The 280060-nt window shown below is 43.3% G+C and overlaps 8 protein-coding genes and 1 long non-coding RNA gene across 19 annotated transcripts; 5 read left to right on the top strand and 4 right to left on the bottom strand.

Annotated features, from left to right (window-relative positions):
- Positions 1-70886: 70886 nt before the first annotated feature.
- LOC3292140 (hemicentin-1) lies at positions 70887-231282 on the top strand. Of its 9 annotated transcripts, none has more exons than XM_061655925.1 (9): positions 70887-70982; positions 72751-73925; positions 136510-136729; positions 142461-142718; positions 142797-142993; positions 221073-223232; positions 223331-223717; positions 225890-226405; positions 226531-231282. In XM_061655925.1, exons 2-9 carry the CDS (start codon positions 73889-73891, stop codon positions 226809-226811), a joined length of 4056 nt encoding a protein of 1351 aa, XP_061511909.1. In that variant the 5' UTR covers positions 70887-70982; positions 72751-73888; the 3' UTR covers positions 226812-231282. The 9 variants fall into 9 exon arrangements, with proteins under 9 accessions (XP_061511909.1, XP_061511916.1, XP_061511911.1 ...); XM_061655932.1 differs by having other exon boundaries at positions 70890-70971; positions 226531-227758; XM_061655927.1 differs by having other exon boundaries at positions 70897-71006; positions 226531-227758.
- Positions 176954-186988, bottom strand: LOC133393557 (uncharacterized). The gene is made up of 2 exons (XR_009766249.1): positions 186678-186988; positions 176954-177209 (listed from the first exon to the last, which is right to left on the bottom strand). It is a non-coding gene; the product is annotated as an uncharacterized LOC133393557 (long non-coding RNA).
- A 5999-nt stretch (positions 231283-237281) lies between the features above and the next one.
- Positions 237282-248749, top strand: LOC1279604 (protein cappuccino). 3 transcript variants are annotated; one of them, XM_061662111.1, is made up of 8 exons: positions 237282-238625; positions 241169-241840; positions 242748-243491; positions 244067-244233; positions 244721-246110; positions 247016-248098; positions 248174-248471; positions 248549-248749. In XM_061662111.1, exons 1-8 carry the CDS (start codon positions 238217-238219, stop codon positions 248658-248660), a joined length of 4875 nt encoding a protein of 1624 aa, XP_061518095.1. In that variant the 5' UTR covers positions 237282-238216; the 3' UTR covers positions 248661-248749. The 3 variants fall into 3 exon arrangements, with proteins under 3 accessions (XP_061518095.1, XP_061518094.1, XP_061518097.1); XM_061662110.1 differs by having other exon boundaries at positions 237283-238625; positions 244721-246209; XM_061662113.1 differs by lacking the exon at positions 241169-241840 and having other exon boundaries at positions 237294-238625; positions 244721-246209.
- A 216-nt stretch (positions 248750-248965) lies between these two features.
- Positions 248966-251309, bottom strand: LOC1279603 (DDB1- and CUL4-associated factor 10 homolog). The gene is made up of 2 exons (XM_061662116.1): positions 251168-251309; positions 248966-251078 (listed from the first exon to the last, which is right to left on the bottom strand). Exon 2 carries the CDS (start codon positions 250947-250949, stop codon positions 249024-249026), a length of 1926 nt encoding a protein of 641 aa, XP_061518100.1. The 5' UTR covers positions 250950-251078; positions 251168-251309; the 3' UTR covers positions 248966-249023.
- A 55-nt stretch (positions 251310-251364) lies between these two features.
- LOC5668247 (probable RNA-binding protein EIF1AD) lies at positions 251365-252186 on the top strand. The gene has a single exon (XM_001689133.2). It carries the CDS (start codon positions 251503-251505, stop codon positions 252064-252066), a length of 564 nt encoding a protein of 187 aa, XP_001689185.2. The 5' UTR covers positions 251365-251502; the 3' UTR covers positions 252067-252186.
- On the bottom strand, positions 252094-258006 carry LOC1279601 (uncharacterized). Its single transcript, XM_061662115.1, has 7 exons — positions 257740-258006; positions 257407-257567; positions 257080-257340; positions 256808-257004; positions 256040-256740; positions 255768-255974; positions 252094-255701 (listed from the first exon to the last, which is right to left on the bottom strand). The coding sequence occupies exons 1-7, from the start codon at positions 257741-257743 to the stop codon at positions 254341-254343; spliced, it is 2892 nt and encodes a 963-aa protein (XP_061518099.1). The 5' UTR covers positions 257744-258006; the 3' UTR covers positions 252094-254340.
- Positions 258007-258201: 195 nt separating this feature from the next.
- LOC1279600 (nonsense-mediated mRNA decay factor SMG8) lies at positions 258202-261871 on the top strand. The gene is made up of 5 exons (XM_061662114.1): positions 258202-258422; positions 258501-258639; positions 258719-259588; positions 259655-259756; positions 259819-261871. Exons 1-5 carry the CDS (start codon positions 258373-258375, stop codon positions 261601-261603), a joined length of 2946 nt encoding a protein of 981 aa, XP_061518098.1. The 5' UTR covers positions 258202-258372; the 3' UTR covers positions 261604-261871.
- A 274-nt stretch (positions 261872-262145) lies between these two features.
- LOC4578052 (uncharacterized) lies at positions 262146-263913 on the top strand. The gene is made up of 4 exons (XM_001238144.4): positions 262146-262410; positions 262485-262628; positions 262716-262854; positions 262938-263913. The coding sequence occupies exons 1-4, from the start codon at positions 262311-262313 to the stop codon at positions 263857-263859; spliced, it is 1305 nt and encodes a 434-aa protein (XP_001238145.3). The 5' UTR covers positions 262146-262310; the 3' UTR covers positions 263860-263913.
- Positions 263914-263916: 3 nt separating this feature from the next.
- Positions 263917-264571, bottom strand: LOC1279598 (uncharacterized). The gene is made up of 2 exons (XM_319355.4): positions 264157-264571; positions 263917-264072 (listed from the first exon to the last, which is right to left on the bottom strand). The coding sequence occupies exons 1-2, from the start codon at positions 264397-264399 to the stop codon at positions 263953-263955; spliced, it is 363 nt and encodes a 120-aa protein (XP_319355.3). The 5' UTR covers positions 264400-264571; the 3' UTR covers positions 263917-263952.
- Between the last annotated feature and the right edge of the window lie 15489 nt (positions 264572-280060).

Raw genomic sequence — 280060 nt, 5'->3', positions numbered from 1 at the left:
GTCCTCTGAGCGGCCACGGCGAGTCCCTTTGCACATTACTCCAATGGCAAGTAGAGCAGTCGCTAGCGTATTTTGCATACTTGTTCCGTCCACCGAGAGATGTTTCTAATTGCTGTAAATATTGACTGAGAAAAGTAGAAGTATTTTACTTATAAGCAGTAGAGCATTAAGGCACTTTTCTATATAAACGCGTTAGCCCGAGATACAATTCGTAGCTTAGTTTTGTTAAAGGTTAGTCTAGCGGTAAGCTTCTTTCTGGCGCAAAATAAATATTTTATTTTATCTTTTTAAAATGGTTACGCGTGTGTATTGCAACTGGACGAAACGTAACGATTATCACACGTGAGTGAGCGTATGTAAAGCGGATATCTAACTAAAAATTATCTTTTGTGCAAACTAATAATCTATAGCACCTAACGAAATATCTGAAAGAAACTGTCTAAATTGGGCTTATTAATGCTATATAATTTAAAACCGAACAGACGGGTCGGAATGGGAGGCAGGGGACAAATCGACGCCTTTATTCATCTGTTTCCTATCTGCCGTTTAATCATGCCTAATGTGAAGGCACAATCTAAATGATACGATACAGATCGTGTCACCACTTACAGCGAAGCGCATAGATCGTCCTTTATTTGACTCACCTTCCTGTGTAGTAGCGGGGAGTCGAGGCTGGTCGGGGAAATCAAATTGCGACGCTTATTGAAATTTATGGCCGACTGGAAGAGATTTTCGTATAAATGAAAATCTGTTTCGGAAGTAATTTCAATGCCTAATTCCTGTCTTTTGGTATAGGCCGCTTCCCATTCCACCACCCGCCTGCCCCGCAATGGCAGTCGTGTGGTGGTTGGTGATGGTGGTATTAAAACGTTTTTCAATCCATTAGCATCGAACCGGCTGGACGCTAAGTCAAGTGTCCTGAAAATAGTGCCATTTCCAAGCGACTTTGGCGAACGCAAATCGGGCAATCGATTTTAAGTGTCGGCGGTGCCGGCGGTGCAGGCAGGCCCACATTTTCTACCACCGTTCACTGCCGTAGAGCGTTTATCTGCTTCTATAAATTTAATTAATAATTCAAATTAGCCCCTCGCTGCGAGAGGGGCGGGCCAACGTGCCTTCCATTTGGGCAAATTGCCTATCATCCAACACAACTGATCAAACAGTGCGCAACAGAGACACAGAGGCGAAGGATTTTTGTATCGCTTCGGTTAGAGTCACTACCACCACACCTAGGGCGTTGTGGAGTTGCGCTGCGAGCGGAAGGAAACTGCTCGAGGTGATACTGTGAGCCACGATTGTCGTTTCCGTATGGTAACGTCGGCGTTCGTCGGCGTTCGTCGGCCCCTGTTCGATGGCCAGTTGTCTGGTTTTTAGTGGGAAGTGAGGCAGAAGGTTGATTGGAAAATATTTGCATTCCAACGATCTTAAACTTTGGGTGTTCGGTAAAATCGGTAGAGTGGAGGGTGTGGAACTTTCCATTCCCGGTGTGGTACAAGCATCCGGGGATAAGGAGTCATCCCCTAGTGTAGTATGAGTTGTATCAGACCCGGCAAGCGTGTTGTAAGACGGCATGTTTTAGCCGATGGCAAAATGGAAAAATAAATTTGGTTAATTTATACCCGACAGGAGGAAAAACGACGCCATCGGTTGATTCCCTTCAAGTGTGCAGAAATAAAAAGGAAAAAGGAAAGGCTGGGGGGTGGGCCTCCTTCGCAAGAAGACTGGTTGGAGGATGGTCATGGTTTGTGGAATTTGTAGCAGCGGAAGGTTTTTATTGCCTGAGGTCATTTTACAACTGCGAATAACTGTGGGCTGGAACTGTTTGTGGATAGTGTATATGTTGCGCCAATTTGGTAAAATGTAACGCTTGCATCAGAGTTTAACAAAATGCGTTTAAACAAAAAAACTGTTGATAAAGTAACTTATTCTCCCATTGTTGCCATGACATGTTTGTAACATGGATAGAAGACAATGCCAAGAAAAGTGTCTTAAAATTATGAGGACTTCTGAAAATCCTGTAAATTTCATTGAAAATCATTAAACTATTATTAAAACCTTTCTTTTTACATTCTTAAGCGAAACTTGAGCTAAAGAGTGCACGCTTGAAGTGTCTCATAAACAACAACATCTTCTTCTAATTGACCTAACGACCTGTCCGGGCAGTCATGTCGGTCTGTTACCGGCTTTCGTACGAGCAAAATACCTACTTTGTGATTCTCATTTGAACCTTGGTTCGATCGTTCCATTGAGAAGCAAAGGAACGAATCCAGTAGGTTCCGACCAAAACTCCCGTCACTTCTTCAATCGCTTAATAATGGTTCAAACTAGTGATGGGAATAGTTCCGAAAATTGAGAAACGGAAGAAACCTGTCAATCTAGAGAAAAAGAACAGAAAGTGGAACGCAGGTTCAAGTTAACCTGCCATGATTGCGCTTTTTTTTCAGTTGGTCACTTTATACATGGACAACTTTAATTTATCCTTTGAATATTGTGTAATATGTTTTTTGTGCAATAATCACACATTTTCAATTCAAACAAAGTTAAATAATAGTTTATTGAATGAGTAAAACTAATATACATACGCAACGAAGCAGCTTAGCACCCAACACATAGCAATTCATTGCTTTCCACAATCCAGTCCAAATAACGCACCAATGCCAATAAGATGTATATGGCAGAAGAGAAGCAATGCATTCATTGCGTTTACCGCAGGATTGGAAATTTTGGTGATTAACTTCTCACTAAAAATATCTATTCTTTTCTGGCTTCATGGCGCTGGTTGTACCGTCATCTTTGTGATTGAGAGAGTATGACTTGCGTTGTTATCAATCACATAGACAGAATGTGTATGGGTATCTATACTAGAAACCAGCAACTCAAACTATAGGTCTCTGTACGAAAATTGCATCTGTGCAACGTAGATTCACTAGAGTTGCGGTTTGTTGCTTCCCTTGGAGGGGAAATTTTAATATGCCTGATTACCACACGCGATGTTTGTTGCTTGGGCTGTAATCTCTCGAACATCGTCGAAAAGTTGCACAAAGAGTGTTTGTAGCCAAGCTGCTGATACATGAGATTGACGCGTCTGTGTTTCTTAAAAAAATATCCCCATATACGCACCAGCCAGAACCCATAGACAACGTGCATTTCTACAAAATGAGTATAGGAGAACTTTAGCCTCATACAACGGCCCTCTATTGTCAATGTGTAGACAGTACAATTCTCATTTCGAATCTTTTGACTTCCATTTGACTACGCAGAGCTTTAAAACTAGGATATTAGATTCGTACGCACTCGGTAACAGGCAGGATTAGTTTTAACATATAGAATGTAAGTGACAAGGGTCATAGTCTATGTAGTACCAGACCCTAAAATTGTCGAAATAAGAATATAAATAAAAAAAGAGAAGTTAACGACGTTCTATACCGGATCGAAAAGAACACTAAGAGAAACAGGCTCAGATTTCACCTGCTTGCTTAGTACTTAGCAAACCGGTCCATCGTATTAAAGAGAGCAGATCATCGAGCGTTCCAGACCGGATCGAAAAGAACGCTGAGAGCAACAGGTTCATATTGAACCTGGATGATTTGTTTACAGCAAATCGGCCCATCAAATCAAAGAGAGTAGAATGTCGAGCGTTCTAGGCCGGATCACAAAGAGCACTGAGAGCAAACGGTCCAGCCCAGATTGCATAGAACGCTGAGAGCAGCCGGTTCAGATCGGATCAATAAGATCGTTGATAGCAGCCGATTCAGGTCGGATCGCAAGGAACGGTGGGAGCAACAGGATCAGTTTGGACTTGGTTGAGTTAAAATTTAGTTGAGTTTCAAACATTAATGTTCGGAACACTTGTTTCGTTGATTTTTTTACGCGCCGTTGCGACTCTTGAGATGCAGTTGTGTTGTTCTTCGTTGAGCATCCTAAGGCTGTTAAGCCGAATTTAAGTTTATCGAAATCATCGAAAATTTAGTTTATCTTTGCACGGGTGGAAATCAGTAGTTATCAACTTTTTTTAGCTTTTTCTCCCATGATAATGTATGTAAGTATATATCCCCTTCCCCTCATAACATATCATGTTAAAACTGCATTTTTTACGTAAGCGGCATTTTTATTTATAGTATTTTTTTTAGCGCCGTTAACTGCCTATTTCATTATGGATCTTGATATTTAACCCTCTGTTGATATGCTGTTGCTACCAATCTAAAAGCCACTTTGCACCAGTTCTTCGCACTGCTTCAGCGGTTCTAAGTTGAAGATTTGAAAGAAACGAGTTATACAATTTTGTACCCAGCATTTGGACATTTGAGGGTTGATAGGAGTATTTTGATTCTTCCCCCAAACACCACATGTCCTTTTGAACGTCACATCTATTGACTTAAGTTGGTATTAAGTTGGCAAAGCCGTTTTGGCAACATTATGCATTCCTTAAAACATATAGCACATATCAGCAGAAAAATAATTTTGCAACTTTATGAGCTTATTTTTTCTTAAAAAAGATAGATTTTTCACTGCAGATTTTAGTTTCAGCAGACTTGTTCAGACTGTTCAACAAAATGTTCAGTTACAGAAAATAATTGAATGAATAATCGTGTTTTTTCGATTCCTTATTTCAAGGATACAAATATTCTAGTTATACCCCATTGCATTTTGTGAAATTTGCACCCCTCTCCCCTCCTTTGAAAACCGCTGGTGTGGAGGATTGAAACAATGCCTGATCATGTTAAAGTCTTCATGTTTCGTTAGAAATTCAGGCTAATAATTTTGTACTAAACTATTATTCATTTTGTATTGCTGCTAATATTTGATTTTTTTAATTCTTGACTTAAGATAAAGATGTGCATATGGGTGTGAGTTTCACTACATTGAAGATTTGATTCACTAAAATATTCCACTGCAAAATTCAATGCAGTAAATAGCAAATCTATAACATTGCTGTAAGAAGTGAGTAAGAAACAAAGAGCAAACAATAGCGTTACACACTGAACAGGGTATGCAATTGATAAATAGCCATCAACACACTATCTATGAGCATAAACCATCCCCCGGTGCTCGAAAGGTCCAACAGCTCACACGATGTGGTTCATTTTTCAGCGAGCACCACCGAGATGAATGTTACAAGTACATGCCGGGGCTTCTGAGCTGAGGGGAAATCTAATTCAGTTATTATAATGTTAAAGGCAACAAATCAGTCAACCGCGGGGTACTCTGCTGCTCCTTTTCCGACCTGCAAGGGTAATGTTCCGCGAGGACACGTCAGCCGGTTGCTTTCCCGTCCGTCCGGATAGCTTGTAGCAAATCTTCATCCTTCCACCCTACAGTCCCGTGCAATGACGATGATGATGGCGATGGGGCGATGAGTAGCAGCAGTAGTAGTGGTCGCAGTTTTCTTTCAAAGAGGTATGTAAAACTGACTCGTTGCATCGTAGCCGTAGGGGGAACATATTTTATATATTTCCTCTTTTTTTTGTTGGTTGAGCTGTGTAAATTTGGTCGTGCATCGGTTCTTTGGGTTCGTCTATGTGTGTGAGTGTGTGTGTGTGTGTGTTAGAGTGTATCTACCTCTCTTACTCGTGGTACAGTATCGGACAGAAAGATAGGGCATTGGTTTTTTAACGCACCGTGCACCCGTTGGGCCAAGTTTATGTGTGGTTTGTATGTGTTTGTGTGTGTGTGTATGTGTGTGTATGTGTGTGTGTGTGTTTGTGTGTGTGTATGTGTGTTTGTGTGTGTGTTTGTGTGTGTGTGGATGTATGTTTGAATGTGTATTGATGTGTGTGTTTGTTTCACAAGTAGGTCGTTTCGGATAGATTTGTAAGTAGTTTTTTTGTGTTTTGGGTTAGGTTTTTGGTGTGATAAGCAGGACCACCGCCCTCGCGATCAGTGTGTTTTCGATATATTAACAATGTTACGGTCTTCTTTCGCCGTGGTCTTCTGAGGACGTCCGGTTGACTTGCGCGTTTCGGTTGTCCAAGCGCGTTTCAGTTGTCTAAGCAGGTTTCGGTTGTCCGAAGCGCGTTTGCCACAAAAGTGCGCGATCGTTCCATTACGAACTCGATCCTTTTGCGCTTAATGCCAGCAGCAGCCATTCGCTTTTACATATGGCGCTGATAATCGGTACAACGTTTACCTCGACCCATTGTTACTAACATTGCTTGCTTGGACCGTGAAGAACGCGCTGGTTAAAAACTTGGACACGGCTGATCCCGTGCTCTTCCTGCGTTTTACTTCTATACGCGATGAATTACATCGTTTTGGAGCAGCGAAAACATCGCATGGATAAAAACTATCAACGAGTACGCGAGTAAGCGTCTTCCCTTCAAAATCGAGAAAAGAATACTGCCGCGCTCATGAAACAAAACGCCCATTGAAAAGAATAACTGCGCGCCAGCTCAATGCACGCACAAAGTTTACCATTCGCACACAACGTGCAACGCAGAGATGCACGAAGGCCTTTCAAGGGCGTGCACTGGAGAAACACCTGTGAGGGTATGCCGAGTTCATTGCTATTGTGCGCGTGTCCATTTCGCACCGGTGTCGCATTCACATTCATTAAACAGCACACCTGCGTTTTCGTCCGAGGAACAAGCGCTGCTGTCGATGCAAACTTTAGTTTTTATCCAAGTGTAAACGCACAATGTTTCACATGATAACACACATAATAAGAATAATTTCAACGCAATATGACATCATGGCAAGCTATGTTTTTCAGACACAAACCCGCGCACACATTAAAAAGCACACTCTCTTTCTACTACTACACACACACACATGCACACACACACACATACACACACACACACTCACACACACACACACACACACATACACACATACACACACAAACACAAGTAACGTGGCAAAACAAGTGCACGGTGCATTGAAAAAAAAAAGGGTCCTATCTTAATGTCCGATACTGTACGTTGAAAAGACAGACAGATAAATATGTTGCCTTCCTTCGCTTGGTACCCATTTGCCCCGGATTGCCGCGGGCGTCTGGTCTTGAGTGAATATATTCTGCATTGAATCGAATACACCGCCAAAGAGTCTGGCCGCTCGCGTGTACTTTTTATCCAATTTGGGGCGTGATGATTGAAAAAAAGTGTACGGCATTGAGGTGAAGCAATATAACCGTTAGTAGAGGTTTTCTTTTGCAGCACTTGAAGCTAAACTCAAAAGTTCTGCCTGCATCATCCGGATGCGGCATGATGTTTCGCTTGTTTACATTACAATATCGGCAATATTTATATGATAGTTTATTTAGCACATGATGAATGTGTTTAGCACATATGTTGGTTATCGTTTGTAGCCAAATATTGATATGTAAATTCGATGGATAAACTACATATTGATGCATATCAATGTTGTGCAAACGTATGTATTCATAAAATTTTAGTGTTTTTTTATCTCTTTATTTCTCTTTGTTTTGTTATCTCTTCAATTGTGCTAAATTTTATGTTGTGAATTGTCCGAATTTTATGAAAAAAAAAATCAGTTTGCTCTTCTGAGTCTTGTAGAGCCGACTCCGAGATTAAATAGATTCCGATTATTGATTTAATTAGTTGAATTTTGTGTGTAGAAAGGAAATATTATGTGGAGCCTTTATTAATTTGTATGAATCCTTGTATCAAACCTATATTCAGCTACAAAGTTACGTGGTCCTCGACCTCAGTGGATTTGGAGCGGATAACAGTGGACGCGGCTAACGTTATCCAACAAATATTTGAGACTGAACAATAATCTTTTCTTTAAATAACTTAAAATAGAATATACAGAACTCGAAAAAGAGGTCGAAGAATCGTTTAAATAATAGTTGGATAACTGATACGTAAGTGTAACATAAATAGACTTAAAGCTAAAACGATACCATATCCAAAGAAAACGGATAGAAATTACCTAAAACCAGGGAACAAAAATATTGCAAATTTACATATTGACATATTCATCAGAATGATATCTTTTACGCGCAAAATATGCTTAAAACAGATGCAGTCGCAAAACAAACAAGAAACTCAAGAAACTAGTTAGTTAGAAAGAAATAAACATCATAATACGAAGAAAACAATGAAACACAGCATATGAGTGGTAAAAAACAAACAGTCTTGAAAGACTTCCAAGGTGTGGTCAGCTGTTCGTACGTTGTTCGACATGTGTCGCTGGTGCTAGTGCTGATGTCTTCGATTATTGCGAATTTGAGATCTTTTTTTTAAAGGATAAAAAGGTAAAGGGGGTAAAGGGTAAGGTAAAGGGTACCTTTTTTAAAGGTAAAGTATGTGAAACGACTAAACTACTTTTTCGGAAACGCACGGCACTACTTCTATTATTAAATAAAATCAATGTTACTACTGCAACACTTTATTAACTTCCACTTAAATCCACCACCAGAATAAGAATGAGTCCACGAAAAATGTTCGCGTCTTTTCAACCGCCATCGCTCCGCCGAACCTCCGATCCACGAACCCCGCACAGTAGCCGTCGATTTTGATGAGGCCGCCTTAAGACGCATCTACACGTATCTTACCGATATCTACATCTAAACGAAGCTTAACTGATCGATATTTCTTTATCGTAGCGGCCGAGGTCGCTACATATGCTTTAGGTACATATAAATGCTGTACATGAGTGGAAAACTATCCGCTGTTGAATTGTTTGTTAGGTAATAGATTGATTATATCTTACACAAAAAACTATAGTTAAGATCAGTTTCGAATCGATGTAAGTATATAGTAAAAGGAAACAAAAAATGCCAAGAAAGCAAAAATAAATAATAAGGATATGGGCACAACCCGAATAGATGCGTTCGGTTGTAAAGCAAGTACTACGTTGCTTGTTGGTATTCAACATCGGAGTTTCGGAACGGGAAAGTTTAATTGCATTTCGGCAGCCACGCAACGGCTACCAACAACATAGGATACCAACGGCAAATTTGCTCCTTTCCCGGTGAACGGGGCCGAACCGGCGCTGATGGATGGCTTTGGTTTAATTAACGCTAACTGAGGGTTCTCCAACCATCTACTGTTGCATTAATGCAGATCGCGCACAAGCGAATAGTTGAAGTTTTGTTGTTGTTGATGTTGTGTAGAGCGTGGCTAAGGGCTCGATCCGCACACACGGTACGGAAGACCGTCCTGGAAAGCATGGCAAACACCAACCGACGCTGGAAGTTTCCCATGGTATTGGAAAGATTTCCGCTCGTTTCGACCATTCAGACGGCAAGCAAGTGGCCTGGCATCGGACTCGGCATTCGGTGTAATTTAATTGATAAGTAACTTTAGGCAGTTTGCTAATGCATGAGGGTGGTAGCAGCAGCAGCAGCTTCTTGACGGAAAGTAATGGCATCGTGATCCGTTTGTTTTCAAGGGCGAGCAGGGGAAGCGCTAACAGATATCTTCATTTCGTATGCGTGTGGAATTTCGGCGCCTGGAGGGACACGTTATGCTGCTATTAATCTCAATTCATGCACATTTACGGAACCGACCCATGTGAACGCACACCACCACCACCACGGCAAACGGTGACGGGCGTTTGCCGAAATAAATGCACACGGTCTAAAGTGGTCGACTAAACAAATGATTCATGGATATGGTGAAATTTCGTTCAAAACAGAGCATCAAAACAGGCAGCAGAAAGAAACAGCGGCACTCTTACGGCCCTCGGTAACAAATCATACCGCACGGTGCCATTAGAGGATTCCTCTTGTGCGTCAATAAAATTGCCATTAAAGCAATTTCCTCCGTGACTGGACGGGGAAGGGTCAGCCGTTCGCTTCCCGAGCGCATCTTAGCGTCTGGAAAGCATGCACTACCGCCAGACCGTTCTGGCGAGGAAGCTACACTTTTAAGGTGCAGTTATCTGGTGCCCTGGACACATTAAAGTGAAAGCAAGGACGATAATAAATGACTCACATGTGTAACCGTCATCCAATATCCTTCTAGAAAGCGGTGTCGGTTTGGCGGAATAGTTTGATGCTATAAAATGTCGGAATCATCCGAATGTCGTATAAGTAGGGCAAGTAGTATACAGTTGATGTGTGTTTTGCTGTTTAAATGAGTTTGAGTTTAATTTGCTGTTCAAGGCGTAAATATATGTTGCAGTGCTTTTTACCGTATTACATGCTATCCATACTTATGTTATTCATGTAACGAACGCAGATAAGCGTTTTAAAAGGATGCCAATTATAATTAGGTTATGTTACTAGCTTTCCTAATACATATTTTTATACTTTCGAGAATGTAACACTCATAAAAACACGTTTTGTTTAGGTTTGACTGTATTATACTCAAATTCAACGTTAAATTTGGCATATTAATTTAATACTGCAACAACAATTTTAAATGAGTTCTGTTTTTTTTAAATCGAAAACGATATACAAATTGATATATTTTTTAATATTTAATTTTTATTTTGTTGTTCACTAATTTGGGGGAAAATGCGTAATACTGATTGCAAAAAACCCTGTTTTTGCAAACATATTATCATAATTATCACTTTCTTGATACTTTCTTTAGTAAAGTTATTGTTATGTAGTGGTAATTGGACTCTACTGTATCCTTTTTGGAAAGGCACATTATAAAATCCAGTTGGAATGCAAAAGTGCCTATACAAAATGGGTGCCGTAAAGTCCACTTCCCGTCATATTAAGTTCACGTCCCCCCAAGAAAGTATCCCATAATTTATAGAACCCCTTAAAATCCAGTAAAACAATATAATCGGTTATGTGTAGGTAGAAGTTATTTGCAAACAAACACAAAGAAATATTTGTTCCTTTCTTACTTTGAACAATTATTATTCAGCGTTTTTTTCTGAAATGAATTATATGAATTGGTTAAACCGTTCGATATGAGTTGCGACGAAAAACAATACAAACAAATTATACATACTTATACTCGAAATAATCTAGATGAGGCAAACATTTTGGAATACAGCGTATTGTTCATACTTATTGAAGCTCTTGACCAGATGGTCTAATCGTAGTTGCGATGGTTTTCAGAGAACAGGTCGTGGTTCTATTCTCAACCCTAACTTTCCTCCAACACGCGTAAGCAACACGCCACACAATTTCAGGCATGCATTGACTCCGACTAATATACATCAAACAGGGCCTATCACATCTAGGCGAAAAGGGAATTAATGTGTCTATAATTCCTCACGTTCGTCTCGATAATGTTATCGCGTAATCGCACCCAACAATGGATTGACGTTTTACTGCCATCCTGGGGTGAAAAGGGATCGATTTTTCTTACTCTTGATCGTAGTGTGAAAGACACAGCAAGCTGTAAGTTAACCATGGGTGAGCTCTACAATGACCCGTGACACATTCCCATACCAGGCCGTCATGTGTCGAGGGCCCGGTATGTGTGTATGTGTGTGAGAGAGTACGTAGTTCAACCAGCTGGGAGGGAAGGATGCTGGAGCGGGGATGGAAATTACTTAATCCTACCAAAATCGTGCTGTCGCTCGTAAGGGAGTCATCCTTATCGTGAGCTATTAATCTATTGGACAACGGGCCTGTCGCTCGTTCAACACTTAGCAGTAAGCAGCAGCATAAGGGCAACGGGGATTTGATTGCAGAAACAGTGAAGGACACAAACTGTGCCCAAGCTCTTCATTGTCATTACTAGGGTCACTAGGCAGTGTTTCGGGCAGGACCTAGCTAGGAGTTAATAACAACAACAAAAATGCTACAGATTTTCGTGCGACGGTAATGTCCATCAACGGCTGGGGCAGGGAAAACTGGGGATATAGGGAAAAAAGACTAACATCAAACTGTATCCCATTACATCTTCCGGAGCTAATGGTCCGATGGTGGTGTAGAGGGAGCCACACGTTTGATTGAGTGGTAATCCAGGGTGAAATGGAAACGAGTGCCCGTCGGTGATAGCGAGCTTATCATTAGCGTCAATCGTGCCAAGTCGCTGACATGTGGAAGCAAGCGAAATTGATTGTCATCGGAAAACACTCTACCAATTCACAGCCATGCTAACACATACAGAACGCCAAATACGTACATTACGCCGCCAAGAGTGATGCAATTTTGCATTCTAATGAATAGCTAATAGCAGGTTCGCAGTTACGCTTAAATAACGCTTGATTGTATGACACAGTCCTTGGTCGAGCACGCATAATGCAACATATCGTCTTGAACTGGACTGAAACAAAAGCAGGACTACAGTTTGAAAAGGTCAGTTGTAAATACCACATACAAAAGGAACGGATGAATGTTAGTAAACTGTTGTGTATATAAATAGGGAAAAAATCAATAAAAACAACAGTAAAATAAATCCATTCCTATTCCCAGCAATGCAATCGAAGGTAAACTCAATGTTAAATGATTGCCCATGTTCATGAAAGGAAGCGACAATATCCAGGAAAATTGTCACAGGCATTTTAATTAAAATCGGCATGTTCTGATATGAGTTTGCCATAGGGTATGCTGGCAAATACGAAACATTGTTGTGAGAAGCTGTGTGTGTTTTTTTATAAACAAACACGTTTGCAAGTAAGCAATGATTGTAATTGATTTTCAAATTCGTTGACATTTTATTTAATTAAAGGCACTTATATGACACGACCGAAAGGAGCATATATTTATTCATTCATTCATTCATTTGTATTCATTTCATAGAAGTACATTATTCCTATATTACGATATAATTTATTACAACGATACCTGAGATTCCGTATTGCGAAATTTAGTTCATTTTTGTTGCATTAGGCATTTGTTGAGGACACTATTCTTTTTCTAAAAAAGTAAGAAAGGAAAAAATAAGGAAAAAAAATGATGTAGATAATATACACGTATCAATTTACATGAGATTATGTATGGTACGTATGCTACTAGTTATGCCTTCAGATCGATATTTTACATTGGCTGTATTCTATTAACTCTATAAAATTTTTACTGTACGAAAGAGGAAGGCACGAAAGAGGAACACTTTAATATATTTTTTAAGTGTTTGTTGTTTGTTTTTCATTCATTAAAAAAAACGCAAAAATCGATGGAAACTTAAAAGATTCAACACATTTTCTGATAAAACATGAGTGTAAAATAATGTATGCACATTTTCATGGTTGTTGCACTTATATATCTCTAGATTTTTACAATTTCCCTTTACGTGTCCGTCTTTACCTACCTTCCCCTACTTCTTTTCCATATTGGTGATGCATAGATAGGTATTTGCCTTATTAACGATTTGTTCATTGGTAGTTTTGTTTCGTAAAATTTATATAGAGTTTTAAACACTACTCCATACTATTGTATGGGGTGTTTCCAAGGAATTTCATTACTATATATGTTAAGTAATTTCTTGCGCTTGGGCACATGGTGAAAAGATGGCTTAAGATTTTTCATCGTTAATTTGTAATTTCCACTGTTCACAGAACTTCACATAATTTCGTATACCTTTGTTTAGACTACACAATATAGTATCGGGATTGGAACAGGATGGCAAAGTCATCTGCAAAGTTGTAAAGAAGCATTGAAATACGGATTACAAAGCACACCAATCGATTTGAGCTAGCCACTAGCCGAGTATGTATGAGTAGTGATTTTGATGTGTAAATGTGTATGACAATTGTTCATTAAATTTTTCTGGCCAACTACCTTGTCTCACCGCAGGGGCTAGCAAAGCAGGTTTAATAGGCGTGTTTTTGTAGAATACTTATGGACAGTTGCACGGTTTTTCCATCTCGCACTCACCGTCCCAGATTGAATCAAAGAAGGCAAATTAGTTCAGACGCAGATGAGAAATGGGAATATAAGAGCAGAAGGGAGATTTGCTGCAAACCAATAATTAATGCTATTTTTTCTGTCCAGCAGTCGCTGAGCGCTTTTGGCTTTTGGTCAGCAAATTTTCTATTGTTTCCCGTCCGTCCACTGGTTTTTTTTTCGCTAGCCCTGGTAGAAACTAATTAAATATCTTCAACAAGTTCGTACCGTGGTAGAAAAGATTGGTCAAACGGTGGGCTGGTTTCAGGTTTGTGCTATGTGCGAAGGTACAAGAATGGCCAGAAACGTGGAGAATATCCTTTCCTAGGTACAAATTCAATTTGATTACTCTTGAGCTCCCGGGAAGGAAGGGGTTACGGCAAGGAGGGCCGGGAAAGGAGGTTCAGCTGGAGCCTATTTCAAGAGTAGAAATAAAAATTGTAGCATTTGCCATTGGTTTCGAGTTGATTTTACTCCCCCTTCAGCATGGTGGTTGGCCTGGAGCAGTCCCGCTGGGGAAGTGGATCGTACTAATGATTATCCTTACCTCCGGAATGGCCGGAAGGTGTAGGAACGCGTTTCAAACGCTTGACCCAAAGCCTTCGCCGACCGGTGCGCACAAACTATCCCATGCGCAGGACGGGCTGTATCGGACTTCGGACATGGCGCCTGTAGTGGTGTTTCATTATTTCAACGGGTTCGTGGTTTACTAGCCACGGATCACGTTTGCTGAAACGATGAAACGGATAATGCAAGGTGGATAGCATTATCCGAGCAAATCTTTTCGTGATCATTGGGCTTACAGAGAGAGAGAGAGAGGTTACGTTGTAGAATTGCCGGCAGGTTGGTTGGTTGGGATGGAAGGATTATAAAACGAAGGCAGAATAAACAGGACGTATTGGCGTAAGTGTAAGTGGAGAAGCAATTCATTAAAGCGTTTGGACCGGAACGAAGATCATACTATGCATTATTCATTACTCAATTAGAGCGCCGACTCGTGTCACGGATGCGTACTTCGGTTGCTACACAGTAAGTTGGGGCAATCGAGAGGAATTTAAAATTTAATGCAAGGCTGTCTTTTTTTCTGGTCGGTTGTTCTTAAGAAATGCACAAATCGCATGAGTTGGATGGGAGGCTATTTTTTGGAAATGAAAGTGAAGCCATAAAAGGCTGCTGGAAGTTCTACAGTGGGTCCGAGAATCCGAGGGTTGACTGTGAATTGTGCTTAGCTTTCTTGCGAACAGCCAAAATATTTCCCTCGTAGGAGAAATCCGATCGTTATGCAAACTTTTGAGGCATGTTGAGAATGTGTAAAGAAGAAAATAGAATGCTAGACAGGGGCTTTTCCAGCGAATGGAAATCGTAGAATTGTTGGCCTTTTAGGTTTTTCAGTAAAGACGAGCGACAAGCTTATGTAATTGTTTTGATATCAAAGCAAAACGACACCAAGAAATATAACGTGAATCCTACGTAATTGTTCAGAGTTGTACAGTTCATCATTTAGGCAAGGACGCTTTTATGATTGTTTAGAGCTGGTAGACTATAATGGCTGTGGCAGATGGGGAATATGTAAAAAAACGTTAATATAAGGCAAAACTATCCTTCTCCAAGTTTGATTAATGTTGTTGGTACTGTAATTTATCATCTGTAAATTTAATTTAATTTTAGCATCATATTAGTCTTCAAACGGAGGTCTCTCGAATATCGAGTTTAATCCATACCACAGACTCACTGGATATGTGAACTACTATTTTCTGTACAATTTGTATGGGACTCACTTTGCGTATTTAAAAAAAAAAAACATTAATACCCCACTCTGATCGTTTTAACAATAAGAAAACACTAAAGCTTACTCCTACAATTACATTTACGTTATGATTCAGCTATTTACAAATACACCTTCACTTGCATGTTATATGAGTTATGACGTGTGGCGAGTAAAATTGTTTGCTAGTTCAATTTCACTAATTCTATTTACATAAGTGGTGGGAGCTCGAAATCGGACCTAACCGATTCCGATTCCGTGTTCGGAATCTATTCCTGAGCCGATTCCGATGCTGAAATCGATTCCGATTCCGGAGTCGAATCCGGAGCCGATTCCAGAGCCGATTCCTGAGTAGACTCTGAAGCCGATTCCAGAGCCGATTCCTGAGTAGACTCTGGAGCCGATTCCAGAGTTCCCGAGTCGGCTCCGGAATCCATTTCGCGATCAGAATCGGCTGCGGAATCGGAATTGACCTGGGAATCGCAATTTGCCCCCATAACGGAATCATTGACTGCAGAATTAGAATAATGTGGATTAGTTCTTGAATACCCGGGATGTGAATTAGTTCTTGAATTGAAAAAAGAAGTTTTAGAAGCGAAATCAGTTAAGAAATCTCTATGAGGATGGAACTTTTACAAGTAAATTTTGATTTTTGCGGTTATCAATACGTAGTATGATTGGACCCCAACGCCTATTTTTATGACGATACCGATACTGACTCCGTTTGAAAACCTTCTAATTCTGATTCTAATTTAGGAACCAATCCCGCAAACTCAAACCGCAATTCGAGCGCCGATTTTGATTCCGAAACCGATTCCGATTCCGGAGTCGATTTCGGAACCGATTCCGATTCCGGAGTCGATTTCGGAACCGATTCCGATTCCGGAGTCGATTTCGGAACCGATTCCGATTCCGTAGTCGATTCCAAAACCGATTCCAATTCCGGAACCAATTCCGGAGTCGATTCCGATTTCGGAAACTGATTCCGGACCTATTATGCAGAATCGATTCCAGAAAACTGTGAAGCTAGCCGGATTCGATTCCGACAAAAACTTAATTTTTCCCATCACTAATTTACATCAATTGTGTGCTAGTAACTTATTATGACAAATTTTAGGTAATTGGTATGCACTCTTCTATAATATTGCCCTTATTTTGGGGTGAAGGTTGGCAATATTACGGTTTTGTATTGGGCCGTTAAACAGTTGGTTCTACTGGTGAAACAATGCTATTATTTTATCAATTGGACAATGTGAACAAATCTTAGTTTTTGAAACAAACTATAATTAAAAATATTTATTATTATCAAGGACTCAACCGTTGATGGTTTTTTTAATGCAAACTTGTACTATTTAATCATTTTTGTTAAAATTGTTATTCGTTTTCAATTTTTTTAAAATAATTCGAACACTGGAATGCATCGCCAGGATGTTAAACGAAAGTATTCACTGTCTAGTGTTGCTTTACGTGGATTCATCACTAAGAATCTGCAAGGACACTCCGTCGTCGAACGATGCCGACTATTACTGGCTACCATTTTCTTGTCTCTTGCGATCCCCTGCGTTCGGAATGCGTACAATCAAAACTATGTATTGTTGTTTTGTTCGTTTTAAAATAAATGCGCACTACGAAGATAAACAGTATCGAAAGCACTCAGAAGTCCCGTGGCAAAACATTAAATAAAACAATAAACATAATATCGTAGGTATTCTAATTATGAAACAGCTCAAAGCAGTGTATTATTGGAGTTTTCAACGTATGCAATCTAGAAAAAAATCCGTTCAGACTTCATAATAAAATAATTGAAATTAAACCAATCTGTGAAGTTCAACAGCACACCATACTCAGACGAGTGAACCGAATGTAACCATTTCACTAGAGTAAATCAATGCGCCTAAAAAGGCGATTTTTATTGTTCAAAGTAGAGCAAACAAGCCACGGAAGGACGTATGTAACCTGCCCTCGAGCCAATCGGATGCAACCCTTTTCTAACGGTCGCTCACTATCGATCCACCGGAACACGCAGGACGCAAGCTTAAAATTCAACATGCTCTCGCTCACAAAAAGCCTGCAATGCACTGAAGCGTTGTGCAAATATTTTTTCATCCATTCATAATCGCGCGTTGAACGGATTGTTGACGCAGTTGACGGGAGCAAAAATAAAATTATACGATTGTCCGGCTAGAATAGGGGACTGGCTGGACCCTCATCATGATCCTAAAAGTACCGAAAGAGGGTTTTTTTGCATTATGTTTGCCTGCTCATGGCTTCGGGCTAGGATTGTTTCGTAGAAAATCATTTTTAGTGGATGCTTCATTTTCGATCAAGTGTAACAACAACGTAGAAAGGTTTTGTTGTGTCTCGTTCTTTTTCGCTTTCTACTTCTTTAGCTATTTCCTTTTCTCTCTCTAATGCTTTTGCCAAAAGAGGTAAAACAAACATTAGTGCAGAAGCTCTTAGCCGTTGGTATTTAGTACGGGGTGAACGGTAATGCGGGAGCGGGCTGTATCTTCATACACGTGACCAAAAGCAGGTTTTTCTTTCACCCTCTGAATCAACTTCATCGCACAACACGGCCCCGTGCCCCTTTCGCATGAAAAACAAGCTAATTAAGGTGAGTAATGTTTGGTATCAATATTTTTATTGTGCGCAGTGCACTGTTTGCACTAGCAACCGTTTGCGTTTTAGTTCCGCCTCCTGTTTGCAACTGCCGTCAATAATGGTAATTTATTCGATAAATCCCTACTCAGCGTGTGGCACACGGGCGTGTCACAGTTCCTCGCTGCCGAATGCCAAGCCAGGGTGGGAGCATGTTAATCCGCGAAATTGAGCAAACGCAGCCTAAAAGCCAATGCCTAATGTCATCAAGCGTTGACGTGGCCCCTGCCGCATGTCGCTTCGCTTGGAGAAAGTGTGCGACTCTGTCTACAGCCTAAAAGTCCAAAAGTGAATCGGATTCGATAGCTGTGGGTGTCCTGCTGCTATGTGCCTTCTTCGTTTTTGCACTTCAAGAAGGTAACAGATCGCTCACTGATTTATCGCTGACCGACGCGCTTGACAGTGGGGTGGCCACCGAAAACAAACAGACAAACATTCGTGTTTTCCTTTTTGGCCCAAAGCCCCCGGGTAGAGGTTTACCAACCAGCGACGGCGGTGTGTCGTTCGCTTGCCCGGGGGAACTTTCGGGCTTGGGTAATGGCAACGCAGATTGCCCAATGACACTATCACCCAGCCGCAGATTCGAACGTGTGCCACGCACGTGTCACCGAGGAGGTGTTTTTCATTCAATATTGGCTTTGATTGATAACGGGAACAGGTTCCAGGATTACTCAAGCGATACGCGGCGGGTAGTGACTTTAAAAACGATAATTCTTTGCCTTGACTAGGAGTCGTTGAAGGGGTGCTGCTTGCTGGCAAAGGGAATGTCAAGGGAATGAAGCATTTACTGTTACAAGAGAACGGAATGTGAAGGCTCGATGAAACACGTATCTTAAACGTAACAATATAATAGTATGATACAAAATTGAGTGTGATGTTGATAAGTGCACTGTCCACATATGGTGTACGATGAAGATAAACGATGAGTTTTGGATTGAGTGGTAAAATAATGATACTTGAGTGGTAATTGTAATAACATACGTATTTTCTTTTCGGAGTTAACTTGATTCTTTAACATACAACACAATAAAACAGATTTGATGTCGCACTTTGAGAGACATGACATATATTGGATATTTTTTATTCATTGGTTTATTCTGTAAATTGTATATTTTTATTGATTTAAATATTATTGATACAATTATGTATGTAATGATTAATTGATTTGATCACTTTTAAACAGCATTCATCGTTTTATAAATGTTTCTTTCCATTATTGTGCGTTTTTTCAATGCAATTTGTAGTAAAAAATAAATTGAAACGTTTCAACAATTATAAATATTTGTTTTTTTTTTTGGTTTTTTGTTTCGTTTTTGTTTCAATTTCACTTCATGTGAAATTTTTACTTATTTTTCTGCTGCTGTTTTAATTATTTTATGTTACTTCATCCAGTCAATATTTCTAGAACCAAATTATTCTTGTTAAAATCTATAGATCCTGAGAGACACACAATTTAAAAGAAGGCCGCCCTATACGCCGTGGAAATTGGGTTAATCACGTATTTGGACCGCACCAAATTCAATCTTAAAAGCACCATCAAAAGTACTAATTGATTAACATGTTTTTGTCGTTCCCTAAACTGGTTCCCCATCCCGAAACCTTTGCCCTTGCACACAATCATCCTTTAGCAGGTTTTTGTGAAGGTTTGCTAAATTGTACGAAACCTTCACCTCTGACCGTTTGCTTCGAACGTGAGCCGCCGTGCCCGTTGGATGCTCGGGTAGGTTGGGTTTTGTCAGGTGAAAATGATATACGACACGCATTAGCGATACATTTAATATGCTCCGGATCGAAAGTTGTGCGTTGACATTGAGGAATTCATGAGCCAAATCAAGCTAATCACGAAAACTGTGTGTGGAAATGTCGTTCCCGTCGAGCATTTGGACCGTTTCTTGCGCCCGACGCTCGGGCTCAGCAATTCGGCTCTCGACGGTTCGGTCGTTCCGTGCTCTTGCTTCGCTCGTACGAAAGCTTTGGTTTTGATTGATGTTTGCGTTGCAGCACGGGCACACGGTACAGCAGCGTTGGCAAGGGGTTGGCCAGCCACGACACAATAACTCACAACCCGTAATCGAAGGAGCGTAAAAAATACCCTTCTGTGACTTTATGCGAAAGTCGTTGGCAAATGGTTTACTGTTGTTTTCCTCTGCACAGCGTACAATGGAGGCGCAACGATCGGTTCGTGCTCGTTCGCTGCGTAGATTTGCCTTGGTTATTGTTGATACAGCATAACATGTTCCCTCCTTGCTTGGCCAAATAGACAAATGGGGTAGGTAGGCTCAAAAGGACCTCTAGACCGTTGGTGCTGTAGAAGGTTAGCAGCACAACGTTTACTTGCGTCGATGGGGACGTTTGAATTATCCGACGAAGAGCGTTGCAAACTGTGTACATTGAGCTCTAATTGTCTCATTAAACACGTTGTTTTCGTTGACGATATAATGAATGATCCGTCTAGTGCAATCAGTGTTGAGGTTGTTGCGATTGCGATGCTCTGAAATGGTGCAAGAAAGGTGACGATTTTTCGAACGAGCATGTACGTTGGTATCGTTGAAATCCAGGAATACACATCCGAAGGCGCTGTAAAATTGTTCCATTACGAAACATGCAATCAACAACAAAGATGCGAGATAAATCTCAATTAGGGTAAATGTACCTATAGTGGTGGTAGTACCAATAGTGGTGCTATTACTCTAAAATGCGGTTCATAGCGCAAATTAAAAGTAATCAAGTTATTTAAGTTAGTGTTAAATGTTCTTTAGCCTTTTACAAAGGGTTTAAAATTTAAATGAGGCCATTCCGTTACTTAGTGATCGAAAAATCCATTATTTTGTGAAATGGGTCAACATTTTTCCAAAATCCTTAGGATTTCATAACGAAACTCGTTTTTCTGTTAACGTTCTAAATGATCACATACCCACGCAATTACTAGTTTTTCAACATGACTGTTATGGAATGTTATTGTTTTACTAAAATTATTTGCCTTTTTACCATATTTATGCATTTTGAAGTGTTTTTTACCATAGTGCCATTATAGGTACACAAAACAGGCATGTTCCTATAGTGATTATATTTCTAAAATCAATAAATACAGGTCGTTTTAGATTTTTTCGAGGAAATTTTTGGCATGAGGTACTGTTTTCACTAAAATAAGCAACAGAAATGATTTTTATGTAGGTAATTTACCAAAAACAGGCCAAAATTCGCTTATCTGGCTGAATGATAAATTGACTTCAAATCAAGCACACTGTAGGTTGACGACAGGTGTGATGCAGTACTTTAGTGAATAGTTTCATCAAGCAAATTTATACATTTTTTACGATCAAATTACGCAAGAAACCAACATTATGGCAGTAATCGTTGCTATTCATACGAAAACAGCTTCGAAACTAAGTTTCATTGATATTATACACCGTTTTTTATGCATCTTTGTTTACCACCACTATAGGAACACAATACGACGACTATAGGAACCATACCACCATTATAGGTACAACGAAGCAATCACAAAAATATGTAATTTTTCGTAAATTTGATGTGTTTCATGGTAAAAATGGTTGTGATTGCGAAGATAAAACATATTCCAATTGCTATGTGTTAAAATATTCAGAAATTGTCGTTCTTGACACTTTAAATCCATTAAAACACATCGGTACCACTACAAATTGCACCACTATTGGTACATTTACCCTATAAATTCACTTTTCCCCATTGCGTGTTATTTTTGTGTATGAGAAACGCATTCTTTGCTCTAGATATGATTAGCATTCGCATATTTGCTATCCATTCACTTCGCATCCGCATGCAGTCCTCTATTTCAATACCTCCCCTTTCAGCCGAGTCAGCCTTCGCCCCAATATCATTCTTCTCAGCATCGGCCCTGACCCGTTTCGTTTTGTTGGCCGAACAAATTGCTAGACCTCGGGTACACATGTCTAAAAGCATTTATCGATGTTGCATTCTACTCAGCGGATGATGTACACTGGTACAGGGGGGATGGGGGAGGAACTGCGGAAAGGCGGGGAGCATCCAATGCCAGGATGGTGTCTGTAATGGATTCGCTTTTCAAACAACGCCCATCTTTGCCCATCCTGCCTGCGGTTCCTTTCCGAAATTGTGTGTGTGTGTGTGTGTGCAATGGTGAAACGACAGCAACAGCTCCGGATTCCCGTATTGGATGCCCGTTTGCTAGCAAGTATGCTCCTCTCCCTCCCCCCTCCCATTTGCGGTGCTCGGCTGAGTGTGGAGCGAAAAAAAGGAGCAAAGTAAAAATACTACCACTTGGTTCTAGTGGAACTAGCTGGCTGGACTGCTTCCGACAGTATGATGTCCGGTGAAATCCAGAAGGAAATTGAAATCAAATCACGACTTTGTATGTCCTTGCGCGTGCGGCTTGCCCTTTTTACGGAGGCACAATCATGCGGGGAAGGGAAGTGTACTTTGCCGGCGACTATGGAACACCTGTAGGCATCCGGAATCGACAAGGAAATCAATCAGCCTGGGGCTAAATGTAGCATTCGGCTCCGGTGCACTTTGGGCTGTTACCTATCATGGGACATGGAGCGGACGAGCAAGAGAGAGAGACCACACTACTAGGTGAGCACTCCAACACACGCATTACACTTACGTTTCAGAGGTTGTTCTTTTACACAGTAGTGGCATGGTGCGTTCTAATATAGCTCTTTCTCGCTCCCGTGTGGTGAGCAGCTTGTAGCCATCACGCCCGAGGGCACATGATCGTGTAAGAAGAAGCCACAGGGGTTTCAATTTTGTTCAGCAGTCAAACACATTGCTTCAATTACGCTGAGTTGTGTGCGGAAACCATTTGCATGTTTTCTGGTAAGCCAGTTTCTGTTTGCCCGAAAGCACTGTCACCGACTTTCGTTCCGGCCAGCTCAGTCCCAGTTGCCAGTTTTGTTCCCGTTCTGTCTGATCGTCCTGGTTGGTTTTTGGATCGGAGCTGCGTTTGAATGAGATTTTTTGTTGTTGTGTTCGTTAAATTCTATCCTACTCTAAGATAGACCCTTCGTTCTGTCTGTATTGTAAACGATATACTCGTGTGAGCTGGTGGCACACAGTGTCAGAAGGAAAGAAAATTATTTTTCACTAACAGTTAAGATTCTTCCGTCCTGGCTGTTGTGGTTCCGTCGGCGGAGGGATGGACATTGGGCTGCTGCTACTGTGCAAACCACTTTTGTCTTCTTTGTAACGATCAGAAACTTTGGAGATTCGGAAAGATTCCACCAAGCGCCACATTTGATGACACGTATGTAAATTGTACTAGCACTTTGACAAGCTGCACTTTACTTTACATGTCATTGAAGCGCATGCTGCATCCACATTCGATCGTCGTGAGCTACTGGAAATCCATATGACCGCTGTAGCCGTCAGCCGGGGATCAACCGTTGCATAATTGATTGACGAAATTTCCCTTCCTGGCTAGACAGTTTCTTGGTTGGCGTTGATGTTCGGATGCTGAGGATTTCTTTCACAATTGTACGGGCCCTGGGAACGCTGGGAGGAATGAATTTACATTTTCCGTTTTTCCATTGCCATCGATCATGCCCGGAAGATGTAGTCAAGCTGCAATAGACCCCAAAAAACATCGGGTGACTTCCATTACCGGTGAGAAGTCCATTGTGGTTCGTGCCGGTGCTGATTTATTCATTGTCATGTCAAGATTGGTTTCGAGGTTACGTTTGTCCAACAGTGCTGGATCACGGATTGCTAGGCCGTTTGTGGCAGCACAGGACTAGGTAAAGTTTGTACAGTAAGGAAACTTTGAAAGTGCTGGGGAAAACTCATTCGAGAGTTCTTAATTGGTTTACAAGCGGGCAGCACATTATTGGAGCAGAAAGGAGGAGTCTCGAAGAAGCGGATACCAAAGCCTCTAGCTATCGGTACCTTTTGCACTGGAGAAGTAAATGTTGTATTTTCATGTTAGAACCATAGCAGCACTTGTTTGGCAACAGCATTAGATCAGCATTGGACATCATTTGCGACGAAGATTACAGGACCAGTTATGATGAATTATTGATTGACGATAATGTATGTTTGAAGTAACTTTGATTGCAATATTCATGTAACGTTTGAGATTGATGGATGAATATGTTATTCTAAAATAATAAACTATTTCAATACTTAAAGAGTTGCAGCTGATTGTTAATTAATTACGTTCATCAATAACAATAAGTTAGGCTAACACTCGCACTCGATCACTACTAATATAGGCCAGTATTGAGAAAATGTCGATCAACCGTACGCTTGTTTCACTTAAGATTCAAATTGACTGACTATTTGATTGGATTAAGAAGATCTTAGAAATTAATAAGATACTTGAAACATAAGGATACAGATACGAAGTAAGAAAATTTATATACGATAAAGAATCGATCGAAATATCTTATTTACGTAGAATGTGCCTAATTTATTAATACAACAGTCTTTTACAATAAACATAGCTAAGCAAGATTTAAAAAAAATCATGATATGGTAGCATACGAACGAGATCTGAAGAATTCACGCTATAGAGTTTTGGATCAGAGAGGATTTTATTATTCTCTCTGATCTTTTAAGCAGTAATAATTATCAAGCAAACGGCTATAACTAAAGTATTTAATTAAATATTTAAAGATCTTGCAAAGCTATATGGAACGAAAGCTCATTTAGGTGGTTTATGGACGGCCAAATTTTATTTATCAACAATTGTAATGAATCCAACTATTAGAATAGACATGCATTTTAATTATTAATCAATTCTTCTTTATTAAACTGTGTTAATGTAGCACATATTTTATTAGTAATAGTTACGTTTAAGCGTTATTTGAACAGTTATGCCTAAATCACTAAGCTCAACAGACGCTTTTAGTTTAACATTTTTAGTTTATCGTTTATGTTTATGTTTATGTTATTTATGTTTATCGTTTATCGGCATCAATACTATAGTTGTTTATATTTCTTTGTATTGTGTTAATTTTTTTTAATTGTACTTCAGTAATATTACATGTTTTTGGTTTTTGGTAAACGATGGCTAAAAGCAGAATATGTTCTTATATGGAACACCAAATAAAAGTTACCTATAACATTTGTATCAGCAACCCTTCAATCCTCTTTTATTCAGAATTCGTTTTACTTGTTAACTTAGTTGAATCAAAATGATTTTTGTTGATTTTTCAAATGGTATTGTAACGGTGTATCCTGCACTTATTTCCTGTGGCGAAGCTTGACGAAGCTGCTACTTTTTTAATCGGAGTCTTTATATTGTTGTTATTATGTTTTATTTAGGTGGTCCCATAAAGACTATTGATGTATATTTTGTTCTTTGTGTAGAAACGCAATTAACAACCTTTTGTTTAGGTCTTCTTTGCAGCGTTCAATCAAGCTTGTATCGATGGTTGTAATGCAAGCGATCGAACTCATGTATGCAATTGAAAATGTGAATGAATGATTTTAGTCCAGCTTTAGTTGTATAATGCTTTTTAAATTATATTACATAAGAAGTCATTTCTTAATGATTTATAATGTGTTTTGTATCTTAAATGGATATGTTCTATTCAAATCTTATCTTAACGTATTAAGATTACGAAGGTATTTTATACCACGTCGCAATAGTTAGTGTATTGAGGAACAAATGATGTTGACGCTAGTAATATTTTTCATTTTAAATTCAAACAATGAAATTATGATCATGTAAAACTTCTATCTAGCACAAAAATGATGAGCACAACAGTGTCTATGTACGTCAAAACTAAAAAAGTAACCAGATCTAATGTAGCTCGCATTATTTTCGTCTCGTTTTGCACTATTGTAAGCCAACTGCATGGAAACTAAATGCGGAAGGAATCCAGCCATAAGTGCAAGTGCTACATTTCAAATACTGCCAAAAGATGGAGTAAAACTTCTTTTGTGAGTAAAAATTTGACTTTTAGCGGGGAATGAAATTACGAAGCATAGTGCAGAGCTTTTTGCACCGTTGCAACGATTCCATTCAGTGAATCATCTTTTATGAGGCAGCGAAGCCAGCACGAGTGCTGTTCACGGTTAGTTGGCCCAGATGTTGCGTGTCGGATAAGAGGCGGATCCTTTTTACTCGGGTAAGCTTCGTTCTGGGGTGGTAAAAAAGAAAAGAAACGAAAGTCGCACTCGACTCCTCGGGCAAATCGTTTTACGCTAAAGTGGGTAAGGCTTACTAGGAACATCTTTATAGTTGGTAGTACTCAAAACAACGGTAGCCCCTGTTTGACAGAATTTGTAAACAGATATATGCATTCAGTGGCGTTCCAGAAAGAAACTGGAACATTCGCTATCTGGCGCGACGCGAAAGGCCTGAACCGAAGCAAACGAACGATCTTGGAAGAATTTTCTTTGAAGAAAGTAAACCTGCCTCCTTCCAAACGCGCTCTCATCGTATTACGAGAACAAAAGTTCCCGAAAACGGTACTGCTGTCGCCTCATCTCTTATCAAGATTCGTTTTTAAGTTACAAAAAAGGACATACACACCGAAGATACGAACCAAAGCGGGCGAACGTGAAAGACATGGCATGGTGCTTATCTGAAAGCTTAAAACACGGGGGGTTGTGTGGGACTGAATGTGAGTGTTCACAACCTGTGGAGTGCAGCAACTTCAAACGGGAGGGGTACATGAAAAAACGAGACCGGGTACATGAGCCAATCTGGGGTTACAAACACAGCGTGTGCACTTTATCGGTAAAGATTTTGCATGTTGCATTTGCGGTTATTTTGTTTGGTTTAATTTTGAAGCGAAAGAGATGCGTCTCCTATTTGAATGATAACTGAAACCAATTCTATTTCTCGTTACGATCTTAATAGATTGAAACATTAGTAGTATCACTCTATTTATGTATCATTTCATGTCATTAATCATATAAAAAGTGAATAAAATAGGATGACATCTTAATACAACCTATGTGGTAGGAGGGGGTTGATATTTTCGCGACTTGAAACTTCTGAAGAAATTTCGTTACAAAAATGTCTGTTTTTCTCCAAAGTTCCTTTCATAGCCATCTTATCTTAAGGCTACACGATAAAGGAAATAAAACAAAAAAACGCTTTAGACGTTATCTTCAGCTTAAAATCTGACTTCCGATGTCACTTCAGCCAAAAAAAAACGACCACTATAACCCACTGCATGCTACGGAATGCAAAGGCTTGCAAGTACCAGTACCGGGACACTAGCATCGGCTCTAGGCTTAAGCGAACAGGCCACTGACAGCAAGCGTCGTTGTTGCGCCCAGAGCGAACTGTATGGGAACGGTGTACAGTGCACGCTATCATTTTCCAAACATTCCAAGCACTCGCGGGAATGGGAAAATGACGTGAAATATGGAATATAATGAAAATATGTAGCCGGAAATGAAAACAGGGACAGAAACAATAGAGTTTTTGACGAAAAATTTTGCGCCACGCCGGGAAGGCATCATCGTTGGATGCAAAATGTGGCAACAGAAAAACAAAAATCCAGAGCCTAAAAGACTCTGTTCGTCCGTCTAGCGGAGCCGTGTGAATCTGTGAAGTGAACTCGGAAGTGGAAAATGCAAGAGTGATGACGAGCCGGAAACACATACAATGGTAGGGAGGGCAGGGACAATGCACAGGAGGCTTTTTGAGTGTAAATTACAGTGTGTGGAACAAGAGCAGCAGCAGCAGCAGCAGCAGTATCATCATCAACAGCACCAGCATCCCCTGAATGGCTTCGAGCGAATTGCTTAACCGTCAGCGTACAAAGTGGACGGAAACATGAAGGCGGTGAGTGCTAGCGAAAGTAAGCATTCTTTCACAGCGGGCCGTTTCGGATGGAAACGTCATTTTAGCAGCCTGTCCTGTTGATGGTATAGCAATGGACAAAATGTTGAACCATGGGATCTCATCTGCTGCGCCAGCACCGTAATCGAGATGATGTGATGTAGCGGGAATCCCTCATGCCTGGTTCAACGGAGTAAGAAGGTGCCTAGAGACTGGGTCGGTCGGGGTATCGAGGCGATACGAAATGTGCAACAATCTGTAGCACCCCCCCATCGGTGTAAATGAGTGTGGCTGGATGGATATCATTTCCTTTAATTATTCGAAGGTAGGAAGGATAATTCAAGATAGCATTTAAATGATTTTGAAAAATTTAAAATGCCCTTTTGTAAATACTGGCCCTTTTAGGTACTCACCAGTAAACAATGTGTCATGGCTCAATTTTATCGCGTGTAAAAAACTGCAGTAATTTCAGGACATCCGGTGAAGCGTTTGAAACAATGCAGGAAGAAATTTTACATTGTCGGGATGCGTACGAACGTGCAGGAATTGCTCCGGCGGTGGTGCGCAATCCTGGTTGGAGTAGCAAGACAGTAGCGCACTTTCTCATAGCCCAGGAGAAATAACTTCCACTTTGAGCACAGAAACGATCTCACTGTTTCTGTCAGAGGTTTGCCGGGCCGGGTGTTGATTAGATTTCTTTCCTGCATAGTTCCCAAGAGGCAAGACCCCCGACGCTGCCAGCGCTGCAAGATAGTCCCGAAAAGTGTGTACACGCATGGACACGCAAACGCAGCACAGCGGGCGCTCGTGCGTGAATGGTTTCAGTGCGCCGTTGGGAACACTGCTCCGCATCAGTCGTAAGGGCCACGGTAAATTTATGATCCCATGGATCAGATTTAATCATACGATGACGTGTTTTACGATATTAGCTAGAGCCCGGAACCGTAAGAAGCCCGGCTACGCAGGAAGCTACGGGCGCATCACTGCCACACCCCCGTGGCCCAATTGTAATTGGCAATTCTCAGGACACTCGCCACGCACGCATCCCATCCAATCCGGCCTGCCATCCATCCATCCATCTAGATCGCGATGTGCAGCAGGTTATTTGCGGTGGAATAAAATGAAAACGATGGACTTTTGTTGCGAAAGCTGGCCGGGAAACGACCAGTCGCACGTCCGGTGCGTGATCTTCCGGATGGCGCGGTAAACGTGACGCAATTTCTTTCCGTAATCGGTCGGTGTCGATAATTTGTCACAAATCTGTCACTATAAAGATGGGATAATTGAGCAAATGCGATACGGTGATAAGGTTGGAATGCATTTTACGCACGTAATACGTGTGCGGTTTGATTAGAGCTTAATGCATTTCAACTGTAACAGCATGACGGTCTTTGATCTTTGTGTGTTCTAGAAACCGTAAAACAGTAATTCGATATGTAATCGGAAATAGTGCGTGATAAACGTACGTTTGACCTTTCCATGTGACCCACGGATGGCCGGCATACGCAGCCACTCAGATATTTCGATAAAACCGTATTTATTTGTCTCCGTTTTGCTACCAAAGCTATTGGCCCCAATCAACGATTGAAGTCGGAAAGTAATTAGCTTTCACTATTTGCTTTTCGTCCAATGTACCCTTCACACTCAGGCAATCAATTCAGCATCCGAACGCTTCAGACGATGTACATCTGTAAACGTTACGTCTGAAGGGTTCAAGCGGGGACCGTTCATCAAGGTACAGGGACGGGTTTTATGATTACCGGCCGCGCGGTGATTTAACTCTGAGGTTGTGCTGATTTAAGTTCAATTAAAATGGGATCGAAAAAATTAATTAAAATTATCGTTGGTGTATAATTGAATTTTTTCCAATTACTTTCAACCGCTCGTTTATGTCACGCGTCTTGCACCGCTTGCCAAGTCACAGGGTGTAAGAATAGAGGGATGGCAGCAGTTCGTTCGAGCCGTGCGAAATATTTTAGTGTTTGGAAGCGTAGGAAGTGTTGGGGACTGCGCTGCCCCAACGTGGGAAAGGCAGAAAACAGTGGAGGGTTGTAAGGCCTCCACCTTGCGGAGAACAACCGGTGAAAAAAGAGCTGAAGCCCACTAGCTTCAGCCTGGAGGAAGACCGATTTTCTTTCTGCCTAACACGATGAATTGATACACTCGGAGTACCAAAACAGGACTGGTTGTGTTTATTTTTCTTTGCACGTCTGTCTGCTTCGAAAGTCCTAAACCAACAACAACTCTCTCAGCGCTGGCTCGCGCTTTTAACCGTTCGCGCATGGGAGAGAATCGCAAGAATTCATATGTGTGGGTGTGAGGGAATAAATTCGATCGCGCACGAGAATAATAAAAAAACCGTTAACGTGAAGAGTTCTAAAACTTCTCTCTCTTTCTTCTGTTGCGTGTTTCACACGCGCTGCAACTGGTTCACTGTCGGAGCGAACCGTTTGGGCGCGAACATGCACCCCCGGGCTGAGAAGAATCCTCTGAAGCACTGCAATCAGGTTTGCAGTTGTCTTCGATTGGCAAGATGGAAATTCGGGATACGGCTCGTTGATAAATCGCTCCGGCGAACTTAACGTCCACAGCTCGTACGAGATTGTCTGGCCCGGGTAAATTTGATGTTTACTGGACAGTGGTAGATTGGAATTCTGGAGTCTTCCACCGACTCGCAGAATCTCGTCGATGATGAACGGATGCAAAGCTTGAATCCGCTTACACGGCTCATTAGCCTTCACTCGGTGGATTTCGTCAGCAAGATCTTCCGGAATTTCTACGTCGTAATCGGCTCTCTGAAGGAACGTCGGACCCATCCACCAGAGAGTGGTTGTCGTCAAGGTTTCTGGCAGAAGACCTCGAGACACGATGTCAGCTGGATTTTCCTTCGTTGAAATGTACTTCCATTGTACGTCCAGCGGTTCGGTAAGGTTGCGAATTTTTCCACTTCGATTTCGCACAAACACTTGCAGGTTTGCAAGTGGTTTCTTCAGCCAAGCAAGGACAATCTGGCTGTCAGTCCAGAGTATGATGTTGCGGAGGTGAAGATCGATGGACCCAGCAACCTTGGAGATCAACCTTGCGAGAAGATAGGCTCCTAGCAATTCCATGCGCGGAATGGTTACTGGTTTCACTGGTGCAACCTTCGATTTGCTGCAAAGCAAACGAAGACTTGCAGTTCCATCAGGAAAGATGCAGCGAAGATACAACGCTGCTCCGTAGGCTCTTTTGGATGCATCAGAAAAACCGTGCACTTCAACAGCACTGTGGTTAGGAAGCACCACACACCTAGGTATTCTGATGCCATTCACGTTTTTCAGGGATGTACGAAACTGCAGCCACTCTTGCAGCAGTTCTCCTTCTAGGCTGGTGTCCCATGGAAGTCCAGCCAACCAAATCTTCTGCAAAATAAGCTTCGCAATGATAATGACTGGCGAGAGCAAGCCAATCGGGTCAAATAGTTTGCTTATCTCGGAAAGAACGGATCGCTTGGTTGGTGGATTGGAATGTTGCATGAACTGGTCAACGACGAATGCAAATTCGTCTCGATGTGGATTCCATGTCAATCCGAGTGTCTTCAAGACACCTTCAGTTTCGTCGCCGAGAGTTACCAGTTCCTCACGGTCAGCTTCGGGGACGTGTTTCAGGAGCTCTGGAGAGTTCGAACTCCACTTGTGAACTGGAAACCCAGCGGAATTGAGCAACCCGAGGAGCTGGGTTTGACACTCAATTGCTTCAGCCACAGTGCTGGCTCCGGATAGGATGTCGTCAACGTAACAGTCGTCTCGGATGATGTTGACTGCCTTCGGATACGATGACGCTTCGTCGATGCTCAACTGCAGTAAGCACCGAGTCGCAAGGAAAGGAGCGCACGATGTTCCATAAGTGACGGTTGTCAACTCTAAGACGCGAAGAGGAAGTGCTGGATCAGCACGCCAGAAGATGCGTTGAAAGCACGAGTGGTCGGAGATGACCTTGATCTGCCGATACATCTTCGATATATCAGCTGTGAACACAACAAAGTGTTTCCGGAAACGGACGAGGATGACAAAGATGTCATTCTGCACAGTTGAACCCACCATTAGGGCTTGGTTGAGAGCTACATCGGATGTTGTAGCCTTGGCGGTTGCGTCGAAGACCACTCGCAGCTTCGTACTGGAGCTCGATGGACGTAGGACAGCATGGTGAGGTAGGTAGTAGCGAGCCTTGTTCGGTTCGTCGGATTCCTCCTTGACTTCATGGCAATGACCAAGAGCTTCGTAGTCATCGATGAACTTGGAGTACTGGAGCTTCAGGGAATGATCTTTCTTCATTCGCCGTTCTAAAGAGAGGAAACGACGCAAAGCAAGCTCTCGATTGTTAGTTAGTACAGGTGGATACTCACGAAATGGTAGGGCGACAATGTATCTTCCATCATTGTCACGTCGGTGGGTAGCAAGAAAAATCCTTTCGCATTCTTCATGCTCGGTCGTTTCATCTATATCTCCGATGTCTTCAACTTCCCAAAATTTATGCATGGTCTCGGAAAGCGTAGTGGTGGTAGCGATGAAGCTCTGCTGATTGGTCAACTCGTCCTCGACGTCTCCAGCAACGACCCATCCGAGATGAGTCTCTTGCAGGTCAGGCAAATCTTCTCGTAGCTGCATTCTGTTTGACTTGAGAAGACGCATGAAATGGGACACACCCAGTAACATGTCGATTTGACCAGGCGTATGAAATTCAGGATCGGCAAGAAAGATATCGGGCGGTAGTGGCCATTTCGACACGTTCAGCTGGCTTGTGGGGATGATTCCTGTGACCTTAGGAATCACGAGGCACTCGGCGGTTGTTGAGAAGGTTGAATATCGAGATTCGATGTTCACGACGACTTTTTCCCGGGCACACGTCTTAACTGTACCGACTCCAGTAATCGGCACAAGTGTGGGGATACGCGGGGTGAGGAGGCGATCGGCCATCGCCTTCGAGATGAAGCTCACCTGTGAGCCGCAATCCAACAGCGCACGACAGGGGATCGTCCTGTTGGATTCGTCTCTCAGGTTCACGAGAGCTGTCATAAGCATGGCCGTCCTTTGTTCCAACGGTCGGCTGTATGGAACGGCGGCGTTAGACGTTGGATGATTCGATGCTTGAGCCTGCTGCTCAAACTGCATAGATTGGATGGGGCTTGCCATCTGTGTTTGGGTATCCGGCAGTTCTGGTGGTTCCTCATGTAGTAATGTGTGGTGTTTCCGCTGACATTTAATGCACGTTCTGTTGGATGAACAGTTGTTGGAACGGTGACCGGGTCGAAGGCAGTTGTAACACAGTTTCAACTCCTTCACCTTGGCGTCGCGTAGTGCTAGTGTGAACTGTTTAAATGTGGGACACTCGTGATGACGATGTGCCCTGTTGCAAAAGAGGCAGAGCTGGCTAGTTGTGGTAGGTGCTGCAGCATGTACTCTCTGGCTTGTGGATTTCGAACATGATGGTTTAGAGCTTCCTTGGTTCACGGAAGTTGCTTGGGGCCGACTCTGGAACCGTTCTAAAACCTGACATTCGCTTTGCAGGAACTTAAGCGTTTGGTTAAAGTCGGGCAACCTTCCGTGTTCCTGGGTTCGTTCCCACAGCCGAACAGTTTGTTCGTCCAGCCGTGAAGTGATGATCTTTGTTAACAACAAACCAGACAATTTGTCGACCTTGATGTCCTGATACTCCAAACCCCCAACGTGCCGTTGAACTGTCTTCAAGAGTTCCAACAGCTCCTTGTGGTTTCCTTTCAGGACAGGTTTCAAATCCAGGAGACCAGCCAGATGGGTGTCAACAATGACTCGAGGATTCTCAAACTGGGACTTCAGCTGTTTCCACGTTTGCTCGAAGTTGTTGTCCTGGATCATCTTCACTGTGATCCATCCAGAAGCATCTCCAACCAAAGCCTTATCGAGATGATGCAGCTTCATGGCATCAGAGTCACTGCCCTTAGCAACAATGTCCTCAAACATGGTCTGGAACTTGGGCCAGTTCTCCACCCTTCCGTCGAAACTGGGAATAGGCGCTCGCAATGGTTGTTGTTGCACGATGAATTGCTGCGTAACCGTGCTATCTGCTGGGGCCACAGGCTGCGACCGCGCTTCAGATAGCTGCTCGATTCTGTTCATAGCTTCGGTGTGTAGAACATCGAATGCCGTTAGCATCTCATCTTGCTCATCGAGTTTTGATGACGGAATCGATTCCAAGATTTCACGATGCACGGCGGAGTATTCTTGGTAATGAACATCGAGCTTTTTTGCAAACACCTTTAGCTGCGTTTGAGACACCTTTGTTGGGTCTTCTTTGGCTTCCTCGAGTATGTTGTTAATCAGAGTAACTCTGCGCTTGATTTGGCCACGCTGGTGAATCAGCACCTTAGCGTCGGTAGCTTCATCCTGGGATCTCTTCGGAGTGTGATCCAGGCCACCCATCTTGGTACGTATGCCTTTCGATGAAGCTATTTACACTTTTACCCGAAAAGCGTTGTCAAAGCCACGCTCACGCTTGTTCACACATGCACCGAACACGGTATTCAAATTAACGGAAAAGTTCAAGGAATCACTTGACTCTTAAGCGTTGTTTAAGCCACGCTTACGCTTGTTTCTGCCGACAGCGGGCTTGCGAAATTCAACAGAATTGGATTCAAAGCACTTAGGTAGCGTTGTTTAAGCCACGCTAACGCTTACACACTCACAAAGCATGAAACAACAGCGTGCGCACGAGTCTGGGATCATACGCAAAATACGAGGAACTCGCGCCTTTGTGGAAATGTCTCGAACACACACGAACGAAACACTACTGCGCGCACTTCTCGCGACGCGTTTACACACACATACACGAGACAAATGCAAAGCGCCAGGCAGGGGAATTGTTATCGCGCTCGGACGCACGACTTCGCTACGCGCGCTTCTTCTCGCGCACACACACAAACGCACACGAGACAAAAGCCACGCGCCAGACAGAGGAATTGTTCTCGCGCTCGGATGCACGGAATTTCAGGCACATGCAATGCTTGGATGAAACTGTCTTGCGCACACACACATGCACAAACAACGGAACGCGCACTTATCGCGATCAGACACACGAAAGAGCTACGCGCTTTAGAAAAATTGTTTCTCGAACAAATTTCACACGAATTTGGATGCGCGTATTTGCTTTGCGCTCGCACACACAAACAAAACTACACGCACCTTGGAAAGAAATGTTTCGCGCACCGGCTTTCACACGAAACACGGATATGCGTACTTCTTTTCGCGTTCGCACACACGAAAAAAGCCGCGTTTGCTTAGAACGGAAATGTTTCGCGCATACACTCTCACACGAAACACTAGGACGCGTCCCTCAGGTAGGGACCGTTTTATGCACACAGACGCCCGAAGCACGGGCACGTCTTGAAGGAATTGCTTTGCGTTTGGACGCACAAGCACGAATTCGCGAACTTTACCTTGCGCGTGCGCACACACACGAAGCTCAAGTCTCGCGCGCTTGAGAATAACTTGTTTTGTGCATGAACACACACACACACACAAACTAGGCACCTGCACTTTAGAAGGAATTGCTTCTGAACTGAAGCTTTGTCACTTCATGAAACAGTGGCACGGTTTTTTCGGGAATGTTCCGCACTGACCACGAAACATTTGACGCGTTCCTCTCGTGGGGATTGCTCCGCGCACACACACACGCGAAACACGGACACGCGTTGGGTTCGACCGACGGTCGATTGTACCGATTTGCGCGATCGGTGGTTCCACCTTGCTGGTCGCCTGGTTGACCAGAATGGGACAAGATGGTCGCTTCCACTGGTCTCCCTGTTTTCCAGTGGAACGCCTTGACGCCGGGGACTGTAAGCCGGTATCACAATGATGCGGTTCGATTGGACCAAAATGTTGGGGACTGCGCTGCCCCAACGTGGGAAAGGCAGAAAACAGTGGAGGGTTGTAAGGCCTCCACCTTGCGGAGAACAACCGGTGAAAAAAGAGCTGAAGCCCACTAGCTTCAGCCTGGAGGAAGACCGATTTTCTTTCTGCCTAACACGATGAATTGATACACTCGGAGTACCAAAACAGGACTGGTTGTGTTTATTTTTCTTTGCACGTCTGTCTGCTTCGAAAGTCCTAAACCAACAACAACTCTCTCAGCGCTGGCTCGCGCTTTTAACCGTTCGCGCATGGGAGAGAATCGCAAGAATTCATATGTGTGGGTGTGAGGGAATAAATTCGATCGCGCACGAGAATAATAAAAAAACCGTTAACGTGAAGAGTTCTAAAACTTCTCTCTCTTTCTTCTGTTGCGTGTTTCACACGCGCTGCAACTGGTTCACTGTCGGAGCGAACCGTTTGGGCGCGAACAGGAAGGAATGTGCCGAAAGGGATCGAGGGTAGAGTTATGTGACCATTTTGGAAGGAAGGATGAAAGCGTAGAAAGCTTCCAGTGGATGCACGAAAAGCTACAGTATCATTGGTGAAGGAAAGGTAAACGTTTATCGCCAAACAAACGTAAAACGACTACAAAAAAAGACAAAAATTCTTCGTTTCGATGTGGTCAATCTTGGAAGGTTCTTTGTTCGAAAAGAAACAACGGTGGAGTGTACTACCACGAATGGGGTTGAATTACCTGTTGCGAATTACGTTGTACCGTAATTTTGCCATCCGTTTCGTTGACCATTACGTCGGGCAGGATGTCGTGACAGGCTGGGTATTAGCTGCGGATGTAGTTTAACCAGGGCATTCGGTGTAGTGGCATTACACTGCTTTGAATAATAATCGACAATTTATATTACCCCAAAGTACGGAGCTCATTCCGAGCACCGCCGACCATCTCCGAGTGCAATGTTTTAAAACATGTCAATGGTTATAATCGAATGTTGACTATGGCACACATGCAGTTTTCTTGCTAAATTCTGATGAAACCAAAACCATTGCACACGGATACCGGCGAGCCGGGCTGAAAGCGTAGCATGAAATATGAACGGGTTTATTATTGTAGTCACGTAAACTTTACATTTTCGCTCCTCGTCTCCAGGGAAGAGACGCTTGGTGGCCAAACTTCTTCGAGCGGCAGCTTTCCCGCCCTTCCTGGGCGCTGCTGTTGTAGGATGTAAGAAGAACAAGCTGCCCGGCACAAAAAGCTTAATATGCATCCCGTGATGTGGCTCGAGTGGCGTTGGTCGTTAATTTGTACGTACCCATGTACTGGCACCGCTCTTGACGAGCGAGACATTTTTCTTGGCCTGTTTCGGGACCCGGGGTGACCCCGAGGTAAGCTGTAATTATGATCTTGCTACATGCAAACACGGCGGTACACGGAGATGTGGCGCCAGCCTGTTTGCTGTGAAACAACAACTGCAAAAAGCTCCCAAAAATCGATACAAGGATTTATGGGCCCAAGCGGCCACGGCTAATATCACTTTCGATGCCGGAAAGCTCAACTAAAACCATTGCACTATTAGATTGAGCAGGAACGCGAAATTATGCCAATTTTTCATGAGCTTAACAACACGATTTTATTGCAGCACAACAACGATACCGTCTACACCCGTTCGAGGACGTACCGTTGAGCGCCGCGGCAATCGTCGCTAGCGGGTTGCCGGCACAAACCGAACAAGTCATTCAACCGTTAAATTGTGCATGGATAGTGAACCGTGCTATTGCATTTTCTTACATCGTAGCTTCACAGAGCCGAGCTGAGCTCGCTGGGAGGAATGATTGGTGCTCCATCGCGGGCTACAAACTCCGCACCTTTCGCCGCTCCCAATCCGTGCACTCATGTGAAAAATCGTTGACGCTGTTGACGGGTTGCCCACATCACACCCATTACTATATAAAATGACTTCCTTCAGCGCCTTTCGATGTAGGCGCACTCGCTGGTGGTTGAAATACCGTCGACAGCACGCAGCTATACACGATGGTGGTGACATTGATCGTCTCGTTTGCCTTACCCTAGTTCATTGGAAAAGCGTATCCAGGAAATGGTAAATTTTACGAGGATCGTATAATTTTCAAGTTTATTTGTTTACAGTTCGTACGGTGTACCTTGTTGGTATAATCACGGTTTAAGGGTATGGCGCTGCAGATGGTGAAATCGATTTGTACTATGGTAGACATTCACACATCCTCTGTGAAGAACACAGCACTTTCGCAGGTGTTTTTTAAACGTTTTATATGTGATTTTTATTGATTGCGGAAGTTGTCGATGCGCAGAACAAAAGATGAGTTGTTGTAGTTGTGCGTGAGTTACAATTTGGACAGCAATTTGTGTTGCAATTTTAGAGCTCGATAACAATGGAGACGCCTAGCAAGTTGTAGATGTGTTGCGTGTTAAGTAAATTGTTGGTAACATGAGTTCCCAGGTTTTGGACATATTATTCTAAACAAATAGAAAAAAATAAATATTATGCTCAATACATTTCATTACGTGGCAAAGAATCAGTAATTGAATGAATGGTTTGCATTCAATTATAATATTTATTCAAGCTGCATGATAACGTAAAGCAAATAGCATTATGGAGTGTATATCGCAAAAATAACAACGATAACAAAACCCAAACTAAATGTTTTTACATCGTGCAGTTTGTTACCATTCATGTTTTGCGCAAATAAATCTATTTGTTGATCGATTAACAAGGGCTTGCATAAATTACCTGGCGAACAACTATTCATTACACACAGAAACGAACGATTCATGTAGCACGTATAACTCCGGTTTATTACGCTTAGGCGCACAGGCAAAACTTGTCTTGCATTTATCACCATCGAGGCTTAATGTAGAAATGATTGCAGGGATTGAAAAGCTTATAACGAGAAACATAATAAAGCATAATCATTCCCAACCGCAAAGCCGACGATTAGTTGAATAGTTTCTCACAATTTTACAAAATCACAAATTGTTTTCACATTAGCAGCTATTAGCATTGCATTGTTGCATTTCAATTTCACGAGTAGGCAAAGTTGTATGTAATAAACTACATTGTAGTGCTTGTAGCTGTAGAATTTAGTTGATCCAACAGGTGAAAATATGCTTGGAATACCTCTAGCAGGATAAATACGTGTTTAAAATTGATGTAAAATGAAAAAATATATACAAAAGAATTAAATATATGTACCATACATTTTTTTCACAGCTACAGGGTGTTGATCAAAACAACGATCTTTCATCGTGCTGTTAGTTTGAGTATATTCGTATAGATGGCGCTGGCATCACTAAAAAGAAATGTGTAAAAACGATCGAAGGAACAAAGCAGTGAATGATCGAAGGAAAAATAACAAGAAACCAGTGCACCGAACGTGATGTTCTTTTCTTAAGATTTGTTGCATTTTCGCTGTTGCGGGTAAAAGTATGAAATATATGCCGAAATAAATGTTGGTCCAATAACTGCCCATCTTTTATCTATGTTGCATCATATATTATACATTATAATTTGTTTAAATTTGAATTCCCCTAAATCAATATCAATGAGTTCAGTAATCTCACATCTGTACAAGCTGATATATCGTGGTCTAAATGCTCGTTTAAAATGACTTTCCATGTGAGACGAAACGCATTATTTCGTAAAAGAATTAACTACCCACAATCTAACAAAAATGGATCTCATAAAAAAGGCACCTAGCCCCTTGCTGTAAAATTGTAACGAGCTACAAAATAAATACGGCCCATTTGCTGAATGACTGTAATGAAGCCACTCTATGCGAATGACATATTTCTAGCCCATCGGCTTGCTACACGTTTTATTGGATAGGCAGCAGTGGCAGTGGTCAAGTTCGTCTCATGGCGGGTGAGGTTGAATTGAGTGCGTGCAAAATTACCCTCAACCATCACTCAAACTTGCCCGCTCGCCTTCGTTTCTCTATGGTAACGTACCAGGAAGGACAATCATATTCCACTCGCTTTAACACGATAAGCACGAATGGAAAAAAAGAAACGAACTTTGCGCCCATATCCTGTCTAGCTTATACTACTTCCTTCCGTCGTTTCAGTAAACTGTCGGTTGGAGGGTGGAAAGCGCAGCTGGTGGAAACTGTGCCGAAGTAAGACGGAGTATTATCGCTGACTTGTGACGGAGCGATGAGTGGAGTAATGAAAATTCATAAAACCTCGCCGTAATGACCGTATAAAAGAAATCCAGACATTGTCGTCGATTGAACAATCCGCATCATGCCTCAGCATAACAAACACGCTTGGGCTGGTAACTCTCGTCTCGAGGCCCCCCGAATGGGGTTCTGTGGGTGTCGATTGGGTAAAATATTTATCAAAATTATTATGAGGAAGCAAAACAGCCATAATAAACTGGTAATGTAGATGATGGCAGACTCCAGGCCTGCTTACCCGTATCGGAGGGTTTTCTTGGGTGACTGATTGAATTCGTGGATCGTGCTCCTACCTATCGTATGTTTTTCGTAGAATCAAGCAATGCGTATGTTTGAGGGTGCAGTTGCTTTCTTCGCCGTCTTCGCTTTCTTTGCTAACACAGCGTACACCTTTGCAAACGCACAATGTATGGTAATTGAATGTGCTATATAGACATCAATTGGTTGGTACGATACGCGCCTTTTGCCTAGAGTCGAGCGATTTTCGGGCGACTTGCCGAACAAAGCAAACGGCTGGAATACGTAACTCGTCGAGTGGTTCGAATTCCACCGGCATTGCGACATATGGCAAATAACCGTTTACCAACACCTTTGAAACGCGTTGTTACCATTTTCCTGGAGCCCCTTTGTTGCACTGCTTTTGCGTTTTGTAGCGCCGTAAAAAAACTCTCCCCACTCGATTGTCGGGTCTGTTTGTACGTCAGACAGGAAATTTTCAGGATAATAATAATTTGTATTTTATTTCCTAACGTCTTTCTTTTGTGTTTACGTGTACACCTTCGTCCTTCCGTTCCGTATGCCGATGCTAGATGCGAATCCTTCTCGCTGACTCGCCGCCAAAGACGCCGCCGAGGCGCAACAACAGCAGCAGCAACGGCGACGACAACGACGACGATTGACGACAAAATGTGTTTTTTTCACAATCCGTATCCCTTTACGTTGTAAACGATTCTTTTATAGTCCTGTTGACATCGATATTTACAATAACGAAGCCGAGGTGAAGCAACAGGACGAATTATGAGTTTTCCTGTTGTTTCGCCGTTAGGCAAAGGCTCTGCAGACTGCAGGAAAAGGACAGCGTGAAATGATTTGTTTTGTGTGCAGGGGGGAGGGGGGGGGGGGGTATACGATTTTGGAATAACGAGAAGAAAAAATTATTCTCAAGCTGCAAATACAGAAGCTAAAAACGGGGGGAGTTCGAGAGAGTTACTTTGAACTGCAAAAGAAATCTTATCCGCGAGTGAAGCACATTCGATGCATTGTAACACCGTCTTCCATTCATCTTATCTTTTCGTTGAGTGTGTGTTTTACGCGTTCTAAGGGTGCGGTATGGCTTTGTTTTTAAATTGTGTATTAATTGGTTTGGCACATTTTTTATTTCTCTAGCATGTGTTTTTTTGCGAGGAAGGATTAATCACCGAGATGTCCTTCGCAAAGAAACGTGAGAAGTATTTGTTATGAAAAATAACGGAAGTATTTTCCTCTTATTTTTCCCGTCGATATTAACAGAGTGATTTTTTTTTGTATGCAAAATAAATTATAATTGAATGAGTAACATAACGATCAAGCCAGACCAGAGCTCAAACGTGTTGTTAGATGGGTAAAGCTTTCAAAATTATCCAAACGGTTTGCCGTATGACATTGTCCCGAAAAAAGAGGCCTCGAAGAAAAAACAAATGAAATATCATGCAATAGACATTAAACTTCGTTAACGAGCATGAAACGTATTTCACAGCACATTACTCGTCTACGAGACCGAAGGTATTTATTTTGCCTCCTAGCTTCTTGCAGCAAGCAGCTACAGTGTACTGTAGCGCCGTGTACCGTGTCCTCTCTATCCTCCCGCTCGCTACCTAGTTCATCGCACATTTCCTCTGCGTTGCACCCACCCACAGGGCCGTACACTGAGGGATCATTAAAACTTATTTAAAAATTATACAATCAGTAGAAATAATCTTTATTGCATCGTTACAAGGTTAACGGAAGGCATGCGGTGTGGAGTGTAGTGGAGAAAACGGAACCCAAGCCACACGCCGACAAACTCTATCACTTTACGTTGACCCCAACTAGGACTCGTGTCACGGGGGGAGGTGGTAAAAAAAGTTCGGGATACTCCCGTTAGTCAATAAACAGCCAAATAAAGAATGATTGCTCGATGAGCTTCACGTTTCACGTGGCCATGCAGCAGTATTATTTTATTTTTTTTTTCACCGGACTAAACGAATGAGAATCGTGCTGCTGCTGCTGCTGCTGCTGTACCACCGTGCCCCGATGCGATTCGAAAATGGGGTGGAAAATGAAGCAAAACACAGAAAAATGAAGTTAATTGCATTTTCTTTAATGATTTTTTGTGTGCTTCTGTCCTTACCGGGCTGGTAGATTTTTATAGGACATTGTCGTATGTTACGTGATTGCGGTGATAAGAATGTTAAGCAATAAAAAAAGCTTCCGTGCTGAATGACACAGGTCGCATCGTTCATATTTGGCGAGTAATGCAAAAGTTTGCTATGACCGCAGTAAAATCAAATTTCGCCATTTCAACTTTTACCAGCATTAGACAGATGGATGAAATTTGTTAAACGGAGCACCAAAACAAGAGCCACAAACACAAATGTGATTTATGACGAAGCTCTGCGCTAGTTTGTTTATGATTGTACCCGCGATGGAATGGTTTCAAATGAATAATATAATTCCACCCATTAGACTTTTGTTACATCCAAACCGCATAAAGACTGTGCGGTGCCATCGCCCATCGATCGGTAAACGATCGAAAAGGTAATCATAACATTAAGGTGTAAAATCTACCCCAACCCCGTTACCCAGTCTAGTAATGGGTAGTGCCAAAGTTTCGTGGTAACATGTTTTGCATTGCTAAACATTCCAAACTGCACGCTTGTGTAAGTGCAGGTTTTGCTGTGTTATGTCCCATTGCGACAAGCCATGTTCGCTAGCAAAATGGCAACCGATTCAAAAATGAACACCGCACGACAATAATACGTTTCATCAGTGGGTGCAGGCCAACCACCGCAACGTCAAATAGTTTGTCGAAATATGAATTAATTATTAATTTTCAAACCCCGCTTGTCCCTTTTATCATAGAACTAGCTCCCACAGCTAGATAGAGGCTGGTGGTAGAAAATGGAACCACAATTTCCTTCTTCACACTACAAAATACTAAACAGGGTACTAGCCCGCATCGATAGGGGGTTTGGTATGTGGGGCCGATTTCAACACATCATTTTCAAAAACACACATACACACATACACACACACACTAACGTACAAAACCGACACCAAATCGTATGAGACTGCCGAAACGGACAAAGTGCGTTCGTTAGGTTATCGTTCGGAGGAGGGCGAAAGGTGGATAGAGGCGACAAGAGGGAAGGCAACGCGAAATGCTCCAGTTTAGTAATTTAGATTAGCATGAATTGAAAAATAAACAAACGGCAGTCATTATAATTAGTGCGTATGTGATTAACGACAACAGTGGCACAGCGTTTGTATCGACAATCACGTGAAAATGGGGGCAATGATTTGTGCGAACATAGGATGCATGTGGAAGGTTTAATAATAAACATGCCAAATGAAGACATTTTGGGCACAATTCATGTTGGAGGTTTATGGAAGCAATGATTGGTGTTTGATGTATTAGTTTGATCATACACGGTTGGCAATCTTTATAAATGAATGTATCTAGTGCGCACTTCATTCATACTGTTTAGGAAAGATTTAGGATTTTTGTTTATTTAACTGTATATAATTTATTTAGTTTTGATAACATACTATATAGTGAATATCTCCCAAAATTTAAACCGAACAATCTACATATTTTTTATCAGGATCAACATTTACAAAGAAAAACATTCAAACTTCATGATTAATTCTATTAAATTTTATAATGAAATTTACATCTTTCGCCTTTTCATGCGACTGTATAAATGTTCTTACGCTTCCCGGTTCTATGCTTAAACATATGTTGATTCGATTCTGTCGTCGCCTTTATTAATTCCTAGAAGCCGTTGTAATTTTTAATGTAGTAATACCCCCCCACCCCTTGTGTATTTTTTAACATTTGATCACTAGTTCGTAGGATTGACTTCATTCGTCTCTTTCAATAATATTGAAAGTAATTTCTTATGTCGTAAACATTCTTCCAATCAAGGGACGTTCTCTTTGCTTGTATTGTATTTCTGACATATCAGTTCTATTTCCGTATTTGTTCCTGATTTTTTAGAATCTTAGTTAGGATATATCGTTTCCAAAATAAGTTGGTACGATGAACTTTAGAATGAAATGAATTGAAATGTCACTGCATAGCTTGTAAGCTTTTCGCCTAAAAGTATGCAATTGCAAGTGTTAAAGGCGTCCCTTAAAATGTTGTAGCTTTTGCAATTTATAAGTTAGAGTAAGATAATCATGATGATTGAATAAGCTAGGTGGTTGCAATCAGGTACAGCCCTTTTATGAACTTTGAAGTAGTGTTGGGAGTGAAAAACGCTATCATCCAGATTAATCAACCAAGGTAGCTCAGTGAGAGTATCGTGATGGAGGTGCCTAGTTGTTGATGTTAATATTGCTTAATTGCGTAGTGTATGTTTATAAACCCAAAATAAAGGGTATAGCCGTAGAATTGTCGTCAACTGACACGAGCTAACAACAGACGGGTAGTTGATTCAAACCTCGTTCATTTATTTTGTGCGTTTCGCAAGCGTGATTTGAGGTTGTAGTTACTAACACTAAAATCTACAGTGCAGTTTATAGAGGAATATGTATAAATCATAATTGAAAGCGGGAGAAAAAACTCTTTAGATATAAATTCAATTCGAAATTGACTTAAAGATATTACTATAATTATTATTATTGTGTCATTATACATAGTGCTGTCATTGGTAAATACTGGAGAGGCTGCAGTCCATAAAGGAGGCACTTAGTTCTTCATCTTCTATTTGGCGTAACGTCTTACGCCGAACATGTCGGCCTATACAGGCTTTCGAGACTTAATTCATTACCATGCAGCCAGATAGTCAATCCTTGCTACGGTGGGACGGTCCATTCTAGGATTGAACCCATGAACCCATGACGGGCATGTTGTTGAGTCGTTCGAGTTGACGACTGTACCACGGGACCGCCCCAAGGAGGCACCCAGTGCGGTATGGGAAATAAGGAATCTCGTGGAACCAGGGTATACGATAGAATAACGCGTAAAATTCTTCTTTGTATTGTTTTTATTCTTTCTAAAATGTGCTGCTGGGCAGGTGTCCATAGTCCAAGTGTCCATTAGACATGAGGGCGATGTTTGTCGAATTGAATCATTCAAATTCCATACATTTTTCATGTTCGATGTCGTGTTCAAAACATATTTTTTAAGCACACAATGACACACAGCTATGGTTTGAGACACTATTCTTCATCTTTTACATCATGTCACACATGAAAGTTTTCTCAAAATGTACTACAACGACCATTGCTGAAAGTTGTAATTAAATTTAATAATATATACCATATCCATGAGCCCAAGTGCTTGCCTGCAGTGTGTATAATCGACGCTCAAAATTCTCATCAAGCTTGCGCAACACAAAATGTAGTTATAACGAGTTTGGCAATCTAGTGATTGTTTGGTGTAAGCGTCAGTACCTACGATGCTATGTTCAGCCGCGTTGGCTAAGAGAGTGGAGCATTTTTCACCCAATTAATTTTGGACGATGATACATAATAAACTCGCCTTCGTGCCATGTAGACGGAACGGAAACAGTTCACACGTTCAATACACAAACACACACACACGATAGGCATGGTATGAAAAAATCATGAACAGTGCAGGAACATAACAACCGAAAGCTTATGATGATGATCGGCCGGGGAAGTTGTTAGTAATAGATTGCGGAAAAGCAATTTCACCCAAACGGGAGGTTCGTTTATAGATTCTGCATTTCAATCCTGTTGACTTGCAGCACGCGTTTGAACGTGCTATATAGCTGCATAGTGCCGCAAAGTATGAAATGTTCATTTTCAGCCCAAACAAAGATTACATATTGTACTGGTACGAAGAGCAAACTTGTTGAACGGTTAGTTTTCTTTTGTTTTTGTTATGTTTGGTGAGCAACTGAACGCTCGCCACTCAAAATCCATTCCGATGGTGTGTCGGTAGTCTAATTTGTGTAATTAATTTTAAGTGACGCCAAATGCAACACTTGCGTGCAATTACGGAGGACAATTAACGGGCCACAAACTGGACAGGTTGTTGATAATTTACATGCACAACCGACGTAAAGCACCACAGAGGCACGGCAACATTTTGCATCTAAATCAAATTGGCCACCACTGGCCACCCCAAATGGCCGATCAAATGACCAAAAACGCGACACTGTTTCTAGTTGATCGTTGCCATCGTTTGGTTCTTTGTTAGAACGCACGCTGCAAAACGGTTGGTTCTTTCGCTGGAAGGATTGTATCGAAACGGGGCGATGAAAATTGCATAGCCATCGCACAATGCCTTTATGTTGGTGTGAATGGTCGGACCGTTGGGAGCAACAATCGATTTTTGGTGTGAGCCTGTTTACCTTCGGTGAGCATGCAATCAATATGCGCTTAATGACATTCCTCGGCTTTCTATGCGTATGATGCCTTGAACGTTCTACTCTTGGCAGCAAACACGATCATAACTAGGAAAGGTTTTTGTGCGTTGCCAAAATTGCCATTGGACAAAATAATATTAACCGAAAAAGTACCTTACAACATCTTTTTATTTTCTATTGTTGACGAAGAGTTTTTTATGAATCATATTCTAATTGCTTTTATTAAGCAATACGACCGAAGTTGTTCTTTCTGAATAATAAATAAATAAAATCTAATTGCTTTTCGTGTCGTAAATTTTATAAATGAAATAGAATTGAGTTTTTCTTAAATGTAAAACTAATTAACAAACTTTTTACATTTTTCTTGAAAACAGCAACAGCAGCATTTATTCGAAGAAATCATACAACTGGGTTTGATAGCAGATGCTCCTTAGACTTCCAAACAAATCAACGCTTTCATGTTCATCTGCACGGTTAGTATTATATGCGTTTTTGTTTTTAAACCACCCCAAAGCTGTCAAAAAATTCAATGGAATTACGTATCACACGTGCTCCAATTTAATCATGTTCTATACAAATCTTAACTGGAATTCATCCAACACGCAGATTTTCTCTTTCGCCCCTCTGTTTTCCTCTCTCTCGCTCTCTCTTAAATTAGAAACATAAATTGAGCAAAACGTCTTTTTGACTCCTGATTCACACGGCCAAAAATGCCGTATCACACTGTATTGCCCCAGTGCTGCTGGATGCATTGCTCGCAAAGGAACGATAATAATGGGCTTTGCTTGAACGATAAACATCAAACATTGCATCAGCAAATGGAGCTTTGGCCTGGAGGCGCATCGGCTATTCTTCTTGAGCCATCGCTGCGAAATGGAATTGTCTTGTGATGCTGGTTTTGATGGTGTAATGATGTTATTTTTGTGACTGCTCTCTGTTATTACGAGCGTAGTTTGTGTTTCAACACTCCACGATCGCAGTCGTCGCGGGATGAGAGAGCGGGGGCTATTATCCTGATAAAAAATAAACAATACCCCACACTCACGGGGCGATGATCGAAAGCTAACGATATATCAGAAGCATCACGAATAGCGAACAGAAGCTGTACATCGTACTGTAGGCGGTCGATTCAAGAAGCATGAATGAAGCACTAACCAATGTAATCTAACCTGAAGCACTTCATACTTATATGTCAAACGAAAACATAAACAGAGGATATATTGATACTTTAATGCAATTCCTGCTGGAGGTGTTAGGTGAAGCTTTGTTAAAACTGTATTGCTGCGAAGAAACCGTACATCTAATCTATTATTTACTTGTCGGCAAAAAAGCGCAAATGAACAGGAATCGAGCATAGAAAATTTTAAAATAAAAAATGTAAAAAAAATAACATAATAACAAAAACAAATAACAGAACTAAAATAACTTGAAAAAATGAAACATTTAATGCGAATATTCACTTATTCTACGAGTAGGTATTGTAGTTAAAAGCTGTAATAACTTTCGTAAACCTTTGTATATATTTAATGATATATTTTTGACAGTTCTGTTGTTGAAAAACAACTTGCGAACGTTGTATAATGTTGTTAACATGCAAACACATAGAAAAAGTGTAACATCAGCATCAGCGTGAAGCAAACTAAGAATGTACAAAGCGGCCCATACGACGCATGAAGTTGAAACCGAACGAGGTATGAAGAAGAAACTAAAAGATGAAATCATGTGAATCCACTTAAGATATGAAAAACCAACCATTTTTTAGTAATTTTGTTAATAAATTTATGTGCATACTTTTATTTACAATTGATAACAGTGAACATAACAGACAACGATAGAAAAGTAGAAAGATGCAATGCCAAACGAGAACACTAATTGAGAGCACGTAATTGAGTACGTTAAAAGTAAATTCTTCTTCTTCTCTTCTACCACTACCACCACACCCTCATAGCAGGATAGTAAGTCCTATATATGGCAGCACGATTTATTTGCGGCTTGAACCCATGACGGGCATGTTGTTAAGTCGTACGAGTCGTAAAAGAAAATAAATGTACTATAACGATAAAGTAATGATTTTATAACAACAACCTTAAGTTTAAACAATTTTTATTTTATTGAAAAACACAGTGTATGTGTCACAGTATTTGGTTGCAATACATGAAAAGGATGCAAACAATTAAAAATTACCACTATACAGAAAAAAAAGTCATATGTAATAAAACATGCCATATGACGGTAATCAGTAGAATGAGATGTAGAACGTAGAAGTAGTGAAATTGATCCTTCAAACATTATCATAGGCTCTCATTACGTGACTTTTTTGTTTCTTTATCTTTTTCTATCCATCGATGACATTTGTTTCGCAAAAGAACTATCAGTTAATTTGCACCAGTCACTAATTGTTATAACAAACTCATGGCAAACGGTTGAGCGCATTCGGTTTGCATTATAAATCCAACTTTTTTGTTCACTTTTTCAGTCCCTCGATAGGATGGTGGGATTTTCTCAGTATATGCGTTGGAGCGCAACCGACCGACTGGAGGGCTGAATAAATCCTTCATGATCATCAGTGCAGCTTTGCTACGGTGTCGCTAAGCCAGAGCGTGCTGGGTCGGGCAATTTAAATGAGATTGAATGTGCGTAACCGGTAAATAAAACCTTATGCCAACCCCCGGTGTGATGCCGAGTGATGGATAAAAGTAATTAAAATTAATAGGACATCTCACCGATGGATACTACGGTAATTAAGCTTCCGTTTACAGTCATTGAAACTGAACGAAACGGCCGTTCATTTGGGAGGGAGGCTCGAATGACCGGGTGAAAAGTGACACCATGGCATCGAGAAATAATCGTTATTATCCGCAGTGGAACACCTTTCCGTAAGCGCCGGTAGTGCGGATATTACGAGCACGGTGTGATTTGACCCCGACTGACTTACTGCTCGGCACGGATCGCTGGAAATGGATGAATGTCGACCACTTGTAGCAATTTGGGTCGGCTATTTATGCTTGTTCGGTGTTTTTAGCTCCGTTCCAAGCAGCAGCAGCAGCACTTCAGCTAGTGTGTTCATCGACAAATATTAGTATAATGTTGCTGTACGCAAATCTCGGCATTAAGTAGGTCCTAAATGTCACTTTGGGCTGCCACCGCTCGTCCATTTGCCGGTCGCCGCAGGCACAGGTAGCAGTTGAAACGAAACTCTAATAAAGGCACAAATTTTGAAGTACATTTAGGGGCGACGGCATTGTGCGTCGCACAGGTACGGACCGATATTTTTTTTCCTGTTGCTGTTGAATTCCCGTGCAAACCGAGTGTTACATTAGCATAATTGACTAATCGACCAGCAATAAACTCTCTTATCAAAGTCTCATAAATTACGCTAATCAAAAGCGCTAAAAGCCAAACAGAAGGCAGAAGAATTGTGTGAAGCAATCACGTGCAGAAAGTTGCGTTAACACCGTTCCGAGGCTTGTGCGCGGTTCTTCGAGATTCTTGGAATGCAGTGGACAGAGAGACGCTTCTGCGCCGCTGAATGGTCACTACTGGTAGAATAGAATCTTTTCCCTTTCCTGCCTCTGCCCGTTACTCGTTGAATGGTGCAGTTTGTCGTTGTGAACCAAAAATCATGTTTAGCATTTCACTCGACGAGAAACCTCAGGGGAGAGTAGGAGCTCGATGAAATAGCACTTTCTGGAGCTAAAGTTTATTTTACTTAGGTTTGACTTAATTTTTACGGGCCATATTTTTACTCGCACTCAAGCTTCCAGCCTTCGGTACGGAGTGGGGCTGATAGCAAAACAGTGAAACACAAACAGTGGGCCCGTGTGGGGCCGGCTGGAGTTTTATTGCTTAGCTAACTTTTCTTGCTTTTTGCAGTCTGTCCTCTAACTCTGTTCCTTTCCCACTGCCAATGCGAGTGATTCGCTCTAGAAAGTTTAGCTTAGTTTGCTCGATTTGAAAGCTCCCTTAAAGGGAACCCAGAATGGATGCGCAGTTCCAGAAGGTGCGGAAGTCGTGAACGGAAAAGCTGGTAAAAAACACGACCAGCAATATTCGCGAATGAAACGCTTTGAACTTTTGCTGGAAGGTTGGTTGTTAAAAAAAGCTGTTAATGTTTATCAGTGAATACACAACGCGAAGCATTGTAGTAAATACGAACGGTGTGAATGTGAATAAGAGTTTTTGATTATGTTCTACATGGAATTGTTTTCGTCCTGTATTGCTTGAACTTTGAAGTTGTTTGACGTCTTATGAAGGATAACATATAAAAGTTGCTGACAGTCTCGCGATAAAAAGTGGCGAGTTCTATGGATAAATCAACGTTCGATAAAACCATTACCGGTTAAACCGTGCATAAAAGTATGATGACGCGAACGGTTACAAGCAGGAACTTAATCGGCAACAGACAGATAAATGCCATTATGAGTCATAACCATCGGTAGTCAAGGATAGTGATTAAAAGAAGAAAATTATTTATTAGGTAGCCACTTCTTCAACTACAATTTAGCTGCCAGCATTGGATTTTACTATAGGCTGGATTGTAAAACCGTATAAGACAGCATTGAAATACTTTGCGCGAACATTCTGAGAAGAACCATAAGTTCATTTATTTGCTTATTTATTTTTTGCAGCATTTTAGTTGTATAAATAAAATACGCATTAAACTTGTTAAAGAGCCAGATAAAATAGGTAATAAAATCTAACATACGATTTAAAAATTGTCAGTTAGAACCGAGGCCGGTTGTTATTTATTTATTTATTATTAAAGTATCGAGCCTGCATGGCCTACATATACAATTAAAACTAATGTCTTATAAACTATGTGTTCCTAAAATTAGACGTAATGCAATCTCGTATGACGCTAGAACATTTTGGTATACTAAAGGATAGGTCTATAAAATTTGAAAATAAATTAAAATTCTTGGACATCAATAGCAACGGATCCCTAGCAGTGATACAGATTGTTCCCAGTGATACAGGTGTCAACTTGACCGACAGCGATTTTTGGGCCAAAGAAGAAGAAAAATATGCTATGAGAAGATCTAAGGCCTACCTGTGTTACCAATGATTCTCTATATTATAAACTCCTGCAACAAACTGAGACTGTGGCTTTTTTACGATTGCTTAACTTAAGCTAACAGTGCGATCTATAGCGCAGCAACCGAGAACGATCGTTCCAAGGTAACAAACACCCGAAGAACGGAACGAGAAAGCTTATGTGTAAAGGTTTCTATTCAATTCGATCGTTCTATCCTATATTCTATTTCAATGTTTCTATTTAAAGATACCTCACAATAGTCTTCTATTTGGTGTAACGTCTTACGCGGACATGCCGGCGTATACAGGCTTTCGAGACTTAATCATTTCCGCGCTGTTGTATGGTCAATCCGTCTTCGGGGGGACGGTCCATAGTAGGCTTGAACCCGTGACGGGCATGTTATTGAATCGTTCGAGTTGATGACTATACCACGACCTCATAATACACACATATTCTAATACAGACCTAGCTAAACTAACATAAAACAACGAGCACAACTAGAAAACGAGATTCATAAAATTGTTACTGAGGTGTGGAATAGCGAATCGATGCTTTGTGATTGGAATCTCGGCATCATGTACCTCATATACAAGAAGGGGACAGCTTTGACTGCCACAACTACAGGGGTATTACGGCGGTGAATACCGCCTATAAAATATTCTCCCTGATCCTTCAGGATCGTCTTGTTCCGCACGTCGAACAGGTAGTTGGAAACTATCAAAGAGGATTCCGAAACGGAAAATCAACCACTGATCAGATCTTCACTATGCGGCAGATCTTGGAGAAGATGGCCGAATACAGGCACGACACGTATCATTTCTTCATTAATTTCAAAGCTGCATATGATAGCACAGCCAGCGTAAAACTGTACGACGCTATGAGCTCTTTTGGAATCCCGGCCAAACTGATAAGGCTAGTTATAATGACTATGACTGACGTCACATGCCAGGTGAAAGTGGATGGAAAATTCTCAGGACCTTTTGCTACCCCCCAAGGGCTGCGCCAGAGGGACGGGCTTGCCTGTCCCTTATTCAACTTGGCGCTAGAGAGGGCTATCCGCGACTTGAGGATGGAGACTACGGGAAGTTATAAGTTATTCCAGATCCTGGCATACGCTGATATTATATAGACATCATTGGTCTGCGGCTCTCCTATGTAGTAGAAGCCTACCAAAGGATCAAGCAAGCGACAGAGAATCTCGGATTGCAGATAAACAAGACAAAGACCACCACCATCAGAGCAACATCAGCGGCCCTACCAATAAATGATCCAAACCTACGTAGACATGACGTACAGATAGGTGAACGCACTTTTGAAGTCGTACCAGAATTCAACTATCTCGCGGCAAAGGTCAGCAACGACAATAGCATGGAAGTTGAGTTGGGCGCAAGGATGCTAGCTGCCAACCGATCTGTGTACAACCTGAAAAATCAGTTCACCTCAAAAAACCTATCGTGACGGACGAAGCTGGGACTATATAGCACCTATAAACTACCGGTACTGACATAGACCTCTGAGCCATGGACCCTAACCAAATCTGGCGAAACCTAGATTAGTCGCGTTCGAGAGGAAGATGCTCAGAAGGATACTTGGCCCCGATAATGATGAAGGAGCCGATATAACGACGAGCTATACGAGATGTACGGCGACCTCACTGTCGTGCAGCGTATCACGCTCGCCAGGCTCTGTTGGGCTGGCTATGTTGTACGCATGGAAACGGACAAACCAGCCCGTAAATATTTTTTGGGCCGTCCACATGGACAGCATGGTAGGCCCAAACTGAGGTGGCGAGATGGCGTGGAGGCGTCCGACATTATGGTCGGGATAACGGGCTGGCAGACGAAAGTAACGAGTAAGTAAGTAAGTAAGTAAGTAAGTAAACTAACATAAATTGCTGTTTTTGCAGTACGGTCTTTAAAATCTTGTTATTTCTAGAGACATAATTTTGAGTCATGAAGCATTTAAGAATAACGCTGCTTTCTTTTAAGGTTATTGTATTGAACATGCTGTCGGTATCGCTGAATCTTACTGATGTACACAAGGGTTATACATATAAACAATTCGTTAAACAACATGTCTTGGGCGTGGAACAGTGTGTTCGAGAAATATGTCGCAGATTCAGCATTGCATCCGATGAATTCAGGAATCATCAACGTTTTCAACCATCATGCCGTTGTCTTGGCATTGTTTATGACATATTCGGAAGAAAGTAACTCGTGAACTTGAGATAAACTGTGAAACCCTGGCGATCGGCATTCAATCAGTAATTGTTTGGCGCCTTTTAGACTAATAAATCGCTTCATTTCTTCACGCACACGTATAAACGTATTAGTCAGCACATGCTTCCAAGTCCTTGCTTCCAACTCCGAAGAAACGATTAACCCATAAAATTATTATAGCGTGATTATCATTCCATGTAATTGTCCTAGGTATGATACATCAACAATACCAATATATTTGGTCATATTGTTGAACATTCCAGTTTAAGAGCTATAAAGCAAATTGCAGGACTTAGAACATTCATGATGTGTTTTATTAGAATTAGCTTTATGTAAGCTATTCTAAAAGGAAAGCTTCAACAACAGTACCATTATTAAATATGATACAGAAAACGCCCACGTTCCTATCGATGGAAACATTTGTCCCTTAAAGTAACAACTTTAACGTCCCAATAAAGTCCATCCAATGACTCGTTGTATCGATTCTCCATCTGCTGAGCTCAGGGCGATCGAAAAGTCAAATAAATTAACGAAAAAATGGCAGTGGAATCGAAAGCAAACCATAAGAATGATGACCCAAGGAAAACTATTTCCCAAGATTTCCCACTTTGACCAGCCAAGCTGAAGGTCTTCCTGCATACTAGAGACCTTTTTTTCTATTTCAGCCGTCCCGGGATAAGTGTAATTGTTTGTCGAAGCCTCTACAAACATGCCGATACTTTTGTGGTGTTATTTGGTCTAGAATGAAAAAAGGAAAGAAAAAAAACATCACTAGCACCCAGTCCTTCCAGTCGAAGGAATAGGGCATCTTATTTGGGACTTTGGGTAAAAAGGTTAAAATGATAACACTGACACATTCGTAAGATAAATGCCCGCTACCCGTCGAAGAATCGAAGCAGAATCACAACCGTGATCCTTTTGCCTGATCGTGCCCGGGTTCCCTCGAGGGAGGGTGGTCGGAGGGGGAGGGGAGGGCTTGGTAGGGGGAGGTTGGATGGGATACCTTTCAACGATTGGCCACCGCAGCTTAAGAATAAAGCTGTCCTTTTTATGCTCGACCGATGGAAAAATTATGCAGAAATCCTCTCAAACTCGTGCAAAATATGTGCATGACGAAATAAGGATGGGCGTGGGTGTGAGTGAAGGGGGCCGGGGTTGAACTTGAAGCTATCGGAAGAATCAGTTCCCTTCGTTTTTGTTTGCCTTTTTGTTAGAATCAAATACACCGGCATCGGCTTCTACGTTTGGGGCGGCAGAAGGTCGCTAAAACCTTGCTTGAATCTTTGGATAAATTCATCAGAAACATCCGAAAAGAAACAATTTTAGGTTTTTCGGCCATCGAAATGTTATGCAGCATTGATAAAGCAACACGTTTACGATGAAAATACTTCCAATGGTTTATTTCTAAAAATAAAAGAGTTCATATATTTACATTTTGAAGGCTCCGTTTTCCGTATTAATTTTGATAACCAAGATTATGAGTTTTTTGTAAATCTTTTGTTATATTATGGTATTATTCTTTTACCACGCAAAGATAGTGTAACGTAAATTCTAGACTAAAAACGCTGTAACACTTGTTCCTGAGAATTGGCACTTGGTACAGTGCGGTGCGTAAAACAAGAAGACAGCATACAGCATATGAAAAATTTCCCACGAGACTTTTAATACCAATATAGAGTCTTCCGAAGCCGCTCCGTAAATACACCGGAGCACATTTCCCGATTCCGTATGGTTTCAGGTTGCGCAGACCCTCATGGTGGTGCAGCCACCGCTGAAACAGGCAAAGTGCCAATTGTTCACCCTAAATGCAGGGCGCGTACGTGACACTCTTGACATGTGTCAATAACATAAATTAACAAACACCATCGTTCCCTAAACCGTCGCTACTCTCCCATGCACAGTACGTTGTAAGGAGAGGAATTAGGGGTATTTTTGCGGTATGGTCATTGCGCAAATGTGTCTCTTTGAGGGTTGAAGTTTTCTTGAGTCCATCAATAATTTTCTCGCGTTTTCACGTACTTGCACGAGAATCAATAAATACTTATCCAAAGCATTTTCCCGTGCTCGTAGTCAAGCAGTCACAATGCTCACTCGATAATGGTGAAATTAGTTTACCAAACGATGGTGCTACATGGACTCACACACGATACACATAATCCTTTTCACACAATTTTGCAGACAAAGAAGTTCGTCTCTATTCAAGCGACGGCATGAGTCATTCAAATGGCGCATAAAATCATATCCTACAGATACAGGTGAAGAATCCTTCTGCCCATAAGCCACGCATTTACCCGTAACAACCGTTCGCAGCAGCATACCTTATTTATTCCTTTCCTGCTAACCTGTAAGATTTTCTCTTTACGATTTGAAGAGCGGTATACCTCGCAGATAACGTACAAGAAAATGACTATGAGCTATGGTTTGCACAAAAACTCCTACATAGAAAAGGTGGAGCGGTCTCCGCCGAAGCGGTTCCTTCGGTATTGCCGTTTGCCACAACGCCCTTTTCCTTCGGTAGGACTTTATCGCAGCACAGAAGTTGCTGTTTGCTTACCTTGGCTTTTGCACAATGCCAATCCGTTGCTAGCGCCCGATGCATGTATCGCTTTCGATATTATGGTAATAGTTTGGACTATGATTTCTACTTCGATCTTCGGTAGAGTTTTCTCCTGGAGTCTCGATGCTCCAGCGCAAGCAAACAGAGCAGAGAAAACGGACAGCAAGCATCTTCAAACACAATGGGAAAAATCGACACTGGTGAATATTGTGCGGAGCATTACCATAAATATATCTCCGCTTCGCTGTTGCAAGAAAGATACGCAGATATAAAAGCAATAATACCGTCCTAAGACTGATTTCTATCCTCGGATGATAGTCGGTGTTCGAGCGGGCAATCCCATCCGGCCGAGATAAGTGGGTGGATTCTGTTTTGTGTGATTTTATTTGAATTTATAACATTCGTCTTGAATCGATTCCGGATTCCGCAATCTCGTGCACCATGTTGGGTTGGGATAGCACAACCGTACGTAAATGGTTATCCTGCGACAGGGCAGGGTTGGATAAAAATCTGAAACAATACGAGAAAAGGGGACAGAGTCAACTCCGTCGTGCCAGTAACGGGACAGGTACGAATCGAACGGTATCATTATGGTGCATGTCGAGCAGCTTTTCACCGTCGTTAAATATGTAGCGAAATAAAGAAGGAACATGTAGCATATCAACACAAAACCACCATATCACGGTGGTTGTAGTTGAATTGAGCAAACAAAAATACAACACAGCCCTTTTTATGTTTGAAATGGATAGATGTACTATATAAAACTAAAATATAAATCACATAAAGTAGTATTTATGTGATTTATGTGATCAAAAAGATGTATTTTTTGTATGTATATTTGTATGATTAAATAAAAAAAACATTGATACTAAAACTGGAAAAGCATTAAAACTGTTAAACTTGTTTTATTAGCAACCTTTTGAAACTTTTCTAGTTTGAGTGTAGAAAATGAGCTTAAATTTTATCTAATTTGATATTCAAATGCTTCCAGTTGCTCATTGAGTTTCCCATTAGTCTTCAGTTTACGGTCACCTGGCTACCAGTTTAATTTATCAATTCAGTCATAATAAAATTGAAAGCAAATTTATTTGTTTTCCTTTTTTTGTTACAAAAAGTAAAAATATGTTAATAAAATAATACAAAAAAAATAGAAATACGATAGTCAAAATCGTAGGAACTTATTACACGTGACAAAAGCTCGCAACATTATTCAACGTTTGCATCAATCGACCTATCGTTAGTGCTCTGGCGTGGGTCTCGAAACTAATCAAACTACAGCTTGTAATTTAAATAACGTGCAGTATAATTGATTTTCCTCCAATTTCATACCACCAGCAAGTGTCGGTTTGATGGAAAACGAAAAGTTATGCCAAAACCCTGGTGCATATTCGTGAATACATGAAATTGATTGACGTGCTATATTGTGTAACACAGATTGATTTTCCTTGAGCCAACTTTTATCCTAAATTTTTCTCCGCCGTATCTGTTTTTTGTTGTTGCTGCACCATCCACAGTTACACGGACTTGTGATAAATAAACGATGGAGTGCATGCAGTGCAGTGGTGATGGCCAGCAAAACCGACACATGGCGATCCGGCTGAGCACTATCACGGAATGGCAGGTGTTTCTGGCGGCGAGCGCTAGCCGTAATCCCAAGATAAATCATTTATTCATTCCTTTGCGGTAAATTCCGTACATTGATTTCTATTATACGTCAAACGGTCCACCGATCAGTCGGTTGCGGTTGATTCAGGAGCGGACGATAATGCAAGAGAAAGAGTGAGAGGGACACACACACACATACACGAAAAGAAAAACATAGAGCTCGTCCAGATTTTCCCGTTTACGTTATGTTTGTCTTTCAACAAAACATCGGCGATCATCGGGCAGAGGAGTACAGTTGTGCGGGAATCGGCCGAAATGACCGGCACCCGCTGCACACGGAAATCGATTTGGAAAGAACAACAACTTCAATGCAGCCACACGGTGCTAGCTCTGGCGGAGGGGGGGGGGCGAGTTGTTCATTTTGGGATTTGTTGGTTTTATTTTCAGCCTTTTTGTGCGATTTGGCAGATTTCTAAATCCGCCAGGGCTGGCCATTTCCCGGTCCCCTTTTCAGAGATACTGCTGCTGGCGCTGCGGGTGCCGTTGCTTTTGTTGTTTATTTTCATGATCGATTGGCACCGTTGGGAAAAGTTTTGGCTTCCATTCCGGTTCCGCATTGCCAAAGTCGTCACCCGGTATAGCAGCAAACGAAAATCTGAAAATGGCTCAAAATGGTAAACTGAAGCTTTTAGAAGTAGAATGGGTAAATCGGTTCCGCCCCGGTAAAACAGTTCCGTGGGGGAAGGAAGGAGGCAGCGTGCTGGCAAACAGTAGATAAAGGTTGGTTATTCGCCAGATAAAGACACTCGGTCGTGGCCGTGGACGTGGGCGGGAGCGATGATTTCAGTGTCCAAGTTTGAAGCTTTGCGATCAACTTTCAAATGTCACTAGACAAAGCAAAACATGGCACGCGGGATGCGTGCGTATGGTGGAAGAGGTATTTTAGGGTTGAGAAAAGTCAAGTTTTCAATCCAATCAACTGCCTTAACTTAGATTGCACGTCGATAGAGAGCAGTCGGGCAGCCATTCAATTGGCAAATCGGATTTTATAAGATGACGTTTGTGTTTTTCAAAAACTGCACCGGCTTCGCTTGGTCGCCGGTAGAGAATTGTTCGTCTTGCTTTATGTTTGAAATTGGTCACCGGTGTGGAACCGGTGGAAAAGCGACTGTCCATATTTAATCACATCATTTAATCGACCGCTTGATAAGTGATTTATTTTATTCATAACACAATATATCGAATGCTATGTTCTGATTCAATATTGCTAATTACGAAAAAATAAGTTAAATTTCCACTTTTCAGTTCGTGAGTGAAATTTTCACTCATTGCTAATTAAACCTCGCCATAACTTATGAACACAATATTGCTACTCATGATGCCATACCGACTACCAATGGAATGCTTTACGAGATTGCAGCCGTCTAAGCCCTCGCAAAAATCGTTTCGATGACAAACAGAAAACGCACGCGAAACGTTCTTGCGCGGGGCAAAATGTAAAGGCGTTGCAATGGGTCAGCAAAGTCGTCGCAAAGCGTGCCAGAAATAGCTCCTTAAGAATAGCACATTCCAAACGGCATAGCAAAGTGTGTCAGGGAGCGATAACGGGTCACCTTCTCGTGTGCCACGTGTGCCATTTGGATAGATTCCCAATTTCCACCGGCGCATTACCACCACATGGTCACCATGCGCGACACACTATCGGGGGTGATAGTGGTGGTGGTTGCACTGCACGCACACACACAGATAGAGAAACACACAGAAAAAGACAGGATCCTGTGCAAGATGGTTCCATCCAGCGCGCAAAAGGTGACAACGTTGGTTGTGAGTGGAAAGAACAATCACCGGAACAGGATAAGAAATATTAAAGTGCAATTAGGCAGATTTCTGCTCGGTCTCGTTTAATGATTATTGTTATGACTATTATCATTTTTATTATCGCGACCGTTATGACTGCTCGAGGTGCTATCGGTGTTGAACTTGCACTCGTAGTATGGCTCACGATTGTTTGCCTTTGTCCCTCGATATGGCGTCAGGAATCCGGTGGGTCCATTCGGGCAAACATCATAAATGTGACATGAGCACACTTTTCCGAAATTGTTTTTTATCATTGCGTGCTCTGTTTGAGAGTGCTGTTTGTAAAGTTTTGTATGAAGCGTTATAACGAATTGCGTTTCAATGGAATTAATATTTAGAGTACACACTAAAAAGACGGTGATCTATACGATGTTTTATTTTTATTTTTTCCATTCCCATCGAAGACAAACGCAGAGAAGAATATTTAAAATCTCAACAGAACCTTCATTGTAGTATAATACGCTTTCGCTTACACCTCATTTCAAGTGTTTTTACTATGGCCGATTGTGCTCGAACAACAATCCCAGTTCATCCGGTGTGATTGTTGGTGCAATAAAACATTCATTCAGCATGCTTCACTCTCATCTCAAGTTGCTATGGTGAGATCCTCGATCATGGCAGCAATAATAATTTCATCTGTTTAGCCCATTTCTTCATGCACTATCGCTCGTCCTGCTCGTCGTACCAAACAGGGCGTAAGAGGGTCCGGCATCAAGATGAAAAGAAAATCGTGTCACGCCGAAACAACAACCCAGAACTGTACCACGCTCAAGCGTTTCGCCTTTCCGAGAGAGAGAATCTCGAACCAGATTACTTGTGCAGTGCTTCAAGTGGCTGCAAGACGCGAACGAAGGCACGAAAAGAAAACGTAAAGGTACGGTACGAAGGGTAACGACGCTCAAGTACCCTTATCGCTTGGGTCTGGAAACTTAAAATCCCGTACCAGCCTTCAGATGGGCGCAAACGCTGGGAAATATGATCATGCATAGCCGATTTAGAGTTTCGTTCGAAACAGACACGACGGCAAGAAAAAAACATGCTGGCAGACAGCAGTGTGCAAGGAAGATCCTTTCCAGGCATAGTTTGTGTGGTGTTTGTGTGAGCGGGAAATAAATCACCAACCAAAAATGACAAAAACCCCCTTCTGTACCGATATACAGAACGATCGGTTGATCCTTTTGCAGCTGTGGAGATGGTTTGCTTTGGGTTTCGTTTGGATAATTGGTTTCACTGACACTTTATGCGTATGCTAATGCACTGCTAAGAATATGTGGACTGAGCGTGTGGAACGAAGTACGTAAATCGTCATATCCTGCCCACATGTGCCGGGTTGCCGAGCAATGTGTGGTTTTGAAACTTTCTTTTGAAACGATTCTTTAAAAAAAATTGTGTTCTAGTCAGCAATGGCTGAATAAAAATGGCATCTTAAGCAATGGTCTGATTAAAATGAGAAACTTATAAAAGTTGTTGAGCTGTTAATAATAATGAAGCTTCATGTTAGTAAGCATATTATATTTTTCATTTCATCACATCTAATCAATGACGTACGAAATAAGGTTTTTTCAATTTATTATTATTTTAACAGACCGATTCAAACCCAAATCCGTTACCATTGCATTGGGAAGAAATAAAAACATAACATAAAACAAAGGAAATACAATCCAAAGCATCATGACTCAACTGGAAACACTTGTTTGTACAATTTGATCTCAGTAAAAAATCCCTGAATAAATAGCGAGTAGATAGCAAATCACTGCAAATCATCTATATAGTGACATGTGATCACTACTTTCGTAAAGTGATTTGTGAATTATTGTTTAATATATCATAGTCTAAGTACTGTAGATGTTTCAATACACTCCGCACTCAACCACGCACTTCACTTTACAGAAACATAAATCAGTTGATAATATGATTGTTAATTGTATCACTTCGCTTTAGCGTTCCCAAAAGCCGATTGCGCGAACATACCTCCTACCCCCAACGGTGAGTCAATTTAAATACTATGCTAATTATTTCCCAATGTTTCAACGAGGGACGCTAGCACTCCATCCCAGATTGATACCGCAAACGATTCACCGCGAGAAAGCAAAAAAAAATAAATCAGGCTTCTCGCCCAACTTCAGTCACTGCTACACGCCACAGTATCGGTACCGGTTACGGATAAAGTTGCCCTGGTGTACCTCGGAAAAAACACAAACCAAAGCAGAGCGGAAAAATAACCGAACACCGATCAACTGGTCAACCAAATGTGGCGTGTGGTAATGTGGCAAACAGGAAAATCAAAAACCAAGCACAGGATGGCAAGGGTTTTCCATCCCCCCCCCCCACACACACACACACATACACACACACACACACATCGCAAAGGTCAAGCCCAAGTAAAAGGGAAAAAATCGGCAAAAAGTCACTCGGTTGGCGAATGCGATACGGAGTGCACACAATGCATAGTGTGTTGCAATGCAATTATTGTCCTTTCGGGTACAGAAAACAAATTAACGCAATGAATTTTTCACCATCGCGATGTAAACAGTATGGTGCCTTAATTGAACGGTTCGAGGCCGGACGCCGGATGGTTGAACGCCACCGCGGTCCGCCAAGGATAATGGGCAGCAATTCAAATGCGTTGCAAATGTGCGAGTGTGTGCGCCCGATAAGACCCGTCGGTCGGTCGTTCGTTTGTTCGTTCGATCGTTGGACCATTAAAAAAGGCGCAAAGAAGTAGCGCAGCTGGTGCCCATAAAACCCGCCATCACTGCACTGTTGATAGCGGGCGCTGGCTGGGGGCACACTGGTACACACACACACACATCCGCCAATCTCACCACCAGGTGAGGTGTTAAAATAGAATGCAATGACACCGCCGCAGTACCGCCGAAGGGTCCCGAAAGAACTTACACGAAATAAAGGTATCCCATTCGTCCCGAGCGAAGGACACGCGCCCGTCGGCTCTGGGCAGGAGTGCGGTTGTTTTACAGCAAATAAAATCAACTTCAACCCGAACCCGGTTTGCGATAAATCCATCAATCAATTTCAGATAGGAAAATCACAAGATGGTTGTTTTCCAACGTTGGACGATAGCAGCGGCGGCGGAAGCTGCTGTTGGGGACGGACTAGCGCATAAAGCAGAAAGTATGACGCAAACCAGAGCCAGTCGAAGCAGTTTGCTGATGTTTGAGAGTGCAAGACGGATACACCGGCGCTATCAGAGTATCGTAAAACGCCGTTTCTTCAGAATTTCGCTGATAATCTCAATCCAATTTGGTTCACTTTCCTGTGGAATCGTTCCCGTTTGGTGCACCCTTTCAGACACCGCTGGCGCACACCCCCGCCTCCGGATACGGCGTAGAAAGCCATTGGGAGCCAGCTCCGGGAAGAGGTCGGTAATGAACCTTAAATCTACCGCATAAAATACGGTACGCCTTTATCGTCTGTACACTTGCCCTGACCCTTACTTATTTTGTTTGTGAGTGGGTGTGTGTGTTTTTTTTTTCTTCTTCGTTGTACATTATACGATACCTGTATATTTATACATCCTGATGCGGGCTAGGAAATGATGTAAAAGCAAAATTGATCGGCGTGAAGATGGATGAAGCGATGCTGCTTTTTAATGCAACGCTTCAAATTCAATTCAATCGAGGCTGCAGCATGCCTAGATTTGCGGTGATGAAGGTTCGCCACTTAATCAAAATTATTGGCTGGATTTTAAGTGAGAACGCAGAATAATTTTACGTTGCTTTGAAAAGTGGCTTGATTTTGACCTTATTATGGATGGGTCTATCGAGGATTTTTGTTTTTGTTTTAGTTCTGTCTTTAGTGTCTTTAAAAATCCCACAACCTGTTTGTGTTCATACTGTGATTTTGAAATATTCATCAACCGAGATGAATTTCCCGTTCTCTATTGACAGCTGTAAATATGTTCATCTTTATGGAGGTTCGCTAACATTTTCTATGGTTTTGGACAAGTAGATTGAAGTTAAATAGTTTCATTTCCGTGGCATAAATAAGGTAAATAATTCAAATTTTTGAGAAATGTGACCACATTATAGCGATGTGATTAGTATATAGAGGCCATATTTGTAGAAGTCACGTTTTACCAATTAATACCAAGCAACAAAAATAATAAAAAACCTTGGTGTTTTTAATATTAATTTTGTTTTGATGTTTGATCACATTATTTTCTTTATAATATGAAAAAAAGCCCAAACAATTTTCATTTTAAGAAAAAACATAATTTATGTTTGTTGTTTGTATTATTTATACAAACTATATAATATTTATTTATATATATGTTTGTATTATTTAACTATAATATAAGCTTTGCAAAGTTTAATTTTTTACAATAATGTTACATTTAAATAGGGGGTTTCCAGGTATTTTTTATAAAAAGTCGTTACATTCGAATTATATTGACTTTATGCCTAAAAAGTAATATAATTCAAATGCATTCCAAATATATCATGTTTTTTTAAGGTTTTTAAACTGTCACGACTTTTACAACCGTACCAAACAAATTAATAACGTAAAAAAATCTCATATTCGTAGTGTCGATGTTACAAAAAGGATTGTCAAAAGATTAACATTTCAATCACATTATGTTACAGCATGTTAGTTAGATTTTTGAAAATCTAAAATATATAATATGTCTCGACTATTACAAATGTTCCAACTACTATTCCTTTGCACGAAATACTCCTGGATTGCCTTCAATTTGATACATAATCGGAATAGCTTACAAATTTTGCTTCTTGTAATAATTAGTTATAATATGCCTTCAACTCACTTCTGTTTGTTGAAACTTTAACAACACAAAAAAATTAACAGTCTTTGTTATCATATTTTACTTCTCATACTTTAGCTTATCTGTACAATTCATCAAAGGATCAGCGTCGACAAAATAAAGTATGATTGTCTAAGAGCAGCCAAACCCTCAATCCTCGAGAAGAAAGGTACGTGGCTTCACACACACAAAGCATGCCGAGCGAATGCATTAAGCAGTGAGCATACCGCTCACCGCGGGACTTGCTGTTATCCATGCTGATAAAACCAGAAATTAAAATATGTTACACTTGATTAAACTGGAGCGTTGCGACACGAACTTGTGCGATAAATGCGCTTGCCCCGGGGGTTGCCGGCGCTCGTGGCTAAAACCTGTCTCCGATTCGCCTCGCCTATTTACTCCCTACCGTTTGGGTTGGTTAAACAAATAAATCATAAGGAAAATTGTAATAAAATCCAATCGAGAGTGCAGAAGCGGGAGAGAAAATTGTTGTGCACGGTGGGATGGGATGGGTGTGATGGAGAGGGCTGCAAAGATTTCCCGCGGTGCGGCCACATGATTCATGGCCTTTCAACCGCCTTCACGTTGAACGTCTGGCCTTCCGGTACGCGCAACCCTTGAATGATTACAATTGAGATACACCATCGCACTGGCGTACCCTCCTTCCCAGGCCGCGTTCTCTGGCCAACGATCCCGACTAGTGCCATGCATGGGCACAAGTGCAGTGCAGCACACCCCTCGCGGTGCACGTTGCCAACTTGCTCGCTCGCTAATCTCCGAAAGCGGCCAAAAATGCTTCATTATGATATCAAGGGCGTGCGCCCGAGGCATCCCAGCACCCTAGTGCGGACGGAATGGCGGATTTGCGGAGTAATTTAAAAGAAAACATTTGATGTTCCTTTAATTTAGGGATAAGTTACCGCGATCCGTCCCACGATGAGGATGATGATGATGAGGATGCTGATCCGCAATGCTCGTGTCTCTTTAGGTCGCGTCGTCGGAATCGTTATCACCCCCTCGGTGAAAAATGGCACATGCTGTGTGTGTGTGTGTGTGTGTGTGTGTGTGTGTGTGTGTGTGGACCGTTACTCAGAGGGGGAAATGTCTTTCCAACTTTTAGGGATGATTGCTCCGCCCAATTCAAGACCCTAAGTAGAGGAGTCGGAATAAAAACTTGGTAGTGCGTCACACAGGGAAAGTGCGGCACACTCAGAGCACACGGACACACACACACATCTAAAGCGTACCGAAAAAAAACTCTCAATGACTTGCGGCGGTTCTTGGGCTGGGTAGGGGGAGACACTGACGAACGCCGGTAGGAATCCCGTTCCGTGGGGTGATCAATTTCAATTCACTTACGGGAATTCATTGCCATTCTAGAAATAATAGATTGCGCACGATAACACAGCGGGAAAAGTTTTTAGGAGGCACCGCTGGAAGGCTGTGCGCCGACAGTCTCGAAGATTGCCGGTTGGAATCTGTTTGCCGGCGCCCTCGTCGCCACAAGCTACGAGCCGCGCCGCGAGTTTTTGACCAGGGGTGAATTTTTCCCCTAAGAGCAATAAGATGATAAGCGAACAGTTTTATGCACTGGCTGGACTTCCGGTGGTAAGTTTCACGATCTATTTTTTCCTCCCTGTGCGTTTTTAGCGCGTCGTGCAGTCGGGCATTTTTTTGTTTCTCTTATTGTTGTCGTTGTTGCAGTGCCTTGCCCTAGCACTTTCTCGTTGGGTCACTGCCGCAAAGCCTGCGCCTGGTGGTGATTGTAATCGAGCGAACGAACCGAAATGGTTTTTGATGAAATCGTTCGAAGAAACAAAGGATGGGAAACACTTCCGAAGAGCACCCTAGACACTTGTCCTCACCATACGGAGACAGAGCGGGAACATTTCTGTCGTTCGTCGTTCGTCGGATGTGAAGGGAAACAGTTTAAGCGGGGAACTGCACTGCTCTTTTGGAAGCGATCCCTTCGGTATCTGGGCAGGAGGCTAGTAGTTTTCAGCCGGGAGTGGCGAACATTTAGCAGAAAAAGTCCTGCTCACTGGGGTTCCGTATTTATGACGCTTTGCTAGAGCGGGGTGTACGGGTACGGGTTCCTACCGAAGGGACTCTGACGGTTTGTGGGGAGATCAAAGCAAATAGTGAGGCTCGCTAGTCCTTAACGACAAATCGGCAGGGGAAATGAATGTAATAATCGATACCCTTGACAGTGAACCCCTGTAAGATTGCGATTGCAGTGAATCGTTTATTGGAAGATTTTTATGGAACATTAAAAATTATCCACTCGATCACTGCCGGATTCGCTTCGCAGCAATAATATCCTCACTACTATTAGCACGCGAATGGTACGTACTCGCATCGCATTCGGCTTACTGTGGCTAGTCTGGTGTTGATGCGCATTAAATTGTCTTGAAAGTACGTGAAAAACAAACTTCAGATACATATATTTTTTATAGACACGTAAAAAAAGCAGACATCTGCTCTGAACAGCACTATGAGTGCAAAAATTGCAATTTTTTCGACCTGCACGCGCCCAAACCATCACTCAAGTGAACTGTCCAATGCACGACAAGGGGGGAGGGGGCAGCAAATTTGTGGCAGCTATGGGAGCAAAGAAGCAGCAGACAGAACTGGGCAAACTGTTTATTGCATTGTTTGGAAAAATTGCGAACCAAACTTCTTCCATTAAGAACCTAACCGTCCACGTGCGATTTTCCAGCCCGCGGAGCCGTTGCAGCATCATGTTAATGAAATGCATCACTCATCAAACAATGTCAAATGCATTGTTTTTTACTATTCTGTATCACAGTACACATCACACTCACACAGTCGCAGTTATGTAGAGTGAATTTAAAATGGAATTGTTATACTATTGCTTTTTATCCTCAAACGCTCTGCAATAGGGGAACCGATCGACCGAACCTCGAGCGAAGAGTGTCCTGCCAAAGGATTCCAATTTAAACTTTTGTATACGTGGTGGAGATGGACAGGTTAAATCAAAACTGTGTGTCTATGTGTGGTTGTTTTTTTTTTTTGTCCATCAAATTCCTTTTCCGAAACTTTTTGCTCTGGGCCAACACGGCACCAACGGGGTTTTCACAATTCTAAGTGCAATCAATTATTTACTACTAGCCGCTTCACGGCCGATGAAATGAATCCTCTTTTGGAAGCAGCAAATGGGTGGAGGATGAGGACAGCAAATCAAACTTTGCCCGAAGAAAGTAATTTTTCAAACGACTTTTCTTTAACAGAGCAACTACCGGAACGGTGAGTAAGGTTGACTCTGCTGGGCAAAACTGTCAAATGTAGGTTATCACCTTTGCTAAACGGAAACACGCTAGACATGCAAGGGCGAGTGTGTGTGTGAGGGTGTGAGGGTGTGAGGGGGGGGGGGGGGTGGTGTCCGTCCCTTGGGTTAGCCGGCGGTCAGTACTGGGTGCGGATGAATTATTCAGCTGATCGATGAGCGAAACCGATAATCCCTGGACTTCAAGCGCTGCAATATTTATCAAGCGCTTGTGAAAAGGGTTGTATCATCAAATGCACTCTTTCGAAACTCAGCGTAAGCTTACACGAATCACGGCAACCCGGGAACAACAACTGTAAAGTGGATGATTTAACGAAACGCTTGCGATCGAACTGTTTGCTTTCGTTCACACTTTAGTCTGCAATTTGAAGAAACGTTCAACTAATGGGAAATGTGAAGTTATCGGAACGATCGGGATCAATTTCAGAGAGCCATTGCGATAGAAAGACAGTACAAACTGTAGATAAGAGTTATCGCAACAAAAACCGATACGTTAGGTCAAATGCAAATAATGATACGTTGGCTTTGTTCCTGATAATGCTGTTTAGAGAATGATCTTGCGAACATTTTGCTTGAAGAATAGGTGAAAGGACATAAAGAGATAACATGCCCAAACTTGTTGTGACTTGAATTTGTACACTCTGTTAAGGATAATATATTCTTATTAGAATTCCATACCTAAACACAGCACATATTATTTATACTTGTTTCGATAATTATACTTTTTCACACCAAGTAAAAAATTGTCGTAATCAATAAAAATTGATCATTCTTGATAAAAGCATAGACACACTCTTGCAGGATACTCTATTAATGATGTATTTATTTATAACAAGTTTAAGAATTCAAATTTGGCATTTTGCTCGAGTATATGTATTTGAGTATTGAATTTTGAACAATTTTGCCTAAAACATTGCAATACAGTGACTTTTTGTAAACATTCAAATGCAGCGACAATCTAATATGTGTTAAATTGCTCGTACTGTTTTACCTTCTTCACGCTCCATATTGATTTAACTTGGCTAATAGCTTAATAAATTAAGATCGTTGTTTCTAGTCTTGGTGGTCGTTGCTGCATCCCCATAACAATTTCTGAACGATTTCCAGTAAATCATTTCATCGTCTCCATGATCGATAGTCCACACACTGACCCCGTTTACAATTAGTCAAACAATTTGTTGTGTACCAAAGAGAATAAGAAATAAATAAAACTCCCCTTACCGACAAATTGGTGTCCTGCTTGGTGGGAGTGCGACCGACGTACTCCGAATACCCCGAAGCTTCAAATTGCGTAATTAAGAACATTAAACTTTAATAACCATCATAAAACGCGTTCGCGCTCTTTCACCCACAGCTCTTCCACCCATTGGCTGCCTTGCAGAAGCCACACACACACAGCCCGATTGGCCACCGGTAATGATTCATAAAAATCCGATTCCGAATCAAAAGTTGGTTCCTGCATCAGCAGCTGTACTGCTTCAGCATGTCTGTGTGTGTATGTGTGTTTGCGTGTGTGTGTTTGTGGGGAAAGTAAGTCATACGAGACCAATTGCGGAATCGTGTGTTCTAAAACGCTTATGCGTTTTTCACTGCATACACCCACTGCTTGAGGTACTTGGGTACTTGGTGCAGGAGAGACAGTTTGAAGATGGTACGCAATGAATGGAAAGAAAAACGAGGCGATGGAAAGAAAAACGACCAATAATACAATTTTCAATCAAATTATCATTACTAACAGAAGGGACGGGTGGTAAAGGTAGCAAAATTCGTTCCATTTGCTATGCAGTTTGTAACTTTCTTCATTTACACCAGATAGCCTGTGAAGCAAATGATGCCGATAGCGATGGAGGTACAGTTTCTTCGATAATAACTCGATTACAAGAATCGATCGCAAGTGTAGAACGAAAAACGGATGGAGACGGTTCAATCAGATTTATTCGCATATTGGTCAGCGTTTTCCATCGTTTGAGTGCGTTTCATACTCCGTTTGTGGGTGGTAGTTTGCCATGCTTTGGAGAAAAAAGCGGGAAAAACTCACGTTGGTCTTACTCTCTTTTACCATCTCACGTTTTACCGAACGGATCTCAAAGGGTCAGTTGATATCGAGAGGCGGCTGGCTGGCAACACTGCCAGAGTCTCGCTCATGAGTTCTACCGGCAAACGTGAGAGTAACGCTTTGAATGGTAAGAGAGAGAATGAGAACCACTCACTGCAGGGTTGGCAGCGATATGTTCGTATCATCTAGGTTTAAATATTGAAATTATATGTTGATGTAACAAATCTTTGATTTTTTATTGATTTGATTTTGTTTTTTTTATGAACAAAAGAAAGAATTTGAATCTATTTTTTACGATTTAAAAAGATGTATAATAGCTGTAACAATGTAAATTATTGTTGGTCTTGAAACCTAAAAGTAGATGTCAAAATGACGAAAATTCGAGACTTATTTCAACTCCGTTTGGAGATAACGAATAATTTCAAATGATAGTTATAGTTGTTTCAACTCACATGGTTAAAAAATAAAACGGTTCAAAAAATGCAAAAAAATAAACTCTCACCCTTAGTTTTGTTGTTGGGCAACTCTTTGAGTAAATCTGTTTTTTTGGGCTGGTTTTTTCTCATTTTCACGGGGAGAATGAGATTGAGCACCGTAGAATAAGCTATTGCCGAAACTTAAAATGAATGAATTGATAAAATGATGTCCTTAGTTCAAAATGGGTGTAATGTAACTTTTATTTAATAACAGAAAAATACATTAAAATTAACGTCATTCTTAAACATCACGATAATTATTGAATATCAACTGATTTATGCTGTAGAGAGCTGCAGCTCACCAAAACCTGTGCATAACTCAGCCGACCATAGAACTGCCGAGCATAATCGAGAGCATAACTTCTCCCCATTTCAATGTTTTCGCTCTTGGCTCTCTCGGCAAACACGGTTCGACACCGCGCTTCGCATGTCGTATGTTTTCGCTCGCGCGTTCAGTTTGTTTTTGGCGTTCGTTCGTTGCTGCAAGAGGACTGGTGCGTTCGTTCGAAGCCCAGCATAAAAACGTGAGATCACCGTACGTCTTTAACGGCCAGTGTGCGTACGTAAATACAGCCTCACCTGGAGCAATCTTCGATACACCCACTCGGGGGAGGACAAAAAAGGGGGCGATATTTTAGGAATTAAATGCAACATTAAGTGCGTAGGTGATACGTTTACAGTGAAATCATGAATTTGTGCTTTTTCGTATGAAAGATGTGTCCGTAAGTTATATCCAGCATTGGGTTGTACGCTGTGTGCAAGCGAAAATGGTTCAATTCAAACAAATGCTAACTCGTGCCTATCTGTGATTGTGTTCGCTGTGTGGCAAATAAGATGGCAAAACATCAGAACCATCATGTGAATTCGTTCGTTTGTTAAAAACGTGTTCTTTTTGTATAAAAGACGAGAGAGCATGCTTTATTCCCCGTGCTACACTTGCCGTGACGTGACCAGACAAAACCTCCGAAAATGTAATGCGCTCGAAGAAACCGGACGACTATCATCCGGTGGCAGGCATGAAAACCGAGAAGGACCTAAGTATGATTGATGGGAAAACTTCCGGAAAAACGGCACACTTTTTTGCACGGGATTGCCCATTGTTTTCTCGAGTACTGAGATGCAGCATTGCTTTGAAGCCGAACTGTCATCTGAAGTGTTTGAACTCGGTGTGCTGCAGTAGTGTATGTGTGTGTATGTCTGTGTTTTTTTGTTTTGTGAAGCTTGTCGTACCTTCGTATTCTCCTGCATCTGCGTATAATCAGATGTACGTGGTTTTGTGCAGAATGTGTTTTTGTGTGTAGTGTTTTTTTTCAACGGTCTTAGTATTTCCGGGTCCGCTTTTCACAAGGCAAACGTTGTGTTTGTTTATGTGTTTCAAGAGTCGGTTTGCAAGTGATCTGTTGCAGTTCTACTCTATCATAGTGGTTGTAACGAATGTTGATTATTTTGGGTTACATCAGGAACCTGATAATTGTGAAAGGAAATGTATTTCGGCACTCCAATAGTTTAATTTTTTCTCTTCTGAAAATACCTATTATTGCAAGGACCAATAATCAAACATTGTTCCATATGAAGTTCTTTTCATCAACATAAAACGATACTGCATGGCCTCTCCCCCAAGATTATCCTCAAATAATCTCAACCAAACGGATGGCAAAGTGATTAATTCTGCCATAAGTGTATGAAAACAAATGAGCGAAAACAAACAGAATTAACACACACACACACAACCGTTCGGTGCTGCAATGCATGCAAGTTGAGAAGCGATAATTATGTTGATTACACAAAAATTGAACTCGTGCTCCGGAAAATCTGCACGCTTGCTGCATTTCAACGAGCAAACCGATGCACGTATACATGTGGTGGAAAAACACACTGCATTTTACGGTGTGCGGTGAATGGTCGCAGGGTGTGGAGTAAAGGTGGTCTGTGGCCGGAACACCACGGCGACTAGTCGACCGAGTGACAAAAGCGTTCGGAAACAGGGAGTGTACAATGATTGCACCATCATCGGTGGAAACTGTGTGCTGGATCGAGAGAGCAGCATAGAGAGAGAAAGAGAGAGTGAAAGAGAGTTAAGCAATAGTGCGAGGAGATCGGAAGACGTCACAGTTACGAACGTGTTCCATGTCCCGGTGACGGCCGGCTCACTTGCCGTTTGTGTATGTGAGTGTGTGTGTTTATCGAAGGCTTACACCTGATGAATTAATAATGATGTTTTAATTAACAATATTGTGAATTATTTTCCCTCTTATAATGTTATTTATATTTTTTCCCCTTATGTCTCTTTTCACGTGGTGCAGTCTGTGCAAAATTTATGCATGATTGGATTTAGCCACCGTTTACGGGTGTTCTCTCTCGCGAGTGATCCGTGCGTGATAAAGCATTCAGTGGTTTGCAAGTGGTTGAAAAGGTGCGGAAAATAGTGCGCGAGTTCTAATACAAAAATGACGTCACAGCGATTCCGGATTCGGTGCATAATAGTTCGCCTACAGTAAAATTGCTGCAAAGCGACCATTCGAGATACGAAAACCATCCATAGCCAAAGTTAGTGGCGTGCGGTCATCATCGTGTCGCATTCGTCGATATCAGCATTGGGCGGCCATATCATATCGGCGTGTATGCCGGCGGGTTAAATTAATGAGGCAGGTGTTACTAGCTCAGATTGGTGCTGCTCGTGCTCTGAATCAATTGGTTCGATGAGATAGTGTGTGAAAAAAGCATTGCCAAAAGCATCGTTAATTGCGAGTGTGCGTGGAAAACCGTGGAAATAGTAAAAATACACAAAAGTACAACAGATAGTTGGGGGAAAAAGTCGGTGTGAAATTCATTGTGCACATTCTTGCGCTTGTGCTTCGTTTTGTTTTCCACCTTGCTGCCGGTGAAATAAATGCCGAAATGTTGATTATTGAATCATTGTGTCACATAAATAATTATCCATGAAAAATCGATCGTGCACCGTGCCGGCTATTTGTGTATTGTATCGAGGTGCATACGATCAGGGTCGTGTTTCCTCTAGAGCGGTGTCTGTTTGCAGCAGCAAAGAATAAACCGGAATTATTTTACTCACCTGGTGAATACACGTGGCTCGGTGGCAGTGCATGCAGACACGGAGGCAGCGGCAGTGTGCAGCACCTTTCGGCGGTACCGCGATGATGGTGTGTTGATGCTTTTTTACGTGTGGCATCAACCATTTTCGAACCAATTATCGCGGGCAAATTTAAAAAATTGATCAACTCTTTCCTCCGCTTGCCCTTCATTTCCCGCCGTGGCCGAGGAGTCCCTTGGCCAACAGGACATAAGGGAGTGAAGGTGGGATTGGGGAAAAACGTAAAATAAATACATTAAAAAAAAAACCATCGAGCGCAATCAGCAAGGGAAACGCCAGCAGCATACGCATTGTGATACGTCGATGCAAGGTGTGGATAATCGGAAACAACAATGAACTGCTTCCGCAGAAACTTGGTCACTATACAAGGTGAGTACAGTTTACTTCTTTCTGTAACAAAGCGAGTTAAAGCGCAATGGGTAAAAGGAACTGAACTGTGTATGTTTTTACTCTATTGGAACACACTGGGATAAAAAAATGTTCATTTGGGCGTATTACGTTAAGCAATACTACATTTTTGTTAAACAAAAACGATAAAAATTTGGCGCGATTACTGTTCAAATGATTCATGTTACAATATTCGTGAATCATTTTCCATTTACAGGGTGGGTTGTAACATCAATTAATACAAAATTATACACATTCGCTCCACAGCATAACAACTTGCTGCAGCCATACATACACTGATCGATGCTGAATGGAGATTACAGCTTCATTCGATCCAATTAAAAGTGCATCCAATTATGTCGTCATTTTTCCACTGTGCTTTGCACCATTTCTTCACTAGCGTATCGTGCATGTGAATTTCGGCTACTGAATCGGAACGAGGAAAACCAACCTTTGCCAGAATGGGAGGCGATGAAATTGGCGTATCCTGGGAAAAGGGGCAGCGATGGTGATTATCGATCATTAATTGATATTGCAGCAGCAAAACTGTCATAAGCAAGATGAAAAATTAAAACTCCTACCATCATCCTCGTCGTTTGTTTTTAAAAAAAATGTCCTTACCAACTTCGATAACTCCTTTCCTACGACACAGTCATTATCGGCTATTTACTTTAAACCATAAAAAAACAACCGCAATGCTTATTTCACCTCCTACGTGTTCCTGGAGGAGGCGTTTTTCAACGGCTGGTGGGCAGAAGAAGGATATTTGCCCTAGTTTCTGTTCCAGTTGCTCCAATCGCGTTCTTTAGCGCTTCAATGCGTTTTGCAAACGGTTTGGCATGGCAATCGCTAATTGAAATTAAAATGAACATTATAATGACCGTCGCTAATGGGCTTCCACAGATTTGTGTGGCGCAAAACTCGTTAACTGTTCGCTGGAGGTTCATTCCATATGGCTTCCGAGATTCTAATTTCTGGTCTATTTGCACCAATACAACAGATGGGAGTGGCTTAAATTATCATTAATTGCGTCAAGGTATGTTAACAATATGGACTGTATAAATGTATGTTCCGAGTTTTATTAATTAATACATATTAATGCGTTAACAATACGTTGCTTTAGATAGAAGGCTTTAACTTTAATAATTTTTAATAGATTGAAAAAATTACATCTTTGCACTTGTCAATATTGCTATAAGTGCTAAATATATCTTGAATTGATCATCATCATCATCATCATTAATACATTTACCCGATCAATACACTTCATAATTACAACTTCTATAAGTTTTAATACTGAAAACGCATTGGTTTTAATATCCATATTAAAAAAATCAATTACTAAAATATGACCTTTTTTATGATGAAAAACACCGATCATCTTGCTCATGATTGATAAAACTGGGACCTTATATACATTAATTGCCGTTTGAATTTTAAAAAGGAGGGTTAATTGATTTTTTTGCCAATCTTTTTCCATCAACTACGTGCCCTTTAGATCACGAACACAAGGGACAAAGTTGAATCCGGAGGGTTTACCGGAGGAAAAACAAAAAGGCATCCAAGTTTGAAGTATCTTTGGGACAGCGACGGGTTCTTTTTGGCGTCTCTCTCACGGTGGCAATAAAAATGATTTATTGAATTTCCTTTCTGACCTGCAAAACTTTGGTCTACTACCCGATGGCCGATGAGTCGAATATGGTTACGGCTTGCGCTGGATATTTTCGAAAAACTTGAAACCGCTCGGGCGTTTCCTTTCTTCCGTGAGGTGAGCTTCCACACCACGGCAAATGCGAATGACCTCTCAAGCAATCTTACATCTCGAAGAGCATGACCCGGAATAGCTGGGATTTGAACAGAACTGTGGTACCGAATGGTGCACAAAGTTTTTGGGTCAAAACAAATGAACGAAAGAAAAGAGTTTTTATACTCTCCTAAGAGTAATCAGCCGGTGCACACATCCATAGGCATTGATTGCGACAAGGAATTGAGCTTTATAAGGATATGGTAAAAGTTTAAACCAATCCTTTATGCTAAATAATTCCACGTATAGACATTTAAGTGGAATCCAAACATCAATAGCTTATTTTGTCGAATCGGGTTTGTGCACTTCGGTACTGATAAGGTAATATTTAATACAAAAACATGCTCAATGATTTACCTTTTGAACAGGCATACTATTCCGTTATTCGTTTAAAGACCATAAAGATTGCATTCTGTATTCGAAGGATTTATTGTTCCATCCTAATGGCAACCGCACTGTGCGCCACTACTGCGTAGGTTGTCCCTCTTGATGGCTTTCTTATTCGCTCTTATATCTTCATCAGGCTCCAAGGCTCTTCGTGAGGCAGGTTTCTGCAATAAATTTACTTTTGACTTACTTTATTAGTTTATCGAACCCTGCTTTCCGCCGAAATTCACTGACTTGATCCTGACTCGGCGGGGAAGGATTATTCAACATCATGTTAAGGATGAAAAAAGAAAAAAAAACCACCGTGGGCTTGGACCGCCGCAGACCATCAACAGCATTCGGTACTGCTCGTCAGTGCACGTCCATCTGTAGCAAACCAGACTGGTTCTTATACCAGCAAAGGTTAAGCTTTTGGTCGAGACCCACATACGCGTGTCCTTTGGGAAGACGCACTTCTTGGGCGGACCGATTATCTCCCATTTTCTCTCCATTGAACACTTCGCTTGATTAAAGCTCGACCGTATCAATATCAATTTCAGTTAGTCGGATAAATTTGTACCTTCTCGGTGCGGAGAACAGTGGTAGCAAGTATGTGTTTGTTTGAAATAAAACAGGATAACGAGGAGCCGGCGGGAAGGGCAGCGGGCGAGAAAAGGATCACCCTCCGGTGAGTTGCTTGACACCGATGCGGATGGACAGCTTCTCGCTCGCAAAAGGAAGGTGACCAATTTGCGATAAGGATTTACAGCTAGTTGATTGGTATTCCTGCTGCGTCGCCGAGAGACTACGGACTACGGGCTTAGGTGTAATTGGAATTAATACGAGCGGCTTGCGGAACCGCCGATCCAACGAGCCCGCCGGTACGCCGAGCAAAGAAGAAAAAGATACGTTCATGTAGGAACGGGTGAGTGTTGTTAGACAACATCGCTCCCTCTCGATCCCATCGATGTAAATGATGCAGTCAATACCGCGTTAAATCAACAGGAACTTTTCTCATCACTTGTTTCCGAGAAAATCTACCCATAAGACCCTGTTGCAGGAAAGCACTCTTCCAATTTCGCACGCAGCTGCGACGAGACTTCCGGCGAATGCTAAAGTTAAGTCTCCGTAGCATTGAGCTTTATTTTTGGATCGTTTCTTGTTGTGCGTGTGCCTTACATTTTGTGTTTCAAAATAATCTTGGGCGCTTGTATTCACTAGATAAAGTAAAAAAAACGTTTGTTTCAGCCTAAAGCTCAAGCAAAAGTGGACATTTAAACACTTCTGATATAGCGCTATTACGGCCTGTGAGCATATTGTTCGATTCTCTCGGGGAAAATGTTCTGTGAATCATTTTTGCACAACAAAAGGAGTTATCGCCATGACGTCATGAAGCATCGAGCATACTTTGCGCCTATAAGGAAAGTAAACAAAAGCGTGCCAAAAGCCTCATTCCAACGGACGACAGATTGCGCAACAAGCCCGTCGATTGCTTCCGAAATTTGCATAAGCTTGTCTGCCTTCCGGTTTGCCATTTTTGTCCCACCAGTTCTCCGCACCCCGGGGTATAGAGGAATGTATTGGCGTCGTTGGGGACGAAAAAAGGAGGTGACGGATTCGTCGGATGCTTTTACCTTGTTTCTGATATCCTGAGCTGTGTGTTAAGAGCTCGTTTGACTTTGTTTTTGCCTCTAAAACCGAACCGTCTTGTTTTTTGCGCGTGAAGTAGTTGTGAGCGTCATTTTCCTGCTGGAAGCTCTGTGGAACATTTTTTGCAACCATCACTAAGCTTTTACTGCCTAGGTCTATGAAACTTTGCTTGCACCGTACAAAACCGTCCTTTGCCACCAGCACAATACATCCTATTGATCGTTGCCGTCAAGCCAGTCGACTTGCCAGCGACTAGATGACCGATAATTTCGCCGTGTCCGTGTGTGCTTCAACTGTGCTGTTGTTCAATGTTGAAGCAAACGATCGCCTAAAACGTGTTCGTTGAGTCCTTGCAGTTCAAACAAAAAAAGAAACTGACCAAACAAACAAACAAACACATACACGTAAAATACGTCGCTACGCCATTTGGCAATCTTTTGCATACTTTTTTCCCCTAAAGATCTTATCAAATGCCACTGGGAGAAACGCATATCAGCTTTGACATTCTTCCCGGAATCGGGTCGAGATTGAAGTGCAAGTCGTATTCACCTCGTCGAAAGAGCCTTTGTGTGATCTGGCCCATGCAGGCGCTTCCGTTCGACTAATGGGGTGTGGTTTTTTCCTCGGCCCTTCATTTTGTGTGTGCCTAGTAAGCAAAAACGGAAGCAAATGTGCCGTCGTTTCATCTTTGCACGTCAGCATGGCCGCACGTAGATAGCGTTAATATCTCGTTCTAACAGGAACAACGGGAAGTCGCTTCACCTGTGCTATCCCAGCTGTAGCAACACTCTGTAATCCTCTACGAAGGGTGAGGAGGTTGTGATGAATTTTCCCCGAAGCGTGAACCACCTTTTTCCACCATGCTCGACTTGATGGCCGTCGAGGGTTGGGTGTATCGGACACTAAAAGGTGTACATGCATGACAATCGGCTCCAATCACGCACAAACACATACAAATTATTCCAGGTAGCTAGATATGAGAACAGCGGCACAAACCATGCCCAACGATGGGGTCGATTTTTCTCAACCGCCCATCGGGCCTAGCTGCCCATCGGTCAAGGCAATATCTTCTGGCCAGGCACTTCACATCCTGGGAGACGGCGGGCTCTGTGTGCGTTTACGCCATGTGTACGGCTTCAGTCGGCGATACGTGCACGGGTTGATTTGGGTTGGTTTGGGTTATGGGTGAAGTTCTGATAACCACTTCACAAGGAAAATCCCAGGACCGATGTCGATTAAGCATTTTCTCCGGTTGATTGGAGGTTCGATGAATGTTTGCCGGATCAATTGGTGCATGATTGATTTTCCCTGTTCCCGAGATCTTTGAGCAAAGCGTGCGAGCAGTGAAGTGTGACTGGACTGCACAGAAGAGCCTTGGAGGACAATGGGTACGCTGTACAAAACCCGTACAGTACAGTAAGTTTAGTACATTAAGCTTATTAGAAGGGTCAAAATATATTACGAAATCATATTTTTGTTCAAGTGTGCAATTTTTATAAACTATCCCATGCAATTCATGTAAGCCTGTTCTATTTCTAATAATAAAATATTTATATTTCTATAAATACAGTAGGTGAACGCTAACTGGATGTGTTTTATTGGAGTTTTTTTTACTGGAAGTTCGCTAACTGGAGTGATTCTCAGTTAAAAAACACATAAATGTCAAAACATGAAACATCCGGGAGAGAAGTGCATTTTTCTCACAAATTAAACCTCTCACCTACTGTACATACGATAAGCAATATGTAATCTAATCGACGACAACACAAAACAACATATTTACTAAATGTCTGTAAAAAAATTTAATGATTAAATATTGTTATATTTTTTTAAACAATTCATGTCAATAGTAGAAGAACGATGTCATTAGTAGAAAAACCATTAAAATTAAATTAAACTCAAAAATATCGTACACTATACTGCTACACCTCAAGCACGTACTACTATCGATGTTGAGCCACACAAGTACGGATAAAACGAGCAATTTTAACCGGTTTTCAATGGGTAATACATCGTGATCTAATTTCATAAAGCGCCTCAAGGAAAGGAACTCGTTTTCTCGCCGAGTGAAGCAAACGTACAACAACCACAACAACAAAAAACGCAATACCCCTCGCGGTCAAATCGGCCGGCGAAGACGCTATTGCAATAGTGCCAACCACATTCAATCGGAGTCAATTGGATTGAACGTGGAGTAATTCTTGGCCCCGCTCGTAGCGAACCCCACTGCAAGCCTATTCGCTGGCGAAGTGTTTCAGACAACTTCCGCTCTGTGGCAAACCAATGTCCCGTTACCACTTCGTCCGGCATTTGGTGCGACAAATGGTGCGCCTGCAGGGTGGGACGAGCTCGTGGCTACTCGTTTTTCCGCTCTTTGCAGCGTTCTGTGTTGGTTGTAATGGTCGAATGTGTTTTGTTGTCGGTGTTGTGATTATATAAAATGCAATGTCACAACAGGGCATTGATGTGGTTTCTTTCTGCTGAGGGCGGCGGATTTTCTTTTATTTCCGTACCATGCCAATTTTCACAGTCATAGGACGTTTCTGCACCGTAAAGAGTAATTGGTTGAAGATTGTAGCATTTGGAAGAGAAATAGTTTCAAATGGTAAAGATTTGTATAGATATAACTGAATGCTTATTTACTTCAGCTGCTGACAGTAAAACATTTAAAAAAGCTTTGTTTCACCTCAAGTTTTTCACAAAAGCTTCCCTGTCTGTAAAAGTAGAATGAAATCCCTTACAGGTTCCTTAAGCACGTTCCTTAGGGTTTATTTTTTTGTTTATATTTCAAAGCCAAAGGTTGTTAACTTTGCCGAAAACACTTCAAATTCAAGAGATTTTTTTCATTTGGATGACTAATCTTTAAAATAATTGTAATATCTATCGATCGATAGAAGATGGTCATGGAGATTGTGTTTGCAAAGCATAGCCAGTATCGTTGCTGTTCTTTTCCTGCGGTTAGTGGTTTCGTGGTAAGGACTAATTTTGGAGGATTTTTTTCTACCTCATAGTTCCGTGTTGGTTATAAAACACAACTAATGTATGCGTGTTAATGTGCAGTTGGAAAAGGCGTTTTGGCATTTATTTTATGTAAATAATGAGAAATTATGTCTTATAAGTATTAATATGTTTTTCAAAAGCCTCGTCTGAATAATTCAAGAACTCATTGTTCAAATCATAATTCACAAGATATTCACTTCTTCTTATATATTGCTCTAAGATATTTGACTGGCTGTTACTAACAGCACAATTTTCATCAATAGGTTTGTAGCCTTATTCTAATTTAAATTTATGTTTACTAGCCTTAACAATACCAAACATATAGAAACTACAATGAAAACAATATTTTTCCTAAACACAGCAATACTTTGATTGCAAATTCTCGTCTCGTTTTGACGCAACTAGATTCCGCACATTAAGATCCATTAAGTAGATTGTCTTCGTAGGGTTTCATTATGTGCGATGAATGGTCTGCTAAAGAATGGTAGTTTAATAGCGATTATTAATATTACAACACTCCGGATTTCAATGAACCGGAGTTCCTTCACAAGAACAAGTAAAGTCACATAGTTTCCTGAAATCGAGTAGAACGAAATTGAAGTTGAATAGAAGTTCAAATTGAACTAAACAATTGTATTTTAATTACATTTTCAGAAAATAAAATCACGTTACTTTTTGTTTGTGAAGTTTATACTACATCAGCATTTGATATTGATTTTAACAACATGAGATGCTTCAACTGGCTAAAACGGATTTACCTTATCTTTGACTGGGCTTAGTATTTGTTTATTCTTGCCTTCCATATTCCGTGCAAAAAATTGAAAAGGAGCTTCTCAACTGTATCCAATTGGTTTGCTACATTTCCCCTTTTTGCACCTCAAGTTGGAGCTTGCGAATCTAGAGCAGCTTCTCAAATCCTTCATCAGATCATACAGTGAAAAAAAATAACACGAAAACTGAGTAATACACGCCACCCTAACACTAATATACACTCAACAGAAACTCAGAGTCACTGGGGCTGAAAATAAAGGAGCAGCCCTTTGAGCTTTTCACGTTCGAAATGGCGTAAAGAAGTAGGGGATGTAGACATTCGAAAAGAAGCAGCGGACACGGATACACGAATCTTTCATTTTGGTGCCAGTGCTGTTCGCAACGTTGTGTTTCGTTTTCCTTTTATTTATTCCCGCACGATACCTTCAAATGAAGGGTTCCTGTAGAGTGAACTCTCCGGCTGAAACGAAGTGAAAACAGCTGGAAAGAAAGAAAAACCTTCTCTAAACACTCTAGTTCATCGTTGGGGCTCGCTTTAAAAGTGCTCACGTAGGTAGGATGAATTTTTAAAATTTAATTTTATACAACCTATTACGTTCATCGATCTCTAGATTCAACTTGGGCATTTGTTCGTCGTTTAAAGTTGTAGCGTACAAGTATGTTGAACTGGCTGATTCATAAGCTTTCTTCATTACATGTGTTGAATTATTCGCTAGAAAAGGTATGATTCAGCTAAGTAGATTAATGCTCTGAGCGTGTCTTGATAACATGAAGTAAAGGGTTTGTTTTTATTCTGAGAAAACTATTCGCAAATATAAATTTGAGTTCTTATCAGTGTCCTTTATCCTGTGACTACCGGAGCAAATATTTGTATGGCTTTCTTTTAAAATTAGTACGTTATGAAAATGTCATTAATTTAAGCAATACGGCAAAGCCGTCCTTCCTGAGTAAAAACAACCATTTACGTTAAATCTTCTATAAGTTTTACTCGATGATATACAAAAATTCATAAGCTGTGTATCCTTAAAATGCTCCGCAACAACATGTTGCTAGTAGCAACACACCTAATGCTTCACGCACCACCCTTATGTTGTGCCTGGCGTGTCCAAAGAAAAGCGCAAAAAGTTTTAAATTCCAGCAATGATTGCGCTAATGGATCAAAATAAATTATGCAAATTGTTATATATTTTACGATATGCGAATTTGTTCACGCTGTTGTGCCACGGCCGTACCTTGTTGAGATTCATTGTTTTACTTTCTCTCCACGGCGTACGAAAACACCACCAAAGAGATTGTTCTCAAGGGCTCGATTGTTCCTCACTGCCCGACAGCCATTAATGCTCGGTAGAGCCGAACCGGTGGAAGAAAAAAATCTTTCATCATCAGTCAAGGATGCCTACTGTACCCGATCAAGCCTACACTGCACGAGGCGGAAGATTGCAAAAGCCGGTGCCAGCAGGAGAGGTTTGCAAACAATAAGATTTATAATTAATTTCTTTGCCAAAGAACAAAGCATTGTAAAAAAAAAAAAAACAGCAACAGCATAATCCGCGAAGCAAAGGGGCCTAATAAAAATCTTATAAATTTTAATAAATGTTGAAGAATTTTCCGATCAACTTTTGGCGCTTTCAGATTTTCCACCGTTTGCTTCCGCACACGCTTTCAGCACAGGAAGCACGGAACAGGAGCAGAAAGTGAGAAAGAGCCGCAGGTTTTTAAGTTGAGCCGCAAAGGTCATCCCTTCGGCATGGGCTGATGTTTTATTAGCATGGGTAACTTTTTCGGCAAATTGTGTGTTTCGCTTTCTTTTGCGCCTGATTCTGGTCATCCGTTCGTTAATTATTTCATCACGTAATAATCATTTTTGATTTATGAGATTCCCACCATCATTAGTTTTGCTTTGAAAACTTTGCTCTACCAATTGCCCGTCAGTGTTTGTGAAGTTGTTTGTGCATCTTACGGCAACGGTTTTGATTTGTCCCGGCTGACAAGTTAATCGTGAGCAGCAGCTTTAAAATGGCAAAATGATTATCCATTCAAAATAGCTCAAATGGTTCGAGCTAGAATGATACAACGTTGTACGCCAGAGGATGAATTTCAGAGGAAGAAACACATGGTAAACACCTGGAAAACATTTTGTCCTTTTGGGATTCCCATTGCGAATGTTCATAAATTAATTGACAATCATGGCTGTCATCTGTTAATCTGAGATAAAATCCTTTTTGGTTTAATATAGGTCGTTTGTTAAGCTAGTGAAGTTGTTCAGCTAAAAGCTTACATTAAATGTAGCTTATCGTAAACAACTTCAAAAAATTAACTCTACACTAATTTATAATGAATTGTGTAAGCCTGAATAGCTGCTAATTTCTTGTTTAACGACTGCGTCTGGTTTCATCCCACTCAAGTGCTTTTACCGCGAAACAACTTTCCTTTTGTTGAGGTGTACCGGGTATACACGCTCCGGAACGTGCTGGTTTACATTCTTTCAGTTAATATGATTCCAACGGCTAATGTTTCTAGAACGATGCGCCTGTTGGCTTTCTGACGTTAACATGATTCTACGACAGCGAAACCGTAAACTTTACCTTTGATAACAAATTACTGGCGCGCAAGGAATGATGCCGCCGCTGCGCGTAAAACATTTTGATGTAGGTATCGGGGGCAATGCATTGCTTCGCACTTTCTCCGTGCAAATGATGATAATGACGATGGTGGTGGTGATGACGATTGGAGGCCACAACGTTGGAAATAGTACACAGAAGAAAAACTCCAAAATCAAAGCTCATACGTCTTTCACCACAGCTATAAAGTCGCATGCCTAAGGCGGAAACATGATAACCCCCAACCCGGTATAAAGGCGGAAACATGATAACGGGAGAAAATCGCACAGCTTCACTCTTCTTTTCATTACATTATCGCGACTCCTCTCGCTACACAAAGTGTTGAGCTAAAATAGCAATATCTAGTGAATTAACAGCAAAGCCCCTACCATTGAGAAAAAACAAACAAACCTACATTGTTTTGAATAACACTTAGCCGGTGAGATTACGAGCATGATTGTTGAAATAAAAAAACAACAAAAAAAACTTTCAAAAATCAATACAGTGGAGCGCCGTTTATCCGGGCTTCTCGGGACTTGAACTCGCCCGGATAAGCGAATAACACGGGTAATGAGTCATATGATTATTTTATTACCAATTCCTGATTAGGTTTTGGAAAATTTTCTTATTTTCTGATAAAAATAACCCAGTTTTCATTAACTTCATGTTTTTCCAACGAGAATATTTGAAATTTGCCATGAATTATAGTGTTTTTTGTTATGACAATGTGCTCTTATAACCGCTTTTTCGAATATCCTCCTCATAACGCAATGTCACCTTTGTATTGAGCTGTCATTTCTCAACAGCACGGATAAACGGAAAGCCGGATAAAAGGTACCCGGATAAACGGCGCTCCACTGTATAATACTTTTGATGAACTGTTACAACTAATAAGCAATTTCAGTTCAATGTGTTGCTTGTATTTTGTAATAACAAAACAATCACTTCAGTTATTTACTGAGCAAATCATATGCATGCATAAAAACCGAGTGACTTGGTTTATAACGAAACCATCTGCAGGATAAGTTTTATTTCTGCTGCAGGGCAGGTACGGTACGGAGATGCCATACAGCACAAATGCGCTCAAAAGCGTGCTCAAGCAATCATGTTGAGGGATTTGATGGAGCGGAGATGCGCCACAAAAAGGAAGTCGCATATGGTACTGTTTCGTGAATTTTTCCGGCACGCAACAATGAATGGTTTGGGTAGCGAAGAACACCATTCCCAAGCCTTATTTTGCCTAAGGTCGTAGCTCATTCGGTAGACTATGAGACATATGCTGGTAAAGAAAACAGAATAATACCACAGCTCCGTACGAAAAGATGGATAGTTAGAGTCTTTTTAGTAGTATTGGTTAGTACGCCTATGATAAACGCAAGTGGTACTCGTAACCATGCTTATGAGACAGTGGTGGAGAATGTCGAACCGGATGGAAACAGATGGGAAAATTTAGCTCCGGAAAAAGTACTGAAACTACCAAACGTCATTACACAGGAATGATGAACCTGAAATTTTTTATAATTAAAAAACTGTTATTACTGTTTTTCGTACACTTTCCATTCAGTAACCTTCTGCATTATGTTTCTGGTTAACTATTCCTTAAAATAAATAAAAATTTGCTATATTTTAAAACAACGTCTTTTTCTAAACTTCCATCCACCAACATTTGTCGAACTGTTGGCTGCTGTCTTTTACTTTCGTGAATAAATCTGGCACACCCAGTCTCTTTCTACAAATTCCGAGTCTTTCTGGAGAGTTTCCGAGTTTTGCTGGGGATTTCGCTAGCAACGCAGACAATCGACACTCTCGAGGGATTCTTTAAAGTCTTATTATTATGTATTACGACCATTATCCTGACTCCATCCGGGTTTCGCACACATGTGCGCATCATGTGTGCATAGAATTTCGTCTAAGTGCTCGTTGCACAGCGGGGGGAGAGGCGCGTTCACGTTGCGAGTGGCTTCTTTGAGCGAGCTTAAAAGTTGTAGCAACGAAAAGGAAAGATACGGGTTGGTACGACGATTCGTATCTTCCCGGTACACCGTAGGCAGCACTAGCAACCTAACCTTATGGTAAGCCGGACTGAAATGCGCTTTTAGGTGTATGTGTGTGTGTATTTACGTATGAATGTGTTTGATATCTCATGCAAAGTCCATTACATTGATGGACGGAATTTTGCTCGTTAAAATGACGAAGGTATTAAATTTTCCGTTATTTGATTTTTCTTATACAAGGATCAATTAGCAGAGATTTGCATTTGATATTTACATGGGATTTGCGATGAATGAATCCGTCATTTGTTTCTTATACATATGATTCGAGCCTTTGTGAAATATGTTGGAAAGCATTATTTGCAAAAAAATGAGGTGACGCATTTATAATTTCTAACGCATTTTCAATTCTGCGATTATCTCTAACATTTCTGTGATAGGTACCTTAACAAAAGCAGTCCCTTATTCTACAAACAATCAAAACAAACAAAACAGTATGGTACCAAAAGTTTATTAGCTTCGTTCGCAGCGAAAGACAAACTTTGTCGAGTACTATTAGGCATGATTAAATTAGTTCCCGTTGCTTGGATTAATGTTTACATATGTTAACAACATGTACTGTACCGGATGCTAAGATATATTTCTTTTCCCCATTTTCATCATCCTTTTGCTCGCCACTTTTCCGTACGCTCGACGATTTACCCTGGCAGAGAACGATGGAGAGAGATGCTACATTGACCCAAATTACTATGAATCGGCAAATGCACCATGGTCAAGTTACAACCGGGAACTAGACATCAAAGTTCAGTCCGGTTTCAACAGCTCGGTTGACTGCTTCCCGGATGCGTGATCAAGGGCAAAGCGCTGCTGGAGGGAAACCTCGGCCACGATAACGGCTGTTGCCAGTGGCCTCTGGTAACACATATGCACCCCGCATGTGGACGCATCCATGCAGCGGCAGCGTGCGACAACGGCAAGCAGTGCCGGGCGTGAAATGATACATTTTCAATGCAAATTATGTGCGTCGTACATAATTACCGCCTGACATACACCATCTATCCGGCTAGGCGTCTTACTGCAGCTAGCGTATGGTGCCGGTCTGACTCTTCAGTCCTGATGCACTGGCCGGACGGGCGACTGCAATAAATCTTCCAGATTGAATGCAGTCGTAATTGACATTCTATAGGCGAGCGTATTATCTCGCATCATATAACAATCATAACAGTATTTGCATCCGAGTGCACTGTTGGGATTGCCAGCGTTCCAGAGAGCCGTAGCTCCCGCTCCCGCCGATTCCCGTTGATTGTATCCCGCCCGTTCGTTCGTCCCGGTCGTGGTGGTGTTCGTTGGTTAGAGTTGAGCACACATTCAAATCGTGCATTCATCGCTCCGTGCACCGTCCGTGCGTTCCCGGGCTGGTGTGTGTGTGTGTGTTCCAGTCGGACTCGGGAATCCTGCATCGAGGCGCACTGCAACAGCGTGTGGGATTTCGAATAAATATGCAATAACAGTTGTTATATCCAGGCGCAACCGGAGCGCAAGATGGATGTCTCCTAAGGTGATTAATGAATGGAATATTTCAAAGTAAAATGATGAACTGAATGCTGCACCCTTGTAGGTGAAATGTTTCCTGGCACCGGCAATAGGAAGTGGTTCCAATTAGATCGTATGTTTGTCGGGGTGGGATTTATATGCAGGAAATGTGCGGTGCTTGCGGTGAAGAAGGCGTACTGCACCATTAGCTTATTGTTATTTTTTTCAGTGAAGCTTTATCTGTGCAAAGTTGTAAGTTGTTCAATGTTGAGGTTTAAAATCTAATCGTGTTTAAATTAAGTTGCAAAAAAATACACGTTGAAGCACTTGATTTAATTCGATAGCACCCACATACATTTACGATAGCATTGTTTATGCGATTTTCTGAAGCGCATTGCTTAAAATAAGTGAAAACAAACAAACCAATTTCCAAGATCCATCCTACGAATCCGGCAAAGCAATGGTAGTAACATTAATATGCTATTTCGATTGTCTTGAATTTGATCCGGCCCTGTTTGTACAATACATGCAATCCGTTTTTCTTCGAATGGTTACGTTTATGGTTTAGTGATACTGTTCAAACATAACACACCGACTGATACGCAAATCAATTAGGGCGACAATAAATAAATGTGATATGTTTTGATGTTTCGAGCGAGTGGCGTGAACTTTATCCCACACACCAATTTTGTTCGCCTCTCCGAATTACGCTCGCATGCTCGAAACTAGATACCTGTTTTGTTGTTCATGAAACAAGTTTTTGACGAATTTGTCGAAACAATCAGCATTCCATCCGTCCCACTTTTGTGTCAACCAATCTACTGGCGGGCGGCAGCCATCAGGTGTGGGCTCTGCTGATGGGACAAAAGTCTCCTCCGCTCGTTTGCTGCTGTGCGCGGTGAGCAAAGTGTTGTGAATTTGACGACAAATTTGAAACACGAGATTTGCCGGTACGTTTTCGGTTACGCGCACTGTACGCACGCCGAAAAGTTGCACCATTTGTACACAGGCGAGCAGCGACGGTGGAGTGTAGGTGGTTGTAGCAAACTTTCACCCCAGCATCGAGCGAAACAAAAAAAACATAAAAACGAGCAGGACGTACAGGAGAAGGACGTCGTGTCGTAGTCGTGTCGTAGTAACGATGGCGAAAGCTATCACAAGGAACAAACTACTGCAGTAACATAAATACCAAATCGTGCTCATTAATAAGGAATGAACATTTATGCCACACCGGATGGTGTCCTGTGAAGTTTCCCAGCGGGGACCGCTGGACCAGGTTCTAAAAACCTAGTCAACCTTTATCTTTTTCGTCGGCACTGAAGTGGTGGCCCCCATTGTTCGTTGTGACGAGTACTCGGTTGCTCATGTTCAGCGCACTGTGAACGTCAAGCACATGGGACAACTCGCTACCGTACCTGCTGCGTACTGCGATTGCTCTGAAGGCACGCAAATGGTGCTACGCAAACGACTACTCGATTAGCCGTTGAATATGCTGAACTGCCGTAGCTATAGTAAAATCTAACGACGAATGCGCCGCAATTCTTGGTTGAGTTGCATTGTGCGTTAAATTGATCGTTGATTTTCCGAATCACCATCGTTCCCCCGTCGTTTCGGCAATCTGACAATGGTTTAATAAAATAAAGTCGTTCACGGTGTGACTAAGTACTCTGCGCCCTCGATACACCTTTGCGGATGGGCTGAATTGAAGAAGCTGAATGATTCATAGCCACAGACGTTGCAGAACCTGGCCCAATTTCCGTACGCATTTCGTCAACGACGACGGGGATAGTAAATTACATTTTCATGAGTCTAGCAGAAGAAATATGTTTTATGACACATGTTACCCGTTCAATGAATAATAAAACGGACGACTCTCGTTTATTGCTTCCTGGCTTCCGGGCTTCCAGCTTCTGCAGGACAATTTGTGGCACGTTCGAGACATTCACATGCGTCGGTCAGCGAACGTGCGAATAATGCGGTTTCTTTTCGATTCATTCGGCACCTCCGTGAAAGCTTCCTTATTGTCTGCCGTTCCTAAACGTGTTATATTTTGGAGCTATTTTAGTCTCGTTTTAGTTTGAGGGTAAAAAGCTGTTATCACAATTCTTTACGCTAAAAGTGGCCTCCGTTATCTATGAAATGAAAATATAATTATAGTTTTCTTTAAAAACGCAATCAACGACGCGGCTGTTGACATGTAATTAAACCTGTCGCGGGGATTGTCCGCAAAATAATTGATCCTACGTGATTTTATTACCGCTACGCTAGCTGAATATGAATTTCAATAACGGCCCGTCAATTAAGCAACCAAAATATTGTCCCATTTCATTACCCCAAGACTCCCGCGGGGAGACAAGATCACTCACCTCTTCATCGCAACAAACAGAGAATGGAGTAAATCGGATTGACGGCGTTAGCGAAATGGTCTTTTTCAACCACCAGTGACAATTATATGCTCCGTTAGGTGCTCTGCCTAAAAATGCCATCAACCGACCCCGCATCTGGCAACAACGCTGGTGCGCGAACAGCGTCACGGTGAAAGCAAAGCCGGGGTTGGATTAAATTTCATCCTTTCATCCTTCCACGATTTAAATAATCATTCTCTTGTCGGGCGTTGAGCGTTATCCTTCGGCATCCTTTTCATTTCCCGGCGTCACAGCCGTCGGGACGACAGCCGATGGAAGACTGTCATAATTCCGTGAGGTGCCACCAGCACGACAACTGTATTTACGCTTTGTCCATTAAATCCTAGGGTAATCTTGCTACCGAAGCCTACGAAAGCCCTTTCTTGTAGCGAACAAGAAAAGGGTTCAGTCGAAAGGAAAACGGCGAGCATGTTAAAGAGAACTGGCAAGGTAGCAGGAGGGAGGATTTTTCATTTCGTTGAAAATTCCACCCGTTCGTATATATGGTCGTTTAATAGAAAATGAAGGTTTAAGCTGCTATTTGTGAACTGTTTCAAGCAGAGCTAATTTACGAGTGTATTGGCATAGTATAACATTAAAGCATCGATGTAGAAACACGATCGAGTTATTTCTATTAAATCATGTGAGTTATTTTTTATGATAATGCCAAACTTCTGCTCGCCGAAAAATGATAATTTAGTAAAAATTAACAATATGCATCATTCCGCAGACTGTGTGGTGCAAAGTTTTAACAAATGTTCAAATGTCGTTTCAAGGAACAAATGAATTACTTTTTCTGTAAATAAGTTATTTACATACTGTCGTTCAGCCGCAGAGTAAAAGAGTTATAACAATGTTGAACGTTGACAACGACACAATACAGTATATTCAGGGTCGTGTGTGGAATTTCATCCTATCCTTACTTGTATTCGTTATTCCCTACTATCGCACAACATCGGTCCGCATTACTCCGCTACATAAGCTCTGTGTTTTATGTCATGGCGTAAGGTGGAAATGCTGCACGAGCAAATTCCGCAAAACAATCCCAAGCATGTCCACTGTCCTTGTCCGAGGTGGTGTAGGTGATAGAAATAAAGGAAACATTGATTCCGCATTCGTTTATGAGCCTTCGTAACCATTTTGGTGTAATCGGAAATAGAGCCAAAGCACCGGTGATGGGATTCCCGTACCCATTTACGCTTTGTTGTGCTAAGTGGGATTTCCATGTAAGGATGCTGAATTACCGTTCTGACCGTCGTCGTGAGACAATAGTGATGGGTGTTTTCCGAATGCTTCAATCAGCTATTTATTGCTCGATGACCTGAGATTTACAACAATGTCGATGGCTATGGAATAATGGTAAAATATATAAGCTTGGCTTTACTTATTGTTTTGCATAACATACGTTGATCTTTTAAAACATTGGCTCGGTGCTGTTGCCACAATTGTTATTTAAGCGACCAATAACATGCCCGCCATGGGTTTGACCTAACTTAACCATACAAAATAGATGTAAATGAATCATATTACATCTCTCCTATAGCACCATATAGCAGTTGCTCCCAGAACAACTACGGCTGTTAAATTAGAAGGATGTTAAGAATATCTGAAATTTCAAAAATGTTTCATACGAACAACACAGTATCTTTCCAACACGTCTTTTTTGAAACATATGGGATTTCTACAACATAGTCCAAAACAAAGAAAAGCTTAGCCCAGCTTGGAATAGGAACTGCCATTTTCATTCAAACTACAGCGTACAACCTTCTCCTCCTCAGATCAAGGGAGATTTGCCTGGGCAAGCGACGTCTCATCCAATCAGTGATGCTCTAAGTGACGTTCACGCTCGTAAGATCGATCCTCACAAACCTCAGCAATTTTCCACCCACTCACGATATTGAGACAATGCTAACCACAAACTTCACTCAGCTCGATAGCACTTTACCCTTCGCCGCCATAGGCAGGGCACCGGAACGACCTTAATCTATAATAAGCTTCCTCTTTCGCCGGGTGCCGTCTATTGCGTAGGTAAATCAGCCGCACTTTATCACTGCGTTACGGTTATCCGAATGTGTGGATGGAGAGTGCCGGGCGAGAGAGTTTGTGGAACGAGGATTTTCTTCCCGAGTGCGTCACATGAAAGCGCCGGTTTCGGTCTTACCCGTTGATGAAACGCGCTCGAACGCCGAAGCCGAGAACGATCCCTAATTTCTTAGAAGAAGGCGCGGCACAAGATGCTGTCGATGGACTAATTTTAGGGATGCGCCAATAAAGAGCGAATAAGCTGCTCGTAGTAGGGATTTACTGCCGGTGGAATCGGGACGGTTTGGGTAGAGGTAATACACATCTCTTGAATGAGAGGTAAAATATGCAAACCACAAAAAACCGCACACGTTGCCAAACGTGATGGGAGGCTTTCGTTGGTCTGCTTTATTTCACTGTTTTCCGTTTCCCCCAGCCCACCCTTCTGTTCAAGTTTGTGTAAAGCTTTGTTGCGGTTGGCCTTGCCTGCCACCATAAAACCAAGCCACTTTGGTAGGGACCACGCAGTGAAACACGATGGAAAATAAACAAGTCACAACACAACACCTCGAAAGACAGACCGAGAGAGAGAGTGAGAAGGAGTTAGCTCCTTCAGTGTTTTGGACAAATGCATCCTGCTGGCGTGCCGAGACCGGCCAGCTCGTCGATAAACGATGAACACATAAAAGCTTTCGGGCAAAAGTTTTAATGCACTTTCAAACCATCCAACACCGCCGAGGACGTACAAGATTGGTGTTGTTTCTGTGTGGCATGCAGTTGCACCCTCTAGCATTGGGGCGTCCGACCGCTCGAAATGAAGATGTTGTTATCGCGCGTCTCGCTAGCGCACGCGTTTCTTTAACGTTTTCTTCACAACGTCTCCCAGCCGGTGGGCTTCTCCCCCTTTTCTGTTGCCAACAGCGACCGGTTTGATCTTGTTGAATGGAAGGTGTATTCTTTTCCTTGTTCCTATTTTCGTTCTTTCAACTCACTTTTCGGCCAACTCGTTTCATAAACACCTCTAGCGCTGGACCTCCTACATTTCGAACGATGAAAACGATTGTAATGTTTAAGACCAGCGGAGCAAGATGTCACAAGAAACAGACGCTTTTGTAGACCACACACGCACCGGGTCTATCAAATGGGTGGACCTTCGATAACACAAAAGATGTTTAATCATAACTCCTATCAAGCTCCCCCGATAGAGCCAGCGTTTTATAAAAAGGCATACCGACACCAAACGATATAACGAAAGAAATTAAAATGCTTACTAGACGTACTATTTAACGTTGATTTATATGTTAGTAAATGCGCTTAATATAACAACAGCATAGCTTTTAAATAAATGTATGCAGAACGTTACTTCCGGTACAACATTTGAAAACGCCACGCTTTTCCGTTTGTTTTATTACTTCATTGAAATTGTTGTTCTGCTTTGTACGTAATTCAACCCACCCTGCGAAAGGCGAAACCAGCAGACACCTGGCCTGATCGATATGTGGTTCAATCGATGCGTGGTTTCGGCGTGGTGTTGTTACAGGATGATACGGTGCTATCCATCCGCGACCACAAAAACCGCACACACAAAAATTTGACACCACTTCGACGCTTGGATATTATGTCGGGTGAGGGTGATGTGTTGTTTTTCCTTTACCAACGCCGAAACAATGCTGCTTTTTTCAGCCATGATGGTTGGAACGTGTCCCATGATGTAGCTACTACAAAACAAATTAGATTTCCAGCGCACTTGAAGTGATATGTGGAACGATCAGGTGTACGGGAAAGTTATATCAAAGCCATTTTTATTGAAAATGACGATATTTTTTTTTCTGCAATAAATTGTGCCTCACGTACACACGGGTCGGTTCGCAGATTGATAAAATGTATTAGCATATAATATTTGAAACATAAAACAATATATATAAAGCATAGACCTACTCACTTTAGTATCAACCCAAGAAAGGTTCACATTGTTTCATTATACTAGTAACCACCATTTCACACACCCATTCTGGTTCTGGTATAGAACGTATGAAATAGCTACAACCTACTTTGGCTACGTAATCTCGAATGCAAAGAGGTGATTATGTTGCCACTTGCAGGTTTTCCTGGGACGAAAATACCATGGTAGTTTGCATTTTTTGAGGCTTCAATGAAATTTCCCCCAAATTACTGGTTGCTGGTGGAAAAGGAACGTAAAAGTACTAGTTAGACGGTTCATTTGCCAGTAGACCTCAACATGGTGTTACTCTCTGGAGGTTCACCTAATAATTGATATCGGTCAACTAAATTTCCTGGAACTGGCATTGTTTCAACACGTTTTTCATACACCATTTTGACCTTTTAAATTGTCACTTTCAATTCAAATAACATTTTATGAACTTTAAAGCTTAAATTGAAGGTAACCCATTATACATATCACAGTTCTTTTACTTGCGAGCCATCCAGTTCCAAATAAAGCACACGTTGTGTACCAGTTCAACGTATTTGATTTAACGAACGTATATTTTTACAAGTCCCGTTTGTCTGAAAGGTGCGTTTGCTAAACCGAGGTGTGTGGCGAAACGTGTCTGGTGAGATTGCGCCAACCATACGAGCAAACAGCAAACGATAATCATTGATTAGCCGTGCAAGTGAACTGAACTATTTTTCACACACTCCAGCACATCCACCACATTGCTCAAGTGGTATCTGCTCTAGATCAATCACCGAAACACATCTTTGAAGCACAGCCTCCGGAGCTATACATTCGCTCCACACAGGCTCACACTAGACGAATTCGATCGGGCTCATGTTTTTTCTCATGTTTGCACTTCTGCTGAAGAATAGTGTGGTACATCTTATTTTACGCTGATTTTGGACGGATTTTAAGAAGAATCGGAACAGCACCGCTATTGCGCAATGCCGGGCATGGGATCGATGTTAGTTTAGTTTTTTGTTTGTTCTATGCTCTAACTAAGGTTCAACGGCTTTTACGTTGCGTGAATAATGTATGAAATGTATGTTTTGTTGTCTAACTTGTTTTCTTATACTTGTATGTACTTTCAGGTAAGCTACACTAACTACGATTATAATCTAGCGATGGAAGCGATGGTGAGTGCACGCTTTTGAAACATGAGTTTACTGTACATATAAATACATAAGTTTTAAATAACATATAAATACAAATAAACAAATAAACAAATAAACAAATAAGTTTTTACATACATATTAAAAAAATCAAGCTCTTAATCGCACAAATGAACAATGCGCTCGATGGACAGTTGTTTGTCCAACAAGATTCAACCATAGAAAATTCTAGCTAAACTGCTAATTTCAAGTTGTGTTTTTGAGTTTACTTTATAGCCTATAATAGTTTCGTAAAGCAAATCATAAATTCCCCCCAACAACGTATGCATATTATAAAGCATCTACCAAAATGTGATTTTGATGTACAATATTTAGGTACCATTTATTATTATTAAACTGAACCAAACGGTTCGACCACTTTCAACCAGCAGCCGTCTAAATGGAAATCTTATTACCTGCGCCTCTTCGTTCGGTTTGTATCGAACTTTGATCATGTTTCAAATAGGATGCGCAACTTGACCGCCCATGCCCTTTTGGACGGTTCTTCAGTAAGCACAGCAATGACCATTTCTCTTCACTTCGGCGTTCGAACGCAACACGTCAATGTGGGATCCAAAGTGTTGTTCCCTTTGCTGGGCATCGGATTATTTACGATGAAAGACATCCTATAAATTTGATTTTCTTTTTCGATAAATTTTCTATCAATATTTTATCACACGTTCGTAGCATTAGCGCTGTGTTTGGTACAAAAAGTAAGGTTTTTTCCTCTCTAGAAACGGATATTGAAAGACAGAAGCCAGGAGCCAGATCTAGGAGAGAATAAAAAACAAAATTGTAAATGATGATGGCAAGAAACCCCAATAATTGACGAGCGGGTACCCTTTTGTCCTTAATGTTGCTATTTGAAGTTTGAGGCACGTGCTCTTAAAAGGTGTTTGATACATTAACTTAATTTGAGGATCGTTCGGAAGTGTTAGAATGTATGAATGCAACGATCATTGCGGATGATTTATCCTAATTTAAGGATGTCTAAAACATAGAAACGTTGTTCTAGTCGACAAAATACTTTTCATTAACTACCTTTTGATTTCCACGAGCTACATGACAACGAATGTGGCAAAGTTTGCAGGTGGTCTTTCAACCATCAGCGTTAGTGTCTCCACTGGTAAACAATGCTTGATCGATTAATTAACAGCCACCGCGTCTCGCGGACCGGGGGCTCGCTAGACGCGAATGCTAACGCTTTGTTTGATTTGCTCAGACAATGAAGCATCGCATATTTATCCAGCCAACGGGTTGGTGTGGTGAGAATGCCCTCATAAACACAGCAGGAAATGATTAAGCACCAGGAAGCATAAGATTTTATCCTTAAAGTTTGACGCTGGCGTACATGTTATACGATAGTCAGCATTGCTTCTACTGTTACAGCATCGATGCTAAGCGATTGAAAACAGAAATCAATAGGCGATGTATGAGAAATATACAAGCAATGGGCATATCTTGATGGGAGTACACACTCCACTGTGTTTCCATTTCAGCAATGGATTCTATGTAACGTGGACACACTTTATCCGGTTGACGAAATCATGCCTGGTATATCCCGTCCATCTCTATCAATTTTAATTAATTCTCTTTAATTCACATCATTTTCAAGCACTGCTTGCCCTCTTTCACTTTTGCCTAGCCCGTGTTGCCTTTAAAGTGTTGCAAGCGAGCTTCGACGACTGTTTTACAACTGAAAGCGTTGTAATAAACTTTTATTTCCAATCGATAATTTCTCTTTTCAGTTTTATGATTTCATGTTCTCTTCGTTTCCACCATTCTGCTTCTTTGCTCACAACTACGCGCTAGAAGAAATGTCGCAAAAGGTTCTCGTACGGTAGAGGTACGAGATGTGTTCTCCACTCTGTTTGTAATGACTGCTGCAGGCAGCATGGTCCGCTTCCCTTTCAGCCATACCCAATGGATAGTGTCACCGGCAGAGATTGATGAGATAATGAGACTGCCCCGGACATGTTCGTAATTTGAATGAGCGTTTGATATCCAGCGGGTCCAGTCGGTGATCCCGCTGGGTTCCCGGGTGCTTGTCAGTGGCACTGCCAGAGACCACAAAGATGTAGTAGTTAATTAATTTGCCTTCAGCGTTCCTGCTGGTGGTCTTGTCTCAATTGCCAAGATTATCGAGTGTTCGATTACATTGATTTCCTTCGACGAATGGTGAATAACAGCCCCCCGTTCAAGCTGTGCGTGAGACTTTTAAACGAGTTAAATTTGAATAAACGCTAACAGCATCAGTTCAAGAACATCTTTTTAAAATTAAAACTTTATTTCTAAAACATGAATAATTTATCCGATGAATAAAATAACATTTTGCAATCAATCAATTATATCAACTCAAATCTACCTGACATGAACACAAATATTTTTTAAAATATGTATTAAAATACATTCAAGCTACTGTTTTTGGACTTTAACATTCAAACTACGAACATGATTTGGTTTCCAGTTAGGTCCATGCTTTATAGAACTTACTTTACTAGTTTAATGTTAACGAGCATGCTCTTTTGTCACTCAAAAAACGCCATTCTCAACAAGATGCGCTTTGTTTGACTAACCGAATAAAATCACATTTAATAGCAACAAAAACAGTATGTTGATATAAGTTGTTAAACATCGTTTTGTTTGTGATTTACAGTGTTGCTGTTTGCTTCATTCTTTATGATCAGCCGATGTTGAAAGAGCTTTGCTAAAGTTGATAACAGTCAACTGATGGAAAAAAGCTCACAACTTCCCTCGCAAGTCGCACTTTGCCTGCATTTCATTGAATAGGAAAATGTTTACCTTTGAACAGGAAATTGTCTGACGTCATCCTATTACGTAGAATTTAATTTTCGTTTTTCTATCTCGTTACCATTCAAAGGGAATGGAAAACTTTAGTAAAAAGCTGTTGTTTGTCTTTGGTCAGCAGCCAGCTCTGCTAAACTACTTTCAAAATTGGTTTGAGTGACAATGTTATGTTGTTTTCGAGTGGGTGTAACTGGGTGCAAAAAATTGACCGCAAATGGCAATACGATGGAGCATTTATTTTCCACAAAATAAACTATGGGAGTAAAATAAGGCTGTTTTTCAAATATTTGGAAACGTTCCGAGAAAAACTTGATGAGTCTAATATAAATCCAATTTATCTCGATGTTGCTTGGCTCTCACTATACAATTCAATAGTCTACATAAATATTTAAATCGGCGAGACTGCTTTTGCGACTTCATTATGTTGAATTAACCTATTCAAACTTACCTACAAGACAAATCATTGTTTTTATTCTATTTCTAACCATTGGTGCATCAGGGAAAACAATCCGATTACGAAAACGCAACTTCTTCCATTGCAAGAATAGTGGACCTATCTAACGTAGACAATCGATTTTCGTTTCATGTTTTCTTGAAACACATACCCCAAAACAGTACCGACTTTTTTCGATCTTACGTGCTTCCTTTCGCTGCTGATGCTGTAGTCTAGATATAACTAACACCCGAAGCAAAACAAAGAGATAAAAGTGACGGTTGACAGCTAGGAATGGAGCTGTAGAATTCTTCTACACAGAGCTTTTTCGGCCACTAAGAACCTTTACCGTGTATTCCGTGAGCGCTTGCCGTCTCTTACCTTTGTCCACAAAGGTTTATTTATGGTTAATTTAGTAGGAATGAATGTCAATGCCAAGGAGAAAACGGGGAACGATGGCCGAGAGCTAATAGAGGGAACCGAACATCGTGCAGAAGGAACACAAAAGCGAACAACTGACGGAAGAGGGAATGGATTGCTGACTTTAGCCCGATGGGCATAACGGGCAACGCGGCAAACGAGACAGGAGGCGAAGTAGACATTTTAATTTCAACCGAATAACGAAAAACGCCGTTGATCCGATACACATATACATTTTTTGTTTCTTGACATGTAAATTTTCCGTTCCTTCGTTTCCTTTCATCGTCAATAATTCTCCTACAAAACTACAGCAACCCCGCCACACGAACGAGTGAGCGAGCAGCAAATGAATCTATCCGTCGAGCGCATGAAACAAAGTGAAACAAAAACGAGATCACCGCAAGAAGTAAAACACAACAATATATTGCCTCCAATCGAAATCAACAACAACAAAAAAACCGGACTCCAAAATCAACCAAACAACATTGTTCAACTGATTGAAAGAAGATTAAATATTACGGGTCGTCTGATCGAAAAGAGGTGTTTTCTCTGGTGCCTAGAGGATTAATTTTAGCTCCATGCCAAGTGAACTATAGGCCAGGGAGCTGGCCGGATTGTATCGCTCGATTGGTTGCGAGTTCGATGGTTCAACCACGACACTCTGAGGCACTCTGAGCAAGTCGTAGCACGGCTGTGCCAGTGCTGGTGATGCCTAAAATTGGTCGAAACCTGGCGTCGAAGCGTTGATAAGTGAACATAGGCATTTAAGCGGATTTGCTCGCCTTCCTGGCATTGGTAAAAGGTGCGTAATTCCTTGTACTGTTGATACTTGTTCGCCCCAAATGTACACCTCCCCACACATACTGGTTCACGGACGAAGACTTCACGTTTCGTCCATATACGAAGGCTTTACCGGAGGTGTCAACCAAATGACGGTTGACAGAAAGCTTCAATAACAAAAAAGGAAAACAGACTACCAGGAATTACTCTAACACGTACGTACTTTCACGGGACAAGTTTTTTCCCGAAATGCTTTTGTTTTGTTTCTGCCATGTTTTAGTTGTTGAAAGCGAATAACACATTCGAAAGGCCCGTGGTCACGGAAGGCATCTAATTAATCCTCCGGAGCAAAGTCAAGATGGCAAGCGTTCTTTTCGGAACACTAGCATTAACATAATAAATTATCGATTACTTTAAAATTATATTCAAATCCACTTTGCTCCAACCCTACTCCCCCAAAATAAATATCGTCCTCAGCGGCCGTTGTTGGGGCGGCTTTACTACAACGCACGGTACAGCACGGTGTGATATTTCCGCGCTGTGAGAAGTGACCGATTTTCCAACCCCAGCTTTATTAATATTCTTCCGAGGCCTTGAGAGATAGATTACGGTGCCTAAAGGAGTGACGCGTGAGAATATTCCGAAAATAAATTACTTCGGTCTCGTGCGCCACTTGAGCCCGCCCGGTCTACCCGGCCACCACGTCTACCTGCTTCCGGCTTCATATTCGTTCATTGTAAACTCACCATAGTCAAATTCTACACTGTGGCGGTTGATGGAGTTTTCCCATGGAACTAAATGGAGTATGACTTTGGAAAGCGGACGTCGTCGTGGTGGCCTGGTGGCAATTAGTTCGCAAAACTCTTCAAATAACAACCGGCTCAAAATGGGCGATGCGCGCCTAAGAGGCGACTCGGCACGGCACATCCGCCAACACCCTCCTCCGTCTTCGTGAGGACGACGAAAATTGAATTTAGTTCTCAAGTAGCGCTCTTTTTCGGCCGTGAACTATAATGGAAGAACGACGCACAAATCAATTCACTCGTGCGCGCCCCGAAGAGGCTCATTACGGGGTGCGGGACGTAAACTGATTTTTCAGACGATTGAGCATTAAAGTGAGACATTTTCGTAGATAAACAAGTTACAAGTGCTTGCTTTTTAATTGGATTACACAGTGATTAGAAATACTTTGGTGCGTTCATTCGTGTCAGTTCATCTTTGATGTAGTAAAATACAATCAAATTGATTTTGTATGGTCATGTTACTTTGACTGTGCAAACACTTCATGACAATCCTTTCGGAATGGTGAAGACGTCACCAAAACACATTCAAAGTTTGCAATTGTTGTTTACAGTTGATAGTTGCTTTAAGGTTAGATCATTCTTCAGTTAAAGCTGGACAAGTGCTCATCAATGACGTGTACGCATTTATTGATAGATTAAAAAAAAACTCTGATTTGAATTATGCCATATCTTAATGTAATTTTGCGTTCTAATCCTTAACTTTTTATTATTCTACCAACTTCTTCTTCGCTTCCATTCCGTTTCACAGAAACCTCACCGTTACTACATGATAGCTTTCAGTAAAAGGCACACAGAAACCAAAGGAAACTGGTTACTATCGACGTGTGGTAAACCATTATCAAGATGTCAACGGGCAAAGTTGTCCGCTGACACGACGCTTGTGGCCCAAGCCTATCATAGGCAACGGTTTCACGCAGGGCAACGTCGTTTAACCGATGCGTTCGATAGGTGGTGTTGCTTTTTTCTGTATTTCACATGTTACCCGGTAAGGGAAACTGGATAATTCGAACCGCTGTAGAGATAGCTTTAATTTATTTCTTTTTATTCCTGTGGCGCGGAGCGCTATACACTGTCGAGACTCATCCCGTGGATTGACCGTGGAGTTTTCAACTTGTCTTGTTCCACCAAGTCATTACTATGTTTTATCCAATTTACGACGTAACGCGCGACTATGGCTTCATACAGCGATAGATTCAGCCGATAGCCATTGAGTGTGAAGTTTTCAATAAAAACAGAAAAAGCTCCCCCTATTATCTCTATTGATTACCTTCTTTCTACATTTTCATCTTCTCTGCGTGCAGTTCAGAGTTGGTTCGTCGCCTGGTGTGTGTGTGTCTAAATAGTGTTTACCTCAAAGTAAACGATTTAGAATAAAAAAAGAAAGATAAAATATGGAGAATTAAACCCATATTTTGTTTTTGACTTGTGGAATAATCAAACTACCGATAAAAAGCTTGACGAAGAAATGACGTCTGACCTCGCTGGGACCGTCAAAGGTTTCGAATATGGGTTGGCGGTGGCGTGACGTTAGATCACAACTGTCACTTTGATAACATCAAACATGAATCGCAAAAATCGATTCAATGTATTTTGTTTGCTACTTCTTCATGCTGTACAGTGTTGCACAAAACCTGTAAAGTATTATTTGTGTTTTTATAAATCAATTGCACTCGTTCTTAACCACTAAATAGAGAAACATTCTTCAATCATTTATTGTATTGTCGACATAGTATGAATATTTGTTTATTTTAAATATACCGATTTGCGTAACAATTGAAAATTCTGGTTTATATTTTGAAATCCCAATCGTATCATGCACTGTTCAGTTTACACCCGCAACATGCGGCTCCGGAGATAATGGCGCTCTCTTCACATAACCCTTGGTGATGATCGACATTGTCCCTACCTTCCTTCACCACCTTTTATTGGCACAAAGTATAAAGCGAAAAATATGATATTTTTATGTTTATGTCAACCGCCAATAGGTCCTGCGGTTGCTCGTATCCGTCACTTCGACACGATAAGATATACTGTCTGCCACTCTCTTGTTTTCCCGCGCGCATCCGAGCCTCAAGGCTCGAGCGCACAATTTTTGTGCACAGTTCCAAGCCTCAACTCCATCTATGGCACACGGACACTGTTTGCTGGCTTTCTCACTAGCAGCAGCTTTCCAAAATATTTTGGAAGTGGCAGCATTTTCTATGAGCTATTATGAATTCATGCTAGAAAAAAAGGATGTACAGTCTGACAGGAGACAATGCTAAATAACTTGATAAATAAATAATATTGACAAAGGACGTGCCCAGCCCCTCACCGGAAGGAGGCGCAAAAGCGGTCAGCAAAAAAAAAAATGACACAACCGGAAAGGCATGAAATGGGTCGCAACAAGCCAAACCTCCGCGCTACGGTGAGCAACCCGCGTCAGGCCAATTTCTTGTACTCTGGCGTTTCATCCAGGCTATAGAGGATGTCCTTGCGGATGTAACCAACAGCGAAAAAAAAATCACACGGAATGACAAGTACGGTGATGATGTTGCTGATATCATCCTAACCGCGTCACAACAGCCACTACCAGTAAAATCTAATCACGCTGTACCACGCCAAAGATGAATAGGACGGTGGAAAAACAAAAATGGGTAGCAGAAAAAAATCTGAAAAATAAACCCAACAGCAATGTTTCCGTTTTTTCGCACCTTTTTGTCACTCGGCGGAGCACCGGATATGAACACTTTAGTGCGGAGTTTACGACACTGCAATGAGTGTGGCATGCGAATTTTCCTTCCAGTCGCAAGCCCAGTATCCCCGTTGTCTACTCATACCGTAGTATGTAATTCCAGAGCGGATTAGTGGACCCACGAATGTCACCTTGTTACCTTGATCCTTGCGCACGGTGATGAACGAGTTCTGCCGGTGACGGTCATGCTGGTGAGCTCGGTGGAACGTAATGCTGTATTAAAGAGTTTCATGGCCCTATTTGCTTTATGTATGCCTTTTTCCGGGCGGATTTTGCTCGTGTCTGTAGTTGTCATTCTCCGCAATGAATGATTTGCCCCTCCGTACACTGCTAAGAATGGATGGGTAGAGATTATTCGTTACAGAGTACTGGAGAATTGGTTTTACATGGATAGAAATTATTCACCACAGTTAAGTAGCAAAACAAATACGTTGACAATTAAGCTGCAGCCTTTTAAAGCTCTCTTTCAAATTACTATCTCGTTCGAAAGCAAATCGACACAATTGCTCACCATTTCTAATGCACCCAAGGTAAACCCTAAATACTTGCGATTATGCACTGCTGACCAGAACACAAATGCAATAAATTGTGCACTCGGGATAAGCCCACTGCATCTCATTCTAGTGCTAGCATTGTTGTGTCAAACCATTGCTTCGAGCTCATTTGTCAGAGCTTAACCAAACGGCAGGAAAACGAATGTCTTCGTCGTTCCGTTCCGATTCATTTGTATTCCCCGCGGACGACTGTCAGGATCCCTGCGGTACCTTTTCAATCAGCTTTACTGAACCGACCCCACCCCGAACCGGTGCGTCTTTTTCGATCTCGCCGCACCTCACCTCACAGGCAATGGCAAACCCAAATAGCACGAACTTTCAAACCCCCAAAAGTAGATTGTCTTCCATTGATAAACGACGAGCCGCCAGTGCCGCGCGCCGCGCACATTGCAATCTGCTCGAGATTTCTACCCACTGTTGCCCCCGAGCTGATCCATAAGTGTTCTCAAGAAATGGTTCCAACGTACGATGCCAGTTTCCCGGGAGGTCCTCCGTACGATCGTAAAAGCATTGCCCGCCCGGTACTGCCAGCTTGCTTGCGGCTGCCACCGGCTCAGTGGAAAATTATTAAATGTATCATACAGTGTGTCGCCCAAGGGGCACACACACCGCCAGCGCTCTGCAGAGCAGCTTTAAGCTTCTCTCCTTTTCTTGCGCATTGAAAACACCGGTGCCGATCCGCCTCATCCACTCCCCAACCTTCAACCCCACCACGACATCCGTCCATCATGCGAACCGCTCCGCGGGTTCGCTTCGCAGACAGTGGAATAAGATATAAAAATTCATTTCGGTCGGTCGGTTCGCGCCGGAACCCGCCCGGTACGTACGGGTCGACTCGGCTCAAGGAGAAAACAATAAAAATGATGCCACTCTCGACGTTTTAGTAAAACAAACATATTCCTCGATTTATGCCTTCTTCCACACGCCTGGTTTAACCCTATCCCGCAAGTGGACGGCCCCGGTTGACGAGAAGTGCTATCGTCTTATGCTTTTAAGCTCTTCATATTCGACTCTCTGTCGTGTTCGGTCCGGGACTCGAGATTATGCCCTCCGCGCTTCATCTGGCTATGTTGAAGACTGCGGTGCGACGACGTGAAAGCAGGTCGCGAGTGACTGGTGGAGGGACGCTGGAAATTGTATCATTTTTGAAGTTGATTCACTTCACTCGACCCTTGCACCACCACACTGCCGTTCTGTCCTCCATTGGTGGAGCGAATTAGCGGCAGACGATGGGATGCCTCGTTTGGCGGTACTTGCCACAGGCGCTCCTCTTCTCGTGCCCGAGCCCGGGAACTAAATTACTGGTTTATTTCAATAGCGCAGAAGGCCAAAACTAACCTTCCTGCTGGCCCGCGAATGGACTGACAGAAGATGCCTGGATCGATTATTAGACAGTTAATGCCATATTTTATGATGATTTCAAAATAGAAACTAAGATTGATACTACAAAGTGGATGGAGAACTGTCTACGGTCAACGATTATTTGTTGGAAATCAGAGCAGAAGGTTTTACTCTATTAGAAAACTGCGCACTGCAAACGGGTGTTTAAAAGCTTTCATATGTAAGCAAGCAAACTTTAAGCAAGAAAGGCTCTATCTTTACTTTTTTATCTAACTACTTAACTGTGATTATGGTCCATTTTAATCATGCGTTCATGGTGCATACAAATCTCAATGAACAATTTATTATAAAATATTACCACATTGATCATGCATCACAGGCCTTGCAAGCCATCCTTGATCCAGCATAAGCAAATTAAAAGGTCAGGCAGGGGAAGCGTAATAGATCAATCAACATTAAACAACTCCTAGTTTGATACACTACCTTGATATGCTTCCATCAACTCGCAAATTAACCACAAAATTGATCGATTTCAAAGCTTCTCACATCAGCCGGACATGACCGTCGTCAGCAGCACGCCGGTGCACAAGTATCTCATATTTCATTTAATTTCATTGATTCTATCAAATAAACCCGAACCATCTAGTGTACATCGACCCGGCCGGCCGGGCGACCGGCTGCTACCACAAATAATGCCCAAAATGATTCATCCATCAATGTTCCAGATCTGACAGAGTGCTATCAGATTACAGTTTACACACGTGGCCAACGACTGTGGCGTTGAAACTGTCACCACTGATTGACTGCCAATTGGACGATAGACTTTATCAGGGCGAGCAAGCCGCTCTTGAACCAACCCTCCACCTTCATCCACACAATGCACAGAATGGGACGAAGCCAAACGTTTTAACGCCTACCGTGGGCTTTGAGCGGCGTTGATATTCAAAGGATCGAACGCCCACACAGCGGGACGCCAATTATGAACTGCGGCGCATCAAGCAGCGAGCGGTGAAATGGTGACACATTTTTTCTTCTTTTTTTTTCAAATATGATTCCAGGCAAATGTCGTTAACGAATAATTGAATCAAAATTGACGCATTTCGCGGTTTTCTATTGACAGTTACGCTTCTTGCCTGGCAACGTGTCGCGGAGCAGTTGCGTGCCTGCTTAAGGATTTTCCTCGTGCCATGTATTTTCTTTACGGGAAAGTGCCAGCGACAACAAAGAAGGCAACCTCCAAACAACTGTGGTTTTGACAATTTCTCTCTGCGAACTAAAACTCAAAAACAACACAATTTGATAAAAAAAACCCAAGAAGTATCCAGTAAAGTTAGCAAAGCCAAGTACATGGCCCGGGACGTTCAAGTAAGTTGAGTAAAGCACTTACGAAACTAGGGTGCCTTTTTTCGAAATTCCAGTCACGTTCTGGCTGTCGCACTTTAAGTGAAGCAGTTCCGGAAAACAAGTCACTCCCATCAGCAGCGATCGAAGCAGTTTGGGATGTGCGGGTGTGGTGAGATAGAACCGTTAAATTGAAACAAGCGCATAGACATCGCACCACCGCCAGGCATGGCAAACATTGCCGAGCAGAACCGTCCTTGCTCCTTCTGTCTGGCTGACAATGCAAAACCAAGAAATCAGCGAAAGCTCAAATAATAATATCGTTAAATGGTACTGTTATTGCCACTAGCCAAACCCATGTGGACGTTACGGTGGACTATTACCGTGTTACCCAAAAGGGGAATCGTATCTGCTTTCCGGTGTTTACCCTTTGACGCTGACGCCATTATCATCAAAGACCGAACCGGATAGAGTACGGCATGCTGTTACTGTTGATGTAGGGAACGGCCACCGCTAGGGAACGGTCACCACTGCTGCTTGCCAGCTGAATGTTCCACAGCAGGAAACTAAGCGGACAACCCGTACCTAGTACACCGGAATGTCCTGGCGTCCTGGGAGCATTGGAGCGTCAGCGGGCTTTAACGTAGCAAAATGGGAATTAAGCTTTGATTTAAGGCAACCGAGCATACTCATAAATGAACAGCAAGAGGACATCCGGTGCAACAACAAAAAAAAAAGAAGATGCAGCGTAAACTGTGCTTACTGCGGTTCCAGCGCAATTTTCAAAGCGCTTGCCCATTGTTTCAATGATGATCCGTAATATCAGCGAAATCGCGGTTCACTTGCCCTCGGGGAAAACGGTTTAAAAATATAGAATCTCCAATCATAAAAAAAAGAGAGGAAAGCTTACAATCATCCTCGTACACAGCCACACATACGCTCCAAACGCTGTTGACAGTGCGGGATGTTGTTTGTCTCTTTGGGAGGATGGTTTCCGCTTACAACTGCACTTGTACGTATGACGGAAATGGAGAAACGGTTCAAAGAGACCAACGCAATCAATATTAATAAAACTTAATTAAAAATGTACATCCATTCAACAAAGGGATGGATTTTCTGGGTATCCATCAATTATGTGATGTTTTATTCAGCACGGAAGCGGATAATTCACTTAAAAGAACTTTGAAGCTGTTTGCTAGCGGTTGTATCGTAATTATTTCTTCTTTCCATTACTTATTTTTAGCTCAGGGAGTTTTGCAGAGCAACCTGTATGACATATCGGTATCCATTTCAGAAAGGATAAAAATCCTGTTGTCGTGTTAAACAAGGGAACATGTGATGGGGGATTTATGGTATGGAGCACTGTGAAAGTTTGCTTGAAGTGCAATTAAAGTAAACGATCGAAGAGAGTGGTAATACAATAACCAACACAAACATACCTAATTTGTATAATATGTGGCGAAATCTTTCAAAACTCCTTTGATAGTTAGTGCATGTGTACATACAGTCGATGAGAAAACGCTGCTCTGTTTTGCAACATATGTAAATCGGACAATGTGAAAAACACATACTTTGTTTTCCCTGTTTCGCTACATCCCAAAACGCTCAAGACGCGTTGCAGATTCATTCATTCCTTTTTTTACTGCACTACGACGACGTTCAATATGCAACGGTAACCAGCGTTCCATATGTTTTCTTCTCCTCTGTTTGCGCTCATGTAAAATATGCGCTCAACACATACCTGCCGCTGTCCAGGCCGCAGTTCTGCATAGCGCTTTACGACCAGCAGCTCCTGAGAAATCTGCCCGAAATCTTGTACACAGGGCGATTTACTCCTGTAACAAAGGTTGCCTCCGAGCAGCAGGTTGCAAACTTTTGCGCGATTTTCCACAAGGGCTTTTTGCACGAGCTGTAGACCCAATTTGATACGATATTTTACGATAGCAGCGAACCCCGCGAATATCCACCAACGTATCGCAAATGAGGCATAACCACCGTGGAAAAACAAAGCTACTCGCTCGGTTGTAGCGCGAGCAAGAGAAAGTAACAGCTTGTGGGTGGGTGTGTAGGTATGCAGTGCAAACAAAACAACATAAAAATATGTTTTCAGCACACAACTCTCTCTGCCTTGCATGCTACACCTTAAAGAACGAAACGCAAACTAAACGCTGCTGAGTTGAAGAAGCCGCAATCGTTGCTTCCTGCTCCGATGGAAGCTTTTACGAAGGAGCAGAGCTTTTTCGGTGCTCTGGTCAGTTTTGCCAAACCGTGCCCACATTCGCGGGCTGCACAGGTGAAGCATTTGTAAGGACGCCTTTTTCTGACGCCTGTTCTCTCCACATGCCTCACGCTGAACGTATGTGTGCTTGTTGCTGTTGTTGTTGTTGGTGTGTTGTTGCTGTCGTTCGCCAACGGTTGAATTATTCATGTTTACTGATTCCGAGCGCAGGGTGGGCTGCTATTGCTGCTTCACTGCTTTCTTACACCGTTTGCCACAGACGAATGTTTGTCAATGCCAAGGTTCGTTTACGATCAGGGCGCCAACCGTGGTTGGGCCGGAAGATTGCGCTAGAATTCGGAAACGCAACCAAACAGAGGCAGGGTTTGGGGGAGAAAAATGCTCACCTTACCCTCCTGCATCCTCGTTGGGTTGATGCTCTGTTAAGGGGAGAGGGGGATGAGGGAATTAAGGGGAGGGGGTCGTTAGACGAAGCGTAACGACACAGAACGTGGGACACCGGCAAAAGGTCAAATCTGCTCGCGTGAGGCAACTGGAAAACTGGAACAACATCAGATCGGTCCGTGTGATGGAGGCTGATTCTCTCTTTTTTTTGTCAAGCATTAATCCATCCATCCAACGAAATGTCGCCCTCAATGGGCCGTGAGAGTGCCGTAATTTTGTTCCGTAGCATTTCCTTTCTCAAATGATCGGAACTAGTCGGCTGGAGATGCCTTCGCTTTTAACAGCTGATGATCGTCGGCACCAACGTTGAACTGTACCAGCGGAATTTCCAAATGACATATTCAACTGCTTCGATTTCCTGTTACATGCTCCATGAGCTTTCGTTTACACCGTGGAGTAAGGGGTTTAGCCTTACTTAATGACAAAGCGATAGAACGCTCGTACTCTTTATGTAACCATTTATTACCTTCCTTTAAAATATACATCGCATATCAAGAAGCACAGTCCCTTCGCTCCACGCTGCATCATAAATTGTACGCCGGGTGTGAAAATTCCGTTATCTCCGGGCCAGCCTCTGTCGTTAAAGGATACGAACCAAACAAAACCACTTGATCCAACTATGGCATCCATAGCATTGTGGCCCATAATCTGGCTTGCCAGCGTGTTGGTGGTGATGTTCATTTTGTGACAAGGATTACTATTTACAAAGAAAAATTTGCTGTAGAGAGAAAGAGGACCGAATCGATGGAGCGTAGGGTGAACGAAGGAGACAAAGTATGCCCGTGCCCTTTGTTGGTGTGTGTGTGTAGATTATTATATGAGGAAGAAAATCCCCGGAAGGAAGAACACAAATTGGCATGGGCTCCAAATTCTCGGCTGACAAGCCGGAACGGCGGCGGGACAGGAGAGAATGCCGAGATAGCTAAAATAACCAATTCATTGGAATGTCGAGGGTCCTGTGATCGTTCTTTTGGAAAGTTATTTAGCAAGGAATGTTCTGCAGCTCAGCTGAACATTATGTTGGGGCGATGCCCTTTTCGCTTCCTACCTTCACTTCCCTACAGTATGATTTGGTTGTTTTGGTTGCTTTATTCAATGTCATTAAATAATTTAAAATCAAGCTGCGAGGAATATTTCATCGCTGTTTACAGCCCAAAACTCGACAATAACGAAATTAACGGCAAGCGTAAAACAATTCTCTATTGTCTTTTAATGATATCTACATGCCAATTATGTTTGTAATATAACGATATTTATATTTAAAGAAAATAAAACTTGTCTGTTACATCAACCATTATTCATATTTTAGGACAGTAATTTTCCAGTTTCAATGAAACCCCTACCGTGTTATTATGACTGATAAAACAACAAATTCCAAGAGCAAGAGCAGGAGCGTTTATGTTTCCATCCTCACCTGACAACAGTTTTCCGAGCAATCGAGCAGTTGATTGCTTTTTCATGGTTTTTAAGAGCTACTACGTGCGGTTTTCGTCCGGGTACCTTCCTCTCGGTCGCGGATGACTTCCAGTTTCATTACTCTCGTTTGGGCTCCACTGCTATTTATTTACGTTTTTTTTCACCTACTGCCTACAAAAAGGCCATGTCACTAGGCCAAAAAAGTGCTCGGACAGCTGACATACCGCAGTCACTGTGCCAATAGGACCTTCTCTTCTTTTTTGTTTCGTTTAGTTGTCATAGGAGCAGGCCAAAAATGTATAGAAAAACGGGATCGTTTCGGTTGATTTTGTAGCAATGGTGTCATTTTATTCAAAGTTGATCGATTTTATTCCATTTTGACCCAATCCATGTTTGCTCCAATTTGAGGTTTGCTCTGATTTTTTTTAACGTCACATAATCGGTTGGGCAAATTGATTTTTCAGCGGCAGCGGCGTGATTCTGATAAAACTGTTCATTTAATAACTTTTTTTTGTAATTGTGTTTTCTTCACAATTCTAAACAATTTAAACCTGTTTGCAACACTGTGTAGTAATGATTATTTTTCTTTTTCTTTTCAGGTGTGTTCTAAAATCCTGCTTTGCATTCTATGGGGAAGTACAATAATGTGTTTTGTTTCTAACACAACTGTTAAATTGGTCAAAACAAGGGAACTACTAGCCATGCGCTGCAATTTTTGATTATTATCTGCCACCTTTTTCCTAATCATGAAGAAATTACCTTTTGATAGTCATGAAATATTAACAGAAACTGTCAGTTTTGTACATTTAGTAATGCAGCGCAGAAGGTACTTGGCACAGTTCGTTTTCTTTAACTTTAAAAACGCACATCGAACTATATACTATAACAGAATTTAATAGCGAAGACCGTTGTAGATATAAGGACAACGTTTTGAGAGCGATACGGTCATGTCATGCATTTTTTATTCTCAGTCCGAGCGTCATCACCATAATGCACATGCAATCTTGCACGGATTTAGTTTCATTCAAATGTACTCTGATAAGGAACACTCCGTTCCATAATTCTGCTTTAGCTGTTACTTCTTCTTTTGGTTCTTAATAATAAAGAAAACTATACGCGAGGCACGATTGCGAACGCAAGATACACTAGCACGTCATTTGACAATATTTTTTCCGCAACGATTCTGTTATTTTGCAGCAATGATCATATATTGATAGAGGAAAATAATCGCTACCACCATTATTATTATTCTCGGTCTACATACGTGATTTAAACCACAAGCACTTGATTGTGCTTAAGTAAAAACTAGTCCAAGTGGAAGAGAAAAATACGACAAGAATAATTACCGATTTCATATTGATTGGTTCAAGATATTGCTGCATTCACGCAAGCATTGTAACATTGCTTTTCTATGCCAATACATCAGCACAAAAATATAAGCTTAGCACAGATTGTTCCCATGTATTCATACATTGAACAAGCTAATCCCAGATAAACCATTTAATATTTCATTGCTTTGACGCTTTTGTGTAAACGACTTAAGAGGGCCTTAAAATGGCCAGTTTGCATTCGTCTTGTTCGAAGCGTCTTTGCTAGTTTAACCTGCCTCTACACCCTTATAATGCGATAAATTCACACAATCCACATAAACAAGATTAAGCCAAGACCTCCAGCAAAGGCTTATCGCTAGCAAAAGGTAAATACAAGAACTAACCTTTCCATTCTAACAATGACTTTGTGCACAGACCTTTTTCTCACAAAGCGTTTGAAACAATGCTGGCTGTTGAGGAGCAATGCTTTTGACGCTCTAACCTCCTCTAGTAAGGCAGATGAAGCCTTAATGTTTCACGTTCGCAAACAACCTTTTTTTCTTGTTTTACTGTCATTTATTATGGTAAAAAATGTTGAGACCAATAACTACCATATGGTCCAAAGACAGTTTGTCCTTTCTTGAAAAGTTTATAGGAATAATTGTGATTACAAGAATTTATAAATATTTACAAATTGTTAAAATAATACCTTTTTCTTTGAAATTTAAATAATCCAATATTTTCTATTAACAATCTCGCTTCACTTCAAAAGAAACGAATCATGTAAGATTTGAGTCACAGCGATGTTAAACGACACATAAAAATCAGCATAAAAATCGATTGAGAACCACGTATGACGGGAATAGAAAAACGATCAATTTTAACACCAGCGCGCACGAAAGTGTAAGCAAGCATTGCAATCATTTGCATATTATGCTAATGTTTCCCTTGGATAATGCCTCACCCATCTTTGTAGGATCACCCAGCTTAGATTCTATTCATGTTCCAACTCCATCTCTCTTTTCCTGCCCAATGACAAAAAAAACACTGAATACGCTAGAAACGGATCAGTACGGAAGCTTTTCCGATGCTGCTAAGATATGCTAGGAGAATCTAGGAAAGGGTAAAACATGCGGTAACCCAATTACGATCTAAACCTGAGTAGAATAAAAAAAGTCATTGCTGCCCAAAAGCGAAATTAATTAAAAATTCAAAATGATGCTACCAAACCAGGTCAATGCTAATGTTTTAGTCAGTTCAAGCAAAAACACCATTCTGGCGAGTGCACAAAAAAAATCTTTTTTTTATATCGTTGTTCTTTCGTTCTAAAGGACGACCATCTCACCCAGCGACTGCCGGAGGTATCTCTCTTTCTGTTTGTTTTCCCATCCAGGATCGTTTAATTGTAACACGAACAAGGACTGTCTAATTCAATTAGCGTTTCGTGTGATTTCATCAAGTATGGTGTGATAGAATTTGTTGAAAGTTTTTATCGTAACAATCAGTTACTATTTCGTCATGATCATGTTTTTAACAGGGATAATATTAATTGCCGTACTAGCCAAAACGTAGTAATCCCAAGTCTTATCAAATCTTACGGTTGTTGAAGTACAACACCGCATTCCTATTATACATCATCAATATTGTTTGCGATTTGAAAATGTTTATTCATCATAACTCAAGACAATTCAAACTTTTCGGCCGAAAATGCAGTGTTGATTCGCTCAGCTCTCAATCTCGGGCAACATGTTAAAACACCAATTTAATCCACCTCTCCTAGAGAAGAAGTGAATGAAGAAGCACTTATATCACATCACAATTTATTACAGGCTCCCTGCCTTTTTTATGTGACCATATTTGCTGCGCTCATGATGGAAATGATACACGTGAAGTGCTACATGTTGCCGCCTGAGTGACATCAGAGACAATCTGATCGAAACGCCCACACGACATTCGCTAATAACAATCGTTTTAAAATGGTTCCTATGCTCTTTGTTGCGATGGTGGGAAAATAGAGCGAATGAGTCCCGTTTTACATCATGCCCGCGTGAATTCGATTTGAGCGGCAGCACACGAAGAAGGCAACGTTATCCCCACCGCCGAATTGCGTTCCAGCACACGAATGCACGAAGAATTGAAAAGGACAACATCATAGATAATACCATCTCGATAGCATAAATGTCACCTTACTTTACGCTTATTGACTCATAAAATTCGAAGAAGGCAATGCTCTTAAAAGCAACATAATCATCAAACGCCTTCTCACACACACAGAGCTGTCCCACCGCACGGACAAACAACACACTCCGGGTGCGCTGGCAAAAGGTACGATCAAATGTGTGAAGTTATATCGCCATGGACATTAAATGGACCCACGTTTGCATTGCCTCCCAGTTTCTTCATATTGAAAACGAAAATAAATAACTATATTGTCTCTTGCCACGGCCACGGTTACGCAGGTTCGGTGGGTTCCCGGTTTTGCGGAGGATTGCCACTGTGAGATACGCATTTATCAAGCACTCTTTATGCGACACATAAACCATTTGGGGTGGCGTGCCTGCAGACAACCTGGTGACGTTTTTTTAACGATGATGTGGGATTCACACCGAATATACAATCAACTATTTCGTCACCATCGTTCAGACATAAATAATTGTTTCTATTGTGGTGGCACGTTTTTGTGCACGTTTTGCCATAATTAAATGTTGTATTTTAATGTTTAAACAATGAATCGAGATCATGTTTAATCGAAATTGCTTCATACTGAAAGAGCTGCTTATCATTATCACCTCCTCAATTAAATTGTTTTTCCGAAACCAAGAACGGGCGTTCTTTTACTCGCCCATGATGGTAACAAACACATCGCCCAGTTTCAGCGAACTGCACCATGACTTCGCGGATCATTAATTAGAGAGACATTCTAAACCATCCATTCTCCTGCCCCGAAGAAAATGCGATCACATTAAACGAGGACGCCGGTTCGGCATCGAGTGCCGGGTTTGAAAATCTCATTTCCGATCCTCGTAACTCGAGCCAAGAACCATTCGCCTAGGAAGCACAGGAACCATGCCAGGCCGAATTCTGCACTACTATAACGAAAAAAAGCACACTCACACAATTTATAACCTTTCCATTGGGTGGATTAAAGGTTTCGCTTTGTCTTCTTGGTTGTTTCTTTTTTCAATGTTTTTTTTTTTACTAAGCTAATGTTTCTGCTTAGCCACAGCCATTGCAAAAACGTGCAAAACTGTTTGCAACGTCCACGGGTCGGAAGAAAGCGGGACGAAGGCGTTACGCTTTGCCGAACAACGTGAAAGATACTGCACACCGTAATTACATTTTTATTGCCATTTAGAATGTACTTTTCACAAGCAAATTGTTCTTTCATGCAGTTATCTTGCAAGTCTACTAAATTGAGCCAAAAAGCGCTGACACTGGCTAGCGTGCCCGCGGACTCCGGAGAGTGTAAAGGGATGATTTCACTAAACCGACACCATAGCAATTGTGGTTATTTTAAGTCAACCTCAAATTACCCCAAATCGGTTCATACTACACTGCTGGCCAATGGTTTCATTTTGCAAACGGACAGTTCGCATCCGCTGCCATTTCTTGCAATCAAGCTAATTCGTAGCCCAAGAACGATTGGTTCTTTTTTTTCAAGCTTTTTGAGAGACCCATCACGAGAGCAGGCATGTGGAGTTAGCAAGGGTAAAACACGACTTGCTCGGCAACAACAACAGCAACAGCAAAAAAACCCACCCGGCTCTGTACCTCCGTTTTCTAACCTTTGATCCTGACCGCGATCCCAATTTCAATCTGGTCATGAACGACCGCTCCTCACCCCCACTTCGCCAGCCATCCCGCGTTGGTCGGTCGCCGGAAACCAAAACGTGATGCACATATTGGTTTTTACTTTCATATCAAAATTAACTTTGAAAGAAAACAAACCAACGGACGTGCCTTTCTGGTCATCTGAAGGCCCAACCACCGACCCGGGGGGCTGTGGAAGGTGAGAGGAAATGAAACAAGAACTCATCCCGATCAAAACGAGCGGGCCAACGCTACCACGGAACGGAAACGCGAACATGGGAAGAGCACCGATAATGGGAAGGTGTTTAAAAGTAATTTTCATTATCCATCCATCCGACGATGCGTCGTCCTGCGTGCTCTTTAGCCTGCATAAGGATCGAACGTGTTTCAGGGCCAACTTAAGGTAGGCGTTAAGAAGGGAAGGAGCGGTGGAAAAGAGAGGTGAAAATTAAAGATAAATATACTTGATCAACACCTGAACCCGTGTCCGATGGTGTACCAGCCATTCACGAGCATACAGGCCCTGGAACTTCATCACTCACCATCGATGCGTTGCCTATCATCCGCACATCCACATTAGAACCTTTCAGCCGCAGCGAATTTGCTTCGCCCGGAACCTCAGCAACGGCTCTCGGTCAAGTAAATTGCCTTTCCTTTTCCTTTTTCCCATCCACTGCACTCTCTTCTAAGTCGCGCGCGCTCGCGCCCGAGTGTGTTTGTGTTCTGGGCTGTCTGTGTGCCGCTTTGTGCAGCGAGTTTATTTTTCTCCTCTAGCCCTTGCTTTCTATGTTGCTCTCAATCAATCCCTTTTTATCGAGGATTTTTCTTACTTTCTTACGGGCCTGCCTGGTTGTCCTGAACGCCTCAAGAACGGGCACGTTGTCTGAAGCGCAAAGTGGAAGATTGCTCGAATCACTTTCCTCCCTCCCTCCCTCCCTCGGCACACCACCCAACGGTGGGCCAAAAGCCGAGAGACGAAGTGATTGATTGGGTTTAATGTTTGTGTTAGTTCCTTATTTTGAATGTAATTTATCTTGCGCTCATTCGCACTCTCGCTTACACACGCACTCGCCGCGCGCACACGTACGTGACTAAGATTCGATGCAAAGGTAACAAAAAAGAATACATACAGTGCGTCTAGGTCTAGATCGTTGTGGCGTGCGAGGCTCTATTCGACCACAAGTTTTGTGTTCTTCTGCTTCTGCTTTGGTAAACAGATTTGCATACTTCAACAAATCCTGGGGAGAACGTGATGGGAAATACCCTAAAGCCGTGTGGTGATGTTCTTTGTGGAGGGGTTTTGCCTGCGATGGGGAAGACCTCTTAAGCGCATCCGGTAAGGTAAGCGATTACCTGACCTTGGTCAGCTCTCGGTATCTTACCCTGATATTGGCCTGCTGCAATTTCCCTACTGCCCTCTAACATTTACACGTGATTTACACGTTCAATAATTGTGGCCAATCTTTTCAATAGAGATGTTAAGAGAATTGTTGAACAGAAGGTAAAAAAAGTTGAAGGGAAATACAACTTATCTTTTAAAGCTGTTTGCTTCCATTGAACATACTCTTCTCTCAAGACTTTTTTGTTATACAACCCTTCATTACAACACTCATTTTTTCGACATCCATTCCAACACTCACTTGCTATTAAACTCTTCGCCGATCCTTTCACTTTTCCTTCGCATGTAAAACACAACCAACGACACTTGTAAACGATGCGCGAAATCAGACCTCACAATCAATCATCATAATTAGTGAGGAAACTCTAACGTCGCGCCCCGAGTCGCGGGCAATGAACCTGCCGCCGACTAATTTACCATCGAATAAACCCATTCTATCGGATAGCGAAATGCATCCACAAATTTAAACCACCTCCACAGATCCAAAGATTTCATTCCACTATCCCCGTTCACACCGACGTTTCCATTTCCGACAAATTGTAGCTGACGGTCCATTGTTACGCGCCCGTTCCTAGTAGCTTCCCCGGCTAGGCGCACGGCAGTTCAATTCCCAGCGCACTACAGCCCGCGGAAAGCTCACGTCCCACTCCCCCTCCCCCTTCTCACCCTTCAATCCATCCAAAAGCCAAGAAAAGAGGGCCACATAGTTCCCACCCTCGTAAACTGCAGTGGAACGGCAAATCGCGGGCCCCAAAGCACAAGCTTCTTTCCTTTTGGTCAAACAACCCGGAAAGAGTTCGGCGCAGGGGGTTGGGATGGAATATGTAAAAAAAATAATATTAAATTCTGATGTGCCATTATATTGTAATCAAAATAATCATCATAATGGAAATTAGTATAGACGCTGTTGCTTTCGATTGTTTCGCTTCTGTGCTCCCTTCCGCTCGAAAGCTTTTCCCGAACCCGGAATGGGTTTTTTTCGGCAATCCAGAGTCTCTAGAGGCCCGGAGCAGTTTGCTTGCTTGCATGCAGCCTCATAATCGCTGGCTGGCGCTTCTACCCAAGGGTCCGCCGCGGTTTTATGGGCAGCGCTCGTTTGGGTTCTTGTTCTCATTTACGCTTATTATGTTGTTTTGGCGGGAAGGTTTGCCCAAACTGTGTGCCCAAAAAATACGAAACGAAAAAAGTGGAAAAGATACTCACCTCACACAACCACCCACAGAAACCGATCATTGACCGCTTTTCGCTCGGTATATTGTAACCGTGAGCTTACTATAGGGGATTTTCCTACCACCCAAATAAACAGAACTCATTTTTGAAATGTAATTTTAGAAAATGATCACTGGTCTGCTTGTCTGCAGCTGCGGAAACAAAATTGATTCTCCTTCCTGTGTGCGGCTGATTAGAATAGAACAACAGGTAACTTCTCCAATCGACCAATCGAAACAATCAACTCTGGCAAAGGAAAAGGGAAGATAAGACATGAAAATATTAAGATCAAATTTTCAGAACCTGTCTGCTTCCCGAGCTTCCCGTGCTCACTGTACAAATATCGCGGCACCGAGCTCACCTGATAGATGGCGCTTACGGCTCACCGTGGTCGGTCAGATTAGAACAACGCTTCACCCCGAACGCTCACGTGGTGGTCGGCTCAGCGCCCTCAGCAACTGGGACGTTCTTAGAAGCTCCAGCTCTCGTTCCATAAATTATCATGTTTACCGTAATTAATGGTCTTTCCGCTGCAGGAAGGTTGCGTTTTGGACCAGAGCTATCTGCTCCTCTGGAGGTTCAGTGATGTGTTTTTTGTCTTTCGCGTGTTTCTTCTTCTGTGCTCGCTGCGTGAACCCGTGGTACTGGGAAACAAACAAACAAACCGCCCTCCTTCCACTCTGTGACAACCGACGAGTTGGGACAATCCTTCCCAGCACTGCATGTTCCGGAAATGGTGCGAAAATTAGTTTCTGTTTTATGTGTTTAGGAAATACTGGAGAATTATGTAAATCACTCACAGTGCAGCTAGGGCATTTGGTTGACTTTGGTATTACACTTTGGATGCGGCAGTAGTTAGGGAATACGGTCGCCGAACGTATCAATGAGCAAGCGGAATGGAATCACTGGTTTGTATTTCCCATTCCCGTTCTTCTGCTGACCGGAATCTGTGTTGCCCTTAAGTCTGTCATATTTTTTTTAGCAAACCCCATTAGAAGCTGTTCTAAAACCATCAAGTGGTCAAAGCTTTCACGAACACAAACTCTCCTAAAGGGGTAAATTATATGGGTTGTGCTGTGTGTTTTTGATAATTATCTTCAAATTGATCGCATGGAGCTGGACTTCAAAAGTGCGGCCGTCCGTAACTTCAAAAGTTGATTCCCTGATGGATGGGCGGATGGCACCATCGAGAAAACAGTGGAAGCATAGAAATTATTAACGAGCTGGGAAACGAAGAACGGTTCTGTCTAACCCCGCCTATTCTCACAGGCAGGCTAGCGAACCTTCGGAAAGCCAACGGACTACGTAAAAACCTAGTCTCCAAGGGTCAGTATGTTTTGTGGGATGGATAATTATCTGACTGATCTTTTGTTGGTTATTCAAAATACGAGAAGCCAAACTGGTAAATGATATGTTTGCTATTTCTAGGAACGTTTTTTGTGATCTTGTTTTTAGCTTCAGTTTATGTGTGTGTGTGTGTGTATGTGTTTTAAGCAAAGTGATAACTTCAGGCAAAATAACAACCATTACGAAAGGTCTGATGGGATTAATACTTGTTCAAAGTTTTGAAAGCATTTAAGTTGTTTTGTCATTTGATGAGAAACCCATACCATGTCATTTATGTGCATTGGATTTGTGAACTATCGGTTTTGAGTTTAATATTTATGAAGCTCTAGCTGTATCTAACTATCTTTTTCAATGCTATGGATGTATTGAACTGGAATGTTTAAGGATGCAACACTAACATTTCAATCGATTTGTGCAATAAGATCGAGTCGAGTATCGGCTGCGACAAGGAAACTGCAACAAGAAACAACGAAATGCATAGAGCGCATGCGGAAAGACCTGCAGAATTGTCGACAATTTTCCAATGCATGTCTAACAAGCCGCACCGTTGCTATGAATAATTTCCGTTTTTCGGCACAATCGAAAGCATTTTACCACCCGACAGCTAAGCTTCGCAGGATGGTATTGCATTCGCGTAGGAAGCATCGATATTTTAAGATAAATATTCAACGACATCATTATTGTGATGGAAACGGAGCACACACACACAGTATGCGGAGCAGAAACTTTGCGTGGCAAAAGCTTTTTGAAAGTGCAACTTTATCCACTATTTCATCCCACAGTCGGGAGAGCAAACCTTACAACCCGCAACATTGTTCTGCACAGTATCGCACATCTATCTTTAAAGGATGTCAGCAAGTGAACCCCATTATACTGTATGCTATTACTTTCATTCGTTTCTAGAGCAGTCATTTCTCACGCAGCACGACAGATGTACATTTTATCACACAAACAGGTATAAGAAAAATTGCGGTCGCTTTTTTCTTTCATGAAGCTTACAATGCTGTGATTTGAAAGCTCACATGTTAAACACACGCATAACTTACGAACAAAACAGTTGCATCATGTGAAGGGAAAGAGAAGGTTTCCCATACTTTCATGAGAGCGGCATTATCTTTCTTTGCATTTGTTGTCAACGGAAATCATACATTATCAAGGTTTATAGTGTAGAATAACAATTCAATTTAATGAAATGGTATAATTTTACTATTGGCATAATTTTAGTTGTGTTAAATGTATAGATAAAGATATTTAGACACACATCATATCACTGAAACTGTACTACAATATCAACAATGATAAATCGCACCAAATGAACAAACATTCTCAAACAAAAGAGTTGTCTCAGACTCAAAAGAGTTTTCATCAATGTACTTCTATGAGTACCTCTCCTCCTGTTTTATCGGCTTTGTTTTTGAGCTGTTCAAGTAGTATGATAACACAAAAGAGTGCACCCGTTCGCAAATGATCCATTTTTGAAACAACGCATGCATCAATCCACAACCAGGCTTTGGACACTCGGCCAACGAGTCGTTCACAATGCTTCAATAGATCGTTGCAGAGCTTTTATGGCTTGATTCTGTGTACATTTGCTGAATTGATCAACGCATCAATAGCATTCAATTTTCGACACCGATTGTGTGAATATTTGTGGTCGAAGAGATGTTTTAACTCTGAATTATTTTTCAGATTGCATTCATCAGCGCTTTAATAATCTCAGATTGGCGAATGAATGAATGAATGGCTAGTGAGTGGGAAGTCAAAAAGCACCACTCAACTCATAAAGTAAACACATAGAAATAATTATATTTTGTGATGAAAACCAAACTACCTGAAAATAACTCATAGTTATGCAAGTGATAATTAAACAAAACGTACTTTAATACTAAAAAATGTACTTTTTTGTTAATTAAATGTTAAATACTTATATACAGAATGAAAAAATACGATGTTCACAGCATAACTATTTTCATATCTTTATTCCTTGGGAAGAAATAATTACCTAAAATCAATGGACCTTGATCAAAGAAAGACACAACGCAAGAGACATTGTTTTTTTTGCATCACATCAACATTCATACACCCTTCCCACTGACTATTCAACATTCTAACATTCCACATTGCATTGATCACTCCCTGGGGCCGTTTGTTTAATATAAACCCCACTTGAAATTAAGCCATCGTTCAAAAAAACATCACCCTACTCCCCGTATTCGTACCAATATCCTCAAAACGAATGTTTTTCTTTGCTGTTTTTGAATTAATCACAGTCGCAATCATAAATACCGCCTCTAGGACATTCAAGAGAACGGTACACACTCACACACACACAACCTATACCTGCCCACCGCGGTCCATCCATTGCGGTCATCAGTTTTTGTTATGTTCGCTTCAACAGATACGCACCAGATTCCTCCAAGATGCCGATTTCCGGGCAAACAGCAGCACCCCTTACAAGAGGATCCTTGCAAAAGCAAAACACAGAAAGACGGAATGAAAACTGCCTGCAAAGAAACCACTTCATGGCGGCAACAAACCCGGGGAAAAACCAACACAGTTTCATATTTTCCAAAGCTGTGGAAAGAAGAGCGTAGAGCGAGAGTAGAAGACAGAAGGACCGAACAAAATGGGACTGCAAAAGCAAAGTGGAGTTATTCTTCAAATGGCTAAATTAATAATGAACAAAAAAACCCCTCCCGCGCTCGGTCGGTCGAGCAACTGCCAACGGGAAAAGTAAATATTTTTGGAAGAAATTAAAATCGAATGAAAAGTAATGTCTCTGTCACGTCACGCATGCGAGGACATTGCCACAGTGGCCACTGCGGTTGGCTAGAACCATGTGAGAGGGTGGTGGTGGTTCACAGAAGTAAAGAAAGCTCGTGAGCGCGTTGTTACAGCACGGGACGGTAAATTGAATTTTCATTATTATTTTTTCATGTCCTTGCAGTGCTGTAAGGTATTAGCTTTTTCCTTGTGTGTTGTTCCGTGTGCTATTATTCCCGTGCCCGTTGATGATGGGATGACTGAATGGCTACAAAGAGTACGTTAAACTGAAGCTGTGTTCTTTTTCAGTCACTTCCTTTGGCGATTTATCATCGTCCTGACGGGAAGGAAGTCGCTCATTGATTCAACATCCAAGCAGATTGCCCTTTTCTGAGGCGAAAGACTCACCAAATAAATAATTCCTTCCGCAGACATAATGCAATGAGATTCGAAAAAAAATAGCGATGCGATGGTAATTGTACGGTAGGGTTGAAAATAGTTGATCAACAGCGTACGCCATCATTAGTTCCCCCTTCTTTTTATCTTTCCTCGTTCCCTCTTTTCAATGTCTACGAGCTAGCCCCAAATGCCCACAATGACGACAAAAAAAAACGGCCAACGCATGCGAAAGGCTAAAGAATGGGTAGTACACATCGACATTGTCATCGGCAAAAGTTTGTCCCTCGTCGTAGAGGGCCCCTTCCGGACGGAATGCAGCTCGTGAAGCATTGCGCCACCATTGGACTTGAAATGCTCTCGGATAATTCCAGCCGAACCAAGAGCGCTGGCCGGCGAGGATTCCAAAGATTTTAATCTCTATTGATGGTTACGGCAGCGACGAATGGCGGCTTCACGTGGTTCTCATGGGCAATAGGGCAGCGTCTGTTGTCAAAACAATGGCACGTTGTCGGGCTGGATCGTTCACAACTCGTTCCACCCCATCATCCCTGGCCGGGGCGAAATGTATACATACATACATTTTCCCCTGTTTCTTGTTCTTTCCAACCCCACTCCATGCACAACACTATATTATCGACTACAGTTTGATGGCATCTTTTCTTCCAAGACACCATCATCGTCAGGCCGTTCGTCCCCTCGATGGGCGAGCGGTCGGAAACGTAACGGCAAACCAACAAGACAAAGCCCCCCACAGTCGAGGAAGAATCGTGCAAGTAAAACACGAAGAAACGCGGATTTGGGGCCAGAAATGGAGCAGATTTTTAGGCCATTTCCAGACATTCACTCAACATTAAAGACACAACACACAATTAAGCAGCGAAAAACGTGAACGACGCCGACGTGCGGAACACGCTGGCCGAAAACTTCACTACACGCGGGCCGAAAACTGCTGCAGGCAATTAGTCATCCACTGTGCGCGCTGTGCCACAGGCCAGCCGGCGAAACCATTTCAAAGTGTTCCGCGGTGATGACGATAAAAGATCCAGAATGGTCGGAGGTAGAGATTTGTAGGAACGATAAGCTTTGAGCTAAGTAATCGACTGGTCCGACAACGCACTCAACAATCCATGTCATTCTTTGCCCCGGCCCGACCATCAGCGAGAGACTGCGTTTATCGTCTTATCATTCGGTGGTTTAAAAATGTACTCCACCACGGCACCACCCCCCTTCCTCCCCTATACCCCTAGACGTTGATGGACAACTTCTCACGCTGCAAAACCCACCGAGCCCTGTAATGTAACGGGTGGGGGAGGGCAATTAGGGAGCAGTGGCCTGGCATTCGCTTTCATTTGCCGCACGTTCCACCCATGCACACCATAATGGGGGTGGATTAGATTAAATGAGATGTTCCAATGATTGTGACACCAGCGTCGGGTGGAGGCCGTGGCCGGATAAATATTTGCGAATTCTTCACAAGATCGTGAGATTACCAGTTAGCCAAGCGTTTGCCGAAAATGGCACAATGGAAACGGTTGCTATGGCTAGCTCCCCTTTAAGCTGTTTAGCTGCATGGGAACTCGTGGGCAATACATTCTTCTTCATCAAAAAAAGTTGTCATGAACACTTGGCCGCTTCCATCACGTGTTTTAGGCTCAAAATACATTTCATCGGTTCATTTGTAACGTGCAGCAAGATATAACATCGTCTGAGACATAATTCAATTGTGACAGGATGTTCATCGAGCGCGACTGTAATCCGATCAATGCAGTGCAGCTCAGCCAAGCGGGTTTTGCATGCGCTTAAAAGCTGTTTCCCTTTATTGATTGCAGTGGAATGTTGCCATAATCACGGACGAAGGAGGCTGATGGATGCTTCAATACGGTGTACTTACGGTGCTCCACAGCAACACACACTTTTAAGCTCCGATCTAAGTAAATGTGTACCTTCTCAGATGCCGCACATTGCGCTTTGAAGTGATGTGGTGCATTCGAGCATAAGTGTGCGCGTGTGTGTATGTGTTTGTGTGGCATACGAAATGTAGCCGCGTTATTTGAATGTGCATCATAATGGGACCTGTTTGACATTCTCTAGGGTCCTTGTTGACATGCATTCCAACACAGTGAACACCTGCAGAAAACGCATTGCCGCATTCAGCATTCCGTTGTTGCGACGACTCAAGCAGTATGTAATATTCATTAACTAGATTTGTCAGAGCTGTGCACTGCTTTGCTTGATGAATCCTCATTGTCATGTTGCACCGTGATTGTTCCTGTGCAGGAATGCACAAATTAGCACCGGTGAACACTCTAACGCGCAGAATTGCAAGCAATCAACATGTCTACGCTTTATAAATGCGGTTGCATTTTACTACAGCAGCTGTTAAAAATTTTCTGTTCCAATCTTCAAGCATCATTGCAAATCAATTTGACACAGCTCTTCACTGTTGTATCGACTGCCACCACAACAGCACAACAGCAAGGGCATTTTTGTTCATTTGCATACAAAATTAATTCCTTGCGCCCGTTCACCTTACCACCCCGTTGCCACGAACCATTTCACACGTCGACAGGAACGATGCCAATCGACTACTGATTGGTTCTATCAGACTAAATTTCGCATCCGATTCGTCGGCACACACACACACACGCACACGCAGGGAGCTATACACACTCCAGAAAGACGTGCAGAAAGTTCTTCAGTGCCAGATTCCACAGGCCACAGCCAGTGGCGCTCGGGAACTACTGCCAAACCGGCACAAATGTGACACATTTTACACACTCAGCTAACTTTCGATAGGCAGCATCTCGAAAGCAAATTCCCAGCAGTTTTCACCCAATCTTGTCACGTTCTCCGGCACGACCTGAGGACAAGTCACGTGTCACAGGGACTAGGCACAGCCTTGGCAAGAACAGCACACAAAAAAACCAACTGAGAACTCCGAATCGGAGAATTGCTTTCAACGCGCGCGCAAGGGTAGATAGTGACAGGTGGGAAAATCGGTTGGATTGGGAAATAGTGTGGAATGATGATTTCCCAGGCGGTTGCAAATCTTTCTCTCCTCGTGCCGAAGAGACCTCTGTTAGGCTGATAATCGCGATATAAACTAATGTCATTTGACCGTATTTCTTCTTTTTTCTTCGTCTTTTGACACTTCCGAACGGTCGAACGACCGTGTGAGGGTGGAAATCCCTTCGGGGCAAACTTTCAGCAATCTTTTCAATGATCGATTTTTCGATTGTGTTCCATTTCTTGGTCGATTTTGTTCATTTGGTACGAGCGTGCCAGAGCATCCTTGGAATCGGGATGGGCAAAGTTGTTGACGGTTGATGATGTCGATATCTGGGATTTCAGTGTTCTTTTTTGTGTGATATTATTTTGTTTCGCATTCCCCACTTTAGTTACTGAAATCTGGCAGTGGAAAACAAAAGTTTCGACGTGTGAAAAAATCAGTGAATAGAAAACGATTTATCTTTTTTTTGCGGGGTGATGATTCCTAACAAAGAATTTCCTTTTTTTTTGGCAGCTTATTTTTCTATTGCATCAGCTGAGGTACAACGCAAGAAATCAACTGCGTATCATCCTTGGTGGAATATTCTTAAACTTCACCAATAAACTGAGCTAATAATTCACCACTTACAAAAAAATCACCATCGCACAGTGCTGGCAACGCAAACTTTTAACCACCTACATTGTTCATTACCGGGTAGAAAGCATCTTACAATGATATTCTTTCGAGCGTTTCAGTACCTTCGCAAACAACAACTGTTGCCCGCACACTAATTACTTCCAAACGCCTCTCTAAGTGCTCAACCAAATGTCAGCTAGTTACGCCACTGGCTTTATCCAAACTTTTCCTCCCCTTTCTCTGCCCGTCTCGCGACCGACTTTTTGGCTTGGGTTTTACGATCGTGATTACACTGCACTGCCGGAAAATGGCCCGCACGATGAATGTACTTTTCGCGAAACGACTCCAACTGGCTGCCGAGGGGATGTAACGCAAGAAAAACAATCTGCTGCTCCGGGCGCGCACCTTCCCAGGCGATGCGCCACTTTGCTGCTGCTGCTGCAGTTGTGTGATTTGAATCGGAAAGCTCCCGCACCGTGCTGAATCAGGAATTCTGCAGTTTAAGCACGTTGGCATCAACGCGTGGCGGCTGGGTGGCGGTGTAGCACAGGGAGCAGTGCATCATAATATTTTTAACAGTAGTTTATCCCACTGCTGCTGCTGCTGCTGCTGCTCTTTCCAACGCCCCGAAACGTTGCACACTTTCTTCCAAGTGGGAAAAAGCTCTACCCACCAGGGAAAACCTCGTAAGTAGTGGGGCCACTTGGCCGTCCAACACGCCGGCAGCAAACCGAAACCTCGCGCGCGCACATCCGCGCCAATCGTTGTGCTAAACGAGATCCTGTCGAGAATCTAGTTAACTTCCGCCGGCTGCACCACCGCAGCAGTAAGGGAGAAACCAGGCGGAAGCGTGAACGTGAGCAATTTGTACCGCTCGTTCCCATTTGTCTAATTTTGCCTGCATATTTTATTCATTACCATCTCACCTCGTTCGCCCGGCACGCCCGGGAGCAGAGCAGCTTCCGAAAAAGGGGAGCAACGGAAGCAACCGGCTCACGCAATCCTTACCGTTCGCCAAACCAGACCAAAGTGGCCACTTTTGATGAGGGTAGGAGAAGACCCAGCCCGGGTCCCAACAGTAAGTATGAAAAATTGCGGAAAAGTGATACCAAACTGAATTAAATTCAATTGCGCAGGGCCCGCCAACCGCTTCCACTCGCTGTGCAGTCGCACAGCGGAAAGGATACGCGGATCTTGTTGATGTTTGCCTTCGCGTTGGTGCGGCCCTGGTGCGGCGGATGGGTGCGACGGATGAGCAGCTTAGCTGCGGCGAAAACCTGGAAAATTACCATCCTGTGCATTACGAACCGTCATGAATTATGTCGGTGGCGTGCAGCGTACAAATCCTGTACGCTGTACCCGTTTCTAAGCCAGTTGCTCCCTTGCGCTCCTGGCAGGCAACTAGACTAATTAAATTATCTTCCAACACTCTCCCAAGACCACCGTTGCGGGCTGCAGGAGTCCGAAAAAGAAGGGAAAACTTTCTTCCACGAAAAACACGCTACTTATGCATCATTTAGCATTGCACATTCAATGCAATATGCAACTTTTTCATTTAAAAAGTGTTTCGCCGGAAACGAAACAATACCGTACGTATGACGGCTGCTCTTATATCGGCGCACCACTGTATGATTTTCGCTTACAAATCTGTTACACGAATTCAATCTGCTTTACCGAGAAAGTGTTTTAAAACTTCTTTTACTCTTTCCCTTTCTTTCTCTTTTGCCCTACGTCGTCCTACACACACAATACCATCACTTGTCAGCATTACCATACACAAGAAAGTAACCCGAAAAAGCGCGCTGCTATATTGTGCCATAGCAAGCAAGCACAGTAAGTTTGTTGGAATCGATTCAGGGAAAAAGTTAGATAAACAAAATGAGATTATGACACGCCAGTCTTTTCCGACCTTCCGCATCTCCTCCATTTCGGACTTTTCCTTACACACAATGTGCAAGGCCCTGTCTACATTTGCTCAACTTTAGCATTGCATGCGAGAGAGAGAGAGAGTGTTGCCTTTTTCTGGCATTTACGCTGAATCTTGAATCGTCAAACAAATCGAAAAACCATACGGATTACGAGGACCCCAGAGAGGTCAAAGTGAGAGGCCGGGAAAAGAGTTTTCCATGTCACTTCCTGCCGGGGCCAGGACTTTACTTTGGGCGCATGATTCAACCATCGTTGTTTGTTGGGAGGAAAAATCCGCCTATCCGTTGAGTTTCGCAAGATGCTGTTGCCTTCTCTCTGGCCCATTTGGGGACCGGAGAAAGGTAGCCCGTGCGAACTTGCAGAACAAAGCACAACTCCTTCGGGCGAAATCGAAATCGGCCTCAAGAAATCGTTCGGCTGCGTCGGTCTCGTTTATGGGGTTCAGGCGGCACACTGGTAAGGACGTTTGACGAACTTTGGCTGGCTAAATTTGTTTGTGTTTTCTTCAATTAACTTATAATCGAGTTGAGCGTGCTGTGCCCAAATGGCCGCTGTTTGCGCTGTTTGCTGCGCAAGGCACCACTCGGTCAACATTCAACAGCAGTGTCAATATTTGTGCTTCTTGCTGGTAGTTCTTTCATTTCCTGCATTGCAATTTATTGCCCGGTTTCGACGAGAACTACCCTTACAAGACTGCGCAAGCACGTAAGATTTGTACCGGTAACAGGAATTCATCAAATTCCATCAAATGAATTTTCCTTTTGTTTAGATTATTTCCCTTCTGAAGAATAACAAGAATGCCTTCCGATGCGATCAGATTACGCTTTAACATTTGTTGCATGGCTCTTCCCACCTAAATATGAATGGTCTATCCCCATTTGTACTGATTTTCATGACAAAGAAATTCGTTTATTAAAAATCGCATTCTTCACGCCCACCCTCAAACTCTGGCCCGGTGTAAAGCGTGCTCCGTGCAGGAGCAACATGATGCTTTGACCTTTTTTAGTACCTCCAATTAAAGTTCATTTTGTTTTCCCATCCGTTGCCTACGGTTCCCCGAGTCTAACCTGCTATGTGTGATTTCTTTTTGTTACGGTGCTCTCCTAAAAGGTTTTCCAAACGTTCCCGCACCAAACGCCGCAGGACGAGGCGTGTTTTCCCTTCGCAGCTCACAGCTTTCTCCGTACTTGTTCCGGCAGAAGTGTCATTTTGAGATCTGTTGAAGCGACAAATTAACTCCAATTTCTGGGTAGGCGAGTGTTTTACCATTGGGTGTTTACTCTCGGGCAAGGATTCTCTTCGCAATTTCGGGCAAACGCCAACAGGGCGTCCCCCGCCAAACCGAACCCACCTCAAATGGGGAAGGCCGGCTTCTATGCGCAGGTACTTAGGTGTTTGTAACGGTTCACTGCTTCTGACAGCGTCTTACAAGTCAAACTGTCAAAACAATTGGACTCGTGTCGTGCTGGCGAATGTGTGTAAAACGATGACAGAAGTAGGGCGTATCCTTTGACCGAAAGCTCGGGCAGGTGTTACGTTTCACCCGCGTGCCTGACCCTACACAGCGCTAATAGCAGAAGTCATACACCTGGAGGCGTAAGTGCTTTCGTATTTTCAATTTTCCTACCATCTTTGCTACCAATCTTCACCAGCACTGTCAAGACGCAACATAGCCCACACCAGCGGTGACCCAAAGTCTTACCAAACTTCGAATATAAATGAGTGCCGCTGAGCCGAGCTAACTCCCGGTTTTGCCCATTGGCACTAGCCCGAGCGGACAACAAAAGCAACGTGCACGACGCAGGGCCGAATTTCAATTTCTACCCAATTGCTAAGGCCACGGAAACTTTTGATCGATTTTGCGGGAGCGAAAGAAAGTTTCGATATAAATCTCATTTTCATCGCTGCTAGCGGAAAAAGCTTCGGGATCAATCGATCTGCCATGGAGGGCTTCGAATCGGTGCCGAAAATCTCGAATCCTATTGCGCTGGAAAAGTTTATAATTTCTTTTCGAATCCATTTAGTGTATTATCCATCAAACGTACTGGCTTGTTCGCTATCACTCCGGGCCGAGTTGAAACAAGGTTCACCCGTTCCATCGCCTTTCTCGTCGTTCTTCCGACGTAACTACTCGCCCGACCCGGCGGATTAGATCGAAAAATTGGCTTTCGAGTTTCCCGATTTTCCCCCAAAAACCCGACGACTTGACATTGAATCCTTCTGCTCGGGCTGCTGATATTGCGGGGTTGCTGAAAACCTAAATCTAATCAATGACATTCCTGCCGAAACGCACGTAAGCACGGTGTCCTGCTCGATGGGAAAACTTGGTCACTGTGGTCTCGGTTGGCTATCGAAATGCGGTCGGTTTTGGTCGGCCTGCTACATCGTACGAGGAAAAAATAACCCATTCCCGGGTAGGTAGATGCGTGTGCTGCACCAGGGAACAAGGACAGTACAAACTTCCGGCAAGGGCTATAATAGTTGTGATTTGTGCAGAAAAAACGGCCTTGTGTGTCCTGGTGTGTGGCCACGTAAAAACATGAAACAACATTTCTGGTACTCAATACTCACACTCGCACAGTGACAAAATGAAACGAAATCAGATGAACTACCACGTTCAGTAGTTTTGCTGCTTTTCTTGTACTTTTGTGTATTCGACTCGCACTACTCGAATTAGATTCCACTATCATACTGCTATCTTTCATCTCTCAGAGCGTCGAGCAGCGACAAAGATAGTTTTTGTCCTTTCGAAGGGGTTTTTGTTTGTTTGCCCATGCTGCAAAAGAAAACTAGAGGCCGTTTGGTAAATTGACTTATCATGCCCATCGCATCGCAACCGGATCTGTGGCAAACGATTGAGCTCTGTCTGTGACGAGTAGCAAAAGAGTAAAGTAGAGCGTTTGCACCAAACGCACAATTGAAGCGTAATCTTGATGAAGATTCTCGAACCGAGACGCAACCCCGATGGCAAAGTATTCTTTTCGTTTGCAATTTCTATTCTTGTTAGCTGCATTGAAAAGGCTGTAGATTAGTTTATAACAATGGAACGCTAAATGAATTTGTAAATCATTCTCAAATCATGTACCATAAGAATGATTCATTCATACCCTTTTAGTTTGGAGTTATCAACCCTGTCTTGCCCCTGAGCTGTATGCAAACTAACATAATAAATTTGATTCATTTAGTTCAATGTGGTAGCTGCATTGCTAGATAAAGTATGCAAAAGAAACATTCCAAATTTATCAGTACACTTGTAGTAAGCTGGCAGAACAAATTGAAAATGTATTTCCGCATCACATTGTATCTGCCTACTTGTCGAACAGCGTGTATTTGTCGGCCGTGTGAGTACAAGATAGAACAAGAATACAGTATTTAATTTCAAGTATTTCAATTTCTTTTACCACACAATTAATTAATTCTCTCGATAAAATAAACACTACTACTACAAGCAAACAACGGATGAATTGTAGCACCGTACAACATCCGTACTTCGATCGCAAAAATGGAAACGTTGTAATCTTGTATCGTTGTATTCCTTTCGAAACCCGAACACACGGAAGAATCTAAAAAAAACCGGGCAACCCGGGTGGAAACAGTTGACAGTTGATATATTTTTGTATATTCCCTTTTTGCACACAATTGCTTGATTGTCCACGATCACCTTGTCGTGATCCCATCTTTCTCTTGCTTAATCAACTTTGCTATGCCCATGCAAAAGCGTGTACAATTTTATTTATGACAATTTACCAACGATACCAGCTACACACTAACAAGCAACTCCAAATGAAGCGACGGTAGGCAGACCGTGGACAAGACCAACGGAAACCATAACCCCTCCTTGCAACACACGAATCATGCGAAAAGTCGTTCATCGTTTGTTCTGCTTTTTTGCTGTAAACGGGCTGCAGCGGCTTTATTTCAATATCAACTGCCCCGACCTGTGGAAAAAAGGCATATCATAAACTTTTCTGACAACAGTTGCCAACGTTGCCCAGCGCGCAATACTGGACTCCACCATGCTTCGTACGGGTCCAGTATTGGTATCGGATGATATCTGCCGTTGGTCAGTTTAAAGGGCCCGGCAAAGTCATGGCAGAAAAGCTGTATTCGCATGGCGGGAAAAAAACGTTCCCTTTGTCCACGGTGTTCACTGGAAACATATTGTTTCATTTACCGGATACCCTACTTGGACTCGAGATCGAGAGCTCAACCGCGGCAAAATGTTTATCGTCGACCGAGAAAAGAAACACACGCAAAGAGAGCATGTGTGCTGCTGCTGCTGCTGCTGCTGCTGCAAGAAGCGATACCATCTTACGAAGTAATGGATAAAAACCACATAAGCTGAGACACACTACGGCAAAGGAAGTGAACCGCCCGAGAGCTCAAAAGCTCAAACAATGTCTCATGCTTTGGCCACGACGGCGAAACTGGATTAAAGCTGCAAAGTTTACCACCCCGGGGCCATAACCTCGGAGACATCTGGACTTTCTTTAGTGTTGCTCTCGTTTTTCCCCCTTGCTGTTGTGTTCGTCCGCAGTTTTTCAATTATTATTTCATCCCTTCGCAGCCCTCGAGCCGCGCATTCCTTTAACCCTTCACCGGCTCTATCAGCGCCTGTTGCGTCAACGTGTTTCGTTGTGCTGCTTCCTGGCGACACATCGGCGCGTTGTCACGATTCCCCAGGCGTGCACAGTTCGTGCCGTTGCTAAACCGTTTGTTGGATGTGCGTTTCTTTTTTTAATTCCTCCTCACTTTACTCTACAACCACTTTTTAATCTGCTCCCCGGGGCTCCTCTCCCTTTCCGGGCGCTAAATCTCCGCGTCTCCTACGGTCGGGTTTGCGTCCTGTTTTTACTACCTCACTGCCTCGCGCACCCAGAAACACCCCTTTTGCGCGGAACCGACCGACATGGATGCGCAACTTCACCATGATTAACGATTTGTGCTTAATTTTAATAACTGCACAGCTTTACCGCGCGATCCGAGCTTTGCCACCTACGACGAAGAGCGGACGATGAAACGGATAAACTATTGCTATTTATTTTATTTATTATCTTCAGACAATTTGTTGCGCCACACAAAAGCGCCCATTAAGCGCGTGGACGGTTGTGGTTTTGGATTTATTTATTTTTTGTATCCCGTTTCCTCTTTTTTTTTATTTTCACCGCCAGTTTGTATGTTTGGTGAAATATTATGGTACCAGCAGGGGGAAACACACACTGTGTACTCTCCATTTCGTTCCATGCTGGCATTCTTTTTGTAGTGTTGCATTTTCCGCCTCTGTTTGCAAGCATCATTGCATTCGTACATTGCATTCTTAATGATTTTATTTGATTGCGCTTATTAATTTCGATTCAATCAGGACGAATGTGCTCGGGATTAATGTTTCATTTTATATCGAATGAGTCGGGCTGCTTCTCAATAAACATTCAATCTTTCACACTCATTTAACGCGTAACGGTTACGGTCATCAAATCGAACAGCAATTATCGCAACAAACTTATGCTCCTTATCATTTTAACTGATTCAAGTGCAGAACAATTGCACCAAAGTTGTACTCAGCAGTAAATTTAAAAGTACAAAGCTGTGTGTAAAATGGGTTAACAATGAACCACCATGGCAAATTTTTTCGATATTTTGGTTGAAAATTTTTATCAGAATATAATTCTGTTTCAAACTCTAAATTTATTATAATTCCTTGCTTTCTGCTTCCTATTTTGAATGTAAATCGACCAAACATGATGCTCACATATTATTTTACAGTTAAGAATTGTTTATACATTCATTTAAAGCATATAATTCACTAAATTCACATATAGCACATACTCACTTTTAGAATCAATCGAAATTGTTGCTATTGAAAATGCTGTCACTGCAGCACAGATTTTGCCTCAGCCCCAAGAGCTGATCGTTTAATGGTCGTTCGACTGTTCCTGCTACCATCAACACTGTACAGCGCAAATCTTTAAAACGGAAGAGACAAACAACTGTACCCCAAAAAAACGCACCCCCATTTCCATTATTACACTCCCGCACACTCGTATGAAGGATGGGTTGCATCAACACCGGTGTCAACGATGGTACCACATCGCATCCATCCAGCTAATGCCCACTGGTCACTGCCATTTTTCGGTATCAAAATTTACACGCAAATGGTTTCACTGTAAATATCTCATCACTGCCCACCCGAGGTTCACAAAACCGTCATCAGCCACCAACACCATCGCCAGGCTACACAACCGGATGGTGCAGCTGGATGGTTCCACTTTTCCACCGGCGCCGTATGTGGTTTTAACGTTCCCTGCTCTTGAAAATCTCTCAACCCGTAGCCACCGCCACGGTCTCTCTCATCATTCACGCTCGCAATGAATTTGGATGGAAAATTCGCTGCAAACCACGACATTCGGTTCTATCCTCTCGTTTATTTATTTTTTTGTGTTATCCGCGCTACTGCTGCCAAAAAAGCTTACCATCGGTGAACAGCACTTTCATAGCCAAACTAAGCACACCACACTCCAGAGCATGTACTCAGCCCGATGCAGCGACCATCAAAGCGAAAACAACACGACTTGTTAGTGGTCGCAAAAATAAAACAAACCCGGCACAGAAAGTGCATGCCCAGTGGCGACGATGGACACAGGACGCGACCAAATGCACCCGCGTATGATGCACCGATACCATGGACACGGTCAGGTCGAGAAACGGTTAAAAATCATCATGACGATGACTTATGTTTGCCTGGAATCCGGTTCGACATCAGGTGCATCTGCATGGACGACGGGATTTTGCGGCTTGGATTTTATTTATGAAACAGCTCTTGTAAGCGCCTGAAAACTTACTCACCACAGCTGCAGCTAGCGAATGCATGCGCGGGCTGAACGGGATTGCGGGATAATGAAATTCGCGGTTCGAAAAATCGCAACCCTGTTCCGGTTTGTGTTAGATCACGGTAAGCTGCACTGCCTTAGATGTGTTATTTTTGTAGATGATAATTTAACCACTTACCATTCTATAACTGCTTTTTGATTGTATCAGTTTCAAAAGCAAAGAAGTGCCGATTAATTATAGCCGTTTGTACGAGTACATGTCGAAAACAATTATTTATCATAGTTTCAATGGATTACATCAACGCCATCCATTTCATCCAAAATTTTGCGTTGATCTAAGGACAAATAAAAGCTTAAGATAATATTATTACAATTCTCTCGTTTCAACACCGGGACTACAATTTATATGTTCCATTTTACACGCTCACCCAGTTCCAACTCCCTGCCATAAAGGGAACCAACACTGCTCGTTAAAAAGGGCGTAGAAACAGCCGGTGATAAAGTTGTGACAATTTGCGTAAAGCGTTTTTGCGAACGCCATTTTTTAACACCCAGCGTCGACTACCGACCCACCGCGTGTACTAATTGTCCAGCGCTTCGGCCCTTTTGTGCTCCCGTGCTTAATTCTTGGTAGCTAGGACTAAGGGTGCCCACTGGAGGCTTCAAAAATATGCAATCCGGTTATCCTGTTTACCGGTGTTTTTATTTTTAATGTACATCCCATAAAAAACTGCTTCCCCCCGGCTCGCTAGCAAAAAAGTACATTCTAACAGCAATTTCAAGCAAATGGACTTGAGGCTTGTGCTAAATTTTGAACCATTTTCCAAGCCATCAACCCGCGCTAGCATATACTCATTGCACATCTGATGCAACGATGCGATAAACAGCGCTGATATACTTTCACAAGTTATTCGTTAAAATAAGTTCTTGTAGCCTGTTGGCTTTGCCCTTCGTTTACACAATTTTGTGACGTGTTAACGGCTACGGTAATTATATTTGTTACAGCTCACTCACACACAAACAGCGGACAAAAAAAAATATGCTCATTCTTTGAAAACCAACGCCAGTAGCACTCTAAAAGGTTCGCCCATCATAAGGCAAGATGTATCAATAAACCAATAAACTAGAAAGGATTTCTTAATGCTGCTTTTAGCTTGTTTTCCATTCCTTTGTCAGGTGAACCAACGATATTTCGATGTTAATTGTGTTTGTCCATCATAGCGTGCAATAAAACTCAATTCCATTCCTGCAAACCAAGAACCACAACCCATTAGAACGTATTTTATATATCTCCGTTTTCCCATCCCTCATTGCGTCCCATTACATCGGTCGTATCATCTTAATAACTCCCTTTCTTTTCTCCTTTCTTTCTCTTCCCATTCTAGCGGTGGCATTTTCGGTGACGCTGTCAGCGCTGCTCACGCTCGTCACCGTCGTGGCCGCGGACGAAATCCGGGACACACGCGAAGGCGAAACGGTCACGTTAAAATGTCGCTTCAGCGAGCAGTCGGCGGCGAGCGATTTCTCCTACTACTGGGCACGCTCCACCGGCAACAAATTCGACAATGTTGCCATCAAGGGTGTCCAGCTTAACACAAACTACAGGTAGGTGGCAACAGCATATTTACTGCCAATCAACAGAGCGCCCATCGCTCGGCTTCCGGTTTAATATTCCGGAAGCGGTTTCGCATCGGAAATGCACATATTTATTTCCCTCCCGGCGGAGTGGTGACGGTCACTACTCTCCACCCGGTCTCTCTGGCGCAAATAAACGTACCAGTACGATTATGCGCTACGATGGTTTTTACGTTTGCCGCTTCGTTCCACTGTCTGTTCCAGGGAAGCGAATGTCACCAACGATCAGCGAGTCTGCAATGGTGGGATCGCTCGTTATCAACGTTGATGCACCCGAACTGCTGCATACCGGTGCACCGTATTGATACACAACCGGTTCCGATCCGGCCCAACTGGACTGTGAGGATTGATGGCAATAATGCGGCTTGTGCCATATCAAACGGTCGAGATTTTTCGTTAATGTGTGTGCACATGCTCGATATGATCGGAAAATGACAACAGCATTTTCGGCGTAGCCAAGTTGTAGATGGGAACGTCGATGTGCAACTATTGATTTTATAGCCCTACCCTCCATAAACGGTGAACGAATTGATGAAGCATATTTAAATGCAGCACATTCATATGCTTTCGACAAAAGCGAGCAATTAGACGACTCAAACTCATATGAAAGTCATTACCGGTTCAATCATGGGACTGCGATGATCCATTGGCATATGTGCATTAATTTTCATCTAAATGCTATTTTTCCGTGGCATAGTTTTGCAGCACAGTGAACTAAATTGCCATTTCAGCCTGCGCCAATATACACTACAAGGTTGGTGATGCATTGTGCTAATGAACATTACTTTTAAAATTTTTGAACGTTTGTTGGAAAAAAAAACCTGTGCCAATATACACTATAAGGTTGGTGATGCATTGTGCACCTAATGAACATTATGTTTAAAATTATTGAACGTTTGTTTGAAAAAAAGTAATCTTAATTTCATACCAGTGTAAGATTAACGCGATTCGCGATCTTATAAATCACGCACCTGAATATTCAACGCTTTACAAAATACACACCAAACAGCGTAAACTAACGTAAAATGGTACAGAACATGGGGCTAAAAGCGATTAAGTCCAACACACAAATTTGATTACAGCTTGGAAGCTCCCCCACTCGACAAGGGTCAGGTCAAACACATCATCACCACCATCACCACCACCACCAACGGGGCCAACGTGATTGCTGATTTCCAGCACCCGAAAATGTCCCCCATGCTGCACCTTTCAAAAAATTGAATTTTTCACACAATTGTTTTTTTTTACGTCACCGCGACCTACACCTGCGCGATGGCGTGTCAAAAGCAAGGGAGCAAACAACACCAAAACAAAAAGATGCACGTTGTGCGGACACCTTTCGCTGGTCGGATACCCGCCCGATAACGGTGAAAAGGGGCACCGGTGGGTCACCCCGATCAGGTTAAGGGTTGTCACTTCACACCCCTGTGTGCGGCACCGGCAATGCCTGATACGGCCTTGTGATTGTGCCAGCAGAACCGTACCGAACGCCTGCCGAATGCCCTCCCATCCGTTGGTTTGCCCACCGTGCTCGGGGTCGGGGTCGAAAAGTGTCAAGTGACTGATAAAATGTACACCGAAAACAGGTTTATTATTATTTCATTCTGACAGTTAAGCAACCGCAGCATAAAGACCACAGTGATGAATATTAAACATTTTTAGCGCATAACCGCATAAAAACCGATTCTGGAGCCGAGCTTTCTAGCGGGCGGTGGAGGTGGTTAGGCGGTCGACTGGCTGCTGGTGTACTCGGAAGGAAGAGGGAGATGTACACGCTGTTTGCCAGCCGGGATGAAACATTGCGTCCGGAAGGTGGAAAGCAGCATGGGAAAAAACATTGGAGAAATAAATTTTCGAACAGGATTTTCGAACAAAGCAGCAAACGACGCTCGTCGGGTGAAACACAAATGGTACGCCACTATCTGCGGCCTCCTGCTCATGCAGCGCTCTTCTGTGCGAATACTAAAAGGACTTGAGAGTGCAATGAGTGCTTGTATTACGTTCGGGATGTTAAAAATTTGCATCTTTTTTTGTTATTGTTTGTCCACAGTGTTTGTCGTTAGCGTTTACTTGGCGATGATCCATCATCCATTTATTTTGCCTAATTTTACGTTAGCTCCATTGAGTGCTTTAAAAATGCGTCGTCAGGAGAATGAATGAATCTTTTTTATTGTGTATAAAAAAGGACATTAAGAGCATGCATCGTTGCTAAATAAACACAGACATTGTGGACATTGTGGATAACGAATGATTTCTTAAGCATTGCAAACAAATAAACAAAAAATAACGCTTTTCTAATGAACCTTACGATTACGAGGCGAAAACTAAGCTAATTTTGAACGAGTCTGAGAAAAAACTGTCCATATTTTCTCGTTCTGTTTATCATAAAAGAATATATTAGCAAAATACAATCTTCTTCTATCGTATTGCTGGCCCACGTTCGCCCGGCTCAATCTTCGTCAGTTCACGCAACTTGCAAACATGCTTGGAAAACCCCCAACAGCAAACACGCCGGGCACTACATTTGGTGAACTCAGGTCCTTTTTACTGCTACTTTTTTTTTCTTTCTTACCCTTCGGAAGAAGACGATGCAAAAGTTTCGCACAAACTTGGTCATCATGGTGATGCCCCAGTCGAGGAAACAATATTTGTGTCCTACAACACCACGCTCGTACTTGCAACGGTCTTTGATTTGTTCTACTTGTAGTTTGATTTCCTCTGCTTTCTCGTTCCCACTCGCTGTTTCTCATTGTTCTGAGAAGCTTTTATGTTATTTGCCAAATAAGCAATATAGCGCTAACCCAGTGTCACTCCTTGGGTCAGACAAAAATGGGAAAGAAACGCGCGTGCTGCATCGACAGAGCAGAATGCAAGAGATTTGTTTGAGTTGGTGATAGAGTTCTTGTTTTTTTTTATTCTTCGCTATCAGTCACATAGCTCCTTAACCCAAATGACTTTTTCCGTATGGATTTTGGTTGTATGGAAATTTTGCTTGATAATTTAAAAAAATACCTGCTCTTTTGCAGATAAACAAATAAATGCCCTTTGAACAGAACATCCATCTAAATAAGCAAACAACATTTTTTTGAATACATCCTACAAGTAACAAAACACGTTACTCACAACATTTCAAAAGTCGTATTAAAATATTTAAATTTAATAAGCATTTGACTCATGATTTTGATCATTGAATCAAAATGTAATCATTGCAATACTTTTAAAATAAAGTCACAAAGGATAACTCACAATTACACAACATACTGTGGCTGTATGCACCTTGTTCCTGCTACCTTTATACCTGCACACTTATTTAAACTTTCTAACTTGAAACGAACACAAAAAAAAAACATAATGCTCGCCCCAACATAATTATCCAAAGAATAACAGCTACTTCAGCCGACATTGCGTCCCACCCGCGACTCAACTTGTGAAGCTTGGTCCCCCTCCAAAGGATCATGGATCATTGTTTATGCTTCAGCTGTCGCTTTCAAACGTTCCTATCCAAACTTTCCGTCAACAGGCCGCTTCATCAAGGCACAGTTGGTACGTTCCTATGCCGGAACAGACTGTTTGTTGCTGTTGTTGTTGTTTTTTGTTTTGTTCTTACCGAAACTTTAAGGTCCCGTGTAATGCCCCACAACCGTGGGCGAATAGGAAACGGACCATGGAATGTGTTACGCAAAAATATCACCGACAGGATGGCGGCACCATGGACTTACCGAATCGTAAATCATTGAATCGTTTCCCATTGTAGGTGGCGTGTGGCATGATTTATTTTATGATTGCTTTATTTCTTCTAAATTTTCTGTGCTGTTTTGTCCGGGGAAACACCAAGCAGAGCGGGGGCCAGTTATAATAGAGGCGCCGGAAACATACCTCGCAGGAACAGCAGCAGCAATGGGGGTCTAAGGCTAATTTCTATGCGCCTAATTTTATAGCTTCACATTGGCAGTAACTGTTGACTTGCTAGTTTTGTTTCGATGTATGTGTAAAGCTTTTGTTTTAGGCTTTTGTAATGGTTTATAGTACGAAACAGGCACTGTGTGTGAAAAGCGCACGCTTTTTGGAGTAAATTATTGTTCCCCAAAACAAAAACTATTTTAATACTTATCTTTATAACATCCATTTCACTAGTATTTCATTCACAATTAGCTGAATCCATCCTGCTTCTATGGCAGACAATTCAAGCAAATTCAATTCAAGTCGGCTTCAACCGTCGGTTTCCTTTTTTTGTCAGTATTATCTCACCTGATACGTGAAACCAAACTGCTTTGCTCACTGTTTGGCTCGATAACATCGGTGTGGTTGAAGCTGTGTGTCAGTTCGCTCAGTGCCTGGCAGTTGGAAACTATTTCCTATGTTTTCTTTGCACTTGCAGCTCGACTAAAATAATACGATACTCGCGGAAAGCAGTGCACATATACTAGCTAGAGCACCCGGAACAAGTCCGACGAAGCAGCAGCAATTTGCCAGTGCTGTAGTTAAAATCGAACACGGGACAGGAAAAACACAGCCCTCCGATAGGATTGTTTTTGGGCATGTTTTCCCAAATTATCTAGGTGGAAAATACACGAAACAAACGCATCGCCATCGCATCGCATCGTGAGTGGCTCAGCAATGTTGGAAGTGTGTACTCGAGTGCAATGGAATTGCAGCCCGAGCTCGAACCAGCGCGTACGCGCATAGTGATGGGCATGAAAAGAAGAAAAAAACACGCACACACACATTTCATACAAAATTCTATTCCCACCACCCGTAGCGAAACGCAAAATGTGCTAGAATGCTATTGAATCCAGTAGTGCGGATGTTGAGCGAATAGCTGGCGCCAGAATGCGGAAAATCGAATCAACTTTCATGTCACCGTGTGCAAGCGGGCGGAAGCAAACCACACGGCGTACGCTGGAAAATTAATTTCACTGAAGGTCGGTTTCATCTCACGAACCTATCTCCCCCAAAACCGATCTGCGCTCGGTTCTGTGGGCGTGAGGGACTTTTTAGCCAGACAGTTCTTACATGAAAATTAATTGTTTGCTAATCGCGCAGTAGCAGTGCTATTGTTTCTAAATAGATCCCCGTCGCCAGGTTCCACGAAATTTCAAATGTATGTTGTAGTGTTGCCTAAGCAACTGCCTGAAGAGAAAACGAGCACGTTTTTATGTTTGCGCAGTGCTGAGGCGTATCTATTACATTAAGCGCTCTTTCCGGGGTGTACGCATTCTAGCACGCGCGTGCCAGATCTGAACCGCGAAGCACAATCGTACGTGAAGTCTTTGCTAGAAACAAAGCAATTATGGATTTATTTTTAGCTCCAATACAATCTTTCCGTACCAATGCGAAGAGCATGATTGGCTCACGCGATGCAATAATATGTTTATGAGAAACCTCTAGGAACGCACTTTGGCACAAGTTTTGTTTCACTGGAAGCCACTACATTAGAACTCGGTGTGTTCGCTACTTCTTCGGTAAAAGTTCTTTGCCTTATCGACTTTAATAAGCGTTTCCATGGATATCAGTATTATCCTCATGCTCAACATGCAATCTTAGTCGGCATGATGGCAGGATGCTTGGCCAATAATAAATCAATTGTCAAGCACCTTTCAAGCAATCGAGTAGCATTCATCCTAGCGATAAGTGCGATAGATAATTACTCATAAAATTCCACTAAATTTATGCGTTTGTTTTTCTTGTTGCCTTTTTTCAGGATCGACTTTCGACCAGAGCAGGGTATATACGATCTTACCATTATGAACACATCATACAGCCGGGACAATGGACGGTTTGAGTGCCGCGTGAAAGCGAGCGGCACGGGTGCGGACGTTCACCAGGAGTATTACAACCTGACCGTTCTCACACCACCACAGCCACCCTTTGTCGAGCCGGTCGAGCTGCGGGCAACCGAGGACGAAAAGTTTGATCTGACCTGCAGTAGCATCGGTGGTTCACCGGATCCAACCATCACGTAAGTCGTCACTTTTCTCACAAATCTTAGCCACCTCCTCTCATCAAACGCCTCTCTATGCGTTCTTCTCGCCCACAGGTGGTACCGAGTGGGTTCGGAAAAGCCGCTCAAGTCGACCATCACCAAGGGTGGATCGAAGGATCTGCGCACCTCCAGCACCCTATCGATCGTTCCTCGCCGGGAGGACGATGGGGCAAAGTTCCGCTGCGTCGTCTGGAATCGTGCCATGTCGGAGAAGGACAAGCTGGAAACGACAGTCACCCTGTCCGTGAACTGTGAGTAGTACTTGCACGCACGTCTATATCAAAGTTTGCTTCGTGATTCTGCCCTGTGCCGACCCCAAACCAACCGACAACTGTTGTTCGGTGTTACGGACATGAGGAAGAAAGTACAGGCCACCTAGCTTAGATTCGATCGAACCACGATCCAACATCGACCTGGCAATTTGTTTGATGCAAAGCTCATCAAGTCTTTCAATTCAGCGTGCGACTAAAACCCTGCCAGCTGAAAGATGAAACAGTCCACCCAAGAAAACATGACTACAACAACCAGCTACGCAAAAACTTCAGCAAACATTTTCCCTGTTTCCATGCCGTCCTCACCAAGCCCATCCCAACCACCGGGACTGCACCGGGCAGGATGAAAACTTTTGCTTTAGTTCTCGAACTAGAGCTAAAGGTCAATGCAGCACGCTAATAGCTTCATCCTTGGCCGTTGATTGAACTTGTTTATTTATTTTCTCGGCTGAATGTTTTTCTTTCCTAGCTTCATTTGTTCGTAGGAAAACCGTCCAGAAGCCATCAAAGAGAAATATTTCATTAGATACAAGTTCTAGCGAATCGTGTTTTTAATTTCTGCTCCGCTGGAGAGCTAAGTGAAACATTTGCATCAAAGCTCGAGCCGCACTCTTTAGGGGTTTAATTGAATTGAACATAAGTTTCTGTCAATTACAAAAAATACCATTTCCATATTTCAGTTTTGCGTTTTTATACGGAAACCAACATCTCTTTGTATATTGATGTATACACAAGTGCCTATTAATAATTCTCTTATCATTTCTCATGTAAGCATCAGAACCACAAACCAAACCTACAGGGAACGGGGAAATCAATAACCAATTAAACGTAGACACAACAGAAAAGAAATTGATAACGTGCTTTCAACGTTCTCTCACGAAACAAAGTAAAGAGATACAGAGAGAGAGAAAAAAAACAATTATGGTTTCTCATACTAATGAGTTAGCACTCATAAAGCTTCCGACATCACTACAAACGACTCGTTTCTATATTTGGCAGATCAGCCGAGGCCCCTCCATAGGCTCAACCGTGTGTCATTTATCTTGATGTAGTGCACGCGGAACTACTACTTCCTTTCTTGGGTGGGCTAAGAATTCACGCAAAATTGGTTCTGTATGGTTCTCTCTGTCTCACAACACCGCCACCAACTGGCGAATTTTTATTCCTTATCCATCCCGGCCAAATCCTTACATGCTTTCCGTCCGGTGATCAATCTTTTGCTGATGCTGCGAAGCAACATTTTGGGGGGTGTGTGATAAAATGAGAAAGCACCCACCAGCATGCGGTAGAGTGTGTACAGATATTACCCACCGCACATTTCACGTTTTCGCTATCAAATAACCACCGGAACCCATTTAGCCATCCGGCAAGGAGCGCGTTGAATCCAATCAACGAATGGATATTTATACACATATGAGGGAGGGTTTATCATAAAAGCGTATTTATTATCATTCCCCACTTACGTTTGGCAATGGTTATCGATCTTTGGGCACTGAATTGATGGAATACGTGTTTCTTTTGGTTTTACCGTCGCGTTAGGCTGCGAGCAGGCCCAACATTCTGCTAGGCAAACATTTCCTCTGTCTCACCTGTTCGACGTGTGTGTGTGTTCAGTTGTTGACCATGGTTCTAGATATGTTTACATAATCAATTAAAATTCAGCGTAACATTTCCTTCTGCCTAGTTTTTGTTTTTTTGAAATAACCATGCTATTATTTTTGCATTACTTGTAAGAAAAATAGACATAAATGTACGGTTTACTAGCAAGGATAAACAAAACAAACCTAATTTAAAGTAACGAAAAATAGTCCCCACAGCAGCCCAGAAGTACAGGTTGATCCTCCACCTAGCCCCTAACAGAACAGCTTATGGTTGAAAATTTATAGTAGTAATTTTCGTGGTTTATATCCTCCGGTCAGACCTTCCTCGGGATTATGGTGAGCAAGGTATAACCGTCTTTACCGCCCGGTTCCACGTTCCAGAGCGCCTGAAGACACGCCTGGAATGAGATGAAGCACCCCGTACGTTCGTTTAAATTTTCCCGCAAGTAATCCACTTAAAAAAGGCTGGACAGGTCGCAAAAATACATCTCGCTAGTATCTTCCGCAACAGTATTTCAATGATACTTAATTGAATCACCAACTTTTAAGCTTGATGTACGGTCGATGAAATTACAATATTCCGAAATGACAAGCGGCGACCCTTCTGATTAGCTTTCATTGCAATAGCCAAAAGAAGCAACAAGAAGTAGAAAAGTAGAGTAGAAAAGTAATGTTAGTAAGATGTTTCGAAATAGCTTCGTTGTATAGCATGTTTAAATTTTATATTATTTTTAACGCAATCAATGATCCATCACTTATTTCCCTATTTATACTCCAAAACAGTGCTGTCTATTGCGTATCACAATCGTAGGGCGGAGTGTTAACACATTAAGATCAGCAATTTCAGATAAAAGTCTTTTCCGTAAGCTGTTGCGTCAAAACATGACTGCGATGTAGGGGGTGGATTTGAGAATAATTTGGGGGACATGACCTCTACCAGATACACATTTCCAGTTTTTTCTTCACGATTCGCGATGTTTTAGATGTTATGTTCAGGCTACGGCAAACGAGGACGAAGAAATGCGATGCGTCTACTACGTGACACTGGTAGCTCCTCAGTTCATCCACCTATCCACCGGAAGCATTTCTATTCACTGCCGCTGTGTACGAGCCCTTGGTTTTTTTCTTCTCTGTGTACATGTGTGTCGATTGAGTAGCCTTCACGAGCAAATCCGATTTGTGGACCAGGCTGTTCGAAACGACATAATTGAAATGATAGAACGCCGCATTCGAAAGCATCCGACCACGGGTTCAGACTCCTCTTGATGGTGGGGTTCCGTTTCACTTTCACTGAAAAGTTCAGTTTTCAGCTGTCCCGAACGTGTCTTGCTCCGGACCGAACCCGAAACAAAGGTAAAACGCAAATCGTTTCTGTTGGAAATTCCGCTTGCAACCAATCGAGCGCGGAATCGAATCCGGAATGCACTGTCCAGCTTTACTTCGGGTCCATTCAAGGTGTTTTTCGTTTCTCTCTTCTCCTGCCACTCTTTTGCCTTCCCTAATGGCCGCGAGGTGACACGCGTTCTCACAAACGATTATGGCCACAGCCAGATGAAGAGTGACGTGCCAAAGGGCTCTTAAGGCGCCATTCCACCGCGCACAGTCTGTTTCTCGTTTCTCGTGCTTCAACAATCATGCCGGTGCCATTTCGGTTCGGGATTATTGTTTCGACTGGTCCCGTGATGCCTTCACTTTCCGTTCGGCGACAACACGTTCGAACGGTAGGAGAGATAGCGCTTTATGTCGCGGATCCGATCCGGTACTACACCCAAGGGAGTCGTTGATTGAAAACGAGCACGTCGTACCGATGGTCCGTACCAGCCGCTGACGTGGCCCCGTGAGTAAAACCGAAAAGAAAACACGACAACGCGAAACAACCACAACACCGACCGGCAAAGAAACCGGAGCAAAGTTCGACTCTAATTTAGCTCCAATTACGCGAAACGCAAGATTAAAATGTTACGAGATAAAAACAGCCCAAACAAAGGAACGAGAAACCCGGCTCTTCCGCCGGACGCCGGCGCGGACCGTGCGACACATTCTCGATGCCCAAGCAGCGTCACGAAAAGCGATTTAACAATGGGAGTGAGCGATGTTGCGTTATTTGTTCACTTCGTTATGGTTGTTGTTTCTCGTGATTGGTTACATCAATAAAAATGGGTGCTTTCGCTTTTCATATTGACGCTATGTTTCGCCGACGAAACTTTACGCATTTCTTTGCTGCTTTTTGTGTGTGTCTTCCCCTGCCCGACGGTTCTGAGTTTTCGTGCTGTTTCGTTGGCACAAAGTTTATGGTCTGCGATGATAATTGCGAAATTGGTGAGGTTCTAGAGCTTGGTTCCGTCGATAGTCCGGTCGATGGAATGATTCACCACCGGCTGTTGATTGCCGGAGTGTGCGGATCCTTTGCCACGGACGTATTTAAAGCCGGCCGGATTATTTCGATGAACCGGCGCGGAAACCATAATTCTGTCCAATCAATCGTGCGGTTCAAGCTGGACCCCGAGCGCGATCAGTGATGTGCGAGGGCTATTGATTCGACGTTCCATCGAAAACGAAGCGGTAAGGATTATACACGATACGTTGCGAGATGATTCCGTGATCGATGTGCCTGCACTACGGCGGTAAAATATGCTGCCCATGCTGCCCAAATTCATCCCATCAAGGCTAAGATTGTGGCTGCATATTGGAGTATCGGTTGGTGCTATAATTTGAAGCACATGATTAGTGGCAATTTATAATACGCTGTAGATTGCTACAGTTCCCTGCTCAGGTGGGATGTGCAGTATTTATACCACACAACGCATCATCACACGCTACACCGATTCTACTCTACAAATTCTATAAAACGGGTAAAGAATGTGTTTTGCAACGTTGCGTTCATTTATTAGAAAAAAAGTATTTTCTTCACTAAACGGTTGTTGAAAATGATACAAAGCCACAGAGATATTCTTTTCAACGTTGTCATAAACGAAAAGCAAATCTTTGTTATTCAATTCAAGTTATTTACCACCTCAATCATGGATATTAATGGAAACATCAAACAAAACCAGTGCTCCATTCATCCCTCCGACCACATTCATGATGACATAAATGGTTCAAAAATGCGTTCATTATCCGCTCCGCTTAAATGCTACAATGTTAAAACACTTCAAGTTTCACAGGAAGGCGGTCTGTCTGCGAGCAGTGGAGATGAGATGATGGAGATAGTAAATAATGTCCATACAGGGCACCGTGCTAGAACCGCCCCGCGAATCGTGACGCAGCGTCAAGGTGATGATTCAAACCACCCAGGAATTTGTTTCGATCAACATGAATAAGAAGGTGAAGCAGAATGGGATCGCGGCAAAGAACCTAGCTTCAGCAGAGCTCGCTCCAATTGAACGGAGATGCTGATGGCGGCATGCTCTAAAAAAACGATACAGACACCAATAAAGTGTTTACCTTTAATGACGGGGCAGAAAAATATCGGTCCGATCGTGGACCAGGATAGCCATAAACCGACAGCCTGGAGATAATAGAAAAAAAAGCACACGTAAGGTGTAGTATAAAATTTCAATTCACGCGTAAATTATGGCCTAAAAGTGTCCAATGGCGTCGGCGTGGTGTCGGCAAAATCTCATCGCCTTTTGCCACCGGAGCCTAACCGACGTTGAAGCGTAATGATGGCCCGATGCTCGGAATACGTTTACCCCGACGGAACGTTTTTCCAATCACCATCCTTTTTTTTACGCGACGCTCCTTTTGCATTTGCGCTGCTTTCGCGCGTCGGGTTTGCGAGTAGAGTTTACGCACGCGGTTTGCGAGCGGTTTCGCGGGGGGTGGGGGAAATATTATCCTGCAACCGCGACGAAAAAGATGTATGAGTGCCACGGCCAGAATATTTCATCCGTTGAATCGTAATCAATAAATGCCAAACCGTAAATGAACGCCATTTGTCATTCATCATCATCACGTCATTCCCGTTGAATCGTGGAAGCAACCGCAACAGGAAGCAATCGCAATGGCCCCAAAAAAAAGGGTGCGTCAATTTTCGACCGTCAGAAAATTCGGTTATCATCGTTGCCCTGCGGTGAAATGAGTTTGCTGATGTCAAGAATTTTTGCTATACAATGATGATAAAATACATGAAAGTATGAAAAATACAATCTTTTTTATCGCATTGTATCACCTACATCACAGGAACGCAAAACTCTAAATATATTCACATTTTCCACATTTTTTTCTACTGTGACACATGACGTTTCATCTCCCAACCAAAAGTTTCCCTTCCTGCGTTTCATGATAGTCGCACGATATGCACGAGGTGGTTAGTGGACTCGTTTCCAGGGCACCTTTCACTTCGTTTTGAGCTGCACGCTTTTTTGACCTTTGAAGGCGTGTCTAATAAGTGGCCAAAGTCACGCATGTATCGCTTGATTATCGGGCTATAAACACCCATTTTTTATTGTGGAATCAATCATATTCACTCGTTGCGTTCGATTTCTTATTGAGTAACAAATGGCCCAAAGCGTTCGATTCTAATTTGCGAAATGCTCTTGATATTTATTGATTCATTTCACGGCATTTTAAAACTTTGCTGTAAGGTAAGTCGGGATTAACATTTCAAACGAATAGGTGACACATTTTTTTGTCATAAATTAATGCTCACCGATTGCGGACGGATGCATTTTAATCCATTCCCAGGGCTAACTGCTTATGCAATTCACTATTATTGATTTCTTTTCCCCCTCTCTCTCTCTCTCTCGCTCTGAGGGATTAAAGTTTTGCTTGAAGCTATCGGCACCATATTCCTTCGAGGCCCCAATTCCGCGGTATGTTACACAGAGAAAGCTTTCCACAAGTCTTCGAAAGGTACGCACAGCTACCAGCGAGCAGCTAACAGCGTTCTAATTATGAATCGTAATCAACGCTAACGAAGCTCTTGCAGCATGGCAAGGAGATGTCCCGAATCAGCAGCACCCATCCTCATACCCGGCCTCTCATATCATCCAACCCAATCGTCACACACAGAAAACTGGTAAACAAACACCTTTTCCTCGGTTGCTTGCTATCCCATGCAAACGAGATGCCGCTCTCGAAACGGCGAAAAGCCATTAAAATTAATCAAACACGTCTGTCTGGCACGGGATATTGCTTCGACGGTGGTTGTGCTTTTTCGGGATCTTGCAGCTTAAATGATTGCTTCTGTGGCATTGCGAGACCATACCGGGACACCGTTAAAGAAGTCGAACGTACTCTGAAGTTAGAGAAAAAAGGGAACTTATCCCCCGGTTCTCGGCCAATCTTTCCGTCCGGGGTATGGTTCTAGGGCTCAATCCCTGGAAAGGTATTTATAACGGGGGATTATAATTAGTGAGAATGTGATCGAATTATACGGGATGTTTTATGGGGACAGCGGTACCACGTGTCGTTTGCCTCGAGGATGGCTAATGGAATGACTCAGTCATTTCCAGCATGTTCTACACACCATGCCGCGATGGTTTTGAACTATCTTGCCCCATGAAACGAGCTGTTCGCCAGTGTCGTCTTCCGGCAAATAACATCCTGTGATATAATGTGCCGAACCATACGGTTCCGACCAACGCAATGGCCAGCTTCGCGCGCGTTCGCTTGTATGTAAGCACAATTTCTTACCCGAAGCTACTACACCGTCTGACTGGCTGTTGTTTTGCATCGCACTTCTCGTTATAAAACACCCGTGTATGAGTACACCGATACACCATACTCTCAAACGTCAGTGAAGTACATTTCACAGGGCTTTATTATCCTATGTGTGTGTGTGATTGTATGTTTGTATGAGTGGAACGCAATTTTCCATACTCTCGACTAGCCGCCACACTGACGGCTGTCTGTGAAATTGCAGAAATCATACAACGCAACGACACCGGGACTGGCGAAAAAGGCTCACTGTGACCCTTTCACTGTCTCTGAACCAATGTCATGGAACGGAGTTTATTTGCTGTAGACACACACACGCGTCCTTTCCCTTGCAAAACACTGTCGATGGATACGGCACCATAATGTCCCGTGTCTCGCTGCCAAGCCATGCCACAAGGAGCACAAGGAGCAATGGGACAATGGGACGGTTAGCAAAAATTCAAAACACACCCCGGGGCAGCCTTTGAATACACGAAAATTTGCAATCAACATATATTACCGAGTGAAATTAGATGGCAATAAATAGCTGCATTCCATCTGCTTCGATCGTACAGTTGCACCGTGCAGAAGCAATTGCCACTGCTCTTCTCTCCCCCATGCATCCTGCCGCCGGTTGTGACAAATTACGGGAGCCTGCAGTCACGTCCAGTATCGTACAGCGACAGAAAAGAAGTGCTCCATTACTCTTCATATGACTTGTACCATCATTAAGATTCCAAGTTTATGAATGCTGCTTCATGTATGGAATGCGTTAAAATGTGCACGATGCTTTTGATGGAAATAGAACTCTTTCTTCTGTCGGTTGGTGGGTGAAACTAATAATGGAAATATAGTTTTTTTTTGTTATACACAAGCTTCTTTTTCTTCTTCTTATTTTGGCCAAACAACCGTTGTCGGTCAAGGCCTGCCTGTACCACTTGCGGGCTTGGCATTAAGTGACTTAGGAATTACCCCCCATAGCAGGATAGTCAAGTCCTACGTATGGCGGCACGGTCCATTTGATGCTTGAACCCATGACGGACATGTTGTTAAGTCGTACGAGTTGACGACTGTACTACGAGACTGGCTGTTATACACAAGCTACATTGCTGTAAATAAAATCGATTTAGATATTTTTTGGTTAAAATGTGTTCTATGGGATCGCATAGAATTATGAAATGGTGGGGACAAATGAAGATTCACAACAAAGTAAGATTCATAACAAGTTGTTAAAAAGCGATTGCTGCCATCAAGCAGACTTTAATCACATCACATTTCATCAATAGGAACTCCATTCCATTTACTCAAAACCAGAGCGAGCGCTCTACCATGCTTCCTATTGATAGCCTCGAAACGATAATGATTCTGAACGCAAGACGTCATAATCCATGTCATGGGAAACAATTAATAATGCTCAATTATCGCGTTGATGAATAAAGTATTGTCCCACAACTTTCCGCGCGTTCCGTCCCGAGGGATTTGCTTTCATCGACAGAAGCCCCAAACCAGACCGCCCCGTCCCGAACGAGTTGCAGCTTTCACTGCACGGCTCTTTATCCATTTTTCATACCGAAGACTGTGCACGGTTTCTCATCGGGCTGCAAAGCACTTGCTTGCTTGCTGCACCGTACCGCAACATTAGCGTCTGCCAACACCTAATCCGAAGCACCGGGACGGATGGGGAAGGAAGCAACTTCACGGATGCTTTCGAAGATAATGAGACTTCAATTGAAAAGCGAGCATACAATAGCTGCAGGCTGGTGCGAGCATGGACGGGCGAGAAAAATACCTTCATCCCGTAATGCTCACCTTTACACCATTAATCATGTGCGCAACAATCATCACAATCATAACAATAATTCCGGCAGTTGCCAACAAGAGACTGGTCCGTTCGCTTCTCTGGGGTCCTGTTCGTTAGGGATGCGTCTGGGATGCCGGCCTCGGATGGGCCGGACGCCCGGCTTGCGCTTAATACACTCGGGTCCAACTTAACGATCCCTGCCCATTGTTCCGACCTTGGCCAGCTTGAACACACTCTCGAGCCAAACACCGAGCCATCAAAACCCGCTGGAGTGCTATCAACGCTCATCGCGATGCTCGAGATTGCTACAACATTCAGCACCAGTATTACACGTTGCTCACAACAAAAGCTCACTCCCACTAACGCACAGCAATTTAGGTGAATAGGAATACCAATATCTGCGCACAATCCTGCGCCTGTTGGAAATTCTGAAGCATATGCTTTGCATCCACTTCCCAGTGCGCTGAAAACACGCGCGCAAAGAATGATAAAGTGCGCAAGTGAAAGCGAAAGATCCACCCCGGAAACTAACAGCTCTTGAAAAGTGCCCGCCGAGGCCAGGCCCCAAGAACTGATATGAAACAAAAGTAACCCCAAAACCCACCCGACGGACCCGGCAGCCCATCAATCCAGGACGAACGGCGGGGAAAGGTTGGGGAGAGGAGAATCATTACGAAACGGTTCTCTTCGCACCATGAACCTGCGGACGTACCATTGGATTTTGGGAACGATTACCTACAAACTGATGAGTCAGGGTTTATGGAGCGGTGCTGGCTGCTGCTGGCGGCAGGGATGGGTTTGATGCTGGGATTGGATTGAAATTTAATGATGAAATGGATCACTTACCCGACCGCTCCCGACCAGGATCCGTACAATCCACTTGATGCTGATACTCGGTTTGCTCTCCATCCATCTCGTAACACGTGCTTGCGTTTTCGCATTCATCAACCATTTTACCTTTGCTTGCGTACACGTTCGTTCGATGATTGAAAGCACTCTAAAACGGAATTGCGCGCCGAGAATTGGAATGACCGTCCGGCCATACACGAATCATGAAAAGCGATTCGAACGCACCTACAACCCTTTCCCCCTCTACACGTACCTTTCTCCCAACGTTCTGCCACTCTATCCGCATCCTCAACATCATCATCACCATCATCACCATCATCACCGTCATTGTCATGGATGGTTGTCTTAGGTCTTATGACCTCCACCATCTCTCTCAACTTGCTCCTGTTGCCACCGACCTACAAACCAATGAACGCAGTAGCAGACCCAAAACACCAACGAACGCCCTTTACAGCGGTGTGGAAGTGATTATCGATTGAGATAAAGCGTGAATTATTTAGAAAACGACCAACACTGGAGCAACCTCCAGTCGACAACGGCAGAGATCCCTTTTTTGGCCCCGTCGGGCTTGTTTACTCCTGACACTTTCAAATTATCATTCCGTTTGATATTTCGTTTCTTTTTTTTCTCACCTCATCCTTGCCAGTACAACTCCAGCGTCTTGTTACGTTTGCGCGCGTCCCCTTTTGCACTCGCTCTCGTTTCTTGCTTCGGTAGAGCGGAAATTTTTGCTTCAATACCCGATCCACCCGATGATCGTCGCACCGCACCACACTTATGATGGCGCACCCTACCCTGTTTACAATCAACGATTTGGGAAGTAAAATTTGAGTTGAGTTTATAAGCGAACAACAACAAAAAACACACACTCGGAAAACATTAAAGCGAAGCGAAACACAGGCTTCCCTGGCACCGTCGTTTTCGCCGCGAAAGCGTCGTTGCGTGGTAAACCTTCGCCGGAGATCCTTCCAACGCCTACAATCAACACCGTCATCACCGGTGCTGCCGACGCCGCCAGATGCAACACTCCGGCAGGCCGGCAGAGGCGAACACTATTTTCGTTTCGGTTAGTGCTTTCGCTCGATTAACGTCAACGCCACCGCTGTGTTAGGACCGAGCCCCAGCCATCCGCAGGATAGAGGCATATCCTCCCGAGGCAATTTAGTTTCGGGCCACTCATTCGAAAGCTTCCATGCAGCTTGGGCTTAGATGTGTATGTCTGTGTGTATTAGAGCAGGGGCTATGGCTGTGGAGCATAAATAATTAATTATGTGCTCGGTGCGCTTGCGGCCGTTGATGTAGCCCCGTAAAGCCTCATCGATATCGTTCTCACGTAAATGTTTTCGCCTTTTCTTGTGACGCCTTTTCGCTGCGTGGACTAAGCGCAGGGTTCGCTCGTTCGACAATTTCGAGCTCTCGGACGGAGAGCATCGATCGAACAAGCCCCCGAAAAGAACACTTGCCAGGGCTAAGCAATCAATTAGGATTTTTTTTTGTTGGTATCCTCGTGTTTGTGATACAGAAAAAAAAGCGAACAGGCATGTGACGACTTTCTTTCCATCGACTTGCAATGCCTCTTTCCCCACCATGGAAGCCGTTATTTTTTACGTTCCACCAACCCCAAAAGAAAAGCCTCCATTTATGGCCAGGATTCGGGAGTAGTAAAACACCACGCGAAAGGCTGAATACGGTAGCGTCCCCGTATGCGATAGATGTTTTAACAAAACCTCCGACCACCTTCCCGGGCTGAAAAAAGTATTCCCGCTAACCGTTGTGTGGCCATTTTTATCTCATCTCGTAACCGCAACCGGAGCAAACCAGGCAACAACACCAGCAAAAAAAGGGCACCACGGTGGTGCGGACTTTGTTCCGACTCCGGCAGTTGGTTGGCTTCGGCAATATTAGTTTGTATGGCCAACGAGTCATAATGTGGTCCGGTAAAGCTGGCACGGGAAAAGTTCAGTCAATTATTGTAATTTGACGGGCCGCCTAACGATGATGATGATGTTGATGGGTAGTACACATCCCGGGACCGGGTGGGAAGTGCAACAAGCGCGGACCAACGATGGTCATAAGTATGATGAATACCTGCTTACCTGCACACCAAGACCCGCGCGCCGAGGGTTCGGTTCAGTTAAGGTTTGATTAATTTTTAAGACGCTGATGAATGGCTGCCCCCTTTCAACACCTTCAGCGCTCAGATGCAGAAGAGGTCTGCTATTGGAGCATTTGCTTGGCGATGAATAGGCTTTACTGCTTCGCTGTGTCTGTGCGCGGGTCGGACATTGGGGGTTTGTATTTGTTCACATTCCATGACTTACACATGGCTTCACACCTATCGGGTGCGTACATGTCATCCGGCCCAAGTCTATTCATGCAAGTGCTGGAATTGACACCGATGCTAGGAGCTCTCGGAATGACACCTTCTGATTGCTGAAGAGGCATTGCATGAGGACAAATATTGATTTAAAAACTCCATTCTTATTACACCTCGGTGGATGGGGCTCGTTCAAACGCATCTTTCTCGCATACTTTTTTCTGCATTCAAACGTTCGTTCATTGAACTATTCTTTGCTCTGGGGTGTGAAATTTAAATAAGTCCACTTTTCAAACTGTTATATAATGTTCTTCTCCAAAGCTGATGTACAATCCTTATTCCGAACAAAGAATAATACAACCCTCACTTGCTTAGAAGCATACTGATGCATTTCTTACACCAAACTCCACTGAGTGCACTGCATATTGTCTTGTTTTATGTAGAGTTAACATAAAAAAAACATCAACCAACCAGTACGGGGAGAGACAGACAGGATGCATTACAAAATGTGCTCAATTATCGTGCCTTCGTAAACAATCGATCCGGTTCGTTCGATCGTCCAACACGAACACGTGTGCTGTTTGGCACCGAACCGGTTCTCCAAACGGTGTTGAAACTCGGTTTGACTCCGGGCCGATGTTCGATGAATTCTAACTGCATTCAATACGGCGCGGTACGGTTGGAATAGCTTGCAGCCGACCAAACGAGAAGCGGGGAGCAGAACTGATGATTATTTACGTTACAGTGCGTATTTTGGGAGCTGTTTACTTTCCTGGTATGCCTGCCTACGTTTTGTGCCATGCCCGGTCAGACAGTTGGTTGGTTGGTTGGTTGGTTGGATGCTGTTGGTGGTTTGTTTTTCCTTCCCTATGTAAGTTCTCATTCCTTGGGCCGAGTCCATTTCGAATGTTTTTCAAACCCCGGCGGCCCCAGCCTTCCAACGTCCAACACGCGGTCGTGCTGCTTTTGCTGCTGCTCCGTGCCGATCTTGCAATCTTCTTTTCCACTAAAACAGTTCAACTTAGCCGGGTCATTGCATCTGGAACGAATGAACGAACAATGTGTACAACTCGTTGAATGTAAACAAACCGTGCGTTTGGCTTCGTGCCTGGCGGTTCGTTTTTTTTTGTTCCACCGCACCCTGCAATCTTCTCCTCTCCGGATTGCTCCGGGCATGGGGGTTGGGTTGTGAAAAATGGCCACAAGAAAACTAACAACTAACGGGTCCAACGCTTTTTCACGACCCACTATCACACCTCCTCCTCTCATGGAGAGAGAGAGAGCGTCAAGATGCGAAGCTAAGCAACGATAAATTACAATGTAAAATAAACAATCGACTGTTCGCAGCAGTGCAGCATCTCACTAGCTGCTAGCGGACTGTTGCATGACTTACCTGGGGCGTTTGCCGAGACACACAGACACAACCGGGGGAGGAAACATAATACATACCTTCCCGGTTGTTTTATCAGGAGGGGACGGAACGGAATCTGCTGAATGGACTGATTTTCATCAACTCTAATCAAACTAGATCACACACATAAAAGAGCAAGCAAACGATGTCCGCCAACCTCCACCATTGGTAATGGGCCCTCCAGCTTCAGTTTGCATTGTCCCGCGAGTGCAAAAAAAAGAACAGTCCCCATTCCTCGTCCGGAAACGAGAAGCGCAAAAGCGAAAGCTCCCTCCTCAGGCCTCTACCAGAAGGGCGCGGCGGCACCTCGTCACGATTTTCTTAGCACCTTCTTTGTGTGTATGTTTTTTTCTGTTTACTGCAACGATCTGAAAGAACAAGAGCTTTCTTTCCTCTATTTCCCAAGGCCCTCGGTGGCACCTTTCGCTTCCGGGAGCGTTCGTCGCTAATGCTGCTCCCCGCTTGGCGGCCACCGTGCGCCACTGCCGCTGAGCCCATTTCATTTGTTCCCATTTCTTCCGATCCAATCGCTGCTGGGAGCTGCTGCTCGACATCGAGTCGTACTCGTACTCGGCTGACAATGCAGAAAATTACGGATTACGGAACGGTGTGGATCACTCCCAAACACCCTCACCGACCGCCAGATGGTACGCGCCTGGCGCCATTTCCACGTTGACATCGCGGGCGCGTGCTCCCCGCCAACGAGCCTCGCTTCCCGCGCTCTGCTAAACTGTGCACGTGTTTGTGTATGGATGTGTATGTGGCACGGGAAACCAGAAAACAAACATCATTAGAGCGGACGGCAGTTGTAAATTGCACGGATGCGCGATGGCGGCGCTCTCTGGCGGTGCTCTGGCGGTGCGCGTTACGTCGTTGGTACCGTTTCTGCAGCTGCTCGTATTATACTCGCCCCCAGCCCGCTGCTCGTACCTGGAGTCGCTCGTTCTTCCGTTCCCATTTTGCCACGTTCCTTTCACTGCCGTTCTTCATGGCACTTACACAGTGGCCATGCTTCAACCACTCACCTTTCACTGATTACCAGCATCAGCGAGTGGCGAAGTTGACGACGCACCGAGACCGACGCTACGGAATCAAACATTGGACTTTCTGCTCACGCGCCACAAACTATTTATCCCGCTTGCCCTTCCCCTGACTATCCACGGCGCCCGGTAACAGGAAGCGTGCGCCTCCCCAGCTTTCATGGAACAGTTACCGTTTTAAGCATGCTAGGTGTCTTTCGCAAACAAGCTCCATGTCCATGTCTACCTTCTGCCGGTCGCATCATGCCGCACCTTTTGCTAACCGTTGATGGCCTGGTGCTGAATGGTGGATGCCATGGAGGTGCGGAGGTAATGGGTGCGTCTTATCAATCTGCCAGGTACTAACTGTCACTCCGATTATGAACGCACATTGCCACTAATGTGGTGCGTTGGCAGTGCTACAGAAGAGCATTCGTGCTAGGCTACCACTATTGTAACGGCCATGGCGAATAGTATAGGCTTTTCAATAATCTCCTTGGCGCACATTTCATTTTGCCGAGACGGATTAAGCACAACAATGACCATCGTTTTGTTTGCCGCAAGAATATAGCATTGCGCTAACGGTATGAACATATTTGCCAACATCAATAGAAACGACTGCAATAAAACTGTAAACCAATATATTTTGCACATCTATTCGGATTAATTTCTCTTCCTGTCTTTGTTGCATTCTGCTGCGGTGTTTTAGTTAGGGGATTAATTTTCCTGTACTGCATATGTATATTACGAATACCACTCATATAAATAACGCCAATAACAATGTTTTTCTTTTTTTCTTTCTTTCACAGGTAAGTCCATATTTGCATTTATTGGCTCACTGAAAAAGGCAACAAATCATCATAAGGTAAAACAGTTCCACGAACAATTTGGCAGCTTGGAATCACGAAAGCCTCCATGCAACACGTACCTAGCCAACTAACCATTACGTTCGCCCGCTAAACGGTCGCTAATGGTAAATCAAACAAATCAATTCCCTTGCCATGGTTGAAATGAACTGCAATGTTGTTGTTTTTTCGCCCCTTTTGTGCGTTTGCACAGTTTGGTATGGTTCGCTTCCCAACAGTCATAAAGTGTCCGGCCACAATCAAACGGGAATCCTTCACCATGGCCACAGATTTATGACATTTTCAACACATTGCGACAACAGCGCGCACTCCCGGCCTAATCTGGCCCGTGTCTCGGGGCAGTACCAGGGTTTGAAGAAGCGGCCCGCTGCTTTTGCATCGGTCAGTTATGGCGTCACTAATTATGAGAATCCACAGCAAATTGCCCTCAGACACGCTACGTACTGTATTGGTCGTTGAAAATGTGGGCCGGCACTAGATAGCTCCGCTAAAGGGAACTCTACCTAAAGGGGCAAGCGTGTTTATCCTTTCTTCCAAACCCATCCTCCCCGCACGTGGCGACGTGTGTGTGTGTGTGAATTAGAATAATGCATGCGAAACACGCCAATGCCAAGCAATGGGTACATCACATCCGTACTGGATCCGAGTTCAATTGTGTCCTTTTTGCCACCCAGGGACAGGAATGGAAATGAACAGGTTCTAAATACGTATAAAAGCTTCCTTCTCATAAATTCATGGTGCCCTCCGCTAGCAGCTGGTTTTTTACCGCACACTAGCGCTTACCCAGCATAGCACTGAGCATCGAATTTGGCACGCACGTGTGGCTCCCAAAAACGGGGGCCAATGATTTCCATCCGTTCATACATCACTTTCGGGTCGTGCGATATCGTGACCCGGTAGTAAATAATAGTAGCAACAGCTTTACTACTAGCGAAAATGATAAACGGGTGGACTACTAAAAGGATAGCGAATTTTCCGACCTCGCGTTAGGGGTGTGAAGATACGTACATGGGTGTACATATGCGTGTAGCGCTTCTTACACGCTCAGTAGTTTATAATACCAAGCTCCCACACAAATCACCAAGCACACATCATCAAGATCGTGCACTCGTCGGCACTCTTTCGAGGCGTACCGCGTGAAGTACTGCTTTGGAAAGACCTTCCCTCGCTAGAAAGGGTTTCGTATATTACTTCGATACTTTCATTGGCTTCACTGGCAGCAGGAGCCGAATGCTCGTTTTCCGTTTGCCGGTTTAACAGAACTGCAATACCTCATACTACGGCTCGAATAGGGCAGGAGGAAAACCACTCAAATCGTACGAAAGGAAAAGTATAATTATACCTTTTTTAAAAGCTATTGTTACAGCTTTTGCTATTGCTGCCCCTGTTGCAGCTGCTGTAACGTTGCCGGGCAATCTGATTTGCCCTCCAAGTTCTCTAGAGCTTTCGAATGGCTTTTCTCGTCGTTCGACTTAATGTGCTTGCCACACCTTGCGGTCTTGGCCTCCTATAGGTAGCCGCGAAACAGTTGCACTGTTCAATGATACATTTTCTGCAGCATGTAAAGTGGCTTTACTACAGTAAAAACGACAGCTTTGGAGGACATTTTGAACATTGGCAAGGGTTTCGTGCACTTATTAATTGCTTTGAAATTTGCAGTTATACAATATTTGCACACAAAAATGTATATTGAACTTAGTCGAAAACTGAAATTAATATTTGTTTTACTACTCTCATCAAAACTGGTCATGCAGTTTAAATGTGCCAAAAATAATAGAATATGTTTCATATTACAAATGATCCACTCTCCACACTGCGTCCTTCGCATTACGAAACCTACCCAAACAAGCTCACGTATTCCTATTGCAGTACGGTGTTTCGTGTACTTCAACGTCCTTAACTTCATTAATCGCGTACTAGGTTCAGTTTCAGTTTTATTCCAGCACGCCCATTGTTCCTTACAGCACAAAAGAGAAAATGTGTAATACACGTTTCTCATCTCCTTTCAGACTCCCATCTCTCCCAGGTTCTGTTGTGGCAATCAGCCCCAACACTCGAGACAAGCAACCCTTCCAAAAACAATAGGAAAGCGTTGAGTTTTCCAGAAGCTTGCAACCTACCGGCCATAAGCTTCCGTTGCCCGACGCTTGCCACTTCCTTCCGTCTTTCGAGCACTCGCGAAGCAGCCCATAATTACGCTAGAATTATTCACATCCTAACGCGCACGCTCTGCGGTTCCAAAATGACCTGCAGCTTTGCCTGTGTGCTATCTAGTGCGGCATGTCAGTGCGATTTCACGAATACTTGAATGCTCAAGATAGTCGCCTTTGTATTACGTGTAATGTCTTCGTCCGTCCCGGGGTCAACTCACCAAACATAACAGAAGTTTAAATTTTCCTCCTTCCTCCCTTTCCAGCTCCTTCCCCAAACAGCTTAAGACAGTTCCGGAGGCTTTTAAGCGAAACAAAACGAAAGTTGACCGCTCTGTGTGCAGAACGTGATGTTGAAGCTAAAACCAAACCGACAAGTCATCCGCACCTTCACAACAATTTTATTTGTGGTCGAGATTGCTTTACCACCACCGTCCCCGTCCCCCCACCCCTTCCCTTTACCATTTCTGGTGACCGGGTGGGACCGTCTGCTCACCTGCGTTTATCGTCCGTAGGTTATGACCAATAGATGAATGCGCACAGTGGAATCGAGGCAAATATGTACAGAGTGCGACGATGGGCTGCGATTGGAAAAATAGACAAGAGTGCTAAATGCTTTTAAAGAGCGGAAAGCTTTTAACTTTAATTAACAGTTCAAGCCTTCGGGCAGGACTCTCTCGTCCATGCACTCCCATTTGCCTCGCAGAACGCTTATCGGACTGGTCGATCGGCGCTGTGGCACTTCGATCGCAGGATGGGGTTGTGAGATTTTCGGGTAATGGAGACGTTCGCCGTGTTTGACTGGTTGTGAACGATTAACAGCGTGCACGGTGAAGGCGGAAAACCCATTAATTCATCAATCTTACTCTTCGGAAAGGGTACCACTACCACCATTTCAAGTCGTTCTATGGTTTATTTAAGCGTAGTGAGTCTGCGTGAACAACCTCTACCTTATGCAAGGATTTTGTTGATGCACAGATCGGTCGAACTACTTTGTGCTTAGAACTGTGAGGCACAATTACTTAAGTTCATTTCACTTTAGCCCGTTATGGCTTGCAGCACAGCGTGCTTTCCAAAGTACCGTTTTCTTTTAGAAAGTGCCTGATTCAATAACCATTATCGCTAATGAATTAATGATCGCAGTCAGCTATTAACACACGCTTAATAATCGGTTAATAATTCGACATTAACTGTGTACAAGGTTTTGTCTTTTCGTGTCTGGTACTATAAATGTAAAATAGACATTGTAAGCAGACATTCAAACATGTAAAATGCTTACCTAGTCTGAATTTTCGATTGCATGTTAATTGTTACATTTAATGAAGTTTATTTTTAGCTGTGTTTATCTGCAAAAACAAAACAAAAGTAAAATTGCGCTTCTTAACTGAACTGTCTAGCAGGCAGTCTGAATATGTTCAGGGAATCTTAGCTGCCAAATCGTTAGGACAAAAATTTATTTTGTGTTTAAACAATCAATACATTCAACTAAAAACGATGAATTCCGCCATTTTTCTCTATGTTTTAAAATAAACTGATATACCATTTCAGTGCTTCAAAGTGCTTCTAAAGACACAGTAATTTGCAAATGCTAATTTCATGATGTACAATTTGTGTTGGACACAAGTATCACACCAAAATACGTTTCATTTCCACAACTGTTGACTACCACAAACTAACCTACTTCAACCCTAGTAGTGTAATGCTGCACATGTTCAACGCTCGCAACCTAATTACATTATACTTGTGCTGGCTGACCAGGAAATCAGGATCAAACTCGTTCCCCTTGTAAGCTAGAAAGTCAATGTACACTTGTGCAATGCACAATACAATTCTACAGCCCCAACACGACTTATATTCTTCCCAAGTGTGTCGAGCCACAATTTATTTGCGCTGGAACCATCTGTTGCAGACACATCTTCAGCACACTCATACACACATGCTGCTGTTGATATCTGTTCTGTGCCATCTTTCTATCACCACCTATATGGCACGGCAACAGGAATGGAGGCGTGTGCCTGCGTCCTTCTACATGGTTGTGTGTGGGTGTGAGGCCAGAAGGGCTCCATTGTTTGCATATCTAATCACCGTAAACCGTAACCAACGTTGACACCCATGCACGTATGAAGCAGATAGTCCTGCTGTGTGCCGTGTGGAGCAGTGGCTAAGGTTCATGTCAACAGAGATCAAGCAAAGGTCTCGTTTGAACAAATACGAACCCATTGGATAGGTATACCTGGGTTGCATTGGTGCAAGAAACTCAGCTAATGGATACTAGTTAAGACGCACCCGGCGTGTAATCTTTCTACTACATCCGTTACATTTGTCATTAAAATATAATTTGCAGCCACTCAGCTAGAGCACCGTCTTCTGAGGCGAAGTTGCGGGATATTATCTCGTACGATATTCAGTCGGCTGCCATATCGCACAGGAACCAGAGATAATGAGCGATTCTAGTGAAATCTAGCAACACATTTCCTTATGCTAGAATCTGCTGGATGTAAAGCAGCTTCGCAGTTCCTACATTCAAAAACTAAACCGCGACACTCTTTAACCGAGCGGGAAAAGTGAACTCTAGATCGTACGCGAAATGGTACGTACCGCCACTGCTGTCAGCTTTTACCTTTCGTATGTATGCTGTTGCACGCGTAAACGTTACACTTGCATGATAAATTTTTCCCAGCTGACACGACGAAACACATTTGCCATTATACTGTCTGACGCTCCCTTATCCACCGTGTGTACGTTTGATCATGAGAAACAAACCCTCCCATATTCCATACATCTGGTGGGAGAACGCTTTTGCTCTCGCCCAAACCTTTGACACTTGATGCATCGTAGTACAAAAATGCTCACACACATACTACCACACATCACTTGAAACTCGTAAAAATGCTAAAAAGCTACCTTGTTTCGTCGTAGTTTATGATTCTATTTTCCTCCTTCTCTTCTATTTGCAACCGCACTATTCCGTACTGTTCTCGCAATCCATAATAAATTTTATGCAAAACTTTTCTACCAAGCGTCACCTGCCTTGACCATGTCGCTTCCATGTACGGAGGAAAAAGCTCAAAGATTCAAAGTTGATCCTGGGCTGAGGTGTTGTTTCACTTACGCAACGCTACATAATTCACCGCTCTTTTCAGCCGTTCGCGTTTTCCCTCCCCATAAGGGCTTAATAGTGGTGCATCCCAACTGCACCACTACAAAGGGGTTGCGCACACACAGAAAAAAAAACTCACTCAAATTGCAAGCCTGTATAACGGCGTTGCTTGCCAAACGATGAGCAGGAAATATTCAGTCTGCACATACACACACACACTCTTACAAAAAAGGATATAATGGCCCACTCTGTGCCAACCCGAGACTAATACATTTTCATATATCATATTCTCATTTTCTCCTGTCTCGAGCTCTCGCGCACGGACAAAATTTATGCACACTTTTGATGTGCGGCAGAAACGGGCAGATTTGCACTTCATTTTGTGCGCACAGCGGCGGTTTCTCCAGCACCTACGTGCAAAGGGGGTATTTTTTGTCAGACGAAGACGATTTACCATATTGCGCTGCGCGATGGTTGTGCAAGAGTCCTGATTTACGAAGGTTTCTGCATATTTTATTTAATCCCCGAGAAAGACCACCGCGGCGCGTATGTTTGACGCGTTTGTTCGTGTGGTCTCGATTCAAACAAAAATGCTCAACTTTAATGCAACTCTGTTCGATAACATCTCTTGCCTGGATTTAAATTGCAGCAAAAAGATGACAGTAGAAGCAAACAATTGTGCCAAACGTAAATACTCACCTTATTGCTCGCCTTATTTATACATACAACAAACGATCTGCACCCAATCATTTCCGTGATATCCGATACACACACGCTCCTATGCTACCTATCCCAGTCGAAAGGCAAACCTCAAACAACGAAATAATATTCACGACATAACCCTCAAATTGTCGTCGTCCTCGTCGCCATACGCCGGCAAACGATCCCGTACCGGAAGTTCAATCTGATAAAGCGTATTAATTTAAACTATCGACAACGGCTATCGCACTTTACCGCACACGACCTAATCTGGAAATGGGTATAAATATTTAACCATTCTAATCTCGCCAACCCGAGACTCGAGTTACGATTGGCGGCAAGCGCGCCAACATCGGCACCGACGACCCAGATTGCCCCAATGTCAAATGTCACAGGCGTTCTGGAACGGCGGCAGTTCTGCAGATAGCCCTGCTCGGTGTGCATCGAAAACCAAACGAGCACGAAACCACCGTACGACCAGTAGTTGCTGCATGCATCCGTGCAGACTTGCAACCCCTTGTAGCCATTCCGGTTCGCCTCCTATTGGCATTCTCGTAGCGTTCGCAAACACTTATTGCTCTGATAGCAACGGGCACGCTGCTCGGATTTCTGGTGCTGCCCTTCCCACCCGCTGCCGCGCTTCGTTTTTCACTTTGACTTCATGGCTGGCCATTTTTGGACGATCCAAACTCGAGCATGCTATTCGAAACGAACGAGTCGGAATAAAATCTAACACTTTATTGAATGCATCTTCTCATAACTATTTATGTGTCGATAGGAAAATACGTAAACGAAAAACTGTACCACAACCCGATGCTCTGCTATCCTAGCAGCAGGCAATCGAAAGCTGCCCTTGCTTTCTTTGCGCTGTTCCGGTGGTCCACCTACGGACGATTCTTTTTTTTTTAACAAGTTCTATCGATGTGTGGTGGTGCCTGCGCCCGATTGCGGACGGACGAAGCAGCGTGCGCAAGCGGGAATGGAAATGCAAAGCACCCGGACATGGAGTACTGGCAAACAGTTTTGCTTCCGACAACCGGGCCAGGCAACGCAACTATTTGCAAAGCCAAACGATCCCCGACCTCGGCTCGGATGCATTCAGAGCTGCGTCACCCCGTACGTGTGGGCGAAGGTGCATTCGTTGATCGGAGGCGAGTACGGGCAGATCAGGGAGCCCGGTAGGGATGCTGCTGCAGCCTTTCATTCTCTTTGAAATGTATCCCGCACATGCACAGGGAACAAACGCACCAAGTAATGATGTCGCTCTTTCATTGGTTCGCTCGTTCGAATGAGACTAGAGAGTGTGTGAGTGTGTATTGAAATTCAAGCACCAGAAAAGTGCACAGCATCTACCGTACAGAAGATTGCCCGGCGACGGCGACGATGTTTATCTAAACATTGCATTCTTTTGCTCGGTATTTTGCCTTATATTTTTATACCTCACCGTGTGCCGCCCAGCACTATCCTGCGTGGCTCCCGTTCCAGGGCATTCGGTACTGTTTGCGAGGCAAATCGTTGCAATCGCGTTGCCAGACACTACATCACGCGTTTCCCATTTGTCGGGCTGCTCGTCTGTCCCACTCTTAATGACATAATACGATCAGTTTTATAGGCGATAGGATTGTGGCTGCCATTGGCGCTTGTGCATCGTGCGTACGACTCCGATCATTCCGATGAATGGAGTACGGGGAATGGAAACATCTCAAGAACTTTTCCCTTTTTCCCGAGCAATCAAGAAAGGTATGCACAGCACCTACGGGCAACTGCCTGAAAATGTCACCATAGACAAATACATACACACACACACACACGTACAGATACGACAAAATAGTTTGCCGTACCCTTTCCTTCTCCAAAATCCTAAACAAGACGTAGTGCATCGTGCGTCGCTTCCATTTGCTGCCAGGCGATAAACCGTTCTCTCCGGTACGATGCTACTGGTGAAGAGCAAATGGGCAATGGCAGGAAACAAGAGGATATAAATTCATCCAAAGAAAGAATGATTATATCCAATACTATTTTTCTTTCGGCTCCTGCTACCCTCTTTGTAGCACGATGCTATACTACACTTCAACACTTTGATGTTTGGGAATTTATTTCGATTCCGTTCGGTACGATCCCTTCATGTCCCCACTGTGTGTTAGACCGTGTCATTTGCATTTCGACCGATTGTCCAGGGACGTATGTCTCTCTACACGTCTTATCTGCATCCCATAACAGAGATTCGTATGCTAGTACTTTGCCTTAGCAGCATGGCTATGGTGTAACGGACTTTTGTTCAAACAACGTTTGTAATTTAAAAACGACAATCTTAAACAACTTTTTACGCATCAAGTGAAGGAATTAGTTGTAAAATGTAATAAACTTGTTTAATGCATTTTTCCAACAATTGAACAAAATATCAATCGCCATTCTTTCTCGAGAGAACCATTTTCAAACCATTTATTTATCACATTTTACTGGAATGTGTTATAACAAGAGATCTCATAGTTGAATGAGGCCACGACTGAGATCACATGTTTCTTACTTAACTTTTACCAAACAGTACATAGTGGCGCAGAAAGAAACCAATTTCATTGCTTTTGCTTCATATTCATTTTAAATGACCCTGTTTTAAGTTAATGGTTCAATTCTATTCAATCTTATGTTTCCAATTTTCCTACCCACACCCTCCCCTCGATGGCAAAAGCAGAGCAGCACACCACATGGCCACGTACACCCAATCCAAACCAGACCATGCCATTGTGGGTGATCTTTCCGTTGGGACGCCGTTTTACGTCGCTCACATACACGGCCAGCATCGAACGATGGCGATTGTCGATTATAGAGCACAACCCTTTCACCCTAGCACCCTCCCCCTGTGTCCGCCTGCCGACACTCGGTCACGTGGGACAGCTCGTTCTCTTCGTTTGCTGCATGGAAAATCTTACATTAGATCTTTCAATGGCCAGTATTTATATCTACGATGGAAGTAAAATGATGGAAATAAAAGCCACAGACGCCCACCAGAACCATTGCAAGACAGTGTATGAACGAGTTTTGTTTTGCTTTCCTGCTCCAACCTCACCCTCCGCCATACCTATGCCCTCTTCACAGACCCACAATCGTCGCTTCACCTTCACCGTGGCATATTTCTCGCACGTCAACTCCTCTGTGCTGCCCCTTTTGCCGTGGATCGGGATAATTGACCCAACTAATACAGGGGCCACACGGCCAGAACACTGCCACCCTTTACTTTCTTTCTTTCATACCGCCCCTAAGCGCAGAGTTATGCACGCGGGCTAAGAAAAAATAGTAGCAATGGCTACAGCTACAGCCAATGTATTCTCAGCGTGCAGTTAAGGTATGTGTATGTTATCCCCTCTCGCTAGCACTCTCTACCTTTGCTACAGTTTTAGTCCATGACATTCCTTTTTGGGCAAGCATTAAGTTACAATGTGTGTGTGTCGGTTTACGTTTGCCCACTTTGGACTATACATGCTGCTCCTCTATACCCGTTTTGCACTCAGATGCCTTGTTTGAAATGCCGCCATTTCTTTAACAACACTACCCTTTTTGTGCTTTCTTGAGATTGTATGAAAACAACATGAAAGTCGTGCGCCGATCTAATTTGAGTGTGGCAAAAAATGCAATGTTCAAACCGTTTTCAACAAGGCAAACAACACACGTGCGACGCTTGCGTTTGAATTGCATTCGATATTGCTATTAAAGGGTTTTTTAAAGGTATTCATTTTTCTATTGTTTCTATTTTGATTTTAAGTAGAAATGTTTGTATGAATCTGAATCCCAAACCAATCAAAAATTACATGCGTCATACGATTGTTTCAAGTAAATTGATTCACATCAGCATATTCACTGCAGCAAAAAACAAAACACCCCGTTATAATGCTGTCACAAAAGCTTTCCTTCAGTTACTTCTTGAATTGCTTATTCCTACAATCACTCTCGCACAAAATACCCATTCTCAAACCCAAATTACGCTAAACAGCAGGCCGACACAAAGCCGAACAAAGCGTGCCTTTGTGTTTGTGCTCATATGCACGGAAAGCAAATAAAATATGATCTCAACATTTGTAATCCTTCGACTACAGAACGGAATGCTACATTTCTAGCGACAAAATATACGCCACACCATCTTTCAAATCTTACACAGAAGAAAGCAAGCTGCTGCTCTCGGCCCGGAGAGATTGCATCGCTGGGTACCATTTCTACAAATACTGGCAAAATTGACCGAACAAAAGCCATTTTACGGCTTGTCGGCAAGAAGATGGTCGAGGTTCCTTGGTAGCTGCACGGTCGGTGGTGCCGTGCTGCCAGCGGACGGTGTTAACGGAAGGAATGAATCATTTGATGAAGCGTCATAAAAAAGCTCCTACTTGTCGTTACAGGGCAAAATTTTATGTCCATAAACCATATTTTCGCTAATGCAACATGATAATAAAATCTTCCTATCGTTTGATCCCTCCGACGATTGTCCTGTACATAGGGGAGGATCCACCAACACAGACACACACACACACACATACACATACATACATATATATATATATACGCAGCGTGAAACAATATTTTTTATCTTATTTCCTTCGCTTGCGTCTATTGTTACTACCATCGGCCACCCTCATATCGTTAGGAGACAAAGAACTGAAATCTAATTTTTTGTTCCTTGCAAGTGTGAGAAATGAAATCTGCGAAAGTTGTTTCACTCCTCTTGAGCAGCCGGAGCTAATAAATCACAAAAGCGAAGCCAGTGTGCCAGGGTGTCTTTTAACGGCAAATATTATTATCAGTGGAGTTTTGTGCTTTGAGCTAAAATTCTTCCGCCGTGCCAGCAGGAGCTTTTGAGATATGACTGCATTAAATCGAACGCAGTTACGGTGTTACCGTCCCCCACCATCGGTTTTTGTTGTTTCCCATTCTGTACTTTCCTCCATATATTTTCCATTTTTCTCCACCTCACTGCATCCACCGATGTGAGCGTTAGTCAAGAAACGAAAGTTCAATTTTAAATCTACAAACTGTGCGAGTTTAATGCTCATTTTCTGCACACCAACGGCACCGGCCGGCCTTGGTTTGAGCTTACAAAACGTTCAACAATCGGTGGCCCACTTGTAAAAGTGGTCGCAATACTACTCGACTCGGTTGGAGCATGCCCTAGCGGCACCACATGCACACACTGCCGGCAGTAAATTTTACACAAAAGTAAAACCGAACAGATTTATGAGGTTATGTGTCATTCGTTTAATAAATGGGAAGACAGGATGTTTTTCATTGGATTTCCTGGTTTTTCTCAGGTCATCCCGGTCGACGGAGCTTTCCAAAAACCGAATCCACCAACCCTCCCTACACCTACCTACCCGGGGAGATGAGATGGCTTTTTCGCAGCCGGTCCTGTCCGCATCCTACAACCGACGCACATCCTAAACATATGCTTTTAATATCCTCACGTCAGGCTTGCGACGGTGCCGTATCGGTGTTCCCTCTTGCCAGTATGTTTGCAGACAACCGCAGCAGTTCATTTGCATCGAACGATGCCTAAGAGACAAAAGTTTCGTATCCCATTCTACTTAGCCACTCATGGCCATAGGAATCCATATGCTTTGGAACAGTTGCGCGGTGCGGAAATTGATTTCGCCGTGCTGCCTACATTGAACCATGTAAAATGAAAAACCAACAACAAAAACGGACTGGAAAAATCCATTTTCTCTGTTACTTGTTTGTGTGTGAACAAAAAAAAAACACTCGTGCAAGGAAACACTGTACCCAAAAAGCAAAGGAAAACATCCTCGACAGTGGGAGAAGTGCTACAAGCACAGGCACCCTAGCTAAAGTCGGTTCCATCGTTTGGACTATTAGAGCATTGCTAGCGAAGTTGTTCAAAAGTAAGTATGGTAACCCTGCCTAACCTAAACCATATGCCCCGTGGAGAAATATTTGATTTATGAAAAGTGCGTGTCGTGTTTCTACTTCCAACTACAACATAACGCGAATGTCACGCCAACTCTACCAGCTGGACGTTTCTTCCAATTCCTACACTTGGTTGTATGGCAACGGTGTGTACTACCTTTCTTGGCAAACCATAAAAGACCAACTTTAATAAGTGCTCTCACAAATAACACCTCGGCCACGGTTAAGCCTTGTCTAATGAACCTGGCGCTGGCTGGCTGGCAGGTTCGGGTACGGGTTGATTCCTGCCTGTCAATGCTCCTACCTAGCACCCGTTATGGCCCACTCGAACGGTGCGAATGGTTTTCCCATGCCATCGTGTTTCATGTCCTGTTCCTATGCGTTATTCATTCATTAACCCACCTCCAGCATGGGCCACACTAGCGTACAATGTAATTTTCCGTTCGGATGTTTGTTTTCCACCTCATATGTTTTTGCACCGTCCGTTGCTTCGGTCCCACATGCCTACACTTACCAGTGGCAGTGGCATGGGGATGAAAGGCGCCTCATTCACGTCACGTTAGACGCCGGACATTCCGGTAGATATAAGCATCCGGAGTCTTCAGGCTTGCCGTACTAGCACGCCACCCTTGAACGGAGCGTATATATTGTTGTCACGGTTTTTAATAGAGTGTATTATCTTAACAACTCAATCAAATCATGAAGCAACTCGACCACCGGTGCTACTTATAACAAATTAATTCTATTCCTTTCAACAGCTTGGCTACATCTGTAACGGCATCGTGGTTGATGGTTAGCTCCAGCAGAAGTATTTTTTCTACTTAAAAGCTGTATTTATCTACACCCTCGTTGCCACTATAAGTAATACTCTGCTGTAATACGATGATAAAAGGTCAAGGACGTGTCATGCGCTTTATGTTCATTAACACGATGACTCGCCAAACCCATCGCTAATCAGCGTACACTGTCACTGCTTTATACAGTCTATTGCATAGACAGTTGCCAATACTAGATTAGTTTTAAAACTCTCTACGTCCTGCAGTATCAGAACACACAGTGTGGAAGAAACAAAAACAGAAGATTATGGTTTCAGCGCGCCCAGAGTCGCTTACTTTCTCTAAACCGTTCTGCGGAACAGCTAACTTAAAATTAATCTAATGTGTATCGTTTACCATTACGACTAGCTGCTTCCCGATCATGGTGCACCACTATTGCGATAAAACTAAAAATTTAATTAACGCAACAGCAAACCCGTCAGAATCGTATTGTACCGTGCCGTTCATGCATACACTTCCGGTAATAAGAGGAGAAACCGAATCTCGTTGCTCCGTTACGGACGGTCGAAGGATTCATCTCCGCACCAGAACTGGAAGCTCGATGTTGGGATTTAGCGTCAACGTAGAGATCTTTGCAAGACTTTGTGTTTATTATGCATTCCACATTCAGCAAGCGCTAGTGACATTTTGAAATGGTTGGTCGTGAAGCAACTTCGGGACGTATTTACATCGGGAAGACAGTAGCTCATCACTACAGCAACTTTGTCGGATAATCTGTACAAGAAACGTTCTCTCATTTTCTAGCTCTCTCTCTTTGTTTGCCTCCTCGTCACTCGTATCGATTCTGAGCACTTTCCAGCAGCAGCAGTATGTCGCCACTGGTTTGCATGTCGAAAAGTTTGATTCAATTACGCAAAAACACTCTACATCTCAACTAGCAGCGCATGTTGTGCTTTGCGCGCCATGCAGCGCTCAGTTGCAGCTTCTGCTTCGACGATCCTTTTTTCCGTTTCATTTCACTTTATTCGATTCGGCCAAAGTTTCACTGCTGAAGAAACTGCACTATTCTAACGATGTATATAGTCAACACAACAGAAAAAAACAAGACTAAACGCCTCTTTGGCTCTCTCTCTTACCCTCTTTTCCAAAGAGTATTTTTCTCTTTTACCTTCACCAAAACCACGCTTTAACTTCTCTACACATCGTACAAATGTGATAGCGAAAGCGGGTGAGTGGTAAATGAAATTTAATAGAATTATGTTCTGCCAAGTGAGTGGAGCCAAAACACACCAAACTAAAAAAAAAAACAACATAAACCGGGATTGAAACATACAATAAGAGCAGAAAATCCAGCATCCACCTCAGAGCGGAACGAATAAAAGGCAGCGTGCGGTCTACTTCTCTATGCACTATGCGATACTGTGATGGGGAGGAATGGAGAGGATGCAGCAAGCTCTATTATGTGTGCATTTAACTTCCGAATTCGTACCTCCACTTGAGGCAAAGAGCACACCATTTCGGGCAGTGCAATTTAAGCTCCGACGCTGCTAGAGATGTTTTACGAAAGCCATTGTAAGAATTGACTAGCTGCAGTTGGGCTAAATTTCTTACAAAAGCTAAACCCCGTTCGTGAATCGCTCTGCACTACATTAAACTTTTTGTTTTGTTTTTTTCCGTTCCTATGTTGTATTTATTTGCCTTCGCATACGATGCACAAGATTTTTTCTATACACAATTTTCCTATTCAGTAGTCCTATTCTCAAATTAAAGGAGCTGCAATTTTGCTCTACTTGGTCAGAGCTAGTTTTATTTTCTTACTTTTCGTGGTTGTGGTGGCTAGCGGACAACCAGCCAAAATAAAAATATCCTGTAGAATCTTTGTGTTACCGCACGCTCAAAACTACCTTCTGTGGAAAAGTGCTATCAAATATCCTCTTAAACAGCCCGCCTACCGAATTGTCAAGGATGAATTCATTCATTTACCTATACAACCCGAATGCAATTGACCAACGGTGTGACGAGTTACTTTACAACAAACTTTACTTCCACCCAGGAATGACAAAACATTTTGGATTGAATCCGTGAAAAGCCAAACTTTCGTTCCTAACTACTAGCGACGACCTAGCGCTCCGGAAATAACTTGCAGAGCAGCGGGGTCGAAATTGTCCCTTCCAAACGTCAGCCACTCATTTATTGATAAACCTGTCAGCAAATTGACTTTCCAAGTGGCTCAAAAGCTCAAGTTTGTTTACTTTGAAAGCGAAACCACCGCAATACCAGGATATTGTAGTGGATAAACCCGACTGACGCCAAATCGAATGAAACCCGAAAATGGCTCAAGATAGGACGTATCCAGAGCCAAAGACCGGTTAGAAAGCGAATATAGAACAGGGATCTGCTATAGCACTAAGCACGAATCGGAAGTGCGGCCAGGAAAGTTTTGTTGAATTTCTTCAAGAATAACAATCAACTCATCCGCCGTGCGTTTGAAGCGGACAGCGTAAGGGCGGACAGAGAGGAAAAAACGCCGACGCCGTGAATGATTCCACCACACTATCTCACATTTAGTTGCCGGGGTACCGCCGACCACGGACACCAAACAAACGCATCTTTCACTTCGAGGAAACATCATTCCCATTTCATCTTAAACGGTTGCCCTTACCCATCCCCCCTCTCCCCTATGATGGCCGTAAGTATCAGAAAACGACAAATCGTAACCCAAAACTGTCGCATCGTATGACGACTGTGCCGAGGGTTTCCACAACAGCACCAGCAACGGCCACCGGCCCAATCCCCTCAATACCCCCTCACGAAAGTGGAAAAGTGTCTGTCACACTCACTGTCACAACTTTCTGCTGCCTGGAGTTAAGGGCCTGGCAGATAACTTTCCTCCACCGAAACGGCAAGGTAAGAGATCAAATTAAATGTTCAGAACAAGTTTCTGCTCGGTGGCTTTCGGCCCCGCCAGGCAAACTGTCAGTCATTTCGCGTGAGGATCGAGTTTTTGGCAGCCGTTTTCCAAAACCGAGCACCAGCAACGTTGCCTCCAATTCTGAGGCCTGTTTCGATTCGTTGGCAAATAGATCAAAGAGCCGACAAAGTCTGTCGTCTGTGTGTATCTATTTGGCTGTCTTTTCCCAACTAACGTAGCACGAAACGTCGCGGCGTACACCTGATTGAAACGAGCACACACACGCGCACACGCACACACTGATTGTGCATGTGAATTCTCTCAATTTGTTTTGCATTCTAATTTTCCAAACATACCACCGCTCGGAAACATGCGTCTAACGTAAAAACGGGAATCATGTTTGATAAAGTTCATAACAGTTTAGAAAACTGTGGTGGACTGTTAGAAAAATTTCAACCTCACGTTTCAATCTCGATGCCTCGAACTGAACGGAGTTAAGTAACTTTCTCCATAACTCGACTCAACTCGCAATCAATGTAATCGCGAAGGGGGTGCAGAAGACTGCAGTTCGAACATCGGTATCGCTGGGTTTCCCTCTGTGACGAATGTCAAGTGCAACTTGCGCGAATACATTCGCGAAAACTTTACCGTAATTAACGATCCATTCGTTCCTCGCTCCCGCACCGCGTGCCGCCACCACTCAGAGACTTTGCTGCAATTTTGCGTCGAAGCGTAAGTTTTCAAATTTTATTGCCAGTGGCATCAAGAGCTATGGCCGATTCGCTCCGACGACACAGTTGCAGAAAGCTTCATTTCGTTCCCGGTTTGCTCTGAAAGCCGTCTTGAAAGTGCAAAGTACACAGCGATTGAGTGTTTATTACCCGGACTATCGGCATACCTAGAGCTGGTAGCGGGGCCGGGGGCTTTGTGCGATTTTGGGGTTTCCCCGGGAGCAGATCCGCTCAAACGGTTGTGGTGGCGTCGACGGCGGTGGCGTCGGATTCCTAAAAGTACTGTATTGGTATTAAACTTTCAAGTGAAGGAAAATTAATAGCATAAACCTGAACGTAGCGAACGAGACGCAGCTTCCAGTTGGGCAGGAGTCTGGCGCCGTTGAAACCATTGAAACTGAGGATCCTCCTGTGTCACGCTTTCTGGCGCTCATGCAGCTGAGGGAAAACTTTGGAGAAAATGGTAAACTTTCACTCGCACTCCGTCGTCTTGCTATTTTCTCGCTCGTCTTATTTCCTGAACCGGTGTTGCTTTTTTTTATTATTCGGTATTTTGAAGTTAGTCTGACGGAGTGAGCGCGACAGAGAGTAAAAGCAAAAGGGACAGAAAATGAAATCAATATCGAAACCTCAAACTTTACATAGCCAGCTGCCGCCTACGAGGAACCACTCCCTCAGGCCGCCAGCTGGACGTACAGCTTCGAGGACGTCGGAACACCGACTGCCGACCCTTCCGAATCCGCCCAAGCTCAACTTGGTACGCCTAAGGTGTACGCTCTGCTGCCGAAAAAGGTGACAGCGCCAAGAATGGTTTGCAGTATCGGGAAAACGATGACGACGATGATGATGATGATGATGATGGTAAGCAGCCATGATGAAGATGGTGGTGATTGGATAGCTCTCATTTATCATTTTATTGCGAGGCAAGTTTTAGCGTAGTTTACACGCGATAGATACCGCTCCACCACACTACTTTCTTTGGGGAAAACTTTGGTCATACGAACTTCGCGATTTGCTCTGCGAGCATCACGGATGGTAATAAATCTTCCCAGCCCGCACTAACGCACACTGACTTTCGTTTCGAGGGCGTGCATTATTCTGGATGCTGCTGGCCACCACTCGCTTATCGCGCACACGCGCACATATCCTTGACAAAACGCGCGCACGGAATGAATTCTTGCGATCAGTTTCGGTGCCCATCATGACCATGTGCAATTATGTTATGGCTATATTTTTCTCTTGGTGCCACCACTCATCAAGCCCTTCCCATTTCAACGATATATGGCGACGAGGGGGGCAAGACGAGCAGCAATGAAAGTTTTTGTAATTTTCATATCGTATAGTTCTTATCATCCATCAACATCAACAACCTTTCACCCTGGTCCAACGTCTTCTCTTATCATCGGGTGGTTCTTTTTTGTATTTCTCACCCATTGCCCAATGTATTCGGGCCGCCGTAGCCCATCCGTACCCATGCCGGAGTGTACGCGTCTGTGGCCGAGCTCGTTATGCTGCGACTGCTTAACTGTTCACACCATTACTCAATTAAACGACTAACCTTTAGCATGTCTCCTTGCCCGCCCGGCACGTGTGCTCCATCTCTCAGCAGGAATTGAAGCGCTAACGATATCGTTAGCAGGCACAGACGCCCGGCAGTTGCCACATTCGATGTTCCCGACTCGACGGTCGGAGGACACTCAAAGCAAACAGCAGAGTGTGCCGGGCGTCACAACCGGAAGCCGGAACCACCAGAACAGCATCGTAGGGCATGGCACGTACGTGTTAACTAAACCCCGTCTCCACCTTCCCGAGGTGCGCCCACTCACTCCCTAAACCTTCCCCGCTCGCTGTGCACAGGAAACAAAAGGCAAAGAAACCGGAAATCCACCCTACTTGTGCCGTGTGTACCGCCGTGTTCGCACCAGGCAGTGTAACAGGATAAAAAGTTATCTCCCGAGATGTTTAAATAAGTTTCCCAACTGGAAATTGCACTTTTCTTTCATTTCCCTGCTCAACCGCGCTCGGCTGGTCAGCTTCCAGCCTTTCCCTTTGCTATGTGGCGTTGGTGTGGCTCGTTCTGCCTTTGTTTCTGCTTCATCCTCGACTTCAGCAGCTTCATCCTCGACTCGACTAGAAGCCGTTGGGGAATGAGCAGCACAAGTTAAAATTAAATTCTTTTATTCCACCATTATTACTCGCACCCAGCGACCAGCGGGGATTGGTGGTGGTGGTGGTGCTGCTGCTATTCGAACTACATTACCACCATTTCGCTTGGGATCGACTGGTCTTGCCACAAGCTGTTCCGGATGTTCCGGTTTTGCACTTCTTCTGCCTTGGCTGCTGTTTCTTGGTGTACCACGGACGGTGCTGCTGTTGCTGTTCTGGCTGCATTTCCGTAGCAGCGTGTCTCTTGCTCTCTGGTGCATCCAAAGTGCATAGAAAAGTTGGAGAAAAAATATAAAAATTAATTTACACATTCATAAACAGGCGGAACAATGAATGAACGAATGAAAGAAGCCTGGTTTGCACGGGATTGGACCCTCAGGGCCCAATACAGCAAATGACACAATTGTTAGGCTGGATGGACGAAACGTGCTGTCATGGTAAATGGTAGCGATTTTCCTGCCAGAAAGGCAGCACCGTTTCAGGACACATCCTACAAACGCTGACATGATGTCTTACTACTACTACTACTACTACTACTACTACTAATACTATTCCAGGCTGCTGCCATTACAACGCACAAGAGCAGTGACGAAAAGGCATTGAAAATGGAGCCTCCCTCCATCGAGACAGAGCGTCGTGTACCTTTTACTGCGCCTCGAACTGCACTGCCAAACTTAATTTCGTTCCATTAATGCTAATGAATGGAGAATTTCCATAATTTTCATTAGTTTTCTCGCAAAAATTATTTCTATTAAAAGTTTACCCTACCTAACACACCGGCCCATACATATACCGGAGGACCGAGCTCTACCCGTTGCCGGTTGTACCGTTGATTGTACCGCTAGTTTACTTGTAGTCATTAAAGCATTCACTGTAAAGCAAGAATTGAAAGCTACAAGTAACTCGGGCCGTGCATAATGTACTGTCGCAGCAATGTAATGCAGTAAACAAAGTGTTCCTTCACATTTCACAAACTTCTCGCTTATTTACCGCCATCATCCAGTTCGTATCCATCGCTAACGATGCTATCGGCACTGTAGCTAGTATTGTGGCAACGGATTGTGACACATTGCGATTATTCCCCCAAATAAACTTCAGTGTTTGATCAATATGGAATGATTATTCGGATCAAATCATACAAACTATGACGGGTTTATTTGCTGTCCGTGTAAAATGTTGTGATACATTGTATTATGACTATTTAACCGTAAACATAGGTATACCATATAAGTTGACACTGCTCGTAAGAGGTCGTAAACAACTGTAATAGCTACATGCACATACAAACAACAAAATTATCATGTTCGTTAGTTTGGGTTGAACTAAAACATACTGAACTGAACTTCGTCCGCAAACACTAGCGACAGCCACTCAAGCAGAGTGGCAGCTAATGTGTGAACTTAGCCGCGCATGCTAAAGTTAACATTACACCATCAAGCGAAAAGCGTATTAAAATAGTGTAATTTGAACCAGCAAACAGCGGGTAACCTATCGCCGGCATAGCGCTTTCGCTGTTTCGGTGGTTAACATTAATTCGTACTATAAAATTCCTGCCCCCTTTTCCCGAGCAACCCTCGCACAGATGACACGTTACGACGCTAGCAACACTGGCTGGCTTTACCAAATGGTGACATGACCTAAGGCGGTGCTGCTGATGCTGACGAACCTGGTTGTTTCGTGACTGGGAGTTTTTTTTATACATATGCGCACACCGACCGGGCCAAAACCAGATCATGTGTCTTATGGAATGTTGTGTTTCGGCTCGTTTGCAAGGTGAATTATTCCACCGTGTGACCATGCTCGCCGCCCGGTTCCTTCTGCTTCTTCGGCATTCCGGGGCCGGGTGAAAGTTTCCTGCTCTCCCGTTCGATCGCATAAACCATGTACGACGATATAATTTCCTGCGACGTTGCCTTTAGCCTCCGCGTACCCAAACGGTAGCCCGGCACGACCGATAGAGGAAGCGAAAGTAATAAACTAGAAGGAAAAATTGAAATTTAATGCTACCATATAATAATCATATTATGAGATACTTTATTATTATGTATGCCCCTACAGCACGGTCGAATGTGTTCGCCTCAGCATCCGCTGCTGGGTTGTTTACGCGGTCACCTAGTGCCCTGCACGCGAATGGGTGGGTTTTATGGAAAGTGGCCGTATTTGCGTTCGGATTGCATACGTGTTAAACGAAGGCTTTCTCGCACAATCCCAAGCGCCCAAGGAATGTTAATAATGTTGACACTTTAAATCCGGAGAAATCTCCAACAGTCCGATTGGTGTACGCTGTTTGAATCAATCGACGGAGAGTTATTAAAATGGATACTCTAGTTCTCACATAAATATACAGTAATTAAACATAGTTATACTTGGTGTTTCACCCTTGGGTTTTAATCATAATAAGGAAACAAAATTAGTGTACGCTTCCGCCCATTGCAAGAAGATTGATTTTCGCTATGTAACTGCTTTGCTACGTAAAATATTAAGAGATTGCAGACATGAAAAAACAAAGTACAGCTCGATTTTTAAATCTCCCCACTCACATTCCGGAAACGGTTAACGCATCATATTGCCATGCAATTACACTTGCAGTTTGCATCCACTCATTTCGCTTCACTACCCCACCGTTGCATATAGGCACAGCCGAGAGCAAATAAAAGCGCCACTCAAGGTGTGAGCACCTTTATTAGTGACACTACGCGGTAAACTATGACATCACTTCTTTTCAAATACAACAACCATTCTCAGTGCGCCCTATCACCGTTAATGCGTCTCCTATTTTCATAAACCTTCGCGCACAGTGCGCATAATAGTACACGTGCACGGCTGCATTAATGAAAACTTCGCTCTATTACTGCTTTTGCCAAGCATTAACACGAAATACCTGTGCAGTGCACCAAACAAACACCTCTCAAGAGCAATTTTCTTTTGCTAAGGCGTCGGCAATTGCACTCCAATGAAAGCTGCATCCCATTCACGGGCTGTGGGGCCGTGCCAGTAACTACCAGCGCCCGGTAGTGGCCAGATACTTGACGATGCTGCATACATAACTAAAGAACATTATGCCTCCACTTACCGAAAGCACACCTCCCGAGCGCTGCACTATTTACAGCTGGTTTGCTCGTACATCTCAAGGGTGTGGGCTCCTTTTTTCCTCCACAAGACACACTCAAACGCATACACATGTACTCTCAGACGGGTGCGAGAGTGTGGAAATGAGGTGCACAGATTTTATTCACTCCGGGTTTAAGCTCGCCCTCCAACACTAATGATTGAATAAAACGTCTCCATTGTTTACAAGATTATGGGGACAGGAAGACTAAAGCACGCCCGCCCGCCCAATCGTGGCCGCCAGTCGCAGTTGCCACCGTACAGCGGTTTGGGCGTTGAGTTTGATGAAGTTATTAAGATGCGAGTAACTGGTGCAGGAATCAAAGTGGAACGCCCATTAGGCGGGATAATTGTTGCCATTAGCGCAGAATAAAACAGTGCTATCGGAATCATTGTTATTACTGTGAGCGTAATGAGCGTTTCTTTAGATAACGAGAAAGTGGAAAGAATTTTGATTCGACTCTACTTACAAAGTGCGTTCGCTTGAATCACGCGTTCCGTTGCATTGCAAGCGGCTACTTCCCAGGGCTACAGTTATAGTTGACCTGTTTAATGGAACTTTATTCTTCCTGCACATAGACTTAAAAGTCTATTTATTGGAATGAAAGTTAATGGTTATACAGAAGTACATACACCGAACTGGCAACTTATCTTCAAGCTCAAATCATCTATAAAATTGTACTTAAATAACTAAAACGAAGTAATGAATTTCTGGTTGACATATGATGAAAAGAAAAACGGTATTACAAATATGCATCATGATGTATTACGCCAATGCCAATCCACAATACCGCATGATCTCTCTATGCCATTGATTGCCTATCCTATCAGCTCATTCCTAGCAAATGTAGAAGCTTATCCAAATGTCATTCACTTTACATTCCCAAATGCGATTAAACATCTCCCCCAACTCATTACGAGCCGTACGCCACCACCAGTACGCATCTCAAACGTACGCCCTAAACCTACTCATAATCTACATCGCCAAACGTCTTAGATACGGAAAAGTGAACCACAGCCACCGAACGAACCCCATCCATTCCAAGCCCCATCATCGCGTGGTAACGAAAGGAAAGCGAAAAACCTTTCTCCGACCGTGGGAATTGGCCCGACCAAAGCCGTTTCGTGCACTGCTGTCGCAGAACAATAGCACCTTCCCCCGCCGTCGAGTGGGAAAAGTGTGTGATGGCTTATCAATCAACTAGGAAGTCGTAGGTCTGCTGCACAGGTCGGGAAAAACAGATAAGCAGCGTGCGGGCGGGCACAGTGAAAGACGAAAACATCGAAATCGAAAGATCGGGAGGGAATTATCATTTTTCTTCCGCTCGTTCTTGAGAGGCAATGGCAAAATTACCTTTACCATGTGCGCGCCGCCTCCTTGTGTACAGGGCGCGTAGTGCTTCATCCTGAATCTATTGTTTGCTTCCGAACCAGCGTGACATTCGCGTCCTTGTGTGTCTGTGCCGGGGCGAGCGGCATCCTATTGACATCTGGCTGCCTTCCTTTCCTCTAGTGGGGTGTGCGGTGGGGAGGAATTCGATCGAATGGAGTCACCGTTGGGAAGCTAAAGCGGATGAGTGAAGTTACACAATGCCATCAATACCAAACATCTCGCACATTCAGCCACGCATGAACACACGCACACACATAGCGAACTGAGACTGATTTCCGGCGATTTCCCCGTCTTATTCTGCTGCCTGCCGGTGGCGTGCTTTGAACACCTTTATGGAAAGAATTTATTACCCAACATCACGCATCGAAGCCGAAAGCACCAAAATCGCCCACCACCCACGACCACCCACATGGCGCTCATCCCAATCAACCAGATAATGTACTCACGTCTCACCTTGCCACTTTCTCCACCATGAGTAGCAGATATCATCTCGTCTGCCTGTGGTGTTTCGAGAACCGATACCACCCCACCCGAAAAAAGACACCCATTCAGCCAGCCGGGACCTCCTACTAGGGCCTTCTCTTCCGGCCTGTTTCTTCGCACTCCACAAAGCATGGGTGCTTTCTTTCGATCAGAGTTTTCCCTGCACAAGGCTACTACTGATGCCTACCACCCACCGCCCCATTTCCCAGCCACTGCAAGTGTTCTTGTTTCGGAAGGAAGAAAAATCACCTTACCGTTCTTCACGGGCCCACTTTCCACCCAGCAGTTTCCCGTACTGTGACACCCGGCTCTTGGCCTTTTGACAGTGTTACCCAACGGAAATCGACCAGCCAACCATCCTTGGCCGTTTTCTGTTTCACTCTCGGTTCGCTGTTTCGTTTGCTCCTCCGAGGTGCTGATTCGACCTAGAGCCTTCGTTATTTATTGCGCTTTTCATCCTAAGAAGTGGCCTCCTCTCGGTGATAAACACACAGCGCCGACGGTCGGTCCCTCTCTATCGAAGTATGCACTAAAAGAACACAGCAAATGTATGTATCTGTATGTGCGTGTGTGTGTATGTGTGTGTGTGTGTGTTTAAAGAAGAAAGCTCGAGGAAAAAGCTCTAAATGATGCAGGGGAATGGGGCATTTGTATGTGGGCATAGGCCCACAGCCTTGGCGATAAGCGCCCACTGGAGCCACGCTTGTGCCGCTTTCAACGTCTCGATCAGAATAGACCGAGCATTGCTATGCGGCGAAGCGGCAACGGAAGAGGAGGACTTCCTTCTACTGGGACACTACACCGTATAATGCTGTACGCTGTTTTTATTCCTGCTGTGCTTTCCTTTATTTTTGGTTCGCTGTATCAGGGAACACGGGAAGAACCGGACGTTTGAGCAACGGCTGCGTGCTGCTCCGTTTCATGCTTGCTGAGTGGATAAATTCATCATCCCTTCCAGCCTGGCACCTTTTACGCAACTTCTTAAGCGTGCTGGGCGAACTTGCCAAACGATACAAATGAAATAAAAAAAAGCAACCAGGAGCCCCCAAAGTTCTCCGTCCCGTGCTGCTGCAGTCATTTTGAACGTCCCTTTGTGTGTGCGTTGAAAGCGCAGAGTCAAATGTTTGTCGCAGCATGTTTGCAGCCCAGCGCAGCATAAAACATATTTAATGAGAATACCTTTCAATGGAGGCAGGCGACAAATAAAACACAGCTGCAAAGCGCTGCTCTAGAAAAAAGCTTTTCAGTCGAAACGCAACCATGCTGTGCGGCGAAAGTTTATGATGAAATAAGTAAGCCCAGTCAGCGTTTTGCTCAACACAAATATAATTATGCCATATTACCTTTTGATGTTGGTGTGAAGTCAAAATGTTTCGCCATTTACATTTGTACTCATGAAAGCTTTTCGGTACGCTTTAGAATATTCAAATATTCAATAGCAATATCAATCAGCGGTAACCACAAATTGGGTTCATTATTCTATTTATCACAATTAAACACCTCTCAATAAAGCTTTTCCCCTCTGCCTTGCCGTAAGGGGTTGTTCATCGACTTCCTTTTTTACTTCTAATATCGCTTTAACCAGATTCTTACTCTTCCTCTCTAATTTGGTAGCTTACGTGCTTTGCCACACACATTAAACTATGTCATATTTTGACACATTCCCAGCATCGTCTAACCTCCTTAAGAAATTGACACAAAGTCGAGCCTATCCCTCTCTTTCTCAAGGACTCTTCCAGCAAGAACGCGTAGGAGGAGTTTTGCCGTAGTTAACATTTTTATTACATTTCCCGTCCGCCACTTGAAAGAATCTCGACAGTATCATCAGCATCATCATCATCAACGCACGACCAGTAACACACAAAGCAATCCTGCATGCGAACTGGCTTAAATGTATAGCAGCAGCAGCAGCAGCAGTAGCAACGTATGTGAGAAGCCGGCAAGTGGAACTTTTTACGACCAAGTTATCGAAGCTGTCGAGAATGCTGCCTGGATGAGTTTAGCTTTTTTTTTCGCTCGTTCGTGTCTTTCACGTTCTTGTAATTACATTTTCCGTTACCATGGCCCATTCCCGCGCTCCTTGATGCTCAATATGGGTTATGATTATCCACGTGTCACCGGGAAAACAGGTAGTGAGGTGGCTCACGTATACGCAAGTGTCTGATTTTTCTTTTTTGCTCTCTCCTTGTCGTATCGTATCTTCAAGAATGAAGAGATAAGTAATCATATTAATAAGTTAATACTGCCAAGATCAAAGAACATATTACGAAGTCCATCCACGCTTGTCCGGCCAAAAGGCGGACGGGTCCGGAAGCGGCAAAGGCGGTATGTGAGAATTTTAACCAATAGGAAAATCTTATTTTTTCCTGCTCGCATACAAAGCTCCAAACAAAAAAAAGCGCTCAATCCGGAGAATGGTACGAACGAAAAGCAGCGCACAAACATACATACAGCGCTGGCTTCATTTGAAATGCTACAAATAAATTATCCTGGCTCTTACAGTGGACCGAGACGAAGGACACACGCGAACTGCTGCTGGTTTCCAGCATAGCAAAACAAGCACGGCCGGTAGCGTACACGCGCTGACCGTAGATATCGTAGAGATGCGGTCCAGTAGCAGTGGCCAACGGGTGCAAAAACCCGACCAGTAACGAACAGTCCCCGTGCGTTCGTTCATCCTGCAACTTTTGGAGCGTAAAATTTAAACAAAGTTTTCGCCCGGGTCCTCCGTCCGTTTCACGCCTCCTGCACACACCGAAACCTTAAAGAACATCGTCCGGTCCGGGTTCGACAAAAGCGGGAAATTATGCTCTCCCGATAAGCTTCGTTAGATTCGAACAAAAACGTAGGCCACAGCTTTGCAAACCCACCACATCTCGGCCTTGCGCTATGCGGCTACAGGAGCAGCAGCAGCAGCAACCTTGATTGGAACAAATAAATCAATGCGGGAACCGATTCCGGTGAATCGTTGCTAGAGCTCCAATAGTACAACCGGAATGGTACGTGTAGACAAGATTACAAATCATATCAGACAGCCACACCAACCAACCCGTCCGCCTTCTGCCTGGGCTGGTGGTGCAGCCTTTCCCAAAAGCGACAAAAGGAAGTACCTTCTTAACCCTGTTTCCCCTTCACAATTTCCGATTTCGATTGAGGAACTACCGGTTCCCACGAACCCTACGTCACACTCTGCCGTCTAGCTAACGCTGCCGGGTCGGGTGTGCTAAAAGGATACCGGACAAAGTTCGTACCGTCTGCGTAAATCATCGATCCGGAAAATGAAGGACCTTCTGGACAGAGAGCTTTCTCCTGGCGCTGGGTCCTGAACTTTGCCGTGACCGAACTAAAACAGTACAGTGTTACGGAATGCGCGTTTTCTTTTGTGTGTGTTATGTGTGTGCTAACCGTGATGTACGCTACCAGTATTCATGTTTTTTGTGCTTTTTGCTGATATCAACCGTTTCTTCTCAATTAGTTCAACGACGGCACAACATTGAACATTTTGCATACGACGTTGAGAGAAAAAATACAGCCTTACGCTACAGAGAAACACCAAAAACGATGAAATAAAAAGGTCGATGTTATGTAAATTAATCAACACGGATACTTAATTGTATCATGTCGGAACTACCAGCCAACGGTAGAAATATCCCCAGGCAAGCTACATAAAAAAGATCCAGTTGATCACTTGTATGTTTACATTATCTGAGCAAATGCTCACCAATAACAACCTTTTCGCAAAGTATTCTTCGAAATGCCAAAAAAGACTCACATTCTGCTCGCTGTCATTAATCCTATCTCTGTAAAAGCAATTCATAGCACAGGATCGAATGGCACCGCTCGGTTACTCGAATGGCACCGCGAATACCACGCACTTTGATTCAAATAACCATCAATACTCCTTTGCCACACCTTTCATTCGGAGCGAGTATCATCCCAGTTGCGCTGTACAGATCCCTTTCGGCAATAACTTTTCCCGGAATAAATCTATGTAAATTTCTCAACGTACCTTATCTCTTCGTGCGATATGTACGGTTCAGCATTCAGCATGACAAGTGGCGAAAGTATGTCCGACATTTTGGCAATCGCTTTCACCAAGAAAAGATTTCGGTTCGATCGCTTTGAAGAATGCGCTTCCAGAGCGGGAGCGAGAAGGTAAAGCCGAGGTAACGAGGTAAAGCCAATCACCGAAGGACCTGAATTGAGATTTATCATGCCTTCGTGTGCGTTCGGCAACGACTTCTGTCCGCCTGCCAGTTATGATGATTGCGGCCACTAATGCTCCACATCCCTGTTGGGTTCGTCCGAGTGCCACACTCATCTCTTCGAGCACACTACTAATTGGGAAAAGTTTTTGGGTCAGGAGCGAATCAGGACACCAACCGGTCGTCAATAACTTAAAATGGTTCTTCGAAAACAGTTTGTGTCCCAGCCGGCATGGCATTACTCTTCCTAACGATTGCATTTGTGAAGCAACGCCTTTGCCACCAGGGACCACTTTCATTCGGTCAATTGATGTGTTTTCATCGCTCTTTTTTCTGTTTTTTTTTTTTTTCAAACAATCCCAATTCAATGTTCATTCATCACTCCATTTCTTGATGAAAATTTTAAACTTATGCCTTCATCCAAAAATTCTCCCTCTCCGATGGCGTCGCGGCAGAAACTATACCTTCTGTCAGTGGGAATGGCATGCATGTGTAGATCCAATTTTCATCATCTTCCGCCTGCAGCTTACCGTATTTTCACCGTTTAAAATGCACGTGCAGAGTCGTCTCGCAAGCTAAAGCGAAATCACACACAGTAGGACGATGCCGGTGATGATAGTTCACCCTCTCACCCGTAACAGGGCACAGGCGGGCACAGCCTGAAAGGACAATTGGGGAGACACTTTTAATTAAAACGTTCAAAATACGAACCTTCTGGTAATGGATTGGTAAGGGAGAGGGAAAAAAGGTACAAAGATCGTTTCTTCATTGCTTCTCCTACCCATTTTGCAATTGAAAAACCAAAAACAATGCATTCCTTTTGCCTGAACCTCGGCCTCATGTCCCGCCCTTCCTTTGTCACACACGGGCATACTCATACACAGAAATACAAGCTGAGCACATAGTATCTGTGTCAGTCCCACCAACTGTTCGGAAAATAGTTCCAATGAAAAATGCTGACGAAGCTTGCTGGCGCAAGAATTCTTACCACTCACTCACGTATACGTTGAATCCGGGTTCATTTTTCTTTCCAGCGGACGACCAAAACGTTCCTCCCGGAAGCTAAGGGTAGCATGCTTCAGATGCATCCTTGAAACAAACCCCTTTAAGATAGGACAATATGAAAGCACTTTCATTACATGTCACTAGCAGCACTTGGCTTCAAAATGGATGGGTCAAATGATGTTTACATTCCGGTGCTTGGGCCGTGGAAAACAGATTCGCAAACTGATGGATGGGATGGTAGCCACGGGCGGATGATGGATGTGGATGGTAAACTTTTCGCTGTACGGTGATTTTTTAACAATGGGTATGGAAGGTCTCGCCATTAAGCACATGATCCAGATGTGCATGTGCTTCTAGCGAGCAAAAGATACCTTAAGGCAGCGTAAAATTTCGCTCATTGATCATGTGCAATTTGGAATTAATGCCTACCACCGTTTTATACCACGCCATCCCTTCTCATTTTTAACCCTATTCGAAGATGATGAGCATTCACATCTAACATGAATGCAAAAACTATCGCTTCCGTAATGGCTGTGTACTAATCTAACAATAATTTCCACCATGGTTTATGGAACTTGTTTTAAAACGTAACGTCACCTACAGCTTATCGAATGACATTAAGGTGTGATGCCCCTTTTTGTATCCGGTGAAGGATAACGAGCTTGGTACTTATCTTTTCTAAACACAATTTGTGTTTTGAAATAAAAAAAAACTACCACCACCGCTGTGATGAAAATTTCCCGGAAAAAAGGGGTCCGCTGGTAATGAAATAATCATTTAATATGCATTACACGTCCTACCACGTGGCTAACTCGCTCGAACGAACGATAATAAAACAACGGAAGCAGCGTCTAAAAGCTCTCCGACACAGCAAGCTTCTTTGGTGCGGATTTCCTTCACCTCCATCAATACCGCTGCTCATCTTCGTTCTTCCCTTTTTTGCCGTATGCAGTCGGACTGCTTTACCGCGCGCACGTCCCTCGGTATCATCGAATCGACCTTGGACCGGGTGGAAAGACTTATGGCGGATATAGGACGATGAATGTGTCGACAGCGGACGGCGGCGGTGGTGGTGGTTGAGTAATTGAAAAATAAAATCTAGGAAAAATGGAATTACTTCCCCAACGCACGTGAACCCGCAACAAACCAGAAGAAGAAGAAAAAACGCCCCACGAATGAAAGCACACATGTGGGCTCTCTCTATGAGTGTATTTATGGGGGTGGTCGGGAAAAGCCACTTTCTTCCTGTTGCTGCTTTATAAGCCAGTGCCACTGGTCCACAGCCCCAACAGTAGGTTGTCCTCCTGCGCTCTCATTCGCGACGCACGTATCGCTTACTCATGCAATCCGTTCTACACCGGGAGGAAGCCAAATAAAGTCGGGGCCGCGTTTTTGCATAAGTAAGCCAGCGTTAAATTTATGGTTGTATCTAATGTTACGCTGACAACAAGCAATAGCACACGAGTATAATCACACACACACAGTCTGTAAGAAATGTTTCTTTGCGTAGGAAAAACCCCCTAAGACGCGGTACGCAACGACGGTGTTGTACTGCAATGGGTCGGGGGGAAAATTTGGAACACCCTTATTTTGGGGCCACTTGCGAGACACAGACGAGCAAATAATGTAGGTTTTCCATATGCATGCCAGCAAAGGATAACTTTGGTCTTTGGGGCGACCTTCATACACGACGTTGCGTGTATCGCTGAATGGTTTTGCCTTTCAGTACCATTTATATGAATTACCCATTGTATAATCGCACAATGAACAATTCATTTCGAGCCTCTTTATTTCCCTCTGCATGAACAACAAGCAATTGGGAACGGAAGAACAGAAAACAAATATTAAACACTCATGTATTCAATTAAAAGACACCTCATCCTCTTCCTAATGCTACTAATGGTTATGACTGAACAAATATACAATTCAGGAGGGTTTCAATTTGTTTTCGTATCTAAATTTAGTCTCCTTCTACATCGGCACGGGACCGCCAGTCCTGCAAACAAATTTTGTGCACAATTTCAGTCAAATTCCCGGCGGCCTTGCATTCCATTTATCTCAGATTTTATATTACATCTTCAAATCCTTTTCTTTTTTTTGCCGTACTCTAACACCAACTTCATGCTACAAGCTTTTACCAGTTTGGTCCTTTCTAGCCTTGTTTCTGTCTGTACTCCACTTGTCAGCAACCGAAAAATCAAATCGCTCCAACAAGGGCCCCGCATTGAACGTTGCTAACATGCCACGGTTGTTTGATGCAGTCCTCCAAGCATCGCCATCTCTCCACAGTTTTACACCGTATGGTGACTGTCATCATGCGACTATGTGTCCTGCCGCATTTGTCATCCTTTGCCACAATCACTATCCATCAGTGCCCATCAGCAGCCGCCCAGAGCCTTGGCCAGCTACACACATACACACACTCACACCCACAAAAGTCGACACTCTCGGTCGGCCGTGGAAGGTCCTTGCCTTGCCGTCATAAATTTAAAAAGAGAATCTCCCCCAAAAACGAGTTTAGGCTCACTTTCGCCACATTTGATGCATGACACTTTTACGGCTTGTCAGCGGCAGTCTGCTTGATTAATGTATCATCTGTCGTCTGTACGCTTACAGGCTCTTCCTCCCACTCTCTGTCTCTTTCTCTTTGTATAGCTGGGATGTAACTTTTCTTACTCGCTTTCCTTCTATAAACATTCGCATCCGCCTACTCTCTTGCCTTTACATATCTTTATGGCCAGCACTCATTTCATTTTCCCAACCCGCCAATTTTCCTTGGACTATTCCATTTTTTCCCTTTTTCTCCAACCATTTTCCAACAGCTTTATCGCTCTATCAGTCCCTTTTTGCGCGGCTCGAATCTCTTACACGACAAAACCGCGGGCCGCTCCCGTTGACGAGTGCTCACACTTCAGAAAACCCAACCTTAGGGCTTTTGGGAACCCAGTTGTGTGGTATTACACTGCAAGATACTAATGCTTTTCGAATTATATCCACCCGGGCAGTGACTTTTTGCTTCCTCATCTCATGACTGACTATACAGGGTACACTTGCCATTTTACCAGCCAAGCTCCGTCCACTCCACATCCTCGAAGGGACCAACTGTCAGCTTATATGCAGATCACCGAGCAACTTTGTCAAAGGCTTTGCGTGACCAAGACGACGACGCGCACCCTCCCTTATCGGGGGGAGGTCTAATGATTTCATAATTAGGCCCGCCGCAATCATCCGACTGGGCACCGGGCGTAAAAAGGCTGCGAAAAGTCGGCCAAAGCTAACCGACCGAGCCTAGCCGCGGGTGTACACAGATGATTTTCATAACTGCCACAAACCAAACCCGAACAACAGCATTCAGCGGGTTCCGCGATAAACTAAAGCTTCCTTTGGCGCAATTATCTGCTTTATGTAAATGATTCTGACAATTTAGCACTGGTGGGGGTTGTAGCGGAGGGTAGGCTAGTGGAACGGTACTGATTAAAAAAATGCCCCTCGAAATAAAAGGATTAAAGGGACTGGCCACAAGAATGGGACGAGCCCCTACCAGGAGGCCAGCAGTAGGCGAATGGTGGGAAAATCTTTATTCTAAATGTAGAGCGCTTAAATAGGCCATTTCTTTTTCTTTTATTTGTTTGCCTGAGCCGATGAGCTGGTGGATTTCAGCTCATTATGAAAGTATCACTCGACCATGCAGCCACCAGATGGTGCCAAAAATGTGCCCATCTGTTGGAAGAAGTCTTAGCATACGGGTGGAGTCCAATGCCCCGGTCCAAGGCATTAAACGACAGTTTCCTTTTTAAATTAACCGTTTTTTCGCAAATGAGGTGATTATTAGAGTATTAGGTCTAGATGAGTAAACTCCTCACAATAAAGCGGTGGACACAAAAGGATGCCAACCGGCACACTATTAGCTGAGCGATGGGGGCCGAATTTAAGTCCTCTGAGTACAAACTCGAGTGGTGATGTACGGATTCGCCAGCATAAGCATTTTACTAGAATTACTATAGCACTGCTCTACTATTCCGCACAATTGGTATGGTATCAAACGTAAAGCATTATTAATTATCGTTTAATCATCACAAACAGCTCTTTCGTACGAGTGGTTGTGTTTGCCATAAGTCTTCGGTAATAATCGATTCTCAATACATTTCACCAGACACAACCGATTGTTGGTATTAATTACCACACCGAGAACCAAGAGCGCCCTACTTTCATCCCGATCGCGCTAGTAAATGGCTCTGGGTTGTTGCAGCAAGGTCCGGCCAAGGATAAAGAGAAGAAAGAGAGAAAGAAAAAAAAACCTCCATCCGAGCGATCGCGATTGCAACAGCTTGCCATATATTACCTTCCATTCTGATTTGCGATAGCAGCAAAACGATTTGCTACTGCAACCAATGCCGTACCCCGGGGTTGATCGTCCGGCTACCCAACAACAGGGTCGATTCCACTTCAACCATTAAAAAGCGATAAAATATCTCTTCCCGATTGCACTGCTGCGAGCGCGTGCACAACCCAAAGCACAAAGTGTGCTATCCATTAAAACGCTCCAAACCCGACCCGGGCTTTCGAGGAAGAGTGGAAAAATAGACATTCGAACCAGTGAGCTGGCCCGGCTGGTCCAGCCGCCGGTGCCTTTTTCCCGCCTTGGTCGCACCACAGCATGTCCGCTTCGGCTGCGTGAATGGGTAGCCGGACACTAGCTTCTTGACCATGATACGCGCATTCTTTCCCCGCGCACAGCCGGAACACGCTACATCAAAACACAGCTCGAGCACACGGCGGTCTAATTAATAATTTATGAAGTTCCCGAACCAATAAAATTTCTATTTTTATTGCCTCCGATACGGGGCAATCCGTTTCACTCCCGGAAATCAATATTTATACTAATAAACTGATTTATGGAGTGTTTTGTCTGATATCTGGTGTACTAAATTTTCAATGGCCGCACTTGGCCCCCGGTATTGCGTACCGCTCAGGGATTTCGGCGGCCGTGAGATTGGGTGCTGCAACCGGCTGCCATATGCCCTACTACTGGAGCTGATGGGTTCTTTTGCAACCGAATTCTACCGTAAACACTATCCCAAAACTACTAAAGCTCGACGTCCACGTCCTGGGATGGGAGTTTAGATCTAAGTTCTGGACACTGTCCACTTGTGTGGGTCTTTTGCCCACCAAAACGAAAACGGATAGCGTTATGCTCGTCTGTCGTGTTTCGTCGTACGTTTTCGAAATCCGGCCTGCCAACCACTTCAGGCCCTGGCGTCGTATCATTGTGATTGCACACCGTGTAGAACTAGAAACTACTCGCTCGGTACGGAATAACGATGGAACCACTCCCCGTTTCTGGCATTAGAACCGTTTTATTACCCTTCTTGTATATGCATATAATCGGCACACAACAAACCATTCCAACAACTCAAATCGAAGCACGATAAAGACCGTTTCCTTTACCATTCTGCACGGGTACGGCTACTGGTTCCGATTTTCGTGAGATATTCTTTATTGTTCCGTTCCGTTGGTATTATTTTGGATTTTCGTGTCCAGCGGACCCGGCTGGACCGTCTACGCCGTTCCTTCCATCCCACTGCCGTACTGTGTATTGCGAAAACAACGGTTAAGCAAAGTTTCAACAGGAACTGTGATTATGATAAGCTGAATTGAGTTTATGGGTTGAGTTTATTTTGTTTCCACTTTGTGCTGGATGTGTTTTTGCATAAAGCCTCATCGCACGAGCCTCGTACGAGTCTTTTTCGGGGGCACTATTCGCCAGCCATTCGGGGGCATTTGCATTTCTACTGTTTTCCTTTCGACATCGTTGGCGATCGGTTTCACACCTATGGTGGCAATCTATCCCTGAACTGGGCAAACGCATTAGCTCAATCTCTTTTCACCACTGAGAGCCAATTTCCAAAACTTTGCCTTCTTTCGCATAACTTTGCCATTCGCCGGCGGGCCGAATGCTCAATCGTCCAACGGTACACACCTTGTAGCACACAATCGGCAGAATAACCGACCAACAAACGCTCAAACTTCGAACGGGTAGCAGTTTCCTTATCAGGTGGCCTTTATCTTTATACTTATGTATCATGAACGACTTAAAAGTGGCCAACGGTACGTGTACCCCGGTGCCCGGTACTCCTTATCCGTAAAGCAAACAGCATACTAATGCTTCGCTGCGCTCGCACCAAGTGTACGATATTCGGAAACTCCTTACACCGGTCACCAGCCCTTTAAAGCTTTTCCTCACACTACGCCCTACGTCCTGAGCGCTGAATAACATTACAATCGAGACGAGGAAATGCGCCAACCGATCGTTGGCACCACGCCGCGCACCATTTGGCACCGCCTTTGCAGCTGAGCCGGTGGGCCCCATGTTCGAAATAAAGAAGGAAAATTTACGAACGGAATAATGGCGTCGGCAAATCGCGTGGCCAACTGGCCAATACGAATGTAAATCGTGCGTACCCACACCCCACACCGTAACATTTCCCGAGCACGAACGTACTCTGACTCTGGTGGAATGTCCATACTCTTTTTGGCCGTTTGCACACGAGTTTTATTTCACGTTCCACAGTACATTAAAATTAGGGTCAAGGCGACTGAGAAAATTTGGCGTCCAGGAAATCTGCTCCATATGGAGGAGGAATGGACTGTCGGGTGTGCGCCATTAAGAAAACCCATGCTCCATCCAATCTATTCCCCTTGCTGTTTTTGCCTCGGATTTCCCCTGTCTTTCCGTATGCTCGTGCCTTTGTTTTCGACAGAACGATTTACCGAATGATTAGTGTCGCTCGAAGGTTTTACGCTAATTATTCGTGCCAACTGTAAATTGGTGAGGCGGGACTATTTAACGATGTTTCCATTGACGCCTTACAAGCGTTCTTGGGAGCAGGTCATAACGAGCGTACATACTTTGAATATTTCCTTCCTTCCTACCTTCTTTGTTTTGTTTTATTTTGTTAAACTTTCACTACGACCCTGCGATACGTTTCATTAGAAGATTTATGGTTGAATAAACCAACAGCGACTGTTGCTACTCAATTTAGAAGAAAGGCTAACCACACACAAACCAACCCAGCGCCATTAATTGATAGTGGTGACCTCCGGAACTGTCAGTTTATGCAAAGTTTTGAGAGTTGTGGCGGGTTAAACACAGTATAGACGTCGAACAAACAAACTCGCAAACACTCCGCATACGTGGCTGGCAATCGCCAATCACATCGTCACACGGCAGCAATATTGTCACGAAACAAATCAACGTGATTAAAGTTCATAAACTCATCGCCCGTGCTAGCACACCCAGGTACACGCACAATAGGGAACTCCTTAGGTCTACCACCTTCTTTTTTTTTGTTGATTCAACCTGGCCCAATTATCGTCACCTCGTATCGGACCAAAAGGACGAGCTAAGGGTATTGAATTCAACCGGTGGTTTGATTGCTATCGGCCTCCAGTTCGGGCTCATAATGGCCTGAAACCAACTGCCAACTGGCAGTCCTACACCTCACCCTCGTCGCCCACAACCCCTACCAAAAAGGCTTAAATGGGGACGGAAAATTGCGCTTACCAGGGATAAAGCCTCGTGGCTGGGCGACCCCATCGGGAAACACCTGCAAAACCGTCGGGCGTAATCACGAGCGTGTAGCAGCTACACCCGGCTCATGGCAACGAGGAGAGTAATAGCTTTTCACCTCCATCACTCACGAGAGACTAATTGCCAGGGAACCAACCAATTAATCGTTTTCCATTTCGTTGCCAGTTTCGTAGTATTATTTATGTTTTAACTTTCTTTCTTCATCGCATCTCTCTTTCTCTCATTTCTACTTTCTAGGTAAGTTGAATGACGTTTTACTATCCGTGTGGCTGCCATCGGCGAGTGCTTTCTAGAAGTGCCGAAAACTTTTCCCACCCACCCGCCCCGGAGTGCGCTATCGGTGTGGAAATTAGTTTCCTCTGACGATCGCACTGACCTGTGCTTCGTGCGTCAGCTGGTGGCCTTGTAAGTAGGGCCATTTTTCAGCTCCACCAACTGCAACGGCTCAAGAGCGATGTGGTCGATCAGGTGTACGGAAAGAACTTAAGCGATTTGATTCCGTATGTATTATGTAAATCCTTCCACTCATATATGTCGAGTTTCAATTGTTGCTTGAAAAAATGCTGGTGGTTAGAAGTATTTCTTTAATGGTCTTTCAAATCCAACCATCCAGTACGTGCGGTGTTACTCAATGCGTTGCATACCTATCCCGGCGTGTACACGTTCACCTTTCCTAAGTTCTTGTCAAATGCACGGCCCTCTCCCACGACAACCAGCACTCCCACGCCAAGCTGCTGATCTTGACAAACATTCAGGATTTGATTTCATTGTGCGTCTCCACTTCTTATTCCCCGATCAAACATCCTTGCCTGCAGCAACACGCTCCCCAGCGGTATGCACGCCGACACAGAGTACCCCCACACTGTAGCAACACTCTATGCACACTGTGCGCTGTATGGGTAAGGAAAGCTGTTGAACATGCAATTCAAGCTCCGCCGACAGAAGCAAAAGGAAACGAAAAACTATCAAGGAGCCATCCGTCCATCCAACCTGTCAGTGCAGAAGGATTGCACCAACATAACACCGGCCCTCGCTATTACTCATGCCTTTGCAACATGTGACAATCGCACCGTGCTTGGGGGGAAGAAAACGCAAAACCGAAAGCAGTGCTGCTGGAAGGGAGCGGGCAAGGGTTTCATTTGCGTGATAGTTTCAATTTAAAGTTCCACCGAACGACACAGCGTCTACCCAACGATACGAGCATGCCTAGGGGCGTGGGATATTTTGAGCAGGGCTCAAAACAGTCTTCCCCCTGACTGAGTTTCACAGCTTTGCTCCAGCACACACATAACCACCTTGTGACGAGCTAGTTTTTCGCGCGTGTTGCGGTCCCAGCAATCGTTATTCAGGCAAACGCCCATGCCTACACGTGCGTTGATGAGCAGACGCTACCTTTAAGCGACTGATCCATCAAATATCTCGCCCGGGGTGGACTAGCTCGGTGGTGGGTGGAAAACGGTACACTATCTGGCTTACAAATTTCAAAGCACACCGAAAGCCCCACCTTGCAGCTCTAGCGGCGCTGGAGTGTAGAAAACCCGGGGTAGAATTCTCCGAATATCCACCTCGTACACCTCGTCACCTATTGCCCGAAAGCCTACAGCACGTTCCTTTCTGGTAGTCAAACATCCCGAAGAAACAGATGGCCGCCTGGGTGTATTATTTATTGCTAGGGTGCTTTGCTCTCACTGGACCGCAGCATTTTCCGAATATTTTGATTGTGTTTATAGATCGTACCGACCGCACCAGGCTCTTGCTGAACCGCAACCGTTTTTCGGGCAAATATTTATGCACCACAGAGTTTAGCTCCATTTGATTCTTCACACACACACACACACTTGCAAGATATGGTGTGCAGAGAGTCCTGTGAAGATTTGGCGGGTGGTATAGAAATATTTCGGGTTTCATTTACGTATTCACAAAGGAACCCCCCCCCCCCACAAGGGGTCCATTTTGTGGTAAACGTACTTAGGACAAAGCTTTCGAGGGACAAGAATAAAGTATTTATGAATTACGAAATGGAAACAGCAATTGCCACACAACAACTCGCAAGTGCAGTTGTACACACTAATGGATTGGATGTATAGAAAAAGTTTATCCCTTTCCCGTTTCAGAACACTACACATTTTTTAGCAAGAAATTGTCTAATCCATACAACACAAACACCACATCAATTGATAATTTGCAAACATAAGACAAGTTCCGTTCTGTGTAGTTTTAATAGCTCTTAACTTGGACTTAAGGTCGACTAAGTTTGCATACACAATCATTCCTCATTCACTGTCAACCAAACACACACACACACACACATCCATGCTTCGGATTAGGAATTATATGTGCATTGCCCAACATTGTCCCTCAATGTACGCCTGTACGGATCAAATCTATTTACACTCACATCGGCATCGTTGATGCACTATGCCACCCCAACTTAAGCTAACTAACTATGGCAATATAATACCCGGAGAGATGGATCCGGCCACCCTTCAGCAGCACTTGTGTGGTTGCATTATTAAACCTTCCCCTGGCACGGTGTACCCTCTCCTACCAAAGTTTAGTGCCTTACTAATAAAAGGTACCAGCCGAAAGCTGCTGTGCGGCTGACGGGTTGTGACTCTGGAGAATCGTACACGGGCACTGGCACTTACATATACTCTCTCAGGCACATGTCTGTTTGTATGCTTTTGATCCGCAAATCTCTTCAATGTTGCACTTCCCTACAGAGACTCCTTTGGCTTTGGCAGACTAAAAAGAAACACACTAGCCTGTAGTGCATTTCGCTTGCGTGCTCCGCAGCACACATGCATTCCCTGCGACCGTGTACCGAAGGGGATGGATGGAGGATGGTTTGGTTAAACCAAACGACACCACCACCACAAAGACCACCCGCACTAGCATACAGAGTGACCGAAGAAGTACCAGTTGACAGTGTAATTTGGAAATTTATTACAACCTCCACCGGGTTCAGGATTAAAGTGTTTTGGATTGTGTGAGAACATGCTCACTTTTGCCACCGGGAGGCTGCTGCTGCATACCTCTCCCCTTCCTGCTCTACCGATTGAAGTTTGTGTGTGTGTGTGTCGTGTAAACAAGGCTGGGCAGGAAGGATTGAGTGCACCTTTGAAGTGCTCCTGCTCACTTGAGGCATCAGCCACATCAGCAATATTAAGACTTGCTTCGCCGAGCATCATCGACATGGTGCTAAACACACTCATGTGTGTGCTTTGTGTACCCTAAATTGCAGCATTATTGCACGCTTTGTAATGATAATGTTGTAACGTTTCTTTATGGCAGTTTCTGCTAAGTCGGCTGTGTATCATGCTTACTAATCCAAGCAGAGTTGGTATGTAAGGTAAGCACTACTGCATACTCTAAGGAAGCTCTAAATTCATTATCATACTATTAATCCTTAAAGGAATATATGGAACGTTTCTAGGCCAAATTTAAATCATCCGATTACATCATTGTTTTATAAAAAATAGAGTTTTATGTTGTCTGAAAGTCGACAAGTACCTCAAAATACTTTCCAGGGCAGACGTTAGTGATCGCCTATTAGAGCGCTTTGCACTCATTACCGCTCACATACGTTCTTTTTCTATGAGTACATTGTTTGCACTCTTTTAGTCTTTTTGATGGCAGGATGTTTTATAGGATAGCAGCAACGTTTTTTTACCATTTAACAACTGAACTCAACGGCGGAGTCTAACATACTGCAGTTTTTTTTTATCCTACAACATACTAATTGCATTTATTCAATGTAAACACACGTGCACATGTATGCTCCGATCGTCCTACGCGAACACAGGCTGATGAATTCCTGTCCTAATGATACTGTGCCCCTGAGCTGGCACATGATCAACGGTATAAACGTGCACCGAATGCAAAAGAGATGCATCGACGCTGCTGCAGTTGTACACCTTGCCTTGTAAACACTTTGCACAAGCTACTAATTTTCATGGCAAACATTTCATCGCGGCCACCGGGAGGACCGACGCGAGACACCGATAGTTAGCATAGCAACAAAGCCCGCCAAAGAGTTCAAACACACAAAAAAGCGAACAAAAGCAAAGTCGGTGCAAATGCGCAGTCCTGCACACTGCACTGTGCTCGGATCGAAAAAATAGCCCCGTTTTTACAACACAACTACACAACATTCGGTGCCGTTTTACGCCTGTGCTGCCCGAGGATGACGCTAAATCTACATCGCGTCAAAAGACCCACCCGTGCCCGCTCGAATACTGGTTAGGCTTCGCGGGTAAAAAGGTGTTAAAAAATGTATTGCAGTATTTAGCTGTTTGTGGAAATTAAAATTCAACTTTTCTCTCGTCGTGTTAAACAGGAAACCGAAAAGAAGCCACCGTCAGAAGCATAATCGCGCACCGCTGCACGCGAATGAGGCTCTGAATTTTTCTGCACGTTACGCTGCACGGCCGTGGATTCTGTGCCGTGTAGTGTGTAGAGCTTTTTGCCAGCGGAAATGACACTTCTGCAACGTTTCATACATATGCCTATCTTTTCCACTAACACACAGATATATTCACACACGCCACTATGCCACACAATCTCAGGTGCATGCATGCAGACCACCACGCAGCGTTCTTTTCGGTTGAGTTCCCATCCTTTTGAGGAATGGTGGCGCAAAGGCAGTTTAAATAAATCTAAATTAAAAGAGTGCACTTCTGCAATTCATCCATTTATCATACACACATAAAACCCCTGGACCGGGGCTGGACCGTGACCGAAAGGATGTACACCGTACAGAGTGCAGTGCATTGGTCCATGGACCGAACCCGGCGCAACCTAAACGCAGCTAGGAGAGGGAGCAAAATGCTACCCTTAGGCTTCAATTCAAAAGTTGCTCCGAGTTGTCCATCTTCAGCTACCATCATCATGGCGCCGTCATGGGTTTTGTGTTGAGCCGCATCCACCTGCCCGCATCCCCAATGCCCCATTCCGTATCACCATTTATGCAAATTGCACAATCCTTCCTCAAACGCCAAATCCACTCCTGCTTGTTTTTTTTTTGTTCCTAGCATCCCAAAAAGGTGCACCGAGCTGTTTGCTTTCCGGGCGAAAAGGCGATGTACGTAAACATTCAACAAAGCGCCCTCACAAACAGAATGCGCTATAGTGTGAGCCCTATTACCGGTACAGCGAACTTTCTGCCTCACACTGGTGGTGCACCCGGTGCAGCAGCAGATTCATGGAGTGCATTCGAGTGGATTTCAACTCGCGCAGCATCGCATTCATCATGCGCGCCGAATGAAAAGGAAAGATTCACACACACTCGCACACATTCACACACATCCTAAAGTCCGTTTTTCGGTGCCACCAATTCTTCTTTGTCATTTATCTAACGCGTTCTGTAGGAATTTGCGCTGAAACTACACCACCAATTTCAGCCAACATAGGCAGCATTTTCTTTTCAACCACCAAATTGATATACAATGCGCTGAATGACCCGTTTTTTTGGGACCAGTGTTTTATCAACCGTGTCCATTTCATTGTCGCATTCATTTTGTATAGCTGTTAATAACGGTCAGTTAGATCCCTGTTCTCTGTATCAAACACAAAATACTAGAATGTTTGAGAATCATGTTGAAAAATAGGACTTTTTTCCAAACAGAGCAAATTGACAGTGAAGCTACAGAAACAAGGTTTTTCTTCTTCTTATTTTGGCGCAACAACTGTAGTCGATCTAGGCTTGTCTTTGCGTATAAGCGACTTATAGATTACCAATAACAGGATAGTCAGTCCTGCGTAGAGGAACATGTTGCTATCCACACATTGTAAAAATATTAAAACGCTTTACCACACGTCACTTATATCATTCAATGATACAAACACACACAAATGCTGCTACTACATAACATAATGAAAACGGTTTAATTAATCGTTGTTTCCATTGCTTGCATTCATTTTACCACGTGTTGTGTTCGTTAGCATGTTTACTACAGTAGAAAAATAACACTGAAAACAAAACAAAGAAGCTAGTAATTTAACAACAGCAAAGATGCCCCATTCGTGTTGTGCTGAAAATCTATTTAGCACGAGATAATGGATTTTACTATGTTTCCCTACCAACCATCGCTGCCCACCTTTACCATCGAGTGCGGTAAGCGTTGTCGTTGAAATGGTAGCATGTGATCAGGTGCACCAGGAGAACCCCTGATTGGAAACAGCCATGATCACACCCAACTTGGGAATTGGACGAGACACGAGAGAGAAAGAGAGAGAGAGAGAGAGAGAGAGAGTGAGAGAGAGGAAAAAACCGACCTCTCCATGCTGACCCAAAACATCATCCATTCGGATAGTGGAACAAAAACGGTCACACGAAAAGAGAAAACCACAAGCGGCGGGGTGTTACAAATGAAATAAACTAACAACAGCTGCTACTAGAATTTCATTAACTTTTATCTGCACAACACTCGCGGCCACGGTGTAAAACGTCCTCTCAGGACGGTGAGATTCATCCGTTCCACCACGCTTTCGTTGCCATGCCGCAAGGACACTGTAAACTCTACGATCCACCAATGAAATTGATCAACTCTCATGTAATATTGCAGCACAGTGCACAACTGAGATGAAAAGCTTTACACACCGGTTGACAATTGACATCGTTGGTTTTAAGTAAAATTCGCACCTCACATGGCGTAAGGTACACGTATATCAAAACTATATCACTTTATTACCCCAACAGAAAAATAAAAACAATCAGTTGATCGCACGCAAAAAGTGCTAATTGTTTTTACTACTCTATCTGCTGTGTGAAACACAAACTGTTGAAGCAAACGTGTATCATCGCAGAAGCTCAATTTGGGGCTTGCGTTAGTACATTCCAACTTAATAACTTGATAAACGTTCTGATTCTTGCCTCTCCTGCCACACTCTCGGTAAGATAACTATAATGAAGAAAAATCGCAACACAACGCAAGCCCAAGCCTCACGATCGACCAGAGCAACTGCTGCTGGGAAGGCTTACGCGTATCCGCAAGCTAACCATTTTCCCTCTGCGGAACAAACGGAAAAGAACAAATCCATCGCCCGCAGGGAGCGTACAAATCCTTCGGTGTGATCTCCTTTTATCACAACATCCGTTTTCACCCATAGCACGGTGGTCGTCTACCGTGTTGGTCATTGTTCTTCGGCCAATACAGGGGCCATATGTGTGCGTGTGTGTCTATGTGTGTGTATGGGTTTGTCAGTGGGAAGCACAATGAAAAATGGATTCGGAAAATAATGATTCCGTATAAAACAAAGCAGTCCGTAGCAGAAATAGCGCCACTCGAACGTATTCCCCGGCGTGTCGGTTTAGTTTCTCCCACTCTCCCATCCGTCTTCGAAACTGTTGTGTGCGGTTTGTTCAAAGATTCAACCCCTACGGAACTTTTAGCTCCAAAAATGCAGCATCACACCGCTGTACGGTACGAGAAGGTACGGAAGAAAAAGCTAGCATAAACCAACCGGCATACAAAAAAACCCTCCAGAGTTTTTGGAAGAAATTGCATTTCCCTTCCTAGCCACTTCCGGTCGGATACTCGCAAAAACTCATTCCGTACAGAACCGCAATCCCAAGAAGCACATACACATTGAAGACACACACACACACACGCTGCGCCTGGGACACACTGGTGTACAAACAGAACGAAAAAAAAAAACACTCACTCACACACCCATACTAAAAACGAAAGCCACACGCCGACCAAACTGGAGCAACCGAACAGAACCGGGCTTAGCCCTTTCCCCTCGAGGTACTGGAATCGGAGAGGAACCAAATCGCTCCAGCGCACAGAACAATGCAATCGATTCCATTTGCTACGGAACTACGGCGAAACCCATCACACCATGCAGGGCCCCACCCTCTCTTCTCGGCAAGACCGGGCCACCCCTTTCTCGATGGAATGCTGGATTGGGTGCTCTGTGAATGATGTAGAGAAATTTGTAGCAGGAAATTGCAGGACTTTAAGCTCCGCCAAGCAGAACCACCATTTATGGATAGAAAAGAAAGCCAGAGAGAAAGATAGAGAGAGTGAGAGAAAGAAATGGACGAGAAGAGAGAGGCCCAGATAGTCGATTGTTTTTAATTCCCTTCGTTAGGACTCTCAAGGACCCATTTCACCCCGAACCGTCCCATGGCGTGCAGATCCTATTGTTCCGCATTTGTTCGTTCGTCCATCCGTTGGTCCGTTCGATTTCAAATGGATGTGGACTGGGATGAACTATGCCCAACTGTGGCTGGCTGACTACTGTACTGGTGCCCGGTGGTCACTGCTGGTCAGCGTTACCTTTGGTTAAGCTAACGCCTGCCCTGAACTGTCGATTGCACTCCACCAACCCTACGTAGCTTCTTACTGGACGGGATGTGGAAGTGAAAAACAGACGACCGAACGTGCGATAAACTTTACCCCAAAAACTTTACCGTACCGCACACTTTATTTGACCGTCTTATCTTCCGTGGCTCAATGCTGCTCAAACTTCCAGTGAACTGCTCGAAGTTTAGCAGCATGCTATTTTTACTGTTAAGTTACGTTTCCTTCAGCGCTTGAACCTGCCACGTTGCTGAAGTCCGATGTACGAAGTAGTTCAATGGAGAGAATCTTTCAAAACATTTCGTGATTATTTCTATTTTTACTATCCTTTTCAAAAGATTCGTTCGCAACAACAAGTGGCCGGTCAATTTCAAAATTGTGTACCTTGTGTACGAATCAATACGAATTGCCGTCAAAGCTGGCCATTCAACCATTTAATGCGCTTACGCGCTTTGACCTATATTGTGATGCTTCCTGACTACACTACCCCGCCGAACGAAAGCCTTTTGCGGCTTGAGAAAACACGCCGGGGGCCTCAAGATCGTTACTTCTTCGAAGCTTAAATAAGAAGCGCTCACAGTGCTTTTGTAGAATTGAAGGTTCCACGTCAGCAAAATTCAATGCAATTCAATGAGGCCAAAATAAATTGCCACGCACCACGGCCGCTTGGAGACTGTTCCGATGTCACGTTGATGCTTGATGTATGATGTTTTGTTAAATCGTTCTCTTCCAACCAATGCATATTTCATAACGCACTCCACAGGAACTTGCCTACTCCATTAATTCGCCATCGCTTTCTGCATCGCCGAATAATTGTAGCGCGAATTTGTGGCGTTGAAAATTGTTGCAAACGGCAACACCCATCCACTTTCCCGTGCCCACCCCATCCGCTTTCTCCTCTACCTAAGCATCAATCATGTGCTACTTATCGTACAAGTGCTTTTTCCCTTTGTATCGTACTGTCTGCTTTTCTTACCCGTGCAATACTTAGGAAAAAGTGCCATTTAAGAAACAGCACCACTTCCTGCACACGCACACATACGCACGCATCAACCAACCGAAGCCACCCGAAGTGGCGAAGAACTACGCTAGCCATGCCGGTTTTCTTCGCGACACACTGAAGGAATGATTGAACGAAAGTGCCAAACAAACGGTTGGGTTAAGGAATTATACGAATGAAGGACGGTTTCCCTCCACTCCCTTTGCACAAGGATCCACACGTGCAACAAAAAAAGCATCCCGAAATGGAAACAGACAAACGCACACGCGGCGACGACGACTACGACGACCGATCATTCGGCATGTGCCGAACCCCGATGGCACTTGAGGGAAATTGTTTCCCATTTACTCGCTCTCTTTATCTTCCGATGGCATCGTCTGTCTAATCGAAAAATGTGTTTCCAATCGACGTACTACGTGACAAATCCAACGACCGATTCCTTTTCGTGCACACCCAAGCAGCTTAGCTTCCCGTCTCTCGAACGCGAGAACGCCTTCCGGAAGGAGTTTTTCTGCACACTGTGTCACACTGTCATTGGTCCATATACACACAGCAACACACACACACTTACGCGAAATAAGGAGTGTGCGTTTGCACTTATATTTCACGGATGGCACCACTTTACCGCCGTCAGCCTGGCAAAAAAAAACACTGGAAAAATTCCAATTAGTACGTCTCGTTGCCAACTGGTTGTCGCGTACCAAGTTTAAGCTGACGTGATCGGTTTGACAGTGTCCGACAAGCTCCAACAAAGTGTGTGTGTTTTTTTTATTCACTGAAAAATGAAAAACGTGTTACATGGTTTCGTCGTTTCACAATTGACACACAGGATCTGTGTCACATGTTCTTTGGGACTGTCATTCTTTCAAAAAAAGCCAAAGGAAGCAAAATTAAGAAAACATGGTTTCCTATATTTATTTTCAAGGTTTTTGCATCATTTTCAACCTCAAATGTTGAACCTTTTCTTCTAGCATATATTTGCAACTCACAACATTACACGAGTGTCATAAATCCATCAGCGGTAATGAACATGCCATGTTCATGATGATATTTTATTCAAATAGCACAAAAATGCTCCATGAGCGCGTGTTGTTAATCCAATCATCATCGGAATCCCATCCATCTTGGGGAATGCAAACAATTTCCGAAGGCGCACATTGTTTTGCATAACCGTTGCAAACACTCCGGACGGATTGAATTAACTGCACTGGTACACTTAGCCTTCGTTCGATTCTCAGCCCAGCCCCTCCCGAAATCCTCCCTCTTCCTTTTCCTGCTTTGTTTGCAATGCTTCTCAGAGGCTGCGTTACGTAAGATGGATTTAATGAAAAGTGAAAACTAATGCAATCATGATAATCTTATTAGTGAACCCTGAACCAATCTACATAACCCCAAACGATTCTGGCCTGCCGGTGGTTGGTCCGAACCCTTGCACAACTGATACGTTGCTGCTAGCCACCGGGGTACCACACCACTTGCACCCAACAACCCAACACTAAATCTCGACCACAACGGGTGAGTTACGGCCGAATCGTTCATCATCGTTATCATTATCATCACCGTAGTGGCGTCGAACGGATATGTCGGATACGGACATACCCGGTACTAACGCTCCGGCACACTGCATGCGAAAGCTCCATCCCGACCCTATTCCGTGTGACATATGCATGTGAATATTTTATGCTACCGTGGCACCGAGCTTGATGCACCAACCGACCGTCGAGGTCCTGGTCCCTGTGTCCTGAGCCCCATCGGCTAGCCGGACCGAAGCGAATCGCCTCCGGCTGTACGGTTATTGTGCCCGACGCAGATCTTCGCCGATGATGGCGACTAGTGCCACTCTACAAGATGCATCATTCAGACCACCGAGAACCACCAGACCACCGGTACACCACCGGAGGGCCGTTGTCTGCAGCGGTGGTCGGCATAAAATAGAACCCCACACAAACAAGCCTCGATCGACGAAACCGGTGGTCTGATTTTGTGCGACCGAACGTCGTCACTAGACCCCAATATTTAGCCTAGATAATTGATTAATAATCCCTCGTGGTAATGCTTTAATCTCCTGTCAATAATCGAATGATCCATCGACGCTGACGACGCTAGCTGGTCAGAACGATTACGTCAACCGAGTGGTCAGCCGACTGGTCCGGACCCCCCGAAACGCCGAAACCTGCAGCAGCCGGAATATCTTGCCCGCGCTCTGCATCTGTCAAATGATAATCATTCGTTAGTTCTGCCGCTGGCTAAACTCGCTTCCTGGCCATATTCCATCGATGCTGGTCACCTAGGGGCAGTATCATGGCTTCATGGCTCCAGGATGTGCGAATGTGCTTGTGTTTCGATGAAATCGATAAACAATCGTGAGGCGTCCGACAGCAAACGGTGCTCTCCGATTCGTTTCGATTTCTTACGCCACTTTCCCACACTCCATTTCCCGTAATCGGTAGTGATAATCATACCGCGCGGTTTGCCTCCGTCCCCTACGGCCCAGAACAAAACGACCGAGCGAGATACACTTCCCGCTTCTAGCATCTCTAGCACTGCATTAAAATATCCATTTTTCATCTGCCTTCGTTTAGGACTACGGTTTCATCGATAGAGGGACCCGCCCCAACGGACAATGGAAAAGAGAGCTCGCGCGAGATTTGTGGAAACATAATGCACGAGCAAACCGTAGTCTCACCCCCCCCCCCCCCCCCCCTAACATGTATGCGTTGAAAAGCACTGCGCTCCGCTGTCTTGCGAAGTATCGGGTGCGGGGTCAGTGTCGCCGTCAGGACAAAGTGGTCCAGGTTGCGAGTGACGAAAGCTACACTGCGCGATGTTGATCTACGGCTTTTTATCTGTCTGTTTGTCCTCGAGCGTTTCCATATTCTCACTGCGCGCGTACCTTTCCTTACCCATTTGTTTATCTTATTCCAATACCCCTCACATTACAATCCTCCTCCAGACCACCCACTTCTCCAAAAATAACTATCAATTCGCCAATCCCCAAGATACAGCCGAATGCCGCACTCGAGACCCGTCCTGAGGCTTTGAGAATCGTTTTGTTAACTTTGAAAAGAATAACATTTTCTTAACCCAGCATCCGTCGAAGAAGGGCACGGGCTGAAATGTGAGTTCTGTTCCTTTGGAGGATGGATCGGTTGCAGGGCCTAGCAAGAGCACCATCGCCAGCTACGCTAGCTTACGATGATGCAAGTCACCATCTGGTCATTTAGCATAATGTTTTAACACATCGCTCGCTTTTTTTTCGTGCCTAAAATCCGATGCTTGTTATGACGTTCGTATCGTTTTGTTAAAGCTATTGTATGATCTTGCCATTACTTTAACCTTTCACTTTGCCTGGTATCTTGGTATATACGCCTGCTCGGTGGAAAAAAAATATTTTCGTTACTACGAAATGCTATTTCCAACGTCAATCCTTCACTTTCCATCCTCCATCCATCCCGATGAAGATGGCTTTCGGAGGACTGTTTTCTTACTCAGCTACTTCAGTGTGATCTAAATATTTGCTTTTTCTATCGTTCCAACCGCGCCGTTATCATCGAGCCGAGTGAACGATAGCTTGCCAATATTATTCTTCGCAGAATTCCGTTTCAAGCGAAACGAACCATTTGACAGATCGGGTTTCGGGACATTCCATTTCCGACAAATTATCTGGTTGTCCCCCACACAGTAAAATTGAACTCATCACGCTACATCTATCCAACTACTGCAAATCATTACTTTGTGAAAGATTGGATGAACACTACCCACCACCAAACGCCTCACATTGGAAAACTCACAACCCGTCGGAAGTGGGTCAAACTAGCATTAAAATTAAACTCCCCACATTTTGGCCAGTCTGTACCACAACAAAAAATATGCACACACTGCACAACTTCATCACCGTCATCAAGTGGAAACCCATCAACTGCACACTGCCACTCGCCGAAGGCGTCAGATTACAGAACTAAAATCACACAACAATAAATTCGTTTTCCACCCCCCTCTTTGCTTGATCGCCCGAAAATGATCGCATTCCCACCTCGCCCCAGACGCACGGCAATGCATTCGCGCCTTACCCTTACTTCCCCGTTCTGGTAGTGGGGGTGGTGCACCAGAGTGTCCGGCCAACGATATTTTGTAAAACTTTCAAACGGATACACTCTACTTGACGCCAGCGCTCACATCATCAACAACGCCAGCAACGTGACCGTTTCGCTGACACCGTGGTTTGCCGCCGGTGCGATTGTAATGGCTGTCCTTCCTCCCCTCTCTTGCTCTCTTGCGCTCTGTGATCATAGGGCATAGGTTGTGTGTTTGTGTGTGTATGTTGCATTGCCCTAAGCACCCGCCCGATCACACGCAGATCGTGCTCTTCACCCAGTCGGTGAACCCGGGGTGACACACGCATAAAATGTTGCATTGGGAGTAGCTTTTAAATGGGAAATGCTCGAGCAAAACTACAATGGTGGCGGTTGAAACAAGCACACACACACGCACAAAAAATGGAAAACTAAACCGGCCAATGACAGACACGAGCATAAAACATTTCATCCTCAAAAATGGTGGGCTCGATTTCACACAACCGTTGCTGCAACAACAGCAACATCAGCAGCAGCAGCCAAAAACAAAAATACCATCCATTATGGGATATGGAATGATTTAGAAAAATGCATCGCTGCCACAACAACCTCACGCATTAATCCGACTCGTGTGTGGAATCCACTTCCAGCAAACGTTCACAAAAAAGGCTTCACTAGCAGCAAATGCAATCTAATAACAATATTGCAATCTATCCACTATCTGGGCCACCGGCTTTAACATTGTACATTCATATTTGAACGGTGACGTGCGCGTGAGTTTATTTTTTCCCCTTTTTGTTGTTTTGCAAAACTGCACAGTTGAGTATAATTTATACATACCACATTCAAACCCTGGCAAAATCCCTGAAACGGTCAGAAGCGGTCACATTTTGCTGAAACAAAACCATAACCCACTATCGTGCAAACAATTCAGGAACGGTTTTCGCCACTTTCCCCCTCCATGGACATTTCAATTGCGTTGCTAATATTTCACCGAAACAAATCGGATTCTCGTTTCACTTTATTTCGTTGCAAGATTGTTGCTCCACTTGTATTTGATTCAAAAAAATGCTGTTCAGTTACTACCTCGTTCAGTAACCCAACGATGCTGAATTGTTATACAATCGTAACTTCATTAAAGCGTTTCGTATTTTGCATTCAAGCCATGGTCGAACGACAAACGAAACAGAAAATACTTTTCTTATCGCAAATTCTTGTGCAAAACTTTAGTTCATTCGACACATCCTGTAAGAAAGTAGGTCTTTGTTCTTTGCTACTTTCTCTATTAGTTGCAATGGATTATACATCTGACCATCCGCCCAAAACCAGATGCCGCCAGTATGACGCAAGCAAATCATAACGTTGGAACGGAAAATGCTTCCACTTGAAAACTGTGCAACGGAAAATCACACCAGCTATCTCCCTTTCTCTCTCTCTGACTCTTTCTCTCTCTCTCCCTCTTGCGTGCATTCCGGTTATCGTTTGGATCTATTTTTTGCTTTATCACCGCTTGTGAGAGGATTTTAGACTTTGAATGTGTGTGTGTGTATGGTTCTGTTTTTTCTGTATCATTTTCTTCCTCCCAAACAAAAACGCCATTGTCTCTGGTGTATTTTCCCAGTAGTTGTTCTGGGTTCCCGAGGAAAGAAAAAAAACACAGCTAATACCATGCACATTTAGACGAGATAGAAAACAGGGAATAATGGTTCCCGGTGTGTTGTGTGTGCGTGAGTATGTATGCTTGTGTGTGGATCGACCCGGCATCGAAACCGGATGAATCGAATCGTGTTGCCGGCAGGCCCAAAATAGAACCACAACCTCTACAAGCATGATGATCCCCGACGTTGGCGTTGCAGTGCTGCATCGAATGCTGACAAAAGGGAAGCACATGCATTTGACAATGTTTCGTTGCAGACAAACTCCCCAATTGCCTGGCTTACATGATCGACGACCCGGATTACCCGATCTACAGGCTACAGATTTTTTACGATGTTTTACACCTTCCTCTTGGGTGGGAGTGGGCAGACAGGTCTCGTTGGAAGAAAGAAGAAAAGGCCACACTCACAAATTTACTTTTGGAATCACTAAAAACTCGGCGACAAAAAAAACTCCTCCAACAACATGCACAAACACATGGGGAATTGATTTACGTGGTGGATTAATCCAGATATCATTTAGGTTAAACTGCAACTGAATGCTTATGACATATCAGCCGCTTAACCTAAGCAATTCCACGTAACGTACGTTGTCGGTCCTTTGACACTAGGGTCGCGATCCTCTCCTCACGGGATTTTTCACGGGGCAAAACTCAACCTCAAATCAATTGAGCATTTTGTTTGAATCACACACTACTCCATGCCATCTTACATCGAGCAAACATGCGCACGGGATTTTTAGGGCGCGCTCATAAAAAGTCGATAAACGAGTGCAATTTGTAAGCAGCTTGTAAGACCGCGTCGTTATGGTTTAAATTATTCCACTGTGCCCCGTACGATTTACAGCGGCTTTTCTGTGGTGGAGAGGGATTTTCATTAGCCACTCGTAAGACCCAGTGTCCGTTCGGCTTGCCAGCGCACGCATAATTAATTAACACTAAGAACCACTATGTAATCTCCATTACACAAACCATCCGACCCATGCAATCATTTAACGAATGAGTATGGCGGTTTTATCACCCCAAGACCATTTATCAAACACAGTTTCGATTATCTCGACACGGATCAGCTTCCCAATTCAAGGGAGCGGGCGAAAAGGTTTCTCTCGTTGGTCTCCGTGTTGGTACCATCATGATGGTGGACGGTGGGTGGACGGTGTTGCGATAAAAATATCGGTACTTCTATCGCGTGCCCAGGAGACCAAACAATTGGATTATGTTACGAACAATCAATCACCATTGTGGGAGCACCGAAATGATCCGAATGGTCGCGCGTTAGGCCCGCAAGAAGTTATGTTTAGCCGAAGTTCATTTTGTGACTTTTGTTTTCCCTGCCCCTGTAGGTGGTGGTGTCCGACCTTCCCACAGCTCAAGTACTTTGGTGCTACCAAAGCCATGCATCATTAAAAAGCATGAATAGCAGCCTCGTTCAGCTACGAAAACTCGAAAGCCGCTCTAAGCGCTACTGCACCCGTGTCTTCTGCAGTTTGCCACACTCATTTAACCGACATTTGCGACTCAAACAACAAACGAAGACGAACAAAAAAAATCCAGACAAAAAACGGGACGAGCTGCTTTCTATCAGCGCTCGTTCTTCTGTGGACCAGTTTCGTCGCCCCCGGGCCACAATGCAGAACACACGGTCCGTTATCCAAATATCGTTAATCGCTCGGCTATATTACTTTCATTTGTACGCCACCATCCGCGCCTTGCGCCAGATCTATCTCCGGGGGATTATTTATATTTAACTAACGATCGGATTCTGCCACCCGTTCCGTTCAGTGGAGCGATGGAGAGAGGGAACCAGGCAGTGGGAGGGGGTCGAATCACAACCTACACCAGTCGGTCGGTCGGTCGGTCGGTCGTATGGTTTGTGTTTAGCACGAAATTAAGTCAACGAAAGTAGATAGCGAAACGATGGCCAGTGGTAACACTTTTCTAGGTCTCCATCCCAGACCACCCTGGTATCAACGTTGGGCACCGGACTATCAAACAGGCGCAACCGCAGAGAAAACGATTTCAGATTGAAATATTCATTGATAGCCGTCCCTTTCGACCGAAATCCCAACCACCAAGGTACCAAGAAGATTTGGTAATTTGATAAATGATTGGCCAGTGCTCCCCTAAGCTCGCAGTGGACCATCATCGCAGTGGACGGCCGGATGACGGATTAAGCGTTAAACCATTGCTCTAGGAACCCGAGTAGGAACGAAACGTTACCTTTTAGGTCTCCCCCGCTATCAAACAACGCACCGACCACAGATGCGGTTCATTAGTGTTATTTTGACGTGTATCGTTTCGGCCTGTGATTAATAAATGGACAACGACGAGCACAACGCCCCCTCGAATGCTGAAACCGAACATCGTCAACCTGGTCAACAACGATGCACGCCCAATTTCACCGATCGGCTCGAAGTGCATGACATGTGTCGCCGTTCTCAGAGTGATACGAAATCCGTCATCGATGTCCACAGTGATCCATTGTTTTCCAGGGTGCCTACTCGATGAAGCTCCCCACCATTCAAACGGTGTCGCGAAGTAGACCTTATCACCGGACCGGAGCCTGACGATTTAATGCCGTTGTTACTCCTGAACGGTGGTGCATTCGCGCCTAAGCTCCATGTTGCCAGCTAGCTCTGTTGGCCATCGTAAACGCATGTGCTCTTCATGCATTTTTTATTCATTTCACGCTGATGTACTACGAAAGATTCACCCAAAGAGCTTGCACAAAAATATTGTTGATAAAACAACTTTTATTTTTGATATGGTTAATGGTTTATTGCTCACCGTGAGCTTTTTTACACGGTGCAACACACAAATTCAAGAGTTATTTCATGTTTAACTAACGTTTTCGATAATCTTCACAAATACCAATGCTACAAACTGTATCATTTTCTCTTGTTTGTGCCTCATTATACGACACCGTGGAGTATCAGCATGTTGCATTGATACGTGGAAAATGAGACACGTGTTCGAGCTTTGCCACGGGTTGCACTCGACTACCGGAAATCGTTGCGTTATGATCGAGCTTAATCGCTGTTTCAGCTAAGCTTAGTTTTCCAACTTCAAAGACCCAATTCGTTCGCTTCTATACAATGTACTGAGCATCGCCTCAAACGTTTAACGGTAACACTTCATTGTGTCTGCATACTCGGAAATATTCGTCCTACAGGCTCTTGATCAGCTAAGGGCGCTATTTAGCGTTCCAATGTGGGTTAGATCCACGCTGTCAACACTATCCTATTATCAGTGCAGAAAACAGTGCTAACGTTGTATCGGGGGAAACAGTATAAACCGTCAACTTCCGTTGGCGTCATGAACGATATTCATCCATGTACAGAAATGCAAAGCGTTACTAATCCGTGCGATTGGATCGAGAAAGTGTATTGAAAACAGGAACAAAACAGGATGCCAAGTACTTCATTGAAACTGCGCAACAGTTTTTTGTCAGAAACTTGCATCCTAGATTTATTGCTTTATTCAATATTATTTATCTTTCTTAACCTTTTTTATACAACAAGGAATGAAATTGGAAATGTAATGCAACTAAAATTCAATGTCAGTTGATTTCTCCTGTGACAGGGATTCTGTAAAAAAGGGGAATTTAGCAATGGACTCTTTACTATTTAAAACAGCTATACAAACCTCCTTAGTTTCCTAAAACCTCCCCATATTGGTTGGAGTTTTGAGAAGCATCTTATTACCGACCACGTATACCGCGAAAGTGTCCTCCCGTCCTTGTTGTTTACCCAGAACCTACACATACACACTCATACCGGTTGGTGGTGGGAGAATATCATTAGAGTTAGATAACTGCTGCTGCTGCTGCTCGTACCATGTGTGTAGCCGCAGACAAATTGCAAAATCCCACGTGCAATTTGTGGCCCACGGAGAATCGACTTTTTCGTTATGCGCTTACCCGGAATGCACATTACCCGCGCGCTCGTGCCACGGCGGAACTCTCAGCGGAACTGAAAAAAAAACACACACACACAGCCTGGATGGAAACTTTTTGCTTGCTTTAAATCCTTCCTTGCGGGCCAAATGATAAATTACTCATCCCTCCATCGATGTGTACATGCCATGCGAGATTATCTCTCTTCGGTCGTTTTGTCACTCTTGCGCATAAACCACTTGTGCACGTCATAGCCCCGTCACCAGGCGCCAAGAACGCCAAGTAAAACCTTTACCACTTTATGTCCCGAACCCTCACCCCTCTTCGGATGTGGCCGCCCGCGTTAGTTGAGCTGCCTTCAGGACGAGTGTCATCCTTTCAGCAACTGAATTGCGTTGCGTTTCATTTAATTATTCACGGGGAAAAAAAGTCTAATTGAAGTTAATTTATGCGCGCCAGGCGGCCTTTTCCATAAGGATACAGACACACACACACACAAACATAGATACAATTCTGGCCCAATGGCACACGACATCGCACAGAAGCGCATCGTGGGATGGGACGGAGAAAAATAAATTAAACTTTTTTAAATTAAATTTAAACAGACATCGCAATCCGATGCCAACTTTGACGCCGTGTTTTTATCACACACTCACATCGTATCACACGCTGCCACCGCCGCCGACGCCACCTTGACAGCCAATTTCGAATTTGTCCAAAAGGATTTGGTTCGATTAAAAATTTTGTATTTCTCGCTCACCAACATTCAGCGCGGGCACGCTTTTTATGTCCTGCATATTTCCAACAATTCTCTCTCTCTCTCTGTTTCTGTCTCCCATTTAAAATTGGTCCTTTCGATATTGAAAACAAATTCCAAAACATCCGCCGGCCAAAACTGCCACAGTAAATTGACATTCGTGGTTTTTCCGATTTAGTAAATTATATATTCAAACAGCGTTCGCTTACGTTCGCATCGGTATGTGTTGGGTTACAAAAGGTTACATCACTGTACCTGTTATGTTTTACCAAACACAATCAGAAATATCAAAATGATTGGAACACTGTCAATTCTAATTTCACGTTCTTGGTATGGCTTTCAGGCTAGTTTCGGGACGCTTGTCTAACGCTATCAGTAAAACAATTTACATTTTATTGTGCAAAAGCAAAGTTAGATTGATCGACAGATATACTGAGTGCCGACTAATGTAACAAAAACATTACAAAACTATTATAAAATTAAGTACTATGGCAAGTAGCGTGAAAAACACCGACAAACTAGTTTTTACAGTGCTTGTTTGTCAAGTCCAGATACTTGAGATATGTTTTGAACGCGAGCGTTTGTATTTCATCAACTTGTTAAACTAAGCATGAACTAAAGACAAAAATTAGAGTTCTATTACATTATACCGCATTACGATGTTTTATCGCATTAGTTATATCGCATTGGATGGAATGTATTGAAGTATATAAGTAAGTTAACGACATTGTGGAATGTATACTGGGGATATTCGATCCAAGGGGGATTTTAACTGAGCCAGAACATATTATCAAGCAAGGCATTATTAAAACTAGAGCTTGTAAGTAGCGGTACTGATATTTTCTAACAAAAACGATGGCTTAGTGCTCCTTCGAGGCATATCTTCTTCTTTGGCTCAACAACCGATGTCGGTCAAGGCCTGCCTGTACCCACTTGTGGGTTTGGCTTTCAGTGACTAATTGATTCCCCCCCATAGCAGGATAGTCAGTCCTACGTATGGCGGCGCGGTCTATTTGGGGATTGAACCCATGACGGGCATGTTGTTAAGTCGTACGAGTTGACGACTGTACTACGAGACCGGCAACACCTTCGAGGCATATATGTATAGCAATTAGTGACTGGTAACCAGACACACTATGTACAAAGCCACGGGTTCAAAATTACCCTCACATCCCGGAATAAAACTTTGGTTTAGACAGATTATTCCATCTACCACTAGAAGACAAGGTATCATCATGATTCAACACTACAACGGCCAGCAAAATTAAAGCCTCTAGTGCAAAGCACACACTGCCTTTCTAGTCGTTATGAACCTACGCTAGGCAGATTATTATATACTAAACTACATTATCACATAGAAGCTAGGTAAACCGTCGTTACGTGCCCTATACTGTTTCTATGTTTCCATCACATATTCAACACGAGGCTCTTCTTCACAGGAAACTCCATAGAGAGTGCCGTCCAGTGCCATAGTTTCGCTTTGGTCAATTAAAATTCTCCACCAAGGTAACAAGGCCGTCAGCTAGGCTCAGCTTTCGAACAGGAGAACAATTTTCGGACAGATACGATAAGGTCAAGATCCAGCATACACCTACCTGTTTTGATAATCAAGAAACAAAACCGTACCTGTTTTCGATATAACCCTAAAAACCTACGGGGACGCTTACGGACCACCGTGCGCGTATGCGTAGGATAATAATGGTTTGTTTTTATAATAAGAAGAACAAAAACCATATTTCTTTACCTTTGCTTAACCTTTAATGTTAGAGCACAGTCTGTGTGGGTTTACGGAGCTACGGTGCGATTTCAGCAGACTGGGCCAGTATATTTACCAGCCGGGAGCAAAGGTCAACTAAACATACTAAAACTGGATTGTTGAATATTGCTCGCGAGAAGAAACTTTCATAAAGGACTCGTTTTTGCTACAGCTCTACGCAAAACTGCAACAAAAACGCTGACACACTGGCGCTCCTGGCCGAGTAAGGTGTGCAATCAATCATTAATCGATGAAAAATAAGAACCCGTTAGACAGTGGGCACAACACGGCACCGCGATAAGAACGATAGCCGCAAAACGACATCACCAACAGAACAACAAAAACTCTCCGCTCATGGAAAGGCTTTCGTGAACATGGATTTTCCCCCATGCACTACACCCTGCACTTCACAAACAATCGCATACAGGCGAGCAAATACTTTCAGCAAAAAGGAAGAAAATGACATGCCAAATATCTCTTCCCTTTGGAGATAAGCTGCGTCGCGTCCGCTCCGCACCACGCACTTCTCGCTTCGCTTATTGAGAACACTTACTTCCGGTCCCCGAGTAGAAGTTTTTGCATTCCGTCAACACAAAACTTCAATCAACGACTATCGTCGTCCGCTTGATCGTGTGTGTGTGTGTGTGCGCTACCATGGGTGAAAAGGTGGAGAAAGCTTTCTCGTGCATCGAGCATCACCCTGTGTACGTCCCAAATCCGCTGCGGTACGTCCAACCTCACTTATCTCCCGTTTCTTTCACCGTACGGCCGGGCGTGCGTGACAGTAGCTCGGGTGTGCCCTGAGGAAGATTGATGTATGAACAGCAAAAAGGATTTATCGCCTGCCGAACATGAGAATTATTATCCCACTGAAGGAGACTGGTGTCTCCTTGCTCTCGGTCCGGGCACTTTCGGGGAGCGGGTTGACTAGCGCAACCCGGAACGCCATCGATGGGCCTGTGCATATATGCTTTAGCATAACCACAACAGTTCGCACGCACACCCTTGCCTTGCCTTGGCCGTTGCCCTCCATGAACTGGAGCTGGTTTCGGTATTCGCTTCGAAAGGGATATACGCTGCCATCCGAAGAAAGCCATCCTTCAAACGAACGCGCACGGAGCATTGAGAGTCAAGTGTATTTACTCCTCTTTCGAATCGAGCATTTGTCGCTCACGTTCGTGTTCTCCGACGTTCCCGCAACCAGGGAAGGTACAAGAGGGTTGCTTTTATAGACACAACTATAAACTCTCCTCTCGTTCGACGCATTCCGAGGACGGCAAAGCTAGCCACCAAATGCTTTCGGTACGATACTGATGCCATTACTCGTCGAGGCCTAGGAGGGCCAACCCGCCCGGGCACAACATTTCAGAATTGATAATCACTCCTGTTCAGCTGCAGTAAGAACAGCTGGCCTCAACCAGGACACCGGGAACGTTCAGTCCGTTGCATGGCAAACATGGTACCGGCTCACATTTCTTCATCACAAGGACGTTTCTCTCAGTCCTCAGTGCGGATCTCGCTCGGTCAGAAATGAAAACAACGATTCATTATCACGCCCCACAACCATCGAAGCAGAATACACAGCAGATTCACCCGTTTCCTATGCCTAATGGTGTGCAGCGCACGGAGCAACCTGATTCGCAAACCGAACGGTTTAAGCGCTTCCTATTTTTTCATGCCACTGTTTTCTCCCCTATTCTTCACCTCTGGATGACTACGGCGATGATGATGATCGAGGTGAGAGTTTGTTCACTGCAGTCATGAGAAACTCCTCCAGGGTACATTTCGGTTGGTTGTTTCACATCATTCTAACATCGGTGGAACCGAAACATTCATCGTTGAAATTTCCGACTGCACTGGCCAGCCACGAGTCTCGAGAGTAAAATTGCGAGCTTCCACCCGCGAGCTACCACCCGCCCACCGTGTGACGTGTTGTTTCGCAATGCGCACCGATCCCGATTTTAAGCTACCTTTGTACGAAATGATGCACTTGCCCAACTTGTTCGAACATGCCGCACTTTCCTGGTAAAGCGGTTCCGTTTGGCTTAACGTAATTTTCTCCAACCGGTTGGAGAATGCCCTACAGCGCACGGTTCTCGATTGATGGAATCGGTTTTCCGAATTCAGTGAAGAAAAAACAAGCACACCTTCTCGTCGGTTTAGACCGGTAGATTGTTGTGGATGTACCAAACAAAAAAGAAGCCATACTGGACGGATGGACCAGGACCTGTGAGCAGTGTTACCTTGATTTACCCGTTCGGTTAAATCGTTCAACTACTCTACCGCTCACTGGTACAGTGAGCTTTTAATAAAAAAAGAACGATAGAAACTGTTCACATCCCACACACGCTTTCTGCAACGCCAAATCAAACCACACTTCCAAGTCGGCAGAAACTGGCCCCGGGGGAGGAATTCTACTCACTCCTTTGACATTCGAACGGTCAGCTTGCTATGCACAGAGTTTTTGCTGATGATGTAGGGCACTGTAATCTAGTATCGTGTGTGTTGGTCTCGCGCGTTCCACCCTGTACAGACCATCTCCGCGCAAACACGCTGATGACCAACGGGTTTTGTACCGACCTAAACGAGAACCTGCCGCCGCGGAGAAAAGCAATTGCAGCGAAAAACAAAACAAAAAACAACGACAAAACGTTATGAAGCATTGCTTATGGAAACACGTTTGGCACGCGTATATCGTTATGACTAATTGCATTTCTGACCGAAACGGAACGAAACGGCCCAGCCACCGACTTAACAACCAGTCTGGGCAAGAAGTGTCTGCGAACCACTTCAGCGTCACTCATACATACATTAATTGCATCTGAAGCAAACAACATTGCCCATAACGCCACTACAACCGGTTTACAGCGCGCGAGCGCGTCTCGCTACAACGGCTGCTCCCGAGTCCCGTGTCCACCAGTTGGCACCGGTTTGCACATCCGTGGAAACAGGTGGGCACATACCGACCCCGTGGAATGGTTGGCGTGTGCTCGTTTTTATATGAAGTGATGGCTTTACTGTTGCTGACTTGATTTTTGCCAGCAGAAATGACGGCCGTCGCGGCTACCTCCGACCGCCAACTCCGCCACCATCGTCTCCCGAAGCCAAAAACACTGATCGCACGATGGCCACTTTGACACGTGTCAATCAAAATGGTAACTGCGCCTCACAGGCACGGTCAGAACAACGGTCGGGATTGAAGCCACTTGTTGCGCGTCCTGCTGTGAGTTTTGCTACACTTTGCCTTCCCAATGTCTTGGCATATCGGGAGCCTGGGGATGCTGGACCGGAGAGGGAAGGTAACAAATGAAATTATTTAATATTTTCAAGTGCCAAGAGCACGGCGCCCTTTCTCGTGCACAAAGTTTCCCGAGGCAAGGCACTGTGATTGACTGTGCCAAAGTGGGCCGAGAGACAGTAACAATTACAGCTTTACACTAATTAATGAACTCGAAACATTCCATCCCATTTTAATCAGTCCGATAAAGGGCTCTCCCCACTAGGGATAGAGAGCGGATTCCTTTTCGAGGACGACTTAAAAACCCATTAACGTTAATAGTTGGGCAAGTTACTCTTATTTATTATTCACATTTTCATAACTCTCTGTCGCATGGTTCAAATCATTTCGTGGCAGCTTGGGATCATACTTTTGCCGCCTGGGCGAGTGTATTAACCCACTAAATCACCCACTAAATCAGTACGATTATTAACACTAATTTGCTTAACAAAGTGAAACTCAAAGTCCTCAATGGTGTCTTAACCTACAAATGGTAACTTTTATTTGACACAAGACGGGGCAAATTATCGATGTCACCCGAAAGCACCAAATTCCTGCAAACATATTTTATCTCCGTAATACAGACCATCCCGACATCGTCATGTCTTTCCTATACGCTACGGCCACTTGAGCTTATGCTCTAATGCTGACAAAAAGACCAATAATCCCATCTACAATACAATGGAGTGACAAAGCGTACGATCGATAGAAAAAATCACACCGACAATACATTTCCATTTGCCTGGGTGGGCCCCGACCGGGTCACAGAGATATGGACCGATGGCTGTACCGGTGCTCCAAGAACGAGTGAGTGCTTTCCATTTACCCGAACGAACGAACCGCTTCATGTTGCCATCTCCCCTGGGAGCTACTTTACAGCAGGATATGCCAACAAACCCGATGCCGAGCTCTGCTCCTGCCAACATGGTCACCCATCGGTGTTGCTGTCCATGCGAGCAGATGGACATTTCACCATGAGAGGGAAAAACTTGTTGAAACTTTCGATGGATGGCCGTGTAGCGAGAGAAGGAAGACTACTGTCCAGAAACTGACTTCTCTCCCCAAAACACGGATATGGAGGATATGGAAAGGAGGGTAGAGTAGTAGATTGCGACACGAAGTTGCAAGTGTCACTACAAATCGGTCCTCATTTACGGCAGCGCTAAGCTCGCCAACTCGTTTCGTTCCCTCTATCACCCAGTCCCATTTTTCCAGCCCTTTCTTTCCCTCTCTCTCTCTCTATCTCTATCGGCTAATGGTACAGTACAGTAATCTGAAGCGGGTTGGAAAACAATTCGTCCTTAACATACGGATATTGCAACAACTACTGCTTTCCACAGAGAGCGTTACGTTCGCCCAACGCCACTGCCGCGAGTGTGTGTGTGTATTTTTTCAAACGACAAGAAGGTTTCACCGGATTAGCGAGCAACGAATGGTCCGCGCCTGGCACGCCGAGGTGACAGGAACATTCACCAAAAACAAGAACTCTGATCCGTGTTAAAAGTTATTGTGCACATAAAAGCTAAATGTTCGCCATTTCATTGCTGTATTCCTCTCCTCTTCTCTAACATGTTGGCGTGTTTTCTGCTCCGTTTCCGTTCGTTACAGATTTTCCACGAGTAAAGGTGGGCCCGGAAAACCCGCTACGCGTCGAGCGGGACAGCACTGCCGTGCTGGAGTGTGCCGTAGACTCGAAACCGAAGGTACCGAACGTACGGTGGACACGGAACGGGCGAATCATCAGTTCGTCGCACTCACACCCGATACAGCGTGTGTCGGTGCAGGATGCGGGCAACTATGCCTGTGCCGCGGACAATGGGCTGGGCAAGATCGGCGAGCAAATCATTACGCTAGACGTGTTGTACGCACCGATCGTCGTGATCGAGTCGAAAACGTGGGAAGCGGAAGAGCGTTCCACCGTGACGATTCGATGCAATGTCACCTCCAACCCGCCGCCGGTATCAATCGAATGGTTCAAGGAGGGCAGCCCGGACTTCCGGTACGCCGGTGACATCCTGCAACTGAGGGACGTTAAGGCGGAACATGCGGGGCGGTACGTTTGTCGGGCGGTCAACATGATGAAGCCGTACAATGGCAAGATCGTTGAACGGGTGGGCAATTCCACCGTGGCCCTGCTGGTGCGTCATCGACCTGGCCAAGCATACATCAATCCGAGCAAACCGATCGTCCACGTGGGTAACGGTGTGACGCTGACCTGCTCGGCGAACCCACCCGGCTGGCCCGTCCCGCAGTTCCGCTGGTTTAAGGATGCAGTCGGAGAGCAGCAGACGCCGAAAACCATTTTGGCTCAAGGAACTCAGTACGTGATACCCCGGGCGCATCTCGGCAGCGAGGGAAGCTACCACTGTCACGCCGTCAACGAGATGGGCTCCGGTCCGATGGCCACGATCAACCTGGAAGTGCACCAACCTCCCCAGTTCATTGGCAAAATGCAACAGCACATGACGAAGCGTATCGGCGATACTGACTTCTCGGCCACGTGCCATGCGAAGGGTAAGCCGCGCCCGATGGTACGTTGGTTAAAGGATGGCCGTGACATCACAACCGATGCCAACATGTACCGCATCAGCACGAACAACAACGACGGTCTCAGCGGCATGGTGACGGTGCAGAGCACGCTGCTCTTCCAGGGAAAAGCCCGTCCGCACAAAAATCAACTACTGCCAAGCGATCGGGGCACTTACACGTGTCTCTTTGAGAACGAGGTCAGTACGGCTAACGCCAGCATGAACCTGCGCATCGAGCACGGTCCGATCGTGCTGCACCAGTACAACAAGGTGGCGTACGAAATCAACGAGAATGCTGCCGTCATGTGCAGAGTGCAGGCGTATCCAAAACCCGAGTTCCAATGGCAGCTCGGTACCAATACGGCCGCCCTGTCGATGTCTGCTGATGAGCACTACGAGATCAACACCACCACCGACAACAACGACATTTACACAAGCGTCCTTCGCATCAACCGGGTTAAGCACGAAGATTACGGAGACTATACCTGTCGGGTTGGAAACTCGATCGAAACGATCCGGGCACCGATCCGGCTGCAACCGAAAGGACCGCCGGAAAAACCGACCAATCTCGGGGTGGCCGACGTTGGTTCCAACTACGTGTCGCTAGTGTGGGATCCGGGCTTTGATGGTGGCATTACCAATACGAAATTCTTCGTATCTTACCGCAAGGTCGCGATCCCGCACCACGACCAGGTGAAAGAGGACTGCGGCATTGTGCAGCAGGTCAGCTCGGAATGGATGGAGTACGACTGTCAGCGTGATGTACCGTGCAGCGTAACGCCACTGGATCAGTACCAGAGCTACGTTTTCAAGGTGAAGGCGATCAACAGCAAGGGCAATTCGGAACCCTCGAACGAAGTAGCGACCACGACAAAGATCAGCAAGATCCCCGTACCGCTGCACGTTGGTTTCGATCCCGATACGAAACAGCTAGGCCTAAACATTGGAGCCACCTGTCTGGCACTGATCGCGGTGGTGGAGACCATCGGTTTTCACGAAAGCCCGATAGCCACCTGGCAAGTGGTGCAATCGATACCGCTAGCAGTGTCCGGCAATGGACCGACGTACAAGGAGCAGGTGCTAGAAAATATGTACTCCGCCCGACGTTCGAGTGGCCGATCGATGGCCAGCGATGATGATTTCCCGATGGCTCTGGAGGAGGAAATCCCTCCGAAGGTGCGCGTAAAGCTGTGTCTAAAGTCAAGCCACGAGTACTGCGGGGACTATATGGATGCTGAAAGTAAGTACAACTGGCACTAGGCCCTTTTGTATGAAACAATAATGCTTACTGCTTACTGTAACAATGCTAACGATTGTCACTCCGCTTCACTCTTTCAGTTGGTCCTGCTCTCATACACGATTCCGCTTTCATAGCAACGCCGACGCTGATCGCGATCGTGGTTTCGTGCGTAGTCTTTGCCCTGTTCGTGGGTCTCATGCTAATGTTCTGCCGCTGCAAACGCAATCAAACGAAGAAATCGAACCAAACGAAAGACTACGAGATGGACTCGGTAAGACCGTCCATAGTGGCACAGCAAAGCCAGGCACCGCCGCCCTACTATCCAACGACTACCGGCCTGGACAACAAGGCGCTGGAGCACTCGATGGATTTAGCCTTGCAACTCGAAGACCAAAAAACATCCGTCTACGCAACGCACAACGGGTACGGCTATCACACCGGCACGGGCATACAAGTGGCTGGCCATAGTCTACCGGCCAACGAATGTAAGTAGCGATGCCGCACCAAACCCTTGTCGCTTCGAATGAATCGGGTTCGGTTTTAAGCTGTTCTTTAATGATTGAAATGGCAGCTGCTTTGTTTTGAATGTTCTTACATTTTCTTAACAAAAAACAAAACCATTTCAGCTCGCTAGTTCATTTCTTAGCATAGGTTTCTTATGATAGCATCAATTAGTTCGATTGACAAACTCAACGCCAGTTGCGTTACTGCGCTCATGTTTCAGTAGCAGCGTCCTTCTGTATTTATGTGTTGCTGTATACCATACTTGACATCCGCCCATTACCACCAGTACTACCTTCCTCCTACCAAAAAAAAAAGCAACACAGTAAATTGTGCAATCTTACCAACTAACAACATTTCTTTAAGCTAATCCCGATACAAGAAGAAAACGTTTCGTTCCACGTATTTATGTATCTTTCCTTTCACAACCCAATTGTTCCTTCCGGATTCCAACTATTTCTGGGTGCCCTCTATGTCTTTCTGTCGCTAACACCAACCAAACATCAACTTATTAACTTCCCATTCTCGCCACCAATTTCTGTGCTGTGCGCGTTATCGCTTCTACTAACCCAGGACTAGCAAGCGCCATAACTTCCATTCCAGCAGGTAAATAGTTCATTGTACTGTCAATCCAGTACACCGATACTGGTCTGCTGTCTGCGTTTTGCACTGTCGTGTTAGTTTTCTCATGCAAATGTCTAGCCTAATAACTACTGCACCCACTCCAATAGCTATGGTTTTTTTTGATTATGCACCTAACCCCCAAACGCTTCACCACCGGATGCATCGAACGTGTTGCTTGCTGTGTGAAGTCTACCCCGCCTTTAACTCCCTTACCACCCATCAAGCGTGTGGACTGTTAGTTGCGCAAACTGGTAGTGAAACATTTTGCTGTGTTTTTCACCAAATGCTTAATCCAGTAGCTATTGAATTGCCAAATTGTTAAATAAATGTATTCAGCATGTCCGTTGCGCTTGGTAATACTTTCGCTGTCCCTAGTGTAGCGACACCTTAAACATCCTGTAGTAGAACTAGCAAAGCTGCACCATCTTGCATGTAACGTTAGCACTATAATTTGTTTAAAATCATGCTTTATTTATAGTTACATTTTTAGTTTTCATGCTAGTTGTTTGATTTTGTGCATATTTTGTGTCAGTTCGAGAACGGCGTTAAGAATAACCCACAACCTAAACAACAAACGGGGCATACAAACACTTTGACGTACTTGCGTACTGTTGGAAGCGATAAAGACCGATCGTTTCGTATAGAGTTTAATTGGTTTTACCTTCAAGCATTCACAGCTTGTCCGTCGTTGGTCGAAAACAAAACATTCCCACCATTTGCTCGACACTTCGCCGAGCAACATGAACAGATTTTTAACATGTTGGATTAATCTTCAATGCACTCTGCATCCTTAACTCCAACACAGAGCAGTGTGCATGGTTTCGCAAAAAAAGAAGTGAGCCACATTTAAATAGCATAAGCATAAGCCTATATGGAACTAGGCCATACAAAGCAACCGTAATCCTCCCAGCTCGGGCACACGCTCACATTCGCAATAACAAAACCAACAACACAAAAAAGGGTTTACATTGTTCAGTTTTCATTGCAAGCACGGAACGCAACAAAATCCTTCCCTTTTTGTGTGTGTTTGTATGTAACATTCTCACTGTTTTGTCCCCGCTTTTGCCTATCGTGTGTCCTCAAAGAATTCACAAATGGAATGCAAACTTAAATGCAACTCCAACCGCCCCACTGACAACCGGATGTTGATCGTAGTGCTGCGGACGCACTGGGGTTTACCATTAATCCCATATCCCGTATTATTCCCACCGACCGAGTGGGGGAGTATGACTTTATCCTGAATGCATATACCTCGAGAAGCACATTTCCACCACCACCAGCACCCACCACCAGGATCCACCCCACCTGCACTGTCTGTTGCGCACTGTTGTTTGCACACGATTTGGCGTTAGAGCGATTTTTGCTGCTTCAAATGAACTTTATAATAAAAAAAATCCTCTCTTTTTCCATTTTCTCTCTCTCTCTCTCTCTCTCTCTCTCTCTCTCTCTCTTTATCTCCCCTGTTTGCCTTGGCTTTGTTCTCCCTGGATACCGGTTACATCGTGGTTTCGATTGCGTTTTCATCGCCGCAGGGGTCACGATGGGTTACACGGAAAACAGTTACACCAACTCAAACAACGGAGGCAGCGTCAATTCACAGGATTCCATCTGGCAGATGAAGGGAGCACCGCCACCATCAACCGCTGGCCACCATCCCGCAACGATGGCCGCCATCGGCATCCAGCCGCTCTCGATGGGCAGCTTGCAGCACGGTGGCTCGGCGTATGCTACCACCACCACCACCACTACCGCGGCGGCCGGTTCGAGTACGCCCGGTCTGGCCTATGGGTACGATCCGATTGCGACGCACTCGAACGTGTACGGCGGCGCGATGACGATAGGGGGTGACGAGTACAGCCAATATCCCCACCAGGCGGCCACACCCAGCCAGCACGGTGGCGAAGACGACTACCTACACCATCATCACCATCATGCGGTGGCGGCAATGCGCCAAAGCCAGAATCCCTCCCGGCAGCAGGAGTACTGCGGCGATTCCTACGCGTCTGTACATAAAGCAAAGAAACGATTAGACCAGCCATCGCATTTCGGTAGGACACAAAACCACTACCAGCGCGCGCCCGAGTAACGCTCAAGCGTCCGGGTAATGCAATTCCACTCCATTCGCTAACCGGGTGCTATCCCCCAACCCCCCTCTGCTGTAATGTAATTTCAGACTCATCATATCACGACGTTAGCGGTTTGCCCGATCCGTATCTGGATCAGCAGCAACAGCAGCAGCAGCAACAGCCACAACATCAGCTGCATCAGCTAGATCAGGAGGACAGCAAATCACTGCTACAGCTAAACCACCCGCAAGACCACGGCAGCTTACACCTGCACGCGCAGCAGCAGCAGCAGCAGCAACCGCAACCAATCTACGAGGACAACCTGGAGAGCGGCTACTCGACACCGAACTCGCGGAATCGTCGCGTCATACGGGAGATAATTGTCTGAGAACAGCCCCGGGTACGGTTCGCGGATAGCGGATCGTGCCTGTAAGCTGGAGGTGTGAATCCATCCATTTCCGGTTTTTCTTTCTCGCTAAACAAATCATCCACATACACACACACACACACAAACACACACACACACAGACACTCACAGATATGCAAACAAACAAAGTCGTCCGATCCTCGCCCATGTGCATCCACTGTGTGTGTGGATGTGCAATCGTGTGCAATCGATTGTTGGAGGGCCAAACAACCGGGACGACGGGGAGCGAGTGTTACCGTGCAACGGGCGGATAAAAACATGATGCCGCAAAATCGCTCAATTCAAAGAGGACGATTTGCATAAATTGATCGGGACTACCAGCTACCGTTGCCTCCTTTTCCTCGTCCCGCAGCGGCAACGGTTCCGCGCCTTTTCGGAACAATTTAGCGTATATCAATTAAAAGCCAGGCAGCAGCATCGTGCGTGCATGTATGTGCGGGTGTGTGAGTGTGTGTGTGTGTGTGAGATTCGTAATCGTTCTACAAATTAGGGAAAAGGGGGGAGGTATACCACCACTGAACTGAACCTGCAATGGGATGGTCTCTTTTTTATGCCCTCGGCAACGAGAGCTAATCGCGCTGCGTTCGATGCGAAATTATGGATGTGTATCTCTCGACTCATTATTGCTTCATCGGTGGCCAAGCTATGCACGGATGCGATAGCGGGCGACAATTGTTTGTCAGCCCGGCTCAAACCGCAGGGATTCCCGATAAAAACAAGCAAACTACTACAACAAAAACCACCCCAAAACCGCCACACACTACTGCTACACACATTGCGGTTGGGCCAGAGCAGTTTGTTACAGTTTGCGTAGCTAATTGTTTTAGTTTGACACATTAATTTAAGTGCTTCTGTTCTGGCCGACGGGTAATCAGTCTAACTGACCCAAAATGCACCGCACTTGTGTGTGTGCGATGCTTGGTTGTGTGTTTTTTTATGTTTGTTTGTTTAATATTGCCCTTCCTTATGCATTACATGTAGCGTAAAACATGCCGATTAAATTACGTTCTATTGCTGCTAAAGGGAAGGGAACGGTAACACACAATTGGTATAAGCTTTTGCGACCACAAAATGACTGATGCTACCCCCGACATCCCGACTGAAATTAACTACTCAATGTGGGAAATTTGCAACATGACAAAGAAACAACTCTCTAAAGAGCGTTGCATGCGTTGCGGACAACATGACATTATTGTCCTGCCGACCAGTGTGTGTGTGTGTGTGTGTGTGTGTGGTCCAGCCCTGGCCAACCCCGTTCTGCCCATTCACTAGTGGATACTCGTATTTTAATATGTTTCTATACCAATGATTAGGATTAGGTTTCGATGTTATTTTGTTTAAATCTTCCTATTTAGGTAGTTAACGCCCGCCGCTTGCCATCTCGCTCGGCCAATCGACCAGCATAATTACTCAAATACACATACACACCAAGGCCGTCGTCGAGGTATTGTGTACTCGAAAGAGAGCTGTAAGGGTCATATTGGGAGGGGGGTCCACAATTACACAACAGCTGCTAGTGCATATGCTGAAAAAGAATGTAAGGCAACGAGCGTAAATGCATGTCAATGCATTCGCACATATGTTATACTACACACACACACTTACGCGTACACACATACACACTTAGATTACTGACGTGTAGAAGAAAAATATGTGTCCTTAAAATCGAACGCGTCACTACTGATGATGCTGATCGTAGCTTTACACTGCTACACGTGTAGCCCATGTGGAACGATCCTTTGCCAACGATCGTCCGATTGTGCTGCTGCACAGTGACCAAAGGGTTACTAATCATTGTGCAATCCACCCCCTCGCTACCCCCTTCCCTTCCATGTGTTGTGTGTACGCTGAACTTATGTTTGATTTTCTGTCTCTACACAAGTGTACGACGGTCTGCGATAATGATTTGCGTGCGAGTGCCTGTGTGTGCATGTGTATTGAAAGGGGAAGAAGGCATTTAGTATGCTATTGTGCTTCTACGTGAACGATCACTGAATGCACAAGTGCACAAACAGAAATTAGTGGATATTCGAATTTAAACTAACCATGGGAATCCGTTGCAAACACACTCAACCATATACACTACACACTAGCGCGTATCATGGAGAAAGCATATGAAAGTATGCAAGTAACATCACTGTTCACATCAATCTGCAAACAACCAGCGGCCACTTAGTACTACATACAACTACAACTGCACAAAACACGTCCCACATTACTGCGGTGTGTGAGGCATAATTCAAAGCCGCCCTTTAAACCGCACTCACCAATATCGGATCCCGATCGCAACTAGATCAACGTAGTTACATTAGCTCATTGACAACCACACGACTGTAGCAACAATCACCGAGAGCAGACCTGTGACCCAATCTGTTTCGCTTTCTGCCAAACTGGTCCGTTTCTGTGCTTTTTTTAGTTTCGATATCAATTTTATAGACGATCAGTTAGTGTCCTCTACACCCTTTCTTTTGATCACTATGGAACAGGTCAATGTGGGTTGTGCAAAATACATTTCTGGCTATGTACGCTATGCTGCATGTGTCTGTGTGTGTATGTCTGTTTGTGGGATGCATGTGTGCGTGTGTGTATGTGTGTGCGAATGTATGGTTATGCGTGTGTTGTATAGGAAATATCGAATTTATCTACGCGAACGCGAAACTTATTAAACGTGCTATAATGAACACACAAAAATGCAGACACCTTAAAGCAAAAACAAATGTGTATTGAATTTAAACGCATCGGAATTTATACAGTAAAAAATCACAAACTCCCTCCTCCTCCTCTTCATAGCACACAAACGCTCCCTGACACACACTGAAGTTTGATAAGGATAAGTGAATTTAAATCACAAATATTTGTTGGCATGTGAACACACAAAAAATGCTGCTGAAGAAAAAGATGCATTTTGATTTGATGCTTCATACTCTACAATTCCAGCAAAGATACGAAAATTATAGAATTAATTTTCTTTAGAACATTCTCACCCAAAGTTTAACAAGTGCGCATTTGTTAACAGAAAGTTTTGTAACCATTAATCATGTTAAACATTTCAAAGAGTTTATGTTTTAAAACAGTGGATTTGAAAAAAAAACGAACATATGTTACGAAAAGCCTTTTCGATGGAGAGCTTTCTCTCGTCGAACCGTAGCGCCATCTAGGGTGAGATTTTTTTGTCGTTGATTTGATTCTTTGCTTTTTGATTTTTTTATTTCGTGTTTTCTTTTTCAAACGATTCAACCGTTTAGCTAAATTCTATTTAGCTGGAGTACGTATATTTTTTTTGCGTATAACTTTTATTTAAACAATATTTTCAAATTCATTTCATCATGCGCAACATCATTACTTTGAAGTATAACCGAATATTCACATTAAAACACACCAAATCTTACATCCACGCAGGCAGTTTAATAATCGCTCCGCTATTATCGTCGCACTTCAAAATTCATTCATTTTGTGTGTGTTCATAGCTGTTTCAAAATGATCTCGATCGCACAAAAATGCTAAATCCCTGTTCGGTAAAACGAAAGATACAGCTTATCCACCAATAAGTACACGTGACGATGGGTTTGGTGAATTGGAACAGTGACATTTCGCTGCCACCAGATCATGCTGTTTTTTGTATGAATATATACGAACACTAATTTTAAAAACTCAACTCTAGATAGATAGGAAAGCTTATGCCCGCCATACGATGCGAACACAAGAAGCCCAAATCGTTCGATTGAAAACGTGATGAGTACGTGAGAAGGCAGAACACGACAGAGATCGGATAGAACCGGGAATTATAGCAATGTAAAAACTAGACGTATAAGTGTAAACATTTAAATATAATTATTTTAAATTCTAGTGAATCGGGAACGACATCAGTTCCGCCACGTCAACACTCAGAGCAGTGGTTCGTTATCTTGGAGGAAAAATTCAATGCAATCCTACATTGAACCACTTGATGAAACGCTAATGTAGCAAAACCTTAACAAACATTAGGGACAGAGGTATATCAAAGTGTTACCCGAAAGGATCGAAAAACATATGCAAAGTGTAAATATACTGTAGCTGTAAGATGATCCCCCATCGTATAGAGGAAAATTAAAGCGGATTCTTCTATCACATATACATACATATATACCTTGAGAAAACACTCACAAAACATAAAACTGTCACGTCGTGCGAGATTTAAGCAAATTAAATAGACAAAACAACTAAGCTGTACGATCACAACAGATGAAAGCGATGGTGAGTGGGTTATGATCGATCATTCAGTCCAACAAACACTTAAAACACACACACATTCACACAAGAGCAACCCAAAGTTGAGCAAAGAGTTGTGTTTCCTGTTTTTATTTGCGCACAGCGATGCGTAAGAAGAACAACACGATACTGAACAGAAACTGAAAAATGATATTTTAAATAAAGCAGAAATACGAAAAGATTACACTAAATGCTCCAATTTCGTTACGTATTCCGAAATTAATCACGCGTGGTAAGTAGTTCAAATTTAAGTACAAAGCATACTCTCTTTTACAATTTTCCTTATTAAGCGCACTTTACTGTGCGCAACATGTTGCTTCACAGCAATGTTTCGTAAATTACAACTTTTCCTATTATGTTTTACCTAGAACACTACTTATTAAGTTCGCCGTTGAGCACCGGTACTAATTTTATGAAGCAGATCCGAAGCGAAGGTGTAAAACTATGGGCAATAAACACCTTTGCCGGTAGCATCAACAGCTAACGCAGAAGGTGATAAAAGTTTTTCAATATACAATATACAGCATGCAACTTGATTTTGTCTTTGTTTTTTTTTTTTTGTTTTGCAACATCCCGTTTATGATCGGAAGAAAAACTCGAAGCTTACACAACTTTGCATCTGTTTTGCGTATTTGCCAGCTTGTTGTTATTATGCATCTTAATCTTTTACGCTGCTAGTTCCTCTTCGTGCATACCGAGGACAAATAAATTGTCCCAAGAGTACTTAGAGAAATAAACTGGTTGTTTTTTTTTTTTTTGCTTGGACGATGTGCTCAACAGAAATGGTAGGAGGGAGCTATTGTGCTTTTTTTTCCTACCATCAGCTTCTCCTATACTAAGTGGAGGAAAAGTTTTCTTTGAATCCCATTTGCAATGTTTTATTTAGTTTATGCTTTTAATTAATTGTACCTCCCTAGCAACTGTAATCTTTCGGTACACGTGTAAACCTTGAGCTATTTGGAATTATGTTCAAATGTCCCGCTTTGAATGTTTCGTTGTGTAAGAATCGGGGATGAATGGGACCATGCAATAGGGGACGAATGGGCTAGATTTGCTTGTAATAAGCCGGCGCTGGTTCCCAAAAAGCTGAACATGCTCAAGGTTCAATCGAGTAAAATTGTATTCATATTGGAATATATTTATTGGATTTTTGTGATTTATTGTTTACTTGTATTATATACTGTCTTCAATGCAGCCACGCAGTTTAATTTAATTGTTAAATTATACACGTTAATGTTTATGTTTAATTGTTCGCCGTATGGTTTAACAAAATTAAGTTCTCATACACTATTGCTAAACCTCAAGGAGAAAGGATACGAGAACGGAAGGAGGAGGGGAATTGGTGAAAGTTTAATAGGTGCGACGAGGAATTGAAAAGTGCGTCCCTTTAATTTAATGAGTATACACCAACAGATACAATGAGCTTTTTTGCTTTGAGTTTGATTGTTATATCAAACAGCCCTATCTTCTTCTTCTTCTTTTTGGCTCAACAACCGTTGTCGGTCAAGAGCTGCCTGTACCACTACTTGTGGGTTTGGCTTTCAGTGACTTATTGGTTCCCCCCATACCAGAATAGTGAGTCCTACACGTATGGCGGCACGGTCCGTTCGGGGCTTGAACCCATGACGGGCCCATGTTGTTAAGTCGTTCGAGTTGACGATTGTATCACAAGACCGGCTTCAAACAACCCTATACCGGATTAAAATATCGAATATACAGTCCGTTCCCAAGGTACGCGAATTCCTCGGGATAGCATAAACGACGTAAGTAAGTCGAATTTCAAATTTTTCAGCTCAGATACATTTGATTATTCGGTTTTTTTTCTTATTAAATTTGGAAATTTTATACACTTTATCATTAATTTGATACGATTCTTCCAGAGGATATTTCTAGATATCGAGACGATTCATTTTTTTAACAAACATGTAATTTATACTGCTGTTTACAATTATTGAAACTTATTGTACTGAATTGACATTTCTCTGTCAAATTTGGCATTGAATGTGTAAAATTTAGAAAACTGCGTGTCTCCGAATTCGCGTAGAGCAGAGGTCTCTAAACTACGGCCCGTGGCAACTTTGGAAAGGTCAAAATAAATAGTTAATTTTTGTAACTTTTTTTGAAGAAAATGAAATTGTTGCTTTTCAGAGACGTAGGCAAGCTATAGAAGTTTTGTACATTATGTTAGTGTTTTCTTATAAAGAAGAAATTTAAACGTTCGCAAAAACTACAGACAACGGAAAAATGGCCCTAATTCCGCCCGCGAACTGAAAAGTTTGTAGACCCCTGGCGTAGAGAACAGCGTAACTCAGGAACAGACTGTACATGATCGCAGGTTTTGTGAGTCCTTTTCAAACTGACTTTTTTTAAACATACATCTAGCATATGGATCGGCAAATATTTCATATATAGAGCCGGATTCATAAGATTCATTTCAAGAGCACCGATGTAATTATAATTTTGTCCACATAAAACCAATTACCATTTAAGTTATGATGTACTGAAACGGTACAACTCCAACAGCATCCAGCCAATCCAGTGATATATTCGAATTTATTCATTTAAGTCAACTGGCTGGCTACAAGGAACTGGTTACAAGGCTGGCGAAAGGTATAGCAGAAAAGTATAAGTGTAAACTTTCGTTATTTAGCGCAGAAAACCATTTGATACGGAACAAAGATTTTAGGCTGACAGAATCTCTAAATTCTCTATTAAATCTGCCAATGTCATCCGGATGTATCGAACATATTGACATTGAAATATTGACCAGATGAGGAAGTAATTTAACTTATATTGGTCGAAACCATGACCATTAATCCATGAAATGAATATTCAAAAATCGATCTATGTACTAAAAAGTCTATCAATCACATACATAACCAGAAAACATGCATGCAAGCTTATCATTAGAAGCAGCTTTAAATAATGTGCCCCATGATGTTGTTGACATTGATGTACGCGATATTATTATCTCGGTAGATACTGTACTACGTGCTCTACAGCAGGTCAAAACCTCATACAACCCTGGACCCGATGGTATTCCTACGGCAATCCTTGCCAAATGCCGCGAATTTTTAGCAGAGCCTCTGTCTCAAATCCACCAACTCTCTTTTGCACAAAGTACTGTACCCACGGCATGGAAATCCTCTGTGATGTTTCCGATGTACAAAAAAAGGGAAAAAACTCTGCTGAGAACTACCGCGGTATAACCACCTTGCCTTCTTGTGCAAAGGTGTTTGAGATCGTCATACAAAACTCGCTAATCAAAAATCGTATCACTGTCGTTCTTATATTTCTACACGCCAGCATGGTTTCTTTCCTCGACGCAGTGTTACCACAAACCTGGTGGAATTCGTCTCCAACTGCCACGCAGCCTTTACTTCCGGAGCTCAGATGGATGCAGTATACACTGATCTTAAGGCTGCGTTTGATCGTGTGATCGTTTGATCTTGCTGTTGGCTAAGCTCGCCCGGATCGGTCTCTCTACTCCGCTGGTGAATTGGTTCAGGTCCTATATCTCTGAACGTACAACGTACAAATCGATGGTGTCTCCTCTAACGTTTTCGAGAGTTCATATGGCGTTCCTCAGGGCAGCAATTTGGGACCACTGCTGTTCTCGCTTTTTATTAACGACGTCACACTGGCCATTACGGAAGCAGATTGTCTGCTTTATGCGGACGATGTTAGGCTGTTTCGTATCGTACGGAACACTTCCGACTCTCTTTCTCTGCAAAGATCGATTGATTTTTTCTCTGACTGGTGTATCAATAACGACCTGCTAATTTCTGTTGATAAGTGTACGTTTGAGCCGGTCTCGTAGTACAGTCGTCATCTCGTACGACTTAACAACATGCCCGTCATGGGTTCAATCCCCAAATAGACCGTGCCGCCATACGTAGGACTGACTATCCTGCTATGGGGGGAAATCAATTAGTCACTGAAAGCCAAGCCCATAAGTGGTACAGGCAGGCCTTGACCGACAACGGTTGTTGAGCCAAAGAAGAAGAAGAAGAAGTGTACGTCAATGTCGTTCTTTAAAATAGCTAGTCCGTTAAGGTATATCTATAGCTTATCAGGGACACAACTACCGCGGTGCAATACGGCCAGGGATTTAGGAGTCACCCTGGATCGCAAACTAGATTTCCGACAACATTACTGTGATATTTTAGACAAAGCTAACAATGCTAGGATTTATTCGTCGACATTCGAGAGAACTCAATGACCCACACTGCCTGTTAACTCTGTATAAGTCCTATGTTCGTTCCATCCTCGAGTTTAGTTCTACAGTTTGTTGTCCGTTCTCTAGAGTTTGGTCCAATAGAATAGAAGCTGTCCAAAAGAGAGTTACTCGTATTGTCCTACACTTCACTCCGTGGCGTAATGTAACCCCTCGTCCATCGTATCATACTCGTTGTTTGTTGTTTGGTCTGGACACACTTGCTAGGAGACGTGATAATGCCCAATATACGTTTTTGTCCAAGCTTATTGTCGGTGAGATAGATTCGCCAGAACTACTGGCTAGAGTCAACATAAATGTCCCTCCTAGAGTGTTCCGTAACTACAGACTAATAATAACTGACCTTACATGACGTGCATACAGCGAGAACGACCCAATGACTGCGATGGCCCGTAAATTTAATCAGCGTTACATGTTATTTGACTGGCACCTACCTACAAGATTCTGTTGATGCGTCTTGTCATTGTACACTGCGTTTAACCTGCTCTTTGTGTTAGTTATTTAAGTTCTAGTTTTAATTCAGTGATAAGGCCGCTTGTTTGGCCAATCACTTAATACAATAAACAACAAACAAACAAAACAACAATAAAAATATATATGGCAAACGCGTTGTATCCTAATTGTAAAAAATGATTTTATAACTTTATGAAGGCTCAAGTATATGGAATGACAACGATAAATTATTTTTCCACATTTTCCACACTTCCAACACCAGTTTAACTCGCGTTTGAAAAAAATTCAAAGTTGTTTCAGAAGAAAATAGTGATCTATTCTCATATGTATACCACTGAATTTTGCACGGAACATTCTTTATTATTATTTTTTAATGCTGGAAACACTTTTTACCACATTAATGATGTCACATGTCAAGTAATGCGCATCATACGTCGATTCATTGCTCATTTCAAGTTTATTTTTTCATTTAAAGATTAGACTTTTGTGAAAGTAGAGTGAATAACGCATGATAACACTGAACTTCTGTGCCAAAATGAAGTACACCCAATTAGCGTATTTCATCCCCAGCCGTTTCGTGCTTGAAATGCAGTGCTTGATCGGGTATATTACAAGTTTACGCCAAACAACTAAAAACACATATTCAGTCCATTCCCCCATTAGAATATTTCGTGTCGAACGCCTTTTCCTTCTCCAAAGTATGATGCAAATGTATACTCAAAGCTGCCGCTGCCGTTAGCTTGCCATCGGCTAAGTGCTTCATTTTAAACATACACAACACTGCAAACAAAATAACACCAACCACGATCAACTGAACTGAGTTCAGGGGCACCAACAAAAAAAAAACCAAAGCCTAACCTGGCTCATTTCCATCGGCTCCTGTACTGCTCGGATAATTTATTTTTAGCTTTTCCACATACATGCACACAGCACGCAGACATATCGCACACCTTTATCCCATACGGGTGATGCTCGCATGAGTGGCAACAATTGTATTTTCCATGCTTGTTGTAAAGTAATTTCCATGCCGATGGCTGAACTGTGAGTGGTACGCTGAAAAGTATCAGATTTCCCAAAGTTGTATATATTTTCCAGGAAAATTTATTCAAATATCAACACCACGTTAGAGCTACCAATGATTGCTGAACCATTTGTAAATGCAAGCAATCAATAAGCACATAGAAAAGCATAAGATGCGATAATAATAAAGAAATCCCAACCCAAACCTTTACAACTTCGTTTAAACTCGGCTCGGCTGTATGTTGACTCATTTTCGGTTGTGCATTATCGGAACAGTGTCGTCATGTGCCGAAGCATTTAAAGAAAACAACCATGCCCTCAACCGAAGTCGAAGCAACACTACCATGAAGAAAGAAACAGTATACACCACAAACGCTAGATCAAGCAAAGATTACACTTTCGTTGCGGTTGGCGTTACGCCGTTGCCAACCATTCGTCGGTCGGTTCGGTCGACCGTTTTGGTCCTCTCCCCCTATACCAAGCCAAAAGACGCCACAGCCACAGTAGTTCCATTTTACACTCCAACGCAGCTGGAAGCAGCCATGCCCACCGGCAGCAGCAGCAGCAGCTACACGTGCCGCAGAGCTACACAATGCACGTGATGATCGTGAACCTTACTTTAACAAGCAAATAAACGGGCGCGTGTTTGGTTTGGTCGGTGCAAAAATTCGGCGCTGCATCTTCGCGACGCGCAGTTAGTGCAATTTATCTTATTAGCAAAGTTTTGTTGTAACGTACGCGTGGTGTTTGAATGTTTAACTTTTCCTCTGACAACGCGCCAACCATTCGCCGTCGGTATTGCGCAAGTCCGGAGTGTTCGATGCGAGTGCCAAACACCAAGCGATCAATTGCGAAACAGAGCAAGTGAAAACGCAGAAGCAGAGTGAGAGCAAAACAATGCAGCACCGTGCATGCCGTGGTGGTGAGGAAAACTTCAAACGCAAACCGTGTGTCGTGTAGTGTAGCGTACGGTGAAAGGTGTGTGCCGGAAAAATCTATACCGCGGTGCGTCCACCGTCCACCGCAAGCCATCGGTATGGATGATGGTCGTTCGCACTATCAAAGCAGTCCTTGAAAATGTTGGACAGCCGCGCAATTTCTATAGCAATCTGAACCATCTGGTTGGTCCGCGAGTGTTGCTAAATGAACCGCGATCGTGGCACATCGTTCGTCAGGATGTTGTTGAACGGGAAATCCTGCAGTACTTTCAGTGATTGTGTGTGTTTTTTTCTTAATTGGTTGTTTTTGGCGCACCAAACGCTTCTGGCCACCATTTCCATTTAAGTGCTAATGAAACCGAAAGCATTCGTGACGCTGAAGTTAACACAACAGCGGCAAGTGATTTACTCAGTGGGGTGTTTCTGTGCAAAGGAAAATCACTTCACCCATTTGACAGGTCCTGTGAGCGATGGGCAACACACAGGCCCAAGCGGGCGCACAGCCAAACTCGGCGACAGCTGAGCAGCAACCAGCGCCAAGGTCGTCGTCCAAAACACCGTCTCTCTCCAAGGGTCGCAGCTTTATTAAATTCGGCAAACGCAAACAGCTGCTGGTGGAGCACGATGGTCACGTGCTAGTCGGAGGGCGGGTTGGCCTAGAGGACGACGGCATAAAGCCACACGACCTTGTCGCCGCCGCTACCGCCGACACGGAAGAGGATGGCTTTTCGAACATACTGCTCGATGCATCTGCTCAGCTGGACCGTACAAACAACTCACGGCGTGAGCAAAATGGGAGCGCCAGCGAGATAGCTGAGAAATCAGCTGATACCAATGACCGCGATGAGGAAAAGGAGTTTGATTACATCCAACAGCAAGGTACGTATCGTTTGTTTGTGTTGAATGGGACGTGCGGTTGGTTTACATGCGTCCCTCACTTGATGAACTGCTGCAAATGGGATTGTGTTACATTTCATTCTCTTCCAATACTTGAGCTTGTACTACTTGAGTTGGTTACAAAATATGGCTCGTTGTATGCATTTGACTTCCGTAGCAAATGTATACGGCACACATTTTATTTCGTGGGAAACGTGTAGCACCTTACTGCATCCACGTGGTAAATAATACTCGCGTAGTACTTGCTTTTACGCCACGGTTGACTAAACACATGCCGCCTATTGCGCTTACTTTAACATTGTCGTAGAAATGGAGACAATGGCAATTCACACCGTGTCATGTTGTTTATGTCTTATGAGATGAGTGTAAAATATTGCACTTGTAACATGATGTGTCTATCAACGGACTAGTACTCTTATCACTCAATGCAATCGTTAGGTAGGAACGTTGTTTATATTTATTTAGCAGTATTATTTAAATTCCCCATATCTGTATAAATAATGAAACTTTTGAAAAAAACCTAAAAAGTGTTGTCAATCGTCTATCGGTCTATGCTGAAACGACATATTTGTGCAGTAATATGTGATAGTAGCAGTAATTAAGTAATAACTCAATGGTTTCGTGAATGTGCTTATTGCTTCAAAATTCATTCAAATAATGAAGGAATGTATTTTAAAATCTAATACATGTCTATTAATGAAAACCTTGATGAATTTAAGTAATTTAATTAATTTATTTTCAAATCCTAAATTTAAAATATTTATTTACATTCTTATCTAAATAGTTGTTTTTTTTAATTTATAGCTGTTTCCAAATGGGTAGAAATTATTAATTTTAAAATTTTTGCTAAATAATAGAATTGACCATTTTATTTTATTTTATTTTATTTCATTCCATTATTACGACAAATGTGTATCCGTATTTTCATATTGTTTTGAATATTTTGAATATTGTTTTCATATTTGAATATTGTTATTAAGTAGTATGAATGTAAAGAAATTACGACTCTAACGCATTGCTTCGAATTACGAACATTTAAGGCATTTTTGTCATGATATGTTTGCTTATCTGCACAATAATTCGAATTTTATCGGTCATACCTCTGCATAGCTCACTTAACTATCGCAACCATTCAAAATTTTAGAAAAAAATAAACATTTCCAATAATTATACTTAACATATTATAAAAAAAACATGAAATTACAACAATATTTTGATTCATATTCCAGACAGTTTGGAGCTCATGTTTCAAATTACGGTACGCGAATTGAAGGTTTTCCCCCAACGGCCATCAATGCATTTGTCACATACATCTTCAAATGTCATTGTTTTATTGTTGTTATCACCGTCTAAAAAATATTTGTATGCAACTAATCTGGATTTACTTCGGCTGTCCGAAATTTAAAACAAGATAATCAAAAAATTTGTTCCGAATTTCGCACATAATTAAACAAGCGTTTTATTGAAAATCAGAGCACAATATAATAAAATACTGTTGTTATTACGTTGATAACTACCTCTACAATGGTTTCGATGCACTTCAATGCAAATGGACCAGATTATTAGGAATTATCGACGAAATTACTTTGGATTCGGTTTCAAACAAAACTGCCAAAACTGGTGAACTGACCGACAGAAAATAATTAGTTATTTATTGTGACATTAAACACAGCGCCTTTATAGAGTCAGACACATATTTGATTGATTCTAGAGCATCTAAACAACCGTGCAAAATTAAAAATAGGCATGGTCAGGAATTTGATATGAATAATATGTCCGGCGTTGGAAGCTGTTCGTAATTTGAATCAAAACACGGTACATGTGCCGTAATAATGGAATAAATAGAATAAATAAAATAATATGAATGTAGTTTTTGGTTGTAGAGTCCATCAGTAATAATTTAGTCATATCATCATGAACAGTAATAGGACAACGTATGTGGTAATAGGACATTTAAAGATCAGATGAACCACGCCCTAATTTGTAATATAAACATAAATTTAAATGTTTAAACGATTCATTATTAATAAATCTAGGGTAGACATAAATCTGACATGCCATAACTAAAATTTGTTGATTAAATTATCATATCCTCATAAATATACAAATAAACGATGCGGATTAAAAGTTATGATTATCCATTACATATATCTCCTGCACTCATTTATATACCTGCATTTGCTTTGTATTGTCGCCAAATGTTATGTTTCCTTATGTAATGGGATTCAGGGATCCTGGGATCCTTATGTAAGTTAACAATTCATAGTTAAATAATGCGGATAGTATAAACATGTATTTTTCCAAATCTTTATTTTTTAAGTTTTATTTCTCTTAAGATCACTTTTTCAAATTGTTAGATGTTAGTTACAAAAAATATGTAAATTATTACAACTAATGAAATAATCAGTGCTGCGTTACCTTCACTTCGACCCCTGGTATCATCAAAATGTACATTATACGAACACATTTGCTTTTATTCCTTTTTCTTAAACATAATCAAATGCGGATTTAAATCGAATAATCAGCCTTCACCAACAATAAATCGCTGAACCATGCGGACGATGCTTTGCGATGCGTTGATGACGCAACTGACAAAGCTCAACATCAAGCAACACAACCCATGCCGGTCGCTACAACGATGACGACACCTATGACAGGGGGCACCACGACGAGCGCCAACCGCTCAAGCGCAGCTTCTTCCACGCACCCACCCTGCGATCGCTGTAAGTCGCTGACCTGCTTAGGACCTGCACACACTCACAATGCTCCACACCAAGCGCAACCGCACCGTACATGTCTGGCCGCTGACGGTTCTAGCGCCGGTCACGTTAGTACGCTGCTGCTCACCACACCTACCCGCGAATGCAACGCGAACGCACCAATACAACGACAGGGTAGCGGCTTGCCGGTCGAGACGCATTCCGTTTCTATAACAACAAACGAAACAGAACCCCCCACCCAGCCAGCCCAGCACAACAGCCGGGCGGCATCGTTGCGTCTACGCAGCAAACCAGTTCCAGCCACGGACAACACGTACAGCGATGGTTGTGGTGGTGAAGTCGGCCAAGAGCCAGCGAACCCGATCATTGTCACTACCGACTCGTGGAAAAGGGCCAATTCGCTCAATCAAACTCCAGCCGCGCGTGAAAGCCAACCTTCGTCCGATTCGTGCGGCGCGGCGTTACGGCGCAGCAAAGGTTCGTGGTCTACGGTGTCTCATAATTTTTCTCCTTTCGGTTCACTGTTCAGCTGTGTTTTTAGAATGAATGCAACAAGTTGCAACTAGTGTTTACAATGAGATAGCTTAGCATTTGATTCGTGAAGTGTTTCCGTTCTGTGTACGTCGCCCGTTCCACGCAAGGGATAGAGAGCGAGCAACAGATACTGCTACAAAGATTATGTTTGTGTACCGTTACTTTCTAATAAGGGACCATTGCCATTGCCAAGCAGCTGCCCCCGCACCAATGTGTGGGGCATCAAGCGGTGTTCAATTGTGAATTCTACATTAGAACCGCCTACGAAATTAGATCATTCCGTATTGTTTCATCGTTCCGTTCCTTCGAGTCCCGAAAAGATCGAGTTAGCAAATGCCAGGCTAAGTGAGTTTTGGATAGCGAAGAGAAAGAGAGCAACGTTGCCAACGTTACACACATACAGCACCCATTGATGGAATCCATGAATGAAACAACGAAAAGAACGGAGCGATCAGTACAGGGCGTTCGTCGAAATTACAGCGCAGACCTATTAGTGTTTACCAGTTTGCCGTTTTCCGTAGTGGTAGTTTATTCTCTTTCCAATTACAGTTCGGTATGCGTATGCGTGTAATTTTGCATTACCAGAACCAGTAGAAACGGCATTTGCCACTTCCATGTACAAATACACACGCATTTGACATGGAGCTGTGGTCATTCGTTACATTCACCAACAATTGAAAAATTTATGGCAAACATGCATTTACATCGTACATTGTTAGTTAGTCTGTTTGTTTAGTTACTTATGTATGAAAACGCTTGCAAATCTACACAAGATGCACGTGATACACTGTCCTAGAAGCTTCCTACCCATTTGTCACACTGTTCACAATGATATCGATCTTTTTTATAGATACACCAAATGTAATACATTTACGTGAACGTACCACATCTTCGAGTTCGGATTCGATTTTTACCGATCCAGCCTCACCGCAGGGCGCTTTTGCGACAGAAATAAATGAAGCTTACTATTCGGAAGAAAACATCTGCGATCTTGCTGAAGCGCCCACGACGACCACAAACATCAAGTCGGCACTGACGCAGCTCACCATCTGCCGGAATGATCCATTCACTCTCAGTGGCAGCGACATCGAGCGTGAGGAACGCCTGAGATCAAAGCTAGTAGTGTGCAACAATGTCTCCAGCATCAGCGTTCCACCCAGCAACGAGTCGTACTCTAGCAGTGAACAATTGCATGGAAATCTGCACATCGTACACAACGTGAGCACCGTCTGCATAGAATCGGAAACGGTCGTGGATGACTCATCGGAATCAATTTCACCACCCCCGGAGGAGAGGATGGAACGCAAACGAGTTCCGCTGTCCCATAGAAGAGGGACCAGTGCGACGGTAGCAGGTAACAATGGCATCGCAACAACGACAACGACAGCGACCGGAACTCGCTTACCACCAACCAATGGGAAACCTACGAAAGTGCTGGCTAAATCTAGCCTTTATGTAGGGACCAAGCTACCCGTGCTAACTGACCGAAAGGGCAGTGCCAATAACTTTGCGGGGACGGCTCCTGCCAACCGTGTCGTACGGCCATCTTATGTTCCGGAAAAGCTTAACTTTTTCTCGTACGAAAAGTTTGAAGGTAAACCACCTCTGCAAGCTGCCTCTACCGTGTGACTGTAGTAGCATTTGACATTTTTTGTTACTCATGTATCGCCTATAGTTTGTTTATTATTTAAGCTAATCATAATCATGTTTGTAAATCATACGGATCGTTAGTTTTAGCAAGTCGTGGAAAAAACGCAACCATAATATGTTTCATGCATGCAAACGTTTTTTATAATGAATTTAAACGCTGGCGTAATAAGTGCAAGTGGTAGGAGAAGAAAATATACTATCATTTTCTTATCATTTCTGAAGTCTTTGTAACAAGACCGCATCACATTGTGCATGTCCCATCACCTTATCAGTGAATGTCACACCGTTGATATACCACCTATTGTCATAGACATCAAGTCCCTTTCGCAATAGAATGATGCGATTCCCCCCCCCCTCCCCCTACTCTGCTTAATTCTACTCATACGACGCACACACCCAAAAAAACACATTAAATTCATTTAATAGTTCATCAACAGTTAATATAATATTTTTAAGTTACCTATATATGTACACACTGGAGCAGGTGATATGGCATTAATCTATTGCTATTCGTTTTAGGGCACATGCTAATGAACTGGCTGTCATCGTCTCTACCGTCAAATATACCGGGAGTTAACGAACAAGACCTGCAAGCGTTACTGTTTCAGTACTGCACAAATCTGCTGGTTGCCGGAGTTATGAAGCAAATACCAGACAAGCATGCCCCACCACAAGATACTTTTCGGGTAAGCGGTTTTAATCTAAGCTTCATATTTACTTCAATGTAAGCCAACAATATTGTCACAACAGTTACTGTAGGTGGAAATGTCCGTACATTGTAGACAGTAATGTATGTCTGAATGGGCCCATATATTTGCTCAATTTTAACGACAACTGTTCACTCGTAGCAAAGAGATAAAACGCAACACACATACTAACGAAATGATAACGGCAGGTGCAGAGAGACAAAATAAAGAGAGCGTTGTAACAAAAGATAAGCAACAGATCACGATGCGAATACTGGTTCAATGTAAACAAGCACGTTCAATGCGAGTGTAAGAGTGGTCGTTTCGGATCTATGATTTCTTTACGTGTTATACTTTTAAGTAGCAATTGGTGGCATATTGAGCAGTGTCTTATAACATCTTATCATAGTACGGTAGTGTTGTAATAAGCGGGATCGATTCCGTTTGTTTATTGTGCTAATTCTGCTTCCTCTGACTGATCTTGCAGACCAATCTCATGTACCAGTGGACGCATACTGAGCCTCCTACCCCGACGCCTGTTACGCCTGGCCGGCTCGAGCCACACGTCGTTTGGCCACATGCCTCGGCCACAACAGCAGGCCCTGCAAAAAGTGCCAACCACCAATCAGCTAGCACAAACACCGAAAACGGTACCAACCACATGGACACGAGCCACGATCCAAGCGATGATCGTAAGGAAAGCGACTTCCAACAGCTGCGACGCCGGATTGCAAGCTGTGAAACAATCAATCAGCTTAAGCGCATTTTACAGGAATTATTTTTCAGCGACAGCAACTTACCGACTGCTGCCGACATCATGAAACATCAGAGCTTTAGCGATAATGCAATGCAGTTAAATAGCAATTATCAGAAGCTACTGCAGGACCTTCTCAATGACACGGATTGCACGATATATGATAAAGGCAACGCTGAGCTGCTAAACGAATCCGAATGTACCGTGTTCGATGCATGTTCCAGTACGCCGACAGCGAAGGCCAAACTCCGCGACAACAACCATTCGTTCGACGGAGCTCCAAGCCACAATTTACCGCTCTCTCCAAGCTTTCCAACAGTCACAGAGGGTAAACTACACGCACAACATATTCAGAGGCGAAATACGATTGAATGTGATACGCCAACGAATGCACAGCGAACATTCCTAAGTAACAGTATTACTACTAACAAACTGAGCAATCTTTCCGAACATGACACCACGTGCTCCTCCAACGAAGGGAATGTGCCCAACGGAAAAAGCAGCAGCAGCAATGAGCCGTATCCTTGCCGCGTGTCTAATTACGTTTGCTCTAGCTGCGCGAAGTCGCAGCCACCGGCGAGTAGCCCACTGTCGACGGCCGCAGAGCAATCGGATACCACCACGCCACCCGTAGATAGCTTAAAGCGTACATTAGTCACACGAGAAACGCAAACCGACCCGTGTAACAAACACCATTCCCAGGACGAAACGGTTCCTACAGATCCTTCTGATGTTAAACCTTCCTTGGCACCACCACCACCACCACCGCCTCCTCCACCACCACCTATCCCTTTTAATAGTGCAGTACAACAATCGTCAACTCCTCCGCTTCCACCACCTCTTCCCCCTCCTCCACCTCCGCCACCTCTTCACGCATTCCAAGGAATAGCACCACCACCTCCTCCACCTCCACCACCACCGCCTCCACTACCAATGACTGGCGACGGAGCCAAATCTTCCGTTCCACCTCCACCTCCACCACCTCCTCCATTGGGTGGAATTAGCCCATCTGGAGGAGCTGCTGGAGCAGCTTCTGCGGGACCACCACCACCTCCGCCCATGGGTGGTAGTGCCCTTGGTCCCACTGGGCCGAACGGAGCAGCACCACCACCGCTTGGACCAGGTAAATTAGCGTCAAGTGCCTCTCCTAGTGCGAACAGCAGTGGCCCTCCGCCACTACCACTACCCATACCAGTGCCCGGAGGATGGTATGCGGCGAATAGTAAGCGTTTGTTTTTGTTCTCTCAAACCTCAACCTTTTTACCCTTCAAAACTTTGGTTTTCACGTTTTTACTTACACATCTTTTTGTTTTTTTTCTTCGGTTTGCTAAAACCAAAAACCAAAAGTAAAACATTTCGAATTTATGTATCTTTTGTACAATATTTTGCAATTGAGTAGATGCTCTTGTGCCTTTCTTATGCTTTATCTAAGCCTCTGTCCTTTTTCGATCAGTTTACTTACAAGACGCACCCACTTATATAGTAGTTGTAGTAATAATATGCTTTTCGGATATTTTCATCTTTTAGATTGTTTTCTAATACAGAAAATCGTCTGCTTGACGTTTACGGTATTATTTTTGAACTTGCACCCTTTTGTCTGGAAGTTCCCCTACCTGGCCTTTCGTTTTTAGTATATACAATTTAAATTTTTGGGTTTTTCTTTTCAACACAATTGTATAGCTCCTCTTTTTTTAGGCTTTGATCCACAAAAAAAAAACAAAAAGACTTGTCACCATAATTTAGCTAATTATCTAAAGCCGCCCATTTAGATCATTGCACTATGGTATTGATACTCTCGTTTGGAAAAATCTCACCACTGCACATATTTGGCCCAATTTTTTTGTAGATTATTATCATTTCCCCTACGCTCCTGTGTTTCTACCTTTACCTCTACTCCTCTCTGGTTATTAGGTCCTCGACTTTTTTTTTTAATTTCTGTTGGTAGTTTGTGTCTCACATACGTTACTCTATGTACATTGATTGGTGAATAGAAAATTTTAACATTTGCTTCCAATTACCTTTCCCCAGTTCTTCGTAAACAACCGGTTAACCCACCTAAACCGATGAAGCCTCTCTACTGGACCCGCATTCTGGCACCGAAAAGCAGCAGCTCTAGCAAAAACTCAAGCGTCATGTCGACATCGTTCAATGACGAAACCGATGGTGGCACGGCTTCCTCCCTATCAAGCACAACCGCTTCGGAAACGACTGCTGATGGTGTGCTCACGGCTCGGCTCGAAACGGCTTGCTCCTCGCAGCCACCCTCGATGGAGGCCGAAAAGCGGCTTGGTTTATGGCAAGAGCTTGAAGAAACTAGTCTCGATAATTTGGACGAGTTTACTGAGCTGTTTTCGCGCCAAGTCATAATACCGAAGCTGCGGGAAAAGGTTGAAAAGCCGGAAAAGACCGTTAAAATACTCGACTGCAAACGATCGCAAAACGTGGGCATCTTCGCCAAGAGCTTACACGTCGAGTGGGACGAAATTGAGTGCGCCATCTACCATTGCGACACGTCCGTCGTTAGCCTGGAAGCGATGCAAAAAATTTTAGAAATAAAAGCCAGCGACGAGGAGCTGATGCAGATCCGCGACTATGCAGAGAGCAGCCTGGCGAACAATAATAATGCGATCCCGCTCGATCAGCCGGAACAGTTCCTGTTGCGCATCTCCAGCATATCGTTCTTCTCGGAACGCATTTCGTGCATCGTGTTTCAGGCAGAGTTCGAGGAACATTATAAAGGTGTGTCGCGGAAGCTTAAAACCGTCAAGCAGACGTGCGAATTTCTTGTGGAAAGTGAAGAGTTGAAGCATCTTTTCTCGATCATTCTCACCTTGGGCAACTTCATGAATGGAGGTAATCGCACCCGCGGCCAGGCGGATGGATTTGGATTGGAGATTTTGAGCAAACTCAAAGACGTAAAGTCAGCCGACACCAATACGACGCTGTTGCATTTTATAATCCGTACCTACATCAGCCAGTGTCGCAAGAGTGGCATCATACTGCAGGAAATAAAGCTACCCATTCCGGATCCTGGCGATCTGGACAAGTCAGTGCTAGTGGACTACGATGACTGCCGAATGCAGCTTACTATGTTACGCTCAAAAACGGAAGGTAGGAACGCCCAGAACGCGTCCGTGTATGTGCGAGTGCTCATCACACATATTATTCACTGCTTTCTATTTCCAGAGTGCCGCAGGACTGCAGATAGAGTCATTAAGGAATCAACGGAAGACCATCTTCATCCCTTCAAGGAGATAATGGAGGAGTTTATCGAGAAGGCTACCGCTCGCATCGAGAAGCAATTCTGCAAGCTGGACGAATGTTGTGAATGTTTCGAACGAACTATGCGCTTCTATCATTTTACGCCGAAGACGGGCACGCTGGAAGAATGCAAACCAGAAATGTTCTTCGAACTTTGGTTACCGTTCGCACACGACTTTAAAAGCATTTTTAAGAAGGAAATGCAACATCACCTAAATGAACTGTAAGTAGATGCAGCTGTAGATGCCGCTAATAATAATTACGAAACCAAAAAACAAATAACAATTTCTCTATTTGCAGATTAAAAAAGACTAAACGTCCATCAACGACATCGTCTGGTACGAAGCAAACCACAGCTAAAGCTAAACCCGGCTCACTGAAAGAGCGCATGAAACGGTTGATGCAAAATTAACGCATCGACTCGGGTTTCAAAATGTTTGAGATAACAAAAGCAAAACAACTGAAAGCTCGAATAAAACAGGATTTTAAGGTGAAAAAATACTTATGAGACCTTACCTTATTAATGTCAATTATTCACAGCACGATGATGACCTGTAACGATTTGCACCAGTCATTTCAATGTTATATTCTAGAAGTGATTTTTTCACAATACTCACCTTACTCACTACTCCATGGATTGCCGAACTGCGAGACGCTCTTCCTCAATAAACAATACATTGTATTTCGGATGCTCGAATCAATACCGAGACATTCATGTTGGCATGTTCGAATGCATTCTCCTTACATTTTATTGACTCCCCTTTTACTCCCTCCGCTAGTATAGTGCCGGTTGATGCCAGACAATTTTGCCCAGCAGGCAACCCGTTACAAGCAAAGGAAACCGTGGGCTAAACTGACTGCTCACAACCAGGGACGAGTGACACTGCTTGCGCTTAACCTCATGCAACTGCTGTGCCTTCTCGTTCCGCCAAATGCCCGTCGCATGTTGCAGCTCGTTACAATTCTCGTTAAACGCCAGCAGACGAAAACCGTGGTCATGCGGCGAGCAGATAATACGACCGTCGGGCGAAAAGCAGGACTCTCTGATGAATCCCTGATCTGTGATCGTTTCTTGTATGTAATAAAGCATACGGGGTACATTTTTACAAATCTTTTCGTTTGCTCGCTTCCTACCCGCACCGGTGTAACCGGTGCTAGCGGACGAGCTAACACCCGATACAATGCCGTAGATTTGGCCGCGGTTGTTGCGTACCTGTGGGCTCGGCATGTTCTTACGCTCCCGGAACGTTACCTCTGTGGCCCAAACGTCGGTGCTAGCATTTTCAGAGCGCAGGTTTCGTCTTGTAATCATAACGCGTCTGCCGCGACCATTCTGTCGACGTACGTTTGCTGCGGGTGGTTGCTGTCCGCTTGGGCCTGCTTCAACATGCTGCGCTTCGTGCGGTGGTGATGATCTCGAGGTAACCAAATTGCTGCGACTTCCGGACGGTTGTGGATCAACGTTACCTTCCGCGTTAGCATTGGCCTCATTACTACCAACAGCGGGCTCTCTGTGCGATTCCACGGACGACATCATTTCTCGCATTGTTACATTCAGCCGGAACATGCCTCCCAATTCGCTGCCTCTAGTCGATCGGCCGGACATCCCGCTCGTGCCCGGTTGTGGATCGCGGGCCACATTGACACCGCTGTTCGACGACTCCTCTGCCTGATCATTATCCTCTTCCCGACGATTCTGCTCTCGTTCTGCTAGCTCCTCCTCGTCTTCATCGGATTCCTCATCGTGCGGTAGCTCCTGTATATCGTGCACTACGGACCATTCGGTCATTTCGTCACTTGAAACGTTACGGGTGAGTGTACACCAACCTTGCGGGTGTATTGCTAGTGAGCTAATCATTTCCGGATTATTGTTGGGTGGAAAGTCCGTCACCAGCTCGATGCGGTTTTTCTTGCGCTTGGAATAAAACAAGTGCCTGAATCGTGCCGCCATCGGGATCAGCTGTCGGCCGACTTGCATTAAGCGATACACGTTGGGATAGAATCCTTCGAGATCGCCTGCCAGATTGGCGAGATCAAGATCATGGATAATGATCAAATAACCGCTGCTCATACTCAGTACAAGACGGCTTTCGTCCGGCGATAGACGAGAGCGCAACAGTCCGGAGGTGTGAAGTACCCGGCGATACACGGACCCGTACTCAGTGTAGTTGTTGATCTCCCATCCGTAAACCGATCCATCGAATCCAGACGACAGCAGCATACGGTCTCGCTTAGAGTACTCGATGTTCTTCACCCAGCCGCTATGCCCGTTCAGGGTACGAAGCTTCGTGGTCAGATTGCGGATGTCCCACAGCGCGACTGTGGTGTCGTCGGAACAGGTGGCAAATATCTGATGATCAATAAACTTTATGCAGTTCACACACTCCGTATGGGCGTTCTTCACCGCACAGATCTGTATCTCCGTCAGCGGGTCGAACAGTACGATCGATTTCTTTTGGCAGGCTGCCACCAGTAACGTGCCATCCGGGGAAAATTCTAAATTAAACGCACCTCCGTAGTCGCGCACAATGCCGGGAAAACGGCCGGGATCGTTCCATATTTTCTTCGGTTCCAGTGAACGGTAGATGGTCCGATGGATTGTATCTGCATCGCCAAAACGTGGCCCCAAGCCACGCTCCCGCCGTCCGCACCATTGATGAATGGGCATGAATTTATTCGAAGTACTGCCGCTCGTTTGCATCGTTAAAAGTGCGCTCTACTACCTTTCCTTTGCATCCACAATGTCCAATGATGTTACTCTGGAACGGTGCTCATGGCCAGCTACGCTAGTCGCTAGGGTTTGTCTTCCGTGGTGCTTGCAAATATCTCACTTAAAACAGTTACAAAAAACATGCATTCATTAATCCTAATGCCGGCACGCTTGCTATTGAGCAGGCAAAACTATCACACCAAACTTACACACTTAATAATCGAAGGCATGCACTCGCAATTCACACATAAACAAAGCGCATGAAGGCAGCGCCCGTGCTGTGCCACATTAGCTAACATTACCTTTGCAGGTACGGTTTGTTCCAGACTAAGCAAAGACATACTGACTCTTGAACTAAGATGATCTATACGCATTCTTCTTCTTCTTCGTGTACGATAGGCGTTTTTGTTTTGACATTCCGTGTTGTTTTGAAACTGTATTTCCTTCGCATTGTACCGGGGAGTTCAAACCTTTCTATGTTTCTTGGATAAAGTACAGAAATTTACATTTAGTTTTCTTTTGCCCGCGTTCTACTGTTTCTATCATGTCCCGTGTGACCAAGATTAAACATGTGCTCAAGGAACAGGAAGCGGACGACTTCGATGTGCCCAAAGAAAACCAACAAATCGTGCGCATTGTCGCTAGCCGGGGCAACAACCTGCACGAGGTGGAAACGGCACAGGACGGCGAGGAGCGGTTCCTGGTCTCGATGCCGGTCAAGTTTCGTAAAAATGTGTGGATCAAGCGTGGCAATTTCGTGCTGGTGGAACCGATCGAGGAAGGCAACAAGGTGAAGGCTGAAATTTGCCGCATCCTCACCCCGGAACACATCAAGGTGTTCGAAAAGGAAGGCGTTTGGCCGCGAAAGTTTAGCAGAAAGCGCGAGCTGGAAGATGATTTGGATGAGGATGGGCTATTCCGAAATACGAATCGCAAATTTCTAGCCCAGAGCTCGGACGATGATGATGAGGACGATGAGGACGATGACGACGATGAAGAGGAAAATGAAGAGGACGACCAAGAGGAGGTGGAAAAACCGGAGGAAGGTGAAAATGCCGCGTCAAGGGCAACCAATAACGGACAGAAATTGTCCTCGATGGACCGATGAGCCGAAAACAATCGATTGGTAGTCCGGTTTTATCTTGGTATTATGCGGCGATGCGTTTATTGTTTAGTTGTTAAGAATTATCAAAAACTGCTGAAGATACATATGTTTGTACATTTGTAAGTGTATGTACTTGACTCTTCTATTTGAAAGAATTTCCTTTCAAACGGTTATATATGTTTATTTTGACTTTGGCTTTTGTGAGAGATAGCTAGAAATCCCGATAGAACAAGATGTAGCATATACCTTCCAATTATTTTCTTATTACAGACGGCATTGTAATGCTATTATTCGTGCGATCAGAAAACATCGATCATGCGATCTTAGAGAGCATAAAAGCAGAATGACACCATGCGTAGCCCAATTGCACTATACATATGTGGCACGAGAAACAGGGTTTGAGCAGATTGAAGCGAGCTCCCTGAACTACATCGACAGCACTACCTTTAATTATTTAATGCTAAAATGGATGCAACGGCAAATCCAGCCGTTTACATCGAATCAAATCCTTCTTCTCGTCCTTGCCCTGGTTGGTTAGAAGCAGTTTTGGGGCTTTTCAATATTCTTCCAATCTCAGTTACTAACTTAATAGAGAGGTATATGCTTACCGTTCTAAAGTGGTAATTAAAACAGCAATCTAATCTAAAAACAATTGTTTTCAAATTTACATTCAACCAAACCGAGTCTGCGTTGTATTATAGAATGCAATGTTGTGCATTTATCGAACGGTTTACTTTTGTTCATACTGTGCGCAAAACGTATGGTGCTCTATTACGTGCAATTCTATTTTTTGTTTTCATATTTTCCATTCACTCTCTATGTGTGCTGCTGATTCACTAACGAAAATGCACATTAATCTACTCGAAAACCCTGATCGTATTAAAAGTATACGATCAATCAACGTACCTAACCAACGTGCACGTACCTAATGTTTGCTAAAAACGCGAAGGAAACAAATTCTACGCAATTGCTCTACTCAATCTACCTCCGTTGCTCTGCTTGCATAAGTATGTGCTCTCGCAACTAAGTAAAATGTAGGCACTTGTAGTGTGGATTAGAGTTAAAATGAATAGCAATGACTGCCACCTGCTACCGGATAAACCGCCATCCTTCATGGGCAACAATTACGAGGCGGTGGTTTTTGTTAGCTGTTGGGGCCAATTTAAAGCTCCATTGTATCTTCCTAAACACCAAAGAATGGGGATGGATCATTCTGAAACTTTCCATTATATTTAATCACCTTTCTAAGTTTGTTTGGTAAAACTTGGTAAACATTACTGGCTATGGAAACTTTTAAGGAATCAAATATTATACGCAAATCTTGTTTAGGCGATGTACATAAAAGAAATATAATAAGAAAACTATACTGCAGCAATTACACTACCAGTATTTAAATTGCCAAAGAAACCTTTTCTTATTTGTGGTACCTTGCATAGCTTATCAGCGTTTATGAACGATTAGCAAGACTGTGATCGTCAATGTAAGCTTCTTTAAAAACACAATAGCTCCTTTAAATTGCGTTTCACTTCGGTGGAAAGTGAAGTGAGCCAGCTTTAATCACGCCGTGTTATCTCAGCGCGTTACGTTCAAACAGTGGATATTCGTAGTACTTTTTAGATCGTATCATACTGTACTAGTCTCGTCCTGTACATCTTTGGTTAGGGTTATAATTATACTTTTGCATCGTTATTAGGGTAGGAAATGGAATGTGTTAAATAAAAGCGTTGTAGCGTTGGCCTTCCCATACAGGTATTCAATTTTGGTGACCATTCTTATGCTCTCAGGAAATCATTCTACTCCGTTGTTTTGTTCTTAAGCCTGTGAGGAGTGTTTTTTATGTTTTTATCATTGAGGATTTTAGATTATTCAATCCAACTGTGTATTTGATCCTTCGGGTCAGTTATATTTGACTTGACCGACTATTCTGCTATGGAAGGGGTAAACCAATAAATTACAGACAGCTAAAGCCCAAATTTTGTATGGTTGAGGCAGACTGGTCTTGGACAACATATGGTTGCAACGAAAAAAGAGATGTTTTAAATATTAAAGATCATTTTAAAATTGTCTCGCTTGCTAATCCGTACGTTCAACTTAATATTAGCACTTTTGAATAAATAGCTTAAAAATAATCAACAAATATAACGGAACCATATTTATGTTGGCTGCCAAGAGGGTGCCCTTTAAAGAGACTTAATATAAAATAAAATAAAAATATCTAGTGCTTCAAATATTCCTCGGCATTCCTCCGCAATTATGAATTAATATTACCAATTCGGCTTACGGATTAACTGGGTCACTTTCCACAGCCTTCGACTGAGCGATGCTTTCCATTTCCTTCTCATCTCGTTCCTTCTGCTCGCCGTCGTTATTTTCCTCCTCATTACCACGATCGGCTTCTTCAATCCTAATCATTTGAACTTCACAGTTGATCGAATCCTTATCCGTCGATTCCCGAGGACTTTCCCTAACGTTTATGCTTTGCTCTTGTCCAGCAAGCTTAGGAGAAGTCTCCGCAGAACTGATGGGTAATGTTGACGGCCGCGAAAGCTTATTGTTGCAACTCACCAACAACTGCTCCTTGGCTGCATCGTCCAACATCTTACCAAAAGGAAACGTTTCTGGCATCTGTTCTAGCTGGGGCGTATGTACGGCCACAATTTCCGTTTGAGTTTCACTGGAGCACTGGAGTTGTTGGGAAGCGTTACTCGTCGACGGTTGCGCAGGTTGCGGAACATGTACCAAGAACTGCATACAGCTTACTATGTCACGTACCGCGCCCTGCAACTGTTGCACCTGGTTCATTAGCATCGAACAAGACTTTGTCAGATCCTGGAGCGTACTGTGCTCCCCGCCGTCTCCCGCAAGTTGTTCGCAATTTTCTTCTTCTTCCGATACCGTTACTTGCGTTGGCCCACTGATGTTCTGGGTGGCGAATGATTGTTCCGCTGGATTCATAGAGGAAACTTTCCTCCACAACTGACGCAAAGCTTTCATCTGGAGTTGTTGAATTTTGCGTCCCGACTCCAACTGTTCCTTTGTTATCTGCATGTCCTTAGTCAGCTGTAAAATATGATCGTTTGTTCGCTTGTGGAATAATTTTTCCACCACATCCCGTGTCCGTTTCCGAGTTACATAGCCACGCCAAAGCTTCTGAATTAGAATGGCCGAATTTTCAGTTGCCTTATTATCGTCCATCGTCTCCTTGGCCGCAGGTACACCCGACAACGCAGCTTCTTTATCCTTCATTTTTAATCCCGACCCCTGCCCTACGTGCTGAAGGGTGTGATGCGTTTGTTGCTGAGCCGCTTTGTGACGAATGGTGCGCAGTTTTTCAACATTGATCGTCTCACTATCGTCGTCCGAGCTTACAGCATTGCTCGACCCACCCTCCGACGGTGTTGCTATAGCAGCATGCACAGAATATTTCGATTGTGATGATACGGGTCTGGAATGGCTATTGCTACCACCACCACCACCGTTGCTGCTGTGGCTGTTGAGTGTTTTTCGCGGCGAAAGAGAGGGGGAAGAGCGCTCACTGCTGTTATTGCGTTTCGCCGTGCGAGGACTTCCGCTTTTGGGATTTACGGTTGCCACCGGGATGCCTCCACCCGCTTGACTTCCCCCCGTTCGATGGATGTCTGCAAACGGAATAAGCGTTTCATATTTGCATGTCTACTTGCAAAAGTATGCATCTTGTACCATACCTTTAGTTTTTACAGCTTTGGGAATCTGCGGCGTCTGTGGTTGCGGCTGCATATTACAATGTTGCATATTTCGTTGCACGATACTAGCAGCCGTTGTCGTAGTGGGACCACAGTCAGGGCTCATCAAGGATTCGGGTACCGGCACCATTTTAGATGCAGCTGTTAGTGGCCCCCCTCCAGTAATGACAGCGGGGTTTAATATTTGATCTAGATGGCATGTAATAGAAGGGAAATTACTAGATAATACATGATAGAAAAATGAAAAAACTCACCATTATACAAATTTCCATGGTTTTGGTTCGTTGCTGCCGAATGTTGCTTGCTCAACACAATACATTCGTTTCCTGTACCGGTACCGGTCATACTATTGGCAGAAGCGGCAGTGTTATTACTGCTCGCCAGCATGTTTGGATCCAAGCTCTGCGACATAATAGTGCTGTCTGAAGTTATATTATCAATTAACGACCGAGTCAGTTCGAACAGCTGCGATCCTCCAGAGCTGCTCTCGCTATGCCCAGATGACATTGAATTGTTCGAAAGGTTACCATGGTAACTGTTTGACATGGCATCCGGAGAGTTTTGACGCCCGCTTAAACGCGATACGCGAGGCGACTGTATGCGCGTTGCTTGGCCCTTCCGCCGCAGTGACGATGGCGAATTGTTTGCCGATTGATTTGCTCCATCGCTGCCGAGTGTTGTTTGTTCCTGCAACTGGCGCTGATGTTGCTGCGCTTTGCTAAGTATAAGTCGAAGTTTTCGCTCGTTTTGGTTTTCCAACGCTTCGCCAGACAATGGGCACACGCTGCTTAGATAGCGAGCCAGTGCAATTTGTTCGCCGATTCGGAATTGGCGACCCCGTCCCTGGCTGTACAACCATTCCGCTTTCAGACTCTCGATGGCAGTGACGACAAATCCATCAATATGCTTCACACTCATGCACCAATTCAACACGAATGGGCGGTAGTCAAATCCACTATAAATAGAGAGCAGTGTCTAAACTAACCCAGCAGCGGAAAAACCTAACATTCTTTACTACTTACACTACGTTTCCGGCCATCTGGACGCACGGATTGTCCGCTATCGTGATGCTGTTGAGATTGTTCAGGTGGCTTAGTGTGCAAATTTCATTCAGATCCGCAATGTTATTCTTTGCTAAGGTTAATGTTTCCAGCGATTGAGGTAAGTGTTTATCACATTGCCTTAAATGCGATATGCGGTTTCCGTTGAGATAGAGTTCCTGCAAGAAAAGAAGAACAATATTAAAAGGAACGAATAGCGAACCAGAATCAGGGGTGCATCGAATGCTACATACCTTTAGGTTTTTTAAGTAAGATATATCCGATACACTGGTGATACTGTTTTCCGAAAGATTCAAATACTGAAGGTTTACATTCGTATTCAAATGTTCGATGGTTTTAATATTGTTGCACTCCAGATTCAAGTGCGTCAAGTACACTAAATCTTTTAGTCCTTCTATCGTGAGGATCCCGTTATAGGACAGATTTAACTCTCGTAAACAATGCAATCGACAAACGCCGTACATACGCAGCAGCTGGTTTTTGCACAACGACAGCTGAAAGAAGCAATTGATATGACGATGATGTGGTGACCGCTGCAAGATGCACGCCGCTTTGCTTACCTTCTCGATCTTCAAGTACGAATCAATATTATCTATCTTCTGTAGCTCATTGTCGTCCAGTATCAACACTTTGTATTGCTGCGCGTCTTCCATTTTCGGCACCTTTTTGAGACATTTCTTCGCCAAATCCAGCGTGGGCTTTTGTGCTTCGATTTCCAAATCTGTAAATAAACATTCCACCGAACAGGGAGCATGGCCAAAAAGACGCAGATGGAGAAAAGGGCATTTGCTATTCTTTATGACTGGTGCGGCTAGCCTACAGCAAAACAAGCCCCATTCCAGCAACTCCTTTGTGCTTGAAGGCACTACTGATTGCTTGCCCCATGTACATACCCATGTTGTTCAAAGCGTGTGTCGCCGATTGCAATGTTTTACTCTGCGTAATGTAAATGTTTTTCACTTTTGATCCACCAATTTCAACTTCGTCCTTTTTCCGTGAGCTCTCAGCTTGTGCCAAATTTCAGCGATCCATAAAAAAACCCTGCGTTTTTATGAATGACACTCCAGTTCTTGGCTTTAATTAGGGCTCACTAACACAAACACGTCCCGTCGCCAATCTCCCATGCGTACTGGCTGCGCTGTCCTGTTGAGGATACGCGCAAGGATGCAAACCTCTCGACGCGGTACTGTAGACACACTCGCCAGGACACTCACCGCACGCCTGCCGACAAACAACCAAAAAACAAAGCTACAAACAATAGAAACAATGCATCGGGCAACAATAAATAAAAACCGTGCGCTCAACAAACACCGAAAATCACAAGCAGTACAACAGCTTCGTTCAAAATTGGCGCGAAACGACAACCATCTCGTGGTTGCTAGCTCTATTTGTGTTCATCCATCTGGGAAATAGCGTCACGTCAGCGGCGGAGATGCTCGTTGACAGTTGTTTTGTTTACAATCGTATCACAAAAATCGTGGCCCTTCTTGCAGCCGCTGCGAGCGAAGAACGGAAAGCAACTAAAAATGAAACCGTACGAGAGTTTTGTGTTTCCCGAGCTACCCTTGGACATTAGGTAAATGCTGTGTGCTTTTATCAAGACTAGCAAAATCATGATGTAACGATACCGTGCTTTGCTTTCTTTGTGACAAAGGGAAAAGCTGTTCCAAAAGGACAACGCAATGGTTGTGGTTGGAGTGTTGGGCAAATCAAACGAGGCGCACTGCAACAAATTACTCGAGTTCAATATGCTTCACTCCCATCCATCGTTAACGGACGAGGCAGGAATTGATGTAAGGTTGATTTTTTTTGTCTGATCAAAAACATTTTCCTTTTATGCACACTACACCGTGCTTCTCCTCTTCCTTTTAGTGCCGTGTGAAGTTTTACTTTCGTACCGAAGGGCAAACTTTGTTTCTTCATTTCGACGCACCGTTCGATAACTTTGTGCTCTTACACTTAGCCGAACGGATGATGCTGGAAAAGACTGACGAATCGCCGTTACATTTCATCGAATTCAACAGCGCCATTCGCACCCGTTTCGCGAGAGTTCTGTTGCTAGCGCTCCAAGTATGCCACATCCTGGTAGTGGTAGAGCCATCGATATCATTCGACATGTCCTATCTGTCGATATTCAAGTCGTTGAAAATCATCCGCGAAAAGTATGTGCTGAAATTTCTGCCCAAAATGCTGAAAAACGCAAACGTGGGATCCTTCATGGGCAAAGAATGCCGGCTGTGCAGTCCACGGCTACTGTTTATGTTCAACCTTCCGGACAATGGAGAGCCTCATTCGCTGGACGAAATTGATATGCTCGAAACAAAGGTAGAAGATTACATCAACAAAACGCTTCGTAATGAATTTATCATCACAAACAACAGTGCAATGTCGCTGTTTTCGCTGCCGAAAATGAAACAATTTGTTTTCTTCAACGAAGCCAAACCATGCAATCAAGATCCTCTGATGGATTCGATCGATATGCTCTCAATGTATCTTGCGAAGCAGCAGCAGAACAGCGCAGGCACGCTGCCCGAAAGTGAGGAACAACAGATTTTGGAGCAAGCAAAACCATACGACTGCTTTGGATTTCCATCCAATTTTAAGTTCGAGCTCAAAGACCCGATCGAAGAAGACGAACGAAGCATATTTAGCCTGGTACAGGATCATGTGGAGGACGCGTTGGATACCGGTTTCGATGAGAGCGAAAATCCTGGCAGGCAAAGAATTCGGACGCATTTTGTGGTAAATATACACGGTCCCCATGTTTTGCTGTATCTGTTTATGAACGAGTTTGCTTCATTTTTATAGCTTCCATCCACCCATGCTTGGTACGAGATGTTTAAATACATGCACCAGCTGTTCATCGAGAATCCAAATGACCCGTATTACGACGCCTACGATTCAGATTATGTAAGTAAAGGTACAATCAAAGGCCCGAGAACAAATATGCATATCTTGCGGTTATTTTTCAGAAAGCTTACCTACAAAACTTCCATGACATCGTCGATATTGATGAGCGATTTTTCGGTGAAATTTGTGAGCAGGGTCTCGATTTGGCTACGCTCAAGTACAAGGACATGTTACCGCCGCACTATAGTGCGTCCTTCCATGAAACCAAGTACCACGAAGCATTAAATCTGCTGCTCGAGTATGCACGAGGACCTGAGCTGAAACCTAGCATTCAAAAGCTGAAGGAGTACTGCGACGCGATTTGGCAGAGCGGTAAACAGCAGTGCGAATATCCGAGTTTGCGTGGTAATCCGTGTGTGCTAGGCAAGCACAAATCCATCGACCTTGCGGAGCATTCGAGTGGAGTAATTTACGTGTCCTCGTGCAACTGTGGCCGGACGCAAGGCCACCGCGAAGATCCGTACACCATTCGGCAGGCAAACTATGAATTTTATCAAATGATCGCAAAAAGTTGCAGCAATTGCAATCGTCTAGAACGGGTCCAATTTCCAGTGTTTGAGCCTTCGAGTAGCGACTTTCGCGCAGCGGAGTTCATAAACAAAAACTTTTCCAACCTGATGTCGTTCGATAGTACCGGCCGTACAGCATCCGATTTCGGACCGAATGTGCGTGCCATACCCGGCCATTCGCCTTTCCTATCTGGCAGTCAGCGAAGTCAAAATAGCTCAGCCAGTTTAAGCTTTAACATTGCTTCGGATGGTGAAGAAGATGAAGAAGAAGGAAATATTGGCAAAAAAGGAGAAGGTCGATCTAATCGGCGGGAGCAAGATCCCGCAGAGGAAAGAAATGATACAGACCAGTGCGACCAGATGGATGATGCTCGCCTCAATGATGATGATGATGATGATGATGATGACGATCAACTTGCATCGAATAACGAGGAAATGAACGAAATAGTGATAAAATTAGGCGCATTAAAACACGGAAGCGATGCATCACCAGGAGAGATAGGACACCCGGCAGCACCGGCCAGATTGCCATCGACCACTGAGTATCTTCCTGGCATGTTGCACATCGCTAGCCCTGCTGGATTGTTGCCACGCTTCCCTTCATGGTCACTGGTATGCTTAGGTTCTAGCTCTATCTATACGCACAATACCGGTTTGCCGGAACACGTGCAGAGTGGGTTCCTCTCCGGTTCGAATTTCCTCCTGCCGTGGGACGTAAGCGTACGCCTAGAGCATGCACAGTGTTGGGCCGCATCGTACGAAAAAATTCGCAACCGCAAAAAAGGAAACCCACATTCATCGAAAAGCTTCGAGCACAACAAAACGTTTACGCTGAAAATATTCATCGGCGTGGAGTACGAGTGTTTGCGCGGCCATCGGTTCATTATGCATGCGCCCGACAGTATCCTTCGCTGTGGGTCCGAAATCGTTCGTAACAGCGGTAGTAAGGTCGTGTTTAACGACATGCCGATCTACTTCCCCTGCCCTTGTCGAAATACGATCAACAACACGGCGCAGCTGATGCGAGTGCACATCATTACACCGAAGGCACCGGTGAATGTTATCATTGATCCGAAGGTGAAACTTTTCCAGAACAACATGCAGAACAGCATTACCTTCACGACGGGCATGACCGGACCGATCAAGCTGACGCAAAGCTCTTACTGGATATTACGCTTACCGTTCGTGTATGAAGGTGATAGTGGGCCATTAATGGCACCGACCGATGTCAATCCGGCCAGTGCGATTATGCACGGGGTGCTTCTGGCTGGTATGTATGGTATAAGAGAGAACGAGCTGAACGAGGAAACGATCGGCATTTCCAATCCATCCGGATAATATCAAATAGTGTATGTACACCAAGAACAGCAAGTGCAAAAAAATGACGATAGTATCGGAACTTGATCATTGCACTCTAAACCTACTGTCTTCAGATGATTGTTATTATAAGGCAGCGTTTCTGGGATACGCTGTAGCTTTTTCGGAACGTAAAATTTTGAATGGTATCGATTATGTTGACAGAACAATATTCTGTTCATTTGAGTACTGTGTTGAATACTACAAAAATACGTAATATTTTCGATGACGAAGTAAAAAATTCATATCAAATCTAAAACGGACACTCTAAGGCTTGTTTTAAGTGATGACAAATCATTGTTTTTTATGTTTTGCTAACGATTATTATACTTTAAATTACATCAAGTAATATGGGCACTTCAGTCTAACAATTACCGTTACACGCTGCACTTGATGGTTTGCACTCCTTTCGTGCTGAATTGCTGGCATAAGGCTGGTAATATTGGGAATCCTATAACACAACAGAATCTGTCACTGTTTGCGTTTGCTCAAATGGCAAAAAAGGCAAATGTATTTGTACAAAAAGAAACAACGTTTCAAAAACATTGATAAGCGCGTGTTTACGTTGCGTTGAAATTGTTCAGCTAGTACGGATCGTTGTGGCGTACGATGAGCAACCAGATTGCAGCAAACATCTGCTTCGTGTGCTGATCGTTCGAGGGACACACCTTCAGCCACCGATTTACACCATGTGGACAGATGCAACGACAGCCCGGATTACGCTGAATACGATCCGATTTGTGGTGTTGGTCTGTTTCCTGTTGCCATTTTTCTTCGCCAGTTATGCAAGTAATGCGTGCTTTTTTGTTCGATAAAGCCTTCTTGAAAGCGCTAAAAAATGATTTATTTTTCTTTCCTTTCAGCGGTTGCGCTCTCCCGTCAGCTGTGGCTGATTATCTTGTGCTGGCGCTATCCTTGGTTGAAGCGAACCAATGTACATGGGATCAAAAGCTTCGTCGATCGGACCCGCAATCCTGAGGTGCTGTGTGTGCTAATGGAGATGGAAGGTAAGTTTGTGGTTATGCGCGAGTTTCGATTACCGAAATGCGATAAACCAATCGGAGTGTTTTGTTTCTTCTTGTGCTATTCACTAGGTGAAATTGATGTTGTACAGCTGCGGGATGAATTTTTGCACCACATTCGCGATTGCAGCAGCAGCCATATGCGGCTATGCCTGCCGCAATTTATTTTACCCTTTATGTCTTGCTGGAACAAGTATCCGTGGCTGAAGGGGTAATGGGGTGAATCATTGCTTTGCTTCGTTGCGCTTGTCTAAAACTATGTTTTTCTTATTCCCGATCTTCCTCGACCGCTAGAACCAGCAGTGCCGACGAACACATAGTATTGGCCCCAGCCATACAGCGAGGACGTCCAATAAAAGAACTGATGTGTTTGTTAAACATCGCTACCACAACTGCCGGCAGCGCAAGCTTGAAAGATCCGTTGATAACAAATGCTAAACCCGCTGCTCTTCACTGGCAAATCGTTTGCATTCCGGTAATTGGTGAATCGGGCCCGGACTGCCACGACCGTTGCGTCACCTCGCACTATCTGTTGTATGCGATCGATCTACAGCTTTTGAATGAGACAGAGAAACGCAACCTAAGCTACATCCCCTTTAACGGATACCTCGAACGAGGCGAACAACCAATGGTTGACAATGTACTGGCGAAACCTTACTACATTCCGCGCCTGTGGAACTATATTTTCTCGACCATACATTACCGCTGGAACGAGTTTGTCTACCAACACGATCCACTCGAATCGCCGGACATAGACCGCAAGCAGTACACAGGAATGGGTCAACTACTGTCTGCGCTGTTCATTTCCATCGTGTACGTTTGCGGAGACTTTGTGTGCTCTTTTCGGTCCATCAAAGGAAGTCCTTTGGATAAAATAGATTATCTTCAACGGTTAATTGAACGCGAGATCGAGAAGCGCAATCTTACGATACGAACGATTTGGGACACATTTCGGCAGTCCATCGAACCGGTCAATTTGGCGAAAGAGGTTACGTTTTTAATCTGGAAAACTATCGCCACGATCACGCTCATGGTCCCGTGGTACGGATGGAAGGAAACGGAAGCGTTGTTATTGTACCTTTCGAAAGGGACGATCAATAGTGATACGATGGTAGGATTCATCGTTGAATGCACTCCCATATGCTACGGCGTATTGCTCGAGTGTTGGCACATGCTGTGGCTCCTGGTGGAGGTCACGCTACAACTCAATGAATAATAGCGTAAAAGTATTTCGTGAAGCAAAAACTACATACCGAGAACAAAACCACAAGTGTTCATAAATTCAAAGTATCTTATATTATCCAGAGAGTTACATTTGTGGACCCATGTAGAAAGGTTCCTTGCAAACCGACATCAATGTGCACAGCATGTTGTGTCCATCCACATCGAAACTTTCCGTTTTCTCCCCGCTGTTGAAGTACGTTATTATCTAGAATGGAATGAAAGGAAATCAATTAGATTAGCTTCCGTAGCATACGCTTGTACCTGGAATCTAAGGAAAGCAGCTACACACCTCCTTTCCGCGAACCGTATCATTGGGAGCCGCAATGCCTATCACTTCGACCCATCCTGAGCAAACACCATTCAAGGGATCCGACAGTTGCACCTGGACATTGACTCCGTCCGTCGATTTGCCGCTGAACGATTTGCAACCATCGTCGGCGCGTTCCACCTTTAAATGGATGCTGATCGGTTGGCCAACGTGGCGTTTCATCAGCGCTCCGTTCACGATCGTTCTTCGTTCGAATTGTAGCATTTTGCTGATGTTGCTTAAAACAATACTGTTGGACGTACTTTCGTCGATTCGTGCAGAACAAAGCCGTGAATCTTCCTGTGTTTGGTGATGTTGCCGCTGCTTTTGTTGTTAGCCCGCGCGATTTTGACAGAAGCATAACTTCCCCAACCAGTGTGGCCAGATTATTTTGGCGGTTTTCGGTAGGCGCATCACAATTTTATCCAAAGTGGGTATAGGGACTAGGTGGGCTTATAGGTTTGGCGGGAAGGCCATATTGGACGAACGAATGACAGGAGGGGATTCGATTGTGATACGTAGTTTTTCATCCATACTACGACACATCAACCAAAACAGCCATTGGAATTCACACGCATACATCAACAAATGATCGAATCCCCTCCTGTCATTTCGTTTTCATTTTTCTACAGCACGGCTGTCAAATTGTTCGGGATAAGCCCACCTGTATAATAAACCCACTTTGATTTTATCGGTAGTTTTCGGTAGGTTAAAACTCGAAACTTAACTCGAGTTGAAAGAAGTGAAAGCGAAAGAAGTGTTAAGCGTGATGGGGGGGGGGGGGGGGGGGGGGGGTACTAATGCGCAAAATTAAAGTTCCATATCAAAAGAATATGCATCCTTTACTTAGGATATGGATTAGATTGGTTCAGCGGTTACACAAATGAAGGTCTTTCTGAAGTGTTGATCTGAAAATGGTACTAGGAATTCTAAACCAAAGAATAACTAAGATGCTCATTCTTTTTGCTCAGTGGTGGCAAGTTCTTTTTCTTGGGGCTCCACGCGGCCGCTTAGGGCCACTGCAGTGCTCCATTGGATACGATTTTATCGTAAGTGCTGTAGTACCCTAGAGATTTGACCCCTAATTAGACCATAGTGCCGGATCGGAATAGGACCATCACCGCGACAACTGTGCGATAATCCGAATGTCAAAAATAAAGATTATTCGTTTACGGATCGTTGTACTGACAACACCTTCAGCCTTCTGTTAATTCTTCTGCCTTGCGATTTTGTGCCTTTTATAAGTTCATCGTTTAGTTCAAATTGGTAAAACTCGAGGTTTACAGTGCTGTAATTTGATTTTCGCTGGATTATTTAGATTGATTTGATTGTTTGGCTGAGTTTCATCGTTCAATGATTACAAAAAATTGAGATTTTTTCCTTCAAACCCAAATATATATACAGTTATGGATAAAGCGATAGCAATTTTTATTGTTGTAATGATCCGAACACAAGTACCTCTGATTTGCAACTGACCCGCCGTTAGTGTGTTAGGATCAGCCGCGCACGCATCTAAGGCCGAAAATACACGGACCGGAATTTCGCGGCCGCGGAATTCCGCTTGCTGAAAAATGTATGGATATGACAGTTCGGGAAAGTTGCTGTTGACACTTTGTACATGGGTTTGACAGCAGGCGGAATTCCGCGGCCGCGAAATTCCGGTCCGTGTATTTTCGGCCTAATGATGTTCACATCCACTATCACAATCCTAAGGCCGAAAATACACGGACCGGAATTTCGCGGCCGCGGAATTCCGCCTGCTGTCAAACCCATGTACAAAGTGTCAACAGCAACTTTCCCGAACTGTCATATCCATACATTTTTCAGCAAGCGGAATTCCGCGGCCGCGAAATTCCGGTCCGTGTATTTTCGGCCTAATGTGTCACTCGACGAGGATGGTAACTGTGACTGTGTGGATGGCGTACATGTATGCGTGCAATCTTACAGTGCACCGACGTGAAGAACGTAGGCAATTCCCCAGCCAAGGGCAGGTGTGCCTCATGTACATATCTTCTCGGGGGGGTAGCGGAGTGTCGTCCTCGACACTACCCAAATAGCCAGCTTGTACTTTATAGCTGATTTAGGGCTGTTTAACGAAAAATCGTTCCGATGTCGTACTTTGTGGCTGATTAAAAGATAGACGGTACTTTGCGGAACTATGGAGCTTTTTAACAGGCACATGGTACTCTTTGGAACTTTGCGGCTGATTAACACTATGTGTAGGGTTCATGATGGAACTTTAAGGCTTGTTTAGAACGTGCACCGAACTTGGTGGAACTTCATAGCTTTTTAATGCATGACATCGGTACAAGGTGGGTCTTGTCAAAGTGTCAAAGACAGACGCCGCCAATCATCTCATTGCTGCTGTACAAGTTAGATTAGTTCTTTGAAGAAGGGATTTTGAAGCAAGTGATTGTGATTGTACAGTAAATTGTGATACGTTTCGTGTAATTTATGAATATTAAGGATTGAAAAATAAACACATGTACACAAACAAAATAAATCCTGTTGTTTATTTCATCGATGACGCTTGCTTGAAAATAAAACACAAAGAAAAATAATCCCCGGCACCGTAGCTTAAGGAAGCTGCTTAGGCGCTATTTAGAAGGACCGCCTGGAACTTTGATGCTGTTTATCTACTGCAAAAGGCGAATTAGAGCAGCGATCTTTAGCGTGCCGAAATGAGCTGCTTAAGCAATTCTGGTTATTGGAAAAAACTTTCCAGGAAGAACTATACGAGAAAGATATAAATATTATAAAAAATATATATATAGCAAAAACTAACGACTTAAAGAAATATCCACCAATCAACACTGAACTCAAAGAACTAATAGGTACAAAAAACAATAACAACAAAGATACTCTAAAACAAAAAACACTAGAATACATATACAAAAATAATAAGGACAAACCAACCATTTTCACGGATGGAAGTATAACGTCAGATAAAGCGGGTATAGGAATATACATAAAAAATAAATCACACCAACATTACTACAACTACAACATAAAAAATCATTCGTCCATAACGACAATAGAACTAATTGCTATTAAAAAAGCACTTCAAACAGCGGCAGAATTAAAAATTGAAAAACCAATAATATACACAGATAGTCTAACTTCTTGCAATATCCTAAGGAAAACCTCCAAGGAAACAAAAATTGAGGAATTATTTTATAACATTTTAAACATAGCAAGTCAAATAGACGCTCAAATTATATGGATCCCATCACACATAGGAATAAAAGGGAACGAAATCGCAGACGACTTAGCAAAAAAAGGAACCATATCAAGCACAAAAATAAACAATAAAATCAGATACATAGACGCCATCAATATTTTTAAAAACGAAATGATAGAAAAAACACAAACATGGTTTAAAAACACGGCACAATCAAAAGGGAAAAAATTCCTATGCTTTCAAAATGAATTTAAAACAGAAATATGGCACAAACACATACAACTAAAAGGCAATGAAATAAAAACTATTAATAAAATAATAGCAGGACACGATTACTCAGAATACTGGCTAAGCATTATGAAAATAATGCAAAATGGAACATGCGAAACATGCCTAACACCAAAAACAGGGAGACATAAAATTTTTGATTGTAAAATATACCAAAGAAACACAGAGATCACTAAAGAAAACCTCACAAAGAACTGGCTAGACAAATCAGGTAAAACCTGCAAACAAATAATAGAGTTTATACAAAAAAACAATATATCTTTATAGAAATTTTAGGTTCAGGGACAACTAAATACACATCATATATACAAACGGTCACATTTCATACATACTTTCATTACGTACCGCAGTCTATATATCCATAACATTTTCCACCTCGTTCCTTCACATTTATTGACATATTTATTCACATATTTATTGAAAAAAAAAAAATTTTTTACTCAGTTATTTATCTACTTAATATTTTATACATTTCTATTAAAAACAAAAAAAAATAAAAGGAAAACCTTACCTACAACTCGGGACTTCCATCGTATTTTTGAGGAGAAAGGGCAGGCCACATGCATCCTTCAATTCCACGAGAATTGCAACAAGATGAATAGAAAGCCATATGCCACTAGTCACAACCAGAACACCCTTTCTGCTGGAATTTGCCCTTAAGGTGGCAAATCCCAATTCAGAAACAGAGGGACGTGAAAAAATAAAAATAATAAGCAGAAAAATAAGCAATAACCATACAACCGCATACAAAAGAAACAAACAGAACAACCCAAATAGCCAGAATTGCTTAAGCAGCTCATTTTGGCACGCTAAAGATCGCTGCTCTAATTCGCCTTTTGCAGTAGATAAACAGCATCAAAGTTCTATGTGAGTCTTTCAAACAGCGCCTAAGCAGCTTCCTTATGCCACGATGCCAGGGATTATTTTTCTTTGTGTTTTATTTTCAAGCAAGCGTCATCGATGAAATAAACAACAAAATTTGTTTGGTTTAAACACATATGTATATTTTTAAATCTTTTGTATTGATAAATTACACAAATTTTTACACAATTTACTGATAATTCACAATCGCTTCACTCAATATTCATTCTTCAAGTAACGAATCTAACTTGTGCAGCAGCAATGAGATTATTGCCGGCGTCCGTCTTTGACACTTTGACAAGAGCCACCTTGAACCGATGTCATGCATTAAAAAGCTATAAAGTTCCACCAAGTTCAGTACCCTTTCTTAACAAGCCTTCAAGTTCCATCATGAACCCTACGCATAGTGCTAATCAGCCGCAAAGTTCCAAAGAGTACCATGTGCCTGTTAAAAAGCTCCATAGTTCCGCAAAGTACCGTCTATCTCTTAATCAGCCACAAAGTACGACATCGGAACGATTTTTCGTTAAACAGCCCTAAATCAGCTATAAAGTACGAGCTGGCTATTTGGGAACTATTCTCTTACCTCACAAAAATAATAATAATAACAACTCATTCACAAAAAAAAACAAAAAAACCAGCACAACCCACAAACACAAACAAAAAAAAAAAGAAAAAAAAAAGATTTAAATTTAATTTAAGGAAAGACCATGAAAGGGGAACCATAATGGAAAATCGCTTAGAAATAATAAACCGAATCTAGCCCGGTATAACGTAGTCAAAAATACAATATAATACAAAAACAATAAAAATAATAATAATAATAATGAACGGAGGAAATAACGGAAAAAAGACTAAGTAACTAACGACACAATATAAACCAACCTGGAAAAAAAGGAGACATGGATGACAGTCCACTCCCAAACTCAGATGGTACGCCTCTGATTATACCTCCCAAAAAGAGAGTATAGGAGGATGTAACCCATCAACCTAAACAGAAGAAGAAGAAGGAGAAGAAGGTGAGGTAGTGTTTATCTTTGATGATAAAGATATCTGTATGCACGATTTCTAGAGGCTTTGAAGGTGTGTCCGTTAATTCAAATTTGATTTTATACGGGTGTCTGTCGTATTTCGATTTCTGACATAAACGACAAACTTTAATGTACTGAGATACTTTTTGTTTTAAATTTGGGAAAAAATATGTTCTTTTTATGTGGTTTACTGACTCGAGAATTCCTCGGTGGCTTGAATCGTGATAAGATTGTATTATTTGATCCTGCTCCGAGTCATCAGGAACATCTATTAGTAGTGATTGTGTATACAAAATTTTAAGCGATTTTGCTCTTGCATAATATTTTTTATAAAGTTCTTGTAGCGAGCAAAGAATATCTGTATTACAATAAATACCATTTATGCATTTAGGACTTGTAAACTCTTTCAGGATATTTAGCAAAACTGGTTGCGTGAAATCTGTTTTTTCGATAATAGTCCTGTTATAGTTTGGAAACAATGTGAGAAACTCTTGACTTTCGGAATTTGTTTTTCTTAGGATTATCTGATTTCTGAATTCGTTTAACGGCTTCTCAGTACTTTGTATGTAATCGTTATCATCGGAATCTGCTGAATGCTGTGTCATTGTACTTTCTGATAAATTTATATTTGATTCTGGATTAATTCTTGATAGTGAATCAGCATTGTTATTTAATATTCCTTTTTTATATTTAATATCAAATTCAAATTCCTCCAATTCAAGTTTCCAACGTAACAGTTTTCGATTTAAATCGTTTTTTTGTCGAAGCCAAAGCAATGGTTTATGATCCGTTCGAATTTCAAATTTAGTGCCATATACGTAAGGCCTAAAATGTTTGATGGCAAAGATGATGGCTAAAAGCTCTTTTTCTGTTGCGGAATATCTGCATTCGGTGTCATTTAGAGTCCGAGAAGCGTACGCAATTGGATGTTCTTTTCCGTCCTCAAATTTTTGAGAAATAACAGCACCCAACGCATAATCGCTTGCATCTGTTTCCACTATAAATTTTTTGGTAAAATCTGGGTATTTCAGTATTGGATCAGTTATTAACAACTGTTTGCATTCATTGAAACAATTTAGATAATTTTCATCAATTACTATTTTGGAATCCTTTTTTAAGCAATTAGTTAATGGTTTAGTAAGTTTTGCGAAATCTCTAATAAATTTACGATAGTAGCCTAAAATTCCAAGAAAGGCTTTTATTTGTGTGGTAGTTTCAGGTATTGGCCAGTTCAATATTTTATCTATTTTTACTGGGTTAGGCTTAATTCCTTCTTCAGTTACAATGTGACCCAAAAACTCAAAATTCTTTCCTAAGGAACTCACATTTGTTAATTTCTATTTTTAAATTAGCAGTTGTTAATCTAGAAAGTACTTTATTTAAATTTTCTAAGTGCTGTTGAAGAGAACTGCCGAAAACAATGATATCATCTAAGTACACTAAACAGCACGTACCAATTAATTCGTTAAGAATGGCGTTCATTGCCCTCTGAAACGTAGATGGAGCGTTTTTAAGCCCAAAAGGCATGCGAATGAATTCGAAGTGACCTTTATCAGTATTGAATGCAGTTTTCGGTCTATCTTTTTCTTCGACTTCGATTTGATGAAATCCCGACTTGAGGTCTAACGTAGTAAAGTAAACACTACGACCAAGCTTATCTAAAATCTCCTCAATGTTCGGGATGGGGAATTTATCGCTGATCGTCTTCTCGTTCAATTTGCGATAATCAACTACGATTCTCCATCTCTTTTTACCAGTACAATCAGGTTTTTTTGGCACAACCCAAATTGGTGATGTCCACGGTGACAAAGAATGCTGAATTATACCGTCCACAAGCATTTCGTTAATTTGTTTATCTACCTCTGGTTTGTGTATGTGAGGGTATCTGTACGATTTACTATGGACCGGAATTTCATCTGTAGTATCTATTCTGTGTTTTACGTTGCTAGTACATGAAAGTTTATGACCCGTTGTGTGTATAACGGAGATATGTTTGTGCAATATTTTTAATAAATCGGTCTTTTCTTCAGAATTTAAATGATCAATTCTAATAATTTTTTCTAGATCCGAATCTGACATTGTTTCTGAAAATATTTCCATGTTATTAACCTCAACAGTTGCTTCCACTGCTAAAGTAGTAGCTGGTTTGGTCCAATAAAATTCAGCTTTTTGTCCAAAATTACTAGCAAGAGCTGTGATGTATCCATTTTCAGCTTCATACAAACCAGAAGGTATGACCACATCACTAATCCTAATATCTCTTGGCAAAAATACGCTTCCATTGTATTGGGCAACAGGAACTTTAATATGCCTTACAGTGTGTGCGTGAACTGTCTGCTTATCGCGACCCATTTTTCGGATACACAAATCTATCGTTGTATTGGGGAAGATCAGCTTGTTGTTTTTGCAATCTAGAATTGCTTCTAATTTTGATAAGCTTTCGTACCCTAATATGCCATCAAAATAATCATGGAATTTATAAAGGTAGAATTTTGTGTCTGTATCAAAAATATTACAAGTGAATTTTTTGTTCGTCTTGTGCTTGCCAATGGTGTTTGTTATTGTAACTGTGTTACATTTATGGATTGCAGAATCACTCACCATTTCAGGTGAAATGAAATTTTTATTGGACCCGCTGTCAACTAAAATTTTAGCAATTTTATTTCCTATTTGTAATGAAACGTAAGGCAAACCATTTATAGCATTTACCTCGGATCTAATTGCACGGAAGCCATTTGAAAATTTGCCGACTCTAACTCGTTCTCTTCGTTATCGCAATCACTATCACCGTCCTCAGCAGTGTGTGCGAATATTTTATCGCGTGATCGCATTGACTGATCGATCTCCATTGGTATGGGTTTTTGCTTGTGCGAAAAAGTATTCTTTACACTACCACTGCTAGGATGATTGGAATTACCCGTTTTCGGAACAAAAGGTGTAGGTTTGCTCTTATTGAACGCATTAGAATTTTCAGTTATTTTTTTCGTTTGTTCTGAATTCTGGAACTTGCACAAAAACGAGTAGGCTGTTTCTAAATCTTCTGGTTTCGCAGCTTGCACATATCCAAAGTATTGCTTACTGAGCCCCTTTATGAATGCTGCCAAACACTCCTGGTCTATAAAATCGTTAATCGCTTGCCAACTGTTGCGATACAAATCTTTTTGTTTCGCTAACGCTTTCATATTATGTGCAATCTCTTTTGTTCGCTTATAGTACACATGTATGGATTCATCCATCTTCATGGTCCAAAGCTGCGTTTGATAAGTAGCCATGTCTCTCTTGTCGCCAAACGAATTTGTCAAAATTTCGACAATCTCTTCAAATGTGGTCGGATTGCCGTTAACACAAAGAGTGTCGCGTGCCTTGCCTTCTATTTTATTTATTACGGCCTGAACATACATTTCGTAAACTTGCACGGAGACGATTGGTTTAAACATATTTAATATTTTTTGCGCAGTGGCAATCCATGATATTAAATGTTTCTTATTACCATCAAACGTTGGGATGGTTTTCAAAGGATCTGGTATCCTAAACATATCATTTTGGAATCTAACCGAAGGTTCGGTAGGAACAAAACTATTGTGTTGTTGTTGCTGCTGCTGCAGTATTTGAGAAAGTTCGTCATTTTGTTCTTGAAGCACGGTTAAACGTTCTTCCATGGCTGCAAAATTCCCTATGAGAGTTTGCAAATCGACTTGGTTCATTTTTCTATCACACGAAAGAGCTTTCACTTTTGGCAAAGGATTAAATCTAGGCATAAGCGTTTAACAAAACAGCTTACCTCAAATGGGAAATAGGTACGGTGCCAATTCTCTGGATTAAAATCCGCTAAGTGTTTTGTTTTTTTTTTCTATTTACCTGGGTACCACCACAAATCGTCCACGTATCGGGAGATGGTAAAAACCGGATGATGCCACAAAATAAACGGCAGGACACTGCACTAATCACTTCAAGTGAAGAAGAAAAAAAACGCACTTAGGAATGGCCCGAACGGCTGCGCCAGTTATGGATAAAGCGATAGCAATTTTTATTGTTGTAATGATCCGAACACAAGTACCTCTGATTTGCAACTGACCCGCCGTTAGTGTGTTAGGATCAGCCGCGCACGCATCTAATGATGTTCACATCCACTATCACAATCCTAATGTGTCACTCGACGAGGATGGTAACTGTGACTGTGTGGATGGCGTACATGTATGCGTGCAATCTTACAGTGCACCGACGTGAAGAACGTAGGCAATTCCCCAGCCAAGGGCAGGTGTGCCTCATGTACATATCTATACATCGGTATTTCTGGTCACTTTGCCCACAGGGCAGGCGAGCTTTTGGCGGCCACCGTCGCAAAACCGTCGCAAAACGTCAAAACCGGCGTCGCATGTACTGCAAACCGACGTCGCCAGCGAGCGAAACTCGCAACGATTTCGAGGCGCTGGCGACGGTCGTTTTTGACGTTTTGTGACGGTTATTCAAGGTGTGTTTATTAAGGAGGTGAATTGTTAGCGCGTTTTCCGGGCGCCATCATTGAGTATTGTTATGTCAAATCGCATACAATTTTCTATACCCCCCTCTAGCCTTCCCCAATTTTAATAGGGTAACTGTACCAGTTTTCGGCAGTGTACCTATTTTCGGCAGGGTAGCTAAAAACGTGAAATTCTGCACAAATGCGGTAAAAAATTTCACAAAATACAATTTTGTAGTGAAAGTGTACTTATTTGATATTCACATACGAAGTTTCACACCATTTCATTTCGTATTTTCCAAAATATCAAATAAATTGTGCTTTTTTTCGGCAGCTTTGCTGTCAGCCAATCGTTCGGCAGGTTTTGTGATTAAGAGAATCAGAACAGTAAAAAAATGAAAAAGTGGTGTTTATCAAAGATTTTATGCTTATTTAATTTATTCTAACTTGTTCGGAATTTTAAAATCACGATAAACAGGTTATTTTTCACTTTAAATGCTGCCGAAAATAGGTACACAGTAAATGTTCATTTTTGACAGCTCATTGTTGTGGGCTCCTGCCGAAACTCGGAACAATAACACACTTTGAATTTGGCTGAATATTCCTTTTAAAATTGATCAGAACACTACAATGCGTATGTCGACACATAATATGACCTTTCTTGTACCAAATATCACCAATTTTACGACAAACAATGCTCTAACTTAAGAGAAAAATGAATATTTGTAAGCCAGTTCGCACCGTACGCTATAACCATCAAACTGTCAATGGCTGCTCTGTTTAAACGTCGCATCAAAATGGCTGTCAAAACGGGCCAAAATAAGCAACATAAAATTAATAATTAAACTGCTTTTTAACACCAATCTTAGGAAAGTAAGAGTGTTAAATTGCTTTAAACATTTTTTTGTACATATTCACATTGATACAAACATTTTCTGACCCGTATTCGCGCTGCCGAAAATAGGAACACAGCCTGCCGAAAATAGGACCAAACTGCCGAAAATAGGAGCAAAATCAATGTTTGCATTTTCACGAATATTTATGAAAAAGGGCTTTGAACCGGCAAATAAAAAATATTGTAACATACCATGATAGTTTATCAACCAGAATAACAACATTTTCAAGAAAAATAATGAAAAATATTGATGTGTGAGCAATTTTTGTGAAACTGCTGCACTAGCCTGCCGAAAACTGGTACAGTTACCCTACCGGAGCCCCCAGTATTGTTATGTCAAGTCGTGAAATGTCAATTTGCTCTGAAGCACTTCACCTCCTAATATCCATACACCTTGCGGTTATTGACCTTTCGAGTGAGCTTTTGCCCTGCGGTCCAGTGTGGCCAGATTATATTGGCAGATTTCGGCAGGAGCACTGTTGAGAACGCAACAATTTAAATTTAATCAATTACAGGCGGTCCCCGAGATACACGGTACCTCTTATACGCGGATTCGGAGATACGCGGTTTTCTAAATTTGACAGTTCTTTGAGCAAATTGTACTGAATTGACACATCAATTGTAAATTGCCAAATAATTTCCGTTTCGATCGAATGTTAAAAACTATTTCAAAAGGTTTAAAACTGTTATATTCAGTCAGAATCATATCAAATAATTCGTAAAGTGACTAAAACCGCCCCCTAGTTGCAAAATTACACAAAAATTAGTGATATTTTAGCTAAAAATCACGAGATTCGACTTACGCGGAAATTCGAGATACGCGGTACAGGCGGTCCCCGAGATACACGGTTAATGGGGACCGAAAACGGCCGCAAAATACCACGTATCTCGAATTTCCGCGTAAGTCGAATCTCGTGATTTCCAGCTGAAATATCACAAATTTTCGTGTAATTTTGCAAGTAGGGGGCGGTTTTAGTCACTTTACGAATTATTTGATATGATTCTGACTGAATATAACTGTTTTAAACCTTTTGAAATAGATTTTAACATTCGATCAAAACGGAAATTATTTGGCAATTTGCAATTGATGTGTTAAATCAGTACAATTTGCTCAAAGAATTGTCAAATTTAGAAAACCGCGTATCTCCGAATCCGCGTATAAGAGGTACCGTGTATCTCGGGGACCGCCTGTATTTTGCGGCCGTTTTCGGTCCCCATTAACCGTGTATCTCGGGGACCGCCTGTACAGTAGAACGTCGATTATCCGGGCAGCTCGGGACCGGACGGTTGCCGGTTAATCGATTTGCACGGATAATCTTCCAAGAAATGTCATTTTCATAAAAAAATTATTATTTTACTAGTTTTTTGATTAGTTTTATGATTAATCCAACTTGAATAAATCGATTAATCGTGATTTAAATATTATTTTAATCAATCACTACAGGTTTAACAACTGTTCATGAACAAAAATGAATTTCGAAAATACCCTTAGACACCTCAGAGCTACACAAAAATCTGATTGCCCACTTGACTATCGCAGCAAATGTTCGCTGTACGTTTAAACAGCTGTCACATTTATGCGCACGGTTAAGCCGCCCGCCGGTTAATCCGCCCCCGGATAATCGACGTTCTACTGTATTTTAATGATTATCCTACTAGCAAAGAGAATTAAAAAGTGTGCGACTTTCAGACGAGGGGCATGTAGAAGCAGGGGGAGACGGTTGGAAATACACGGAATTACGCAGAGCCGCGAGCGTGTTTTGGTTTCCACACAGTTTTTGTTAATGGACAAACATAGAACGACGTAGTTGTACACCGAAGAACCCTGCACAACAAATGACACCATACACCAATATGTCAATCTGACAGAATATATTTCTCTTTGCTTTTGTTAACTGAACCGAACGCACGTGTATTTACTTTGCTCCGCATATCACATTTTCCTTTAGCTCTGCTTTTAGGTTATGGGCCCAGGATAACCCAAATCACGTATAAGCGATTAATTTTTCTTTCTTGTTGTAGCTGTTCTAAGCTTTTTCGGAGAAAGTAGAATGGACGAGGAAAAGAAGGTATATCTTTTTGATGGTGCGAACTTCAACAATTGGAGCTTCCGAATGGAAGTGCTCCTGGAGGAGCTGGATCTTTTAGATTGTGTTCGTGAGGAAGCGGAAAAGGTAGAAGATTATCAGGTTTTGGTGACTGATTCGGATGCAGTACGGCTGGCTAAGGAGATTAAACTGCAAGATAGAAAGAAGAGAGACGTGAAATGTAAATCGGTACTGGTGCGAAACATCGCGGATTCCCAGCTTGAGTACATTAAGGGTAAGCAAACCCCGCGTCAGATTTGGACAACGCTTGAAAACACGTTTGCCCGAAAGGGCATCTCGGGACAGTTCTATCTTCTGAAAAAGCTTTCAGCGATGAAGTTTTTGGAGTCCGGTTCTCTCCAGGTGCACTTACTCGAGTTCGAGCGGATGGTGCGGGATCTGGAAGCTGCTGGCATAAAGCTGCAAGAAAGCTTGATCGTATTTTATTTGCTACAAACAATGCCGAACTCGTATGGTCAGCTTGTAACAGTTCTGGAAACGCTGGCACCGGAGCAATGCACGCTCGACTTTGTCAAGGCACGTCTTCTAAGTGAAAGTATGAAACGTGAGAATATTGAAGAAATGAGAGACAGCATGAATTCCATGGCGTTTGCTGGAACAGGTGCCAAACCGAAGATGAAGTGTTTTTATTGTAAAAAGTTTGGGCACAGACGAGTTGATTGTCCTCTATTGCAAGAAAGAACTGCTGCGATGCAAAACAATAGAAGGTCGTTTGACAACGAGAGCGAAAGAGCGAATGTAAGTGAAACAGCTGTCACTTTCTTATGTAGTGATTCCAAAAATCTATCAAAGAAATGCGATAGAAATGGTTTCAAATGGATCCTAAATTCTGGCGCTTCCGATCATATGATCAATTCTTGTGAATTTCTTCGAGACGTCAAAACACTTCATGAGCCGACTATGATTAAGGTCGCATCGGGTGAAATCATACAGAGCAACTGTAAAGGAAAAGTGGACATACTAGCAAAAATCGGCGATCGTCAGATGCATTATGTTGTTGACGATGTTCTATATGTCCCCAATTTGAAATATAATCTCTTTTCGATTCCTCGCGTTGGACAGCTTGGAATGGAAGTAATTTTTTCGAAAAATGTTGCGGTTATTAAGCGCGATGGGCATGAATTATGCACGGGAAGCCGATTAAACCGTCTATATGAATTAGATGTTGAGGTTATGAAACCAAATAATTCAATAGCGCTAGTATCGCAGAATGCAATGGATGATGCTCAGCTATGGCATAGAAGATACGGACACATAGGCAAGTATGGTTTAATGAAGGTCATTTCTGACGAAATGGTCAGAGGATTGGCACTGAAGAAAGAAGCTATTAACACAACAGATGGACTGGGTAGTATATGCGGTCCTTGCATGGAAGGTAAACAGACGCGCCAACCTTTCCAGGAGCATAAACTGCCGCGTAGTTCCCGACCGCTTGAATTGATACATAGCGATGTGTGTGGTTATATGAACCCAACCTCATGGAACGGAAAACGTTATTTTGTAACATTTATGGATGATTTCACACATTTCTGTGTAGTTTATTTCATCTGCGCGAAAAGCGATGTATTAGAGTGTTTTCAAACATATATTGCCATGGCAGAAGCTCATTTCGACAGCACTATTAGCCGTTTACGTTGTGACAACGGAGGAGAGTATGTGGGTAACAGATTTATGGAATTTTGCCGTATGAAGGGCATACAAATGGAATTTACTGTGCCTTATACTCCCCAGCAAAATGGGGTCAGCGAAAGATTCAACCGTACTATTCTTGACAAAGCCAGAGCTATGATAGCTGACTCAAATCTGAAGAAAAACATGTGGAACGAGGCGGTTCTGACGGCCGTTTATCTCCTGAATCGAAGCCCCACAGCAGCACTGAATTCCGATAAAACGCCGTATGAACTCTGGTATGGGCATAAGCCGGATGTATCACGATTTCGTATTTTTGGAAGCAAAGCTTATTGCCACATCCCGAAAGAAAAACGTAGCAAACTGGAACCTCGCAGCAAAACCAGTCACTTTGTTGGCTATGGCGGTGGTGGTTATCGCTTATGGGATGGTAAGCAAATATTTATCGCCAGAGATGTTGTTATCGAAGAAATATCAATTAAACAGCGGCATATGAGCAATGAAGCCAATAATACCCAAGATCAGAATGTCAATCTCCATCATGGTCAGTTACTTGGACCTTACACCCCCTTGGCTGCCTCCAATCATGCTGAAAATGTAATGGAATCCATTCAACGACCCTCGGTTATGCCAATCGCAAATGACATTGATTCCGCTGAAAGTGACGTAGAATTTCAGCAAACATTGCCGTTCTTACCAGTAGAAATCGATACGGGAGAAGATACATTTGATGATGCAGAAAATAATTCATTCAACGTAAACCAAGATCCTCTTGAAGAGGAAGAAAGCGATCTTCCTCGACGCAGTGGTCGAGTTTGTAAGCCTCCTGCAAAATTGGACGATTATTTGTGTTTTGCCTATGCATTGAATGCTGAAAATTTTGTTGAAAATATTCCAGACAGTATTGATGAGTTGAAAAAGCTATCAGATTGGCCTGAATGGAAACTAGCTATCGATAAAGAGCTGGAATCGCTTGCTGAAAGTAACACGTGGGAATTGGTGGACCTACCAATCGGACGCAAACCAGTGGATTGTAAATGGGTTTTTCGTCTCAAATTTGGACCGGATGGAACCGTGGAAAAACGAAAGGCACGTTTAGTCGCCAAAGGTTTCACACAGCGATATGGTTTCGACTTTTCGGAAAATTATGCACCTGTAGTAAAAATGTCGACTGTACGCTCAATGCTTGCTATAGCAAACCAATTTGATTATGCTGTTCATCAAATGGATGTAACATCTGCCTTTCTCAACGGAACATTGAAAGAAGAAATTTACATGCGCCAACCTAAAGGATTTGAGGAGGGGGATAAAGTATGTCGACTCAACAAATCCATTTACGGTCTAAAGCAAGCATCTAAGGCGTGGAATGAATGTTTCTGTTGTGGACGGAATCAAAGTTGCGCAACATTGTGCTCTGGGCCGCTCGCTACGTGC

Source organism: Anopheles gambiae, chromosome 3, assembly GCF_943734735.2.
Source record: "Anopheles gambiae chromosome 3, idAnoGambNW_F1_1, whole genome shotgun sequence".
Lineage (NCBI taxonomy): Eukaryota > Metazoa > Arthropoda > Insecta > Diptera > Culicidae > Anopheles > Anopheles gambiae.
Note: the sequence above shows the minus strand (reverse complement) of the source record. Positions and strands in the feature narration are given on the sequence as shown.

Excerpts from the sequence above, each read along its gene's own strand:
- LOC3292140 (XM_061655925.1), top strand. The coding sequence starts at position 73,889 with ATGAACTGCTTCCGCAGAAACTTGGTCACTATACAAG. Across the intron at positions 142,719-142,796 it reads TCACCGGATCCAACCATCAC|GTGGTACCGAGTGGGTTCGG; the intron begins GTAAGTCGTCAC and ends TCTCGCCCACAG. Across the intron at positions 226,406-226,530 it reads AGACCAGCCATCGCATTTCG|ACTCATCATATCACGACGTT; the intron begins GTAGGACACAAA and ends ATGTAATTTCAG.
- LOC1279601 (XM_061662115.1), bottom strand. Across the intron at positions 255,975-256,039 it reads CCATGGAAATTTGTATAATG|ATCAAATATTAAACCCCGCT; the intron begins GTGAGTTTTTTC and ends CATGCCATCTAG. Across the intron at positions 255,702-255,767 it reads CAAAGCTGTAAAAACTAAAG|ACATCCATCGAACGGGGGGA; the intron begins GTATGGTACAAG and ends TTCCGTTTGCAG.
- LOC1279604 (XM_061662110.1), top strand. The coding sequence starts at position 238,217 with ATGGGCAACACACAGGCCCAAGCGGGCGCACAGCCAAACTCGGCGACA. Across the intron at positions 244,234-244,720 it reads CACCACAAGATACTTTTCGG|ACCAATCTCATGTACCAGTG; the intron begins GTAAGCGGTTTT and ends CTGATCTTGCAG. Across the intron at positions 246,210-247,015 it reads AGGATGGTATGCGGCGAATA|TTCTTCGTAAACAACCGGTT; the intron begins GTAAGCGTTTGT and ends ACCTTTCCCCAG.
- LOC4578052 (XM_001238144.4), top strand. The coding sequence starts at position 262,311 with ATGTGGACAGATGCAACGACAGCCCGGATTACGCTGAATACGATCCGA. Across the intron at positions 262,629-262,715 it reads TGTGCTAATGGAGATGGAAG|GTGAAATTGATGTTGTACAG; the intron begins GTAAGTTTGTGG and ends GCTATTCACTAG. Across the intron at positions 262,855-262,937 it reads AAGTATCCGTGGCTGAAGGG|AACCAGCAGTGCCGACGAAC; the intron begins GTAATGGGGTGA and ends CTCGACCGCTAG.
- LOC1279598 (XM_319355.4), bottom strand. The coding sequence starts at position 264,399 with ATGCTACAATTCGAACGAAGAACGATCGTGAACGGAGCGCTGATGAAA. Across the intron at positions 264,073-264,156 it reads ATACGGTTCGCGGAAAGGAG|ATAATAACGTACTTCAACAG; the intron begins GTGTGTAGCTGC and ends ATTCCATTCTAG.
- LOC5668247 (XM_001689133.2), top strand. The coding sequence starts at position 251,503 with ATGTCCCGTGTGACCAAGATTAAACATGTGCTCAAGGAACAGGAAGCG.
- LOC1279603 (XM_061662116.1), bottom strand. The coding sequence starts at position 250,949 with ATGCAAACGAGCGGCAGTACTTCGAATAAATTCATGCCCATTCATCAA.
- LOC1279600 (XM_061662114.1), top strand. The coding sequence starts at position 258,373 with ATGAAACCGTACGAGAGTTTTGTGTTTCCCGAGCTACCCTTGGACATT. Across the intron at positions 258,640-258,718 it reads CGGACGAGGCAGGAATTGAT|TGCCGTGTGAAGTTTTACTT; the intron begins GTAAGGTTGATT and ends TCTTCCTTTTAG. Across the intron at positions 259,589-259,654 it reads GAATTCGGACGCATTTTGTG|CTTCCATCCACCCATGCTTG; the intron begins GTAAATATACAC and ends TCATTTTTATAG.